At 35.9% G+C, this 206,796-nt stretch overlaps 4 protein-coding genes across 4 annotated transcripts; 2 read left to right on the top strand and 2 right to left on the bottom strand.

Annotated features, from left to right (window-relative positions):
* Positions 1–6,605: 6,605 nt before the first annotated feature.
* Hmt-1 (ABC transporter ATP-binding protein/permease Hmt-1) lies at positions 6,606–40,307 on the bottom strand. Its single transcript, XM_089246760.1, has 20 exons — positions 39,492–40,307; positions 37,433–37,580; positions 36,966–37,164; positions 36,525–36,608; positions 32,576–32,678; positions 32,044–32,133; positions 31,157–31,278; positions 29,284–29,393; positions 27,902–27,967; positions 27,046–27,251; positions 23,410–23,473; positions 22,978–23,063; positions 22,308–22,365; positions 20,638–20,742; positions 20,335–20,408; positions 19,976–20,076; positions 19,723–19,835; positions 18,264–18,358; positions 17,991–18,059; positions 6,606–8,884 (listed from the first exon to the last, which is right to left on the bottom strand). The coding sequence occupies exons 1-20, from the start codon at positions 39,986–39,988 to the stop codon at positions 8,800–8,802; spliced, it is 2,475 nt and encodes an 824-aa protein (XP_089102886.1). The 5' UTR covers positions 39,989–40,307; the 3' UTR covers positions 6,606–8,799.
* A 1,696-nt stretch (positions 40,308–42,003) lies between these two features.
* Positions 42,004–91,515, bottom strand: Cul2 (cullin 2). Its single transcript, XM_089246737.1, has 21 exons — positions 91,008–91,515; positions 86,951–87,073; positions 84,183–84,289; positions 83,611–83,705; positions 83,181–83,280; positions 81,776–81,858; positions 81,103–81,199; positions 75,226–75,336; positions 73,680–73,842; positions 66,837–66,961; positions 66,123–66,230; positions 64,877–64,939; positions 62,941–63,069; positions 59,901–59,987; positions 58,234–58,380; positions 55,971–56,048; positions 55,408–55,474; positions 53,347–53,552; positions 49,319–49,423; positions 44,407–44,526; positions 42,004–42,419 (listed from the first exon to the last, which is right to left on the bottom strand). Exons 2-21 carry the CDS (start codon positions 87,063–87,065, stop codon positions 42,288–42,290), a joined length of 2,238 nt encoding a protein of 745 aa, XP_089102863.1. The 5' UTR covers positions 87,066–87,073; positions 91,008–91,515; the 3' UTR covers positions 42,004–42,287.
* An 85-nt stretch (positions 91,516–91,600) lies between these two features.
* LOC149088308 (vesicle-associated membrane protein 3-like) lies at positions 91,601–107,891 on the top strand. Its single transcript, XM_089246751.1, has 6 exons — positions 91,601–91,733; positions 95,754–95,883; positions 98,050–98,128; positions 99,056–99,135; positions 100,049–100,100; positions 104,128–107,891. Coding segments are annotated over exons 1-6 (372 nt in total). The 5' UTR covers positions 91,601–91,731; the 3' UTR covers positions 104,157–107,891.
* Positions 107,892–109,656: 1,765 nt separating this feature from the next.
* Positions 109,657–195,555, top strand: LOC149088307 (uncharacterized). The gene is made up of 13 exons (XM_089246730.1): positions 109,657–109,771; positions 130,159–130,282; positions 165,612–165,720; positions 165,919–166,400; positions 168,591–168,659; positions 168,912–168,989; positions 172,852–173,011; positions 175,025–175,146; positions 181,622–181,696; positions 183,251–183,388; positions 184,111–184,221; positions 184,532–184,633; positions 186,681–195,555. Coding segments are annotated over exons 1-13 (3,426 nt in total). The 5' UTR covers positions 109,657–109,769; the 3' UTR covers positions 188,535–195,555.
* The last annotated feature ends 11,241 nt before the right edge of the window (positions 195,556–206,796 follow it).

The raw sequence follows: 206,796 nt of genomic DNA, 5'->3' as shown, positions 1-206,796 counted from the left end.
AGGCACTATGAACATGCGCCAGTGGGCGTGGCCAGAGGCACCAACATGAATAAAATATTATGGGGACTAAAAATGCTGGTCATCCCGTACATACGGTACTAAAAATTCAGTTAACTACTTAATCTCTAACTCGTGTAAGAGAGCCTTTAGTCATAGAGACATCACTCAATGGAGATAAGGATAAAATTCTTAGCAAAAAAAAAAATATATTATATATTATGACAGAAATTGAAGAACCAGCAATAAGTAATCATCTCAAATGATTGCGAGGAAGAATTCGGGCATGGTAGCCCTGATCGGTAAGACACTAACCTACTGTTTGAGTAGGTCAGTAAAAACTGAAGCAGCAAAAATCATTGATCAAAGAGGGATTTCCGTATTCCAGGGCATTCAAAAAGGTACTAAAAATGCCTAAAATAGGCACTGAAAAAGCATTTATAATTTATGGAAAAAGAAAAAATAACTAAAACTAAGGTATCAAGGGTCTAAAAACTAGCTGAAAAATTGGTTGCATTTAATCACCTCTACTGCCTTAATTATGATTTATAATAACTGCATTATAATGTGCAAATTAAACTAATTTCAAGCCCAAAATAAAATGTCAGTAGACCCTCATTATTGGGTCCATTCCAGGACCACAATTATCAGACGTGGAGCCCGTAGAGAAAATGACCCGTGGGACTTTAAGTTGCGAATAATTCTCGTTTATTGTTGTATTATTTGGAACATTATCATTTCTATAGTTGAAAAATTTTGTACTAAAAAAAAATAGTTTTTTTTAGTAATAATAATATCTTTATTGTGCATTAGGCCGGAGCCCACAATGCAAAAAGCTATAACACGAAAGGGACGCTTGGTTGGACAACACAGACGAACACCCAGGTGCAGAATGTGATATAAACGCTTAATAAAAATAAAATAAAAAAAAATACAGAGCACAGAGAAGAAAAAAAAACGTATATATGAATATATTATATACGAAGAAACAACGAATTCCTTCATTCCATTCGGTTTTTTTTATATTACCACGTATGAGGGACTAATTCAAGAGCGGGGCCCAGTGTGGCCGCATCTGCCGCACACCCCTGAGGGCAACTGGTAAAACTAATCGAAAACTAAATATGTATGTAAAATAGTCTCGGTTGTTCGCAGTGCATTTATGGTGTAAAAAAACAAAATCGGAACAACGCGGACCCCAGAGCACTGTCTGCTCCTTCCCCGCTCGTGTGAGTCATGACGTCAATTGATGACCTTTTGGGACAGTCATCGGTCAATTATACCTATACAATGCAGTCCCAATACCTGGACTATGAATGAAGTGTAATGATGGAACAATGCAATTATTCAATCATTACATTTCACCCATAGTAAGAAAAGAATTGATGCCAGATGGCAGCACTACACATAACAAGAATTACATAGAAACAAACTTCACGTCAGGTTCACTACACATACATACACCTTCCAACATTTACCAATTCGTTATACGTTCCGCAGAGGAATATGGACGAGGTGCATGTCTGGTTTAGTAGTAGTAGTCCAATGCTTGAGTGAGACATGTTTATGTGGAGAAACAAAAATTTCTAAGTTTCTTCTGCTTTTCTAACATGGGCCGAGTTCATCTGAAACAAAACTATTCACGTCTAACACCATCTGGTCAAAGCAAAGTTAATGCACGGCAACACTAATTTCTCTATCTTTCAGATCACTTATTCGCGTTTAAAGGGGGCTGGAAGGGGTGGGACTTTCTGATGATAATTAGAACCGAGATAAAATTTTAAAAACAGCAATTATTTTGTTCTCAATGCTCAAAATATTCAAGTTGTATAGATTATGGCAACTGAAATTCACTAATAAACTTGAAAATATGTTAAAATAGGCATTTATTGCAGGAACACTTTAAAAAAGGCATTTTTACCAAGAAAAAGTTTGAAAATAGGCAAAAAAAAGGCATTTATGACATTTTGCCTGAACTTCCGGGCTCTAGAAATAAATTTTAGTTCAATTAAAGAGGGCAACTCCTCAAAGTTAACAAAGTTTGATGTAAGCACCAATTTAGTGGTTCTGTATGTCTAAATGGTACTCAATCTCTTGTCAAGTGTTCAGTAGCATCTGAGCATTAATTACATCAACTGCTGCTGCGGAGATACACTATTTCAAATCATGAAGAAAACTTCCATTCAGTCCAATCATGACATTCCATTCAGTTTCTACACTGTATTTAACATGTACCACTGTTTCAAATTCAGCTAGACAAATCATGCACTGAAACTTAAATTGTGGTGCCCACATCGTGCCACAGTCAGTGCATGATAGTTGCAAAACCTTGGAGCAAAAAAATGTTGGGCATTTTGACTGTTGGGGTCGTCTTTGTATTTGTAATAGAGGTAGATCATTTTTGTTCTCCTCAGTCCACGATACATCAAATAGACTTTCTGGATATTACGCCAAAATGAAGTTGGGAAGAAAAGTTTGTTGCATCCCACGGAAATTGAACCCAGAACCTCTTGCACACTGGGCAAGTGTACTGACCATCATACCACAGAGACATGACCTTCCTTCTCCGAGACAGTAGTGATTTGCTGCTTAGACACATTGCAGCTTCTCTCAACTTCAGCCATTGGCCACTACTATGCATGTTTTCGGGAAAGAAAGGTCATATCTCTGTGGTATAATGGTTAGTGTGCTTGCCTGGTTTGCAAGAGGTTCTGGTGGAGACAACAAACTTTTCTTCCCAAGTTCAGGGCATAATATCCAGAAAGTTTCTTGATCTGATCTTAGAGCAATGCCCTATCGACAATGCAGCAATTTCATAACTAAACGTGTGAACAACACACGTTTAGCTATGAAATTGCTGCACTGTCAATAGGGCATCTCAATATAGGCCATTAGTTTTGGATACCTTTAGCTTGAACACTGTAGTGACCCTAGGTCCTTCGAATAGTGAGCACTCATCACGACAAACATAAACAGGAATTTATTAAAAAAATTAGAATAAGAACGTAAACTTGAGACGACGATCCTACACTCGATCGCTTTCACACACCATTCTCCCTCTTTTTATTTTCGAATGTCCATTTTTGTTTTTGCAATCTCCGGTCTCCCGAGGCTTTCTTCTTGTGCTCTGGAGCCTTATTCCTTATTGTTACGTCAAGGTTTTAACTGAGAGACGCGCATACAGAACACTGCACCCCCCACGCAAGATTGGGTTCATATATAAACACAAACTGAATTCTCTTGTTTGTTCTGTTCTTTGAAGAATTTGAACAGCGCGGCTCGAAGTACCTCAGCAACGGTCCAGCATAAAACTTTTTAGATGCCCTTGTCATCACCTCGATGATCTCCACGTCGTCTATCACCGAGATTCGGAAGTAATCCGTTTGGAGGAGTTTCTTGAGCATCTTGCTGGTCGCCGCGTCCCTGCATCCTATAGTAGCCTCGCAGAATTTCTCGGACGCCAACTCATCGGACTGATTTGTGTGAATCAGGTCACTCACGTCGATGTTCAGAAACGACCGTAACACGTCGGACATCAACGTGATTCCACCCTCGTATTTTATGTCGAAGCTCTTTATCAACGGCAGGGCGAGGATGGCCTCGTGGAAACCAGGATTCGTTCCGCCTCGGAAAACGTGAGGCAGATGCGCGTACTGCATGAAGTACTGAATGTGTCCCATCCCCGGTTCTATCTAAGCACATCTTGATCCAGCAGTCCAATCCATCGGAAAAATCCTGTGCAGACGCGCGGCAAATCATCTTCTTGCCTTTGGGTCTGTCGAATATAGACTTCCTCCATTACGACTTCGTCATCGGCTCGTCTCAGCGCGAAGTGAAAAACCCTTCAGCCATCTTTATTTTCAGCAACGTCATATTTTTTGCTTTTAATGTCGGAGCGACGTCCACCGATGGCTTCTCGGTAAATTACTTCACGTGATTCATAATGCTACCCGATTGCTGGGCCCACGTCCCCTAAAATATGCGCCGGAACGATTCCGCGTTTTTTGTCGCTGCCACCATAACAGTTCCTAGGCTTGCACTGGACATAAGCGTGAGTTGCTTGTACGGTGGCTTCACCTGATTCCACAGCTTAGGCATGGACTCTTCCAGTATGCCGCACTCGTAGCTATCCCGACACATGAAACTGGTGTCTTCAAAGTCATTGAGCTTCGCAGTTTCGTTGCTGAGCTTCTCGAATTCCCAGAAATGTTTCCTGACGGGTTTACGAGTGACGTCTCTCCAAGATATCTACAAGTATGCCATTTCGTCATAGTCGCGAGCTTCCGCTATGATCCCCCTTAGATCCAGTTCCGTTTGTAGGTTTCACTCCTCCGATTTACTTCTGCTATCGGTTGTATTGAGATGATGAGTTTCTCCAACCTTCTTGCGTTTGAATTCGCAGATTTTGGTGGTGTCGAAATGCTTAGTCATGTCATCCACCAGCTCTGTCTGCCTTTTGTATTTGTCCTTTTTCAATATTCACGCTCACGCCCTCCTCACTTTGCTCCGTCCCAGGAGACTTGTGCTCTTCCCTTTCAGCAGGGAAAGACAATCCCCTATCTTCGATATCGGAGGACTTGTAATGCACTGTTCTCGAATTTTATCTGTTACTGCAGCGAGAATTTTAACAGGATTACAAAAACCTTCGTTATTTTCTACTTCCAACGAAGCACTAATATTCACAAGTGATACTTCAATTCTTTCTCCAAATACACTCGCTATAAGATGATTTTCCCTTTGTTAATTATTGGCTCCTGTATACAGTCAGAAAGTGGTCCGATAGTTACGGGAATACCTCTCTTGCAACTGTATATAGTCAGAATGAATCACTGGAATTTGACAACCATAATCCACTAAGCTTCTGATTTTTCTATTACCTACGCAAATACACGATGAGGTCATATACGCATAACGTAAAAGGTTCAAATCCAGATTCGATTCACTCGAATTAAATAATTCCGATCGAATCTCTGCGATCAATACATCATCTTCCGGTCTCTCCTTTGTACTAGCCTTATATCTTCGGTCACAATCTCGAGCGAAATGGTTCAGTCCACAGATATTTTTCTAATATTCGTGTTTTCGGTTCTGTTCCAGCCCTTATCGCAACGATACTTTCAAGTTGGTAGTGGATATGCTATTTTTGTCGATGTTCCTCGTCCCTCTCCATAGCTGAAGTGTTGTTGCTGTAACGATAACTTTTCTACTTCGAATAAATCCTTCGACCTCTTGCCAATGTCTGCCCTGACGTTCTCGTAGTCATCCAACTTATTAGCAAGGATGTCGGGTCGCTTGAATTGAGACCACTCGTCAATAAAATGGTCTCGAATTTCTGACGGTACTTTCCGTTTCATCTGATCCGTAATAATCAAATCAGACAGTTCTTCAACCGTGGTAACCTCCAGGCCTCGGATTCATTCAGTGAAGAAGTTTGAGTTCATAAGCAACATCACACCACGTTACTTCCGATCGTTTACTGTGCTTCGTGAACATCTGTCGAAACCTCTCAGGAGTAAGCTTATATCTCTTAAACAAAATGGATTTGACTTGGTCATAGTCATGTCTCTTCATTTTCTCTAGCTACGACTTGCGCCACATCATAAGGTAATAGACCAATCAGATATGAAACCTGAAGTTCTTTTTATTTCGGCTCTTTTCGCTTGCCTCTCAAACAGCACTAGGTAGAGACTGATCTCGTTGAACTTCGGATCGAACTTTTGCCAAATGTTCTGTAACTCTAGCCTTGGCCTTGCCATTGAGTTAATCGAGGATTCACCTGTCGCGCCGATGCGAATCCTTTCATTTTCTAGTTGCATTCTTCTGAGTTCGAACTCCGTCTTTCCTCACTAGCTTCCATCTGTTTCCTTATTCTCTCCTCAATTACGGTGTTCAAAAACTGTACGATGAACTCTTTGTCGTAGCATTCTGCCTCCGTTATGAGTTGAAATACCTTCATATCCATAACATTTTCAACTCCCATTTCCTCAGCGACTTGCTGAAAGTCCTCTTTTTTGCCTCTAGCTAAGAAAGCTATAATTCCCTCAAAAAAAAGAACAGCGAATTTTCTTATGAAAAAAAGTAGCTCACCGCACTTTTCCTTCGTTCTTCCAACACTCTTCAAGTGCTCTTCGTATTGCCTCCTCACGACGAAAGTTCTCCACTTTTCACGTCGCCTTCTCACGACGCAAGGTTTCCCGTTAAATACTGTCCGATCTATTATGCTCACTATCTTACCGGCTGCGCCAATGTAGTGACCTTCGAAGAGTGAGCACTCATCACGACAAGCAAACAGGAATTTATTAATAAAAAAAATTATAATAAGAATCGTAAACTTGAGACGACGATCCTACTCGATCGCTTTCACACACCATTCTCCTCCTATTTTTATTTTCGAATGTCCATTTTTGTTTTTGCGATCTCCAGTCTCCTGAAGCTTTCTTCTTCTTGTGCTCTGGAGCCTTATACCATATTGTTACGTCAAGGTTTTAACTGGAAGACACACATACAGAACACTACAAACACTTTGCATATAAATAAAAAATAGAAACTAAACATCAGGACCATTAATCAACAAATAATATAGATTAAAAACCTCGAATCTGGATCTCAGATACTTAGCATAAAAGTTTATTAAATAACTCTTTTCCAGTAATTTATTTATACAATCATTTATTTAATTTGTACAATATTTACTACTAAATCAGGCAACAAAGTATATAATTACATCAAATCAATGTAAATCTCCTATTAAATAGCATATTATAGGAGAATTTGTAATTTTTTGTATTTGGTAAGTGCCAAAAGTTTTGATCAAATTTTTTATCAATTTGAATTAGACTACGATAAAATCAAAAAATATTTCTCAAAATTTTTCCATGTTCATAGGCAAATACACACGATGAGGTCATTTTAACCCAAGTAGATTTCTCTAGTTTTTGCTCAAAAAACTGCTAATAATAAAATATAAAACTTGAAAAAAGGCTAGTATAAAATAATCGAAATTTATAAGAAATATAAATATTGAATTTCTTGAAAAATATTTGATTAAATTGGAATTACAATAAAAAACCTAGGGTGCAAAAAACACGTAAAAACATTGTATAATAGTAATTACAGCCGGACCCTGATTTAACGAACTCTGATTCAATGAATTCCTTCGGTTGAACTAATTTTTTTCTGAAATTTTCTGGCAAAAACAGAGGTCAGACCCCTATTTAACAAATTAAAAACTTCAATGTAACAAATATTTTTCTATATATATAACTGTCTAAAAAAATTTCTTATTTCCCGTCACCCAAAACCACAATCCGATGGTTGAAATTGACCTTCAGCCTTTCTTTAGAAAGAAACAAAAAAAAGGGAGGAATAGGAATCTGTTTTTTTTTTTAGTAAAAGAGACAATAAAGTCATTCAGAATATATGTGGGGAGGTTTCAGTATAGTACCAATATATATGTATATTATATGACAGTGTGCTGTTTGCATGTCATGTTTAGGTTTTAGTAAATAAAATAAAGTCTTTCTTCTGATTCGTTAAATCAGGGTCAACTGTATCCAAATAATCAATGGAATAGAAACATTAACTTCTGAATGCAAACTATGTTTAAAGAGAGAGAATACAGAAATTTTAATAATATCTGTATTAAAAATTTCCATGCATTTAGATGACTAGAATTCTGATTCAAAGACTGCTTATGAAGTTAAAAATATACATCACATAGAATTTCTAAAAAAATTAGCAACTATGTACAGTGGTGCCTTGGTTTGCGAACATAAGTCGTTCCGGAAAAGCGCTCATAATATAAAGCACTTGTATTTCAAAGTGAATCTTCATATAAGAAATAATGGAAAGTCAAATGATTTGTTTCACAAGCGTCTCCCTCACACCAGTCACAATACTTTTCAAAAGTAATGTGCAAATTAATTTGTTTTACATTTTTATTATATTTTCTATTTGTAATATGTATAATAAATCTGACCATCATTTGATCTGATGCTTTTTGTTTGTGCTTTTCTACAAAATTTATTCCTGTTTCCCCGCATTTAATCATCCCCGCTAATCTCATTTGGCAGGATCCTTTCACTTTTTTTCTCCACTTAGACCAACTCCTTCTTCATAACCTCTTGTTATGACTCGTAATGTACATACTACATCTGTTTGATGGTGGTCAGATACTGGCCGTCACTCTAAAAGCTCTTAAATATTGTCCTCATAACCTCTCCTTAAGAACACAGTTTCTTCGACAACTGAAATTTTCTGTCATAACCCTTCATACTCAAGTTTGAGAATACAATCATATCAGTTTTCTTAAAACTGGGTAGAGGATTTATTGTCCCCTTCTCGACTCCATCCCTGACTTTATTCATGATCCCAAAGAGCAGAGAGCGCCCCGTTCATATGGTTGAAAAATATTTATGATTTTTGCTCGTCTTGCAAAACACCCATAGATCAAGTTACTCGCAATCCAAGGTTTTACTGTACATATTACATATATGAATTTAAAAAGTTTTACTTATATTAATCAAAATACAAACATTATTCAAAACTGTTAACAAAAGCATTTTTAACAGGATATCAGAGAAACTGGGTTTTTTTTCATTCCTTGCTTTTATGACATACACGGTACTATCCCTTGGGGTGTTTTCAAACGATAGAAATGAAAAAACTTTAAAACATTTCAAACTTTAGAAATGCATTATTTTGACAGCACCTATTCAGTGAAATGAAGTTTTCTTCATTCAATTTTCTAAAAATAGACTCCCCAACATTTACCAGCAGAAAACTGCCCTAAAATGGCAATAATCAATCGGCACCAGACTCTGCACTTTGTAACTGCTTCTGCCACATTTCTGAATAAACGCCACCTTTCGCAAGCAAACTTTCATGGCTATTAAAGAAAATGAATCAACCAAATAAATGAAAATACAGCAGGCTCAGTTCACACACACAATGTGCAGTTTTATTTTACTTAATAATGTGTTGACATTTTTAACAGTGAATAAATTGTATAAGAAATTTATTTTCCAATATACTCATGTTAATTTATTTTTAGTATTACAACACTGGTTTTCAGTATTCTATAGTCATTTAAAACAATGCATTACAAGTACTGTTTTAAATTAGCTGATCTCAATCTTGCCAAACACATCATCTGGTTCACCTTGGACTTTGCATAAATTAAGAGCTCTTTCAATGCAATTCTGATTTCAGTGTGAAAGAATGAGGATGAATTTCTTGTCCCAAGTAAGATGGGCAAAATATTTTCAGTGATTTTGTTTCTGTATATAGTAAAAAACTTTGTATACAGTAAACTCTGTATACAAAGTTTTGCACCAGAAAACTTTGCACCAGACATTTCGTTTCCGGTACATTTGGCCCCCGCAAATATTGTCTCTGGCATTTTTGCCTCTAACAATTTGCCTGCCCAGACCACATGAATGACCAATTGAGTGACCCTATCAGTGATTAAGTGAGTTGGACATTAACAGACATTCTGACCGTATGAGCATCAAAGTGAGTAACCCTATGAGTGATTGAGTTGGATATTTACTCCTTAGCATTTCACCTGCCCTGACTGAATGAGTGACCATATGAATGATCAAGGGAGCTGGAAATTTGCTCCGACATTTCACCTGCCCTGACTGAATGAGTGACCGCATGAATGAAGTTATGAATGATGGCACAAGCAATCAAGTTGGACATTTACCCTGAAATATTTTCCCTACCCTGATCATATGAATGATTGTATGGGTGAACATATGAATGTCACTCATGTGGTCAATCACTCTGTCACTCACTTGGTCACTGATACAGCCAATCATGTGGTCACTTATACAGTCAATCACTCACTCACGTACTTGGCCAGTCACTCACTCATGTACTCGGTCAGTCACTCATACAGTCAATCACTTAATCACTCACTTGGTCACTCGTATGGCCAATCACTGTCACTCACTCTGTCACCCAAACAGGCAATCACTCAGTCACTCATACAGTCAATCGATCAGGTCACTTGATCACTCATAAAGTCAATCACTGACATGGTCAATCACTGTCACCAGAGTATGAAAAAAATCATGATTTTTTAAAAAAATCAAAAAAATTGGATTTTTTGATTAAAATTAAGTGACTGCTTATTAATTAAAACAAATCTTGTTAATCATTAAGAATGCATATTCTCATATCACCCAACTGCTTTTTCTCATAATTGCTCAAATTTACACTCATGTCCATAAATTAAGGATAATGCCAGCTCCGGCAAATAAAGGTTCAGAAACAAAACAAACGTTACTTATTCATAAAGCCCATTTATTAAACAAAATATAAAGAACAAAAACGATGGTGTATGTATGATACCATTCATAAAAACTACGATTTTTGCTCCCTGGAGCAATTGTATAAAAAATATCTCCTTTACAAAAACTTACTATTACATGGTTGGTATGATGGTTAATACATTGTATGTCTCCCATGCGATGAAATACAGTCCGTACAACGCCTAGGCATGCTGAGTATCAAATTATCGGTCTGATCTTGGGGAAGATCACTTCACTCAGCAAGCAATACTCTCCGAAGTTCCGGTACATGTGTAGGAGGTGGTTGACGGGCTGTAACTCGTCGGCCAAGCATGTCCCACACATGCTCTATCGGATTCAAGTCAGGTGAGAATGCTGGCCATTCCATACGGGTTATATCCTCAGATTCAAGGCATTCGTTTACGATGTTTGCTCGGTGAGGGCGGACGTTGTCATCCATAAACACAAATTCTGCGCCCATGGCACCCCTAAACAAACGTACATGTTGTTCCAGAATGATGTCCCGACAAATTTGGGCTTTCATGGTTCCGGTTTGAACATGCAGATCTGTTCTGGAACCCAGTATAATTCCACCCCAAACGAGCAATGCTGCACCACCGTAACGGTGTCGTTCAATGATGTTGTCTTGGTGGTAACGGGTACCTGGCGTTCTCCATATGAAAGTCCGACGTGAATCAGACTGCAAGCTAAACCTGGACTCGTTGGAAAACATCACACAAGCCCACTGTGACGATGTCCACATTGCATGTTCTCTACTCCAGGCTAATCGCTGCCGACAGTGAGTTGCCGTGAGCGGAACCCATCTGACAGGCCTGCGAGCATATAGACCAATATCTCCCAAACGTCTGTACACGGTTTGCCTTGAAACTGTGGTACCCGTGGCTGCAGATAGCTGACGAGACAGGTCGGATGCTGTGCTCCGTCTGCTTCTTTTGGCAGTTACTGCCAAATACCGGTCTTCATTCGGCGTTGTAACTCGGGGGCGACCTGTACTGTAACGTCTACTGACATTTCCGTTATCTTGGAATCGTTGCCAAAGCCTAGAGATGACACTTTGGGCAATTCCAAGTTCCTCGGATACTTCCATCTGAGTACGCCCACATTCCAGGCAGCCGACAATTCTACCACGTAAAAAAATCATCCACATGCGTCCTCTGTGTCATAACTATTCGCTTATGGCACTGAGCGCCTTACAGAACTCTTGTGAACAATTTCACTTCTTTGCCACCATTCCTTATATACTCCCCTCCTATACTCTCGTCATTGTGACGTACTATCGGCATCAAATGGTGGCTTCCTGAAATTTGCATATCATTCTTGCAGATGTGTGTGATAATTCTACAGGTGAAATTTTTTCTTTATATTTCGATTTCCGTGTGATTCTGAATTATTCTAAATTTATGGACATGAGTGTAATTAAGCATAAACTACAAACTACACTATCTACCAATAAGTATTTGGACACCTATGCAAATGACGATATCTGAGGTCCTGAGATACGTCACGCCCTCCGCCGGTATATATCGTGTAGGAAACAACATCGGCATTAGTCGCATGCAAGATGCCGCGCAGTTCGGAGCTCTCTGATTTCGAGAAAGGTATAATTATCGGGTATCACAAAAATGACCGATCCTTAAGGGACATATCTAGCGAGCTGAAGTACCCAAAATCGACAGTGGCCTATGTGATTAAGAAGTGGAAGGTGAGCTGTGATTGTCGGAATTTGCCCCGAGTCGGCAGACAACGAAACTGGGAGATAGAGATCGACGGGTGCTGTCCAGAGAAATTCGGAAGAACCGCATCCAACTGATGGCCCTCATCCGCGAGGAGTTTCAACAGGCATCCGGGAGTATTGTTTTAATGAATACCATCTGTAAGGAAGCACATCTGATTGGTTTTCATGGTCGTGCTGCTGCCCATAAGCCTTTGATCACACAGTCCAACCGCGTTGCTCGGTTAATGTGGTGCAAAGCACATCAAAATTGGCCGTAGATCAGTGGAAACGGGTTCTTTGGAGCGACGAATCAAGGTTCACCCTCTACCGTTTGGATGGCAGGGTCTGGGTCTGGCGTCTGCCTGGAGAACGTCTCCTGCCAGAATGCATTGTGCCAACAGTCAAGTTCGGCGGAGGTGGAATTATGGTCTGGGGGTGTTTCTCCTGGTATGGACTGGGACCCTTGGTCCCCATTCATGGTAAGCTCAATGCCGATGCCTACTGCACTATTTTGGATGACAATGTGCATCCTACGTTGTGGCAGTTTTACGGGGTGGACCCCTGTTACTTCCAGGACGACAATGCCAGCTGTCATACTACGAGGTTAACCAAGGCTTGGTATGGTGCCAATGGGGTTCATCGAATGGACTGGCCTGCCCAGAGCCCAGACCTGAACCCTATCGAGAACCTCTGGGACGAGTTGGATCGCAGAATTAAGGGGTGCCCTACCCGTCCAAAATCGGTGAAGGAACTGACATGTCTTCTCCAAGCCGAGTGAAAGAAAATACCACTAGCCGTCACACAAGGACTTGTGTATGCCCCAGAGGGTTCACGCTGCAATTGCCTCTTGTGGAGGCTCTACAAACTATTGATTTTGAATAAAGTTAGTTTTTCTTTTCTATCACAGGTGTCCAAATACTTATTGGTAAATAGTGTATAAGCAAAAAATATGAATGCCAAAAATCTGTTTATGTAACATCAAAGGTGTCGTGGAACCCAAATTAACTTCACGGATTAAAATTTTTCTTATAAAAAGTGCTTTTATTTGTGAAGGCTCCAATTAAAGTGAATGAGTGGTCGCAACTCAGTATCACACATATGGAGCAGACATCTCAATTCACTCGATGTACAACCAAAAGGCCATTCAGAATCAACTAAATAAAACAAATTCTGTTGACAAGTTTGTTTCTTGTGCAATTGGTGGATGTGTTTCTAACTCTTGCACAGGGTTGGCAGGTCAGAAACCTCAAATATTGTTTTTCAATATGAAAATTCCCATTGGAAATGCACACATTAATTGCATGTAATGTTTAAAGTGACTATGTTATACAAAGAATAAATATTTAATATGATTCTAAAATAATTTTCTACTCTTTAAAGAATTATTTTGGACAATATATATATGTTTTTTTTTCTTATAAAATTTGAATAAAGCATAACATGAACATTGAAGGGAAAACTGTGGAACGATGTGACATTCTTTGATTCAAGATGATTCTTGACCTTCCAAAATTTCTTCAACTGCTTATATATGTTTGCGTTGATATAAACCGTCTGCTGTCCTCTTTTTACAACAGATAAGTGTTTAAAAAAGTTTATTACATCATGTATGTAATGTTGATTTGTTATTATTAAATTATCTAGATAACCACTGATACTTAAAACAATACTCTTATTGCGCATAACACTGAAATATATCTAGCGATCAAAATACTAAATTATAGGACTAAAATGTCATTTAACCAGTCAACTGTCCAATTAATTTCTCCGATCGTTACCCGCAGTGCCCACTTTTTTTTGAAGACGCGCGCGCTTTTTCCCTCTTTTTTCCTTTTCTTGGAAGTTTGAAATATTAAAATATGTTTTTTTATGGCTCGAATGTGTCGAGACATTATATGACTCCCCAAAAGTGGGGAGGGACGGTCATAATGTCCTGTGACTAAAAGAAATGCTGTTGATGGATTTATGTGGAACCATAGTGGTTGAACCTTTGCTAAAAGATATGTCAGTAATAAAACAGATGCATCTTCGCAAGGGAGTTAGAAATTGAAACAAAAGCGATGGGGATGCAGCTTTGCAAAACATGACAAAGATAATCGTAATAATAATCTCAGATTTTTAAATATAATTGTCAACTCCATCTAGTGATGAGATAATAAAGTAGAAAGATGGCTGTACAGAGATGGCAGCACATGTATGACAAATTATTCCGTCATATCTCTGTGAAAAAGACCGAAAAGTCTGCGTGTCGGCAAATGCAGTCGTAGGCAACACCATTACGCATATCAGCGACAGCAAATGCCGTCTTAACCACTTGATTGGTGAAAAAGACCGAAAAAAGTCTGCGCGTCAGCAAATGCCGTTGTAGGCACCGACATTACGTATGGCAGCGACGGCAAACGCCGTCGTAACCACTTGACTGGTTAATTTGGCAATGCTAGCTTGTATGTCAAACTTAGTCATTCTTACTTTTGCACTATGATATGGTACATTTACTAGCATTTATAATGCAATGGTTTTCCAATTGAAGCTGTACTCAAACGTGCAAAACAAATGTCTTGGGAATCAAGTCTTGTCAGCTCTGCTTTGGTTGAAAATACTCCTTAAAGCTCTGTGAATTTATACACAGTGATCTAAGAAACTTTTAGGTGAAAATGAGTTTAATTAGTGCATTAACAGATGCTGTGTGAGAATTTTTATATGGAATAAAATTTTGGGCAGATCAGAAAATTTAAAATATCAAAATATATATTTTTCCTCAGTAATTATTATTCTGAATATAAAACCCTTTAATCTAAATAAAAGAAAGTGTTTTGTTATTTAACATACCTATCAAGTTAACAAAAACTATTTGACATCATTGACAGTAAGATTTTGATAATTTTAATACCGAGTTAGTTTCTGGGGTCAAAAACCTAACCCTGATGCCCTATCATACATATTTTGAATAAGCAGCTATATTCCACTTGGCAAATTGAACACAGGTAATGAGTAGCTTAGATAAATAAACCATAAAATTATATTTTATATGTTCTAGGCTCTTATGTTGAAGAATTCAAAATTGCAAATTATAATTAACATTTTGTTTTAATTATTATAATAAATTAATGTTTAAAAATAAAACATTCTGGTATACAAAAAAGTGAGTTTTTCATCATGTTGTATACCTATTGTGTTCAAAACATTATCAAAAGGCACTCATTTAGGTTTTTGACAGTTTTCAACAGTTTTTGATGGTTTAAACCAGTTTTTGATGGTTTAAACCAGTTTTTGACACTTGTCATGTCAAGTTTTTGACATCAAAAACCCAACCCTGCTCTTGCATAATGTTGCATAATAGTTCACACTATTATTCATTCACAGATTTGATGAGTTTTGGTAAAAAAACGAGCAAACTCAAAATTTTAATATGAAAAGTAAAGTCGAACGCCTCATGATATTTATGTTGATACAACATCTATTATTATTTTGAATCAGCAATTAGGGCATAGAATTCAAGGCTTTATACAAAAAAACTTATTCCTCTGGTTTTCAATCGGGAAACCCTAGTGCCACACTGTAATGCATTGAAAATAGTGCAGTTTAGCTAAATGCTATGTTCAACTTCCTATATTTTTCTGCAATTTTTCACACAAAATCTAAAAATGGAGCATTTTTCTTTCTGCACTGTATAGGGAACTGTTCAAGTCTATATTTACCCCAAAGATCTCCTACACTTCTTTTAATCGAGAACTCTACCATATATAAGCAAGATGCATACCATACCAGGTTGCTTTTACTTCAATATCATTGAAGTTAAGTAAAGAAAAAGCTAAATTTAAATTTTGTGATTTAAATTAATGATTTTTTTTCAAAAATCAAGCTGATTTAAATCGCCGTGCACTGACTGTCATTCATACGCACAATTGCTTGGTCACTTATATGGTCAGTCACTAGGTCACTCATATGGTCAATCACTTACTTGGTCACTCGTATGGTCAACCACTTACTTGGTCACTTGTATGGTTCAGTCACCCACTTGCTCACTCATACAATCAATCACTCGGTCAGTCATAGTCAATTCGGTCACTCAATCCCTCATACAGTCAATCACTTGGGTCACTCATATGGTCAATCACTCACTTGGACACTCACTTGATCACTCAGATGGTCAGTTGCTCAGTCACTCATATGGTCAATCACTGTCACCCATATGGTCACTCGTGGTAAATCAATTGGGTCACTCATTTGGTCAATCACTCATACAGTCAGTCACTCATATGGTCAATCACTCAGTCACTTGCTCACTCATAGTCAATCACTCATTTGGACACTCATACAGTCAATCAATCAGGTCACTTATATTGTCAACCACTCAATCACTCACTTGGACACTCATATTATCACTCGGTCACTCATATGCACAATCATTCAGTAACTGATATGCACAATCATGCAGTCACTCACTTGGTCACTCATATGGTCAATCACTCTCACTTAAACATTCATAAGATCAATCTTTTGGTCATCATAGGGTCACTCACTCATACAGTCAAATGCAGATTCACACATATTGTCACTCATTCAGTCACTCACTGTCATTTATATGTGTGTGTGTGTGTGTGTGTGTGGTCACTAACTCACTCATATATATATATATATATATATAGTCAATTTTACACTCTGTCACTCACACTCTTATATGGTCACTTACCTCACTTGGTCACACACAGGCAATCACTCATACTTTCAAGGCAGGCAAAATGTCAGGTGAGAAATTTTCAGGGGCAAAATTTCCAAATCCTCTCTGTCCTGTCCTACATGGTCTAAGGGTTAAGATAACTGGCTTCTTTTTTTTTTTTCATTCAGTAGGCCTTGGTTGGATTACTGGGATGGGAAAGTAATTTTCTGCCATGAGCAGCTAGGATGAAAGACATCTAAGTAATGGGATAACTCCAGCATAGTCCTGGCATTCATTCCGTAAAACCCTCTTTTGCAGAAACTGTGGGCCAAAAAAATTCTTCCTTAACCCCTTTTCTTAAAAGCAAATTGGCAAAAAATTTGGATGCTCTCTATTGGCTCTAATCGGATGCTCTAAATCGGCAATAAATATAGTAATCTTGTGTTTTAACCTAATAGCATGTTAGAAAAAAGGAAGGATGAAAAACACAAAAAATAAAAGAATAAGACAATATAAAAATAAGGTGATAAGAATCTAGGTACAAAGTTATATTTCTTTTTACCCTCACCCTACCTGTTCTCTAATAAGAAAGGCACATTATAGGTGGGGGAAAAAATCTCTATCAGGGTATACAAAGAACTAAAAAAAAATTGTAAGGTTGCAAAAAAGCTTTGGGATGATCAGTAGAGAGGAAAGAAAACACGGTAAACTTGTTTGAATTCATTCCACTGCTGTTTGGAATCAATATTATGTCCTTTGAGTCCTTTGATTGTAAAGTGGTTAAAAAGGGCTAACTGTAAAATAGGGTATTTCTGTTAAAGCTTTAGAATAAAATGTTAACAGGACAAAAACTATCATTTTGCCGCATCTGCGGGATGACCATTAAGAGAGGTTTCACTGTACTCTCAAAGCCATCCACTATTGATCAGAGGTTCTTAACCAAAGGTCTGTGGACAGGTTTAGAGCTTGGATGATAAAACAATTAACTAATTATTTTACATTACTAATTACTAAATTTTATTTTCTAAGAAAATACATGGATCAAAAAAGGATAAGATCCCCTGCTATTGATACATCATATTTTGATTTTTTTTATTATTATATGCTATTATTACTGAAAGCAAACAAGCAAATTTATATCAAAGATGAGCTTAAAAAAATAAAGAATTAGAAAAAATAAACACAATTAAATTGAAGCTTTCTGTGAAAGCTTAGGATGAAAAATAATGGAGGCAGTGATGATTGAAATTGGTACTTCATTTAGTTTATAAATGTTCAAATCAAATTCACAGATTTTACTTACTCTCCTTGCTCAACTATTTCTCCATTTTCAAGGACAAGAATTTGTTGAGCATGAACGATTGTAGATAACCTGAGGAAATACATTAAAATGTGAAATGTTGGAAAAAAGAAATTGAACAAAAAAAAAAAACATTTTCGTATGACTACAGCATGGCGCACTCATTGATCATTCAAAATATATAATATACCTAAAGGATACAACAAATTTAACAAGAACACAACTTTTAAGGGATCTCTTGTGAAATTTGTGAATGTCTTTAATGATTCAACTTACCTATGGGCAACAATTATAGTTGTCTTGTTAGAACACACTTTTGCAAGTGAACTCTGAATATTACGTTCTGTCTGGGTATCAAGAGATGAAGTTGCCTATAAATATAAAAAATACCCTTTGATAATTTAGTTCTACATTTCCCATTGAATCCTATGGACGTTTATTTGTGTTCAGGCAATTCACAATGTGGATTGATACAAAATAATGGTCATATAAAAAAATTTTAATGTCAAAATAATTGAACTTGACGCTAGTAAAACCGAATTTGTAGGTCAGATTTTATACAAAAAGTGACACTTGATTTGAATTACTATAGGATATTAATGTAATAGACAAATTTAGCAAAGAAATTCAGACAAATTCAAATTCACAGGATAAAACTTCAATTTAAAAAAAAAAATCATCATCAAGTTCATACAATAACTATAATCAGTAATTGTACCAATTATACAGTAAAACCTGTCTTCGACGGAATCGCAAAGAACCGAGATTTTTTTTCCATTGAACGCACAGGTTTCCACTTAACAAAAGTTCAATTGATATAATGTGTCAAATTTTCCAACAATCTCGTGTGTGATTGAAATTAAATAAAAATAAATTAATCGAAAAAAGATAAATAAATATAGATAAAATAAATGAATATATAATTAGTCTATAATTACCAAGTATCGTATTTTTAGATTTTAACAGCATCTGCAAAAAATTACGACCTATACTGTTTGTCTTCTAAAATAACGACACATTTAGGTTCTTTTTATAACTTCCTCAAAAATTTTCAATTAGGGTATCATGTCAGGTTTGGTTTGTATCTTATTGTATATGTTTATGTAATCCTCAGCATCAGGGCCATAACTAAGAATTTTGTGAGGGAAGAGAGAGCAAAATGATTTTGCCACCCCTACCACTGTAAAATTTGATGATTTTATAACAGTGTTTTTGTTACCACCTAAGATTTTACACCCCCTGAATTTTGCCGCCAGGGCAGTTGCACTTTGCCTCTCTTTAATTAATTCTGGCCCTGCTCAGCCTTTTGATAATGGAATGTACACAGGTTGCATAGAATTTTGTAACATTTTGTATGATCCTTTGGTCTATTGGTTGCCAAACACTCACAGTGTTTGTGTGAAACTTTCAATTAAAGGATGCAATTTTCCTTTCCATATTCCCGTTAAACAGGTTTTGTTTTTAATCCAAGTTTTTTAATATGCATATTGGCATTGAAATCACAGGACCACAATTTTTTTTTCTGTTGAAGACAGGTTTCAGCTTAATACAAGTTCCGTTAAAGACGGGGGGGGGGGGGGGGGGGAGTTTACTGTACATTAATTTATTTGCTTATATTGTAGATTTGATACTGATAATTCTGCGATATATTACAGATTTTTTAATTAATATTTCCCATAATCATATAAATAAAAAAATTAAGTAACTATTGAATAAAATACTTCCATTTACTTACTTCATCGAGAAGTATAATTTCAGGATTTTTCAATATAGTGCGAGCTATTGCTACTCTTTGCTTTTCTCCCCCACTGAGTTTGAGGCCCCGTTCACCAACAACAGTGTCGTATCCTATTTGAAAATAAATAAGTGCAGTAAGATTTTGATATAACAATATTCTGCGGAACAAAAACACAATTTATGTCAAAAATAAGAGATGAGTCATTATATGAGGGGAATGTGTATAAATAGGTTGAAACATAAATTAGTACCTTGTGGGAATGACAATATGGAACCATGGATATCTGCCGATTTTGCTGCTTCTTCAACTTCTACGTCTGACGCAGAAACCATACCATATCTGATGTTATACCTTTCAAATAACAACATAAATCTAATCTTAAAAATTTAATGGGACACAAATAACTTTCGTGTATTCGGTTAAAAGAATTCACTCTTTTCATAGATTTTAATACTGAAGAGACTTTGTTTTTGTTGATGATGTATGTAAGCTTTCACTATTTATGACATCATGACTATATGATGATTTTCCCGAGTTATCACCATGTTATTTTAATGACGATTCTAAAAAGAATCGTAAATAACCATTAAAAAAAGCTGAAAATATTACCTGATACTATCATTAAAAAGAACTGTATCTTGAGGAACTACTCCGATGCAAGTTCGAAGTGAATCCTGGGTAACCTGAAAAATTTATTTTATTACATACTTTGTAAATACCTTAAAAAAATGTTTGCTTCATACTAATTCTAAAATCTTTTAAATATTTTGTTACTGGAAGTTTTGAAATTTTAAATTAATAATAACATTGTGTTGATATTCGAAAAAGATCAAGTAAAAATGTTTTTGTATTTGTTGTCCATAAAGTGTGAACGTAAAATATAACCAGATTAATAACAGCAATACTATATACCTTAGAAATATCCTGTTCATCAATTAACGCCATCCCTGACTGAATGTCATAGAAACGAAACAACAACTTGATTATAGTACTTTTCCCACTACCAGTGTGTCCGACCTACAATAGGGAGTATATATTGATGTATATATATGATAGGGAATATCATAAAAATGTAAATGATATACACATGCAAGCTTTCCCGCATGCACCATTTCATTTAAAATTTTGGATAGGAATATTTACAAATAATTTATTAAAATCATGGTTAAAACAACTATGCAGGTTTTCCAACGAGCTACCATTTTTTAAAGTATTTGAATAAATATGCTCTTATAGTTATTCTATTATAAAAGCATTATAGGCCACAATATCGCATAAGCCAAATCACAATAGACCAAAATATTCATGACTTTCATATGAATGTCCAATTCACATTTTCAGAAATTTAAAAGAAAATGAGCGTTTCCAAAATTATGAAGAAAACATTTTAAAAAATTCCTAGAAATATTTTACTATCAAATTTCTGGATGCAAACATAAAAAAAAAGTTATAACTCAATGTGCAATCAAATTGGTTCTACTTTTGAATCATTCTGAGGTGTCTTCTAAATCTTCTATTTTGAAAGTTCATGTTACATGCATTTCAATAATACATGATATGTATATTTTTTTTTAAGTAATCATAGTCTGATATATGATATCCATGGCCCACACAAGAAATATTTTTTGCTCTTTCATGTTATAAATTAACTATAGAAGGGCCCGTGAAAAGTCTGACTGGGGAGTGAAAGGATGTGGAGGCTATAATGATATCATTAAGCAGTGCTTGGCAAATTCCAGGTATCATGGCACCTAGAAAAACTGTAAGTAGCACTTATAATACTTTCTGCATGTGATTGCTAAATATGAGTCTATGAGTGAGAAAAAAATTCTGATTTCACGACAGTGTGTCTTCCAACATAGGAAAAGATATAAAGTACTGGAAAAGTTTTAAAATAAAATAATGTACGACCGTTTTTCTTAAAAACAAAATCATTCTTGGCTCGCTCTTAAGAAATTTGGTCTGCACCTTTATTTTTTCTGATTTGTCAAGCCCTGTCATTAAAAGAAAAAAAAATTGTATACAAATTCTAAAAAAAAAACTGTTTATTCTCCACCAAAAAAATTTTGAGTTTCATTCAAAATATTCTAGAATTAAAGAGAAAAAAGAGAAGCAATCATTTTTTTCAATAGAGGATGAAATTGGAAGTTTCGGTTGAAAGGACTCTTCCATTTAGGAGCCATATTCCTGGCCAATATCTATAGCATACCCCGTCTTTTTAGTAAATTTATAGTGTAAAAAATAATATATATGACACAAAATAATAAGATTCATTCTGTGCTTCAAAGCTATATGCCTGTCATTCTCCCTCTTGTAAGGTGGGGCAGCATGTTTTTCGAGTGGTGGTTGAACTCATGAGAATTTTCGATTTAAATGTGAAATTTTAAAGAGGTGCTTTCTCGGAACTGACCCCTTCAGGGAAGTGTGGGATATCCATTATCAGAAGCTTAATAATATCACAGAGGGCAATCAGGATTTTGAAAAAGTGGTCAGTGAAGTGAAAAGTTATCAAAGTGGCCCACTAATAATGTTTGACTGTACATATATGAACACACCTAATTCTTACATGGAAATTTACTCACAAGAGCTAATGTTTGACCTGGATATACTGTAAAGGATATGTTCTTGAGAATCTGGCGCCTGAAAGAAATGTTAAAAAGCGTGAATAAAAGTTAAAATTTTTTTTAAATAATACCAACTCAGTATTACAAAGGTTTCTAACAGCTGGCTGATGCAAAGATATATTTTGGAAAGAGAGAAAATTCAACTGCCCCTGCGGGTAATCAAACCCGCATCCTTTCACTTTCTGGGTGAATGCCCTAGACCACTATACTACAGAGGCAACGAATATCTCGATCTTGGAGCGCGTGTGCACTGAACGGAACTGTACATGGACGGTCGAACCTAACTCAGACCAAAACTCACAATTGCTGATAATGCCACCAGGTGGCGAAAGGATGTGGGTTTGATTCCCAGCAGGGGCAGTTGAATTTTCTCTCTTTCCAAAATATATCTTCGCATCAGCCAGCTGTTAAAAGCCTTTGTATGGATAGCGGAAAGTGGCATCTTCTTCGGATAACTCAGTATTCTACTCTTATATTACTGCATAAGTGATTAAAAAATGATGAAATTTATAGGTATAAGTGCATTCAATAAAATAAGTATGAACTTTTCTTTTTGCTCAGATAAGTTTTTTTTTTTTTAAGTTTTGTTCCATTAGTGAACATTAACAGCATAACAGATATTACATACTCTGGGACATAAAAGAAGCAAACATTTTTGAATTCAATTTTTCCACCCGACAACTTCAATGGTTTGGCAAAAGGGTGATCAGTAATCTAAAATTTAAAAAAAGATAGGCATTAATTTTCATGCGTTAATTGCATACAAACTCAAAGATCATGAGCAACAAAAAGCAAGTTTTTCAATCAAAATTATTATTTCAAAAAGCACAGGACTAAATGGGACAACAAATATACCAGCAAGAAAGCTAAGCATAATTGTATCAACAATATTAGAATACACTGCTTCATTTAATCGGTTTATAACATACTGACCTCAACTTAAGTTGTGTATGATTCAAGATACAAACAAAAATATTTGATAAAAAGACAAGTAAATATTCAACTGACACACAAGAAATGTACAAGTCATTTAATGTGTAGAAAACTCAAACAAACTTACTTCTGGTTCTACACTAAGAAGATCAAACATGTTCTCCATGTCTATAAAAGCTGTCTGAATCATTCTGGAAAAAAAAAAAAAATATATATATATATATATATATATATATATATGGGTAGTGTGGTTTTTTTCTCCTTCAATTTGGTAAACTCAAGAAATAAAGTTACTTCTTTCTAATAAATACAAATACAACGCCACAACAGGCAAAATGCCCAATGAGGTGGCTGATAAAAAGATGCCCATAAAAATATGGATGTCATATATTTCAAAAATACAGCAACCCAAATAAATAAAAATGCAATCAACACAAATTATAATCAATATATACACATGATAAAATATTATACAATGCCCATAAAGAATACTTATGGTTGTCTTATTCTAAGAATGGATAGCTTCTCGATTCACCCCAACATGTTTATCGTATTTCTTTTTAAAGTGTCAATTGTGTTGGACACAAGAAGCTTTTTTATTATTATTATCATTGTCTGATGCAGTACATTACAACTGATGAACATAAACTATATGGACTCCACTTTTTTTTACATAATAATTACAGCCATTGATATTGTACATTTTAGAAAATGGTGCATAATGTGTGAAATAAATTATTGGATGTGCTGTCATTCACTTTTTATGTTTGTAATGAGGGTTGTTTGAAATGTTGAAGCAAATTGCTTGTATATAGTTTGTATTTATGTCACACTTGTGGGATATCTAATTAATCAGACATCAGCCAGTGTATTATTTTAAATGTTAGGACACATAAATAAATACTTTGCAACTGCTGGGATTTAACTCTGTAGTTATGCATGTTGGTGAAAACCACATCTGTAACATTGAACCGATCTGTTGTGTACTGGAATCTTAAATTAAAAAATGTAGAAATTGCCTGTTTACTTCATTTTTTTTAATGTTTCAGGTAATTCAAAATTGAAGGAGGAGAAAGAATCACAACTTTAGTAAAAGCAAAAGAAACAAGGACAATTTAGGCAAAGTCCTACAAGCAATGTCAAAAGGGGCTTTAAAATAAAACAACAAAATGTACATTATTCCATTTTAAAGTCAAATTAATTCAATACAGTGGAGTTGGAAAAAGAGATTTCTCATCCAACTCGGTGATAGTCTTTCCGTTTCCTGAAGTACACAAAAAAAGAGAAGACATAAAAGTGTGAGGAAATGCTTAAAAATGAGGTATGGGCTGATGACAAAAGAACAATCCAATTCATTGATCCCCTTTTCCCACTTTACTATAGGTAACTACAGAGTTCTTGATCCTTTTCACTGAGACTTAAAAACTGTGCATCATCTGAATCTGTTACCAAAAATTTATGAGTAAAAGAATTAATACAATAAGTCAGTACAAAAGTAAGTAAAATAGTAAAAACAAAGAGTCTAACTTTATTTTCGCACATACAAACTTTCACAACAAAAAAACATCTTTTACTGGTGAAAGACACATGATAAAAGCAAATAGCATCACAAGAAATAATGATAATGTTATATAGCACCATATTTTTTTTTCATAAATCTTATTTCAAGTACTTTATATAGGTTATTGGTTTTCTGAAGTTCAACAGAAAAATGGTGAAAGTTAATTTTTCATGTACTCCACTTGAGCACATTTCCTTTCTAATTTCAAAAAATTTATTATCTAAAAGAGGAAGCTCAAATACACTGAACTCTTACTGTGATTTTGTACGTATAACCTGCAACGTCAGATTCACTGATGCAAATTTCACAAATTTAAGAGAAAATGTTCTTGCATAATACACATATGCAAATTTCATCTACCAATAATGAAATATTAAAGAACATAAGAGGTTTTTGTTCACTTTTTTGTAGAAAAAAATTCTTATTTTTTTCCAAATCTAATCTACATGCCATCTGTTAATTCTAAAAAATTAATTTTGATAAATTAATTTGTAAAGCTATTCATTTCTATTCCAACCTCCTGGGGAAAAAAGTCTGCAGATAATGTATACGCAGTGGTATACAGGGTGTCCTGTAAGTGCTAATGCAGCCTTTAACTCATAAAATGTCTATCATATAATGGTATGATTCAAATTTAAAAAGTGCTCAAAAGGCATTCAAAAATTACCCTATACCAGTTTTCAGAGTAAGAATACAGTGTGACACAAAATAAAATTTAAAAATTATATGGTCCCCTAACCTCCAATTAGAAAGTTGTAGCCCTGTCTTTCCTGAGCCCAACAGAAAAAATTCCATGTTTTTAATGCAAATATTGCAGTTAAAAACATAGGATATTTTTTGTTGGACTCAAATTGAAGTTAGAGGACAAGGGAGATTGTATGAGAATTTAGATACAGTAAAACCTCGATAAGTCATCACCTCATGTTATCGAAAAATTATGACAGCTTAAGCGGAGTGCTGTCAGTTTTAATGTGTAATCTTGTGAAAATCGTATAAATTTAAAGTAATATGACATTTATTAAAGTATGAATCAAAATAGCAATATTAATAAAATTTATAGACTGCAAAAGAAAAAATAATAGCAAATTTTTACCTTTTTTGATCTCTTATTACTTAACTTATAGTGGGAAAATGTACTGGTACACTTTGATTTATATAAGTAATTTTTAATTTAGAATAACAGAGCAACTATTAGAATAGGTAGCTTTTCTTCATAACAGAACTCTTTATTGCACATTAATTTTACATCAAATTTAATTTTAGTGTTTTAATTAATTGAACTACTGTGCCATCAGTAGTTCAAGTTGGACTACTGATGGCACCTCAACAGAAGACCTCAACTTGGGAAAGAATGTGTGATTTTTTTCAACAAAGATATTTTGTTTAAATTTGAAGCCCTAAATTAGTAGGGCCCATGCAGGAATGAGATCTAGCTCGAACAGTTCCTAACGTTTCAAAAACCTTAGTCTGCAAATGAACTTCCCCAGCATAACTTTCATTACTTAAACTGTTCCATTTGGGTATATAGGATTTTATGGTGACTTTTAAGCAAATGGCAATGCTGTTAACAAGCTCTTTTTTAAATGGCAGCTATAAAAATAGTTTGTTCCTCTTTCTCAAACTTTTCACAGTGACGAGTTAACTGAAATTAATGACGAATAAACAAGGGTTTAATAACATTGTTGTTTATGAAAGCTGGAAGGGCCTGAAGAAAAATGACGACTTAATCGGAGTGACAACTTATTAGGGTGATGACTTAACAAGGTTTTACTGTATTTTATTTTGTGACATACTGTATTTTTACTCTCAAAACTGGTACACTGTAATTTTTTAACACACTTTGAGCCTACATATTGAAACCATATCTCTATCACAAACGGTTGATGAGATAAAGGCCGCATTAGCACTTACAGGACACTGTGTATAATACACACCAAGAGATTCTAATGATTTTTTTAAATTTATAATAATCAGATTATACACAAGAAAATTTGGAAGTGTACATACTTTTTTTAGCTAAAAAGGATTTTTTTGGGGAAAATCTCAACCTCAAAAAATAAAAATGGAGAAGTCATATTCCTTGATTATTTTATTAAACATATTTTTAAATTAATAGATTCTCAGTATCTTTCAAACTGATCACCCAAATTAAAATGCTTACAAAAAACGGATATAGCCTTCAATAGATATATAATTTTTTACCTGTAATATGTGCCAAAATAGTTGAGAGGGGTATACAACTGCAAAATGTAAGTGCTGAAAAGTACGTAGTCACCAACAGTTAGATGGCTTCCAGACACCACTAGATGTGCACAAAGTAGTGATCCAGCCATAACTCCAAGGGTTATCACAAAGTTTTGAACAACATTTAGAAGAGATAAAGTTGCACTTGAAGTCCACTCAGCTTCCTATATAAAATATATTTGAGTTGAATTTTTGAAACTAATTAGGCTTCTTTGTGCACACAAAATTGATCAGATGCTAGTTTCTAATGGTGGTGAACCATCAAATGTTTGTAAAAATTTACGATATTTCATAAGTTTAATAATAGGCATCTTTAGTGCTTGATAGTCACTGACACTGGAAGGCATCAAGAAATCATGACAATGTAAAATACCTACCAATGACAATTGATTACATAATATGTAATGATACGGTATAAAGTATTTTAAAAAATCTTCTACATTGATTTAATTGTTATTTAAATTTATGACTAAATTTAGAAAAATTTGTATATAGATAAATTTTACATCTGTTCCTTGAAAACACACACTGTTCTGCAACTGCTATTGGTATGACCAAAACATTTTTTTTTCATCTTTACTCTTTCGATCATTTTAGTAATCTCTGGACAGCCTGAAAAATCATGTTGATCTCTTAAAATCATAATCTCTTAGCTCTAGTAAAGATATTTACAGCAGTATTGGAAATCAACATTGCACATCAAATCCTCTGATCTCATCAAAGACTGTCAAACAGACTTCCCAGTTTAAAATTAATTCCAACATTAAAATAAAAAGGCAGAAAAGCATAGTTCAATGTCATAACCAGTATTTACCTGAAAATTTCCAATCGCAGTCTTATAATTCTCTGTTTCATATTTTTCAGCGCAATAATACTTGACCTGAGTAGAAAATATATATTAGCTCTATTATAATTTATTGTAGTCCTAAACACTTCAATCTACGTATTATGAAACTACACTCATGTGATGAAAAATATAAATCATTGATATTAATACTGTGTCGACACCTATTGTTTTTATCATGTTTTGAATTTTCAAAATTTCAAATATGTATTGTTATATGTGCAAAGTGTTATTATTATTATTTTATTTTTATTTTTTTTTTGCAAAAAAAAATTAATACTTCTGATGTTTACTAAAAAAAAATAAAACTTTAAACCGTAAAGTGTTTTTTTTCAAATCTAAAGGCTATTAAACTATTTTTTCTTAGAAGCTCCCCCTCAAACAATAGCTAATTTTTTCCTTTGTTTTTATAGAGTCACTACTTTGTGATGGCATCCAGCTTACACGCCTTAAAAAAGTTACTGACGTGATTGCTAGAACCCGGATTATATGCAAGTGCATATGCACATATTTTGTCTTGTTTTAACAATCATTGCATACAATTACATAAAATCAAAGAATTTTCAGAATAAGTGCATATTTTTGAATTTTTACAAAATCTCAATCACTTTTTTTTTACAATTTTTCAAATGAATATTGCCATAATATTTTCATAACATCTGTTCTTTTTTAATGCAGGTGGGATTTAGTGATGTTTTCCCTATCATAGCGTTGCTTGCCACATTTTTTGAGTTAAATGTTAAATATGAGGCAAACAAAAATTGATGACATTTGATGGTATTTCTAGAAATACCAGTAACATAAATTATTTTGTTACAGGTATTTCATCACTGAACAGCTACAACTAACTAGAAATTATAAATGCCTAAATAAAAAAACGTAGAAGGTATTTGCATATATAACACACATTATATAAATATTTTCTGTAAATGAGTAATGTGCTAAGAAACAGAAAATATGCATTTTAAAAACGTGGTTTTTTTTGGATGCAGATTTTTTTAAACTCATTTTTAGTACATATTTTGAAATTGTTAACTTTTTTCAGGATTTTTAGTGTATATTTTGGGTTTTTTGAAGCATATTTGGGCATTTCTAAGAATATAATTTGGCATTTTAATGCATTTTTGTACATTTTATTGCATATTTCGCTATTTTTTTAGTGCATATAATCCAAACTCTAGTGACTGTATTATATTGATTTTAATCTAATCAATTTATGGCATTGTATTTTCATGTTACTTTAGTTGAGTCCCCCAAGGGTAATTGAATTATTATAAAATAAAGTGCTGGTCTATATCAAAATGTGTATAATGAACTCACATCTGTGAATTAATTCAAAAAAAGGTACTGACTGTTTCAAAGTTAAGTAGTGAATCTACACATCTTGCTTCAACTGCATTGTCTAGAGCGTTCATCGCTCTTCTGTACTTTGTTCGCCATTCGGTCAAAATGATAGTTCCAGCTGTCAATTAATATAAATATTATGATATATTATAAAAGATCAGTTTTCACACAAAATCTGATATGCAGAAGAAATATTTCCATTGTAGCAATTAGTTATTTTTACACCAGCTATACCATGTAATTTTGACAGTGTCCTTACAGTATCCAAGGACATTTTAGCATACCTTTTCCATTTATATTTACAGGTGTGATTTTGCGTCATTTCAAGCAATGGATATTTTAGGGATGGATCAACAGAAAACTTGAAAAAATAGCTTAAAACATGTTTTCTTTTTTTAATTTGATTTTCTCTGCAAAGAGGCCGTTCAAGTATTACATCATCAAATTTTTAGCCATTTTTGACACCCCTCCCCATCAAAACTGACCCCCCACCCCACCTTTGTCAGCTCTGCACCCTACCTCCTAACACATATTGGTGCGATCAGAAACGTACATGGGGAGCATATGGGGCCTCATGCCCCCCCATCCCCTGATGATCAAAAGTTTATTTTTAATGCAGAAAATAAGAAATTCATTGTGACCCACCCTCTAAGCCATATATGCTAAACCCATGGCCCGCGGACCAAATGTGGCCCTGGGTGGTGTGTGACCTGCTTCCTCAAAATATGAAAAATGAACACGCCAGGGTCTCTGCCACCAGACTTATCCCGTTGCCGAGATCTCTTCCAGCCCAGCTTTGTGGCAGAGTCTGGAACAAAGTGAGTGCACCTAACAGTCTGAGTGTGTAGCTAGTGTTGTGTCTGGTATTTCAGTGCTGCCATCTATACTTCAAATTGTGAGTGAAGTGTAATGATTAAATATTTGTAACATTGTAGGCCTGTTGCTCTCTGTGGCGAGACTTTTTAACGGGGAGATCGGCTTGCATTCGCACCTTGAATTTGGGAACCACAGAAAACCAACTCCAGCCGATCACCACTGTAGGGTTAGAACCCGGATCCTCACATCACTAGTCCGTCACTATAACCACTCGAACACCACAGCGGCTAAATGAACTCAGCTGTATATTTAAAGATTGCTTTAGTGACCCGTGGCACAAATCCAGAGCATTTAAGCCACCTGTGGCACATTTTCAGATCACTCAAGTAAGCCCGTGGCAAATTCAAAAATCACTTAAGTGGTCCAATACAATTCCAGAACACTTTAGCGATCTCTGGCGCATTTAGAAATCTCTTGAGTGACATGTTGCACAGTTTTAGAGCACTTAAGCGGCTCCCAGTGCAGTTCTACATCACTCAAGTTACCAGTGGCACATTCTCAGATTACTTAAGTGATAGTTATGGATCACTTGAGTGATACATGGGCACAGTTCCAGAGCACTTAAGCAGCCTGGACACATTTCCAGATCACTTGGATCACAAAACATTTAGAGATCACTAAAGTGGCTCTGTAGGGGACTTATTAATAGGGAGAATGTTAGTTCAGGTGCCCACAAACCAACAAAAGGTTTTTTGGTACACTGAGTAAGATGCCATATTTTTTATAAAGGGTGGTTGATGACAAATAAGCATCATCCAAACCCCCTCATCAAAAGTCATTGAACGCCGCCCATGAAAAATTGTGAATTCTTCTTTTGCTTTCCTCTGAAAAAAAATTGCTTTTCCTCATTCAAAATTACGGGAAAGTTGGCACCAAAATGAATACTTTTTTTATGAGGTCGATTTTTTCGTATCTAGCTGCAGCCCTGATTGATATCCTTATTTCACTATATAAAATAATCAAATTTTTTTTTTCCCCCACAAGATTGGAAAAAATAATTCTTACCTAAATACAGTGTCATTGTCAGTAAAACGATTAATCCAAACCATATGTTGAAGGTTAAAGCAAAATATATGACAGCTATGAAGATATCTGCAAATGTTGGTAAAATGTTGAACACAATATAGCTGAAAATAAAATGAGTAAACTTTAAAATAAACTGTTACAAAAATTCTTTAATGAGTGATAATTGTAATGATAATCATAACTCAGAGCCTATATGTAATGTCATTTCTACGATTTTCTAAGGATTTCTACTTATACTCTACATTTTAAATAATGTACATATTTTTACATAATTCCACAATCACTGATTTTTTTGCTTCACAAGAGTGTTTGAATTGATTCCTTCTAATTCATTATATTCATTACACGTAGTTAACAGCAAAAAGAACAATTTGATGCTAGATACATTGCATAAAAAATCGTGTTCAATGTATGAAACAGTTTGTAATGAATGGCTTCAGAAAATGATTAATCCCATTCTCTGTGAGGATATTTTCAAACTCAATTTGAAATGGGACTGTTACTGTTGCTGGAGCAAAAAGAAAAAGTTGTGCATTGAAAGAAATCTATTATATTTAAAGTTCATGAAGAAATATATTTTATTTGTTTTCTCGGTTGTTAACAGGATTTGGTTAAAAGAGTGAAAAGTAGTACTTTTTTTATCAAAAACTAGAACAAGGGGAAGGCCTGGAAGTTATTTTAACTAATCATTAAAACACTCCCCATTTGACTGATTTTCCCCTTTTTTAAAAAATTTGGTACTTTAATCAAGAAAAGATTTATTAACTCTACAAATTTCTAAGAAATTTCAATTATTTTATTTGATACACAAAAATTAGATTCCACTCATAAAGATGGTGGTTTTTTCTTCAGTTCTATAAACTTACCTGAGTAGGCTGGAAACGCTGCTTGTACCTCTGTCCATAATACGCAAAACTTCTCCAACTTTACGACTCAGGTGCCATTTTAAGGAAAGACTTTAAAAATTTTAAAAAAAAAACTGTCAGACTGCAATTTTTTTTTCAATCTTGATCTCAGAATTATAATTTGTAAAAACAACTTGTAAAAAATAAATCAAATCTTGTGATTCAATGAAATTACACAAATAGGCACAGAAGACTGGATGCGATGCAGAGATGAATTTCAAAAGGAAAATTCACAGGCCTCTCTGGGAAATCAAACTACTGTTTTTATGTTATTAAAAAAATGGAGCGAGAAAATTTACAAAAATGAATTTACATTTTTGAATTTTAAAAAATGCATATGGCGAGATGAAGACATGTACTCATCAGAGACGTGAGGTTCAGAAACAAAACTAATTTCAGATGAAAAGGTGAGTTTTCAGCATAAGAAACAATTTTGTGGTATTCGGAACAAAATCTAAAGTATAGATATTTCACAAAACAAAAAAAAAAACACCTGTGTAGATGCTGATACATCTCTACTTCTATTTCTTTTACAGTGTACTGCTGGATTCGGATCCATAAAAATGTGCGTATGTTATTCAAGAAACTGTTGCTGCCTGAAATTAATGATACACATTAATATAATTGTGGTTAAAACTATTACAAACTAAATGCAGGATATTTGAAACATACAAGAGAAAAATATAATATGCTATCAGGGGCGGCTCTTGGGCCGTGCGAGCACTGCTATAGGAAGGGTTACAAATCTGAGTGAAGGGTAAAAAAAAAAGCTTTGTCAACCAAAAGAACTTGACCAGTTTGCCAGAAATCTGAAATAAGTTCCGTACAGGTAGGGATTTTTTTTCCTTAAGCTGCCCTGTGCTCTGTTTCATACACGAACAAGATCACTCTTTAACCTTACAGATTTCGACAGCAAATTTGGATGATGTACAGTTACAGTGGCAAGGCAAAGATAAATCTAAAAAATGTGTATATAGGAAATGAAGAAAAAAGAATTGTTGGAGCAGGTTTTCCATACTTTCCCTATGTATGTAATATTCTATTAGCCAGCATGCCAGGGAAACAGTGAGGGAGTCTATCATGCCGCGAATACCATAGTTGCCAGCATGTCGAGAATACCCGTATTTCCCAGCATTGCAGCAAATTTGAATCCGATTCTGGAAAATTGTTAAATATCATTGTTATAAAAATCCATTGTCTGAATGCATAGTGCGATCCTTATTAAACCTTGCTTTTCCCAGCGTGCCAAGAACAGACCAGGTCCTCCTTCTAAATACCAGGAATGTGGACCAACATTAAAAAATCTGGTGGGGGCATGCTGGCTAATGTGGAGAAATATAGTGCTATTTTTTCACTCATCAAACCATTGGAGGGGAGAAAAGGAAAACAATAATAATGGGGAAGTAAACGAAGAAAAAAGCAATTTAAAAAAAACAATTGGCTTATATAGGGCTACCTTCTTTTCTTTCAAACTGAGCACAACTCTGGTCTATCGCCATATGAGCAATTTACCGAGTGAGTTGTGCTGGAAGTATGAGTGTACCAACCAGTCCAAGTGCATATCTAGTCTTCTCTTTGATTTTTCAGTGCTACCATCTATATTTCAAATTGTGAGTGAAGTGTAATGATTGAATATGAGTATTGCTGTAGGCTCTCTGTAGCGAGACTTTTCAACAGGGAGATAGGCTCACATGCACACCTCAAAATTGGGAACCACAGAAAAGCAACTTCAGTCAAGCAACCATAATAGTGCCTGTGGGGTTCGAACTTAGGTCCTTGCAATATGAGTCCATCACTATGATTATAATTAATAATATGATGAATGTAAGGTCCACATTCAGGTTGGCCACATCGTGGTGCTTAACATTATTTTTGAAGCTCTGTGAGGGTAAATGCTAATATGTCTTCTGCTGGTCAGGAGTTTAGTAATTTATCAAATCTCATCATAAGTAATTTTCAGAAATTTGAAGAGCTTTTCAGTAAACTAAAGTCTCACTCGAATTATTTCGAAAATGCAGTCAGATATTTCTTCTTTGTCAAACACTGTGTGCCCCTCCATGAATCTAATTCAATCGGAATCAAAACCTCAAACTCTTGCAGCTTCAGTCTCATTCACCCAAATGTTGTCTGCGACTTAACAAAATAGTTATGAGACGTCAGAGTGGGCTACTATGCATGAGCTTAATCATCCCATAGGAACAGTTCAATTACATTGCAGAGATCATCATAGAGTGGCCGAAACAGCGCTTAATGTTCTAGGCCATAATATCAGAGTTGGCCAGGCTTTATTGTCACAGATACGTGTAGCATCAGTTATTAGTAAAAGATGATTATTGGCGGATAGGTTTCCTGCGGAAACTTCAGTTTCAGACATACACATGCTATTTCAGAATATCTAGTTTGAGTGCATGAAATTGAACACGAAGACTTCTATGCATAATGCATCTTTCGTCTTGACTAGTGCTAAAGATAACTACAATATCCTAAGTGACCAGTCTCATTGGCCTTTTTTCTCTCCAGTGTGACCCAACCCGTAGGGGTGATGTGCTTATATCCATATGGGACAGAGCCTGGGTCCTATCTGACACAACAGTCTCATTTGCCTGGTTGACTTTCCCACTACGGGAGAGAATTTTTTGGATCTTCTTTTGTGCACTGTTTTCAAAATCATAATCGACATGTGATCATTGCTACCTTTCTGCACTAGCAACAACCCACCTCATATACCATTTCTCTATTGACTGCCTAATTCAAATGATTATTCTGGCTTAGCTAAATTGTGCAACTTTTTTTAGCTCTATCCAGGAAAAGCACATATCTCCTCTCAAAGCATTTCAAATGTTATCTCTGAATTACTGGCAGTATATTCCTCGCCTGTCATCAAGATTTAGTAACGTAGCAAATAAAAGACTTTGGGTACTCAGTAAGATGAAACTGATTGCTTGGCGCAATTCGAGGAGAAACTAAACAAACGTTTCTATTGTGCATTATGTTGTACGTTGCCTGGTGAAAGTTCTCAGCTCTGTTCGATTTGTGGCAATAATAATCACATTGCCTTTTACAAAGATGCAAACTCCCTTCTGCTGTATCCATACCTGCCATGTTGTAGATGGAACATCAGTCACTGACAGTCAATCTGAGGCTGATATATTTATTTGCAGACATATTTCAAACTCTTACGTGTTACCATTCATAGCAGAGGTTCACTGTGATGGCAGACTAATGCAAGACCATTCCCATTTCATAAATATGTTTTATGTTAGAATCATTGCTTCATTAACAGATTCATCACCTTCTCACTCCTCTACTGGGCCTGATGGCATCCCCGGTCACTTTTACAGGGCCTCATAAGACAAGGCATCTAATTTTCTGAGTGGAATGTTCCAGCATTTTTGACTTTCGCATGGCACTTAATTCCTGGAGGAATGACATCTTTTGTCCTATCTTCAAAAATAAAGGCAAATGTTCTGATCCTCAAAACTACCACCTGGTATCATTGACCGATATTTCTTCTGAAATATTCCAGATGTCTGGTTCAAAGACCTCACATTTGCTATCAAAATTCAGGGTGTTTATACCTCTTAATCAATTTGATTTTATTCCTGGTCGGTCACTGTTAATTCAACAACTATTATGTCATGATTATTGGACGAATGCCAATCACGCACTGTATTATTTTTTACACAGAAAGAAAGTGTAATTAACTGATCTGTAGTTTCCAAAAGATTGAGGAAAAACTAAATATTCTTCTTTTAGATTAACTTCATACTATTGTTTATTTTGACAAATTTTAATCTGTTCTAAAATTTACTAAAAATAGAGCTTCCACTCCGTCGTATATTGTACAATATACTGAAAAAAATTATAAGCAGGCCTAAATTATTTTTTTATGAATGTCTTGATCAGGGCCGTCATTTCAACTTTTTCCAGGGGTGCAAAGAACATGTATTCAATGTATGTATGTATATATATATATACCATTTTTAATGTATTTTCAAAAGCCAGGGGGGCGTTGCCCCCCCCCCTTCCCAAATGACGGGCCTAACCTTGGTTGCATCAATAGTAAAACAACATCAGTTTTGTGCTATTTTCTCTCAGTTTAATTCAAATAACTTTCTTTAGTCAGAGTCACTACTACTAAACCACACATGCACCTTGTCCATATTCCTCTGTGGAACTTCTAATGAATTGGTACTTGTTGGAATGTGTGGGTATGTATAGTGAGCCTTCCATGAAGTTTGTTTCTGTGTAGTGCTTGTTATGTGTAGTGTGCCATCTGCAATCAATTTTTTTAAACAATGAGTTTTTTCTCAACTCATAGTGAGTGAAGTGTAATGAATGAATAATTGTAATGTTGTAGGCCTGTTGCTCTCTGCGGCGAGACTTTTAATGGGGAAATCGGCTCGCATTCGTGCCTTGACTGGATGCAATGAAGATATTACCTTGACCTTGAAGAAACCAAAAGGCCACATACATCAGAATATAGTCCCATCGAAATTCAGGGTGGCTTTCACTCAAACTATTCACTGTAAAAGAAATATATGATTAAAAAATGTCAATCGAACCAACACAAATTTTTTCATAAAATTGTTTCATATTTTATTGCATTACCAATGGAAGCAAATCTGATCTAAATCATTTGATTGGTACACAAAATACAGTCAAACTTCTATAAGCTAAATTTCCAGTATCTTAAAGTAACATTAATTTCCATGGAAGCATTCATAAGTAGAAAAACTGAAGTATATGTTACTTCAGTCTATTCTTTAGTATGCTGCGTGGAGGGAGAGAGAAAGAGGTGGATCACAATATGTTAACTACATATTTCTTTCCTATTATAACACAAAAAAGACAAAATTTGACACATATGCACATATCTTTACCTATTTTTTTATTGTACAAAGGCACGTAAACATTCACAATTCTTCCTACGATCAAGATGAAAAAGCAAGCCATAACACGCAACTGCAGAAAAACATTCTTCCTTGGCCATAGGAAAGGTAGGAGAAGCTTTATTTTTTTGCAGGCATTTGCAAAAGCCGATCGATTTTGCCGTTGATTGATCCTTTCTCTAGATAATGACTATGAGTGCAACAACAAAATAAAATAGTGTAAAATCAATAAAATTATTCATAAAATTTGCATCAAATTCTCCTATAACAAAACCTTAAAATCAATTTTCAAGAAATTAAAAAAATAGTTTTCTTCACCTTTTTATTTTGTTACACTTTACAGTTTCACAGTGAATGACAAACGAATCACCTCATGATTAAAATTTTAAACCTTCAATTTTAAACTGAACGTATTCTAAGATTGAAATAAAAAGTAATATTAAATAATGATGAGTCACCTGATCTTCCTCTTGGATGATATATTCTCGAAACACAAAATAATCTTGGGCTGTTGGAATACCGGGTGCTCTGAACCCGCATATAAACAGGAGCAGACCTGATGAGTATCTCAAAACAAACAGTCCAAACTCTATCTTTGACAGTTCACTGGAAAATAAAAAATTAATATCATAAAATGTCTACTAATATAGGCTACAGGGTTGACACAGTATTTACAGTTGATGGTTTTTACCGTTTTGGTAAAAGTATGTTTTTTTCAGGGATTTTTACCACCCACGGAAAGGCAATAGGTTTTACCACCTTCAGAGAAAAAAAATTTTTTAATAATTTCCAGAAACAGTGATTTAGCTCCTTTTTTCCATTTTTCCTGAAAAAATTCATAATTTTGATACAATGTTGTGTGAACACATAACACTAAAATTATTATATTCTTACTAGCATGTATATTAAATTACAATATGCTCATTTGATCTTATTGTTAGACATTTTCTTGTCATAAAGCAAAACTTGACCCTAGGTATAAGGTCGCCATGGCAACTAGAAAATCAGCATTGGCACCTAAAATTTTTCTTTATTTAGTTGTTCAATTGAAGTCTATGGACAACACAAAATTTTCTGATTTCATGACAGTGTTTCTTTTCTTTCAAACCGAACACAACTCAGGTCTATCACCATCTAGGGGCAATTTACTACCTAGTGAGTTGTGCCGGAAGTGTAACTGTGTTTGTACCTAACTGTCTAAGTGCATATGTAGTGTTGTGTTTGATTTTTCACTGCTGCCATCTACATTTCAGAAGTGAAGTGAGTCATGTGTTATGATTGAATTACATTTGTACTGTTTGTAGGTCTGTTGCTCTCTGTGGTGAGACTTTTTAAAGGGGGGATCAGCTCGCATTTGCGCCTTGAAGTTGGGACCTTGCGACGCGAGTCCATCACTATGACCACTCGACCACCACAGCAGCTCATGAGAGTGTCTTTTAGCAGAAAAAGGGAATATTTGTAACAGTAAAAAAAACCAGTATTTAGTACCATTATTTTTTTAGCAAAGAATTATGCTTGGCTCTTAAGCAATTTGACTAGCACATAAATACATATTTTTTGATTTGTCAAGCCCTGCCATAAATACAGTCTCATATTCTCAACATATACTGATGGATTAAAAAAGAAAAGTATACACACTATAAATTCTATTCAAAGTATCTGTTTATAAATAAACAGATTTATGGCTTTGCCGCCTGCTGGCTATTCAAATTCGACCTCCCTTCTCCGGTTTCAAATTGATGTTTTTGACCACAAATTACTTAAATTCACCGCCATGGACTACAGACCACTTAGACACCCTCCCCCTTCCTTTGTAAATAATGCCTCTGATAGTAATCTTATGAACTCTTAGTGGTAATAAATAATAGTGGGAGAGAACTGAAATATTGATAACAATCATTTATCATAAAATGATATATTGCCTATATCATGAATGCTTACTTCATGATGTGCTGGTGCTGTACATCATGAAGCATATGTCATCTGCCTTCCATATTTTGAAGTAAAAATAACAAATGCTTAAATTTTTATGTTATGATAGTATCCTGAAATTTTGCCTGCTATCTGTCTAGAGATGCATGGAAAAGATCCACTAGTTAATTCTCAATATACAGTATACCTTTTTGTCACCAAGTTTTTGACTATGCCAAAACAGTGATAAGTCGCCAACACCATCAAATCTGGCACATTTTCAAAAGAAATTGCTCTTGTTGTTGTGTGGTAACCCTAGAAAAAAGCGGTAAATCGGGTCTGCTGATAAAAAAAATCGCTAAGCAGCAGCAGTATACCATATATTGGGAATTAACCACCTGCTGAATCACTTTCTGATAATTCATAATACACAATTTTTTTTCCTGCGCATACAGAGAGATAAATTTCTGATAATTTGCACAGCCATAGGGTAAGTCATTTGTAAAACATATTTTTCTCGATAGCGCAACCTTTAGAAACAAATTTCAACAACTGAAAATAAAACCTAGGGATGCATCACATTTGATCCACACATAAGTAAATTACCTATCCATCATGAAAAACCATACTCGACTTCTAATGTTCAAAAACATCAAGTTTTCATTGATGAAGACAAGCGTCCAGAAAAGCAGGAGAATGAGTCCATGTCCTCTAGCCGGAACACTGGGCAGAGCTTGGCGTCTCTCCAGCATGAGGATGTAAAGCGCTGTCGGCCACATGATGAGCGAGGCAAGGGAACTCAGTAGCACATACCCATAGAGAACATTGTCTTTTGACATGGAGACCTGCACGACCATGTGAAACAGAGCGAATATGGGAAATAATATGTGCACCGAAACTTGTAACTTGAAAAGAAATCTCTTCGGAAGTAATCGAGGATCCAAACGAGTCCCATATTTTCTATAGACGATGATTTGTGAACCACCAACGAGGACGACGAATAAAAGCAATATCAGTGAGGACACTGTACTGATGAAGCAAGGCGAAAGTCCATCCTCCACCCAGGGAATAAAAAGAGTGTAATTTTTAGGACAATACAACATTGTACCGATTTGCAGCTTTGATTTACCTAAGTAGTAATTTTTTTTTCTCTTTAGTTTAACAGTGAAAATGGATGCCACATATCAGTCTATATTGATGCGTATTACAGGATGAAATTGTGCTCTTTTTCTTTCTTTATTTTATCGAAATAAGCCTGTGAAAATTCAATTATTGTTTTTAAAAATTTGAGAGTGACAGCAATAAAAGACGTGACAAATAACTGGTGCTCACACAACATCGAATTGCACCACCACTTGAAATTCACTCCATACTGGGTGCTCCGCTCAGTTGCATGTAAACAAAAACATTGAAATTTGCACTGCACAATATCAATGAACATCACATGTCATAGACGGCTATTAAAAACGTATTTGGTTTTTCCGCCCCCACAGATTATATGGGCATCCCGATTACGATTACGATTAAGTGAAGCACGGCCATCTGCAATGACTATTTCCTGGCTGGGAGAATTTAATATATAATAAACATGGAGCTTTATATTACTGGAGGGAGCATTCATCGAGGAGAAATTTTCTATTTCTCCTCTAAGAGATTCCTCATTTCTTCTCCAAGGGAGCATTCAGCCACCACAACGGCAGCGACATTGAATGCAAGGATATCACGTGACTCGGTGAAAACACTTCCTGCCATCGAGAAGAAATATAATTTCTCTGTTTTTAACCAATCCGTAACGGCACGGATTTGCAGAATCGAAAACCAGCGTGCACTATGTGGACTCCTCATTAAAAAGTCTTATCACAGAGAGCAACAGGCCCACAACGATACAATTATTTAATCATTACACTTCATTCATAGTAAGGAAATTTGATGGCAGATGTAAATGCACTACAAATGCTTACAAGGGCGTCGGAAGTGTTTCGAAACTGTGGGTGCTCGTCTTTAGTTTTATATCGGAAATTTTAATTTCTGGATCAATTCTGGGGGTGCTCGAATCCATGTCACAAATTACCGTGGGTGCTTGAGCACCCACAGCACCCCCGGCTCCGACGCCACTGAATGCTTATGTGTAATGCACTACACATAACAAGCATTACACAGGAACAAACTTCACGTTAGGTTCACAGCACCACCTATAGAGCATGTGCTATAAGTGGTGTTGCACGTACAGGCACATTTCATCTTAACCAATTGAAACTTCCACAGAGGAATATGGACGAGGTGCATATGTGTTTTAATAGTAATAGTTTTTGCAGGGAAGGGAAGGAGGCTCGGAAAAAATCTCTCTCCCGACCCAGGAGCATCCGTCTTAAAAACATCATGGGCCAAGTGGTTTTTTTTCGAGGCCCTACCAGATCAATTCTAGAAAATTTTTTTATCTCATTTTCGTGAGGCCCCCGGGCCGTGCCTGGGTGGGCCCATGCGTTAATAAGACGGCACTGCCCTGACCAGGTATTGTTGGTCAATAAAGCCCCCTTTTTTGCCCTTTAAACTCTTATTTGGCGGTCCTCCTAGAGTGGCACCCGTGAGTTTGCATGACCCAATAACTTTGAACAGAACGACCATCAGCACCGTCTACAGCCATAACGAGAGGGAGTTCACACCCCCCCCCCCCGAATATGTGAAATACCGAGATGAATTCACCCCCCCCCCCCCCGAGATGAAAGTGATTTTTATGGAATAACATGGTTGAATCATATCTTTCTTATACATAGATCTGTCACTTTGGTCCTTGGTACCCATTCAAAAGAGATTTCTGGCTACGGCCATCTCAATTCAGCTTTGCTTAGTTGGCCGTGCTACTGGCAAACCCGTAGTCACATAGTGAGAAGGTCTGGTCCTTCCACCCCAAAATGTTAGGAAATAATCTATGTTCGGAATAACCATCCTGTCTATTCTATTTAAGACTGTTCTATAACTTTGTTCCCATTTATCCTGTATCCCCTGGACTGCCCTGTTTATCTTTAATCAGCGAATTGGCCCCAATGTATACATGTGTGTTGAGTACTCAGAGATAACTGCTATAGGTGATTCGACATTAGATTCAACGCCACATCAAGACAACAAGAATTTTGATATTTTATTATGAAAAAACAACACTGCAAAACATATGATATATATATGTATATATAATTCACGTTCAAGAAAAAATAAAAACGGAACAACCAGAAAGCTCAAGAAATTGTGTACAGATACATAAATTTATTCACAATAATTTCATCAACATAAGTCTCAGTCATGTTTGGAAAGCACACATACTTTGTGAAACATGACATCGCCAAAAACAAGAGGGTGCTGTGACATATTTATCATTATTTTATGTACAACAATTTGTTTTTCACTTCAGGCAACATAGCTATATTCATCTGTTGAATTCGGTGTTCGTTCCAAGTATTGCTTGTCTATCAAAGCTTCAATGCATTTCTTGATCATGGAGATATTTGGGACAAACCGGTTTTTTGCTTGATTGATAACCTAGAAAAATAAAACTTTTCATTGAATGAAAAATATGAAAAAAAATTCAAAATGCTATCAGAATTTAAGGGTCCTTTTTGTTTTTTTTAGGAAATACACAAAAACAAGCTTATCTTCAGTCTATCAAGTTTCATGTTTTTTCAAAAGCATGCTATACTCTTAAAAGTATTTCAAACATGGGCAGAATCATAAAAGCAATATTGTGAAGGAAAAAAAAGTTCATAAAAGGGTCACGGCATCAAAATTATTTTTGAGTACAGTCATCCTTCAGTATTCACGGGGGTGCTGAAGGGAGGGGCGAAAATGGAAAAGCTGCGAATAACACACACCATGAACTTTTGCCTTTTTCAGACATCTTGTCTGCTTTGTGCGGCAGAAGTAGAAGGGATGTCTAGTGATTTTCTGTTTTTTCTGAAAGAATATATTGTGTTTGCTGTTTCTTCTTCATTTCAGTTAATTTGTAAGAATATTGTAACTTCCAACATGGTCTCGCCCCCATGACAAGGGCAATGACTAAAACTGGCTAAAGTCCATAGAGCCTTGACTATATTTGGTTTGAAAGAAAGAAAAAGTGTGGTAACAAGGCTTCCTCTTAAAATTTTTCTACATGTGAAAAACGTACCATAGATGGGTCTATGTCATGGAAGAAATCCGTTCTCATGTATCAAACCGGCTCCACTTGCAAAAATATAATGTTGCACCTTCAAAAGCAATCAAAGGTAAGCAAGGATGAATCCCTATGAATGAGACATCAAACCCGCTTGCCAAAAAAGTGACATCATGTGGTATTATGTCAACACATAGACCCACTTTTATAGTTGTTGGGGGATACTGAGTCATAATTCTTACATGGAAATATTACAAGTTCTGTAAAACTTGATGCAATAAAGGCAGTGTCTAACGGATCATGATTCAAGAGATGACTGATGAAACTATAGTAAAATGCCTTTATTCATCAACACGCACTACAAATCATCTCAGTTAACCACAAGGAGGCTGGAAATCATTCCGAGCTTCATCTGTAGCATCAAAGGAGTGAAATGAATTGAAGATAAAAACTTGGGGAGTGTTTCCCATCTCTAGGATGTTAGGCTTCAAGGCAATCAACTCTTTTCTGTTTGCCTCTAGCGTTTTTGATTTTTCGCAGATGTATCCATCCCATCCTGTCATTGTCTGAAAGCCTTTGTTTTGAAAGCTATAAATTACTGTTTCCCCTGAGGCTTAAGCAGTCACTTCCAACTTCTGCTTCTTTTAGAAACTACTTTAAAATCAACCATCCATCAGAACAATACTTATTCTTCAAGGTGTAAATACGAGCCAATCTCACCATTAAAACGCCTTGCTGAAGGGAGCAACAGGCCTAGAATGGTACAAAATTTCAATCACTACACTTCACTCACAATTTGAGATATAGATGGCAGCGCTGAAAAATCAGACACAACACTGGGTTCACACTCATACTATTAGGTATATACATACTTCCTGCACAACTCACTTGGCAGTAAATTGCCCATGGCAATAGAACTGGAGTTGTGCTCGGTTTGAAAGAAAAAACAGTACTTGTAGTAAGCTGCTGTAGCAGTTGAGTGGTTATAGCAGTGGACTTGTATTGCAAGTACCCTGGTTAAAACCTCTGTTGCCACAGTGGTGGTTGGCTGAAGTTGGTTTTTTGAGGTTCCTGACTTTGAGGCGCGAATACTGGACAATCTCCCCCATTAAAAAGTCTCGCCACAGAGAGCCAATGATACAATTATTCACTTCACTCATAGTTAGAAAAACTGATGGCAAATGGTGACACTACACATAACAAGCATTACACAGAAACAAACTTCACATCAGGTTCGCAACATGTACACGGACATTCTAACATGTACCAATCTGTTTGAAATTTTGCAGAGGAATTTAGAAGAGGTGCATGTATGGCTGAGTAGTAGTAGTACGTGTAGTAAAATAATAATAAAAAAATTTTAAGACTCCCTAGACTCACTTCATGAATGAGTCCATTATGTCGAAGAACTTTACGAGCTTTCATAATTCGAACAATGGCAGCTTGCAGATACAGCTTACGATCTTCATCAACAGAAGCATGAGTCTGTTCTACTTCTTGCTGAAAATTGATAAAACACATTCTATACAGTTAGGAAAAAAACTGATCTGTGAGCTTTTTTCATCTCACTAAAGACATGAATTAATACAATTGACATCTCATTAATATAGTTTTTGCGTCTACTCTCAATAAAATATAGGAGCACAAGGCACCACAGTATCATGATAATAAGGGTATCATGGTGTCATAATGCTGCTATATCATGCAATACCTGATAATGGTGCATTGTGGTGTCATACTAGCAAGAAACTAGCAAAATGCAAGCAAATTATCAATTATTTAAGTATACTTTTACAAGATATGGCTAAACAAACCTCATTCTCTGTGCTAGGAAAATTAGAGTCTATATTCATTACTTTTATTATTTAATTTTCAATGACTTTTTGTTACAATAAAAAATATAACAGCCTAAATTATATTATCATATCTGATAATAAATATTATACAAGATAATGTTATGTTCTGAACCAAATCAGAGGTGGCCAACCCGTGCAATGGTATCAGGAAAAGTGTGGTGCAGCTGTCCGCAAGTGCATATATACGTTAGCGCTGATATAATCATATCTTTTTCAGCACATTGTTCTCACATGTGTCTTTTCTTTTCCCTCTTCCACTGTTCCGAAGAAGGCATTTGTTTGTCATTAAACGAAAATATTTTTGTGTGTTCATTTTATGTGCAATATACTGATGTTTTATTTCAAACTAATAATTATTTATTGACAATAAACATACAAAACTGTGGGGGGGGGGGGAAGATAAAACAAGAATAAGAAAAACAAATACAATGGGATGCGAAAGAAAGAAAATAAACGCAAATATCCATAATAGTGACCCACGAGATTTATATGATCTGTCCAGGGTCTAGCCACAAAAAAATTTCAGCTTTGGTAAATACATGCTTTTGAAACAGAATACTCATTATAAATATACAAGATTCCTTCAAAGACTGACTATATTTTTGGAGATGATGATTACAAGGAAGAAAATTCATCAAGCCCCCACAGGGACTTGGACCCCCGGTCTCTTGTTTACCGGATGAATGCTCTACCAACTAAGCGATGGAAATAGATAGAATATTTCTCCCTTAGAGCGTATATACATATATATATATATTGAAAGGCTCCATACATCAACAGTGGCAGCAATAAACTAATAGCTTGTGAATGACATGGGCCGCCAGATGTCGACATGTATGTAGAAATGTCCTCTCCACTGGTTAATACAAGATTCCTTGAAAGACTGGCTATATTTTTGTAGATGATTACAAGAAAGAAAATTCCTCTTTGCCCCCACAGGGCCTTGAACCCCAGTCTCTTGTTTACCGGACGAGTGATCTACCAACTAAGCTATGGAAATATAAGAATATTTCTCCCATGGAGCATACATATATGTTGAAAGGCTCTGTACATTGACAGCGGCAGAAATAAACTGATAGCTTGTGAATGACATAAGCCACCAGATGTCGACATGTATGTAGAAATGTCCTCTTTACTTGTTAATACAAGATTCCTCGAAACACTGGCTATATTTTTTGGAGATAATGATTACAAGGAATAAAATTCATCTCTGCCCCAAGGGGAATCAAAATTAACTATTTAAATTTAAATATTTAATTATAAATTATTTGATTAAATAAATTATTAAGTAAATTAGTTTATTTTTTAAATGTATGGCCATTCCTACTCAAGTGTTCAGTACCATCGGGAAAATATACATTTTATAGCCAGTGATCAATAATTTTGAGTTCAGCTGTCATAGTACTAAAATTCTCATCAGATTTACAATTTCAACAAAAACGTGATCTATCAATTTTTCTTAAATTTCAGTTGTAATCCATTCACTTTTGAGCGTTTTAGTGTTATTCCTTAATGATTGCTGTTCCCAAAATTTTCTATGTTTGAAAATAATATCAAGATTCTCATACAAAAAATTTACATCATGTTCATTATACAGATTTTCATCCAATTCATGAGTTCTATTATAATGCATATAAATGAGTGGTTTTATCAATTATATGACTGAAATCCATATTTAGCCATAAGACCTGTGTATTCATCTGTTTCATTACTTTTATTTTCAGTATGTCTGTATTTATATCACTCATATATATAAAATTTTTATATTTTACAGTATAGATTGATCTAAATTCAATTCATTTAAAAATTCAAAGGCAGTAAAATCAAAAGATTGATATAAAGAGTTAGACAAATATAAAAATGTTCATGATATAGACACAATGCTGCAGTAACCATATTAAATTAACAATTTTTGAAATGCACTCAAAAATTATCTTTTATAAATGCTCTATCACCTGATCTATTTTGGGTATGACAATGATATAAACCAGTTTCCCAAACTTTTTGTTCCATTGTCCCTTCTTCAGAAACTTTTCCTCTCATCGCCCCACAACTCAAGCAAACCCATAGGATCCAATGTTATACCTGTAGCTTCCATCGCCCCTCCCCCGGACCATCCCATTGTCCACTTTGGGAAACACTAGTATAAACTACACCAGTGTATTATAAAGTAACCAGGAATATTATAAAGTAACCAGGAATATTATAAAGTAACCAGGAATATTATAAAGTAACCAGGAATATTATAAAGTAACCAGGAATATTATAAAGGTCTATTTTATCATCTTTTACCAAAATTTTTGACAACAATATCAGTTCAAAGGAAAGATTCAATCTATTCAAATATACTCGTAATTGATCAAAATTTCCCCACAAGTTTCAAATGAAATATATTCAAATTACCTTCAAGTTCTATGAATTCTGATATCGCAGAGAAAGAGTTAAGGTAGGGCGAGGAAATGTCTCTCTCTCTCTCTCTGTTTGGATATCATCTTGAAAATCCAACATTTTTACTAAGTAGGAATTTTGTCCAAGTCTAACAACAAAATACAATCTAAACAATGAATACAGTGTGCACTTCCCCCTACGAAGCAATATTTTACCCATTCTCGATCCACGCAAATTAGAAATTGTTCATTTTTTTAAACTGCTGAAAGTGGGAAAACAAATTTTCAGATTCTTTGTGAGATGTTCATTGATGAAGATCTTTGAATCTGGGTATGCATCGTTAATCTCTTTTACAATTAAACTTTTTTTAAGTTTCATGGCCTTTAGCCATTTATCCCGGGGGAAGGGATACCACAATCTTTAAATTGCACAGTCTAGTCCTGTTTTTATTAAGTGAGTTCACCGTGTTGTTTCACAATATATATATCTTCATTTTCATACATGTGTAGGACTTTCCCAATATTTGATACAATTTTCAACATATCTTCTCCAGTTGCTTCCGGAACACCCACTATTTCAATATTCGTTTATTGGGATCTAAATTCCATATTACCTAGTTCATTGTACACATCTTCAATTTTTTACCACAACAAGATATTTTCTAATTGTAGTTTCTCATTTACTTGTTTGATTTCTTTCAACTCAGTTTTCACATCCATCAACTCAGACCTCATTTCTCGTAAGATGTTATTGTTAAATTCCTTTTTTAAGTTCAGAAATTTCATTACGTAATTCACTACATTCCTTAGAAAATTTATCAGTGATTTTTCTGATAAAACTTACACATTTTTTCTTGAAACATTCATACATCATTTGATCTTTGCCCTCCAGGGACTCACGAGTCGCCCATTTCCAATTCTGCTTAATTTTTTCTGGCACCTTTTTTTAAAGTTTGAATCTAAAAAGCCAACACACAATAACCTTCACACAGTGTGCATTTAGACACATCTTTAGTGACAGGAATCCGGCCACATTTTTTTACAATTTTTTTTTAACATTTTTCACAATTGTTTTCCATAATGGAAAATATTATCAGATTTTGTTGAAAAACACCAAAGACAACAAATTATAATTATCTGATCAATGACCAATTTTTCATTCAGATAACTTGCCTCATAAATTTAAGATTTAACACATTCTAAAAAAATTAAAATTGAAAAAAATAAGTGAGAAAAAAAAAACAATGAATTTCACAGAGCGAAAAAACATCTACATTTGACACATACAGTATGTTGCCAAATGCTATTCGTAAATGTCATATTTAGTCAATCTATCACAATTTAATTTCTTGGAGTCAGATCCTACTACCTATGGATCGGTTGCTACTTCAAAGTCTGGTACCACTTTCCATATAAAGGCTTTCTTAAAAAATTAAAGAAATCTGCAATTTTTGAATGATCTATATCTTATTGGTGTCTTGAGTTCACCAAAGCTATTTGATATGGAAAGCCCTCTTAACAATAATTATAACAATTTTTTTATTCAATGCGCTTTCATCTTGAAAACACTCACACCGGAAGAGGGAGGCGAGGGCTGCTGGACTTCCCATGTACTCAGAGTTCAAGGGAACTTCATGTTGAGCATGCTTTGTATTATATATTCATGAATTACTAGGGGACGAGCCAACAATTTTACATGCTAACAAGGAGTGTCCATTGATGGATAGTAAAATATGTCAAGGCCCATCAATGATATTTAAAAAATTGTCTGTTATGCTCCACTGTATATATTGGATGAACTTTTATCGATTGCAGAACAATAATTCAATTCTGATTCACAAACAAAAAAATTCTGGCTCAATTAAAAAAAAAAAAGACGAGCACTTTTGCAAAAAACAAGAGGACGGTTGAGTTTATATTGAAACTGGAAGGAATTGGTTGTCATGTAAAACAGAATGCATCATCTGCATGTTGAAATTTATAAAATGGAACGGCTTAGAAAAAAGTTGGCCACCTCTGTTCTAAACTGAAAACAAAGACATATATTACCTGAGTAACTTCTTTTTGCATTACTGCACCTATCTTGAACTTAGTTCGTTTATTTGAATAGTTTTTGTTTAGTTTTACCACATTAGACTCAAGTCCATCAACAGACTGAAAAAAAATCAAACACTTTAGTAATGGTAAAAATATAAAAGTAGTAATGTACCTAAAAAAATAAAAATAATCAAAAACAAGATTTTACACCCAATATAATCCAGATGATCTTTTTTTATATTTAATAACTTCAATTTTGCACAAGAAAAAAAAAACCTTTGTAAATCACAAAAATTTCGGTTTGATCTATGATACATCCTAGAGATTTTCTTGCAATTTTTCATTTGTATCGGAAATCTTTACTGCTCCAGCAGACACTCTAGCATCCCAATCTGTTGCCAAAGTTACAGCAGCATGTTGTAACTCAGAAAGCCATACACACATAATACAAGCAACTTTTTGGCAATTTATCTCCACTACAATTTTTCTTTTATATGCTTAATGTAGGATTTTTTCCTGTATTACTTTGCTGTTCACTTTTTTCTGGACTCATTCTTAAACATCACCAAGAATTAATAATTAATTCAATTAAAAATGCAAAATTAAAATTTAGCACAAATGAATTTCAACACGGCTCAATAAGAAATAATATTGGGCAATTCATGTAAGTGCAATCCAGAGAAGCTTGAGCATCAAATTAAGAGACTGTTACACAGCAGAATTTAAAAATTATGAGGTACCATGGCATGGTCATAAATTGTCAAACACAACCTGCCCCTCTCAGTTTTTTCATCTCATTCAATACAGGTTTCTATATATGTATAGCTGGTAATCACATCTTTTGTAGCAAATACTAAAATAATACCCCCCCCCCCCTTCCTCAAGGCAATTAGTTTTTCGCTGGGCAGTTGGTGTTGATATTCAGAAGTCTAGTTATACTTTGATGATGCTCTCAAAGTGATTACAATTTAGAGAGTAGCTCCAGGATCTATAAGAAATGACCAACAAGTTAAGTGGAGGGAAAGATTTATTTTGGACGATATGTAGAAATGCATTGCATCTATATCTGTGTTCAATTCCAAATAAATTATTACATTTTTTCCACTGGAATATATGGTTGCAGAGTATGGCTGAAAATCAAAACACTACCCAAAATGGTATTATCTGGTTTTTTTTAAATTAATGAGTGAAAACAAGATCAGCTAGAAAAAATATCCACTTAACCATTTGATTTTTTCTTATCTGGTATCCTATTCCAGAAATCTGACTGTATATGAATGCGACAGAATATATGAATATGAATGGCCACCCTTCATATTGAGCCTTTGTTCAATGCACATATTTCATTACAGTAGAGTTGCGATAATTCAAGCATTGAAAGTTTGTCATAGATTATCTGAGGTGCTGAAATGTATTAAATATGAAAGAATTTTTGAAATTCTTTCTTGAAAAACATGTCTGATTTTTTCCAAAAATGTATTTTGCTTCATTTTTTTTTTTTACAAATGTAAGTACAAGGTTTCCAGCAAACTATGTTCTATTATTTTCCTGATCAAAACTCTGGAACAAAGAAATATAATTCAAAATTTTAACCTTCCAAATTTCTAATTTGTTTTTTCTCTTCACAGAACTTTTTCCGGTGTTTTATCAAGTATTTGCATATTTCCTCCCTGATTTTCCAGACCGCTGGGAACCCTAAGAAGGGGTCGTGATAATTATGGTGGGGGTCTATTACGCTCATGTCGTTATGCCCGCGTTTCAAACCTGTTTGGGGTTTGCGGTGCATTGTGGGATAGATTTACGTCACCATCGCTAAAGGTTGATTTTTCTCACATCGTTACTAGCGATTTTCGTTATCATCATAACGTTAACTAACGAGAACCGGAGACCACTCGTTATACTCGCGTTATGGAAATAAACATGGCCGCTCGCGCGTACATTTTTCGATGAAGGTGAGAGCAACAGAGACAAATTAGTTAGAATTGGAAATTATTCACTCGTTATTAATTTATCAAGTTCTTCATTATAATGAATAATAATTCTCTGAATTGCATTACTTAATTTAGTACCATGATTTAGAGACAACATTATCATTTAAAATGTTATCTGTACACATACTGATTGGAAAAAATTATTCATAGGGGTAAATCGTTATAAATGATTATACTCAATACAAAGATAAATCACTCTACACAACGTTTTTTTTTTTTTTTTTAAATCTTGCATGGAAATGCTTTTATTCCAATCTTAAACTCATCTCAATATAAGAATATTATTTAACTGGTAAATCTCTCTATCACGATGTTTTCAAGATATTTTGAAATTCGCTCAATATTTTTTTTACATCTCGTTCAAAATTGACGTCAATATATATTTAAACATCTCCAGATTTTCCCCTTCTTAATTCGTTTAATAACATTGATATTTTGTAATATCAATTAGGTATTGCTACTTTCTGTGCAGTACACAGAAGTGTAATGCAGTAAACACCATTACACACACACTATACTCTGCGCACTAAGTACACTATAAAAAAATCAAAGTAAATTTTATTAATCAACAAATAAATTTTTACTAATCCTTGAGTGCATTTTCTGATCGGAGTATAAAAGAGATGTCAACAAAAAAAAAAAAAACAGTGTAAATTTGATGGCACTTCATTTTCATGTGTAAAACCAATTGTCTAATTAATGATGTAAATAAAAGGTTACTTGTTCTTGATTTTGACTTAATATCAAGACGGTAGATAAATGTGTTAAAAACATGGTAACATATGATGATATTTTTGATAGTCGTTTTGGAAATTCATAACATCATTGAACTTCAATAGAAAATCATTTTTTAAACGTAATAATTTCGAAAATTTCCCCGCTCCAGTATCATGTGCGTGCATAGCCTACCTTTTTCTCAAATATTTGATGAAAATAAAAAGAATCCGGATGAAGTAAAAAAAATGTAGCTTAGAGAATTAGGGACAATCAACACACACAAATAAATAAAAATAAAATAATAATAACGCACGTGTTTCCCTACTCGTTGATAGTGATGATGATTATCAGCAGCGGAGAAAATTATCCGATTGGTCCATCCCTTTCGGAGCTAACGCAACTCTCGGACCAGGGGTTTTTTCGTAAAATAGATAACGACATACCGTGGGTTGCTGAGAAAAATCAAGTTTTTAACGATGGTCGCTGAGATTTGCGTTATGGGGCTCGTTGAGAATTTGCGTTAAGGGCATGACATCACCAACGACCTCGTTGTATAACGACGTGAGCGTAATAGACCCCCTGGAGTTTTTGGTGGAGGGGGTGTTCAGCAGACTGCCATGTGAGAAGTTCCCACAAGTTCCTCTAATATAAATTTATGTGAAAATTAAAAAACGATAACATTCAGTTTGGGCCCTAACCTCATATCAGGGTTTGATCGCAACAGATGGCACAGTGGTGGTCTACCAAAATTAGATTTCTGCAGTTTCGTTCCCAAGGATGAAAGGCAAAAATTGAAATTTTCATGTAAAAAAGAAATTGAATAAAAAAAAGCCAGCATTTTTAAAAAAAATTGAAGACTTCTTTTAATATCAGTAACATATCATCCTTTTCATGCTGAAAGCATGAATGTGCAAATTTCGCAAATGCGGGAAATAATGTTTGAGTGTCAACTCTACCCACATTACTCTAAGAGTGTCATCCCCTAAAATGCTTTGTAATGTGTTTCGATAGGGAGTTACACATTTGCGTTTCTGGAAAAACTTGAATAGCAAAATAAAGGGTCCAAAGAATAGCAAATAAAGGCAAAATTCAAAAATTCATGAATTTGCACATTCATGCTTCTGGCATGGGGATATATAAGTAAACAGAAATAGGAAAATATAAATTTTTTAAACAGCTGTCATCTCAAATCCAGTCCAACATGGTTTCAAAAAATATTATATTGTTTTAAAAAATATATTCATGAAGTGACAAGAATAAAATAAATTATTTGAGTTTTTATACACATGAATATTATGACTTAGGCCAGTCATTGAAAAAATAACAGTTTACCTTTACTGTTTCCTCAGGTAGTAACAGTTTAGATTCAATTAAACTTTGAACTTGTTTTCCCAGCTGCTCTTCACTGAGGCTTGTGCTCTCTTTCATTTCGTAGAATGATACAGAATCTGATGCCTCATATAATAAAAGAATGGCCATTTGATATGTGCTCATAGTAACGATGTAAGGTTTCTTGAGGTAACACAACTTAACTTCAGCTTTAAGAAAGAAAAAGTCCTTTCTTAGAATTTGTTTTGAAAATCGAGACTCAAATCATACCACAACAAAATATTGTTCCTTAATTATAACTAGCATAGGTAAAAGAACTACAATGTTCAATAATATTTCATTAATCTAATGATTGATAAATAATTAACTACAGCAAAATCTAGGTAAAAAAAAGAACACCCACAATAAGGGGCCATTCAAGTATTATGTCAGCATTGATGGGGGGGGGGGTTCCAATTTGCTGATTTTTGATGAGAAGGGGGGGGGGGTTTCGATAATGCTTATGTCATCAACCACATTTTATGAAAATATGAAATATTCTTAATGGCATTTTACTCGATGCCCCAAAAACGAGAAAAACCTTTTGATAGTTTGTGGGCACTTGAAGTAACATTCCCCCTATTGACAAGTGCCCTACAGAGCCACTTTAGTGATCTCTAAATGTTTCGCAGATCCAAGTGATCTGGGAATGTGTCCGTGCCACTTAAGTGCTCTGGAATTGCGCCACGCATCACTCAAGTGATCCGTAATTATATGCTGCAGATCACTTAAAAAATCGGAGAATGTGATGCGGGTAACTTGAGGGATGTAGAACCGCACCAGGGGCTGCTGAGGTGCTCTAAAACTAGTCACGTCACTCAAGGGATCTCTAAATGTGTCATGAATTGCTCAAGTGTTCTGGAACTGCATCCCAGGTCATTTAATTGATCTGAAAATGTGTCATGGGCCGCTTAAATGCTCTGTAATTGTACCACAGGACACTTATGTGATCTGTAAATGTGCCACTTAGTTTATTTTTACAAAATTTGGTTTGCGGAGGGCATGAAGCATCAGATAACCCCCCAGGACCATATTTGGTCTGCGAGCCAAGGGGGTTTATGCGATTTATCATTAAAAGGTGAGTTGCAATGAATTTATTATAGATAAATTTTGAGCTCATAGCCTTCAAATAACATTGAAATTAACAGAAATTGATTAAAACATATAAAGGTATTTTCTTTCGAAATTTCAATAAAAAAAAAATTTTTGATCGTGGGGTGGAAGGGGGGGGGGCATGTGGAGCCCCCACATGCCCCCGCAGCCATGCAAATTCATTGCGGCATCCTAATATGTGTTAGGATTCAGAGGGGCAGAGCTGATGACGAAATTTTGCTGACTGGGGGGGGGGGGGTCAAAAATGGCTAAAAATTTGCTTACGTAATACTTGAACGCCACCTAATGACCAGAACAAAAAGTTTTGGTAGAAATGGCACACATCATTTTGTGTTGTGTCAAAGCTCCAGGCTAGGTAAAGTAGTTTTGCAGAATAAGTCTTTTACTTGAAAAATTAGAGGAAATCGTCAAAGATTTTGAAAACTGTGAAAATTGTTCTTCAAAAGGACGGTTACACAGATAGCAGCAAAGGAATAACTGAAGAAAAATACATTGCAAACTATATTATATATTTTACAAACTATACTAACAGTGTGAAATGGCAATTGATTTGTTCCCCCACATATAATCTAATACTCTGCTTAATCCAGTATTATGTGCTGGAATCAGGGGATGTCTTAGGGCAGTGCGACCGGTGCAGTTTCACTAGGCATGAAATGAGAAGAGGCGCAGAAATGCGTTAAATATACATTACTAGAAAAATATCTCTGACACATAACTCTGGATTTTTTGAACCTGGGGGGGGGGCCACTGACTACTGTTTTTGCACCAGGCACCACTAGGTCTAAGACCGGCCCTGGCTGGAACCATTGATATAAGTGTGCGGGTCTCTCTGTCTGTATATATTTATAAATCCTACATAATTAAGCATAATATGTAGCAAAGTATTGATTATTACAGAGTAACATTTACCATTACAGAGATGATGAAGCCACGTTAGTTTACGACCATTGAATCTTGTATTGTAGAATGACTCAAACTGTAAAACAATATAATAAAAATAAATTAACCAATGCAAATTTTAACAATTTCTTTCATCAATGTAAGAAAAAAATTATACAAGGCTAGAGAGTGAGAATACAATTACACAAGAAAGCAAAAAATATATATACTCCCTTTTACTTGAAAAGCAGAAGGAATAATTTTTTTAAAAGCATTTAGCAGAGTGTGTTCTAATTTATAATAGGTGAGACTACTTCAGACCTAGCATTTTATAAACATACACACAGTACAGATTTATTAAGAGAATAACCTACTGAGACATTAGAATTTTAAATCTTTTTCTCTCACGCAATTTCCCATTTAATTCCTCATATTTATTTAGCAAAAGCCAAATAAATAATTTTAAGCAGGTATTAATTTCATCCGCCACAATTTAGAAATGCATTATTTACACATGCTTTTCTCATCGGGCACAGTTGTAAAAACACTGGACTGGAGAAAAAAAAGGATCAGACAAAGAATATTGTTCATACTTTCTGAACACTCTTTTCCAATTCCTGGGGTATTGCAAATGGTGAAACTGCACTTTGCCCAAGTGGCCATGCTCCAGCCTGTAAAATTCAATTGACATTTTGATATCCTGGTCATTAAAATATTTCTGAAGCATGTTGAGAATCTTATTTAAGCAGTGATCATCACAATAAAAAAAGCTGTAAAATCAATACTTTATTGGTTAACCAATTTTTTGGTTAAGCATAAAATGCTTAAAGCATTTTATGCATCTTTATGTAATCCACAAATAATAACAGTTCTATCAAGGCATTTGAAACTACTGTTTTTAATTTTTTTTGTGAGGAAAATTAAGATGAATAAAATTGTAGGTATCCACACAAGGAAGAGGCAAAAATACAGTCTTAGCAAAAGATAGTAACATTTATATCTTACTATACAGAGCATATGGAAAAGGACAATAAAACTTTAAAATTGAATATCTCAGAAATGATGGAAAAAGGTTTTTTTTCTGCCTATATTTAATACAGTGTTTAAAATTTAATTGGAAGGATTTCTGAATGAGAATATCTCAGAAAAGTTTAATGATGGAAAAAGTTTTTTGTCTTAATCTATTTTTTTCTGTTTAAAATTTTAATTGGAGAAGGATTTCTGAAATTATTCACAAATAATTTATAGACGGCTGTACTGTCACTGAACCTTGCTTTATAAGCTTTGCACTTGCTGGAGTCCACTTTTGATTATAGTAAATAATCACTTATGGTTAAGTAAATACTGTATCCTATAAAAAAAGGTTTTGGATAACTCAACCTAGATACCCAGGTTCATGCAAAGGTAGCACAAGACCTCATCAGACTAATGCAATGTTTGATCCCCTTGAGAGACATTACAATGATCATTGATAAAAATATGAGATGCAAAAAACACGTAGAAAAAAAGGTCATTCTATAACAAGTTTTATGGGAGGGGGAACTCATCAGAATGTAATTCAGCTGATAGTTATTAGATCGTTATACAGGGTGCATAGGTAATACAGTGTATGGTATTTTACTGGAAACCCGTTGATCCTAGAGGTGTACTTCCAATTAAGAAAAGTATCCAAATAACATGTAGTACTCAGATATGTATATACATTCATGTTGCAAGGGTTATATAGTTATTAAAATAAAAATGTTAACTCTTTATATGGACACCCTGTGCTCAGTTGCAAAGTTATTGCCCTTTCTCTCCTGATGCCAACAAAAAAAATCCCCATTTCTAAGTGCAATATTCAATGACATATTTGAATTCGAAAACCAGAGAAAAGTTGAGGAAAAACAGCGTTAAATGCGGATAAAACGGTTTACACATATTTAACACTTTTTTTTCCCAACCTTCCTCCCTTTTTCAAATCCAAATATCTCAGCAAATACAGCACTTGGAAACAGGGATTTCTTTTTCTCTTTTTTAGCATCAGGAGAGACAGAGCAATAACTTTGTAATTGGGTTCTTGAGCACAGTGTCCATATAAAAAGTTAACATTTTTATTTTAATAACTATACAACCCCTTGACTTATGAATGACATATCTGAGTACTACATGTTATTTAGACACTTTTCCTGATTGGAAGTATGTCTTTAAGATCAATGGTGAGCCAATAAAATACCATAAGCCCAGTTACCAATGCACCCTGTATATATATATATATATATTGTTCCGGATAATTTTCCACAAGACTTTGAGATTGCAAAACAAGCGGTTTGACACACACACACACACAGATTTATTTACAGAACAGCAATTTACACGTATTTACAAGCTAATCAGAGAGCTAACAACTTTCTCGCAAAGTTAAATCACAACTGACTTTTCATCGAATGTATCTCTATTCCAGCCTGGAATCTTGTGAGTGCCACACTATTTATAACCCTGGTAGAAACTTCGAGAAATAGAATGTTCTGTAAAATTCTATTTTACAGTTTCCAAGTTAGCGAAGCCACCGTATGGAGGTGTGGTAACTACTGTCTGGAGGGGCGGGGCCTTCTGGAATGTTCTCACCAATCGCATCTTCCTCCGATAAACAAAAACGGTATCAACTCTCGTTGCCAACAGAAGATTGCGATAAAGAATTGCGCTATCTACCATTTATAGTTCGTAACGATATATATATAGTATATATATTGTATATATAATAATCCTTTTAACTTCATAAGCATTATTTTTTTAAGGTTAATTTCAAAGTGATTTTTATTTGTTTTCACATGTGATCACAATACATCTTGAACTAATGTGGATATTGTTTCCTACCTGCAGAACTGCAATGCTGAAATTTATTCCTAAATCAACACTCTCTTCTCGGAGGAAAGATGAAAATCGGTTATTCAAATCTCTGCTCACATTCATATCTGTGAACATCCTATGCAGTTTACTTGTAAACTCATACCCACAAGCTTGCTATATAAAAAAAAGAAAAAATACTTTAGCATAAATGTGTAAATTGAACAGAAATTTATCAACTATGCAATACTGTTACAGATAATTTCTCTCACAAGTCCTTGAAATAAGCAGAGAATGAAACTATTTGCAGGAAGTCACAGATCTATTCATACAGAACAGTTATATGCACGTATTTATACAAGCAGAGAGCTTGCGGGAACGTGATCTATGAATAAGAGTTTTTGTCTTGAGGAGAAAGTCCAACAAACTGACTACATATTTTTTTGTCATACATCACTTCTTATAGGTGAGGAGAAGATTTTTGAGAGAATTCTATTTCACAGCCCCAAATTGGTGGCACCACTTAATGGGCAGAGAATTAACCTATCAGAAGAATTCGGATGTTTTGCATTGCACCTTCACATTTCTCCTTGGCAACAAGACATTGCTGACTTATAGCCATCACCAAACGTGCCAAGTTTGTAAATTTTGAGGGGCTCTCAACAAAATGTGTTATAGATTACAATGTATTTACAGGTGAAAAATGACGACTATTTACATAATCTTCATAACAATACAAACCTTATTTTTACACATGCAAATTCACATGAAAAATGATATGAAGACACTATCGATAAAAGAAAAAAATTCATGACATTAGTAATGTTATTTATCGTCCATGAAAAAAAAATTTTAAATACCCATAAGAGATTTTAAAAGCTTTTTCAGGAAAACTAATAGTAATATCAAATCCTAATTAATAAACTTTTTGTTTTCTGACAATTTTTCCCCTATAACTTTCATGCCAACAATCAAATACAGAACAAAGTTTTTTAACTGGTGATGCACTACTGTCTGGTCAACTCATTATTTATTCCATTTGACTGAGGGAATTGGTGTTGTGAATCTAGTGTTTCAATTTTCTGTTTTCACATTTTTATGTGATTTTTGTATTTCTAAATAATACCATAGAATAATGAAAACATTAAATCTACAGTGACCTATTATTATGAAAGTGACATTCATCAAGTATTTATGCCACTTTTTCAAGAGTTCTTCTAAACTATTTTTTCAGCCACATGAAATCATATAAATCTGAGCAAAATTTCTCAGAACACAATGATGGGTTCTTGTTTTGGGGTGATAGGAAATATTTAAAGTAGGGAGTACATGAGTTTGGATGAGAAAACAATTAAGTCACATAATTAATTATAATTAATTTTATAACATATGTATCATAGAAAGTGAAACCTCTCAATAAAGGGCAACCATGAAACCAGACATTTTGTCTCTCTTAATTGATGTGCTCCTTATTCAGAGGTAAATGAGTAATTTAAGGGACACAGATCAGGACATCCATCCCTTAAATAGAGGCACCCCTTATTCAAAGTGTCCCTTAAACAGACAGAAGTTTGATTCTATACACTGAGTATTATTCTAAAAAAAGGGGGATCTTAATCTTCTTGGCACAAGGGTTCCGTGAACAAAATAGGAACCTTTGAAATAGACATTAAAAAAAAAAAAAAAGAGTGATTTACCTTTAATTTATTGATCATAGCTTCTTCAGCATCCATTGACATTGACTGACTATAAATCAAGCGTTTGGCTAGCATCTTAGCATAGAACTATGAGTTGTTAGGAAAAAAATAAATTCAATAAATTAGAAATCATAATGCTGGTTATCAAACTATTACAATATAGTAAACAATGTATCATGTTTGTTGTCATGATTATGCAAGATAAAGTACATGCAACTGATCACAATCACAACAGACCAGTTATAAATCAAATAAGTTCCAATTTATAACAAAATATAATTCTATTTTTCATTCTATTTTTTGTTTTTTTCTAAATGCTTCATTACTTTGCATCACTGATATTCCATCTTTTTACAATGCTGCTGCACCTACAATAAACTTCATTTCCAACAAACCTTAAATTCTTGTACCCCCTAGTGTACATTACATTATTGCAAACCTCCCTTTGGATAATAAATCTTTCTGGAATCAATAACCTGCTCAGAGAATATATTTTTACAGCTTGCAAACTTCAATGATCACACGCCTAGTAGAAAACCCACTGTTTTAGATCAAAATCATTGTTAGTTTATGTAAAACAGTGGTTTTTTAAGAGTAATGTTTGTGAAGCACATAAAAATACAGTAACAGAATGGAAAGGGAAAAACAAAAAATCAGAAAATCAAAAACACATTATATCATTGTATATTAAGGAACTTTTCAGTTAGCCATGGCAGTCATCAACTTGACAGGACAAAGAAACAGTGAAACTAAAGAGGTGTAGCACATTTTATTTTCAACCATACAATTACTGTGACATGGAATTATTGTTCCAGTGTGTTTTAACAACTTTTTGGCATTTTAGGAAACATTTAAAAACACTTTTATGCAAATTCTGTACTACCGATTATGCTTAAGAATAACCTTCTAGAAAATGTAAATTCAAATCACAGTCCAACTGTAAAATTTAGCTTTTAAACTTGATTCTTTCATGAACTGCATTTTTTGGTTTTGGGATGTTCTAATTTTAACAAAACATATTATTACAAAAATTATGTAAAAATTCATAATTTTTTATCATTTCTCTGTAAACTTTGCCACATTAACAAGAAACTAGGTGAGTTTGGCGACAACTGTGATTTGGGGGATGCTATTGTGCACAGAGGAATTTGTGGAAAGATTGGTGAGATGTCATTGATGCGATAAAATGTGTCAAATACCCGAAATTTCAGGAAAGGACGCATAAAAATTTGGTTCACGCATCCTTTGGGATGCATTGTTTCCTAGTTCCATGATGAAAAAAGTTGAAGAGAAGAAAACCTCCCCAACATTTTTTCCTTTTCTTTCTTCTTTTCAGTGTTATCACGATTGCGCGCGACCTTGAAAAAGTGGTTTTACAACTTTGTATACTCTATTGTATTGAGTACACGTGGGTTATTGGAGATATTTAGTTTCCAATGAGGGGCCGTGTACAGAATTTTCAAAGAGAATTTCGGAGTTTTTTTACTCCCCTACGGATTTTACCCCCTCCGGTTACATATCGGAAATTACGGTACTTTCGCGGCTATCTGCCGACATTCAAAGACAGCGTAAATTCGCCTTGTTCTTACAAGATTGTGAATGCACATTGTTGAAAAATCATTAAGGATTGGAAACGCCCGTTCAAAGTGGGCAACATTTTCCGAGATCGTTAAAAAAAACGAATCTGTAAAAACTCTACCTTGAATATTCAGTTTTTTCATCTAGCTGCTATGTGGTAGTCGCCGTTTTGCATCGCAAAAATCGCTAGTGCTTACGCAGAATCGGCATTAGGAGGGGCAGAACACTTGTGGATCATTAACGCTCAAAAAGAATTTTAAATTAACATAGTATAAAAGACTTTTGTCCAATATAATATTGGATAATATTTTTGTATAAAGTTTAAAAAAAATTTTATACAAAAATATTTTTCATTTTCTTGGGGCAGGGGGCACCCCATAACCCCCCCCCCCCGATGTTTGGAACCAGTGATTGGTAATCTGTTAAAAATACGATTTTCTAAGGTTTCCAATTTTGAGTTGGCTATTCCTTTGAAAAAAACTCTGGTCGCCATAAAAATCACAGACCTACAACACAAATATGTATACATTAAATTTCAAATCCATGGAAAACCAATTTGGACGATAGATTCAGGGCCGCAACTAGGGGGGGGGGGGTGAGAGAGCAGCGAGTCTAGTCCCCCCCCCCCCCCGGGCTCTGGACGAGAGGGGGTGCCGAATTCATTCTTTAATAACTGCTGCTTTTACATTACACTGGGTTCCAAAATGTCTGCTTACCCCATTTGAGAAAGTATGGCACCACCTACTGAACACAAAACACACTGAATGCTGAGCACACAAACGCACTTGAGTTTCACCAACACAAATCTGACATAGCTTCCATATTCAGCTGTGAAAATATGTGGCAGTTAAATGGTGACAGATCAGAGTGGTGGACCAACAGGTAGGGAAAATAAAATCATTGGGCTCTCTGTTTAGCATGTATTGTCAAATTGCTGCTAGTGAATACGTTCTGTAAAATAAGTCTATGTTGTCCTTCAAATTGCTTCGTGCTTTGCCATCTCAAGTGCTTGTGAGAGACATCATCCAGACAAATTTACATGTCATATAAAAAGTCCAAAGTCTAGCATCTTCACGAAGTGACTGGCCATTTTGTGCATTTGCCCGGACCTCAGACACTGGAAGCATTGCAAAGTGAATGACCAGTTGCTGGCCATTTCGCAGAGGCAGTAGATATATTTTGTTAGAGACCACAACATAAGTAATGAATAGATTGTTAATTATGTCATTCTGATTAACCATCATCAGAAAAATGTTGCTCTTTCAGCAATGTTGACGGTTTCCCTTTGATAGGGTTTGCCAAAAGCTAAAACTTTAAATGTTTTTCTATACTCCTCCTTTTAGTTATGATGGAGATGTCCAAACTGCCACTGTTTTTTATTTTTGCACAAAAGTGTGATCAAAATCTTCATTCTCATAAAAATTTTATGTTTTATAAGGCTACAAACAAACAAAAGATAAACCTTTTGAAAGACGTCTTTGTCATCAATGTATTTGAACACAGTTATTGACTGCGAAAGACGATCTTCAACTTCCGATTCCGAAATTCCTTTGGCACTTTTCTTGAGCAAGGAATCACAGTACTTTGCAAGCTATAAAGAAAACTGTTATTTAATCACACCATAACAAAATTAAAAGCAATGTCCATTCTACACGGATTTAGAATTAAGGATTCATTTAAGAATTTTTATCTGTTTTAAATTTGGTACATTAAGAAAAAAAGTTTGATACTGATGAAATTGTGAAAGGCAAAAATTCAGATAAACATACAGAACATTGAATTTCATACACTATGAAAATTCTATCTAACAGGAAACTCTGTGTAACAGACTGATTTTCTGGAACAAATTTTTGCTAAACTCAAAAGGTTAAATTTTTTACACAGCAGAGACTCCAGCTAATTTGACACATGACACATATTTTGGACTAGGGAGTGCCAGATTACTGGAAAAAGTTGATTGAAAAGATAAAACTTATTTAAATAACAAACTTCTGCACACACATAGACATGCAGTGATGTGTTTTTCTCTTCTATGTTTGAAGAAAACCTGCCTGAAAATGCCAGATTACTAGACAGGCAGAACTAGCACAAAGACGGATTATCAAGAGTCTACTCTGCAGCGGTTCTCAATATTTTTTGACCCACTGAGCCATTTCTGGTGTATAATTTGTATGACGGAGCCCCGTAGGCCTATTTTTTATTTATTCATCAAATTTACTGACATTTTCATTATTCAAAAATATTAATAATTATTTTTTTGAAATTTACTGTTTTTTTTATATTTTCCTCAAGCACCAGTTGAGAAACACTGGTCTACCATATTCAATTTAATCTAAAATTTAGATGTTTAAAGAACAAAACAGAATTAGAAGAATGAATTAGTATAAAAATAGGCTTACAATAAAATAAATAATCATTTGCATACAAGGATCCACTATTGTATAAAATTTGTTCATGCCTTTTGATATATTTTCACATTCATTATACTAACTTTACACTTTTTCTTGATGAAAAAGTTTATACAGTTGAAGCTAGTCAATTCAAAGTCCAAAGTGACAGGAAAAAAGTTTGAATTATCCAATTAATCTATCCTGGATCAATTATTAAAATTTTATCAGTTGTGAAAAACTGTTTCCCAAATATTAATAATTTATTAGTATAATATAATTGATCTTTGCTGCTACATTATTCCACTGTTCTGGAATCATTGCAGAATTTTTTACCATGTTCAAAGCCTGATTTATGGAAACCATTCATGATTATCCATTATGAAACTGCTCCCAAATTTTGCTTATTCTTAGGCTATCAAAAATATATACTTTCATTAATGTAATACAAAATTTGTATTTTCTGATAATTTCCATACTCTTAATGCTGATAAAAAGATTCAGATTTTGAATGGAAACCATGATGAAACATTTTGATTATAAGTTGAAAAACAATCTCTCTCGGAAGTAAGTGGTACACGTTCTCGATGCACCCTAGCTGAACAATGTTGAAATGGGCATTAAATTATCAACAACAAAAAGGTTGAGAAAAACAATTATTTTCAATCTTTTATTTGTCTTTAAAAATTTGTTTTTTAATAACTTGATCAAGAGAAGTAAAGTCTAACTTTTTTGTAGAATTTTTCTAAACTAAATTTGCTTATACAAAAATCATTATTTCTTCCTCCAACTTTGAGTTATCCAAAAAAGTCGAACTAAACACACACACACACACACACACACACAAGAGATTTTAACATTAAATTATATAAATCGCAAGGGGAGTTCATAAAAAAAGTTCGAATTATTCAAAGTTCAAATTAACAAAGTGTTCTATTGTAACATAAAAGTATGAACAGGTACAATAAACTATTCATCTTGATTCAATAGTACAAATATAAATAAGCATACCAACTCTGGTGATCGGCACATCAATTTCGGATTTTCTTTGTTATTTATAACAGAAATACAAGCCTGCAAAAGATTTCAATCTCAATAATAGCTATACAGAAATTAGAGTCCTTTGCAATAAACTAGAAAATTTTCATACTATAAAAAAGTAGCATATATTGTGCAAAAATGTAATAATAAAAATTTAATGTAATTGTAATGAACTAGAAAATCACTCATAATAAACTCAGTCAATTGAAAAGAATACCAAAGACTAGAACCCTAATAGAATTTTCATTGTTTTATTTTTTCCCCAACTCATACTTTTTAACTAGATCATGATCTAGCATGGTTTTATAATTTGATTCAAATTATCTTTTATAGGCTATTTTATATTTCAGTATGACACATGTGGGAAATACTTTCAATTTTCATACTTCATTAACTTTTTCAGCATTTCTCATGCACTTCATAAGTAACACTAGAAAATTCATTAATAATCATTCATTCAAGTAATTGCCATTTAACCTTTAAATGCATGGCTTTGCATTTAAGGGAATGAAGTTTGTGCAATCAGATTTTTTTAAACTATAGTTTCAATTGCAAAGAAGGTAGTTATTTATATGGAAAGTAATATTACTTCAATACCAGGGGGGGTCTGTCTAGACTTGTGTAGGGTCTCATTTTTGTAAAAAATTATCCTTATTTTTTTGAAAAGGAGTCATTAATTCTTGATGATTCAGACATTTTAATCAACATATTTTATTAATTCAACATGAAAAACTCAAAACTATATTTTACTAATAGTGGGAAATGATATTTTTTTATTTATAATCACTTGAACATTGAAACTGATTTTAAGCATTCTCATACTCCATAATTAAATTTTTACATAAAATTCTTCACTAAAAAGCATTTCAAATTATCAGAAAATTAATTAGTGAAATAACTTGTTTTCAATAAATTCCATACAAATTATTATTGACAGAAGTTTGTGGAACTGCAGCTCGTGGGCTTGTGGAGGAAGTGTTAGAGCTTGCTCTTTATCTCTTCCTTTCGATATATTATGTTTATAAAAAATATTTATATTTTTATACTTTGTGAAATTATAATTTTTATCAGATTAGCAGATAAATTAGTAATTATTTTATTTATTATTAGCTTGAGGGCGAAGCCTGCAAGCAAGATAAATTAGTAATTATGTTACACCAACTGTAACATTGTATTAATTAACAACATGCAAGAAATGTTACAGGAAATTACAAACCTTGTCTAATGCACCAATAAATTGTTGATCGCCACTAAAAACTTCTTTTATAAGAGTACAGTATTTTCCATGAACATGTAAAAGTGATTCAACAAATAACTGAGGAATCTAAAAATAATTATATAAATATAGATATTAAAAGCAGAAATTATCTTCTCAGATGCAATTACAAGCAACTGTAACCATTTAAATAAAAAAAAAATTGATGTTCTAAAAAAACAAATTAAACTGCTATGTATAACTTTTAGCCATACCAGTTGCAAAACATGGTAAAAAAAGACAAAAATGGGAGAAATTAATGCACTCAAATGAGAGGAGGTAAAACCATACAAAACACATTATGTTCAAACATGCTACGTTCAATAAACAAAGTGCATTTGAGCAAAAAAAAATTTCTTCTTTTTACCACCCCACAAAAGAACTAAACATGTTTGATGTTTCGACAGTTTTCAATATTAAGTCATTTCTATTGGATTAAATTGCAAATTTACATTCAGTGTTACATTTTTCATAAATTTCAATTTGATTGCAATGGTAGCAAATAGTTATAAATGTAGCAGTATATATATTGCTTATTTCTTTCCTCTATTTTTTTTTTTTTTTTCAAGAGAAGCAATGTAATTTGCTTGGTCAATAATAAAAGTAAATGCATCAAATTATTTTCTTTGATGTTTTTCTGTTCAGATAAGCATCTGGAAATGCAATATAACTTACGTTATCACCTCTCAAATTACTGATTGCTTCAAGACCAATTCTAGTTATGTGCTGTTGAATTTCACGGACCAAAGCATCGGCTCCTGCTGGAATAGACTTCAAAAGCAGAAACATATGTTGTAGATCTGAAATGGAAAGTTCATGACTATTTATAACATATATAAAGATTCTGAATTCTAATAACTATAAAAACATGGCATATATACAGAAAATTAAGCAATATATTTATCATGTAGAAATTAAGAAAAGGCATGTAAAATATGCAAAACATTTACTGTTTCAAAAATTCAATTTAGAATCTGATCAACCTGATCAGATTTACTTTAGTAATTATGTGGGAATCAACATTAATCCCCTCATTATTACTATTCACCTATTATTATTTAAAATAATAATTTTTCTTTTGCTTCATTTCAGACAGCCTATTATATGCTTTCACCCCAATTAAGATACACAAGAACTCTTTTTAGACTTCTTGGCTGTTTTATTAATATTTTTTTCCAGCTAATCATCAGTAGTAAATGCAATTTTTTATTTGATTAAGCATACTGATTTTTACTGCAGATTTAAGTTCTGAGCCTATCAAAAATTTCCACAGATATTTACTCATCATAGACTTACAACAAGAAGCCCTAGCGATTCAAGTTATTTGATCATCTCTGGGCTTAGCAGACACCCTTGTGAACATATATATATACAGATGAACAGATTTAATTTCTAGAAAGCCATTGAAAGATAAAATTATCTGTACTATTTTTTTTTTATGCAATCTTTTGAGACACCTTCCACAATGCTCATTTAGGAGAACCAGAAAAGTAAAAATCACTTGGAAACTAATTAATACTGTACAGTAGGGTGGAGCAAAAAAAGCAAAAAAAAAACACCCTCAAATTTTGATGTTTCTTGATGCATCAAATTGCTCTGTTTGGTGAAAAACACAGTGTAAAAAAATCTCAGCATAGTCACTCATCATCTTCAGATTGTACAGATGGCTTAAACCTTTATTTACTAATAGTACTTTAAAGCAGTAGTTCTCAACCTTTTTTTGTCCATGGCCCCCCTTTCAACCATTTCTCATTCCTGTGGGCCCCCCCCCCTTGCGAACATGAATAATTTTCTACTTCCCCCCCCCCCCTCTTTCCCCCCGTTTTCCCATTAGAAGGTAGTTATTCAAAAATTGTCTGAAGTATAAATATGTTTGAATTTAATTTGATTAATTTTTAATTTATGAGAATAAAAAAAAAGCAAAGTAAACATAACAGAATACAGTAAATAAAAAAGAATAAATTATTTGCAATCAATGTAAACTCTGCACTTGAAGACGGCATAATGTCATCAAGTTACTGTACTGAATAAAATTAGTATTATTTCCAAATTAGTTTTCTCCTTCTTTTTTTGGGTAAATGATTATGGTTTTATTGAGAAATGTCAGTTGTAGCTTCCAAAATATGCATTCTTATAAAGATAAACATTGCAAAAAGTGGTAGCAAGCAGTTTTATTAATTTTATTCTCTTCATGCGGATAAAAGTAGTAATGAGGGAGTAGCCACACAAATGAAACAATTGAAAAGTTCAACCTTTCACATCGTTTTCAACAATAATACATGTATCAAGGATATAGGTTCATGTTGTAGCCCTACTATGAATTTCAAAAAATGAACTAAAATACGTGTGAAAATTTTTTAAATATTTGTTTGAAATATTGATTCCAGAGAAATCATGTACGCAGTGACAAAACTGTTCGTGTGAATATAATAATGATTCATTATCAGGATTTCAAGCCCATCGGAAAATATAAATAATCAGATTTTCAAATAAGAAAATTATCAGTTTCAGTTTGTTCACTTCAATTTCGATATGGTGAAAATCTGATATTTCATTGGATGACAAGCTACCTTCAAGTGGCTTTTTGGTTCATATTGTTGCCGCTCTCTCGTAGGCGAACAAAGTAACATGCGAGTTGGCTTAAACACAACACAATATTTCACATAACAGTCCATACTATATTTAATATACAGGGTGCATAGGTAACCGGGAATATGGCGGCATTTTACTGGCGAACCATTGGTCCTAAAGGCATACTTCCAGTTGGAAAAAGTACACAAATAATGTGTAGTACTCAGCTAATTGATTCATGTTGCCAGGGTAACTGGCAACTCATAGTTATTAAAATAAAAATGTTAACTTTTTATGCTGACACCCTGTGCCCCAAAACCCAATTGAAAAGTTTTTCCCCTGTCTCCAACAAAAGCATTTAACATTTCTAAGTGCAATATTCACTGAGATGTTCGAAGAAAATCGGAAAAAAACAGCATTAAATGTGGGGAAACCATTTCACCCACATTTAATGCTGTTTTTTCCTAAATTTCTTCAGTTTTTCGAATTCGCATATCCGGTGAATATTGCACTTAGAAACGTGAAATTATTTTAGTTGGCATCAGGAAAGAGAGCAACAACTTCTTAATTGGGTTCTTTGGCACACGGGGATGGTATAAAAAGTTTTTTTATTTTTACTTTAATAACTACAACCCCTTACAACATGAATGACATGGACACATGATTTGGATACTTTTTCTAGTTGGGTATGTCTCTAAGAATAACGGCCCACCAGTAAAGTGCCATACGTCCTGTTACCCATGCAGCCTGCATATAAAAAAACAGTTTGAGACGAAATACAGTCGAGTCTCGTTTTAACAAATACCGTTATAACGGAAAAAAATATTGTTTTAACAAAAACTTTTCTAATCCCCCGGTTAAGTTTACATAGGAACAATATAAAAATCTAGAATTCCTTTGTAACGAAATTTTGTTATTACGAAGTGATTTCTCCGGTCTCTTGGAGTTCATTATAATGGGGTTTGACTGTATTCTCTCCAAAAAGAATCTAACATTTTTACACTAAAGTAATACAAGATATACAGGAACTGGATGTTGTGAAGATATTTATTATTTGAGATGTTAATTTTTTTTTTTAAGGAAGGAAAAACTCATCTCTGCTTCTACCGGGAGACGAACCCGGGTCCCTTGATTGCGGGACGAGTGCTTTGACCACTAAGCTATAGAGGAGATAGAGATTTTCCTTCGCTAGAGCGTATATATGCATCGAACGGAACCGTGCAATGGACGGTGAACCGATCAGCTAATAGCTTATGGACGACACGCCACCAGATGGCTATATATATGACATGAATGTCGCTCTCCACTTGTTAATACAAGATATACAGGAACTGGATGTTGTGAAGATATTTATTATTTGAGATGTTTTTTTTGATTTTTTTTAAATAAAAAAAACTTCGGTTAATGCTACTTGAATAGGGGAAAAATTGCGAAAAAGATATTCTATGCACACATTTTGTTTGAAAGTAATTTTTTTTAGTCAGAGTGACTTAAAAATATTTAATTTCACAAATTTCTTTGTGGCCCCCGTATCAGTAGCCGTGGCTCCCCTTTTGCGAGATTTTCATCCGTGGCGCCCCTGGAATATCCTAGGGCTCCCCTGGAGCCATATGGTCCCCGGTTGAGAACCAATGCTTTAAAGTACCACCAAATTTTTAACCCCTGTAATATCCCTTACATGCATTTTTGGGTGTTGGTATTTTGACGAATAAATGCTGTATAACTGCTTTACGATTACCACATCACAGAACAAGTTCGGGACTACTTGTTTGATTTAATATGCTATTTAAAAAAATTGTTTGTTGTTTTGCCCCTGTGAAAGCATTTACTGTGTCACACTTTTGTGTGATACAGTAAAACACTACTTTTTTACAAAATGTTCCCTTAATAAAACCAATTATGGCTTTCTTTGTGATGAAATAAATATTCATTATTATGCATTATTCAACAAATTTGAATGAGTATTTTTTTATTTTTATGTAAGCATAGTAGGGTGGAGCAAAATTTTTTTAAAAATTCATAATCCCTTGTTAATTAATATGCATAATATTAATTAATATGCATAATATTAATTAATATGCATAATATTAATTAATATGCATAATATTAATTAACAGTGTTGAGCCTGATTTTGTTCTCAAAGATATTTCAGTGATTTTAGGATGATTTTGGGGCACTGATTCCGAATCTGGCATTGGTTTTGTCAGATTGGCTTTAGTTTTTGAGATAACATGAAAATTAAATTTTGAATGGTTATACATAAACAGCATATGAATATCATTGTTAAGAGTAATCAGGGTTTAAACCATGGTTAAACCATGGTTTAAACCTTGGTTTTAACCAAATGGTTTTTTTCAAAAAATCAAATAAAAGTTGCCTAAATGTAATTTTTCTCCTTGAAAAATATCATATTGGTTCATTATTAGCCAAAATGTTTCATTTTTACCATATTTTATATCCTTGGGGTACATTCTGATGGTATATCTTTAAATGACATAAGATTTTATAAGTGGTTTTTTACAAAAAGTCTTATAAAAGTGGCCAGAATATATATAATTTTTTCATATGAAGTATCTTAGTTATTTAAAGTTATATACAAAAGCCAAAATTTCTCATTCTTACAACATTTTCTAACGTTTGGCTACATTCTGATGCTCTATCTTTAGCAAATTCATGAATAAGGATTGCATCACACATCTAAATGTAGTGGTGTATTATCTCACAGGGGTTTTTTTTCCCTTCACAAAGAAGCAGCAACAGTAGTGACACCATCATGCTAGGAGCAGGTTGTCCTATAATCCAATAAAGACACCAGCTGCCCTTAAAGGACAAAGACCAGTGTACTAGTAGTTACATTACCTCACATACATTTTCATTTTCTTTCCCATAAGAAGTAGCACATCTCCAACTGTATATCTCCCAGTTTTAATATTCAATAGGTTTTTTTTTTAAATATTTTCACACTGTTAAGCCCAGTTAATCAAGGTTCTACTGTATAGTAGTAACAGATTTATGAAAAATAATCAGCTATATACAGGGTGATTATAATTTAAGTTTTGATTCCAAAACTATACAATAAGTGCTGATCAGAATGACTTGAAAATTTGCATGGATACTCGTGAAGCAATGGAAGTTTCTTTAGCAAAAGGAAAAAAAGGTGTAAAATGTGCAAGTAGATGATGATGTACTTGGCCAGCAGAATAATCTATTTTGTGCAACCACATCATTTCAGCACTTCCACAGCATCAGTGTGTGGATAGAACTTCTATCAAGATGCACATTGCAATACCAGCAAAGCAGCTGCTGAAGACCCATTTTGACAGGATGCACCTTAACCCTTGCAACTTCTGGCTGTGGGGGGTACCTCAAAATGTTATAAATAGTGGTCAGATTGTAAACTTTGGTGAATTGCAATCTCCAGCACATTCCCTATATGTTAGAGGTTCCTCAGGAATATTAACGGGGGGGGGGGGGGCATTTGATTTAATAAAGCTGAATTGCAAGCACATCCACATCATGACCATGGCATACTCAGATTCTGTTGTTGAACAACAATTTTTGTGCTTTCAACCTCAGGTTGGACAACATATTTAACATTTCTTAAGTAAGTTGTAGTTATTTGTTCAATTACTTCGTTTTTTGTGATGTGTCCATGAATTATGAAATCGTGCAATGCTATAATTAAGGTATCATTTTGCCATGACTGGCTATCGTTTCCATTCTGCGAGCAAATTTCCCACATGTTGGATAATGTCATTAATTTTAAATTTTTAAGTATTTTTTCCCCTTTACCAAATAAAATTGCATTTTTCCAGGAATATTCATGCCAATTTTCAAGTCATTTTGACAATCGTTCTTTTTTTTTACAGTGTTTTGAAATCAGAACCTTAGTTATAATCACCCTGCATATCGTAAATCATTGCTAATTAATCTGTATTATTTATGCTTCATTAAATACATTATATTCACCTAATTTTTATTACTTTTTGCAAAATAGCTTCCTAATTAAGCATACTGAAAGTAACTGGAGAAAAACCTTTATATATTATATGATTAATAATAACATTGAAAGAATTTTCAAACACACAGTAATCCATTGAGTTAAGCAAAAAATAACTAAATTGCAAAAGTTGGTTTTTGTTAAAATGTAAGATATATTTCTAGATTAATTAGTATGGGAATAGTGTTAATTACATTAATAACCATTTTATTTTAGTTAATTATTAGAAGTCTGAATGATTTTTCAGAAATTTCATTGTTTTTAATGTTAATACTATTTAAAACAAAAAACCGGTTTAAACCAAAAAAACTGGTTTTTACCAACCCTGAAGAGTATGCACTATCTCAAAATAACATTTCCACAGGGGCAAAACAACAAACTGAATTTTGTTAATAAGCATATCTAAAAAAACTAGTGGTCCCAAACTTGTGCTATGATGTGGTAATCATAAAGCAGTTGAACAGCATTTATTCATCAAAACACCAATACCAAAAAATGCATGTAAGGGATGTTACGGGGGTTAACAATTTGGTGGTACTTTAAAGTGCTATCAGTAAATAAAGGTTTAAGCCTACAACCTGAAGATGATGAGTGACTATGCTGAGATTTTTTTACACTGTGTTTTTCACCAAACAGCAATTTATACATCAGGAAACATCAAAATTGAAGAAAAAAAATTTTTTTTTTACCTTTTCACTACATCCTACTGTACAATGACAACTTGGGTAACAAATATTTTGGCTAATAAAGATTTTTCTGATGGTTTTTCAGCCTCCACTAATGAATGTCACAGCTGCAATGCAAGCAGAATTTTCAAGCCAATCATCCTCAGAATTACTTTCACCCAAGCCTAATTAATTTTTGTGAACCTCTCAGAATCACTCTTTGTTGACTGCATTTCTATCACTGTGTATTAATAATGCCATAGTAAAATAAAAAATACCTACCTCTCCTGTTTTCCACTTGAACCATGTTTTTGCATTCACTATGCAGAAATTGTAAGTGATCAGCTACCATTCTTTGTTCACATTCTTGAGTGACTCTGGGATATGAGCTTGGGTGCAGATATTTTCTGCTTCTGAAATTTTCCTCATCTAGCCTTTGTAAAACCTTTATACAAAAATTACATAGAAAATTTATAAATTGACGGGGAACACTCCATGAATTTTCAATATAAGAATAATACAAATACAAATACAAATACAACGCCACAACAGGCAAAATTCCCCACGAGGTGGCTTCTAATGTGAACAAAAATGTTCAATGTCCGGTCACGAGACTGACAAGGTGATCATAAATCATTACAATATTGTGTGTGTGTGCACGTATTAATTATAATTACTTCAAGTATGGGAATCTCCGGATAATTCACTTTGTTAACCATTTTTATTTTTAATTTCTCTTACAGTTAATTTTTTGGCTACTTAATAATCATCTAAGGGTATTTTTCTAATTAATTTGTTGTCTTGTCTATGCCAATTGATTGGCCCCATACATCTTATCACTGTCATCAAATTATTCATCCTTATTTTGCTCATTCACATTCATTTTTGTTATTTTTTATATTCTTCTTTGGCTGCCCAAATAGTTGGAGATATGCTCTGTGAAGACATAAAATATCCTTTTTTTTCCTTCATTTATTTTTGTGAAAGATAGATAATACTCGGACCTGGATGTTGCAAATTCAATACAACTGAAGAAAAAAGGCAGATACAAATACAAAATCTGAAGCCACAAAAGGAAAATTACAGAAGTTACCTGGGAAATGGTTTTTAACCCCTAGGTATTTGCCACCAACATGATAGTGATTTGAGGTAAATACTCTACCACTACAACATCCCCCTCCCCCGTACAAACAAACCTGTCAGAAAATAGGGAAATAATGAGAAAAAAAATAGAACACATTCATATGTATGTGCACACCATCTATATGTCATTTTAAGAATTCCATCTTTAAAAAAAAATCAAATCATCAGAGGATGATTGAGCAGACTAGTACTGAGATTGAGAGCATTTTAAACTTTTGAGGGCATTGATGAGATATCTTACCTCCTTAACCCTTTCACTACCAATTTTAGAACCTGTATTGGACATACATGTCCCGGCGGGAGTGAAAGGGGGTTGAAGGCCTCTTATTGTAACAATCACAATTGATATTTTGTACAGTTGATTTCTCAATGAAATACTTTTCCCTATACTCCTTACTTTGCACATACTGAAAATCGGAAGAAAGCTCACTTAATTCAAAAAGATAAGGCATTTTAAAGAGAATTAGAGTGATTTTTGCTTGCAAACAAAGCAGCATTCCTATAAGATTGAAAAATTAACTCGGTTTTAAGTTGCTTTTTTCATGCTGTATTAGCTATACTTATTCTACATTATACTTTCAAAATTTCTATCTTTGAGATAAAGTAGAATTTTCTCAGAATACTTTAATTTATTCTAATGTATAAAGTCTGTCATTAATTCCTAGGTATTATTTATATCACTTACTTTTTCCATGTACTCAGAGCAGCCATATTCCTGCAGCAACTTATTGGCTTCATGTCGGTAATAATCTCCTGTATCTCTCAAGAAGGGCGTCTCAAATATTGTTTGGTATAACTAAGGAACACCAAAAATTTCACCTCAAAACACAGTAATGAAACAAAATAATAAAATAAAAAATATTGAATCACAACCTTTGAGGGCATTGAATGTTTTTGTAGTCTTAGATTTTACTTTTAGCCCAGTAAATTTAGGGCAAAAACAGGGTCGATATGACATAAATTCATAATTAGCTGAAATTTTCAGGATTAGCTCCTAGATAGGTGTAGAATAGATACCAAAAAGTTCCCTAATTTCTCATGTGCACTTCCATCCAAAATGGTGGATCAAAGATGGCTGCCAAGCATGTTTTGTCTTAAAGTGATATTTCCTCCCCATACCTCAGTCAAAACCCATCATTTTTCAATTCTGTGAAAACCTTTGTACTCTGCAAGAATGCCTGTTTTAATTTATACCTAGGTTCACCCAATAAAAAAATTATAAATGAGTTGAAAATTGATTTATTTGATGTCAAGAGGTGAAATTTTTCTGGTTATGAATTCGATGTTGATCTGTTTTCACCTCATAACTTTGAAACTACTGACAAATCGTAAAAAGTGATTCGAATGTTTTTGTAGTCTTAAGTGGGAGGACTGTTTTTTTTATAAAAACTTTGAAGATCTGTTGAAAAATGGTTGATATTTCTTTTTTATTAAAAGAGTCATTATGATCTCAAAGTTGAATTTTTCTTGTACAGTTAGATACTTGATAGGTAACTATGAATGTTTTTAAGTAATGCTTTCGAATGATAATTCTGACTCCATCGATAAATAGGACCGTAAATAGTACAGTAATCAAATCAAATTCTAAAAATATTCAAGCCTCCCTCCCGCATCCATTTAATGAGCCATTCGCAGTTTTACTTTTTTTAAAGCTTGTACTTAGACTTTCACCCCACAGAATTTCTACATAGGTTTCTACTTAATAAAAAATAGTTCTGGGTCATTCCACGTCAAATCACGCAGCAATAAAACCCATGGTCACAGATTTTGATAATTTTTTTTTATTTGTTGCTTTTACCGTCTTTATTCACCGTGTGAAATATTATTTGTACATCTCTAAAATTTTTTGAGAAAAAAAATGTTGAAATTTTTCCGAGGCTAAATTTTTAAGCGTCATTGTTTGAGAAAATAAATCATAACTTTTTCAATTTTCAATATAGTCAAGTGAAATTTTCACTAAAGTGTTCACAAAAACATACAGAATATGAATAAAAATAACTCATACACTTACATTTGAAATTTACATGCAAAAAAATTATGTAAACTTTGTTTTTGTGGAATTTTTCTAATGTATTTTTAAACCAGAGGCACAGCAGTTACCAAAACAACTTTTATTTTAAGATTTATATACGAAGTAAAAGACTGGAGAAAAAAAATAATGTTTTTTTTTAACATTAATATATTTATCCTGGCTCACAACACAAAATTCATCAAAATAAGACTTGATTGCTCCGATTTCAAATCATTCAACTAGATACTGAAATGCAACTCATCATCCCAGATTCAAATTATTGCTTCTACAATCCTTGTTGATCATGCAAAATTTCATTATTATTTATTAAATATTGGTTGGCCGAGGTCTATACAAGGGAATGCTGTGATGAAGTTAGACAGAGATGATTGATGTCACAAAGAAAATCGGAAATTGTTTCACAATCAATAAGGTTTGGGGGGAGGTTGTTCCAGTCGGTTATTGTTCGAGGAAAGAAACTAAATTTGAAACAATTTGTGGATGCAAAGATGGGTTTCAATTTTCATGAATGGTTAATTCTTTTTGAAAAGTATGAAGCCGGAGTTAGAAGGTTCGAGGTGTCGATATGAAAATGACCGTGGAGAATTTCATGCTGTACATGCTGTTCATGTACATATCTCAAAAACTTTTTGAGAAAAAAAGTTTTCTAGCACCATTAATGACGTCTCTAAGGCTAACCCATTCAAGCAATATTATTTATGAAAATACATCATAACTTTGCAGATTTTCAATACATTCAAAGGAGATTTTCACTAAAATGCTCACAAAAAAATACAGATTATGACTAGGAAAGAAAATTTAAACCTTAGAGCAAAAAAGTCATTTAAATTTAATTTTTTGATAAACACAATTTTTAAACACTTTTTTAGATGTACAGCATGAATTTTCAAATTTTTTTAAAAATTTAATCCTATTAATATATTAAGAAGACTATAGAAAAGGGGTTCTCAACCGGTGCTCTGCAGCGCCTTGACTTGAGGAAAATAATAGAAATCAGTAAATTTGATAAATAAATAAAAGCAGCCTACAGGTTCTGCCATAAAAATTATATACTGGATAAGGCTCTGTGAGTCAAAAAAGGTTGAGAACCGCTGCTATAGAAGAGTAAACCTTATTTTGACAGTTAATACATTTGAGTAACAAAACACAATTGTACTTTTATGACTACATTAATTATTTGTACATTTTGACTTAATATAATGATTCACATTTAATAAAGAGAGAAATTTATATTTATTTTTCATGTACGCTTACACATTTATTACAGTATTCACTTAATTAAGTTTCATGATTAGTTAATGTAATAATTCAAAAGCATTTAACAAATTTTAAAATTTTAGGATTAAATGAATTCATGAAATAATTAGAAATGTTGTAATGTGTCAAATCAGGGTTGGTGAAAAAAAATGTTTTTGGTTTAAATTTATACTTACAATGATTCATTTATTGTTGAATAAAATAATTTTTTAAATTAAACCTTCATGTTCAGATTCTAAGAAAAGTGTTCAAATTCCAAATAATTAAAAGAATAATTACTTTCAATTTTAATTGATCTATAAATATTTCTTATGACGCAACAAAGGCAAACGTTTTTTTGCAATCTGATATTATATTTTCGCATCAAAATTACTTTGATTTTCACAGCATATATTTAAATAAACATATATTTAATATATATGATAAATATGAAATGGTTATAATTGTGTGAAAAAAATTCTACATTATAATATTTTCAAAGGCTTTTAAGAACAAAAAATACAGGTAACAGAATAACATGCAACATGATATGGCCGTGTGGTGCGGAAGCCCCGGCACTATCCGCTGACTGACACTATCAACTAGAGTCGTTTTTATGAAAAAAATTAACATAAAAGAAAGAATGTGTCTGAAGTGAAATGAAGTGATGTATAATAGTCGGATCAGGTGAAAAGTCCATGGAGCTGAAGAGGATAGGGTGTTGACCGTTGGATGGGATAGGGTGTTGACTGTTGGATGAGAGAGCATGTTGAACGTCTGTGGTTTAGGCGTCTGTAAATAAATACAAATATAACGCCACAACAGGCAAAATGCCTAACAAGGTGGCTGAGAAAAAGATGCCCATAATAAATATGAATGTCATATATTTCAAAAATACAACAACCCAATTAAAAATGCAATTACAAACAATATATACACATGATGAAATATTATGCAATGCCCATAAGAATACTTATGGTTGTCTTATTCTAAGTATGGATAACTTCTTGATTTACCCCAACATGTTTATATTTCTTTTTAAACATGTCAATTGTGTTACAATTTACTACCTCTGGGGGTAAGCTATTCCATTTATTAACAACCCTATTAGAGAAAAATTTTCACCGACACCATAACCTCACATTGTCCCTTACCAATCTATACTGGTGTCCCCTTGTAAAAGCAGTCGATTGACGGTGTACTAATAATTTATGGTCCATCCTATTCATCCCGTTGAAAATTTTGAACACTTTGATCATATCTCCCCAACACCTGCGTTCATCCAATTTAAACATATTCAAAAAATGAAGTCTCTCTTCATAACTCAAGTCCCATGTGTCAATAAGGACATACGTAGCTCTTCTCTGCACCTCTTCAACCAAGTCAATGTCCCACTGTAGGTATGGTCTCCAAAACCTTGCAGCATACTCCAGTCCAGGACAAACTAAACCTTGGAAAAGTAGAAGAATGGCTTTAGGAGAATGCGAAGAGACCTTTTTGAAAATGAGACCCACCATTCTATTCATTTTTTACGAGAGAAAGGGCTAGAGAAAAGGGGTTTTTTAGACTAGAAAGGGCTCCACAAGTGAGAAAAGGGTGAGAACCGCTGTATTATACAAATCAACTGCTGCTTCAACTGTAAGTCTGTAAACTAAAAAGATAGATTCCATAGCAAAATTTTGTTAAATAAATGAGGACGTAAAATATTAGAATAAAATTGTTTTCATTGACTTAATTTATAATTTTTAAAATCAATATGATGAATGAAAACATTATTTTAACTGCTTCGATCACAAGCGATTGGCAAGAAATTCAGATGATCTCTGTTTGACGAATCAGCGTTATATACAATACAAGTTTTGATAACCTTGTTCTAACATAATGTCATGCTAGAAAAAGGAAAGAGGAAAGGTAAAAAAGGTAAAAAAAGAAATGAAACGAAAACAGTATATTACTATGCTCTCTCTCTCTCTTATCTGTAAGTATTACAGATAAGAGATAATAGGTATGAGGTATATTTTTATCTTTTCACCCTCATCTACCTGTTTCTTTCCCCTCTTATGTACATGTATACAGTAAAACCTATTTAACCTTAGAATAGAAACTTTTTACCTCCTCATCATGGAGATGAAAAGAACTACTTTTTTTCATAGGGTTCCAACAAAGTTTCAAGGTGATGAGGAGAGAAGAAAAAATATTAACATGCTTCAATTTATTTCACTGGGGTTTGGATGCAATATTCATAGCTGCCAAGTCTCCCGAATTTTTCGGGAATCTCCCGAATTTTAGCTTCATCGCTCGACCTCCCGAAAAGTTCTTAAATCTCCCGAATTTTTACGAAAAGCACAAAAATCCCTAATTGTCCCTAAAAATTACCTACTTCATTAAAAAAATCCCCGCTTATGAAAACAGTCCCTAAGGAATTTCTTGTGGGGCATGAAGCCCTTTTTTTTCCCTTTCGAAATGACGTCACACTTCGTAAATGGGGAAACTCCCTTTTTAAGGAAGTTTTACAAACCCTCTGATGGTAACAAGAAAGTTGTTTGTCTTATCGTGCAGGGAAATGGCTTAGCAGCCAATAGTCCTGGATAATAATCGAAGATTATAGTGACGCGCATATGGTCAAAATTTCTTTTGTTGAAGTTACGTACGTGCGATATAACAAAGCACGAATAGTGATAAGCAAAAACATATTTAATCAATTTTAAAGATACTTATTCCGATGAATTTCCTTTCGTCAAACGTTCCAGAAGAGGGCCGACTTTTCCTTTTTGTACAAGTTGTGTTACGGACATAAACATCGTGCATGGAAAGACTACCATCATCACTCGTGAAATTAAAAAAACATCAAGCAAGTGTCACAAAAAGTCAGTGTTCTTAAAAAATTGGCGCTTTTTTCCTTCATCTTCCGATGATTTTGGGGTCCTTTGCGCAGAATGTTTGTTCACAGCGTTTCTGATTGAACACAATATTTATTTTTACATCATTGAAGTTTTGGCCTCCAATTTCACTTGTTTTTTGTGTAGGAATTTTATTCCCAAGGGTTTAACTTCCATGTGTATAAAATCCCTATTTTAATTTCACTTCAGTTTTTGAGTAGGGATTTTATTCCCTACGCTTTAACTTTTATGTTTGGAAAATCCCTATTTTATTTGGAAAAATCCCTATTGTATTTATTAGGGAATGGTTTAAGCATAAAATACGGGTTTGTGCGAAAATCTCCCGAATTTTCATTTTCAAAAGTTGGCAGCTATGAATATTGCGTCCTTTATCATAAAGTGGTTAAAAAATCACCTCTAATGATCCTTTCTTTTTGTATTCTTCTACCTGTACAAATGAATGAATGACACCATGGAAGACTGCTTGATTTGGGCTGTCCCCAAGACGGTCACTAAATACAGACATAAAACATATAATGCATTACAAATATTATTTTAATAACAGTCTCCAAACTTTTTAAACATATGTGGTTTATTACTAAATTTTTAAATGCCTAATTCACAGTTTCCTGAACTTTTTGTTTTAGTCACCCGTTCAGAATTATTATTTTTTCATCACCTCCAACCCAAGATAACCCATAGGACCCTATAATACAGTTGTATATTCATAGCTTCTGCAGCTCCCCACCACCCGATTCATTTCATTTCCCACTTTGAGAAACACTAGCCTAAATTATTGGATGTTCGGGAAGTTCTGGTACACCACTAACTTTGCTGCTGACCAATAAATTGATTGCTGGATAGACCAGACTCTGATGATTTTTTTTACAATATCTAGAACAGATTTACATATTTTACATTTGATAGACAGGAAGAGTTTCATAAACTAAGATTATTTAACTTCTGTAAATTCAAGTCAAGATTTTCACCCTTCTTTCATTTTGCAAGTTGTTTCTCTCTTGTGCATTTTAGGATAAAATTTTCTTTCCACCACAATATAACAAAGATATAAATCTTTAAAACACTACCTTTTTATTCCTTCTAGCAGAAGATGAACCAAGTTTTCTCTCAGCTCTTCAATCATATTTGTACGCCATAAATTCAACCCCAACTGAGAAAAAATAATTAATATTGAAAAAATCTAGTTTATTTGACTAATGCGAAAACATTGAATGAAAAATAAAAACAAATCCCAATAAACAAAATGCAGTCGAACGCTAATTTAATGAATAACAAATTATTTGATTATTGAAAAATTATTTGTAAAAGCATGAATTATTTTTTTAATCAAGAAAAATCCTTATATCATGGTTGAGATCAACTCAAATGTACACATGAGCATCTAAAAAAAATTGTTAAAATGAGGAGTTTGTTATATTGGAATCCAACTGTACAAAAGCAATGCAATAAAATAAAACATAAAAAGTGTTTCACATACTTATATATATAAAATTGATTTTCTGTGTGTCTGTGTGTGTATTTTCTCTATACAAATCTACAATTTTAGATCGATCATCACCAAATTTTGCATATATACCAAATGGAACCCGACTTGAACGATAGGCTACTTTAAAAGTTTGTCAGAACAGAGCAGATGCCCCAAATGGGAAAAAACTGTAGGGCAACAATGGTTTTTGGGCCTCAACAATCACTTTCCGAACGTTTACTTTGGTTACCGTGATTCTCTAGCAATGCATTTCAGACGTGTATAGGCCTTTACAATGGTTTGTCGCTTCTTTAACGCTCTCAGTGTATGTATAATACTTTATGCCTTTATAATGGTTTGCCACTTTTTCAATCCTCCCAGTAATGAGAGCTTTTGAATAGACATCATCATCAGCATCACTTTGAGGGTCAGGCAAAGGATGATCCCCATAGAAGTCGGTGTTAAAATTGCTGATTTTACTGTAGAAATGTGGAAATTTAGTGGGGTTTTCCACATCAATAATTTTAAAAATTGTACTGAATTCTCGATTTTTGAAATATTGAGTTCACTTAGAGATACGAAGCCCAGAAAATTAAATATGGAGTAATTAGCTGGACCTACTTTTGAGTTAGATATCCAGGCAATAACATTGATTTCAACTTTTTATTTTCATCTTCTCAAGTACGAAGTGTACAACTCGGCAGCTGCACGCGTTGTTGTCTCGACGAGCTGGAACTGATGCACGTTTGTATCAGATTTCACAAAAATGATTCTCATTGTTATAATTGGTATAGATATTTAATCTAATTAAAAATTAAATTTATCCTTCTGATTATCCTGGAGTCGTTGATTCTTCCTTACAAATGGTAATATCAGCTAACTGTGAGTTGAGCATATAAGATTTATGAAGTGAATAGTGCTTTTAAGTGAAAGTGCTATTTAAAGCTGTGATGCAAATGGATTAAAATATCTCATTACCTTCTCATTAAAATTGATAAAAGACTCACTTCTCCAATTTCAAGTATTTGATCACTAGGTTCAACTCTCCCATAATGAAGATCTGCATCATTGAACTTCTGTTTCTTAATGTGCTGCCTGTTCAGATACCTAGCCAGAAATAGCATATTGTTCTTTATTAATTAACAATTATACAGCAAATCCATTGAATTGAATAAAGCAAATAGCTAGCTAAATTAGTGAAACTGTTTTGTTATCAGCAATTAATAAATGAAGAAACAAAATTTTTTTTGGAAAGCCGTGAATAATAATTGAATGAAAGTGTTTTTTTTATTAAGAAAAAGGTTTACAAATCGAGAGCTAAACTCTAAAAGCTTGTGAAAGAATTATTAGGTTCCAATAACTATTTTGAATTCAAAAGATGAAAAAAAAACTATTTTGGGAAATAAATTAGTGAAAAATATAAAGATTCCAACTCACATGTATAATTTGTTTAAATAATTAACACCTTGACTGTACTTCACCCAATGCTTGTAATATGAAACTAATAAGCCTTCTTGAGATGATGTTACTAGCTGCACACAAAGAATGATCACATTGAAATATTAAATCACATTCATTATAAATCTTGGTATCAGATCAAGTATCAATTACGATACAGTATTTGGTTGCAAACTGGGATTACAAAATTATAACATACTCAAATTAGCTTCAACAAACACACAAAGAATAAAAAAAAATTTGGGCTTGAAAGAATCTTGTTCAACTGTATTAAAATGGAGTGAAAAAAATTTTAGCACAACAGAAAAATAGGGGAATATGTAGGCAGGAATTGGTAATACATCTGTATCTCTCTAATTATCAAAAAAAACAATCGGCCCTCACTTTTGAAATGTGCTAATCCCTATATTCATACAGCTTTTAATGCATTTCAAAAGTTAAAACCACTTCAATCTGTATTATGTTTTACATACATTTATAAAAAGAATACAAAAGGAACAGATGAAGTGAGTTTTAAAATAACATGAAAATAAAAAACAAGAAATTTTTACCTGATGAAGCGATTTCACATGTTGGTCAAGGTAGGTTTTAGTTTCTTGATACAACTTGTCCCCAAGAGGTTCAGGGTAAGCCACACATAAAGCATACACATCAGTAATAATCAGTTAAAGATAATTATGGAATGTGTTGAATTAAATTAAGAAAAATTCAATCACACAACATGAAAAGCTTCAAAATTAATGGCATCTAATAAATAAGGAATAAAATTTTTCATTGATCAAAATCATCTTGATGTAGGAATTTTATACTTCGAAATAGCTCTTAAAAAGTGACATCTACATATTTTTTGAAGGCTTCTCAAATTAGCTATGCAACATAGGGTCTTAAAGGATTGAATAACAGATTTATAACTTTTAATGGGGTATTGACAGTTGAGATGAATATAATTATTAATTTGTGTAAGCTCTTTCACTATTTTGCTTTGCAATCATTTTATGCACGCAAAACTTACAAAATGACTGGTCAACTTTTCTATATAAAAACTTCCATCCGAAAAAAAAAGAGATAAGAAAAATGAAATAACTAGTGGAAGACATCAAATGAAACAAGATAAATGGAGAGGAAATATGTCCTCTCCACTTGTTAATACAAGATTTTCAGAAGACTAGTTATATCTGGAGATGATGATTCAAGAAGAAAATTCATCTCTGCCTTCACTGGGACTTGAAGCCTGGTTCCTCGAATGCCAGATGAGCGCTCAACCCCTAAGCCATGGAAGCAGATAAAATACTTGTGGATACATATCTGTGGAGCATGTATATGCTGAATGGCTCTGTACAATGGAGGGTGGCAGCAATCAACTAACGCCGCTGTGGTGGTTGAGTGGTCATAGTGACGGACTCGCATCGTGAGGATCCGGGTTCAAACCTCACCGTCACCACAGTGGTGGTCGGCTGTAGTTGGTTTCCAGTGGTTCCCAACTTTAAGGCGCAAATTCGCGTCGACCTCCCCATTAAAAAGTCTCACCACAGAGAGCAACAGGCCTACAATAATACATCATTCAATCATTACACTTCACTCATAGTTAGAAAAACTGTGGCAGATGGCAGCATTACACATAACAAGAATTACGCAGAAACAAACTTCACGCCAGGTTTCACTGGCATTCACTACATGTACCAATTCGTTAGAAGTTCCGCAGAGGAATATGGACGAGGTGCATGTCTGGTTTAGTAGTAGTAGCAATCAAATAACAGCTCATAAATGAGTGAAGCACATGTCCGGCATATGAGGGACCGGAATTCGAGTCCCCATAGAGGCAGAGATGAACTTCCTTCCTAAATTATCAACTCTAGATATATAGTATAACCAGTAGATATATCTGATAGTATAACCAGTCTTCTGAAAATCTTGTGAAACAAAATAAGTAGCTGATAACATATGATGATGATGAAATGTGTTTGAGCTCTCCTTTGTGAAGGAAAGAGACAAATTTTGAACTAATTCTGAGTCAGCTTTGCAATAGGTGGCAAAGTTAACTTTCTTCAGCAAGAGTCAAAATATGAAAAATGTTTTGTTGAAGCAGTATTGTTCAATGGTTAAATGAGAAAAAAAGAATGATTTACAAAAGTGGCAGTATACCAGGGTAAAACATAAAATTGGTGATTACCCCCAAAGCAAAATGTTCATTGTTCTGCAAAGAGTTGACAAGAAATGTTCTACTGTAAAAATTCTTATAACAGTGTTTTTCTGCACTTTTCTTAAAATTCTTCCAGAGATTGCTTTCATTGCTCTGCAACATACATCACAGTTTTCAGCATATTCTGCTTTGGAGGGGGTTTATATCAGGATGTTCTTAACACAAGCATTAACTATTCTATTCACCAATCTGTACTATCAAAAAGTGAGAGTAAAAATGGAATGATGGCTTGAGTAAGAGATTCTACTGTATGCTCATTTTACAAATTTAATTTTAATCTACATCAGAAAATTAAGCGAGGATTAATCTTTCTGTAACTACACTAAATCTTACAACATTTAATCAACTATAAAAATTATATATTTATATATATATATTTTGTATGTTTTAGTAAAACAGTTTTACATACATGCATGCATAAAACGATGTGTTGCCACGAGAAAACATTTTGGTGTTATTTTCATGGACCTGCCCTGGATGGACATAGGTCCCTTGGGAGATCATACCTTTGTTATTCAGTTTGTGTTTATGTGTTGGGTTTGTTTTTCTTGTCATTGTATGTATTTTATTAATACAAATAAATGCCTTTTCTCTCTTCTCTCTCTCAAATATATATATATATATATATATATTCAAATTTACAGTAATTTAATTAAATGCACTACTAAAATTTTTCTGGTTCTTGAGAAAATTTAAAAAAAAGGTCTATATATATTTTTTTTCATTTTCTAAAGCCAACTAACTGCATGAAGGATTAACGTTGCTATCATAATCTGGATATTGTCATCAAGAGACTAGAAATGTCACTTTATATCCCATCTTCTGAAATAAAACTTCTTAGGAATTCATTGGAATAATAGGTAGATGGTCTGTTATGGGGGCCAATACAGCCCAGTACTCAACAATCTATGTACTCTCAGTACTTAGATTGTACTCCCATCTTAGATTGCATTGCACTCCCAGTAAATACCAGTATTCACATTCAACCTATTGATAGTATACTCATAAACCTCAGTCAGCAATATTGCTTTAATAAGCTACAACATAACACATTATCACAAAAAATTATTTAGAAACACCAACTCTAAGGTGTGAATGATAGAATTCAAGGATATGTAAAACGATCATTCCAAACTGGACGCTCAACCTTGCCAAGAGTTATAACACCTTCTATAGTGGTTTTCAAATTATCCCATGTGCAGTCAAAATCAACTTGCCTAGGTTTGAGAGACATCTTGAGACCTATGGGTTGAATAGTTAAAAAAAAGAAAAACATCTCAATTCACTCTGTTAGAATATTATTTCCATTTCTGATTGGTGTCCTACATAATGGAAGGTAAAGCTTCAAAGCTCGTAAATATACAAATTTAGCAGAAATAATCATGAAAGGCAATAAATGCATAAAAAATGCTTTACCATTACATAATTATCAAAAACTTTCTTTGATAATACAAAGATACCTCTTAATTCACCATCTCGACAGATTAATTGAATTGCCCGGCATCACTGCAATATTCAAAGGCAGAAAAAGTTTTTCCTCCTCCTTTCCATCTTATCTTCAATCTAAATTGCCAAAACCTAACAATTTTCTGAATTCAAGCAATTAAAAATAATAATAAAACATTTAAATGCTAAAAACATTGTTTAAGGAAAAGGCTTCAGATTTCATAAGATTATTATGGCATAGTTTTCCAAACTGTTTTGCTCCATCATCCCTTCTTCAGAGATATTTTTCTTTCATCGCACCATTCACATGATTGCATGCTGTTTTGATCACTCATATGCTTGCAACCTCGAGGTTACTTTAACAGTTCCGTTCAATGACCTGGTCCCTCAATTTCTAGGTCACTTACATGCCTGCACATGCTTCATGCCACCCGAGGCAGATCTATAGTGGGCTATAAAAATTTTGCCACCCTTCTCCCATTCCAACTAATTTCCTTGGCCACTCATTCCTACAATTTGCCACCCCTCCAAATTTGGCACCCTGGGCTATAGCTCGCTAAGCCTTCTTGTAAATATGCCATTGCATACAAAAATAAATGATGAGATAAACAATAAGGTTTTAGACTAATTCTAATTCTGCTAAAGTAAGGACAGTGGCCAATCGTTCTAATAGAAAGCAAAAGATTGCTGAATTGGAAATGAATGACCATTTTCAATTATCTAGAGAGCAAAACAATATCTTCAAATTTTTTTCAATAAACATTCATTTGATACACATAAGCGAATAAAATAAAATGCTCAGTGTACTCAATATTAGATTGCATGTATTCAATTACTGCACTTAAATTTACCAGTTACGGAATGATGTTAGCAATAAAACTTAAGACATTTTGTATAACATAATGTTCTGACACCTTTTAAAAGGTTAATTAAAGGTTCATGAATAAATTTAATATTAAGTCTCATATTCTATCAGTTACAGTTGTTGGAGTATATATATATAGGTTCCAACTTCTAAAAGCGTTTCACTCTATAGTAATAACATTTTATTTCGGGACAAGCAATGTCCATCAGACGAATATCAAACTTGGGTGGATTGAAATTGTGGTTGGTAGGTTTAAAACCCTTGACCTTCACTATCTTGTATGATTGAAGACTTGTGTTGCGGTTGCAACAGGCTATGTGTGTTGGTGGAAAAAAAAAAGGAAAAAATGCGTTTATTTATTTATTACTTCCATGAAAAAACTGAATAGTTATATGTAGAATAATTTTAGAATATTTTTATTTATTTTTAATATGGGAGACCTGTATGATCCATCCAGGGAATTTGTTGGTGTTAGTAGACTCCCCGAGACAGTATTCGAACCCAGACCTGCACAGTCACGATGACCTGGAAATAGTGATTTGTGCACCTAATTTATGCTTTGAAGTGGTTTTTTTTTTCAGTGAAAATATCTAGTATTTAATTATTTTAAGTAGTCACAGATAAAACATGAATTGGGAAAGGGAACTGCAGATGACAAAAGTTTCAGAACCACCACCTTAAGTTACCAGATTCAAAAACGGAAAAAGGATGACGTCCATGTGCACCCTTGATAATGTCATTCCTCCCAATTTTCACAACAGATAGTGCCACTGTCTTAACCCAGAAAGCAACCTACCACCACAATAATTTTCCCCAATTAAAACAGAACCGCCAAAAATAACAAAAAAGGACAAAAATTGCTCTATCCTTAAAAGGTAGAGAAACTTTTCTTTCGGGAGAGTTGTTTTTTCTAGAGAGGATTTGCAAATCATCATAGGAATCAGCACTGAATCATCCTATTCTTCTTTTTTGCATCCTATTCTATTTCTTTTTGAATGGAAGAGGTAACACCCCCTCCCTTCACACTTCAGTTTACGGCAACCGATGTTGGTGAGTAAACAATAGTATCCTCAAAATGGATGTTGCGGTCTTCTTCTTCAAGCTATGTTTTTACACTGTCTTTTTCATATTACGCTGGACCATGGTAAAAACAGCATCTGCCCTGCTTGAAGGCAACTTGGGTTCTTGTAATCTGGGAATTTTAATGCTGATAGGTCGAAGCATGTAAACGTGTGAAAAAAGAAGTGCACACAAACACTTGTGTTAATGAAGAGATTGTACCCACAGAATGAAAAAAAAATTTCCCTAGGGAAAAAAAATTAATTTCGGAAATCTGAAAAAGAGGGGGACAAAAGGGTAATTTTCGAAAACGTAGAGCACTTGAAATGACATCAAACAGGAGGATGTCTGTACCACTGTCTTTAGTATTTATGTTGCCAGATTTGTTTGTTTCATGTTCTTGCTGTGGTGCTGACATCTGTCTATATATATCTGGTATTTGGAGATTTTTCTTTTTTTATTGCCAGACCCAATTTGGCGCTATCTGTTACTGTTACAGGCGGGGTGTTAGGGAAAATATCTTATCTATGTCCTCCCTCTGGTTTGAACCTGGGACCGTGACGACAACCTTCACAGTGGTGGGCAAGCATTTTACAACCCCACCACTCTGACACATTGAGGGGCTAGCTCATGAACGGGCGCTAACATATGTCAAAGATTATGTTCCTTGGGGGAAGACCATGAGACTGGAGGAGCACGAGGATGACATTCAAGAACTAGTTGTAGAACATGACTAGGAGTTGACCGTAGATGAACTGATGAGTCTCCTTTGCACGCAACAGCATGCGTTTATGGACGGTATCTCATCTGAGGTAGAGAAAGTGAGAAGTCTCTCACTTTTCAAATGAGATTAGAGAGATGTAAAGAAAGTGGGAATCTGCGTTGGTGACATATTGGCGTTTTGGGATAATTAAAAATTTGGCGAGAAAAAGGGTAGGCTATACTGTATATTGGGAATAAACCAAGTTTGTAATATATTGCAGTCAGATAAAAGCATATTTCATTTTTTTAAATATGTAAAGTACTTTATATAAAGTATAAAAATATATGCAGATTTAATGTTTTCAAACTCCAAAAATTGTAAAAAATGAAAGCGCAAAAATTTTATTTTGTCTTGCACAAGCTTCACTGAATTTAGTCAAGCACAGGACTGCAACTAGATATTTTATCAGCTGGGACATTTTGACGTTCCTGAGCACAGTCGTAACTAGGGAGGAGCAGGTGGGTCTGGTGCTATACGTAGACCAGAGAGGGCACAAATTTCACCCTTCAATTTCTCCAACATTACAAGAGTGCCAAAATTTATGTTTTTCTCAATAACAAAGCATCTAGTTGTGACCCTGCACCTGTGTAACGTACAAGAAGCAGTTGAAGCGTAAACTCAACACCCTTTCTAGTCTAGTACACCAGACCCGCCTGCTTCCCTTAGCTGTGGCACTGGTCAAGTACAGGGCTTGACAAATTGAGGGGGAAAAAATCTTGGCACCAACCAAACATTTCTGGAGCCAAAAGCATTTATTTTGCCCGGAAGAAGTATGTAATCAGTAGAGCTATTAAAAATTTCAGGCGCCAATACCAATTTTTTAGCCCTTGGGATTTGTCAAGCCCTGGTTAAGTATATATGTGATCGTGCTAGAAGAGATAGATCGGAAACTTCTGGCACAGTCTTTCCCTGCAGCGACTAGAGCCAATGCTACGAGAGGGAGTATTTTTATTATATTACTATCTATAAATGTATTTGATACGTGTGAGGGTATAGAGTTGAGCTTGTAAGGAGCTGTAAGACGTTACGTTTGCATAACTTACACTAGAATGTGATGTGTCGAGATATCTTCGTAGTTTACCAGGTAATAGACGGCTTTAAAGACAACCAGAGTCTATGGACGAATATGTTTCAGTTTGCAGCATACCCTAACTTTTTTTGATGTTACGAAGATAATAAAAAAACTAAGATAGATCTATTCAATTGCACTGGTCACAATTGTAAACAATGCTCACGTCGGCTAATCCACTTGACCATATTATTCGGCGGCTGAATTTTACACCATATAATTAAGAGCACTCGACGATCAGAGTTAGAAAAATAATTAACATCGGTTAGGAACAGCGACGAGTCCGTAATATATATACACGCTTTTCGGAACAGAAGAGGACCAATGCCAAAGCAGTGAAAGTTAATTCACCGATGTGTGATTGTCGTCTGCTGCAAAATTTTTATAATCTGGATTACGATGGCGGAATGAAATATAAACAAAGATTCGCTTTATTTTTCACACTCGTAAAATAATTTTTTTTCAGTAAGAAAGCAGACGGTAAAAAATGAAATAAAGGAGGGGAAAAGAAATTCTGTGAAGTCTAGGTTGATTTCATCATCACTATCTTCAGTTCGGTCACTGATTAGTGACGTCACTGCGCTCATTCACTGCAGTCTTGTTTATTTCGGCGTGTCTTTTTCCATGGAAAAACAGTGCGTGATCTAGGAACTCTTTAGTATAATTTCGGTCGCCGTTAACTACGTAAGCTGTGCAAAATGTAAGACCTAAAAATTTTATACGTTTTTTTTCCGCCTTTCATTTTTTCCTCTGTAGAGCTCAGTGCCTATAGAGGAGATGCGATTTCATGTAGTGGCTGTTTTGCCCCCGATCGATACATAGTAGTGAATGATCTTACGCATGTTGCAGATGCTTATTATGTTATTGTATGAAAAAATAAATGTTTCTAATGATAAATGGTTAATTATTTACGGCTCGCAAGCGTATCTATCGAGTATTGAATTGGTACGCCCAGAGCTTAAATCAAGTTCAATCAATGGAGTGTGCAGACTTCTCACATTGGGATATGTCAAATCTAAGTCAAATGGTTGGGATTTATGTTTCAAAGTCAAAACAAAATTATAGGATTCAATTTTTTTTTTCTTTTTGAAATCGCATTCAAAATTTTAATAAATGCTTTTACAGCTAAGAGTAATGCAAGTTTTCCATTCCGCCTCTGAAATTGCCAAATCAGTTGCATCATCGGGAGGATATTTGCAACTAACTTGCCAGTAAAAATCATTAATAGCCTTGTTGAATTTATTTTACATTTACTGTTTGTGTTGGACATCCAGTTAGCAACGGTACAAATACAAATTTGTTATTGGAGGGGCCTTATAACTGGCAACTTGACATACAAATGTTTGGAACAGCTGTAATATATTTTTTCGATGATGTGTTGTGATTTGGCAAGAAAAACGTTCGAAAGCATGACAAAAAGTTGCCAAGAGTGTGATTTGAGTAATGCTGTGTATTGGATGTTTTTCTTGCAAAAACAAAGTTTACCAGAACCATGAAATGGGAAAATGACGATTAAAAAAAAGTGATAAAAACAATAACAATCAAAACAACATTTTGTAGGATCGAGATTAAAATAAAACATTCCAGAGCAGCATTTCTCAAACTGTGGACCAAAGGTGCCTTGATGGCCAAAGGCAAACTTGATGAAAATTATTCACCCATTGTAAGTGATATTAGTAATATACATATGGTTTCACCATACATAATCAAGAAGAAGAATGCAGGAAATTATGATCTTAAATACGGAATATCACTAAATTTTACAAAAAAGTACAATTTGCTAATTACTGCTAAAACTGCTGAAGGGTGTGGAAATAAAGGACTGTTACAAATTGCAGTAAAATAATGTATTTCACACACAAAAATATTCAAATGATGTGATGACCATATTTCATTGGAAAAAATAAAATTTGTTTAACTGGGATTTTAAATGATCTGTAAAATACAGGACATTGCAAATTGTCATCAAAAACATTGTCAGAAGAAGTCACAATTTCAATTAAACTTCTGAAAAAAGTGAGGACAAAGCGTTAGCCAAATATGTGCAAAAAATATTTATCATTTTTGCCATAATTATCACAAATAAATATGAAAGCCCTGCATGTGTGTGAATTGACGACTTTAGTAAATGTTACAAATTCACAAATAAGTATCGTTGAAAAAATAGTGCAAATGTATAAAAAAAAATCAGAACTGCAAAAATTATAGGAATGTCCTGTAATATGGGACACAAGTGGTCCAGGCATTTTACTGATGCAATACAGAAAGCAATATCATCAGGCGACCACACGTTGAACTAATTCCGTACAAAAACAAGACGTCTCTCTCCTGAAGTTGTCTTGTTTCTTACACTGTGTGAGACACCAGTGCATCTCTTAGTGCAAATTGGGATTAGAGATGTATGCAGGGGGGAGCATAGTGAGCTCATGCCCCTCCCCCCCCTCCCCACCAAATGATCAAAAATTTATTTTTTGATGCAAAAAATATTTTTCAAAAAAAATGTTTTGAAGAAAAACACCTGTATATGTTGTTGTAATCAATTTTTGTTTGCTGCAATGCTATTTGAAGACTGAGAACTCAAAATTTATTTTTAAGAAATTCATTGCAACCTATCCTCTAAGCCATATATGCTAAACCAATAGCCTGTGGACCAAATATGGCCATTTGGGTTATCTGATGCGGCCAGCCACCTCAAACCTAATTTTGTAAAAATGAACTAAGCGTCTCATTTACAGATCGCTTAAGTGACCCATGGCACAATTCCAGAGCATGCGAGTGGCCCATGGCACATTTTCAGATTCATTCAAGTATAGGCCAGTGTCACCTTCGCAGATCACTTAAATCAGTGGTGTGCAAACCGTGGGTCTGAATGAACTAGGGGGATCACGAGAGTTTCTCCAAAATAAAAATTTCCCAATAAGAAATTCATTTTTATTTGAAAATATGTCTAAACTAAAGAATGTCTTTATTTAGCTGAGCTAATCATAGACGTACGCAGGATTTTCTCTTGGGAGGGGGGGGGGTCAATTTTTTTTGTTCTCAAGGGGAGTTCAAGTTTTTTCCTGCAAAATAACATTATAACCGCGGCTTGAGAGGGAATTAAAACCCCCTTTGCTTACGCCAATTGAGCTAATTACCATCCATCAAACAATGTAATTTTAACAAATTCTACTTATACAATAATCAATATTATCGACTCAGTCATGCCAGAATCACGAATGTGCAATGTCCTTGCAAAAAAAACCTGTTAGGAAATGATGTTTTAATGTTTACAATGTTTGAATGAACTCTACCCCTAAAATGTTTTGTAATGTGTATTTCAATAGGGATACACATTCACATTTCAGGCACAAGTTAGATAGCAAAACAAGGTATCCAAACGGTTGATAAAAAAAGGGAAATTTTTACATCCATGCCTCTGTTGCATGCGGCGGATGATATCAAGTTAGTACTTTTGCAGGCGGGTGACTTCAAGAGAATTACCCAATTTCAAAATTGTGTATTTTTCGAAAATTAAAAACATAAAATAGAATGATAATTAATGTGTGAATATACGGGAAGAAAATGTGTCTACGTTTTATTAAAAATTTTTTATCAATGGTCGATTTCAGGTGTCGAATCATTTTGAAACCTGATGATTCTTTCTTAATCCACCTGTATACAAAAATCAATGACCATACGCCTCACTACACTTCCATCTTGCATAAGGGACACTAATCACATCAAAAAACAAAGTAAATATTTATATGATATTTAAAAAAATTGAATATCTTTGGAAGCCAATATCGCCTAATGAAAATTGAAATAAGCATTCCAAAAAATGCCTTTCAAACAAGGGCGTAGCGAAGGGGAGGAAACCAGACCCCCCCCCACCCCGAACAAAATTTCTGGCTACGCACCTGCTTTCAGGGCATTGCATTTTCTATCAAAAGCGGAATGTCCCGGAAAACCGGGACACATGGTTAGCCCATGTTGGGGTCGCAGGACATGGTCAACCTATGTAGGGGTAGCCACAATAAATGTTTTTTTTTTTTTTTGTCGAAAAGAGGTTGCGCTTCAAAAAGTTTGCGCACCACTGACTTAAGTGACGTCCACACAGTGCCAAAACACTTAAGCAGTCCGTGCATATTTAGAGATAATTTTAAGTGACACGGTTTAAGTCAGTTAGAAAATCTTAGAATGTGAAGTAGTTGCCACTTTCGCAAAAATGAGTACAAGAGGTACGAAACAAAAAGACATCCAACCATAAATCATTAACATTGTAGCATTTTGCCAAAGTTTTTTTCCCCCTATTTTCGCTTTTTTACTAAAGGAATTTTATATCTAGCTTAAACCCAGCGAGACACATTCCCAGATTACCTAAGTGATCTGTGGCATAATTACAGATCACTTGAGTGATGCTCTGCACAGTTCCAGAGCATTTAAGCTGCCCACGACACATTTCTAGAGCATTTAAGTGGCCTTGGCACTTCCAGATCACTTGAAGGATCCACAGAACATTTAGAGATCACTAAAGTGGCTCTGTAGAGGACTGTAGAGGAGAATGTTAGTTCAGGTGCCCACAAAGTAGCGAAAGGTTTTTAGCACACAGAGTAAGATGCCATTGAGAATATTTTATATTTTTATAGGGGAGGGGGGTGGTTGACGTAAGCATCATTTAACCCCCCCACCCGTCATCAAAAGTTGTATATCATAGAAGACATTATTTTGTAATTTTCAGGTCAGCTCCAGAGCAACCAGCCGAAGGTGCTCAGGAAGGTGCTCCACAGTCAGAGGAACCAAGGCCGCCAAATCCTCAGCATCAGGCAGCGTCAAGGAGGATACAACAAACACAAGCTCAGGTCAATGAAGTAAGTAATCTGACAGCTCATTGAGTTACGACAACATACTTCTCCGAAGTATTAGGCTTGTCTTGATGGTCATCACTGTTCTCCCACAGAGCTTGAAGTCAAGTATTATTGTTATTCCTTTTAATCTCCCAGGAGCACCTATTGTGCACCTAAATCAGGATTTTCAAATGTTTTTACAGTGAAACCTGTCTAAGACTGTCATTGTATGAGACGGAACCTGTCTTAAACAGAGCAAATATAGTCTTGTGAATGCCTTTTCAATGATACGAAACCGTCTAATGTGGAAATGGAAGGCATATTTATAAGACAATGTAATTTGTAAAGACAAAACCTGCTAAAACGGAAAGAATTTTTGGCCTAATACAAGTTTTTTCCTTTGGATGGGAGAAAAGTTAAGTCGTTCTGATCATCTTTTTGTTAGGTAAACTCTTTCACATCTTGGAAAAACGATGAATGCTTATTACCTATCTGAACTGGCTCTGGGTGAGCTTGTGTAGAAGCGGATTTACTATTCAAAATTTGGTAAAAGCTTGTTTAGCATTTTATTTATGATGGAAATGGTGACTTTTGTTAGAAAACACTCCTATTTCGTGAAAGAGGTTTTTTATAATTTCGGGAAAGTAATACACAAGGGAGGCTGAATTATTGTTCACAATTGATCGATGCCATGTTTTGGCTACTGCAGAGATTTTCATTCAGTGTAGATAGAGATTGCCACCAGCAACAAGAAATGTGTATTACATTTTAATACAAAAATGGAGTATGTAGAGGTATAAAAAGATAAAATTTAAGTGTTACAGATATGTAGAATCTTTTTTTCTTTCACAAACACATTAATGGTTGTTGATCTCATTGTCACTGTTTTTTTTTAAAAAGGTATGCTATGTCTCAATTTTTATTTTAAATACAGTGAAACCTCACTACTATGATACTCGATATTACAATATCCTTTACTATGATAAATTCCTCTATAATGATATTTTTGGAAGATTTTTAAAACCGCTACAACAATATTTTTTCATATTTTGTTCAAAATTGTTTTGAATTTAATTTTAACTTCGTCACTTGTTTCCCTTCTTCTGAAGGCACCTAATAACATCAATATTTTGTACTACAAAATCTCTGAAAGCTAAAGTTATTGGTATTGCTATTTTCTGTGTAAGACATGAAAGTGCTATGTGGTAAACCTCTTTAGAGGGGCAATGCATCTCAGTGAATTTTTATAATGAATTAATCAATGACAATTTTTTGCAGCAAATAAATATATAAAAGCACATTTTCTGACGGTATTAACAATATCTATGTAAAAAAGATAACAGCAGCATAAATTTGATCACACGTAAGAATAATTTTGTTTCTCAATATAACGATAATCCCTCTATAGCTATATTTTTTCTTTATTCTGAGAATATTGTTACATCGAGGTTTCACTGTATTAAAAAATTTTTTTATTTGGCAAAAGTAAGTGTTTATTCTATTGCTATTCAGGAGAACATTTTATATTGAAGTATAACTTTAGTGCATTAAATACGAAATTTCAATTATATAGTTATTAAAAACTCAAACTTGAAAAAATTCAAAATAATATAATATGCATGTCTCTGTTTAACACTCGTTGATTTATAGAAGTTAGGGTGATGTTCTCAAAACTTTTTTAGGTTTTCATAAATAATAAAAATAAATCGCTGCATACAATTTTATGTGCACCTCTATGAAACTGAAAACTATTGGGAACAGAAAATAGTTTCATTCTCTTGAAATTAATTTTTATACAGGTTTCACTGTATTAACCTTCTGTCATTAGATATATGTATTGTTTAATAGGCTAAGTGTGGCATCGTTTCTCATAAAATTGTTGTACTTTTTGTAAGAATAAAATGGCAAAAATTAAAAAATTTTGAAATTAAAATCATATTTTGTGTTTTTGATTAAGATTTCGCGTGATGAGGACAGTTTTGAATCCATTACAGCGGGCTCCACTTAATACGTCTCATCAAGACCATGCAATATAACTTTTTAAATAAAAAAGATTTTTATAAAACTTTTTAAATGATAAATATATTTTGATATGTGACTGCAAATAAATGTGCAGGTAGAGGGTTGAGCATTATAAAAAAATATAATTCTGTTGCTTTTCCATCTGATGGAATTTATTGTATAAATTAGGTGGTGGATATTATGCGCACAAACGTTGAAAAGGTTCTTGAAAGGGATCAAAAGCTCTCAGAACTGGATGATAGAGCAGGTATGTGTGTGTGTGTGCATTATATTCTTTTACAAATGCAAAACAGGCAAAATGCCCAACGAGGTGGGAAAAGATGCCTATAACAAATACGGATGTCATATATTTCAAAAATACATTTTTAGAATATTTAGGACCTCCACATCTTTCACTTGAATATCATTGAGGATTTTATTACCCCATGCAATATCCTTAAAAGTCATTGAAAGCACTATACATGTTGCATTGCTCTCTATCCTAGACCAGGGATTCTCAACGTTTTTTTGGCCATGCCCCACCAAATCATCTCTGAAATCCTGATGTCCCCCCAAAACAATGTTTTTCATTGTTCTGCAACAAGCCTTCGGCTGACTGGAAATGTTCTGCTGTAAAAATCCCTATAATAGAGTTCTCTGCACTTTTTCTTTCAGATTGTTCTGCAGTAGGAGTGATTGTTCTGCGGTGCACGTCACAGATTTTGGCACATTCTGCTTTGGGGTTCATTTGTTAAATCCATATCCATTAGACAAAGTTGAATAAATGCAAAAAAAAGTCTCATTAGTTAACATGTTTGTAAGCTTGAGATATTGCTGTATTTTATAAATTTGAGTATGATAGGATAGTGCATTAAAGCAGTACATAACTCGCATAACTAAGTAGTGCATCACATCAAATCCACAAGGCTTAAGAATTAATTATGTGTTTTTGGCATCCCCAAATTGTTAGTTATACTGTTTTGTAATGCGTTGGATCATTCACAGCACATGTACACATCATTTAATATTATAAAATAATGTTATCCTTCATAATACTTCACTTTTTTTTCTTTTTTTTTTCAAGTTTCAGTCTCAGTTGCAATAGGAAAGTACTGAATTTAAAGATTTTATTTTTCCAAAGTATATAGGTGAACATTTTATACTTAAATATTAACATTTTACTTTCTCTCACCAGAGGCTCTACAACAAGGGGCATCCCAGTTTGAACAGCAAGCTGGAAAACTGAAGAGAAAGTTCTGGTGGAAAAACTGCAAAGTAAGTTATCATTTTAGAATGCATGTTCATCTGTTCATATAAGTTTTATGATAATATAAATTTCTAGTAAAATTATATATTAGGAAATTATAGAAAAATCAGCTGCAATCATGTTTTACAGAACATTTTTAACTGTAAAAATATAGATGAATGAAAAAGTACTGAAGAGAAACATTGTGCATCTTTTCCTCCTGGCTGAGAATTGTAAAAGAAAATATCGTAATAGTTATGATAAATATGTCCACCTGAGTAGTTTCTAAAATATGTTCTGCAAATACAGTCATACTTGACTATTAAAAAATCAAGAAATGCAACATTTAGTTCCTTACATGGAATGTAACCAAAATATATGGATAAAAATAAAAAAATTTAAAAAATATTAACACAGTTGCATCTACCACAAAAGACATCAATATAATAACTATATCTTGAAAAAATAACAGTATTACAAGTTAATTGCAATTATAACTATATGCATTTAATTCTTAATTTCGACCAATGGTGAAACATTTCTGCACCTCAACCAAGCTGTATCCTTGAAGAAGAAAGACTTAGAAGAAGAAAAAAAACATGTTAAAACATCCAATGCTTTTGATCCATTCATTTAGCAGTTTTTAGACAAAACTCTGATAAAAATAAACTTATTTGAGGCAATAGTTGTAGTTATCTAATTATTATGCACCTTTGTTAAATCATGTTATTACTGGGAGAATACAATAATATATTTGTAAATGATTTGAACATTAAGGAAACAGATATTTTCTGGATTTTATACCGAGGTGAACTTGGAAAGAAAAGCCATTTGGTCTCCGCCGGGACCAGATGAAGTTATATTATTAAGTTATGCTTATATGTATCTTGATTACATCTGGTTTTTCACTTTAAAAAACCTTTGTTATTTATTTATTTGTAGATGATAATCATAATGGTTGCAATCGGAGTAGTGATTGTCGGAGTCATTGGTGGTATGTATGATTGTGCATTTGTCTCAAGTTGTATTTTATATGTTATCCTGGATTTATTAAACATTTTCAGTATAACTTTTTCTAACCATTTAGATGCACTGCTAAAAAAAACCATGTTCTCAAGAAAATTGTAATGGTTTTAAGGTATAACACAGGGTGGCTGATTTCAAAACTGGTGTTGATTTTGCTGAATTGGCACTAGTTTTTTAAAAAATATAATATTCTCAATATTTCAACTTAGTAAATCGTTTTTGCATCAATTTTTTTTTCCTATTTTATTTAATATATTATTAGATTTATATCATGATCACAGACATCAGTGGTCTTCATTCATTGAAATTAGGTGTATGATTGATTTACATTTCACACATTTCAAATGTGATTTGTATGCTATTTATGTATTACCATTGAAATTTAACTTTCAATGATATTAAGTTGATAATTATCCAGAATTATCTAGATATTTCAATAACCAAGGCCAACCTGACAAAACCAATGCCAGATTCGAAATGAGCATTCCAAAATCATCCTAAAATCAGTGTTGAGCAGTGTAAGATTCCATGTCATAAAATCATTGATTGTTTATTATGCTCATTTATCAAAAACTAAATTGATTCAATCTAATGAATTTTGTTTTGGTTTTTGAAATTATTGATGTATCAAGAATTGCAAATAAGTTAAATAATGGAAAACTACAGGTAAAGATGGCTAATTTGAATTTTTGGGTAATTCAAATTTTGCTAATTCCCCTTGAGTTTTCTATTCAATTCAATGTTGAAGTTACCTGCTTAATTTGATTTTTTTTTTTCTCGTGTTTTGGATAATTCAAAGTTTGATTTAGGTATGCATTTGAAAAACGTCTATTTTTTCAGAATTCCTGGCTAACGCTCAGTTTTTTCTTTATTCTATGTTTTACTGGTCTTTTCCAGAATAGAACATGATGTAGCCTAAACTGAAACGTTACAATCAACAAAATCTGAACTTTTTTTGGCTCTAAGTAGCAATAATTTAGTTACAAGTTTCACATACATACTGACTTTCTTCTTCTCACTGCAACTGATCTTTCACTGAACCTTGGATGACATTAGCATCTTTCAGTGCTTGCATATGCAAATGCTACTGCATTTGGAAAATATGAAAGTTTTTGTATGTTTTGACCTTTTTAAAAGCTAGAGTGCTGAAATCGCAGTTTATTGTATGATGAAATCTGTTTAGTTATATCCCTCTGGCATTATCATTCATTTATTTTAGAATAACTGATGCAGCTTAGTAACATTTTTTATCATTTCTAAATGAGGTTAAAATGCATTCTCACCTCTGAATGAAAAATTGTGGTTGACTTACGGATGCTGACATTGATGAAGAAATAGGGAATAAAGTGATATATATATATATATATATTTTAATCTTCTCATGAAGATGACATAAGCAAATCTAAAAAAGCAACAGAAGTCCCTATTATAACTCTTGGAAAGACTACGAACATGTCAGAAAAAATAAGGCTGTTAAAGCTTGAAAATCACACCTTTTATTCTTTAAATAAACTTGTGCAATCTCAATCCACATTTGCACAGATTTTATTTTAAAATAAATTATGTGGAAGTCAAAGTGCAGTTGGACTATCAATCATTTTATATGGATTCCTGTTGAGGAGAGGATATACCACAATTTCAAAATTTGTTTTTATCTTTTTGTTAAGTGGGAAGTAACCTGTGCCATGTATTTTACCCATAACGGACTGGTAACTGATCTTTCAATGCTAAGATTATATGAGGGGAAAAATGTTTACAGACAATTGCATTATGTATAACTTTAGAAAACTGAAGCCAGTCTCATTCAAACTTCCCCAAACATTGAATATCCAATTGCAAGGATTATTAGGGTCAAAATCCATCCAAACATAATTTATTGAGGCAAAGTCTAGGCAATCTATAGTAATTCATTTCTAAAATACGAGTATACATCAACAGAACAACTTTCTTCAACTCGATTGACAAAGAGGCTGCCCAAGCTCTGCTCTTATCATGTATCCAGGGATTGACCTTGGTAATATTAGAAGCTTCCTGGCAAATAGAGTAAAAATGACTTTTAAGTCATTTTGGTAATTATTAGACAAAACAGCTGCCCCGTAAAAAAGTATTGAGGTCACGAGGGAATGAAAAAATTTGAAAACTGAGGTTAGCGATTAAAGTTTTATATAAATGAATATAGGCCAACTGGCTTTGAGCACGGATTTGGCTTTCGCACGAAAATGAGTTTTAGCCACGTGAAATGAGCCTGTTGACGAGAGGTACTCCTAAGTAGGTGTAATTCCCCTACAATTTCTAACTGGCTACCTTTATAATACCATTTTCCCCCATTTTTAAACCCTCCACCGTTTCTAAAAACCATAACTTTCGTTTTCTGTACATTGACAGTTGATTTGAAATCTCGATACAAAATTGCTCAAAAATTGAAATTTTTCACTTAAAATTAATAATTGAATCAGCAAAGATAACCATATCATCTGCATACATGAGAGAATGAAGAAATTTATCTCTGTCGATTTAGAAACATGCAATGGGAGACAAGTTGGGTCTTTGTAAAGTGAAAAAAAGAGTGGGGGCTCAAAATTTCTCTCTGCAATACTTCTTGATTCATAAGTATATTGTCAGTCAGCCCAGAAGATCTTATTTGAATGGAGGCCTTTGAATTAATGTCTTGGAGAATACCGATAAAACATGCACTGGGTCCAATATTGGCCAACACTTGCCAAAGAATGATTAAAGAAATCAAAAGCAGATTTTAAATCGATGAAGACACTAAAACTGCCACCCTTATGAGACAACTTTTGCACGAGGAAGTCAAGGACAAAAATTTGGTCAATGAAATTATAACCCCAGCAGAATCCACCCTGTCCCTCAGAACGAGTAAAATTTATTTCTAGCCAATTTGATAAATGATTATTCAAGATAGTAGTAAACAGCTTCATGGAAGCAAAAATGAGGGAGATCGGGCAATAATTAGCAGGAAGAGAGGAGATCACCTTTTTTGAACAAGGAAATGACTATAATATCCATCCAATCATTTAGAACCGAACAGTTCTCCAGTATATTATTGAAGATATTAAGCAAACAATTTTTACAGAGAGAAAGGGTTTTAAAAAATTTGTTAATAACAATGTCTTTCCCGTGAGGTTTATGACATTTTAATGACAAAATAGCCTTTTCCAACTCTGGAAGGGTTATATGATTATCAAGTAAAAAATCTTGAGTATGATGAATCAAGAAAGAGACGGTTGGGGTATCAGACTGTGTGTATTGAAAATATTCATGAAATGGTCATACCAAATTTGTTTTGGAATTGTGTTGGAGTTGAATTGTTTCTTCTGAATGAGTTAATGATATTCCAAAACGTTTTCGAATCTCTACTTGAGGATAAAGTATGATTCAGAAGCCTAAAATAATTAATTTTTTTCTGTTTGCACGAAGATTTATAATTTTTTCTAATGTGGCATTCTGTTGCAAATTAGAGACTGAAATTATGGCAAAGATCAATATGCACCAATCACTTCTTTACGAAGAGAAAAACATTCATTGTCGAACCATGGTTTGCTTGATGAAATTTTATGAATTTTTTTGTGAGTTAAGAGCGAATTTCCTGGTGAACCATTCCTGCTTCTTCAGCAGATGAGATAATACAGTTGTAAAATAAAGCAGACTGCAAGAAGACTTGGGTTCCATTCCTGGTGGAGACAAACAACTTTTCTTTCCAAAGTTCATCTTGACACTAATATCAAATCTTTCTTTGATATGTTGTAGGCCAAAAAAGTAACATCTCGTTTTCAAACAATGTTCAATAGATTCTTAGAGCCCAGATAGTTAAGAATTATCCAAAACTGTAGTTCAAAGTTATTTGCAAAACGTGTACTTTCATTTGTATTTTGTGTTTAATATAAGTGTTTTTTATACATACATGACAGTTTTAAGAAGTTTTTTTATGACTGGATATAATCACAACTACAACTTATTTGTATTTTTATTTCCAGCTTGGGCGTATTCAAAATACAGTAGCTAGGCGGAGAAATGTATAGCAGAAACTTTTCAATCCTTTACAGAATTGCACTTTGTGCTCAAGAGTTCATTGAGCAATTTTTTTTTAATTTTTAAGCATGTGCAGAGTTTATTAATTCTAGAAATTTTCTGCATAAACAAGCTAAGCCTAGAAGACATTAATTTATTGACTTTTCTCTTCTCAGTCTTTTAGTTTTATAAATGCTGTGTGTGTGTTAGAGTAAAATTTACTATAGTAAGAGAATAAGTCTTTGACGATGACAAATGTATAAAGAAAAGGCAAATGGGGATCTTGTAATGTTATATATATTTAAGATAGTTTGATTAAATTGTGTCTTCAATAGAAGTAGAGAATATTATATATTAAGATCGTGAAAAATGAACTATGGAAATGCCTTTCATCTTATCTAGTCAATGAGTGTTGTTGTTGTACTTTTAACCGTTTTTTAAAAAAATATATGTACCCCAATTTTGCTGTGACTTTCAATCAGTTATTTATTACTTCTGTGAGAACACTGATTTCATTGAGCATTCGAAAATTACATTATTTACGATTTCTCAGTGTATATGTGTCTTCATATTATAATATGCATGTTCTGAGGAATGAAATATAACTTGTGTTGCATGCAATATGAAATGTTATTAATAACCTGTGATGTTTGCCATCGAAATATGTGTGATTCATTATTTATAATGTTTTTTAAAAATACTGTAATTCATATACAGTTTTTGAGGATTTTGTTTGCTTTGATTTTATCAGAGAGAGGTTTAACACAGTAATTAGTTTTTTTTTAATTTAAAAATATAATTTTTTTAGTGACTTTTTTGGTGCTAATGGGGAGGTTCACTTTGATGTGTTTAATTTTGAACAGGACAATAAAGCTAGTTTATTGTTCTAGGTATTAAATTTTGATACAGATAATTTTTTTCTGTTATGAAATGTGAAGTTCAGGACTTCAAATGTGTTATTTTTTTCCCTCCTATAATTTGCCAACATCTAGTATATTATTAAGTGCTGGGCTAGCATCATTTGAACAAGTAATATACATGGGGATCTATAAAAATCTGTTTTACATCGGCTAAAGAGGAAAAAGAAAACAACAACCTGAAACACAATTACATGTAAATTCATTAATTGAGTCTCTTTGATAAATTACATACACAAAAGCCACTTTCTTACATTGCCATATTTAGCCTGCAAAAATTTAGATCTTAAGGCGGTGTCTAATGAGTGCAAAAATAGCACACGAATTAAGCCTCTGGGAAACAATGATTTATGGCTTTCTAAACAAGGGTTCTCAGACAATGATGGGACAGGAGATGCAGATCAATGAAACTCGTGATGATTGGATGATTTTTCTAGTCACCTTGTGGTTGTCTGTATTCATAGAACAGAAATGTTTTGTTGCAGTTCCTTTCAATATACATGGAACAGTGTTCTGTTAGATGCCGCCTTCATAGATCATTTCCTCTGTTGTCTAATTTTTGGTTTGCTGAGAATTAAGCAGGAAAAGTTTCATTTTCGAGACGTGCATCTAAGAATTGTTTGATCTTCCGAATGGCAGGCTTGTCACAAACTCTTTTCATTCTTGTTTTAATGAAAATAGTAATTCTATATCAAAACAAAACCTTTTTATAGATTGCGATGTTTGCTAAAAATGGCAGTGATCAAGTGCCTAACCTGTTTTACGAAACACTTTTTTTACACAATATTTCATACGTAATTCGAATTTTTCCTCAAACTAACTATTGATAGGAAAAAAATTGCAATTCATTTTTTGGAAAATCTTCAAAAGTTAAAATATCGTATAATCATTGCCATTAGTGGCACTAACAAAATTGTTAGCTTTCTAGCCAGATATTAATATTGACACACACATTTTCCTGAGAATCATGCAAGAAAAATTACCTGTGAAGCAAATTATATTTTAAAAAATTGTTGATTTAATGAAATATATGAATTAAGTATTTCACACACACACAAATATTAATAAATTAAAAAAAAATTCAGAATTGAATCAATGATTACATAGTATAGCTTATTGAAGCAATAATATGAGGAAAGAAAATCAGTTCAGCTATGGTCGTACTTTTTCTTCAGCACACTATTTTTAAGATGGCCTTTATCAGTATGATGATAAAATAAAATTGTTATTTTACTTTGGCAATTATTATTTTATCAATAAGTGAAATGATCCAATAAATGGAGGCATATACAGTCATACTCAGTTAGCTACAGTGAGCGTCAATAATTTTCGATCTGGATTGATTCCTATAGAGAATAATGTTAATCAACCTTGCTTATAACGTCAATGAAAAACAACCACCTTGGATATAATGACAAACTTTTTTCTTGTTTCTGATAAGACCGTTATACAAAACATGTCCCTTGCTGACTATTTCCCTATAAAATGTCCATTTTTTCAGTGAAGCTTACTTAAATTCCTTATCTTTGCTAGAATCGAGGATGAAGGTAAATTGCATGATTTATATGCAATGAACTGCACCAGTAATAAATATGACTATAAATATTTATCTTGCGTATTTGTTGCGTTCAGTTTTTTCCAGTGAAATACATTCTAGCAGATTTGTAGTAGCAATGTATTTCTCGTCAAGAGTTATTTATAAATAATATTTGGCGATAATTCTCACCAAGTATCAATTATCCTGATTTTCCATATTTCTCCTCAATCAAATATGGTCATCATAATCAAATAAAAGCTTCATGCACAGTATTTAATTTCATCTAAACATTTTTTGTCAAAAAGGGGTCTCTAAAACTTCAACCTTGGTTATAATGAGAAAATTTCATGAAATCTGCAATGTTGTTATAACCGAGTTTGACTGTATCTTGTAAAGTAGCTCCTTGTTATTTTAATTATCAACAAACCTCAGAGAAAGGGGTTTTTATTGTTTTTTTTAACTTCATTCGTCTAGTCTATGTATTTATTTATAATTAACTAGTAGATTATTCTAATTATTGGATATTCTTTCAATGCTTTTCTATTATTTTTACTTGATTTTATATCGGGATGGATTATCAACACATGGTTTGTTAGAAGCAGCTTTAAATCAAAAGGTATTATTTATTTATTTATTATTATTTTTTTTGTTAATTGTGGTTTCATGAAATTCATTTGCAATCATGTACATTTCATGTTTGTGACACGATGCCTGTGATGATAGTTGAATGTGTCATTCACATTTGCAATCAATGTGTGGAGTTTATTGTGGAATGTATGTGAAATGAGACTGGTTGTCTGGGAAATCCTCCCTAGCACATCATCTTATTATATTATATAGTATCCTGATCTCAGCGTCAAGGTCATACATCTAGAAAAATATGAGAGTGAACAGCTGTTTTGGGGGGGGGGGGGGGTTGTGCATGTAGATGTATTACAGCAATTAGAAGATTTACTATTTCATTTTATGTGTTTTTTATTTATTTTTATTTTTCCCGTATATATACACACATTTCGAACTGTGATATTTTAGTTTCATGTTGCTTTTGCGTGATTAAATTCATTGAAGGAATGTGACAGTGTTGAATACTGGCAGAAGAGAAAGTTTTAATGTTTATCATTTTGTGCACATAATTGTATGTACACATATGGTATAAATTAGCACATTTTGTTGAGTCATTGAATGTAACACAAGTTTTTATTTATTTTTTATTCTTTTTTTTCCCTTTTTTTATATATAGTTTTATGTGATTCATTAAATTATGCAATTTTTTTCCTATGGCTGTTTTGTGTCTCATTATAGGGTTGTGGCTGAAGTTCATCTTTTATCTACTGTATTCCTCTTTGGGAATCAAGCTGCAGTCATAGAAAATTTTCATTTCATCATTAGTATCATTTTTTTTTCTTTTTTTTTTTGCTTATTTTATGTATCAGTATACAACATATATGCTATGACTCAGCAGATTAGTCATCTCATTAATGTCATAAAATATTTATTATATGATATTTAAATACAAAAAAACTCTTGCTAATCCAGGGCATATCAGACCGAAGGTATGCCAGATTATATATATATATATGCCAAAATCACACTGGAAGTTAATTGTATATTATAGGGTTTATATTAATAAACACCTATTTTAATAATATAAACTGCATACACATATCATATGAAGTGACATGTTTTCTTCCTCTACACTTGAGGGAAAACATTGGATTATACTGGAAGAGCCAGACTAGCACATGGCTTAATTATCGAGAACCTACTGCAGTTACATTTGGGGTACTTGAATGATACACATCGTATATATATACACATCATTTTGATCCAACGTAAAAAAATTCAGAACAATTTATTGCTAAACCAAGTAGAGGAAATTGCTACCATTCATGTCAATTTCATTCCAGATTCTTAAGCTGTGCAGGTATTTCATGATTGTGCTGCAGGGGCAAAAAATACAATGTTTTTGGAATTTGTGGTTGCCTATGTACAAGAAACTTGATGCCAAAATCACCTTTACATCTCAATGCCTTAAATGATTTTAATGTTTTATTTATTTTTAATTTGTTATGTTATTAAAATAATTAAATTATTTTGATTATTGCCATATATTGCATACTGATAATGGCATTGAAATTTTATGTCCGTGTATTCATATTTTTATTATATGAGGAAAATAAGGTTTTTAGTTGTGTGATATATAATTCAAGTACCATCCATCATTGGGGAGGGATCCAATCTAGCTTGAAGTACCAGCCTACCAATTCACATACTCGCACCACAGTGTGTTAAATAAGGAAGATAGGTTTATGCCCCAGTGATGTATATGGTAGCGCACTTGGAGAGGACCTGCGTTCAATTCCTGGTTAGAGACTGATTGACTTTTCTTTCTCCTGAGTATAAATATCCAGAAAAGATCTATTTTCCTTAAACTAACATACTTTTGGGAATCATAGTGCCAACGATAGTAGAATCATGAAGGCCACCTCATATGTGTCTGTGGCCCCGGGTTGGGGGTAGACCCCCATGCTTAGAGACTGATCGACTTTCCTTTCATATTCAAGACTGTGAAGGTCAGGTATCCCCTTTTTCCGCCAACAAGATGAAGGCTGCGGACCGGTTCCGAGAATAATATTCAGCACTTAAAACAATAATTGCTTTCTCATCCAAACTCACTGACCCCCCCCCCCCCCCCGAAACCTCTCAAAGGACCCTTGGTTAAGAACTACCAAATTAAGCTAATAGGTTAAATGACCTTAACGATTTTAAGGTCTCAATTTTTCCTCAACAATTATCAGCTGAAATTTTATTTATCTTTTTAAATGTTTCCATCTAGCTGTCATTTAATAACTTGCTGCAGTGACCAATGCTATTGGCGCTTTACCGCCAAGGTAAAAAAATATTTATTAACTGGAAGATACGATTGCGTACTATGACTTGGCTGTTGAGCTGGTTTTGCGACTACCGAGAAAGAAAGAAAACTAAAAAAAGAAACCAGCTTAAGAGTTTTTCTGAATCTAAAGGCTTTCGCTAATAAAAACGGAATCGCTTGCTTGTACCAAAACCCGTCAGTTGGGTTTCGGGAAATTCGTGTCTGGATGTTTGTGTACACAGCATTTTCGAGGATTGCGTTTCTTTCCCTACAAAATTTATCATGTAAGTAGCCGTATCCTGTTATAAAACGTAAGTTAAGTATATAAAGAGCGAGTTATGATACTTGTGTCCTGTACAGCTTTTCAACGAAGGGCTATAGTTCTTATACAATCTATAGCAAGAGATTCATGGATATCTTGGTTTTTCTTAATTAGATGTCCAGATGTATTTTCTTTTAAACTGTAATAATATTATTTCAAAGATCTGAATTCTATTTTGAGGAAAATCGAACTCGATTTTTATAGAAGTTTTTTAACTACCCGATTTCGCAAGTATTTTTTCCTCAAGGTGCTCTACGATTGCTTATAAATGTTCTATCGTAACACGAATCGATTACATAACTCGTAAAAATTCTTAGAGCTGCTCAAAAATAGCATTTGTCATGCATTGATGATGTTCAGATAATCGTGTTGTGACAAAAATAATTTTTTGTAAGACTTGAGTAGTTTATGTGAGCATTAAAAAGGTATCTACCGTCGTTTGAACGACATTCAGGAGACGCAATTAAGTTATACAATAAGGTATCTATGGCGATAGTTTAATCCATTCGTTTTCTAATATGTATTATCATTGAATAGGAGTTGTAATTACCAGCTATAACTAATGTAGCCTATCGTTCAAGTCGGGTCCCGTTTGGTATATATGCAAAATTTGGCGACGATAGATCTGAAATTGTAGATTTGTATATAGAACACAAGCACCCACCACCACACAGAAAAAATCAATTTTATATACATCGATTTATAACATTAGATATACATATACCAGGGTTGGCAAAAAACCGGATTTTCTCTGGGTTTTTGTGAATATGCTGTTTGCAATGTGTGGTACATATTAAATAAAAAATAGTTTGTATACATCTAATTAGATGTAAATGCTAATTAATATTCTAATGTCATACTAATTAGACCTGGACCTACAATTTATTGCTGATTCCGAACGGCAGGCTTATTTTTATACTCATCGAGAGGTTGGTAGTTTTTGTAGGTGGGGCTGTGCTTTGTGCAGTGAATATCGCTTATAACGTTTTTCAAGAAAAAAAAACCGTCACGAAAACACTTTGCAAGTGGGAAAACATAGACGAATGCTAATGAGTATTTGTTGGAGTTGTGGGACCATGAAAATAAGTTGTATTAAGCAGGAAAATGTTCCAAGAGTGGAAACGTTATAAGCGGGATCGACTGAATGTGTAAGTGAAAGAAGACAGACTTGTAGAATGATAGTAATGGGATGATTATTATGCGAATAGCCTCATGTAGGAGATTTTCACTATTAATACATTATTATTTCACTAAGGGGAGGGGGGCTAAAAAGGTTTTGTCATTTTGCTGAAGACTATAATTAAGTGGGATTGGTGGGTTAACAAGTCATTTTCAGCAAGATCCACTTTCTAACAAAAACCCAGTTCGTTTCTGTAGGCAGGGGCGTAGCCCGAAATTTCGTTCGGGGGGACCAAAGTGACAGAACAGTAGATTTGGCCATCTTTTCGGTCATTTTCCTCACATTTCGGGGGAAGGGGAACCAGACCCCAAAGTCCTCCCCCTCGCTACGCCCTTGTCTGTAGGTGAGCCTGTATTTCAAATACAAATACAACACCACAACAGGCAAATTGCCCAACGAGGTGGCTGACTTAAGAACATCATGGATCCCCGAGCCCCTACCTACTACTGCTACACCACACATGCACCCCCTCCCCCGCGGAACCCCCAACGAATCGGTACATGCGGGAACGTGCGTGTACGTGTAGTGAAACCTGACGTGACGTTTTTTGTTTCTCTGTAATGCTTGTTATGTGTAGTGCTGCCATCTGCCACCAGTTTTTCTAACTATGAGTGAAGTGTTACGATTGAATGATTTATCGTTGTAGGACTGTTTCTCTCTGTGGCGAGACTTTTTAACGGGGAGATCGGCTCGCATTTGCGCCTTGAAGTTGGGAACCACAGAAAACCAACTTCAGCCGACCACCACTGTGGGGTTCGAACCCGGATCCTCGCATCGCGAGTCCGTCACTATAACCACTCGACCACCACAGCGGCCACCAAATTATTTCGTTATATAACATTCTATTTCCCCATGCAAAGAAATTGTATTCAGCTGGTATATAATAGTTCTATTTGAAAAAGTTAATACATAAAATAAAAAAACCTTAAAGTTAGAAAGATATGTAAGTTGATTTGCTAAAGACTGTGTAAGTGAGATTTGGGGCTGACAAATGATTCTTAGCAAAAACTCTTTGTAGGTGGACCTGTACTTTGTACATGTTAGGATAACAATTCAATCTCCTATGCAAAGAAATTGCTTTCAGCTATATAACATTAATTTTTGTTTAAAAAAATAACTTAGGTTTAAAAGGTAAAGTTATTTTGCTAATGATAAAATAATGTAAGAGTGGGATTTTACATGCTAACAAATGAATTTAAGCAAAAGCCCACTTTTTAGCAAAAAGCCAGTGGTTTGGGCCAACCCTATACTGGAGATGTGCGATCAATGCCGGATGTTTTGTGGGCTTCTGCTGTCTCTACTTAACCGCACATGCTTCTCGTGAACATTTTTCAGAGGAATTTTCGTAAGGACGTTAAACGTCTAACTAATGTATAAGAAAAATAGCGAGAGTTGCTAACACACACACTCGGTCCTTATGAAATTTCATTGTTGGAAATTTTTGAAAGGGACTCTAAAGGTCTTTTGAAGACCTGTAGTCAGTGGCGTAGCCGGAGGGGCAGGGTGAGCGTTTTGTTCTCCCAATCAAAATTTTGCTAACATTGCCGTCTATTCTCCTAATGAGAGAGAGAGAAATCAATTTTTATGTATGCGCCATTTGCAGACTGACACCATGTTTCTTGCAAAAAACTCCTCGTTAAACAATTTCCCAAGTGGAAGCCGGTTTAGACCAGCTAACATAAAAATTATTTCAATCGATTTTTTTTTATTTCTTTCACTTCGATTCGGAAGATGGACAGTATCATTTCAAACACCTAATATGCCTGAGACATACTTAAATACATTATGGAGGACGCATACGACAATTTCCGGCACACACAAATTTCTTTGAAATTCCTAAGCAGTGGTTCCCACATTTTTGGATTTGTGGCACCCTTTACTTGTGCTTCAGCAATCTTGTAGTATTTGATAGCTGCCGTGCGATCGTGATGGATTCGTATTGCGATGATCTAGGTTTGAACCCTACCAGCGGCGCAGTAGTGGTTGATTGGAGTGAGTTTTTTTTTTTCGAATTTCGAGGTACGAATGCTAACTGGTATTTCGTCTGAAACGTTTCCCCGCAGAGAGCAGGCAGGTTTCAACTTGGTATTTGTATAACACGAAACTTCGGGCATCTGCCAGTTTTACTTTTAATATGGAAAATAGATGGCAAAATTTCTCGAATACAAACCACGCATAACTATGACATCGTAGATACGTTATGTTCATGCATAATATAAGAGAGAACTTTCTGGCATGCACCAATTTGTTAGAAATTCTGTAGAGAAATGTTGTGGAAGTTCATGTACGATTGAGTAGCAGTAGTGCATACGTGATATGCAATACTGCTCACGGGAAGTGTGTAGTATGATTAGAGTGATTGAATGAAGATTGTTCTGTACTTTCATATCTTGCATTAATTTGAAAAAAGAGAGAGGAATATATGCATGTAATTTCTTTGCAAGGATTTTTATAATTTCTTTATATATATTTGATCACACATTCCCATCATTTTTTATATTTTAATCTAAATTTTTTTTGCGACCACCTTTTTCGAGCGATTTCCCAGTTGTGTTTTTGGTGTTTGTGTTGATATGAGTACGCAAAACAAAATATAATTTACGTTTTTTAAGTTGATTAAAAAATTAAAATAAATTAATCAATTGAAAAGTAATTAATTTAATTTAAAAAATAACATCGACTGAAAACAAAAAAAATTTAATTTGATTTTTTAAATTGAAAGATTTTAAGTTTTTTCAATGCATAATTTTAAGTTTGGGCCTAAAAGAGTATGCTAGTATGTGAATGACCAAAAGAGTTACCTGGAGAGCGCGAGTGCAAGCATGCGAATGACCAAAAAAGTGACCTAGAAAGCGTAGAACCAGGGCAGTGAGCGACAAAAAAGAGTTAGCTAGGGAGCATGCAAGCATGTGAGTGACCTACTGTGTGGGAGCATAGGACTGAGACCAAAAGAGTGCGCAAGTAGTTTCAAGAGTGACTGACGAAAAAAGTACACAAGCATATGAATGACCAAAAGAGTGACTTAGAGACACAGTATGGGGGGGGGGGGGGGCAGGTTATAACAAACAAGGCGGAAAACTCGAGGAAGAGCGTTCGAGAAAATTGGACTAGAATGGGTGAAGGGCGGGGCAAAACCATAAATTCGCCTCTGGCGAGAAGTGGGTAGGAGTACCCTTCTAGTGGATTTTTTTTATTTTAAAAAAATGGAACTTGTTAACTAAATTGAAAAACAGTTTTAGAATCGATGTAACGAAAATCTATTCGTCAAATTAAAAAACAACTTGAAAGACTCTTTACAGGGAAAAACAAAACATCTCATCCCAGTTTTATTTTTTTCTTCTGTTTTTTCCATCCTTTACTAAACTGCCAAGCACACATATTCCTAAAAAAACCATACTTGCGTTAGAACCAACTGCAATATGAATGTGCGTGTGCGGTTGTACCAGATCGAGGCGAGTGTTATTAGCGTTCCCATTATTATTATTATGTGATATTATTCAACCGAGGAGACCCCGTCTGTGCCGTGATCTTGGCTTTTGTTTTCCTCCGTATCTCTTTTGCGATGCCCATTGACCCGTGCAGGGGAGGGCGAGTGATGACCAGTGGCTCAAAAACGTCTAATGAGAAAAAGAAGCCACTTTGGCGGAAGTAATTTACGGATGGCCCGTGTGAATAACGCTGGAGGGGAGCTCGTCTTCCATTCAGAATTCTACTCTTATTCCTGTACATAAAAATTCAAGACGAAAAAAGCCTCCCCCCCTTTTTCTTCCAGCATTACGTCTCTCCGCGTTTTGATTAGTTAATGCCGATTACGTATATGTTTCTATATTCTTCTATAGCTGGGTATTGGGTAACAAACACGCTTTCACTTATCGTTTCTACAAGAATATGTTTCGTAACTGAGATTAAATTATTTCTGGCAGAGATCACTGAGCAGAAAATGTTTTTGCAATAAATATATCTATAGACTGGAATGAGATTCTATGATACATGACGGAATGACATGTAGTTCAGAATTTGTGGGTGATTCCGTAAGGGAAAAAAAAAAAATTTCCGCTTTTAGGCTCGAGACAGGCGAATCGGGTAGATTCGTTGAATCATCCCGTATTTTACGGAACAGACAAATTTTCCCACTATTCGGCTCTTGGGAATAGCGCAGCACCTCCTAGAGATACAAGGCCTCTGCAGTCTGCTTGTGACGTCAACAGTAGTCCATTTCCCCTCAAAATATATTCAGGGAAGAAAAATTCCCTGCTCGTGCCGGTATCATCGTTGTGAGCAAAAGAAATGATCGAGCTCAGAATTGGTGATTTCTATGCCCCACATACAATCACTATGCGGTATTTGTGAGCCAATCGAGAAGATTCCACGGCAAAATAAGAAGAAACGAGATGAGATGCTGTGTTTCAAAATGCGGCAAACTTGCTAGGCAGTCTGAATGACGTTTATGGCAAACAGTACAGACCTTCTATCTCTAGGAGGTGCTGAATAGCGTCGTTCCTATCATCACCCACCTCCTCCGGATTCGTGTCTGAGCCAAGGCAGAAACCTTCCGCGGCGAATAGAACGAGCCAGACATCACAGCTGCAAATAAAATCGAGGCAGATGTCTTTGGCTGCGAATGGATTGGAGGCAAGCGGATTCTGGATGATGTGTCGGAGGTTGTGAGGTGCCGTATTGTGATCATCCCGTATTAGAGGACAGACAAATTTACCCCATATTATTCCACTCTTGGAAGGGGCGGTCACACCCCTCCCCCGCATCATTCCTCCACCCCCGTATCCGCGTTTGCCTCAAGAATATCTCATCATATTATACGTATTTCTACTTTCGGGTTTCTGCCAAAAAAACGCACTGATTAGGGCCTGGGGAAGCGATTCTTTTCCTATATTTCAAAACCTATTAATTCTTACATTCCGTTACGTCATTTCCACATTCACCGCATGCGTCCTTATTAAACCACTCAACCGCCGCACAGCTCAGAAATCTGCTAATCCATAACATGAGATATTTTCGGGCAGTCGTGAGCTTAAACCGAATTAAAACACGACGAAGCTGATATTAAATTACGAAAACACCCTCTTAGTTTTGTTCTTGGCCGGAAAAAAACAGAGAAAGAGTTTATTTACTTTTCTATTTTGAAGGGTGAATTAACGCTTAGCATTTATCTAGGATAATTATATATATAATGAATGTAAACTTACTCATACGTCAAATAAGATCGTAGATAAAAGTCAGAAACACGTTTTTTCCACGTGAATACAGATGACGCAGCCACAATTGTATTATTTACATATCTGATCGCAGGCGGAGGCATTTTTCGGGGCTATATATGTACCAAAAAATAGATCAGAGGCCCCCACTACACGGTTCCCAACAAAATCTGCTTGATCATTTTTCCCCCCGACCAAAACTCAAGAATTTCCCTGACTTTCTCTGAGCAAAACTCAAAAACCATCCCTCACTTTCCCAGACCAAAACTTCGGAAGTAAGAAATGTATATAATATAGTACATAATTTAAAATCTTTAACCTTCCAAATTTCGAATTTTTTTGGTTTTTCCGAGTTTCAGTTTTTTTTGCCCTCCACAGAACTTTTCTCTGACTTTCGAATATTTGTTCTGACTTTTGCGGAGTATTTTATATTTTCCCGGACTTTCTCTGATCATTTTTCACTTGCTTTACTTTCCCTGACTTTGCAGGTGGGTGGGAACCCTGCTCTAGGATATTTGTGCATTTATTAAATGGGGATAAGATGCAAAATTTGATATGATATAACTACAGAATTTGTAGACTTGTTTCCCATGTAGATTAGCATTCCTGGTTGGGTAGCTATAATTATTCAAACCCAGAGACACAAATAGGAGAGGAGCACTAATGCTGCTACTTAACCGTACATACACTTCGTATACATAAATATCCCTTTGGGGAATTTCAAACGAACTGGTGGCCTACAAGCCGGAACATATGTTCTGAACATATGCGTGTCCCTAACGTATTTATGTTATCAAAGCTCTGCGTGTTTCGTAGAATGTTGGTGCTGCCATCTGTCTTCCATACTTTGAAGTGAAAAGGGCAAAAAACAGACTTTTTTTTTCCCCTGTTATGTAAGTATTGTGTTGAAGGTCTGCCTGCTAGCTACAGAGAGAATTTTTTGATCGGCTCGCATTCCCGCCTTGAAATTGGAGGGAGGAGGCTAGTGGGTTAATATATACAATATATTATACGGGAGGATGGGAGCAACAAGTCGGAATCCCTGCTTGCTCTGGCTAACAAAGCACATCTATGCATACTACGGAGTTTTGCATAGTTACGGTCCTAATTAGGTCAGTGCATAGCAAAAAAGAGTTTGAGTCAAAGTACAGTACAATGCAGAGGGGGTGTCAAACTCAATGGCTGTCTGGGCCATTTGATTGAAAATTAGCTTTCAAATAGAGCCGAAAATTACTAAAAATTAATTATTGAAAAATCTGTTGACTAATAATAAAAATGTGTTACTTGGTAATCAAAATTTATGAAGGGGGTTGGGGTGCACGCAAATTCTTCAAAATACACTTTTGCGAATTTTTCAATTTTCAAATACTATGAAATTTTTCCTGCGTCTAACTGTGTTCAAGTTTTTGTTTTACCTGTACTAAAAATATCTTTAAAATATTTTAATACAAACTGCTGGCAAGCATTGCGCATGCTAATGTTTTTCACTAAAATGTTTTTTTCTCAAAACTAAGTTTTTTGTTCTAGATAAGGAACATTTTTTTCGAACACCGCTCCTTCCAATGTCTTGAAACTTTGTGTGGCTCTAGAAAGACTGTGGTGTTACATACTTCGACACGACGATTTTTCATTAAAATTATTTGAAAAACTTTTATGGCACAAAATTTGGCTACATTTTGGTGATTTTTGAAAAAATTGCATGTTGTTGTTTGGAGTTAAAATTCGATAAAAAAAACAAGCAACAATTAAAATCCTAAAAGCTCGTGTCGACGTGTATAACACCATAGTGTTGGGAGAGGCAAAGTTTCAAGACATTGGAATGAGCGGTGTTCGAAAAAAATGTTCCTTATCTAGAACAAAAACTTAGTTTTGTATGTCTGTGTAATGTGATGTTGCCTCTCGAATTCATTCTACAAATCTGTAAGGAATTGTTGGAAGTGGAGGTGCTTGAAGGACTCGATGAATTTCAGTGTTTGTCACGGGATGAGAACGCGCTGCAGCTTATTTCCAACACTTTGTAGCGAACGGCCGGCTAATAAATGCAGTGGAAAGATTACAGTTTAAGAATCTCCGAATACATTTTTATATTAATAAAATAAAAATTTTCTGTGAAGTCTTGAAGCAAAATTTAAATTTTTGCCAACCATGTTCATAATGGAAGCCCGAAGAAACAGTCGATTTGAGCCGCGTCTTGAGTGCGCGAATTTTGTTGAGCGCTATTGAAAAACACTGTACATTTGAGGGTATTTCTTTCAACTGGTCACGTGCAAATTATTACCTGCTCCGTTATTTTTTCGACCGAAATACATCTCGATATAAAAACATTTCTGCGGCTTTTATATGATCCATTCCTTAACCGTCGTTATATGTAGCTTATTTCATACATGCAGCGGCTCTCACTGCCGTTTTTTGAGATAATAAATCTCGTTATTAAAAAGTGTCTTTCTTTTTAATTTGAAAATAAAAAACAATATCTTTTGGATGTTGTTGAGACGTCGCGGGCCGCGAGTTTAACACCCTTGGTATAACGTGTTTTACTTCCATTTTGCGGCCCGGCGTGGCGGCGCCACCGACCTCTGTCTATTTGTCCCGACAAGTGTGTTATAGCACCCAATCTGTAGTACGCGCACCCCTAAAGGAGGGGGAGGGAGGGAGCACTCGACCAGCCATTCAGAGCTACGTGAAAAACAATCTTCAATGGTTTAACAAAAGGGGAGTAAAGTTAAGAAGAAATTTAAAAAATTCGAAAGATTGCATAAGCCTCCTACTTATTTCTAGGGGGTACTTGGAGTATGAAACGTTAGGAACCCCTATGGAAGCAGAGCGGACATCTCCTCACACAAATTTGTAACTCCACGATTTCTTCGTTGCAATATACGGGAGAAAAAATTATTATTGTCTTTCTCCCCTTCATTATAATTTATTGCGTCGCCATTCACAAAGACGACGTCGTACATATAAGTGAAGCCAACCCGTCGATGTCGACATTTATATGAAAGAGCTGGCGGTAGCAGGTGCGTTTTTATTTCGAAAATCCGGTGATGTCCTATATCATCAAAAACAAAAAAAAAAGCGCGAGTGTGTTTCGCAGGCGGCTCTTGTTCCGACAGCGTGCATGCGAAACGCACTCGGTTCTTTTGTTTTAGGCCTCGAAATTTACTGCTTTCGTACGCGTTTGACCTCGATCGACTGTCGGAAAGACAAAACGTACTTCTTCGATCGTCCAGGGATCGGTTCGAATTTTCTGTTTCTGTCTCTCTAATTATTCGTTTTCTTTTATCACACTAAGATTTACGCATGTATGTAAATATCCGAGGACGATGTCACTCTCCGCTATCCCTACGAAGGTTTTTAACAGTTGCCTGATGCGAAGCTATATATTTAGGAAAGAGAGAAAATTCATCTGCCCTTGCGAGGAATCGAACCCACGACTTTCTAGGCATAGGCGGCGATAGACTTGGAAGTCTGGGGGGGAGGACACGATGATGATGATGTCAATTCATCTATACATATAGGCTATGCATTAGATCAGTCGATTTCACCGTTGATGCGGGGGGGGGGGGCAATACCCCCCACGCCCCTCATATCTCCGCCCATGTTTCTAGGTCAACGCCCTACTAGGGCATTGATCTAGACCACCACCGCCAATCAAGGGCGTGATATTCTATCTCAGCACAGTAGACTTTTCTCTTTTTCCTAAATATGTCTTCGCATCAGCCAGCTGTTAAAAACCGCCACTGTGATGGTCAAGTGGTCATAGTGACGGACTCTCATCGCGAGGGCCCGGGTCAAACCCCACCGTTACCAAAATGGTGGTCGGCTCAAGTTGGTTTTCTGTGGTTCCCAACTTCGAGTGCGAATGCAGTCTTGTTAGCAAGCAAGCCCGTTAAAAAGTCTCGCCACAGAGAGCAACAGGCCTACAACAGTAAAATCTTCAATCATTACACTTCACTCATAGTTCGAAAAATATGTGGTAGATGGCAACACTATAACAAGCATTACACCGAAAAAAGCTTCACGTTAGGTTCACAACACGGACATGCACATCCCAACATGTACCAATTCGTTAGAAGTTCCGCAGAGGAATATGGACGAGGTGCATGTGTGGTTTAGTAGTAGTAGTAGTAGCTATTAAAGACCATTGCATATAAATAGTATACTACTTCGAGGACTTATTTTATTACAGAAGAATGAATATATACAGATAGAACCTGTTTATTTTTTGTGCTACCTTCGAAGCAACTGCCCAGTGCAATTATGCATTTTTACAATTGTTCATACAGAGATGCAAATGCGGATCACAAGCCTTTTTTTTGCCACATCCTTTAGTGCCCTCGTCGTTGCACTTCTTCGGAACCTGAGATTCGTTGCCCCTTTTCTTTATCCGAGAAAAAAGTCACATGTCATCAAGTTGGTTGTAGAAGTATCGAAATATGATGTTTTGACAGGCAATCAGACACCAGGAGGGACCTGTGAGTTCTTAAACGTATACATGATTTGGTGAGGCGTAAGTGATCAGATCTTTAGAAGGTCAAGTCGTGGGTGTTCCATCACGACAATGCGCGGGCTCACATGTCCCTCCTGGTGTCCGATTATCTACCAAAACACTACATTCCGATTCTCCTGCAACCAGCTTATATCCCTGATCTTGCCCTCATGCGCTTTTTCCTCGAATAAAGACTTTGCTTAAGGGGCATCGATTCTCAGTTTCTGATGAAGTGCAGTGACAGCTACAAAGGCACTGTAAATGCGGCTTTACAGTGCATCTTTGCATGAACAATGGCGGAAATGTATAATCACCACAGGGTAGTCACTTCGAAGGAAACACAGGTTGTATCTGCACTCATTCTTAGGGTGTGAACATAGTGCGTCCGTATTTCTGATTCTGAAAACCCGCGTCGTCTCCGATTGGTTAAAAAACCCGAATTTTAACTTTTCTTAGCTTGAAATTCGGGTTTTTAACCAATCGGAGACGACGCGGGTTTCCAGAATCAGCAATACGGATGCACTATGTTCTCACCCTTACGTAATAAAATAAGTCTCGAAACTTTTTGAACCTTGTAGTCTGTTCTGCAGTTTCTACCTGAAAATAAAATTCATTCCTTCTAAAACAAAGAAAAATATTCACACGCCATTAAAGTCAACTGAAGCGCATTTTTCTCTCGCCGCTGTTAATGAGCCAAGAAACTGATTTGGTGTGAAGGCCAGAAGTCCTTATATATATATATATATATTACATTTTTTTCAGTTGAAAAATACCCAAGTTTGCTTGGCTCACTTTTTTGGGTTTTTTTCGAGGAAAACTTTTCATGTGTCGTCCTCATGTTCATGCCAGAAGTACGAATGTGCAGTGTCCTTGGAAAAAAACAACAAACGCGGGGGAAATGACGTTTCAATGCGTGCTCTACTCCCTTGTTACTCTATGGAAGTTATTTTTCTAAAATGTTTTGCGACGTGTGTTTCAATAGGGATACACATTTGCGTTTCTAGCAAAACTTAGATAGCAAAATAACGTATCCACAAGCAGCTCAAAAGGGGGAGGGGAATATGCACATTCACATGCTTCTGGCAAGTGGGGGATGATGTTTAACGTGTAACCATGGCTTGATTTTCGCGTGGGCAAGTGGGGATGTGCCCAGGGCTAAAAATTGAAATAATATACATTGTGAGTAGCAAACAGAAGGTATGACATTTTACTGGAGAACCGTTGATCCATAGATATACTTCCAATTAGAAAAGTATCCAAATAACTTGTGTTACTCAGATATGTCATTCATGTTTGAAGGGGTTGTATAGTTATTGAGATAAAAAAAATTAACTTTTTATACATTTTCCTTTTGTGCTCCAAAACCAAATTAGAAAGTTGTTTCCCTGTCTCTCCTGATGCCAAAAAATCCACGTTTCTAAGTGCAATATTCATTGAGATATTCGAAAAACGGAGGAAAGTTGGGGGGGGGGGGAACGTTAAATGCGAGTAAAACGATTTTCCGCATTTAGAGCTGTTTTTTTTTTTTAATTTCTTCCGTTTATCGAATTCGAATATCTCAGTAAATATTGCACTTAAAAACGTTGATATTTTTTTTTTTTTTTTTTGCAACAGGAGAGGCAGGGCAACAACTTTTGAAGCATAAAGGGAAAATGGATAAAAAGTGAATTTTTTTAAACAGCTGTAATAATAATAATTATACAGCTCCTTGCAACACGAATGACTTATCTGAGTACTACACGTTATTTGGATACTTTTTCTAACTGGAAGTACGCCTCTAGGATCAACGGTTCGCCAGTAAAATGTCATATCCCTTCCAACGTGGTGTGTGTGTGTGTGTGGTTCTAACGTAATTATGTTGTCAGAGTTATTTTTACTTCGTCTATACAGGTGCTTCCATCTGTCTTATATATTTTGAAGTTAAAATTACAGATGCCTGAAAAGGTTGGTGCATAAACATAACGGATGTCTCAAATAATAATCATCCACCTATCGGAAGAGTTGAAAATTCAAATGCTTGAAATAAAAGAACTAATTTAGATACGAAAGAAGACCAATTTTTTATACGTAGAAATAACAGCAGCTTTGTTTTTCGCTGTTGGCCGATGACCATCACGTTTTGCCTCATCGTTTTTCCGATGGCGAAACAAAGAGGAATTGACGTTAACAACCACGTAAAAACCGGCTCAGATCATTTCCACGCCCATTGTCTTCATTCCGATCGATCTGTTCCGATATGACTCAGCGTATTTTCCGTACAAAATATATATATTAACGCGTCGGCGCGTCGTGCCTATTCGGGAACCAAATCCATATTTGTGTGCAAAACGTTAGTGTTCTACCGCTTTATCCGTATAATACAGTGTATGGTAATGCCTTTTTTCTTACACTTTTCCCAAAAATGTTGTTTCTATTTTTTTCCTCGCCCACTTCCTATCTTCTGAATAACCCACATTTGCGTGCCGTTAATGTGTTCAGGATTGCACGCCTTATTCAACGTGCGGTGTGGCCACTCGATAATATAAGCGTAAAGAACGAGAGAGACCTTTAATTTCCGATTGATGTGAAACGCTTCTTCGTGTTTCGTGGACATTAGAACTTTTCGCATCCCGTTCTGTCGAATGCCGCTCGTTAATCTTTTCCCTTTTGGTGCTCACAACTGTATAATGCCGAGTTCACTCTGTGTACAAGATATGCAGAAAACGGACTCTTGTTTTTGCAGAGATGTTGATTTTTTGGAAGAAAAATTCATCTCTCTCTTTCTTTATGTGGGATTCGAACCGACGTCTTTTCGCATTTCGCTACCACTATGCTATAGAAACAGATACAATATTTCATCCTTGGAGCGCATATATATGCTGAACGGTACCGTGACAGCAATCAGTTAATGGCTCGCAAATGACATCAAGGCTACTACTTAGCCATGCACGTACTTCGTACACGTTCCTCTGCGGAAATAATAACGATTCGGTACATAACGGAATGTGTGTTATGTGTATGTATGGTCCTAACGTGTATTTATGTTGTCGAGTTGCGCTTGTTCCTTGTTCATGCTGCCATCTGTTTTCCATTTTGTGAAGTAAAGACGGAAATGCCTGAACTTTTATGTTATGTCAGTATCGTTCTGTAGGTCTGCCTGTTCCCTGGCAAAGGTTCAAATGGACGACTGGCTCCCATTCACGCTTTGAAGCTGGAAAACCACAGAAATTACATCAAGGCTACCAGCAGATGGCGCCATATATGTAGAGAAAGATGTCTTTTCCACTTGTTGATAAGATATACGGAGAAGACTGGCTGTTATGTGGAGATCAGTGTTCAATACGCCTCTAAATGCGTGATTCACGCATCAAACTTCATTTTCATCCCTCCAAATTTCATTGAGGGAAAATACCCCTTTCAATTTCAAGTACTTTTTTTTTACTTGAATTATTTCTCACATTGGGTAATAAAAAAAAATACCCCTCTTTTACAAAAATGCCCCGTAAAAAGTCAAAATTACATTTTTGGATAACACTGGTAGAAATGTTTGGTAAGAAAAATTCGCTTTGGCCTCTACGGGTGACTCGAATCCACCCTCTCTCTCATTCTGAATGAGTGCGCTTTTTGTCATCTACGACCATTAGCTGATGTAATTGCTACTACCACCGTCCATCGTACGGAACCGTTCAGCGTAACGCTCTGAGGAAGAAACATTCTATCGGCTTCTATAGCGTAGTGGTAAAGCGCCAGTAACGTGAAAACTCAGAAATTCAGCAGTTGATCCTGCAACTTGCATCTTATAAGACTCTTTTTTGCAAAAACCTCAACACCAATTATTCCTTCAATTTTCTAACTATTTATGAATTTATGGCACACCCTGTATATTGTTGCGATATTGCAAATGCTCCCCCCCCCCGAATGGGACGGCAGAGGTAAAGACAGACGGCTTTTGGTATGCGGGGGGAGAGGGGCCGGGCTCGAGTCCCGGAGACCAGTTCACTTTTCTTTCGGAATCCACCTAGGCATAAAATCCAAAAATATCTGTTTCCTTGATATATTGGGCTGAGAAAGAACCTATCTATCTCTATCAAAAACCTGGATATCATGAAAAAAAATTTTCAGAGGGCATTTATAGTTCCGAATTGTAAGGCAATGGCTAAAATTATCTAGTGACCATAAATCCTGGGTCTTGTACGGGTTCTTCAGCCTTTTTCTGCTTGCAGACCGTTGAAACTGAGGGAACAAGACCGCGGACCGGTATAAACGGTAGAAATAATTTACGAACCTGCGAAAAAAAAATAGGATTAAAATTTCTTAACCTTCTGTATAAATATTACATGTTTACAAGACTCTCTGCTGCCACCCTTTGAATAAAAACGAAATTATCCGTCACAATTTTTAAAGTGAAACGATTGTTGGTTTTAAACCGATGTGCAGTATAAAAATGAACAACACGGGGTAAAGTAAAACTACATATATTTCACTTTTATGATGCATACCGGTTACATATATTATGCGCCAAAACACCGGTTACTGTGAATTTCTGTTGCTAAGTTATTTTTCGTAAACACCAAAAGCGTAGTAACTGGTATTTTTGGCGCATAAAATTTACACCGGTATGCAGCATGAAAGTAAAATATTTATAGTTTTATGCCACATATTGTTAATTTCCATGCTGCACTTCGGTTTAAAACCAACAACCATTTTTATTTTAAGAATTATGACGGGTAATTTTGTTTTTATTCAATAGGTGACAACAGGGTCCTATAAATATGAAATATTTGTGCAGAAGGTTAGGGGAGAAGAGAGAAATTTTCTCTTAATATATTTTTTCGCCGGTTCGCGTATCATTTCTCCCGTTTATGCCGGTCCGTGGCAGTTGATTTCACCGCAACGACTTCAAACCATATCTGATTATATTGGTGATATAATCACTGATTGAGTGATATACCACTCAACCATATTGAAATACATATTATTTACTTATTTAATATATTCAAAAATGGGAATTCTATACATCAATCATCTAGTTTATCGAAGCCTAAAAATGAAAATGGCATTCGTCAATAAGAGCCGATTTCGTGAGGGATGGAAGACGCATTTCCGATTATTCATTCCAAATAGGGAAAGCAATCATATTGATACGTTTCTTGATCGACTTCTCCCAATTTTATGAAATTCCTCAATGATATGGAAACTTGAAAAATAGTAAAGTAACCGATGTAATATTTTATATGTATTTTTTACGCATGAGCGTGAACTAGTGAACCGTGGATTTTCATTGCACCACACGTACCTGCGATGAAACAACGAACGGTTACACAAGTCACAGAGCTTTCGTGAAAAAACATAAATTTTTACGGCAGTTTCTCAACTCTTTTCTAGTGGATTCTTTATTATTTTTTCCATTTGATATTGAAGTAAATTGGCGTTAAAAAGACCAGAAACCGGAATTACGGGATTCGTACCGTCAAGCAGGAATTATACTCCAACAATAATAATAATAATAACAACAACAACAATAGCATAGCTCTTCGACGCTGTTATGGAGAGGTTTTTATTTTTGAATAACTTCTCGAGAACGTGACAAAAATGGGAAAGTAAACAAAATTCGGGTGTTCTGGTAATACGAATAAAATAAGAATGACGCTCGTGGCTTTAAAATAAGTCGTGGCTTTACAGGGGCGAAACTACGCCCCTGTAAAATACCATATCTTTTTTAATGAAATAGGCTTTTTTCTGATTTTCAGCAGGTGCAAACTAAGGGGTACAGGAAAAAATTTTCCATCGAGAAATCAACTTTACAAAACATCTGGGTTTGTCAATGCTAAAATAAAGAAGCTTTTATGGAGCTTTTAATCATTTTTCTTAACATTTCGCTTTTTTTTCGGGAGAAATTTCCGTGTCTGTGCGAAATTAGAGAATTCAACAGTGGTGTCATGATTTATTTGCATTTTTTGAAAGCAAGTTTCATCAGATTGGATTACGTGGTTAAGATAAACGTGTGGTGTTTCGTTCTTGAAAGGTTATTAATGTTCACAGCAACAACCCTTTAAGCAGCAATTCCCCTGAAGCTAACCCTTTAACCGCTTAAAAGGTTAAGGTTGAAACCCTGCTGGATGTTTGACCACAAACGCGAAAAGTCATTAGCGGGCACTATTTTTTTATACAGGTTGGCAAGCGCACATTCACAGGAGACGATGAAGCCGATCGCCTCTCCCAAGAGCCGAATAATATGAGAAGAATTACTGCTGCGCAAAATACGGAACGATCAACGATCAAAGGAATGTGCGCAATAAGTCGCCCCTGCCGAAGTATCGCTCTGAATCCAGGGCCGTCTTAATAGCATCAAGGGCACCGGGAAAAGTGATATTCTGTGGCCTCCACCTGGCTGAAAGTTCTTGACTTCCAATTGGCATGCATTTACTCTCGAAAATCGTAGTACTAGATCTACAGGCTTCCTACCAACAGGAGTCCCCGGGCAGGCCCTAGCGTTAAGACTGCACTGCCTGGATCCACGCCTGTAGGCTGTAGCACTTTCAGCTAAGTGGGGAGGGGGTGGAGGGAATTAACATCACTTTGCATTACTTAAGGCGGAGGAGGTGGGGCGTTCGTTCGCTCCTCCCAATATCCGGATAGTATGTGAAAAATTGGTCTGTCCTGTAGTTGGGAAGGTGGGGGGGGGGAGGTTCATGCTGAGATTGTTCATGAATTCTCAATAAGGGTTCCTCAAATGTTCTAAACCTCTGGTTTCGCCGCTTATTTGCCTAGGTTCCACATCAAAATACAGCCAACCAAAACAGGTGATCGGCTCAAGTTGGTTTTCTGTGGTTCCCAACTTCGAGGTGCGAATGCACTCCTATTTCCCCATTAAAAAGTCCCGCCGCAGAGAGCAACAGGCCTACAACGATAAAATATTCAAACAGTACACTTCACTCATAGTTCGAAAAATATGTGGTAGATGGCAAAACTATAACAAGCATTACACCGAAACAAGCTTCACGTTAGGTTCACAACACGGACATGCACATCCAAACATGTACCAGTTCGTTAGAAATTCCACAGAGGAATATGGACGAGGTACGTGCGCGGTTTAGTAGCCAACAAAAACATCGGGATTGATTGTTCATCATCCAGCTGATTGCCAGCTTAAGTCAAAGCGTATCTAGTGTAACTGCTGGATCACTGTCTGTGACCTCCCATCGCGTTTCAATCCGACTTTTTGGCCTTTCGGAGACGCGCGGAACGTGTTTCTTTCAGAAGAAGCAAAATCGATATCGAGCGAAAGTCCGTTTCGAGTCACCCGCCGTGACCTTTTTTTCTACGACAACACAAAAAAGAAAAACCGCAGACACTTTCATTCAAATTGAAATGAAAAAACGAAGGAATAGAATTCTCGGGATTTGTTTTTCCTTTGAATGATGTACCTGTAACGTTTGGGGAACGGGTGGGGAAAAAAGGAAGAGACGGACACGTTTGTTGTGGTTTTTGACGGATACGACCCTTTTACCTTCCTTCGGAGAGACGCGATCACATGCAGTTTCTCTTGCCAACTAATTAAAATGGTTTTCAAGTTCGAAAATTTTTTAAAGGGGAATCGCATTCCTGATTTTGAAGCTTTTAACATGTAGCTGTCGTTATTATACGATTTCCTCTTCGCATCAATTATTTTTCAAAATACAGGGTGTTCCATAAATAATTTAGAAATTCATAAAATCTAAGAAATCGGTACATTTCTATGCGGTTTGCGGAAAAAAATCCTCTTTTCACGAAGGGGGATTCTTTTTTGATCTGTCAAATGTTTGTTGATAGAGGGTGCTGCATGGAAGAAAGTCCAGGGTGATTGGACTTGAACATTCTTTCAATCTTTGCTTTGTCCGAAACGTTCGTAAAGGTTAATCCGGCGATTTGTGTGACTGAGGTAAGACAGCTTCTCAAATTGTGCTTTATATATCAATGAAAACCTTATAAAGCTCCAGTAACGGGAAAATTCAGAAATGAGCTGTTAATTGTACACCCTGCATTTTATAGGAGACTCTGACTTATACAAATACAAAAGCCACAACAGGCAAAATGCCAACGAGGAGGCTGAAAAAAAGATGCCCATAAAAATATGGATGTCGATTATCGCCAAAATAAGGCAACCCAATATAAAAGCGTATCACAAAAGAAAATACTAGTAATTAATATTATACAGGGTGTTTCAAAACAAGAATCGTCCGATTTAAAGTCTTAACTATTCAGCTTTTAATCCGTTTTCATCGAATAATGTATGAGTAGAAAGAGGAAAACCTCGAGTTTCACGCAGTTGCCGACAGGTAGCGCTAACGCTCTTCCTTCGGCCACCACTTCAGAGTTTGTCAAGATGAAGACTGCACAGCAGAAATTGTTTTGTGTTCTAAGCAGTTTCGCGAAGTACGAGTCCGTAACAACTGTTCATCGTGCTTTTCGTCGACAATACCCTGTTATTGAACTTCTTAGCATTAGGTGATGGTATGAACAATTCCGAGACACGGGTTCCCTCGGCCGTCCCCGCATGTCAGACGAAAATGTGGAGCGCATTCGACAGAGTTTCGCGCGTAGTCCACAGAAATCCACTCGCAGTGGATGCAAACATGCTCGCAAAATCGACGAATTCGACTAACGTATAAACATACGCCGTGCATCCCAAGGCACCTTTAATTTGGTTTGTAAAAAACTTTACGATTAGCCATGTAATATAAAATTAATTTTAAGTGTCTATGTGATCAATATTTTTCGTAATATACACATTTCAAATCGGGTGATTCTTTTTGAAACACCCTGTATAATATATTGCCCCTGATTTGTATATTTCCAGAGATTTGCTTTGTGCAGCGCCCTTTATCGACCAAAAGTTCAACTATTTTTTTTCTGCAAAAAACCCTCCATCGTGTGAGAATAGCTTTTTGGCAAACCAACATTCAAAAATATACCGACTCCTTCAACTTTTGTGAACTTTTAAACTGTAAGTACAGGTCGCCTAAAGCAGTGGTTCTAAACCTATTGATTCGCAGGAGCTTTTCCGAGATGGTTCGTACAAATCCACTTACAGCCAGGGATTTTCGTGCTACGAGTCCCGACCCAAACTTGATTCAGAGGGACTTCCGAGGTGAGTCGTACAAATCGTACGTATGGAAAAGAAAGAAAATATGAAATACAATTTTTTACAGGCTGTTATAAAACGAACGAAACATACGCCGGTTGCAGATGTAAAACATTTCGTACAAGACACGGGTTTTCCCTTTCTTTAGCCCTTTTATGTAGTTGTTTCTAGGAAGCTAATTCGTTAATTATACCTTATTAGCTTCCCATTAACTGATTATGTGTCGAGGGTTCATTGGGGATAAAAAAGCATATATACCTTGTCTTCTTACTGACAGAGACGTATTATTTGATTTTGCGTAAACAATTTCTTAAAGGTTTCTTCTTTCGTACATGCATAAACTTTTATTTTTTAAATCTTCGTAAAGGTTGTCCTCGGTGAGTCTGTGCAGTGACGGTAAAGTGCTCGCCAACTCAACGCCCGAAGATGACGAGGAAGACCCAGAAAGGCTGCTGAACACTTGGCTCGGTGAACTGGAACTGCTGAAATCAGTGAGTCCCGTTTTGCACTTCTAATTGCCATACAGAATTGGTTCCTTAAGTGTGCGTCACCAACCTTTGTTAGGGGCTTCGCTGTGAGCTGCTGATATTAATAGCGATCTTTTGTTTGACTATTCTTGAGAACCGCGGTGAAACGTTGACTACTACTGAACCAAACACCAACTCTGGCCATATCGCTATATTGCAATTTACTCCCATTAGTGAGATGGGTTGAAAGTGAAGGCGCTGTCTATCGGTGGTCGCCTCGAGTTCGCTAGGGAAAATATCTTATCTATATCCTCTCTTGGGTTCGAACCCGGGACCCTGACGACAACCTTCACGATGGTAGACGAACATCTTACCACCATGCCACTCGTGCGGTGAAACGTTGACTGGGTCGAGGGAGCCATGGGTGACAAAAGTCGGAGAGAACCACGTTCACATGTTCAGAACTGACTACAGTCACAACTTTTCTATTCATCAGAAAGTTATAAAACGACTTAATTTCTAAAATCACAGTTTCATAATTAAAAAAAAAAACAACGATGATAATATTCACCGCATTTTCCTGCGCACAATCCATGGATTGATTGAAAAATATCAGAATTTCTCATGCGATTATATACCTCTGCGCTTTATAGTATACAGTCACATTCAGTTATAACGACATCGAAGATTCCACGAAATTTTGTCGTTATAACCGAGATGTCGTTACAAGCGAAGTTGACGTTTTCAAGAGCTTTTTAGGAGGAAAAATGAAAAAAAAATCAGAGACAATCAAATACTTTTTATGAAGTTATTATTTCTTCATGTTTAGGACGACCAATTTGATCGAGAAAAGTAAGAGAAATTGGAATAACCAATACGGGACATCACCGATTCTCGCCAAACATGTTGCAAAATGACGATAAAATTACCAGATATTGTTTATGGCCAGAAAATGCATCCTTTGCCGGGAAAAAAACAACAACAACAAAAAACGCTGCTGCAATTCTGGCTAAAATGTATTTTACGGGGGGAAAAAATTAAACTTGTCAAATATGTGAGGCACAAACATTTAGTCATATTCATTATTACACAATTCACAAATTATGCAAATAATTTTGTGATTCTAGTATAGATTGGAAATTAAAACAAGCTTTGTTTAAAAAACGGGACATTTTTGTAAAAAATAGTAAGGAAGGGGAAAATACTGAAATATTTTGCGCAGAGGTTTCGTCAATGAGCAAGTCTGAGCTTCAAACACGTTATAAATCTTCTGTTTTTCCAACTTCAGATATAAATAGAACAACAAACAAACATTCCCTGGATGTGATCAGCTTTGATCTTGGGAATTTCTTAGGAAAACGCCATTGGAACGGAAACAAAAGCGACGGAAAAGTAGTCGTTATATCCGAGTCGGTTGCTCTTTATCGATGTTATAAGTAAGGTTCATTAACGTTGTTCTCTATGGCAGTGTTTCTCAAATTGTGCGTCACGGGTCCTGGGGGCGTCGCCGACCTTCGTCAAGGAGGTTGCGGCGAGCTACAGATATCGATTTGTGTGCCTATTTATGCTTTGAAGTGGCTCTTTTATAAAGGAAAAACTTTCTATTAAATCATTCTGGGGAGCCGCAGACAGGGCCGCAATTAGATACTTTGTCACCACCAAACCAGAACGTGGCTACCACTCTAAAGAGATAAGATGCTTTACTTTTTTACCCGGACAAATCGAAATTTTGGCGCCCCTTCCCATGTAAAAGAAGCAGTTAAAGGGAGAATTTGGTGCCCTTTCTGGTCCAGCGTCCGGGGCACCAGACCACGACCACCTAGATAACCTATATGTGCAATTTAGGTGGTCGTGACCAGACCCGGCTGCTCCCCTGGCCGCAGATGAGCCACAAGGGAACCACGAATGACAAAAGTTTGAGAGCCGCTGATAAACCCTTCTCCCTTAAGAATAAAATGGGGGAAAGGAAGTCTTGTGTATATAAGACACAAATAAGTTTTCCGTAATTTTCTTTTCTTCCTATTTATCGGTCGTACTATTTTATTGCCTTCGCAGTCGAGCGCGAAGGCCGAGAAAAAAGGCGTACTTTTTTAGTTTCTTCCCCCAGACAAAATTGTAGCGCACGCCATCGTTATACGCGGATCCAATCATTTCTTCTCATGCCGAAATAAAAAAGAAATCTTATTGTCGATTGAGGGTTTTTCGCCTTTAAAGGTTGGTTTCGAAGAAAAACTGAGCTTTTGGAATGACTTTCCTTTTTTTTTAAATACTTATTAATGTGAGTCCCAGAATCGAATCAGAGGAGGAGGAAGCGTAACAGGAATTTTTCCTTTGCATTCAATATAGGAAAAGATCTATTTGTGATGACGTACGTATTTGCTTCGCGCGCATAAAAAGTGGTCCCGTTTCGGTGTTTACGAGGCACCCGGTATTATTCGTAAGATTGTTTTTAATTTGATCTCGCGACAGGTGGTAGTAAGTTCGTGCTCGGCGCCAGGTGTTCAATCGCGACAGCTATTACTGTACATATATATTTGAAGATGGGGGGAAGGCTGAACTAGTAAGGGCGGGATTGGAATAGATGGATCCCTTGGTTGCAGCTGCCACGCGGCAACGTGCCTCGCACGTGCCGTTTCTTTGAGCCAAGCTCATTCCGCTTCTTGGATGTGTAGCGATCGAATATTGTCTTGTCTCGTTGGTGTGCGTCATGCCCTTGTTGTCGTGCTGCGGAATTTCCAAACAAGTAAGACTTCTTTTTCGATTTATACGTACTTTACGGTAAATTGGTTATATTATCCACCAATCAACTCGGTTAAGTTTGACAAATTTACACACTTCTACTGCGGCGATTATGCATAATATCCAAGCGTCGTTGATAAATTATATAAATACTTAAAAAATATATCGCTTTTATACCGGCTGATTATGCATGATATCCTAGTGTAATTGGTGAATTCGATGAATATGAAAAAAAAAACCCCGATTGAGAGTCTCGGTAGTGTGTTTGATAAAATATAATCGGACCTCGATATAATGAACTCCCATTTTATGAATTTAACGAGTTTTTTCCGAATCCTATCCTTGTGCAAATCGGGGGTTCCGAAGCGGTGCGCCTTCAACATTTGTCAGGGGCTCGCCGGAGCCGCGACACAACAACGGTTTTCGGAAGAGATTCTTTGTGTAAATTGCTCTTGGGAACCTCGTGAAAGCCTTGATTAGGGGTGAAGGCGCAGCGGGTGGAAAAAGTTTGAGAATCTCTCTCTTGTGTTAAATCGAGCTCGTAAAAATCGATGAATTTGTTAAATGGCAATTATATTGGGGGTACCATCGTGAAAGTTAGTAAATAGGAGTTGAAGTCCGATGGTGGAATACGTCAAATAGGAACTCGCTTTAAGGGGTCGGGTCACAGAATTCGTTAACTAGGAGTTAGTTGTATTATGGTCTTATTGTGTATGCACAAAAACTTGTAACAATTGGTTAAATCAAATAATTTATTAAATGAGAGTTCTTTATATCTTGGTACTATCGTAAAATTTGTCAAATTAGAGTTAATTATATCGGAATCGTAAAATTCGTCAAACAGGAGTTAGTTACGAGTTACAGTATTTCGGATATTTGCCAAAAAAATTGTTAAATCAGAGTTCATTATATCCAGTTCAGACTTTGGCTCAGAATTAGTCATGAAAATAATGAATCTTATCATCGATTCATCATATTTACCAAAACGAAATGGCTATTACGCATAATAACCGGCAAATGCGATGAATTTAGCACGATTAATGCTGTTTACCAACGATGTTTGGTTGTTATGCATAGTCGCAGGTAAAAGTGACAAGTTTAGGGAAATGTATCAAACTTACCAAAATAGTCGGCGATTATGCATAATAACTGTATTTATCCCATTTTTATCTCACTACTCATATATATATATATATATATATGAGACTATTATATAAGAGTTATATAAGTTATATAAGTATTATTATATGAGACTATTATATAAATATGAGATTATTATATACAGACAATCACGTGGCAGTATTACATAACTGGCGATCGCCTTTGCCAATACTCTAACCGTGTCATCAGGGTCCAATTTTGACACGTAAGCCCCGTTTACATGGGAAATAGAAAAAGCGGATTTAAGATCTGCTCCAAGAATTTTCACTAATGACTGCTCTCCATTTCTTTCCTGAAGACGCGTATACATTAGCGAGCGGATCATGCATTGAAAGCATTGCAATTGGTTGTTCAGTAATTTGTACGGTGTTGTGAATGCTTCTTGAGCTATTTTAACTGGACCCACTTGGAATCGGTTGTTTCAACGAACACAAAGGAAGTTTGTGTACCCACAAGGGGGTCGTGTGTTGCAAAATCGACGCACTAGTGTATATGCACCTTAAAGCCGGGTTTTCCTAGGAATAGGTTTCTACAGCGCGTGCAGCGTGAAAACGCTGATTGATTAAAAAAACCTTAATTTCAGGCTCTTAACCAATCAGCGTTTCCAAGTTGCACATGGCGCAGTGAACATAGCGCGTCAGTATTTCAGATTCTGGAAACCCGCGTCGTCTCCGATTGGTTAAAAACCCGAATTTCAACTTTTCTCAGCTTGAAAGTCGGGTTTTTAACCAATCGGAGATGACGAGTGTTTCCAGAATCGGAAATACGGACGCATTATGGGCACACACTTACGAAGGAAAAAAAAAGTCGTCAAGCGGGTACTTTAACTCCCAATGCTACCGCAATATTAGTACATGTATACGGGACTGTTGAGGTCCTGTTCAAAGCAGTGATTTGGGGGGGGGGGGGAGCTGTGTGCTCGTGTGGTAATAGTGATGGACTTGTATCGCGAGGACCCGGGTTCGAACCTCACTGACGGCACAGTCGATGGTCGGCTGAAGTTGGTGTTTTGTGGTTCCCTCGATCTATCCATTAAAAAGTTTCGACACAAAGAGCAACAGACCTATAAACGATATAAATATTCCATCATTACACTACGCTCATAGTTTGAATAGTAGATGGCAGCAGTTGGAAAAAATTCACGCACAACACACACTAGATATGCACTCAAACTGTTAGGTACACAAGCGCACTTTTCCTGCCCAACTCATTCGGGAGTAAATTGCCGATGGCGATAGGCCAGAGTTGTGCTCGGTTTTAAAGAAAGAAAATAATTAGGGGAACCCTGCGACTACTCCTATTATTTTTGATTCTTAAAGATCCCTGTAAGATCTCTGGTTAATGAGCCACCATATGTTCATGCGGAAATCTGGTCCTGCGTGTCATATAAAGGTGCAACTGTTACACTGTGGTAGTGTGAAGATTCTGGCATGACACGATTGTTGTGGGTCGCGATCTCAACCCAATCGAGCAGTTGTGAGATTAATTAAAACGAAATTGGAGGTGCGAATTCAGCAGCACTATCATTTGCTAGATGTTACTGTATGTAACAATTCTTAAATTTTTTTAGAAGCTAATAGTCAATTCATTGCAACAATTAATTAATGTTCCCGCAACACGAGCCTCATGGACGGGTGCCGAAGCTAATATCGTTAGCCTCTCAGCCCTCCATTTAAACGCAAAAGATGAAAACATGAGTTATGTACTTGGTATTCTCGATGCAGAGAATGATTTTTTGTGTAATGATTGCTCTCTGATGGCAGGAGGAGGAGTTTGTTGTTGCCTTGTGGCGACCGATTTTATAATGTGATATAAAACTTCTGGCGGCGTCTTTCTAATGATTTATTACGTAATTGTGTTGCGAGAATCTGGTTCTGTGCAATAATTCGTAAACCGGTTGGACGTGATGCAGTGAAAAGCCAATAGAGAGAGAAAGAGAGGTTTTTTTTTTTTGCACTTGTCTGCTTCTCTCTTTATAATGCAATCAGCCTTTTTTCCTACCCGCATTAAAAACAATATTGGGTGTATATCAGAATGATATCTTGGCACACCGATTGCAAATCACAGCCCTCTGTCTGTGTAATCTTACCCTCTGAAATATCTCGCGGGTTCTCACTGCAAATAGGTGCTTGATCCGCCGAGGCAAGTTCGAATTTTGGCTTCCCCATTCAGTGTTGAAGATTGAAATTTGCACCCCCCACCCCTGATATGGCACCAGACCCGCATGCTTTCCCCTTAGTTGCGGCCCTGATTTCACCAGCTACAGAATGTGTTAGACTGACATTTTAAAGGGTGCTTCTCCTTTGGTGAAGGGCACAGACGGTTCAAGCGAGTCAAAAAATGACGTGCTGGTCATCCGCTGGAAGCGATTACAAGAGGATCAAGTCACGTGCAGCCGTCTGTATTCACACAAGGCTAATCCCATTGCGCAGAAAGTAAGAGAACGTCATCCACACACACACACACACACTGCTAACGATTTTGAATGACAGCAGCAGACGAGCAACCAATCCCGCCGAAATGTGATTTAACGTTTACCTCTTGTACCTTTTTACCTGCCACTCGCGCTGTTTCCTTTGGTCTCTCTCGACCCATCTCCATTTACAGCCCGGGATCCTTAGTCATGATCCAAAATTAATTCTCCGGGCTCCCGAGAAGTGTCGTATGAATCCACTCACAGTCCTGCTTAAAATGTACTTATTACATCACTGGTTTCACTAACTTCGAAGAACAAACAGTCCCGTGGGTGGAAAAGCTGATTGTCTTGTTGATTTCGGGTCGCAGCTTAAAAAGATCAAGAATTACCGGTTATAAAGCAATATAAAAACAATGAGTTAACTGTTTGCTGAGAAAGTAGAGAGAGAGCTCATGGATCCTGAAATCTCTGTAAGGACAACCGTGCAAGGCGGTATCGTACCCTTTCGGGGGCACTGGGGGGTATCCTTTTTGAAAAGTTTGCGACATAAGTGTGTATTTTTTTGTGATGCTTCCCCCCCCCCCGTTCGGCTTGGGGCCCCCGGGGGTAGTGCCCCGGTCGCCCCAGCTGATTTACGGCCCTGATCCCGTGAATCCCTGGTTAAGAACTCTTGAGCTTTTTGGATGAGGCTTTTTGGATCACGTGATATTTCCATCTTTCCTTGAGGGACATACAAACGGTAGCCAAGGCAACCAACATGGCGACTTCCTCAGCAGTTCATGAAAGATTGAAAGAACAAAATATAAATTAAAGAAATTCAAAAATGAAGTAGATTTTTTTTCCATTGATGGGTGCAAAATATTCCGAATTTTTATTTATTTTATTTATTCTTTCTCGAAGTTCAAGTTATCTACCAGCCTGTCTCAATTGTTGCGGAATTATTTCAATGTAATTTACGAGCTATTATGAATTTTTTTTTAAACCTAACCTATATGAATTGATGTAGTTGAATATTGAAAGGGAATAAGGGGACATAAACTTAAATTTTCACCTTCAACAAGATATGAATAAAAATTTAAAATCAATGTTATCGCACGGATATCCACCTCAAAACTAGGGGGTCCGGCTAATAATTTCCAGAATCAACGCGGCAACACGTCTGAGATACCGTTCGCACGCGTTTTTTTCTGGTGCTCCTGAGGTATGTTTTTTTTTCTCCTCTAGTAAATTTTCACCAGTTTTACATTTTTTGTTGCTTTTTTCGCACCATCTTGAATTTTTTTTTTTTTTCTATTGATGGGGAAAGAGTAACAGAAGGGTAAACAGAAGGGATTTACAATCGATAAAATGTTACAGAGACGCTGAATAACAATAATTGTTGTTCAGCGCCGTTCTGAGCTTCATCATCAATAGCACTGCTCAACATTAATTTTGCTATCAAATATATTTCAGTGATTTTAGGATATACTGGGGGGCTACTGATTCCGAATATGGCACCGATTTTATCAGATTGGCTCTAGTTTTTGAGATAACGTGAAAATTAAATTTCAATCGCATTACCATAAGCACCATACTAATCTTATTGAAACTGTGCTCTATAAAGAAATATAGTAAGTGATTGCGCGAAAGACAATTCAGTGATATAAGGGTGATATTGGGGCACTAATTCCCAATTTAGCATTGGTTTTACCGAACTGGCTCTATATTTTGATATAATCTCAACAATGTGATTTATATACTGCTTATGTATTACTATTGAAATTAAATTTTCCCTTTATCTCAAAAACTAGGACCAATCTGACAAAACCAATGCTAGATTCGGAATCAACGCTCCAAAATAATGCTAAAATCACTGTAAATATCTTTAATAAATATAATTATAATACACACATAAATATCTTTATCAATGATTTACTGTATTTATTTATAATGCACAGTTTCAATGTGATTTGTATGCTACTTATGTACTACCATAGAGAGAAATGTGATTTTTAATTTACCTCAAAAACTAGAGCCAATCTGACAAAAACCAATGCCAGATTCAGAATCGGCAGCCCCCAATATACCCTATCACCATTAAAATTCTCTAAAGAACAGGGAGAAAAGATTTTTTTGTTGAGCAGAGTGTATTATATGCTGCGTATTATTAAAATATATGCATTTTTTCTCAATAATGCGTACACATTACATAAAAAATCGTAGCCAATTCAGCTTTTTCTTTGTAATATTCGTACTCATCACGTTGAAGTAATTAGGAAATGGCCATTTTCATCTCGGAGGCAGAAAATTTTTTAAATTTTGTGGCCCAGTGTAACAGAAGTTTTCGCGGTTATGCAAGAGTTATTTTTTTATTTTTCGGGCAGTTATACAAACTGGGCTAAAAATAACACGGGGCCAGCCAGCAGCTTCGCTTGGCAAGGAAAAGAAAAAGGATGTTGTGTTGGAGTGCGCTGCTCTCTCTCTCTCTATATATTATTTTGAGGGGAGTGTCTTCTTCGTCGAAAGATGAGCTGCCACGAAAGATATTAACGAAAAAGTATTCGTGTGTGTTTTTCCTGCGATTTATGAGATGGATGAAATGTAATATCCAAACACTCCCTGTTTGGATTCCTCTGCGAATGAGAAAAATGAAAGGGGATTCTCGTTGATGGCTGTTTTAATTTGTATCGCATTCGCTCATCATCATTACGATGGTGGTGATGGCGGAATGCGGTAATGATTTTTTTTTTTACTTCCATGACAAACAAAAAAAAGAACCACTTGATTTGAGAGAGACAAAAATACACGTGACAGGGAGGATTAAATGTTCGTGTTTTATCATCTCTTAATGCCCATATACTTCATATATTTCAAGTTTCCCCCTTGTTTTTTATCTTATGCATGAAATTGCTTTGGAAAGACTTTTTGAGGAGAAATCAGGCTCTTATTTGTGCTTCGATGACGGAAAGACACCGATAACTACCTCCGACCACCACTGTACGTACAGTCCGGGGTATCGAACCCACGGGTCTTTCGCGGTAGATGCCAGGTCGTTAGCCAACAGTATTACAGTAAGTATATTGTAGAGCAGCGTTTCTCAACTTTTCTTGCCTTGACAACCAGTAGAATGCTCGAATCTCCCCATTAAGAAGTCTCGCCGCAGAGAGCAAGAGGCCTACAACGTTACAATTATTTATTCATTCATTGCACATTACTTACTATGAGTTGAGGGGAAACTCATAGTTTAAAAAATTGATTGCAGATGGCAGCACTACACATAACAAGCATTACACAGAAACAAACTTTACGTCAGGTTCACTACACCACGTACACGCACATTCCAACATGTACCAATTCGTTAGAAGTTCCGCAGAGGAATGTGGACGAGGTACGTATCTGGTTTAGTATTAGTAGCAATAGAATGCCTCAAAAAATTCGACGGGCCACTGACTAATTTATAATTTCAATATTCATGTAGATATTAATAACATTTGTGGCGTATAAATATTTGTTCTATTGAAAATTATTATTATTAAATTCAAATTATATATTTCACGTCTGTCTGCGGACCACTTGTCGAATCCTCACCTCACAGACCCCCCTCTGGTCCGCGCATGCACCTCGTCCATATTCCTCTACGGAACTTCTAACGAATTGGTACATGTTGGAGTGTACGTGGTGTAGTGAACCTGACGTAAAGTTTGTTTCTGTGTAATGCTTGTTATGTGTAGCGCTGCCATCTGCCATCAATTTTTTTCTAACTGAGGGTGAAGTGTAATGATTGAATAATTGTATAGCGGACCATAGGCTAAGAAACACTGGTGTAGAGGGTTTACCAAAAATTCGTTAACAGTTTAAAAATTCATAAAATTTGAAGGAATTGTTATATTTGAAGGCAATTTGCGAAATAGTTATTCTCACACGAAGGAGGATCTTTTTGGTTAAAATTTTTTTTGATAAAAGGTGCTGCGCATGAAAGCAATATGTAACGGACGGAATATCAGAGCATATGCACCTGAACCTAGGGACTGAGGCCATTTGAGTCCCCCCCCCCCAATAAATTTTTGTAAGGGGGTCGAGCTCCCCCTATGAAACCCCAATAATTTCTGAAAAAACAATGCAATGTACCTTCCCTCTTTTGCGTACGCATTTCAGTCCCGTATATACGAGACAACCAGCAACTTTCAGCACCCCAATGTTTCCTTCATGTCGGCGCCTCTGAATCAGAATCCTATTAAATGCACGATTAACAGCTCATTTCTGAATTTTCCTGTTACTGGTGCTCACATAAGGTTTTCATTGTGATGTGTTGGCCATTGGTGAAGTTGTTCTACCTCAGCCACAAATCACCGGGCGAAGCTATACGAACGTTTCCAACACAGAAGAGATTGAAGAAAGGCTCGGGTCTAATCGCCCTCTATCGTCAAAAATTTGAATTTTTTTTTTCCTTGCACCGCATTCAGATATACCGATTCCTTCAATTTTTATGAATTATTAAACTATTTACGAATTTATGGGACACCCCGTATATTATAACCAATGTCCGAAGTCTTTTTAGTTCGTGAATTGACTGGCAAAAGTCTTCTCGCACTCGTTCAGATATTGGGCAAATCATTTGGCAAATATATATCGTAACTGTACAGATTTCGGACATCAGCCACAATAACTCCTTTTAAGGGCGCTGCGATCTGGGGGCGGGGGGCTGCTCAAAAAGCTTGAACGCCCCTCACCGTAATAATTAACGAACTTGCATATGCAGTGAAGATCGTGTATGGGGGGGGGGGACCTGGGGGTCTAGTCCCCCCCCCCCTCGAAATGTGAGAAAATGACGAGAAAAATGAAAAAGATGGCCAAATCTTTGTTTGGTCCCCCCGAAATGAAAGTGCCCCCCAAACGAAATTTCTAGCTATGGGCCTGACCTATAACGATAAATCGTGTACAACGACATTTTTCTGAAGTTTCTACAGCAGTGTTTTTTAACCTCTGGAGGGGTCCGTGAGTATACATTGTTGAGGGGTCCGCGGGATCATCTCTATTTACTTCCATTGCATAAATGGCACATTTAGTGCTGCAAAATTTCAATTCATTACTTCATTTTTTATGATATGCAAATGAAAAAAAATACATTTTACATTCTACAGTGGGGGTCTCCGCGGTGCATTAACTTTCGCTTTACGGGGGCGGGGGGGGGGGCTGATATCCAAAATGTTGAGAAACACTGCCCTAGGCTCTCCCCCCCCCCCCGATGTTTTCTGCATATCAGCCCTTATGTTCAGGATCACAACTGGGAGGGGGGGGGAGGTAGTGTTCCGGGCGACGAACGAGGGAGGGCACAAATTTCGCCCTTTAACCTCTCCTTCAATATTACAAGGGGGCGCCAAAATGTGTGCTTGCTCCAGCTGACCAAGCACGTCTTGTAGCGGCCCTTCCTCTGTTTACGTGCGCTGTTGAGTTGCGCTCTGTAACATCCCGTCGTTATTGAGGACCTTTAAACTTTCTCGGCATGAGAATTGAAATCACGATGGACAGTCATTTCAAGCCCAAACATAAATGATATACGTAACTGCTTCCTCTGGATCACAATCTTGGCGTTAAGCTTAAGCGTAGCTTACTTTTAATGAAAAGTATCTGGGCGGAAGTTCATGGGGGCAAGGAATGAATAGAGCCAGCAGGCAAGCGCCATCATCATCTGGGTTTATTCACCTCAGACCCGAAACCCCCCTCGCATTTCGACCGATTTCCATCGGTCCAGAGGAGAAACTCCGTCCGTTGCTGAAAGAGAGGGTGGCATTTGAAGAGGGTCTTGCTGGCTGGCACTGCGCCAGACATTGCAGGTCCGCCGCCATTCTACGAGCTCAGTGAGTCAAGACAAGAATTTTTTTATTATATATCTTCGGAAGAAAAGGATGGAACCGTGATTATGTGTAAACCGTCGTAAAACACACACAAAAAACTGGTCCAAGGAGGAGGAGGAGGAGCGAGAACATCAAGAGAGGAGAGAAATGGCCGAAGCGAGCGGCGGAAGCAGCATCCGAAGCAGCAACCGACGAAGAAAGCGATCTTCGTCCTCGGGATGCACAACACCGGAAACTCCACAACAGCTATTGGATTGCTCCTCATCCTTCGATCCCATAGCATTCGATTTCGATGAGGAAGAGGACGACGACGAACAGGCCACCACGGTTCGTATATATTTACAACCTCTACTACACCTCCATTTATTATTACCTACTCATTCCTGAAAGCCGTTCTCTCACCACCTACGAAGATTAATCATGCAGTTATGGCAGATCAGGCGGAAATTGGTGGGAAATTTTGCATGTTATCGTTGTCCTTAATTATTTTCTGAACTCTTAACTAGAAACACAAACATATCTACCAGTAGCAAGTAATGAAATTCTATGAATCAAGTCTCCCCGATGTGTTTACATTTTAATCAGCGCCATTTGTGATAAGTTCCATGTTGTTTAGATCCCCCCCCCCCACCCAGCAATTTACATGGGTGATTCCCAAGTGGGACGAAGGGTGGGCAGTAGAAGCTATATAAATAATTTAGGATCTATTGCAAAGGTGGATAAATGTCGGTTGAAGCCCCGAGCGCAGAAGAAAATATTGGGCCCCCTTGCATTAAAAAAAGTTAGGGCTTTGCGGGGACCCTTCAGAAGTCGGGGTCCAGGTCACGCGACCGTCGTTAAATCCGCCTCTGATCTATTATCTGGCTTAGGAAAAGGTAAGGTGCTGAGATTTTTTTTCCTGTGAGGATGAGAAAAATGTAATGTGTCGTGCGAGATGAAAATACGGGATGAAACAAATACGAGTAAAAAAGAAATAATGTGCGAATCTCATCACACGCAGCAGCTCTGGATATTCGAGCTCCACCATTATCAACGGCCTCCAGGCCAGAATGTTTCCCGTCCCCTCTATGCTACATTTACTATGCTAAAAATTACAATATCATTCCTCCGGGGGTTGGGTCAGCCTCTGGGCTATGACACAGCAAAAACATGGAAGACAACGACCCATCCTGTATATTTCATCGCATTATGATTCAAGGGGGGGGGGACAACGGAATTATAACCTTTTTTTTTTCTATACGAGGACAAGGGAGGTATTCGTTATATTGGTGTGGATCAGACTATATAATGAGTATGTATCCGTTTTAAAGCTTTTTCGTCTACGAAAACATGACGAAAATTGAAATGATCCCAAAGATCCTTTCCAATGATAGCTGCCCCCGCCCCCACGCCATTTTGTACCATTCTCCCTTTTTTGTTCCGCTGGGTGTAGAAAATCTCAATATACCAATTAACCAATAATTATACCAACTAAACATTTGGTAACTGTAAATAATATAATCATTATATACTGTATTATTTTCAAGTTACTCATTAATTTCGATTTTGGAACAATTTTTTGGCTATAACGGTATTCGTTAAAACGGGATTCGACTGTATTATGGTGATGACGGCAATTATTGGGAGCGGGGGATGGGCTCACTTCTATGGTCAGTATTTAATACTCTTGTCACGTAGTTTCATCATCCAAAAAGTTCATAACGCATTAAAGTTTTAGTGAATGCACCATAAAACCAACACCCCTAAAGAAGAACCCCCCCCCCCTCCTCCCTTCATGGGAGTGTTGACAAGCTTCCTGGAAATGCGACGCAAAATCGAAAGTATTCTGCCGTCATTGCTTAAAAAAACAAATTCCTTAATTTATACATATTATTGGATATCAATGGCTGAATATCTTCAAGCTGGGACAGGGCAGCGCTTATTGTCTTATGTATTTTATTGCGAGACTCTCGCCACTGGATAGAATTATTACTATTTTTTTTAGCGTTACATGACTGCTAATTTCGTTGGAGAGGATTTTCTTTGCTATCGTGGCATCAGCGCCCCCAAAAAAAAAAAGAGGCGAATTCGAGGGACAAATTGTTCGGAAAAAGAATCCTTAGAAAGAAAAAGAAAGCTTTCTGAGACAAAAAGGGAGGAGATTCTTTCAGAATCTTTGTGCCGATTTCGGTTCATAAAAGAGAAAGAGAGAGAGAGAGAGAGAAGCAGCTCGTTACTGAAGCAAGTCGAGCCTGAAATTCACATGACAGTATCTCATTGCCGTCTCCCCCATGAGTTATTATTCTGTCTTGATATTCGCATTCTTTCATGTTCCAGCGACTCCCTTGTTTGCAAATGCGTTTAATTCGCAGAATATGAATAAAAGCATAAAGAATCTGTAATAAGCACCATCTTGGCCCCCAAAAAATTTTCGAGTCTCTTGCGAGACCAAATGCTTGTCGCAAAACGAGCGATGTTCGTGTCACACTTCGTCGTTCCGACGACTTGTCTTTTTCGTTAGCACAGTCATTTCCTATCAGACATCAGGGCTGTCTAAACACCCTCTCCCAAGGAACCAAAGTGGTATTCTCTAAGGGGGCAAGACCGTCTTAAGGCCGCAATATGGGCCCCATGGCCCCTAACAAGCAGGGTCACCTCCCAGACTAGAAGCTTTTTCAGGCCTCCAGGCCAAACAGTTCATGGAGCCCCTGTATAGCGAATTTATGGTTTATTATGAACAGTGGCTTTCTAGGGCCAGTCGGTGACGATTGATTCCCGATGGGCTTTACATAAAGGAAAAGAATAGAGGATTGTCCAATGTGTGTGACAAAAAATAAAGAAAAGTTGGAAAAACCGCATTTAAATAAGGGGGAAAATGTTCCCTTCCCCCTTATTTATGCTGTTTTTCCTCCGAAATTTTCTCCGATTTTTCAATTCAAATTTCTCAGCGAATGATTTGCACTGAGAAATATGCAGTTTCTTTTGTTGCCCTCAGGTGAGACAGGGCAACAATTTTCTAATTGGGTTTTGAGCGAAGGGTGTCTTTATAAAAAATTAATATTTTTTTATACAACAACACACAATCTTATTTAATATATATCATCTTAGGTCCATACGTTATCTGTGCACCTTTTTTTTTTTCAAATTGGAAGTTTACCTCTAGGACCAACGGTTCGCCACTAATTTGCGGTTCGTGGAGTTAGCTATGCACCCTGTATATGAAATGTATCAAAAATTAGTTTTTCCTACGAATTATTCCATCTAATTCTAAGACTGCGCACCTTCTGGGACGAAGAGGTACTAGGTATTACGAATAGGAATAAAAATCGCAAAAGGGTGGAGGAAGAGACGTAGGTCCGCACGTAGTCACGAGGAGGGGGAATATAGAAAATAACCAGAAGGGTGTGACGATGATGATGATGATCCCTCCGCAGAAGCTTTCTTTTTAAAGAGAGAAAACGGACCAATCAGCAGATAAAGTTTAATACAAACTTAATAAAGTTTAATAACTTCGCGCACCTCTTTCTCTCCTTTGTGTCGCTCCTCGAGTATGTGATATCAAAACAACCGTTTTCGTCGCTAATCTCTGTTCTATATTCTCGTACCTCTTGGTCGCCTCACTATTTGCTCGGTCTAATACATTCATAGTTTTTAATTTCACTCACAAACTTTTGTTCTCTAAATTTTTTCTGCAATTATTTTTTCCCTTTACCCCTAATTTTGCACCCTTCCACTCCTATAGTGGCCCCCTCGTGGTCACAGTGCTAGAGTTGCGCTAGGTGGACCTACCTTTTTCGGCTAGAAGTCCCTGCTTTCCGAATAACGAACGTACGTAGTCCTACAAAATGCTATACTTACTATCCAAAATTCCAAGTGTGAAATCTCTATCACGAGGTAGAGCGGCTCCTTGAAATACCACACGTCCGTCATCTTTTGAGCAAAAGTGTGACGTCATTATTATCGCTACAGTCAATCACTGTTGCATATTCTGTTACCCACTCCCCAATAATTTCCGAAATATCGACAACCCTATTCATTGTTCACGCTGATGGGCCACCAATCCGCTCTTCTTTTTAGGTGTACTGTACACCTGTTTAGGACTACTACAACTAAACCGCACATGTGCCTCGCCATATTCCTCTGCGGAATTTCTAACGAATTGCTACATGTTGGTATGTGCGTGACTGTGTTATGAACATAACGTGAAGTTTGTTCTGTAGGATTTCATGAACCATATGTTGGAAATTTTTTGTATTTAATTTAAATTAATTCCTGAATGAATATCCCATGCGGTCTAGTGTTTGGGATTCCTGGCTTTCACCCAAGCGGCCCGGAAGAATTTTCTTTTCCCCGGAGTGTAATGATTTCGAGACACGACGGCATCAGTTTCATTCATTCCACATCACTTGAGTTACCGCGGCACACCCCCCCCCCCAACTTCCTGATAAAACTTCATAGTTCTATAACAAAGTTTTTTTGTGTATAAACTATAGTCCTTAAATTTTGCCACCCGGAGGCTTGGAACCCCCTCACCCAGGTTCTGTCTCTTTCCCCCCGTTATTTGTTATAAAAGCTGCCCTTAGAGGTATGTGATAGGTGCAGTCACTTCGGGCCCCGTGTTTTAATTCTGAATTTTGATCCATTCTGGATTATATTCTGAATTTTCATGAACTACGATAGTTGAAATGAGAGAGAATTCAATTATTTTTCGTATTTTCCATTCATCGATTGTGAATTTCATCAGTTCTCAGACGATTTCTTTCATCAGGTCCTAATTTTAACTGGTTTTGGAATTCTTTCATCAATTTGAAATTTTCTTCGGTTCGAAATTTCCATTAAATTTTTGTGTTAGTTTAAGCGTTAATTTTAAAATTATATATATAATTTTTTTTTCAGCATTCTTTTGTATATTTTGTAATAATGTATGCATTTTTGGATGTTTTATTCCCTTTTTCCACAGAATACATAAAATTGGGGCTAAGAGAGTCCCGAAATTATGAAGACGCCTCTGGCACCGCTATTATTTTCTCTCCGGCCTCCTGTTATTCAAAAAGTAAACTCCTATTCACCTTGAGAGCCAAACTAGGTTATTTACTCAAAAAAAAAAGAAGTAGTTTTTAACCATGGGGATAAACTTCCCTACCTAGGAGAGACTCTGTGGGGGGGGGGGGGGGGTTTCAGCAAGGATGAGAAAGCGATCAACTCATTGTTTTTACATTGCTACATACAGAATAGTATTTTGTAAAAAGGTCCACGTGGCCTTCATTTTCTTCATTTTATTGACACAAGGGATTCGTTGATTTCATCTTTCTGCCACAAATTGTCCGAGGAACACACAACGTTAACAACCTCTGGTCAAACATTAGCTCCTAGATACAAGGAACCTCATCTTCAACTTGTTACTCGCGAGCACCACGGTGCTCCCTGAAGCATTCACAGTACTCGATACCCGTTTCTAATTTCGTGCTCGCGAGCACTTGATCAACGTCTTCATCAAACACTTTGTACAAATTGCATTCAAGGAACAAAATTCTCCTGATTTCGTATATTCAATATGTTAATCTTGCCGAAAAAGTGCTCTTCTTTTGATGGTGGGTACAGGCAGTGCTCCGAAAAGGTTGACGACCTCTGCTCCAGGACGTAATGGGTCAACCCCTTTGGTTTTTTACAAGGGGGTCAACACTGAAAGAGAAAAAAAAAAGAAAGCAGTCGTCTGGAATCGTCAAGAAATTGCTTAAAATTTTTGAACTCATATAAAATGGAGTATTAGTTTTGGAATGTTCCTAGCCTTAATAGAGAAACTCATTCTCAAATTGCCCCCACCCCTTAAAAATCAATCTGGCCCCCCTTGTGGGGCGTGGGCCCCACATGGGGAATCACCAGTCTAACCCGACTGTAGGAGAGGTTGACATGCGAGGTCTGGCTATTGTGTGAAGTAGTGAAGTATCCTAACACGATATACTGTTCTATATTTTCAACAAAATTTTACAACAAGCTTTATGTTTCAAAACTGAAATTGATTTGAAAGTTCTTTCTCTTTGAAAAAGCTATAATAACTGTTAAATTTTTAACTTTTTTCGTGGGAGAAAAAATGTATCTACCGTTATGAACACAAATTATATTATGGAAGAGACAGAGATTGAACAGAGTGATGCGACCCTAAATCGAGGAGAAGGAAGAGGTCGTTTGACCTCCTAAAATTAAGTGGAGGTGGGGGGGGGGGGCATTGGAATAGGGCTTTCCTTTTTGCTAGAGCTTTCACACGCCCGCTATTTATTGCTTGATGAGGAAGTTGTTGCCACCAAAATATATAAAACAATGTAATAGATAGTAAGTATATTAACTACTGTTGCGCGCTGCCTACCGCTGTAATATTCCCTGGCTCACAAGTTGTACGATTCGCCTAGTGTGTACGAGAGCGTGTTTTCCCCATTAATACAGTTTTTTTTTTTTGTTTTTTTTTCTACATTTCTTCAATACGAGTACATACAACTTTTTGGTGAGGCTAGCTCAACTTTGTGGAACGGGCCTGCATACCATTAATACCTATATAATAATGAGTATATATATATATATCAGGGCAGTAACTAGAGGGGGCAGGGTTTTAGCATTCAGCTTAAACTTTCGCGTATTTATATTAGCAAGGTATAACGTTGAAAAAAGAGTTAGAAAATTTTCCTCATGATTTATTTTTTTTCGCCGGTACGCAAAGCGTTTCTCCCATTCATGCTGGTTCGTGAGATTGTTCACTTAATTTCATTGGTCTGCAATATGGAAAGGTTGAACAACCCTGAACTAACCCGTACAAGGATCGGGTTTTGATGCCAATAGGTAATTTTATCCATTGCCTTACGATTCTGCACAATAATGCCCTCTGAAAAATTTATCTAATTTTAATATCAGGATGTGTCTCAATTTCTCAAACGCCAATATCCTAGGCCCGCGCCTGCCCACGTCCGGTCGGTCGCGTACCGTAAATCAACTATGATTCTATAAGAGAGGAATTATTTTTGCACGCCAACAGCGTGGAGAATTATGTTTCGGGGTTTGAGTAATTGTAGACTTTTAATTGGTGACCACATTCCTCTTTTTCATATAATATTTTTCGGGCATGTAAAATATTTTGATTCAGCATCTATTATTTTCTATTATTACATGTCCGAACGGGGCATGTAAATTTTTGAAGATTTGTCCAGCCCTGATATGCGGCAGTAGGTGAGGATGTAAGTTTTATGTATTTAGGACGCCTTCCCTCACACTACTCAGCTTAATTATATATTGACACTGTTCCCATCCCATTCGCCAATAAGCATCAAAATTCCGTTTTACTCCGAATTTCGTTGAGGAGTGAAAATACTCCTTCAAATGAACTTTAGGTTTTCTTTTTAATAGAGTTACTTCTGTTTCCATTTAAAAAAAGTACCCTCTCTTTTTAAAAAACTACTTAAAATTTTGGAGAGAGAGGAGTGAAATTACTCTTTTTTTCTGGCAACACTGCTCCCGTTGTGGTGGACGTATTTCATTTAAACTTGATATATACTTTATTTGGACCATAGGAAAAAGATAACTGCGATAAAAAGCGCCACTTTCCACCTGGTGGTTGAAAATTGAACTATTTTGTAATTGAATCTTTTTTTTCCCCCCATACTACATATATCCTATATACCTAGTTTCATCAAAACACCTCCATCGGAATGGGCACTACATATGTTGAGTAGTGTCGGCTTATTTATAGTCACCCCAGTATCATTTGAAATAAATACAGTATTCAGCACGAGGGGGGGGGGGGGAGCTTGGTTCGATTTCGATGTGTTTTCAAATATTGAGGCCTCTTTTGGTTCGGGGAAAAAGAGCTCCGACTTTTCAATACCTCGCTGCAGGTTTTGTTTGCTTTTGATCAAGATAAACTTTTGCGGGTGGGAGGGAGAGCCCTTTGGACTAAACGCACTTGATTTGGCGTGATCGGAGGTTAATCAAACAAAATAATGTAAACGGTGAAAATCTGGTCACGTTGTTTTCCCCGAGAAAAATTTCGCATTTTTAGCGAAATGATGATGATAGGCCGCCAACTCTGTGCCTGACTTGCGCATAGGCAAGTGGGGCATTTACACAGAGCCACAATGAACTTGGAACCCCAAAATTCAAACAACATATATTCCCTGACATATTCGCTAACAACATATGTTCGCGTCTGCCCGATGGCCCCCTAAAGTCAAAAGTTCGACTATGCACCAGCTTGGCTTGCGATAGAAAGTCGGCGCTAAGGCGTAGGGTAGGCGCGGATTCAGAGCAGTCTGGGGAGGGGGCGATCCCCTCCTCCTAAGAGCCGAATAATATGGGAAACATTTTTTGTCCCATAAGATGATCAATGGAGATAGATGATGGGTGCGCATCACCCTAGACCCGCTCCTGCCTCTACTCTAGTGGTTCTCAGACTTTTGTCACCCGTGGCTCCCTTGCCTAATTCATGGTTCACATGCGGCTTCCCAGGGTAATTTAGTAGATATTTTCCTATTTAAAAGAATCACTTGATGCCTGAAATTTTCTATGTGCGATGACAAAATTGGAGTCTGGGGACAACGCAAATTTTGCAGCCGTTTCCACCAACACAGGAATCCAGTCTTGCGAAAAGCCTAAAAAAATTATTGGACCTTTCTTCTTGGATAAAAATATTTGGCTGGTGCCTAATTTCTTTTTCAATTTATCAAACCCAGCTTCCTTCGCAACTGAAGATATCGGCTTTGGCTTCCTTCGCAGCTGAAGATGTTGACCTTGGCTTCCTTCGCAGCTGAAGGTATCTGCCTCGGATTCATCCACAGCTGAAGGTATCACAGCGTCGACTTCATTCGCAGCTGAAGATGCCTGCCCCCACTCAGGCGGATTTATTTTAGGGAAAATTTATTGTTATCTATATTCTTTCCCGGTTCGAACCTGGGACCTGATAATGACTAGATACTGGAGTTTTGCAGTATTACGCCTCATTAACTTATTGAATTTCATGTTTAAGGTTCCGTGCGAATTCCAGGAACGTAAGTTTCTGCGGTGCTGCCTATTTCTTCCATCAAAGGGTGGGGTCGGAGGTTTTGCAATAACTCGCTTGTGTCGCGGAAATAAAACGCAGGTGGATTCATTTTATGTTCTCGGTTATTGTGTTGAACGGTCTCTTGGAATCGGTCGAGCTTTAATGAGACTCTGGATCAAAAACAATCCTTTCACTTTCCCTTTGTTCTTATTGCTAAAAGCGAAGGGTGAACGAACTTTTCTCAGCATCCGTTGCCATGGTTACGCAGCTCTTCCTCCCTCGCGACTCATCTTTTCCAGAGTCTCCCTTTCTCAATGGATGATGATGTTCCGTCTATTTCAACGGCAAAGCTCGACGTCGTTTGACTGAAAGGTGTCTATGAACACACCTAGGACTAAATAATTTAAATATATTTTCAGTCTATGCCATAGGCGTATCAGAATTTTCTCGGGGAAACGGGGTCATCTTTCTCCCCTAAGGGTTTTTTTAAAAACAAAATCTCAGCTCTACCCCCTCCCCTCCTCCTCACCGCGTACATTAACGAATCTACGTGGCAGCAGTTTTCAAAAGGGGTTCGTCGACACCCGGAAGAGTTGTCTCTGGCACTTGTTTCAGAACAAAGCAGAGATCAAAAGGCGATTTCAAAAATTCAAGAATCTACACCCCCTCCTCTCCTCTCGCGAGGGTCTAGGTAGGGCGGAACGTAGGAAGTATTTGGTGCCCGTGAAATAGACAAAAGGGTCCTCGGGTAAATGCTTATTGGAAAACATTCGTTTATCGAAGAAGCTGTGTGTTCTAACCTTGAATAGCGGTTTATAAGACGTCGCAAATGCTTTTTTTAACCTGCAAATAGGGTTGGTAGCATGATGCCCCGCATCCTGCAGCAGGACCCTTAGGCTGGTGTCATGGCCTTCATAAAAGCTGACACGGCAAAAGGTGGTGATAGTCCCCCATGACGATTCTAATGTTTTGTTTTTTCAGAATATAAAGTTACTATGGAGGGGCGTTTGGATCCCAGCCTAGGATCCCTACTGCAGGATGTGGAGCTTATGCATGGGCAGAGATACACCCCCCCCCCAGTGTCAAAGGTGGAGTCGACTGATATAATGTATATATGAATTGACATCATCATCATCATCATCATCGTGCCCCTCCCCCAGACTTTCAAGTCTATCTCCGCCTATGTGCTTATTGCTGGGTCTTTGGTGATCCCCTGAGCCATTTTCCTTTTTTTTTCACGGGCTCCCGCTAAAGTAATATTGTCCAATAAAAAAAATTCAACGATTCATTCCGGGCCCCCAGACTAGATCCCAGTCATACAGGAACCATAATGGAAAGCATAATTTTTCTTGCCATAAGCATGACGTTAAAATAGGGCAATCGGACAGAGTTCTTGCCCTGAAGCCAGGAAGGAATCTTATTATATTTTTCATTTTATTATTTTTTAACTTTACTAGAAATGGGCCCTGGGTATAATCATGGGGAAAAAATTAAAACTTATCTTGAATAAGAAAAGAACATGATTTTTAAGGAGAATCCAAGATTCTCTATCTCTTTCTAAGCCTCTTCGTTGCAGGGCCCCCAGGTCAGATTTTTCACGGGCCCACCTGGAGGTTCATCCCCTGTGGTGAAAATTTCCCCGGTCTGGGGGAGGCACCTTCAGCCCCACACTTGGGGGGGGGACGTTTCATTGCCGAGGATGCTGCTTAATAACTTAAATTTTTACACGCGAAAAAAAAAAAAGAGTTGAAACATATCATGTGTCTGTCTGTAAACGAATCGATCTCTGCTCGATATGCTGTCAAAATATGCGAAAAAAATAAGGATCATTATGTTAGGAGAGGATACGTTACTGCCCAAAGTTGATACACAAACACATGCAGCAGGAAAAGAGATAAGAAGGCTGCTATTGGTTAGTGAGCATAATATGAAACAGCTGCTGCGTTTCCCCTCCCACAGTCTTTTTGTCGCGAAGGGAGCGGGGAGGCGGAACCCGTTCCGAAGGAAGCATGTATCGCGTCTTCTTCCCTGCTGCAGATATCATGATGATGATGATTCTGTGTGTGAGAGAGAGAAGCGGTTGCGCGCGCGAAAGCCTCTCCCTCCCTTTCGTTCCCATGATATGCCATTGATCGCATTTAAAAACCGCTTGGGATTATTATTATTCCGTTCAATTGTTCGTGCAAAAGATGTGAAAGGAACACAACAATAAACAAGAATCGAGACGAACAGTTTACATTTTAATGTGTGCTGATAGGGACGAACGCGATGTTACGCGCATGCGCCGATTCACCTTTCGGAAAAACAACGAGGCCAATGGAGCTCGTTGTTTGTTGTAGCCTTGACAAGAGAAGAAAAAAAAGATAAAATCCGTTCATTCGATGAATGAATGAAATCCGATGGGAGTGGGAAAATCGAAGGATTTCAAAACGAGGTAAGACATTTGCTTTTTTTGAATTCCATCATTTCCATTCGTGTTTGAACGGGAAGAGCTGCTTGTGTGTCGACTCCTTTTGATCGGAAGGCATTGAAATACCGGCATCATCTCTTTCGGTCAAGTTTTTTGATCTGGTTCGTATCTCGATCGCCTCGTGTCTCGGACATTCAACTCGATTCCAAGCGATCGATTCTCCTTGTTGCATGTTGTCGAATCCTTGAATACCACCCGGCAAATACCACCCTCCTTCCCGGCAAATTTTTGTTCGACCCATATGCGGACGGAAAAAAGTCCCGATAATTCATGGTCAATGAGGAATTTGCTAAAGACTCACGGAACACGCTCATAAATTCCATTCGTCACTATTCGGAAAAGAATCGGATCTATATTTTATTTGGACGAATGTTTAAGGGGAGGAAATGGACTGGCTTATGTGTATTTCAGTTATTCTGAGTATTCGCTGGAGTAAAGTATATTTTTTATTGGTTCAACTAATCACAGGAACTGTGAAGCAGAGGCGGATTTATGGTTTTGGCGCCCTTCATTCACTCACTGACTGCGCCCGAGGGCTGTAGAGGTTTCTCGGCCCTTCTCCACTGATTTCTCCATCACTCCTCTTTTAAATTCTCCGCCCTGGGCTATAGCCCGCTTAAGCCCCCCCCCCTCTCGTAATACGCCTCTGATCTGATGTGAAAAAAAAAATTGGTTAATCTATTTATTTACTTTTGCGCCACGAGGTTTTGTCATGAGATGCGCATTTTATATGAAATCATTTTCTTCTCAGTCCCGACTCAGCTGTTGTCTCTTCTTCTTGTCTCAAACAGTGTCAAAAGCGTCATAGATGTCTTATTACAATTTATATACATCGAGAGTTAGTATGTGAATTGGTTATAAGGTATTTCTAACCAGGTAAAGGGTCTCAGAAAAATTACTTTTGTCTGAGGACCTACGATGCTCTTAAGACGGGCAGGGCGAGGGGGGTTCTTGTGCCCGGGTGCTGGATTAGGAAGGATTCTGAGTTTTATGTTTATCCTTTCAAAATTACGGGGGGGGGGGGGTACGATAAAATAGCCCTAATCAACATAGTAAATTTCCATTTCTAGTCGCGCCTTGTTACTCCTACTAAAGAATATACATGTTACTGCCTTAAAACAAACTGCGGCCATTCGTGCCGGCCCCGTCGCGAAAGTCTGAATCTTTTCTGCAATTCAGACTATGGCCGGCCATTTCGCGAAGTGGCCGGAGGTCCCTGGCCAAAGCTCTGTGTGGTCTGTAAGACGTCCCGGTTGGGGCCAAATCCATTATTAATCGCCAACGATGATACATGTTAATAAAAAGCAGCTGTATTGGAGGATTAGCTCCATGCATAGGCGGAGATAGATTTGAAAGTCGGGGAAGGGGGCACGATGATGTGATGTCAATTCATATATACGCAAATACATTAGATCAGTCGGCTTTACCTTAAACGATGCCCCCCTCCCCGGTATCTCCTCCCATGGCTCCATATGACGAGAGGGAAAAAAAAGTGAAAATTATATTAAAATAGTTTTTTGCCAAATATTTTGTAGAAAAAAATTATTACCGCATCATGACTACGGTCTGATGGGTTGCCATAATTAACAAGGCCATAATTATCACGAAAAATACGCCAACTGGACGGTGATCCCGAATCACGTCTTTTGTTTTCGGACATTGATCGGTTTAATATTTAACGAAATTGGCAGTAACGCACATCTGTATAAAATTATAGTTGACACCCCGATTCCACCAATCAAGGTTCTACGGTAACATACATACTGCAGATGTTATGCAACGTGTTCCTCTACGTTGGCTGACCATATTTCCTTGAGAAAAATACGGGAAATTGAGCTTCGTAATACGGGACATTGCCAATTACCGCCAAAAATGATGCCAAAAAGTAAGCGAAGTCGCCAACTCATACTAAAATAAGATAAGTTGCTAATCGCGGAAAACAAGCGCTACTTCAAATTTCAGTGAAATAAAAAGAAAAACAAATGTTTGAGATAACTATTGCTGTTTGTAATCGTAATTACCGTAATGTAATTTCTGAGTTAGAAAGATAATTTTAATCGTTGATTTTAAGAATATATAGTCATGTTGGCTTCGTTGAAAATGCGTGAAAAACCGGGACATTTTTGCAAAAAAGTCGGGAAGGCCGAAAAAACCGGGACTGTCCAGGGAAATACAGGACGTATGGTCACTCTACCTCTATGGAATTTCTAACGAATGGGTGCATGTCAGGATGTGCGCGTACGTGTTGTGACCTAACGTAAAGTTTGTTTCTGAGGAATGCATGTTATGTGGTGCTGATCCCTTACAGCGGCAATCCCGAGATATTTCTTGATCTACTTTCTTTCGGTCATCCCGAAATATCTCGGGGTCTTAAGACGCCGTTATTTTTAATATGGCCACTGTAATGCGGATCAGGAAAATTTTAAATACCGCTTAACGGGTTGAATCAAGTGCTGAAATCTGTCTTCCGAATTCGAAAACAGGCTTCTCAGCAGGTTACTTTTTGCTTGTAGTGTCATGCGCGAATATTTTGAATGTTGTTGGGGTGATTTCTCTCTGCGGAGAGACTTTTTTCTTTTCTCTGGAGAGAGGTGCGCATTCGCGCCTCTATGCTCTCTAACATGTTTTATTTACTCAATACTCGCTGGAGTACATTTTATCGATTAACCTGATAACATGACCTGCCGTGAAAAAAAAAATCTAATATTTTTATTAAAGTTAACCTTGGAGAGAGAGAGAGAGAGAGAGAGAGAGAGAGAGATTCTCTCTAAAAATCATGTTCTTCTCAAGATGCGTTTTTATTAATTTTTTTCCTATGGCCAGACCCCGGGTTCATTTCTAAATAATAACGAAATGAAAAAGTAATAAGATTCATTCCTGGCTTCAGGGCTAGAGCCCTGTCCTATTTTAACGCCGTTATTTACTGTAACACCAAAATAGTGTTTTCCATGTACCATTACATATTTTGTATGAGAGCATTTTCTTCGAGACAGCAGTCTTAGTTGTCTTTTTTTTTTTCACTCAAACGGTGTAAAACCGTCATAGAATCGATGTCGAGTTAATTTCTAAGAATTACAGCAGTGACGTCGCAATCAGGAATGTTGTGAGAGAGTTTGTTTATACTCAAGCCCACAGTACTTTGTAGCGCGGCACAACCACCGTGTATAAGCATCACCAAGATTAAAAATCAAAATTTCTACATCTCAAACCGAGCACCCATAGGTCGAAAACAATTCCGAAGCCCCAGCAGTGTAGATGTTTGGAGTTTTCTCCAGGAAAAGGCGCCGGAAAATATGTCTGGTACGGGGGAGAGTCACGAGTCATTTTTTTTCTCGAGCCGCATTCTACAGCAGGGTCTCTAGGCTGGGATTATTGGAGGAAACCCCAAACCAGCTTTTTCAAGTGGTGAATTTTTTGTGTGAAGACAAAAAGTGATAAGTATCGTCCCGACCCCCAGGCTGAAGCCATGTCATTCCCATTCTTGAAGCGGCCATGGCCGCCCTTACATAAGATCTAGCCGAGGCCTCGGCAACCTATGACCCACGGGTCATTGTGACCCATTTCATAATTTCAGGTGATCCGCTTGAGTTCCGAAAATAAAGTATAATGTATAATTAATATTTGGGTACATAAAGTGCAGTCGAATCCCGTTTTAACGAATATCGTTATAGCGAAAATCTCGTATTAACGAACATTTTTCTAATCCCCCAAATAAGTTTACATAGAACAATGCTAAGTAACCTGGAATTCCCTTATAACGAAATTTCGTTTTAACGAAGTGATTCCTCCGGTCTCTTGGCGTTCGTTATAACGGGATTCGACTGTATATACCCGAAGCGTCTTACGCCTCTCTTAATACACACATTTGGGTTGGTTTGACCAGCAGCCAAAAAAAAGTTGCCGACCCCTAATCTAGCCAAAAGTTTATGTAGCCCCCTTCATCAGAAATTTTTTTTCTCCGCCCCCCCCCCCAACTCATGTGAACCCATAGGATCCTATGTCAAGTCCGTAGCTTCTGTCGCCCCCACCGGCATGTGCCAATTCGTTAGAAATTCTGGAATGTGTGCGAGGTGCATGCACGATTAAGTAGAAGTAATACACGGTTATATTACCAACAGACAGTTTTAACCATTGACTTGCAATTTGTTACCGAAATACCCCCGTGTAAATTTTTCAGATGCGTTCTGAATTTTTTTGAAAATTTTCTCCGTTTCCTGTTAATGAATTTCGGGTTATATGTTACTTTTTTCAATGAATTCCGTGATTTCTCCCGTTTTTCTGTGTTGCATAACTTGACCGCATTTTGTGTAGGCTATATGTGTGTGTTAAGCACCTTACCTTTCGAATTTAATCCCTTTAGACGAGTAACTACACCTCCTTTCGTACGTAAATCGCGTCGCACACAAACACTCACAGCACATTTTTATTTACTCTCTCTCTCTACTTTAAATTCTATTTATTATTCAAATTCGTACAAAAGATCGCAGCGGAAGCGGTTGAGTTATTTGTTCTTTTATCTAGGAAAGAGCGGGTGCTTATATAATAGATTCTTTTCTTTCTTTGGCTCCTTTGTGCGAGTGGGTGGAATGAGATCACAGTGATGATCTTGCGGATAATGATCGTGCATTTCGTTCCATTGGTCATGACCCCTTCCTCGTATTAGAAAAATGAATAAAATAAAGCCTCACGCACACTTATCTCAGTGAAACTTAATTGCTGATCTCGGGACGAAGAAAAATGGAAATGCTACGCGTGTGACCCGTCTCCTTATTAAAAAAACGATCTTGTTAGTTCTTATAATTAGTGAGCTCTCTTCATAGCTCTGTATCCCATTAAAAATAAAAATTCATCTCTTATCAATATTCTTCCGCGCTTCCTCACTTAAGACTCCTATATCTGACTGTATCAAAGTCGATAAGTGAACGTTAACGTTCTCTATCTTTTCACCCTTGAGGATCGTATATTCATTGTCAGGGAGAGAATCTCATTTTTATTGGAGTACAATGTTAAATTATAATTAAATTTTCATACGTTTTATATAACTGCCATTGCTATTTCCTATGAAACTTCTAGCGATATGTTGTGGAATCTCGGTTGAGGAACGCGGCCCAAAGTTGGTGTACGCGGGATAACGATATAGCACATATTTTGTAATTCTTAAAACTTTTATTGCATGGAGACTGGAGAGATTTCCCTCATGGTCGCTGTATATGTGAGGGGGTCAACCCTGGTTCTGTGTGACCCGTGCGGCCGTGCTGAGAGCCGCTAGAAGAAGGACGATTAAAGAAAAAGTTATTGCATAAAATGTTTTGTCTGTGAAATTCAAACTGTGAATGTTTTGGAACAATTCGTGAAGAGAACACCGTGATTTATGACGCATACGCATGGCGTAGCTACTCAAATCTGCGAGTTTTCCCGGTCATTTTACTGGTGCGGCTTATACGCTGGAAGGGTGCCGTAAAGATATCTCACTTTTCACGGGTGAGAATTTTTCCTTGAGCTGCTCGTGGGAGTAAAACTGGAAGTTTTAAATGTCTCGCACATGCCTCTTCCCCCACAAGGGTGGGATGGACAGGGCTCGGGACAATTACCATCATTTTTGTTTTCCATGCTGTAAATTCATTATAAGTCTGGCTTGGAGCTCTGCTCCAGGATTTGGGACCCGTGGTCTCGCGAGACAGCCTTGCTCGATCTCCTTCTTAGTGATCGACCTGGACGCCCCAGGTTCCGGCACTTCGGCGATACCGTAAGAGTTCCGCTACCCGCATATATATTGGGAATATAGCTCTATCTCTGCCCTTTAATTGATCCACATTCAAATAAGGCACAATTTTGATGTAATTTTTCCCAACCTAGATTCAGTACTGTTCTAACGCATGAGCCTACCAAGGCGAAGCCTAAACTAGGAAGAGGGGCAGTAGTCCCGGTAGAAAATTTAAGGAGAAACAAAAAATATCTTTATGAAATCATTGACATTTGCAGTGGTGGCAAAATTAAAATTCTCCCCCACGAAAAAAAACTTAGTTGCGGCTCTGTATACCCAGACATGTCCTGGTGTGGGGCTCACGATACAGTAATAATAGCTGATTAAAATTTTCAACAGTTTTTTTTGTGTGAACCAGTTAGGCAGGTTTTTTTAAGCAGCTGGGAGGGGGCCCCTCTAATAACTTTAAGATAGCCCTGCCTATGAATTCATTTCAAGCAAACTTTCTTCATTGTAGCAATTGCTTTCTGGAACCCAAGTTTTGTCAATCGTAACATTGATTTGATTTTATTCATACGCGGTTAAGAACCAAGACGTACGCATAAACGGATTTGGCTGAAAAGGGCAATATTCCTCAGAGAAATTTTGGATTACCAATCACATCAAAAAGCACTTAAATTGACAGAAATCGATAAGAATAGCATATAAAAAATATTTTCTTTTGATATTTGAATTTTTTAACGCGTGTGAAAATATTAAAATAATAATTTGTCCATCATTAGCTTATATAGATTACAGGCCCGAGCCATAAATTTCGTTCGGGGGGACCACTTTCATTTCGGGGGGGGGGGGACAAAGTGATAGAAACACCCCCCCCCCCCACCCCGCTACGGTCTTGATAGATGCCGCTGCGGTGGTCGAGTGGGTATAATGACGTACTCGCATCGCGGGGACCCGGGTTCGAGCCCCACCGTCACCACAGTGGTGGTCGGCTGAAGTTGGTTTTCTGTGGTTCCCAACTTCAAGGCGCAAATGCGAGCCGATCTCCCCTTTAAAAAGTCTCGCCACAGAGAGCAACAGTCCTACAAACAGTACAAATATTCAATCACTACACATCACTCACTTCACTTCTGAGATATAGATGGCAGCACTGAAAAATCATACACAACACTAGATACGCACTCAGACTGTTAGGTACACACACTTACATTTCCGGCACAACTCACTAGGTAGTAAATTGCCAATGGCGATAGACCTGAGTTGTGCTCGGTTTGAGAAAAAAAGAGGTCTTGATAGATCACATTCTTATCCTGTCAAGCAATTTATTGAAGAGCTTGAAATCATGATAAAAACTAACAAATGCAGAGATGCACTAATAATAGGCGATATAAATATTGGTATTCTAAACAATGCCCCAGGTATTCATTGCGACTATCAGGGCATGTTAGCTTATCATGGTTTTACACCCTTAATCATGAATACAACTAGACCTCTCTCACAAACTTGCATTATTCATATTTTTATTCGAAACTCTAACGAAATTAATGAAATTTCATCATCTATTTACAATACAGAAATAACAGATCATTGACCTATTATTTGTAAATTAAACTTGAGTTATCATTCTTTAACACTCATTTCATAAATATTTCACAACATACAATGGTACAAAATAACTTTCTACAATTCATATATTCCAATGAAAACTATCTTTCTTGCTCCAACAGATATTGGTGAAATTACAAAAATTGTAAGGTCCTTGCGCAATTTGGCTATTTGCTTTGATATTATAACTGCAAAGGCTTTAAAAAAACCTTCCTTCCTTCCTGTACTTTACAACTTCTTGCAGATCTTATAAATAATTGTATCGAAAAAGTGGGAATATCCTGAGTCTCTCAAATTAGCAGTTGTGATCCCTATTTACAAAAATGGAGATTCAAATTGTTTGCATAACTATAGACCTATTTCTATCTTATCTCAACACCTCTAAAAGTTTTGAAACAGTTATTAAATCCAGAATTTACTCTTTTTTATCTACTAATATTTTTTTTTGAAAAAACAAACATGGTTTTTTACCTGTCAGAAATACAGAATTTGCTCTATTCACATTCACTGAATTTTTTTTATAAGAATATAGATCATTCTAAAAAACAGTAGGAGTATTTTTCGATATCAAGAAAGCTTTTGACAGTGTTAATCATAGTACTCCACTTTCGAAATTATATGCTTATGGAGCATTCAGAAAAGAGCATTCAGAGAGTATAAAAGTGGACGTGGTGACCTATCATTGTTTACTGATAAAAGAAGACTGTTGAAGAAAGCGATAAGGGATAGTAAAAAGGAAGTTGAATCTAGGTTGGCAGATAACATTGGCTCTGACCCAAAATCATTTTTTCGATACGTCAATAATGGATGCAAGGGGCCCCCTCTCGATAGGAGGCTCTAAGGTAGAGAGCAATGTAGGCATGTGTAGTGCTTTCAATGACTTTTTCGCGTCGGTTTTTAATGGAGATAATGATATTCGATATACGGGTGTTGCATGGGGTAATAAAATGCTTAACGATATTCAAGTGGAAGACGTGGAGGTCCTAAATCTTCTAAGAAATGTATGTGCAAGCAAAGCACCAGGACCAGATGATATCTATCCCAGGGTTCTCAGGGAAGGTGCTAATGAATTGTTGGGGCCAGTCGCACAGATATACAGGAGTAGTGTTGCTGAGGGCATCGTCCCGAGAGATTGGAAACTGGCTAACGTTGTTCCGATATTTAAGAAGGGTAGTAGAGAAGTGGTGTCTAATTATCGTCCAGTGAGTTTGACGAGCTCCCTCTCGAAAATTTTGGAAATTATCATCAAAAGGCAGTTTGTGAAGTGGATAGACGAGAATAATGTATTGTCGGATAATCAGCATGGGTTCAGGAAGGGGAAGTCATGTGTAACTAACCTCCTTTGCTTCTATGATTACGTGACTAAGGCTTTGGGTAAGAGCAAAAATGTCGACGTTGTTTACCTTGATTTCCAGAAGGCATTCGATCGGGTCCAACATGGCAAACTCTTGAAGCGTTTACACGAGATTGGAATAGGGGGCAACTTGCTGAATTGGATAGAATCGTGGTTAAGAGATAGGTCTCAACGAGTTATGGTGAACGGGGAATTCTCTGGTTGGACAGACGTCACAAGTGGAGTTCCTCAGGGAAGTGTCCTTGGCCCCATACTTTTTTCACTTTTTATCGACAAACTCGATCAGGGTATCGATGGAATTACTAGCAAATTCGCAGATGATGTGAAGCTAATGGGGGTAATCGGTAATGAAAGCGATAGGGAGTTGCTCCAGACCAACTTAAACAAGATTGCAGCATGGGCAAATGAATGGGGCATGACGTTTAGCGTAGATAAGTGCATGGTCGCTCATTTTGGTTCGAACAACCCATGGTTATCTTACGAGTTGAATGGTGTCACTATCCCAGATGCAACTAGAGTCACCGATTTGGGAATTCTCATTGACGAGCGACTTAAGTTTTCTGAACATTGTTCAGCGGTTGTCAAAAAAGCGAATAGAATGCTTGGTCTTATTTTCAAAAAGGTCTCTTCGCGTTCTCCTAAAGTCATTCTTCCGCTTTTTCGAGGCTTAGTTCGTCCTGGACTGGAGTATGCTGTAAGGTTTTGGAGACCATACCTACAGAGGGACATAGACTTGGTTGAAGGGGTGCAGAGAAGAGCTACGCGTGTCCTTATTGGCACACAGGCCTTGAGTTATGAAGAGAGACTTCATTTTTTGAATATGTTTACATTGGATGAACGCAGGAGTCGAGGAGATATGATCGAAGTGTTCAAAATTTTCAATGGGATGGATAGGATGGACCATGAACTTTTAGTACACCGCCAATCAACTGCTTTTACAAGGGGACACCAGTATCGATTGGTGAGGGACAATGCAAGGTTATGGTGTCGCAGGGAATTTTTCTCTAATAGGGTTGTTAATAAATGGAATAGCTTACCCCCGGAGGTAGTAAATTGTAACACAATTGACACGTTTAAAAAGAAATACGATAAACATGTTGGGGTAAATCGAGAAGCTATCCATTCTTAGAATAAGACAACCATAAGTATTCTTTATGGGCATTGTATAATATTTTATCATGTGTATATATTGTTTATAATTTGTGTTAATTGCATTTTTAATGGGGTTGCTGTATTTTTGAAACATATGACATCCATATTTTTATGGGCATCTTTTTATCAGCCACCTCGTTGGGCATTTTGCCTGTTGTGGCGTTGTATTTGTATTTGGAATAGAGGAAACGCATTTAGTATCATCAAATCTTATCTTGATAATAGAACCCAAATGGTAAAATGCAATAGCTTTCTGAGTAATATCATGCAAATAAAAATGGGAGTCCCTCTCATGGGTCCGCTGCTATTCATAATCTTTATTAACGACCTTTGTAACCTCGACAGAGTAGGTAAAATTATCACCTTTGATGATGACACAGTAATACTTTATTCATGAATGGAGTATTTGGCACTCACTGACATTATTAACAATGACCTCATCAAACTCAGAAATTGGTTTCAATGTAATGATCTACAAATAAATGTAACAAAAAGTAAATTTATTAATTTTTCCTTTCAATACATTCCTCAAATCAATCATGATATAACTTTCCATGTCTGTTCATAGTTCACCTCATGCCCGTGTCAATGGCTTGAACAAGTAATATCCATTAAATACCTTGGCATTCATATTGACCAAAATTTGAAATGGAATTCCCATATTAAATACCTTCAAACTCGGCTTTGTTTCATTTTATATAAGCTCTATCATCTGAAACTGTGCATTAATAACCGCTTTCTCATAACATTCTATTATTCAATGTTTCATTCATATTTAATGTATGGTCTCAGTCTGGGAAGGAGATTATCTTATTATATTAAGCCTATTATTTCTCTCCAAAAATCAGATGCATCACTAATGATTATGTTACCCCTCTACTTGATCAATTTCATCGATTAAAAATTCTCTCAGTGCGTTACCTCTATTTTTCTAAATCCTTATTAATAATAAAAAAGCACCTACTCAATTAATATCTTAATATATCTTAACATATCCCATACTTCTGCTTGTATAAATGTCATCTATTCACTGCCATTAGTTCATAAAAATATTCTTAAAAAGCACTTCAGCTTTCTGATTCCGAAATCCTATAATAATCTATCCAGAGAAATCACTGCCACTACTGCATTTACTCCCTTTAAAAAAATCCTAAAACTTTATCTGCTCAAACTCACTAACATTGAGTCCCATTTCTGATTTCATCCTCTAACATTATGCTTAATTAAATCGTATCTTTAAATCACCTTCCATAATGCTGTACAAATTCATGTGTTGGCTCCATATTTATTTATCATGTATATCATTAACATGTTGTTTTTTTTGGGGTTTTTTTTTTTTGTATATTTGGGGGTCAATTAAGAATTCATGTTGATATTATTTGTATGTGGTTTTCATAGCACCTCCACCGTTGCATGAGAATATCCTTTATAATTTATACCACAATTTTTAATATATTTTATTTATTTTCTGTTAATTATACTATTTTATTTGTACCTATTTTTCTTTTTGTATTTTTTCCCCACCATATATCTGAAAATAATATCATTACTGTATTTTATAAACCTATTAATTGTAACAACCAGCTTGAGACATTCGTCTTCTTGGTTACCAATAATATCATATAATATGTACTCACACAAATTGTGTGTGTAAAATAAATTTGAAATTGAAATTCTGGTTATCTTAAGGGTGGAGTGCAGGCCCTCTATGTCCCCTCCTACATATGCCTCTGGTTAAGAACAAACAAAACATGATTACACTATGATAAGCACTATGATTATGCTATGTTTTTTCTAGCTGCCTTCTATACTAACATAAGGTGAAATTGATTATCAAACAACCATCAATTATTTTTAGTTTAATTATATCAAATTTATAACATTGATCATTAATTGATATTTTTCTCATTTTTGCAGGGCTTAGATAATGTTATCAGCAGTGGAAAGTCATCAAACGGCTCAGAAAAACTGTCGATTCCAACCCCTAGGATGGATACATATTGCCTTTCCTTAGCGAATTTAGAAGGTTTAAAATTTTTTTTTCTCCTATTGAAATAATTAATCTGTATCGCAGCAACAAATAAAGTGGTACTCCAGCGTTTAGGTACTTCATTGCGAATATTTCTGATTTCATGCTATGAAATCACTAACAAATTCATACACATGTGTAGCAAATGAGTATTCAAATGATGAGAATTTCATTTATTGTTATTTATGATTGCAGACAGTCAAGATGTTGAATTGGATGCTATACTGGGAGAGTTGTGTGCCTTAGAAAGTCAATTCGAACAAGAAGTAATGCATAAAGGACATGCACGAAGTGTGAGCACTGTGATTCAGAGCAACATCACTGGAGAGAGTCTACGACTGTCTTTGGGTACTCCCGTAAGTCAGAGCGGTGCAGAGCCCCAGTCATCGTCTCTCGGACCAAAGCGTTTTTTCACACACAGACGATCTAACTCTGGAGGCACGAAAGCAAAACTGGAAATTAGTGGAGACATGGAAAGTGATGAACACTTGCGACCTCAGAAAATGGAGTTTTGTGTCCGAACTGAAAGCCCAGACAATGATTCGGCTTTTTCTGATAGTGTATCAATGCTATCATCTGAATCATCTGCATCCTCGGGTGGAAGAACTGACACTGGGATATCTAGTCAAGGCTCATCTAAAACTAATAGCATAGTGTTAGTGCCATCTCCTACTCAGGTAACTAGTACAGTTTATTCATACTTTTTTTTTAAGAGAAAATGTTTTTAAGAATTTTAAGAGAGAAATATATATATTATGTATTTAAGTAATTTGTGATAAAAAGCATATCGTTCATTTTCCTCTTCTAGATCATTATAAGTATTTGAAACATTATTCTGTGGGGAAAAAATTAAAGTGAAATAAACAATTTCATACCCTCAAAGACGAAAAAGTAAAAAATTTTATTTATTCATACGATCAAATGCAAAACATTTTAGGGGTTAAGCTAGCCTTGAAAGTACTAAAAATGAGTGATCATAAGTATTTAACCAAATATGTGCATGATGAAGGGTAAATATAAAGTTAATACAGTTGGAGTTTGTTATAATGACCCCATCCATTCACAGGAAATGGGTGTCATATTCGGATGTTAGGTATATTGAAAGTTCTAAAGAAAATTCCATGTTTGTACGGAATAAAAAATTATATTATTCATTTTGCTAAAATGTAAGCAATTGTAATGAAAATGCATCAGGTTAGAAAGCAATAAAACTGTAGTAAACAAATATTTTCTGGATATTATGCTGAGGTGAACTCAGAGAGAAAAGTCATCTGGGGATAACCAATCTGTAATAACTAATTGCATGCATGCATATATATATATATATATATATATATATATATATATATATATATATATATATATGCATGCATGCATATATATATATATATATATATATATAATAATTCTCTAGTATCAAAGGTCAAGGTCAAACACAACATTGGCAAATGAAAGGCATAGATTTTGTACATTTCTTTGCAAAATAGGGGTGAAGGAATCGGTTCAGATGCTGCATTAGATTGAATGATCTTTCTAGGTAGTTATATTGGATAGATAGGGAAAAATGTGGAACTTGTATTGTACCAGTTGTTATAACAAAACAGTCGCAATAACGTATGGTCATTATAACGAGAGTTGACTGTGAATGGCGTTTAGATTGGAGTGGAAAAACCAGCATTTTTTTCTATGAAAATGTGACCTGCAAACCTTTCCATTCCTGAAGATTTCATTATTGATGAATAAAATTTGCAATGTATATAAAATTTACACTGGGTTACGCAATGGCATATTTTCTCCAAGGCATGAAATTAAAATCTGCCAATTATTAGCAGGAAAATACAGTACAGTGGGTCTCGCTTATAATATTCCATTTAGAACATTTCTCCACTTCACTTGACTCATTTTCATGGTTCCAACTCTTAATATTATTCAAGATTTCCTGTTTAAAGCATTTTCCAACTTACAACAGAGTTTTTCTTGATGGTTTTTTTGGGAAAAACGTTATAAATGTGATCCACTGTATATGAATTTATCATTTATTAGTATGTACACTATTAATTGGTTCTGAAAAATAATCACGAAGGATGAAATCATGTAAAGTGAGTTGAATTTAACATGGGTAAGATAGGAATGGGAGGTTTCCTTACAAGAATTAAAAAATATATAGTTCCAGCTATAAAATAAGTTTTTGTGTATGAAATGTGGTTATTTGAATTTATAGGTAAATCTTACAAATTTATGCCATGCAAATAAATTTTTTAACTTTTTGTTGTTAATTGATGGGCTGGTTCAGGTTAGTGTGAATCTCCTGAAGAGTTTGGTATGGCAACTGATAACTGAATAATGAAATAGCCAAGATTCAGATGAAAAAGCATCATTTTTCGTTCATACAAAACTGTTGTAGAAAATCAGAGAATCCTGAATGTCCTTCGTTAATATGACAATCTTTCCAATCATTTCCCTAAAAATTCTGATTGCATTGTCAATCTGTTGTTACCAAGAGATGTTCATTGGGGAACTCTGATGAAGTGGATTTAGAAGTTTTACCCACGTTTGTTTCATACTGTAGATTATCAAATTCAACTGATTTTGTCATTACAACATAATCAATCATGCTGAATCTTTAATTTGTATGCCAATTTTCAGAAGTAAAATCAAACTTCGTGCTAAATTCCATAGGTTGCAATTTCTTTTCAAAATCATGTTATAAGGAAAACACGTAAAGAAAGGAATACCCGTAAAATTGTTAATCCCTATCAAAAGTTTTTTCTTTTTAGAACATTATTTTTTTATCTTTTTTTCTATTTTGATTGTGAGAAAATTGGTATTTTCAAATATTATTGTAATAAGCTCTAGTTGCTTTACAGCTGCTGGATAATATTTCTAAACGCCTGCAGGCCTTGCAAGTAGAAGTAGAGAAAGAGAATTCCCCACCTGTAAGCTTTTTTAAATATATCTTATTTACATTGTATGTGTGACCAATGTGGTACTTGCAATTTCTTGTCAAGAGATGCAATGCATTATAATTATTATTGTTCCACCTGATTCATGATTTTGTGGGAAATGGGCTGAAATAACTTTCATTGTATAAGCATGCTGAAACATTCTGTCATCTACTCTGTCTTTGGTGGTGGGTGTATTTCTCTTCGCTGGCACCTTTCTTTTTTTTTTTTACTCGTATCATTTAGGCTGAACAGGCTGCTCGAATAAAAGCTGAAAAGATAAGGATAGCATTGGAGAAAATCAAAGAAGCTAGTGTCAAGAAGGTAGTTTTTTTTAACGCCCCTTATTGTGTATGTGACATTGTATGCTTACACCTCCCTGCATGGAATTCCTTTTAACAACTTCGATTTCACTTCTCACTTCCTTGTATTAAATGGTTTAATTTATTTTCAAAAGAAAAATTCAGTGCTATCAGCAGTTATTCTTGAATTTTAAGCTTTCTTTTAGGCATGATTCGACTGTCAAGGTTTTTTTTATATGCAGACTGTCATGTGTGTGTGGTTTTTTAGTCATTTTCTGTTTATGTATCTTTGATACACTTAAGAAGTTTAATTTTTCAAAGAATAGTGTCTGATGATTATAATAATAAGGATTGGAATTATATAGCAATTATAATAATCGAAGAAAATTCAGTCTGTAGAATATTCCAGCATATTTTATGGCATGCTGGAAAGCCCCAGATTTTCTAGAAAAGTAATTTCAATGTCGGGAAAAGTCATAAAATTTTTTTAAAACTTGGCTCTCTTCAGTCTGAGGTAATTTTTTTTTTCATCTTTTTAATAATCAATAATAACAATAATCTCTTTAATTAGTCATTTAAAATTCAGCACTTTTGCATGTAGCATATCTTCGCAAAATAATATGACTGTGCGAGGGGTTCCTTGAAATAACATTCACAAAAGAAGGCAATAATGGATTTCCATTATTGGTATATTAGTATCATGTCCAAGTACTCAAGTGTTCAAGATTTATCAAAGCAAGAAAAATGCAAGATCAATTAGAAAAATGCTTTTAAATGACAGTAAAAGCATTTTACTTGACAAATTAGTTGTAGCAAGTGCTGATCAAAAATTTAAAATTTCCGGCATGCCAGATTATATGAGTAAGTTTTTAACATGCAAAATTTAGTTTGTTCAAATTTTTATATCTTTTAGTTCTTGAACAACAATTAGGTGTGATGTATACTATTGTTTCATAGCAACTAGTTAGCCATTCCAAGCATTAAAAAAAAAGCCTGGCTAATGCCAAGGCACTTGCAAAACCACTTCTTTAAAGTATCTTGCGCTACATAGCAATCTCAAAAAGTCTGTTTCAAGGTTTCACAATCTGCAACTGTAATATTTTAGCTAATACAGCAAAACTTATCTTCAACGGAATTGCAGGGGGACCGTGATCTTTTCCCGGTTGAACACAGGTTTCCACTTGATAGAGGTTCAATTGATATAATGTGTAAAATTGCGCAACGATCTTGTATGTAAAAATAAATTTAAATAAAATAAAAACAAATTAATTGTAAATAAAGAGTGAGTAATTTAAATATAGATAAAATAATGTACATTATTTACTTTATAATTACTAAATACTTCTCAATTTTCAATGTATCTCTGTATACCCCACACTGTTCATCTCAATTGACGACATTTATGTTCATTCAACTTTCTCTACAATTTTCAATGAGGGAGTCAATATTTGTCATGTCAGTTAAATTTGTACATTGACATTTATGTTCATGTATTCCTCAATGCCAGAGCTGTAACTATGATTTTTGTGAGTGGGAGGGGGGGGGGGCAATGATTTTGCTTCCCCGATCACTGTAAAATTTATTGATTTTAAAACAGTGTTTTTGTTTCCACCCCATAAATTTTGCCACCAGGGCAATTTATTTATTTATTTAAAAATAAAACTACAGGCTAAAGCCCAGTTATAGTTTGCAGACATGAACACAGGATAAAAATAAAAATAAGGTAAAAATTTAAAAATAGACATCGTTATATTATCAACGTATCTCAGAAATCTGTACAATTGAGAATTTTTCAATACATTTGAACAATATGAAGAAACATAAAAAAGACTGGCTTCTAAGGTTAAGAATATCAGGTGCATCGATATCAAAGTAAAGAATTTTTACAAAAAATCTGGTAAGGATCCTAAGATGACAAGTTTCAAGTGAATCATAACTGAATGATGAGCAAAGTATTTTGTTTTTTTGTTTGATAAGTAATGATTATATGACTGATGTTTCTTAAAATACATATAGCGTATAAAAACCTGTTTTGAACATGTTCAGTTTGAACTACATTAAATAAGCAATGTGGATTCCAAATTATGCTACAGTATTTCAAAACAGATCGAACATAGGAATTGGAAAGTAACAAGATAGTTTCAACATTGTGAAAAAGCTTACTATTACGAATTGTAAAACCAAGATTTCTGGATGCTTTAAACACAATATAATTAATATGTTGGTTAAAGGAAAAAGAACTGTAAAATATTATACCTAAATCCTTCACACAATCAACAATTTGAAGTAATTGACCATCAATACTGTAATCGTATTTAAGTGCAGAATGCCCCCTACTATAGGTTATAAATTTACACTTATCGATGTTTAAGTACAACTTATTATTTACACACCATAAATTAAATTTGTTAATAGATTCTTGTAATTAAGCAGCATCATCACCATTATTAATAACATAAATTTTTTACGTCATCAGCGAACATTAAGCATTTAGTATCAATACAATCAGGTAAATCATTTATAAATAAAATAAAAAGCAAGGGATCCAAAATCGACCCCTGGGGAACACCAGAATAATATGCATAACTAGAAGATTTACAACTATTTAAAATTACTCTGAGATCTCCCAGTAAGGTATGGCTCAATCCACTTAAGCAGATGCCCAGAAAAGCCCCAAACCTTGATCTGAAGAATAATATGATTGATTGAATCAAAAGCCTTGGGGAAATGAGTGTAAACAACATTAATTTGCTGCATATTATCTATAGTTTATGCTATAACTTGAAAAGGTTTAGCTATATTAGTTAATAAAGATCTCTTGTCAATAAAACCATGCTGACAACTAGAAAACCATGAACAAACGTGGCCATAAATTCTTTCATCTTTCATGTACGAGAAGTCAAATACCTTACGAATAGAATTAATTTAAAACATAGTTTCCCAACCTTTTCATCCCATTTTCCCCCAACGCAATCTAACCCATAGGATCCTATGTTATACCCGTAGCTTCTACCACACCCCTGGAACTTCCCATTGCCCCGAGGGGGCATTAACACCCACGTTGGGAATCACTGATTTAAAACATCAGATTTATCACCACTTTTGAAGACGGGCAACACTGAGCAAGTCTTCCAAATTGTAGGAAAGACACCTGAACTAATAGAGATATTAAAAATGATAGAGTGAGAGACACCTAAATATAGCCTCAACTATGTATGCGAGAATACAATCATCGCCTTTATCACTTTTGACTTTTGAGTTTTTTTATATCAGACAAAACATCAAGTTCAGTAATGGAACCAAAAAACAACTATTAAAAAATATTATTGTTTACAGTTTTAGAAATCAACTGCTTCCCTACATATGAATTTTTAAAACCATAGCATCAAGTTCGAAAGCAGTTTTTGCTGATCTAAGGGTGGATGAAATAGAACTCGCATTAGGAAGCAGGGATTGCATAAAAAATTTTGGTAGAACACTTTAACGTTTTGTATGATCTATTACTCATGAAACACAGTTCAAATGTTTGTGTGAAATTTTCTGTTAAGAGTGTACAATTTTCTTTTCCGCATTTCCTTTGGACAGGTTTCGTTTAATCCAGACTTTTTAATGTGTATTTTGTCATTGAAATCATGAGGCCAAGATTTTTTTTTCCGTTAAAGACAGGTTTTTACTGTATTTTTCACCAAATCACTAAACCATTTTCTGTCAAAAAGTTAATATTTTAGCTCTCATATCTATAAATTTATATTTTTATAAGTGCACGTGTGCCTTTTCATTTATGTTTGAGATTTGAAATCACATAATAAATACCATATGATAAATCCTATTGAGAAGAGTGATTGTTATCAAGTTTTATCAACTTGTTGATTTCTTGGTTGTAGATCTTCATTAAGGCGTTCACAGCAGATAACAGTGCAAAAAGTCTTTTGGTCGATGAAAGAATGACTGTGGGACAAGTTTGTCGTCAGTTGGCTGACAAAAACCATGTTCCAATGGATCCTAGATGGACTCTTGTAGAACATATTCCAGAGCTATTCATGGGTGAGTGTTTTAGAATTCTTCAACATCCTCTTCCCAATTCTGTAAAATAGAGCTTTCGATTCAAAAACTATTTCATCCTATACGTCCAAAACTTTTTCCTTTACCATTTACATTATTTATGAAATATGTCAATCTTTTTTCCCCTCTTTTCTCTTCAAAATTTTCCCAACATCCTTGACATGTTTTTCTTTGACTCTTTGACATGTGGTATGCAATATAGTAAAGTAGCTAAAGCAACATAAATATAATGGCAATGTAAAATTTAGAATAAAAAAGTCATATTTCCACAAACATTATAGGATATTTTATTAATTAACATAAAAGCATATCTATCTATAGGAAGTCTATGCCATATGGTTTCTGTGCACGGATATTACTTGATATGTAGCTATTGTAATTGTATCGGTTTATGGCCCAATACTTCACATCCGTATTGTTAAGACCTATAGATAATAGAGCGATTTTATTTTTTAGAGGGTCTCTAAATACATTGTAATCTTCTGTTAGCAATGGCAGTCGATACTGGTTTATGTTTATCACAAAGAAGTGCGATTGGCGGAAAACATTCCAGAAGATTCCTCCCTCCAGACAGTGGTGCCATTTTTCAGGAACCATGTAGAACTCACTAGAAATTTCTCCAAATCTATATAAGGGACCACAACGAAGATTGGGGGAGAGAGAGACTCTATAAAAAGTCAGTTGTGGTTGAACTTTGCAAGAAAGTTGTTTGCTCTCTGCTTAGCTTGTAAATTGCTGTTCTGTAAATAAATCTGTGTTTGTCCATCGAACCGCTTCTTGTTTTGCAATCTAGAAGTCTTATGGAAATTGTCTGGAACAATTTGGTGTCAGAAGTGGGATAATTCAAGACTTTCATGAAAACGAGAAGAATGGACCGGAATGAAATGCGAGAACAGCTGAATCAACTGATATCTATGATGGGCCAGATGAAATCAGTCATCGAAGAGAAGATTCGGTCAATGAGCTCAGCTACTGTCAGACTATGTCACCATCTCCATTGCTGCCATCAAAGACAATGTCACCAACTCCATTGTCGCTGTCAATCTCTCCGTCACTGATGTAAAAGATGTCACTGCCATGAAGATTGACATAAACACTGGCGGTAGCTGCAGTGAAAGAACTCTCCCAAGAAATGAAAGCGCTCGATGAGAAGCTCTCTCTCAAAGAGGATACAAGAGCTGGAAAAGAGATTTCAAAAGCCTACATTTCCCGCGGATGCTCAATAGGTCCTACCAGCCATAGCTGACTTCAATCAGCTGAACATCAAGCCCTCAACATACAAAGGGGGTACATTATGGTCGATCTTGATAACCCAGTTCGAAATGATCACCTCAGCGAATGGATGGGACTGTATACTCAAGGCCTTTCACATAGCCACAGCACTCTGAAGCAAAGCTGCCGAGGTTCTACACAGATGCTCACAGCAGAGGACTGATCTAGCTATGCAGCCCTGACAAATGAGATCGAACTGAGGTTCAGCAAAAATTACCTCAAGGACTTCCACCAGCTGCAACTGAAGACCAGAAGGCGGCAGAAAGCAGGAGAGACATTACAAAAACTGGCCATGGATATCGAGAGACTCACAGTTGGCGTATCCCGACTGCCCACCAGATGTCAGGGATGGACTGATCCTGCAGTGCTTCATTGACTCCTTCAAGGACTCAGACATCCAGCAGGCATTGCATCTGGGTGAATACAAGAATGTGAGAAGTGCTCTTGTGTACGCAATGAAATTCAAAGCAGCCTAGCAAGCTTCGTCGAACCGCTTCTTGTTTTGCAATCTCAAAGTCTTGTGGAAATTGTCTAGAACAATAGTAATGATTTAATTTTTAATCAAGGTGTAGTTTGCACAAATCTTGTTTTTCTTTTATGTAACCTGCATAGCAATTAGATGTACTTGTTCACCATAATAGTTGTGTTTTTAAACTGCATATCAGTCATCCTTAATATAATTGATTGAAGTTTTTTCCCTTGTATTTTTTTTCTTCTGTTTAGAGCGTTTTTATGAAGACCATGAGTATGTTGTTGAAAACTTGCTACTTTGGGCTCGTGACTCTCCAAATAAATTGCAGTTTTTGGAGAAAGATGAAAAATATGATTTGTTCATCAATCCTGAAGTAAACAGTTTATATATATTAAATATTGATTAAATTTGCTTGCTTTCATTAATTTTTTTTCTGCTATAAATAAAGCACAGAATCTCATGTTTGAATAAATTCATAAGTTTAAACTTTTTAAACTCATAAATGTGATTTGCAGTAAACTTTCAATGAGCAAATGTTGACTCATAAACTATACATTTATACAAATACAAATACAAATACAACGCCACAACAGGCAAAATGCCCAACGAGGTGGCTGATAAAAAGATGCCCATAAAAATATGGTTGTCATATGTTTCAAAAATACAGCAACCCAATTAAAAATGCAATTAACACAAATTACAAACAATATATACACATGATAAAATATTATACAATGCCCATAAAGAATACTTATGGTTGTCTTATTCTAAGAATGGATAGCTTCTCGATTTACCCCAACATGTTTATCGTATTTCTTTTTAAACGTGTCAATTGTGTTACAATTTACTACCTCCGGGGGTAAGCTATTCCATTTATTAACAACCCTATTGGAGAAAAATTCCCTGCGACACCATGACCTTGCATTGTCCCTCACCAATCGATACTGGTGTCCCCTTGTAAAAGCAGTCGATTGGCGGTGTACTAAAAGTTCATGGTCCATCCTATCCATCCCATTGAAAATTTTGAACACTTCGACCATATCTCCTCGACACCTGCGTTCATCCAATGTAAACATATTCAAAAAATGAAGTCTTTCTTCATAACTCAAGCCCTGTGTGCCAATAAGGACACGCGTAGCTCTTCTCTGCACCCCTTCAACCAAGTCTATGTCCCTCTGTAGGTATGGTCTCCAAAACCTTACAGCATACTCCAGTCCAGGACGAACTAAGCCTCGAAAAAGCGGAAGAATGACTTTAGGAGAACGCGAAGAGACCTTTTTGAAAATGAGACCAAGCATTCTATTCGATTTTTTGACAACCGCTGAACAATGTTCACAAAACTTAAGTCGCTCGTCAATGAGAATTCCCAAATCGGTGACTCTAGTTGCATCCGGGATAGTGACACCATTCAACTCGTAAGAGAACCGTGGGTTGTTCGAACCAAAATGAGCGACCATGCACTTATCTACGCTAAACGTCATGCTCCATTCATTTGCCCATGCTGCAATCTTGTTTAAGTTGGTCTGGAGCAACTCCCTATCGCTTTCATTTCCGATTACCCCCATTAGCTTCACATCATCTGCGAATTTGCTAGTAATTCCATCGATACCCTGATCGAGTTTGTCGATAAAAAGTGAAAAAAGTATGGGGCCAAGGACACTTCCCTGAGGAACTCCACTTGTGACGTCTGTCCAACCAGAGAATTCCCCGTTCACCATAACTCGTTGCGACCTATCTCTTAACCACGATTCTATCCAATTCAGCAAGTTGCCCCCTATTCCAATCTCGTGTAAACGCTTCAAGAGTTTGCCATGTTGGACCCGATCGAATGCCTTCTGGAAATCAAGGTAAACAACGTCGACATTTTTGCTCTTACCCAAAGCCTTAGTCACGTAATCATAGAAGCAAAGGAGGTTAGTTACACATGACTTCCCCTTCCTGAACCCATGCTGATTATCCGACAATACATTATTCTCGTCTATCCACTTCACAAACTGCCTTTTGATGATAATTTCCAAAATTTTCGAGAGGGAGCTCGTCAAACTCACTGGACGATAATTAGACACCACTTCTCTACTACCCTTCTTAAATATCGGAACAACGTTAGCCAGTTTCCAATCTCTCGGGACGATGCCCTCAGCAACACTACTCCTGTATATCTGTGCGACTGGCCCCAACAATTCATTAGCACCTTCCCTGAGAACCCTGGGATAGATATCATCTGGTCCTGGTGCTTTGCTTGCACATACATTTCTTAGAAGATTTAGGACCTCCACGTCTTCCACTTGAATATCGTTAAGCATTTTATTACCCCATGCAACACCCGTATATCGAATATCATTATGTCCATTAAAAACCGACGCGAAAAAGTCATTGAAAGCACTACACATGCCTACATTGCTCTCTACCTTAGAGCCTCCTATCGAGAGGGGGCCAACTGTCCCCTTACATCCATTATTGACGTATCGAAAAAATGATTTTGGGTCAGAGCCAATGTTATCTGCCAACCTAGATTCAACTTCCTTTTTACTATCCCTTATCGCTTTCTTCAACAGTCTTCTTTTATCAGTAAACAATGATAGGTCACCTCGTCCACTTTTATACTCTCTGAATGCTCTTTTCTTTTCAAGATAAAGGTTCCGCACGCTATCCGTGAACCATAGAGGGTGTGATGTACAAACACGCTTTTTTCGAACAAATGGTATGACGTCGTGCAAAACAGAGGACAGCTTCGTACTAAATTCTTCCCATTGACTTACCACCCCTACTGATTCCAACCGGTCTTTGAAAACTTCCGCTAACCTTCTTCGCAAAACATCAAAGTTAGTTCTCCGAAAACAAAGAACCAGTCTTTTGTTATCAACCTTACCCGAGGAAAAGTTACAGTGAAATCTGACGATACGATGATCACTGGAAGAAAACTCTTCCCCCACCGAAACATGTTCAACAAAATCCTCAGAACTAGTAAGAACTAAATCCAAAATAGCAGTACCCCTAGTGGCTTCTGATACATGCTGATACAAAAAATTTTCGAGCACCAACTTAAGAAAGTCTCTTTCATACTGATTTCCAGATGAAAGGTTCTCCCAATCAATACCCGGGTAATTGAAATCCCCTAGTATGAGAACCCTCTTTCGCTTACACATGTAGGAAATTTCATCATGCATTTTGGCGATATAGTTTTGATCCCTATTCGGTGGATTGTAACAAACCCCAACAATAAGCTTATGACGTCTTTTGTTCTCAAGTTCAACCCATATGGTTTCAATATCACTTCTCTGCACGTTACACTCTCTAGCCTTCAAACATGATTTCACGTATATCAACACTCCACCCCCTTTCCTATCAGATCTATTTCTCAAAAAAGTATCGTATCCGGAGATGTGTAAGAAAGATTCATCCCCATCGTTTGCCCAAGATTCTGTAATGGCTATAAGATCCAAGTCCTCCACAACTATCATAGTTTCTAAAAAATCTTTCTTGTTACCCAAGCTCCTGGCATTTATTAACACACATTTTAATTTGCCCGGTGGTTTGTTGTCAATCGAGAAGCCATCCAAGTCAGAGGTGGGTAATTCCCCGTCAGTACTGTTGTGATTATCATTAACTAACCCGCATTCCCGACTACGTGGTCTGGGAGTAAAAAACCTGACCTAAGACTATCGTAAACCTCCCAGACCCCTCTCTTATTTAGATGGATCCCATCCGAACGAAGCCACCTATCGGTAAATGCGGGAAGCTCCAAGAACGTGACCCCAAGTAAGGAGCAAATGTCCTTCAGGCCTATATTGAATTGGTGGATCCTACTCCTATATCCCCTACTACCCCTTGGCAGCACTGGAATCACTGCCACATCTGAACCCCCCTCCCTAGCGGATAATAGTAAATCCCGGTATTCTGTCAGAGACTCACTAATATTCGCTCCTACCTGATTTGTTCCCACCCACAGAATCACCCGCAAGGGCAACTTTCGGCGATGAAAAACGTCTCGAACGTTGCCAATCTTCCCCCCAGGAAGACAACAGCGCTCGAAACCCCGAAAATCCCTACACACTCGGTTCCCAAGTTCCCTAACCATAGAATCGCCGATGATTAAACCCCTATCACTATCCCCCTCTACCTCATCCACGACCACCCATTCGCCCTCTAAAATGTCGTTGTTCGTGGAGATTGCTTCTTCATCAACAGGTGGCTCGACGACCAGAGGGTCCGTTATAACCGGGCCCTCTAGCACCCTAACTTTTTCCCGTAAAGCTTCGACCTCGAGTTCCAGCCTTTTTCTATCCAAGCACCCTTTACAATTGAAACTATCAGCTACTATACCCCTAGACCAGGGAAACCTCCCGTCGCAAGCTCTACACAACACTAGTCGAGGTCGAGGCATACTAACACTATTGCTAAAGCTAGATAATAATAATAATACTTAACAATACGAAAATGAGAAACGTTAACTGGAAATTAAAATAATGTAAAATACATTACTATGCAAAATATACGTAAGAGACTATACGAAAAAATTACGTAAAGTAGAATGCTCAGCACTAAATCACGAAGAATAAAATAAATATGTATATAAAGAATACAACACCCTCTAAAAAAAGTATTAAGCTACGAAGTACAATTTATACTTATTAGAATTAGCTAACTATCTCAAAACACTAACACTACAACAATAGGCCCAAATGGAAGGAAAACAACGTTATTGAGAGTACCCGGGAAAAAGTATACACTGTTTGCTAACACTAACGTCCAAAAACCTACGAACTTATATCAAAGAAGCGAGCGAACCTGGCGAAAAAACAACGAAAATGAAATGCGAACGAGAAAAATAAATATAAGTCGATCGAAAATACACAACGAAAATTTAAAAAAAAAATGAGAGCAATATATAAAAAAAAAAAAAAAACCACTTATCTCACAATCCAACGTGCGCTAAAAAAAAAAAAGAAAATCACCGCAGAATATGACCCAACAATAAACAACACGCTAAGTAAAACTCACGAGAACAAAGAAAGACACAAAATGGCGCACTGGCGTGTCGGTGAGCGGAGCGCGATAATAGCACGTCCGTTCCCAACGGCGGCGAAGACGATTGATAGTAAGTTTTTTTGGTTTTTTTTAATTTATAAATAATACCGTACGTGATCAGCATGTATTCCCAAGAGATCATTATGATCTGTCCAGGGAATTTGTTAGAAGACTTTTTAAGTTGCAAAGTTAGGAAGAAAAAGTCTGGTTTTCATACTCTGTCTTTAAGAGACAGTCTATTAAGGACAGACTACTACCACTAATTGCACATATGCTTCAGTAGAAATTCTTAGAAAACTGAAATTTTTAACAGCTATTCATAGAGAGATTATATCACTCTCTGCTAATCCGGTTATCTGTGTACTCCATGCCTACTCATAGGCTTTCCCAAGTTATAAATTAGTCAAGATGTTCCTGTTTTGATTTCATTCAATTTAGACTTTTCTCACTTCCTAACTGACAGACCATGGGCATCTTTTACCTCCAGGGATTGATAGATTGGGACCTAAAGCTTTGGGTTATTTCCAAATGTTAAGCAAATAAAAAATCCTTTACGTTAATCGTGCTAAAAACCTTATGATAGGAAAGATGTTTCCGAGCCCATAAAGCTATGGGATTGCAACAAAAATTGAAAATTTTTAATTTAAGGTGGTTAGTTCAACCATTTAAAAAATAGAAAAGGCATTTCTATGCAAAAATGTTTCAGAGAGTGTGAGCTAAAAATCAATTGAATAGTCAAATTGAAGAAGGGAACAAAACAAAGAACCCAATTTTTATACATCGAAGAAGAAAAAACTTTCCTAGATTTTCAATTGCATTTTTTACTAGGGAAACAATATTCTATAAAATTAGTGAATATGAGTGGGAATGATATTGTTTTTGTTTGCTCGTAATAGTATATCAGTTAGAAGTTTATAATAATTAACCTAACCATATTGGATTCATTCATTATGAAGTTTTTTCACCTTTATCAAAATTTGTGATTAAATTCATGATTGGCAATGCTGCTTGTAAGGTTCAGGAGAAAAGAGGTTGGAAAAAGGCAGAGGAGAAACAGGAGTCGCGAGAGAGAGAAACGAGAACGATTTGAGACATTCGAAAAAGAGGGAGAGTGTGAAAGTTTGTATCGAAGAGACAGGACGGTTTCGTTGGAGGTGTTGGATAATAAATTAAATAAGGTGTTGTTTTCTTCTTTTTGGAGTCTAAAATCCAGTTATTTCGTCCTGGAATCGTAGTGGAGGTACAGTCGAGGACCTACAACCGATAAGAAGTCGGGGGAAAGTTTACTCTGCTCAATTACTGGTATTTGACCAAAATGATCTGAAACATGTTTATATTTCAGATACAGTCAGAATGATTACCAAACACGCAGAAAATTTATTTACAACAAGAAGTCTGTTGTTATGACAGTTTTTCCAAAATTGTAAACTCTCTTTATAATAGACTTTTACTGTATTTGCAATTGCTATTTCGCTCTCAGCTGTATAAAAAGAAAGCAATTTCACCTAAGACGTTTTGCATAGGCAGAGATAGATTGAAAATCTGATGGCACGATGATGATGTCAGTTCATATATACCCATATGCATTAGATCAGTCAGCTCGTAACGCTCCCCCACCCTATCTCTACCCATGACGTTTTGTCAGAACCAGTTTGTTTCTCTTAAGTAACAAGTAATTGAGTCTTGGTATAATTGGTTTAAATTATGAGATATAGTTACACCCTGGGGATAAATATATTTCATATGTTTTTTTTTAATTTTATGCATTTTCAGATTTGCTTCAATGATGTTAATTTCTTCCTTCTTTGTTTAAAAAACAGGATTATTTATTGTTCAAGAGTTCATGTGAGAAAAGCTCGGATTTAGATGATGATGCTAAAGCATCTTTGTTAGAGGCAAGTTCATAATGATTAGTGTCAATTTTTTTACTTCAATTTATAATATTTAAATGTTCATATATATATTTATTTATTTTTAAATGATTCAAAAGCAGTGTGTATAAAATATAGAATAATCCTTGATACATGTGTAGACATAAATGCATAAACAAAGAACAATTATGCATCATCAAAATATCAATGTTTTTTATGCATGTTTTAATTTAATCGTAATATTTACTTGAATCACATGCATTCCTTTTTTTTGGTACTGTGAAGAAATAGATTTTTTCTTTCAATAATGTTGTCACCAATCCTGACACACGTGTGTAAAAAAAGATTTTGAAAGGAAAGGTGTGCATATGATTCTAGTAAAAAAAGTTATGTTGTGTTATAATTTAATAACTAATTATAATTAATAAATGACTCGGAACTGGATTGATGTGATGCTTGGATTTTGTTTTTATATTTGCATTAAAGTTTGGTCGGTTTTAAAATTCATGTCAGTGATTGTGTACTTTCACTGAACAAAGGAATTATATTGGCTATATTTTCTTAAATTTGATTTAGATATTTCAAAGATAACTCCTTTTTTTTAATTGAAAATTATGAGTATTTTAATTTTTTAACTTCTTATGGGGAAGACTGGCTATTTCATCACATTTATTTATTTTTATATAATACTATCAAAAATACCCAGCGCTTCTTTGGTTTTTTTCAATTACTGGGGGAGAATAGAAAAAGTGACATACCATTATAATAAACTTATACTTAATACTGGCAGCATAAAAGAAGTGACAAACCATTGTAAAAGCATACATGTCTGAAATGCATGGTGCATAGCCAATTTGTGTAAATTAACGTGTGTTTTTCTTTGGTACATAATTATATTTCATTTTCTTTTAATCTTGATTGAATTGTGCTCAAAGTTTTTTAATGGATTGTTTCCACAGAATGTATATAATAATGCATAGCTAATTAGTACAAGGTAGCTGGTTTAATATTTCATTTTTCTTTTAGTTAATCTTGATTGTATGTATTTTCAATGTCTTCTGATGAATGTTTCCATAGAATGTATATTTGCATTTAATTTTTTCATTTGTTGAATAAATAGAAAATGCTCTCAGACACGACCCAGCCTCCTAGGAGGTGAAGAGAGGAAGTTGTCTTGCACAACAGCTCTAAGCATGAGCGGTCATCAATCAATTAATCTGAAACACATTGTTAGGGAACCACAGTAACCAAAGTAAACATTCCGAAAGGAAACTTTGGGGCCCAGGAACCATTGTTGCTCAATGTTTTTTGCCCTGCTCTGAATAACTTTTAAAGTAGCCTATGGTTCAATCCTTTCCTGTTTGGTATACGTGCAAAATTTGGGGATGATCAGTGTAAAATTGTAGATTTATATGAAGAACAAGCATACATACATACTTTCACATTTATATATAAGATTTGTGTGATGGAAAAAGACCATGTGATATTTATAAAAACTTTAATTCGCCATTCCCCTCAATTAATGAATTAAACATTCAACATGTAGTGCATTTTTTAAAATTCATTTGTGTCTTCTAGGAATTCTTTTCGTCATCTTCTGTTCCTGAAGTTGAAAGCTCTCTCTACCTAAAAAGTGATGGTAAAAAAGCATGGAAAAAACATTTCTTTGTCCTTAGAGCTTCAGGAATATATTACTGCCCTAAAGGAAAATCCAAAGTAAGTAAACATTTTCATCAAGTTTTTTAACCATAAAATTGATCAAATAATCGATTTTAATTTTTAATAAAGTTAATAAACTAATCATAGCTAAACTTGCACTGTGTGTGTGTGAAATACTGTTATCATCATATCATAAGATGTAAGTGTGATTGCATTACTTACCCCCATAAACTTACATATACAGAGCATTTTTAATTTTCTCAAACCCTGTTTATATGGGTATTAAAAAGCCGGAAACTTTCACCCAAGGAATAGGGGAAAAAGCTCAAAAGATAATGGGAAAAGGTGACATTAAATCTAAAAAAAGATGGTGCATATCTTTATATCACTTTTTTTCCTATGTGAGGGGAGACAAGTTTCTAAGGAGGTTCATGTTCATCCCTAACAAATCACCATTCAACCTCAATCTTGCACATGTGTGTGGGTCTACAAAATACACTAAAAAATATTATCAAAACTATTTTAATCAATCTGAAAGCTTTTCCTTTCCATAATGTGTGAGGGTGTGCAAATTTCTTTTAAACTTTGACCACCATTTCTAAATCTTAAAAACCTTCTTTTCAATCATTTTCAATAAAATCAACTAAACAAACATTTCGTTTCAATGCTTTGATTTTATTTAAAATGTTTAAAAACTTTGTTCCAATGTTATCATCCAAAATAGCTTTTTACGTATGCCCACATACATTAATTATCTGTTTCTTTTTTTTCTTTGTCAGCTCTCTAAAGACCTTATTTGTTTGACTACCTTCGAGATGAATAATGTGTATGTTGGTTTCGGGTGGAAGAAAAAATACAAGGCTCCTACAGATTTTGGCTTTGCAATAAAAGTAAATAGTTTCTTATCATTTATGTACAGTGAGCTTCTAATATTAGCTAGTGAGAATAAAAACAGCTATAATGATGCAGTGAAACCTCACTATAACGATACTCGATATAATGATAATTCCTCTGCAACAATATATTTTCTTGCTGCAAAGAGCATTGTTATATTGAGGTTCCACTATATATTGATCTGATTTACTTAAAGCTTGAATGAACATGCAGTTTCACAGTTTACAGCATTTCAATTTTGTCTCTTTTTCAATTTACTTATGATGTACGAAAAGAAATAAACAAATTTGTTTTTATTCTTCTCAGCATCCACAAATTCAAACTAAATCTTCCAAGTATATAAAATACTTATGTGCAGATGATGAAAAGACTTTGAAGCAGTGGGTGATGGGCATACGTATAGCCAAGGTAAGTTTTTGATTCACAGACAACACACACAAGGACGGTGTCACTCTCCACTATCCATACGAAGGTTTTTAACAGCTGGCTGATATGAAGCTATAGTTAGGAAAGAGAGAAAATTCAAATGCACCCACATTCAAATCAAACCCACATTCTCTCACTTTCCAAGTGAATGCCCTAGGGCATGAGAGGAAAAGTGAGAGAGAGAGGTTAAAAACCTTCGTAATATTCATTATTTTGTGGTTAGTTTACTCATATTTATTGGCCTTTTTTTCTATTGAACAGTCATTTTATGAGGAAAAAGTTGAATCAAAAAGAAACATGTTTTCTTTAATATCAGAGATAAATATATATACTAGCTATAATATCTGGCGCTGCCGAGGTTTTCTTCAATTACTGGGAGGATTTGAAAAAGTGACAATGCATTATAGAGGAATAAACTATTATACACAATACTGGCATCATTAAAGAAGTGGCAAACCATTGTAAAGGCATATACACATCTGAAATGCATTGCTAGGGAACTACTGTAACCAAATTAAACATTCTGAAAGTGATTGTTGAGACCCTGAAACCATTGTTGCTCAACCCAACAGTTTTTTTCCCCTCTGGCAAACTTTTAAAGTAGCCGGTACGTACTCAATCCGGGCCCTGTTTGGTATAAATGCAAAATTTGGCGACGATCAGCTTAAAATTGTAGATTTGTATAGAGAACACACAGAGAAAATTGATTATATACATATAGAAAAATGTAAATTATGGAGAAAAAAATTTTGTCGAAACTCACCAATATCAGCGCCATAGGCAGCTTTAATATGCAGTGTAGTGAAAAAACATTGTAAAAGTTCTATGTTTTAAATGTGAATTACTGAAAACAAATAATTATGTGAACTGGAAAGATATAGAAAAATATGAAAATTCAAAAAGGAATGAAAATAACTTTTTTCATTTTTGAATTCCTTTTTGAATTTTCATATTTTGCTATATCTTTCCAGTTCACACAATTATTTGTTTGTTTGCAGTATTTCACTTAAAACATAGAACTTTTACTATATAATATATAATAATAATAATAGAATATATAATATATATATAATATATATACGGGGTGATTATAAAAAAATTATCCCGACATATTGGCCCCTAACTATCATACCATTCACAGAAACTGAATGAAATTTTGGCATAAGGTATTTTGATGTATGCGCTCCAGAATGATATGACGTAGCTCTAACAGCTACGGTTACAGTGAGAAAATTTCGAAAATATCAAATGGCAACACCAAGTTTTTTGTATTGGAATGCGATCTTCATACTGAAAAACACTAAATAGCGTTGGGATGGCACCTGTAGCACGAAAATCCCCGGAGCTAAACAAGGAAAAAGTAAAAAGGACTTTGCCGTGCACCAGAGCATTAATATTCGTTTCATTCGTCACACCGTTTCTTTGGCTGAGATTCCATCCTGATTAGTCCTCCACAAGGTCATGTGGAAAATTTGTGAAACACAATAAAATGCTTTATTTTATGCTGCTTCTCTGTCCTTATTGGTTGTCCTCACTTTTAGCCTATCTACCGCCGGTGATTTTCATGCTACAGTTGTCGTTCGAACGCCATTTAGGGTTTTTCACAATGGAGATCACATTCCAATACAAAAAACTTGGTGGTGCCATTTGATATTTTCGAAATTTTCTCACTGTAGCCGTAACTGTTAGAGTGACACTGTTGTTTTCCATATCATTCTTGAGCGCATACCTCAAAATACCTTATGCCAAAATTTCATTCAGTTTCTGTGAATGGTATGATAGTTAGGGGCCCATATGTCGGGATAGTTTTTTTATAATCACCCTGTACATATATATATATATATATATATATATAAAATATACATATAATAGAAAAAATATACATATAAAAGAAGATTAATAGAAATGGGTAGACTAGTTTTTGTGAGAATTGCCAATTGATGAATCATTAGTTAATTAATGTATTTTTTTACCATGAAATTGTTTTTTTTTTCTATATTTGAAGCTGTCACTATTGCTATCATTTCAGTTTGGATCAGTTTTGAAAAACAACTATGATGACTTGATGCGAGACATTGTTGAAGAAGACCTGGAAACTTTGGCTCATGCTAGAAGCTTTTCAGTCTCTTCAATGGCTAAAACTCTGGCTGTAAGTTCAGACAGTTCTGGAAGTTCCGGTGGTAGCCCAGATCGACAGGATATATCTCTTGAGGATGTTGTGTTTTCAGGTCCTCGAGCATCTGCTACACCAGAGCCTGATGGTATGAGCAACAGAAGCTCAGAATCCACCCCGACTCCAACGCCAATGGAATGGAACAATCCACAGTGTTTGATGCTTAGACATGATTCAGTCAAGTCTAGTTCTAGCACCAGTAGTGGCTGTCTCTCAGAGAGATCTGGTGTCAGTACTCCAACAGCAGAACAGATGCCATTTGACCCAGAGGTATGCAATGCCAGTACTACCCTGAAACGAAAGCCGAGCATGACACCGAAAATACCTTTGACCAGCACTACGAGAAATCTTGCCATGCAGTCCAAAGAGCCGATTTATGTTGAGAGTGACAGAAGAGAAAGATTTTTACACAGTAATAGTACTTGTAGCAGCAGTACTCTTCACAAAAATAATATCAGTCGGCGCTACAGCTTGAGACGTTCCCAGACAGATGATCAGATATTGATCAATGGGGTGAAACGGAATTTACAAAAGAAATCTTTAACTGATGATGCATCAGCTTTATCACCTAGTTGTATAAGACAACGAGAATCTGATGAATACCCTCTTCCACCGCCTCCACTGACTATCGGAAGCTCAATAGAGAGCCTTGATATAGCTCTATTACCGCCACCACCTCCAGAGGCCTTCAGGGGAAGCACTACGAGCCTGGATTCTTTACCGCCTCCGCCACCTCCACTCGAACTTGGTGAAGAATGTAGCTGGCCAAGCACCTCAAGTTTGAATTCCTTACCTCCTCCTCCATCACCACAAAGAAAACTTATTGAGCAAACATCCTGTAGCAAATTTAAAACCACAGATACTGAAAACATGGTTTTCTCACAACCTGCCAAGAAAAGTGATCGTAGAATGTCGGAGGCTGATATGGCTCCCACACCTCCTCTTCCATTTATAGCAGAGTTAAAGATGGGTGTCAGCAGTTTATCCAGAGCATTCACTAAGCCTCATAGTAGGCAAAAGCTGAATAATGAAATAATGAAGGACACTTTTGTAATTTCTGAACAAGGATTCAAGAATGGAAAGTCTTTGAAATTATCACAGTCTATACGTGAAACAGCAACTGACAGAAGAGCGAGTGCACCATCAGTTCCAATGACATTAGATATTGTACCTCATATACCACATATAATAAATTCATCTCAAATGGGTCCTCCTCCTCCACCGCCACCACCTCCTCCCCCTCCCCCTTCATCAAGGCCTATGCCACCACTCAGAAATGAAGAAACAAAACTAACTGGATACAGTGGACTAATGAGAAAAATTCAAACGCCAGCTACTCTTCCAGGTCATTCAGCTAGTCCCATCGCTTGTCCGCCACAATCTTTTCTGAAGGACCTCCAGAGAGTTATGATGAAAAAATGGAAAGTTGCTCAGCAGTTGTCAAATGATACTGGTGCATCACCCAATGAAATCCTTGGTTTTCGTGACCCCAGTTATTTGCCACCATCCGGCTGTCAGACTTTAGCACCTCCACCTCCTCCTCCTCCACCGCCACCTCCTGCTCATAACACCATCTGTTGCAAATTCACTTCACAGAATAGGTTTCAGAAATCACCGTCTTTGTCAGAAGATTGTGTTACACCAAAAAAACGGCTACCCCCGCCTCCACCCCCAAAAAGAAGTGAAACTACTCAGTTGTCTAAGCACTAAATCTGTCATTTAATGAAGCTCAATCAGGTGCTGCTTATAAAAAAAAGCTCCTCTACATCTCTCTTTTTTTTATTGTGTGTGTGTATTCTCTCTTCCCCCGAACAATTAAAAAAAATAAAAAAAGAGTGCTTTATTATAACTTTGCCGTGGACAGTCATGGGTAGATATTCGAAGAAATTTCTGGCCAAAGTTTTGTGCAAAATGAACATGTGTGATCTAAGTTGATCTCAAAATTTTGAAATGTATTTCGCCCATCGCTAACCTGGCATGTGTAGACTGTATTATTATTTGTTCTTTAATTTAGTGGTCATCAAAAGAAACTGTTATTACCAATTCATTCAAATGTAGCCAAGAATCATGTTAATGCTATCAATTTTTCTCACTTTTCTTTTCTATTTCCGATTTCTCTGCTTTCATTGATTGAAATAAGAGATGAAAATATGTACATGTAAAACTTTAACTGCTGGTTCAGTTAGTATTTTGATATGCGCACACAGAGCATGCTTTTTTATTGTATTTTTAAGTTAATTTCCATGTAAATAATATAAATTTTATGTTGACATTTATCCTAATATTGCATTTATATTATATATATTAATCTGTTACGATTTTTTATGAGATAATCTAAAACCATATTCATTATTTATTTTTTCTCAATTCAATACATCGTCATGTTTTTTAATGAAACTATTTCATTTATTATGTTGGCTCAGTAGTATGGGCGTTAAAGAAAGGTATTGCTTCCTTAACTATCTAATTCCAGAAGTTTTTTCCAAAAGAAATCTTTACTTTTTTCTGATAAAGCTTTTGTTTCATGAAGATTTTATTGACTCTTTTTGAAGACATCAGTCTATCTAGTTTCATCATACACTGGAAATTCCAAAATACAGATTGCTTGAGGCACCTTCATCTGAAATTCTGACCTACATTGAGTCTGGGTTTCAGAATTTGAGACTAGGTGTTCACAGTGAGTATCAAGAATACAACTTATTCTAAAAAATCCTTCAAATGGGTTGATCCAGGGGTGACCAATCTGTGCCATGTGTGTCACATCATGGTACTATGGTAGAACCTCTCAAATCCGGACTCCGTGGGGCTTAGGTGATTCTAGATGAGGGAATCTCTGGATTATGAAACCGGTTTTGTTTATTTCCTAAGGTTTCCATATTTAAAGCAATAATATATCTCTTTGAGCATCTTGATTCATATTTTCTTTATTATTATATTATTATATAAAGAAAATCAATAAAGCAATCACAGGTGCTAGAACCTAGGGGCTGAGTCCATTTGAGTCCCCACCCCCAATAAATTTTTTAAAGGGACTAAGCCCCTCACCTCCAATAATTTCTAAAAAAACAATGCAATGTACCTTCCTCCTCCTCCTGTGTACGCATTTGAGTCCTGTATATACGGGACAACCAGCAACTTTTAGCCTCTCCAGTGATGTCCCCCCTTCATGTCTGCCCCTCTGAAACCAATATACAGGTGCCATATTCACGGTTTTTTTTTATTTTTATTAGAAAAATTTTTTTGGCAACATTCTGCGATTGTCATTCGTGTGTTTTGTTTAAAAAAATTTGCATTGTGCATGTTTAGTATGGCTCATTTTTCTAGTGCTACTGATAATGGTTCAAAAAGACAAAAAAAAGTGAAAAGTTTTTATTTTGGCTATGCTTAGCGAAAGGGAGTCAATTGCTGCGGTGGCTCACCATTATGGAATCAACGAATCTATGGTGAGATATATCAAGAAAAAGGAATCTGAAATTCAGCAGTGGCTGGAGCTGCACCTGTGGCAGCGAAAACTTTGCATCACCTACCGGATGCATGTATTTCTTGAACAGAAAATTCTGGGGTTTTTTTGGGTACAAGACTGCTACGAAAAAGTTATTCCAATTGATTGTAATATTATAATGGAAAAGGAGAAAAAAAATTTACTCTTCTATAATGGAAAGGGCTGGTGAAACATCTATTTCATCAGAATTTTACGCTGGTAAAGGTTAGTTTCATAGGTTTAAGAAACGATTTGGATTACACAATGTGAAAATCACTGGCAATCAAGCCTCTGTCGACCAGGAAGCAGCTAGAAAATTTCCAAAGACTTTGGAGAAAATAAGGTTACGCACCTCAGCAAGTGTTTAATGCTAATGATATTACATTATTTTGGAAGAAAATGCCACAAAAAATATTTATCACCCAAGAAGAAAAGCGAACCCGGAACGTAATCCCCATGAATACGGAAAGCCGACTGTATATACATATAGGGTGTTCTGTTAATAGACAGACAAACTCAGTGTTGTTAGTAGACTTCAAGAGGAACAAAAAAAAAATTACATAATATACATTACAAAATATACATTTTGAATGAAAAAACAAACAAAAAAACAATCCTCAAATTTTAGAGTTCAATTACATTAATCTACTACTTTACTGCACACCAGCTCAGGTCATATATTGCCATATGACAATTTCCAACCAGTAGAGTTGGGTGGGAAATGAAGGCTCCATCCACATCCGTGGTCGTCCCAGGCTCAGTAGGTGAACTTGTTTCTGACGTTCTATGCCTGGACTCAAGCCCATGGACTTTGATGGTGACCTTCATAGTGAAAGATGAGCATTTTACCACTGTGCCACTCAGGCACTAATTACATTAATCTGGGACACTGAAAGATTTCGTAAAAATACTGAACAATCCTGTTCATTCAGGAGGTCTGGCGACTTTGAATGAGATCAATGATAAAATAAGTGGCACACATTAAAGTTTTCGTGTTGGAGAGCACCATGTGTGAAATCTTGATAGTGGCACAGACTAGAATGGTGGTTTTTAACCAAAGATTCGCAGACCCATTTATTGTGGGTCCATGGAGAGGTTTCTTGGGGGGGGGGTGCTCTATGAGCTTGTAAGAAAAGAAAATATATCAGTCCACATGGCAGCAGTCTTTAAAACTAGTCAGCTGACTCCCAGACATCCAGAATGGGTTTCTAAGGTATGCATCGGACATGCCCCTGACTCATCCCTTGGGACATGCAGGCTTAGTAAACCCAACATTGCAGTTCTGCTTAGTACAAATCTGGCAGAGGGTGAGACAGGAAATAAAACCTTTAATCAAATGCCAACGATGCCAGATTTGAGGAGAGGAGGTGCCACTCCCCACTAACTTGTCTCATTCCGGTTTTTTGTGATGACTACTTATACATCATCACCTTCAACCAGCACAAGACAACAGCCAATGCTTCATCATGGAATGAGCCTACTTCACCATCTGAGAGAGATACCCTCACACATACATTTGCCTCAGACTAATGTAGGGCCAAGATACCAGGGGATGTGTTTTAGAACAAAGCAGAAATTAAAAGATTTTAAAAATTACTGAGAGAGTATTTTTCTTTCTTGGGAATGGGGGTTGGAACACAATACTTTTTCTGATTTGCACATTTTTGCATGGGAGGACAATACAAAAACTGTCAATTCCTCGAAAACTTATTGTTTAGCGATTAAGTTATTGTTTTACATTATTATGTGGTGAATATTATTCTGTATAGAGATCTGTAGCCTTAATCTATTGACACAGGGTGTAGATGGTCTTTGTCTTATTGGCAAAAAAAGGTCCATGGAACATAAAATGTTAAAACTTCTGGGCTAGAGAAAGGTTAGCAAAAAGCCATGTTATGCGCTACCATTGTGGTAGATAGCATGGAGAAATAAAGAATGGAAGTGGAATTTCGGTCAAAGTGAGCATCAACGTCTATTAAAAAAAATATGTCAAAAAGCTTCTATGTTTTGGAGTTTCTACTGTAGTTAGAATTTCTTGAAAAAGCTGATTTTTTTTCCTTTCTCTAGTATTTTTTTTTTCTCCAAACATAAAACTTTTTTTTCTGTGATTGAAACATTGTATTACTCGAGACTGCTTGAAAGCAAAGATTGCATATGTTTAGTTTCAAGGCTTCACAATGTTTCATAATATCATTCCCATGAATCCGAACAAAATTGATGTGGTGTGATATCTACTTAGTATACAAGTTAATTTTTTTAAATATAAATAGGCTATATGTATCTCACCTTAATTTATATTAAAATATTGCGATTTGTTTTCTCTCTGACAATGATCCTAATATGTAATTGGTGCATTGGCTCAGATGAAGAGTTATCATCTGTAACAACTAAATTAGAAAAAGAGCAATATAGAATTATTATATTTTTGGAAAATTAAATGCTTTCGTATGTGCTAATCGATACAATCACTTGATTTATTGTATGTTTTCATTTACTTCAATGTTTTTCTAATAGAAAGTTACAGTGTAACACAAATACTGTACTTTTTCCCCTCTTTCTTTTGGTTGTATTTAATCCACTGTAAATAGATGTCTCTCTCTCTAAATGTAAGTTAAACGAGTCTATTGTGTATATACAGATTAAAATCCAAACTTAATGAAATTTATTGTGTTAAATAATAATGTAAGTCTTCTTTCAAAGTAGTATAGGAAATGTCTAAGAGAAAAAAACACATTAGAGCATAAATTGTCGTTGAGATTTTAAATGCCAAAGCTTTCAAAATGTAAGCTTGTATCAATAGAGCTTGAAAGAGGAAAAATTATATATCCATTTTTTGAGTTTTTGCACTTCTGAAATTTATAAATGGGTGTTACTTCTATGTGAAAAGTGTTGATATATAATAAAGAGATTATGGGAATTGTTGAAAAGGTACAACGTGTGATATGTATTATGTTGTTATTAGAGAGAATGACAGAATCAGTTGTAAAGACCAGCCCTTGCCAAGTGATGTAATCATTTTTTTTATGGATAGAAAAAGAAATATCAGATGTTCGCTTTTATAAAAAAAAATAATCGCATACATTAATTTTTTATTTTTTTTGTTTAAAAATAAATGTAAAATGATAATAAAATAATACTCATATTTAATAGTTTTTCTTTGTAAACACCTGGATGTGTGTAACTGTCTCTCTTACATAATGCTGCAATTTTTGAGTTTCATATGAAAGCCTATCTATTGTTTTTATAAAAAAAACCCTCTTTCCTTTGCTGCATTTTTTTTACTCAAGAATTATTACTTTTTATTAATGTTATCATTTCATTTATAAAATGACCACCATGGATTCAAAAACAAATCTCTGCATGTTCTGTTGTTTATGTGGTGATACACAAATTCAGAGTTACGTAGTTTCCTGAGAAAAATACACATTCTTCAAAGTTAGTCATAACTGCAGGATTATTGCTGAGAAAGTGGCAGTTATCAAGTAGAATTTTTTAGTCAATTAGTAATACTATATGTAATGAAACCCCGGTGACTTGGGTTGTATAAGTCCTGGGGAAGACTAACATTTGAGGCTCAAAAATAAGAAAATTACAGTTCTCTAGCTTTATGGTAGAGCACATGAACTGTGATGGTTCGATTCCTCATAGAAGTATGTGAATTTTTTTCCGCAATTCATCTTCACTTGGTATTTCGTCTTTTATACTTTCGAGATTCTGTTAATATTCTTTCTACCTCTGATTAGTTTATATTGAGACCATCCTGAAGCTCTTAGGGGTTCCCAGACATTGTCCCTGCACTGTCATAACCCAATTGTCAGAATCGGGTGGTTTTATACACTTATTCCTCAACAACAATACAAGTCTTTACAAACTTACAAGGTTTAAAAAAAAATATTTTGTAAGTTTTTAAACTTACAAACTTTTCAAGCTTCCCAATCATATCCTAAATTTTATTTAACTTGTCTTGAAGATCCATGATGCAGTTATTGATTAAAACTCTCAAGAAAAAGTGTAGAAGAAATTAATAGAATTGATTTTAAGTTGAACTATCATAGTAAACATGGCCGCAACTGAATGCTTGGTCAGCTGGGGCAAGAGCACATTTTGGCACCCTCTTGTAATGGTGAAGGAGGGAAAAGTAATGCAAAAGGAGAAAATTTTCACCTCCTGTTGTACAGCACCTGGGGCACCAAACCCACCTGCCCCTCTCCCCCTAATTGCGGTCGCATAGTAAAATTATTTCTATACTCCTACAGTTTTCATTCCTGCTAACAAGCTTTCTGTCAAAACAGACCATCCTATTTAGTGCATTGATATTTTTCCAAAACGTGTTTTATGTAACAAGAAAGTAAAGTTTTTGAAATGCCAACTTTTTTCAGTTAGCAGAATGTTGGAAACAAAACTGTTTTGTCCACTGATTCATTTATTAACGTGCAAGAATTTCAAAATCAAAGCAGCAGAGTTATTTATACAGTGATGCATAGCAAATGATATTCAAGGTTAAGGACATTAAATTTGGTATTCAGAATTTAGGAAATCATATATTTATATTTGAAACACCCTCCGCAGGAAAGAATATTTACTTGCAATAGGTCTAAATGACATTCTAATACGGATCATTGTCACAAAGTAACTTTTTCTGTATGTCATTTGTAAATCTACCCAAAGTTACTAAAATTTAATTTTTTTTTTTAATGTAACTATTATTAATAAAAATTAGTCCTATATGTGAAAGTCTACTATTATTCACAGTATTGCAGTTAATTTTTGTTTGTAATTTCACTTTCAGTTACATGCACAATGTCTCCTTAAATTTACAAATATTTTGTCTGTAATATAATACATTTGTATTGCTGTGTTAAACACATTAAAATAAATGTAATGTGCTATGAATTTTATTGAGTGAAGTGTGTGTGTGTGTGTAACACAGATGCATAAAATGTTTAATTTATAGGACAATTTTTTTTTTTAAAACATGTTTTTTTTTCCACATTGTGGATATCTAAATTATATATGTATAATGTAATTATAAGAAAGGAAGAAAGGGATGTGTTGCCTTTACATAAGGTTAAAACTACAGAAATAGGATGAAAAATAAAAACAAATCAAAATTGTTTTTGTTGACTTGAAAATCTATATTATTTCAACTTTTGTTGAACATCTGCCAAATTTTTTTGTATGTGATGAAATGTGTGAATTGCGTTTATCACTGTTGTGTACAAAATAATAAAAAGAATACCACAGACAGTATCTTTGTTTTCTGTTTTTTTTATGTAATTATTCTTCTCCCCAAGTGAAAACAAGGTGCTCCAGCTTGAATTAGGTATAGCTCTGACAGTTTGGTCGTAAAAGAACGTTGTTTTATTCCATTACAAGTCTCTACATGATTTTTTTTAATCAAATTTCATTTATAGGACAGGATCCACATGAGAAATTTAATGGCGTAACGTTTTCTAAAATTGTCTTTTTTTTCCATTTAAATGGCTTCCAAGATGATGTGCTACAACATTTCAATTTTTGTAATTGGAAGTTACTTTTAGGACTAGCGAAGAATGATCTTTAGCCCAGCTTTGCACTATACATTTCATATTCCAACCTTACCAAGGCCTCCTAGATAGAGATACTGTCTAGGAGCCTCATAAGAGGCTTTACCATTACTCACCGGATATCTGGAACAAGATCCATGAAAATCCGAAAAGTTGTTCAGTCGAGTATGTACTGTTTGTTACAATTTTCAAGTCCACACACACATACGTTGCACTCGGGGGCGACTCGAGACAAAATCTCTACCCGAGTGGGACCTATTTTTGTGCCCCTGCCTTCTTCCAATAGTGGCCGTGTCACCAAATGACAATGAGCATTTGAGTTGCCAGCAACAGTTTATCAAATCAGGAAAGTAGACATTGGTCCCAGCTCTCTGAAAGGTGGTCGTAATATTGAAGCATTCGTAGAGCATTTTTAGTTAAATTATAACACTATTTATTTTTACAGATACTAACATTTTGAATTTTACATGTATAAGTGAGTCTACAGTTGAAAAAATGTTCTTATTTTTAAAATCCTTTGTCACTTGGACTAGCCAGGTACAAAGCAAGCAGGTGAAAGCAGGGCCGCAACTGGGGGGGGGGGTGCAGGCGGGTCTGGTGCCCCGGGCGCTGTACTAGAGGGGGCGCAAATTTCACTCTTTAATCTCTCCTTCAACATTATGAGGGGGTGCCAAAATGCATACTTGCCCCGGGTGACCAACCATCCAGTTGCGGCCCTGGGTGAAAGAGTTGGCCACATGTACCTCCGAATCACCAACATAATTCTCCGGTTATGCAATTAATTATAAGATGCAGAAATGTTTACTTCATATAATGCATATGACTAAAAAATGTCATTGTGCTTTTTATGCAAATAGTTCATTCATCTTCCAAGTCGGAATGCATGGTCACCACGTTCTACAACAGGGAACCTAGACTTAGATCTGCGCAGCCCTCTATATACTGGTATATTTTTTTACTAGCCTATTTAGTGTAAAAAATCAAAATATGCAAGGAATTATGACAGGCTGGAGACCTGTCAACCCTACCTTTGGGGGGGGGGGGAATGTCTGAATGCAATGTAGAGAATGACATATCTCTCCTTGATTTGCATAATTCAGCAATATGGGTAAAAATTTAAATTTTATTCCATCGCTCTCTCCTATGAGTAAAGAAAATAAATATCTTTCCCCCGTGCCATGTGTATAATAATACAACATACGAATAAACAACCGATATTTGTTAGCAAAAAAAGAGTGAATTGTGTTCAATTATGTGAGAAATATAATTCGATTTTAACAAATTAATAATTAATATCAATCAGTGTATTTTACAGGGCCCAATTTTCACGTGAGGGGATACTAGGTAACGCTGAAATTGCAGGTTCCTGCGACTTCCTGTTGCGAACTTGGTTATTTTCCAACTAGATAAGCAGTTCCCAACCCCGAATTCTCCAGGCATCCCCCCCCCCCCAGTCTGTTTCGGACATTACAGATTCCGAAAACTGCCCTAAAAAGGTATATGTTGAATTAAATTAAATGGTTTATTTCTTCATTACATTAGTTTTTCATTTTTGAAGTAAGCAAACAAATTAACACAAAGATTGGGGAAAAAAAATTAATGTGATATTAAGGACTGTATTGAATTACAGTTTCAAAAATTAGGTTCAAAAAAGAGTACAAATAGAAACTCAAATCCGGCGCTGCGTTCAATCAGGGCCGTCTCTATACTATCAGGATAGAATAGCGACGGCCCTGGTTCAATTTACTTCTATATTTATTTTTTATATAAGTAAACAACAAGCTCCGTGCTCGCAGCAAACGGCAACAAAAACATTATGGCTTTTCTGGAAAGTTCACTGTATTCGTCACCGCGACGAGCACAAAAACTGACTAAGTTTTAATTTTCCAACCTTTTTTGTCCCACCTCGCCCCCTTCTTCAGAAATTTTTTTTAGATTTGAACAGCAATCAATGCGAAGTACGAAAGCCTGGATAACCAAGCAGAGATTGAGATGTATATATAGTTTGGAAAGAAAATTCACATACCTCTGTGGCAAATCGAACTACCAATCTTTCAGTGTCAGAGTGAGTGCTCTAACTATTGAGTTTTTTTTTTCCAAACCGATCACAACTCAGGTCTATCGCCATAAGCAATTTACTACCTAGTGAGTTGTGCCGGAAGTGTAAGTGTGTGTGTACCTAACAGTCTGAGTGCGTATGCAGTGATGTGTATGATTTTTCAGTGCTGCCATCTATATCTCAGAAGTGAAGTGAGTGATGTGTAGTGACTGAATATTTGTACTGTTTGCAGGACTGTTGCTCTTTGTGGCGAGACATTTTAACGGGGAGATCGGCTCGCATTTGCGCCTCGAAGTTGGGAATTACAGAAAACCAACTTCAGCCGACCACCACTGTGGGGCTCGAACCCGGGTTCCCGTGATGCGAGTCCGTCACTATGACCACTCGACCACCACCAGCGACTAATCATTGAGCTACAGAGGACAGTCATTTTCTTTCCTTAGAGCATAAGTATGAATGAACAGCCTCCTAGCTCAGCTATAATAGCTGTTACGACATTAGCCCTCAGCAATCAATGGCCTTGAAAAGTCATAAAAACGGGGAAATAACACACACACACACACACACATAATCGTTTTACATTCCTATCTTCTGACTCTACAGGCATAGCTGTGTCCGGCTTCCTATAGCATTGGTTCTAAATCGATGATTATCAACAACCTCCTCCACTTTTGAAGGAAAGAAAGCTTTTACTGTCGACGTCTCCACTTGTACAGGATGAACTATTCTGAAAAGGGAGTTCGATCTATGGTCATGCAAAGCTCAGCTAATCGTAACTTCCAACTGTTCTATATCTTTTAATGGCAACAAGCATAGGCGGAGATAGACTTAGATGTCTGGGGGGGGGGCACGGTCATTATTGCTGGGGGGCGCACGATGATGATGATGTCAATTCATATATACATATATACACTGAAGAGCCAAAAAAACTGGTTCAGCTGCCTAATATCGTGTAGGGCCCCCGCGAGCCCGCAGAAGTGCCGCAACACGACGTGGCATGGACTCGACTAATGTCTGAAGTAGTGCTGGAGGTAATTGACACCATGAATCCTGCAGGGCTGTCCATAAATCCGTAGGAGTAAGAGGGGGTGGAGATCTCTTCTGAACAGCACGTTGCAAGGCATCCCAGATATGTTCAATAATGTTCATGTCTGGGGATTTAGGTGGCCAGCGGAAGTGTCTAAAGTCAGAAGAGTGTTCCTGGAGCCACTTTGTAGCAATTCTGGACGTGTGGGATGTCGCATTGTCCTGCTGAAATTGTCCAAGTCCGTCGGAATGCACAATGGACATGAATGGGTGCAGGTGATCAGACAGGATGATTACGTACCTGTCACCTGTCAGAGTCGTATCTAGACGTATCAGGGGTCCCATATCACGCCAACTGCACACGCTCCATACCATCACAGAGCCTCCATCAGCTTGAGCATTCCCCTGTTGACATGTAGGGTCCATGGATTCATGAGGTTGTCTCCATACTCGTACAAGTCCATCAACTCGAAGCAATTGGAACCGAGACTCGTCAGACCAGGCAACGTGTTTCCAGTCCTCAACAGTCCAATGTCGGTGTTGTCGGGCCCAGGCGAGGCTTAAAGCTTTGTATCGTGCAGATATCAAGGGTACACGAGTGGGCCTTCGGCTCCGGAAGCCCATATCGATGATGTTTCGTTGAATGGTTCGCACGCAGACACTTGTTGATGGCCCGGCATTGAAATCTGCAGCAATTTGCGGAAGGGTTGCACGTCTGCCACGTTTAATGATTCTCGTCAGTCGTCGTTGGTCCCGTTCTTGCATGATCTTTTTCCGGCCGCAGTGATGTCGTAGATTTAATTTTTTACCGGATTCCCGATATTCACGGTACACTCGTGAAATGGTCGTACGTGAAAATCCAAATTTCATCGCTACCTCGGAGATGCTATGTCCCATCTCTCGTGCGCCGACTATAACACCACGTTCAAACTCACTTAAATCTCGATAACCTGCCATTGTAGCAGTAGTAACCGATCTAACAATTATGCCAGACACTTGTTGTGTTATATAGGCGTTGCCGATTCAGCGCCGTACTCTGATTGGTTCCATATCTCTTTATCTGCATACGCATGCCTTTACCAGTTTTTTCGGCTCTTCAGTTTACATTAGATCAGTCGACTCTACCTTTGACGGTGGGGGGGGGGGGTGTCTTCGCCCATGGCAGCAAGAGACCGCCCAATCTGCTCCTAGAAAATATCGCATTTCTTTCTTTCAGATGTTATGTTTCCATTTCCTAAAACATGGTCATAAAAATCACTCTAGTTCCCGAACTTCTTTTTTTCTTGTTTCGCGATGCCAGTCCAAATGTTTTCCAATATGTTTTCAATATGTTTTCCACTGTGCCTCAAATCGTAATATATAAGCTTACCCTACAGTTACAGGCAGCTAGATTGATTAAGTTCACACAATGATTCGTATTCCCAAATGATATATAAGTAACATTGGAAAAATTGAATATTTTAATAAACTGGCACACTATTTAATTAATAAATCTATTTGGTGAGACGTATCATCGCTCTTCCACCTAGTACCTTACCAAGGTGCAAAACAATGCCGTGAACCATATTTTAGGGACAACGATCCCAATGGAATAAACCGATATATATTTTGCACTTCAAACTTTTTTCTTAGTTTCGAAAACAGAATTTGGGGGTCCATGATTGTAGAATCTGATTTACAAAGCTGTTTAAAAAAAAATCAAATTGAATTTCCAACATACGTTCCTCATTAGTTTCTTGAAAGAGAAAAGATGTCTGAAGTCCCATTGTGGCTACACCTTACCAAGACCTCCTAGATAGAGATACTGTCTAGGAGCCTCATAAGAGGCTTTACCATTACTCACCGGATATCTGGAACAAGATCAATGAAAATCCGAAAAGTTGTTCAGTCGAGTATGTACTGTTTGTTACAATTTTCAAGTCCACACACACATACGTTGCACTCGGGGCGACTCGAGACAAAATCTCTACCCGAGTGGGACCTATTTTTGTGCCCCTGGCTTCTTCCAATTAAAAAAAAATTTTTTGTTTCAATTGTTTTGCTTTGATGCGTTCAAAGGAACCGCGATATTTTATGTTATAACATATCATGTCTAATTTATTTTGCTCTTTCACTTTGGATTTGGCGCTCCTCCTAGAGCGGGCAAAAATCATTTTCTGTAATTTCTTTCGCTTTTTTACATCGAATTTTACGCTACTACTAGAAGGGGAGAAATCATTTCTTCTAAGATTTTTTGCCCTTTCTTCCTCAGACTTGGCGTCCCTCCTACAGCGGGCACAAATAATTTTTCCTAATTCTTTTTCGCTCGTTCACTTCGGATTTGACGCCTTTCTAGAGCACACCCTGTGCGACCGAGCTGTCCCTGGTTCGACCGACCTTCCTACCAGGAAAGTTTGGTGAATCGGGAGATAGACCAGTGATCGGGGTGCCAAAGTGCGTGGGTTTTCTCGTGTGAGAGAGAAAGGGAGCACATTTTTGTTTCTCTTCGTGTGACAGGTTGGAACGAGGCCCAAGTGGGATCCCTGTTCAAAATGGTCATCAAATCATGGATTTTAATTCTTCATTTTTTTAAAACATTTATTCAATATTTTTTTAAATACTGTGCTGTGTTGGCGATCCGGTTCTGCGTTTTTAATACAAGTAATACAAGTCGGGAAAAAACAGACATGAAAGGCCTCTGCTGAAAATCTTTCCCACATAAAAAACACCAGTTTCTGTAATACCCTCACAACACAGGTAAATACTCTTGCTCTCGTTAGCTTAAAAATTAGGTGGCCGAGGGAGATTCCCCAATTATTTTTATTTTTTACAGCACAGCAAAAGCGAAAGAAGGTTGTGTCTTCCCCCAAAATCTCCTGCAGGGGTAAACGAAAAGAAAAGAGCTCAAGTGTGTGTAAATTTTTATCTGGCCAAAATCGCTATGTACTGAACGTATATACACTCGTGTGCAAAATTAAGAAAATTAGCACATTATGTAATTTCTGAAAAACTAGTGAACAGATTTTAATGAAATTTGGTACGAATACACAGTTATATATATAACAGAGAAAGAAATGTACCATGCAAAAGTCAAAGTACGCACGCATGATTGTCAGTAAAGCAGGTCATTGCAGGAATGTCCGAAATCCACATTGCGAGATCGAACCGGAAATGTGTCTAATATGGGGTACGGTCCCCCTCTCACAGTCAGACAGGTCGCACAGCACGACAGCATACTGAACACGAGGCAGTTGAGGAGTCCCTGTGGCAATCGGTCCAACTCTTACAGCAACGCAGTTGCAGCACATGGAGGGGTGTGCGGCCGTCCAACATGATGCCTGCTCAGACCATGACACCTCCACCACCATAATGGTCCATTTCCTTGATGTGGGAGGGATGGTATCGGGTACCAGGCTCTCTCCAGATGAGTGTACATAGAAAATCAGTGTACAGGCTGAATCTCGACTCATCTGTGAAGTGCACGGTGCTCCGCCTTAAGGCCCCTTTACACGTACAATCTTCCCCGCACGCCCGGAGCGGAACGTTCTTGCGCGAAGGATTGGAGGGCGGTTAGGAACGCGGCGTTCAAGAGCGCGTTGTAAAAAAGAGACACATTCTTGCGCGCGCTCTCTCCTGCACGAAAGAAGGCCCCGTTCAGAATTGTGTGTGTAAAGGGAAGCGTGTGGCGAAATTCATGCGCTTTTGCGTGGCGTGTGGACTTTCGGGGAAGCACAAAACTCCACGTTCCTGACCAAAGTTTTTTCCCTATTGGCAGATCGAAATCGGCTGAAGTTTGCGCGGAAAAAATATAGATTTCAAAAGCTTATTATATATTACTACGTGGATTATTCGTTTTTAAAAATAATTTCAATAATTATTTATTGAAATTACTGTTACAAATTTATGGTAATTTTTTATGCAATCGATAAGAAATTCAGAAATAAAATTTCTGTGATCGTTAATTTCGAATTTTTATTCGATTCGACTTTCATTTGTCGTTTGACTTTAATTGCTGTAATTAGCTCTTAACTACATTTTCTGAAGCCGATGTTTTTTTTAATACTACCAGCCAGAAAAATAGATAAAAAGCATTACAAAATTATTACATTGAAACTTCGCTACAACGATTCTCGATATAACGATAAATCCTCCTACAACGATTCCCGATATAACGACAAATCCTCATACAACGATTCTCGATATAACGATAAACCCTCATACAACGATTCTCGATATAACGATAAATCCTCCTACAACGATTCTCGATATAACGATAAATCCTCCTACAACGATTCTCGATATAACGATAAATCCTTCTACAACGATATTTTTTCTTGGTCCGCTGAGTATCGTTATATTGAGGTTTCACTGCACTTTTTTTGAAATTATGGTGTTATTTTGTAGGGCTTTATTTCAGATATTTTTAAGAAATTCTTGATAAATTTCTCTCGGTTGTATTCATATCCTCAAAAAATCATTTAAGTTTAATGTTGTCGAGCATAATAACAATACAAAAAATAACAAATAAATTGAAGCATAATTTTTTTTTTCAAATTTTTAAAACTCTAAATACACGTATTCTTACCCGTGTCAAACATTCCGTTGTGTGTCATATTATGACTAATAAAATTAGTGGTGAATAGCAATACGTTTTTTAAGTTGGATATTATTCATGATATTTAATAATGGTTTTTCGTTTTAAATGAAATCGGCGATAATCTTATAACATGAAACATCCCTTTTACTTGGTATTTTGAGCATCACTTGACCTTGGACATCTTTTGTGATCTTATCATGAAAAAATACAGCACATTGTCCACTGAACACCTGCTATGAATGCAGAGTTGGCTGGATCTAGTGAATAGGGTGCTTCTTTTTAAACAGTATCATTGTTAACCTTCAGACATTCAGATAATGGAAGTTTTTTCCAAAACCCCAAATCCCTTTTAAAGTTTCTTTCTAATGTGTTGAAGTAAAATTTATACTGTCAAATTTAAATCAGATGTTCTCAACTTTTTTAGCAGCGACTTAAAAACATCAACTATGGATCTATTTCCAATTTTAAAAATATGCTTATTGAATAAATTTCTAAATAATAAAATGGGTTTTTTTTTCGAAATTTCTGTAGCCAGTGGTAGGCGTCTTAACGGATGAGTGAACGGAAATGGAACGAGTGGCAAATCAAAAAGGGACCCCAAATTATTGAAAAGCTTTCATCTATTCTGAAATTATTTCTTTTTTCACTTCTGGATTTTTATTAATTTTGGAATAATTTCTTTCATCAATTCTCGCATTATTTTGCATTAATTATGGATTTATGTACATACTTCTATCGTTAATTTCAAATTTTGAAACTGATCTTTCTTAAAATATTTATTTTCTATTAAAAAAAGCAATTATTTTCTTCAAAAAGAAAAAATAGAACTTATGAGTTAAGAGCCCCAAGTTAAACTGTTTTAAATTTTTCCCACACCCTGAGGGTAAATGAAAGCTTGTGAAGTTATCAAAATAATAATAGTAATTTAACATATCTATAAATCTGATATAATAATGTTCGTAGATGAAGGAACCAAATCAAAGTTCGAAAATTATTGCAATAACCTAATAAATGTAATTACGGCATTTGAAAAACTAATTTATCATTTCTTTAAAAAAACAATTCGTTGGAAAAAAGAATAAAAATCGTCAAATAGACTCTGGAAAAAAAATTGCAATAAATATTATCGCTGAAAAAAATTATTTACATTGTATACATCTCTTTTTTTAAAACGATAATGAAGGAAAGACGGCGAGGAGACGAGGGATTCGCCCCGTTTTTGCCCGTAGGGTGGGTTTGCGTTTAGACGTACGATTTTGAGTTCGCGATTGAACGCTGGAATGACCAGTTCCTGCGCGCACTCCTAACCGCACACTTTTTTCGTCTTTACACGCACACTCTTGAAGGCGGTTCTGAAGTTGTTTACAGCTATCGCGCGCGCAAAAGCGTACGTATAAAGGGGCCTTTAGTCTGGTTCAAGGCTGATGTTGTCTGCACCATGCAAAACTCGCTCTCTTGTGTGCTGCAGTTAGCGGGACGCAAACAGCGGGTATTCTGGCAAAGCCCTCTCTCATGAAGCCTTAGGGCAACAGTAAACCGTGAAACTCGAGTTCCAGTGGTAGCATGCAGCTCACGTGAGAACTGTGATGCTTTAGCAGTCCCGTGGCGCCACGGTGAAAGTGCCAAATAACGATCCTCGTTGGTCGTCTTCGACGACGTGGCTCTTCAACGACCTTGTCCAGGTCTTCGCGACATGGATCCAGTGTCCTGAAACTATTTCCACAAATTGCAGACGACACTGGGCATTGAGCTCTGTAGCCACCTGCACTTGCGATTTCCATGCCTCCAATCCACCGACGATTCTCCATCTCATTCCGTCATTCATATGTTTGTGGCCACTCATTTTACCTGATAGCTTATAAAATTTACCAAACTCTTGCGAGAAGCAAAGCGAATGTCGCCGAGGAGTACGAATCGTGAAAACGGCTCGTGCCCCTATTATCCCCTGTGTGGTCACAGCTCCGCCCACACGCACGTGTATGCTTACGTATTCCACACTGAATATTTGCATATTTCTTCGGTGGCATTACTAGTACCTTTAATTCAGTAATTTTTGTGAAAATAGGCACACACAACATGCAAATTCTCTTAATTTTGCACACGCGTATAGATGCACTGCCCATCGATTCTTTTATTTTCGAAAAATATTATATATTACGCCCAATTGCATTCAAACATAACTGGCCTCATGTTTCTGATTGGAATAACTTTATGTCACTCCCTTACTTTTAGAGCAGAAATATATTTATATTTCTTACACCTCTTCTTATATTTCTCCTCGATGCTCCCTTCCCATGAAATAGTTTCTTGTTTTGAAAAATATGTTACTAGTAGCCTCCGTTTCTAGCCTTTTTTTGTTCTTTTTGAAATGTTTTCATTATTCTTGTTTGTATATATGTTTGCATAATTTGTGTCCTCACTTGATTGTTCCTTTTTCGTTTGTCATGTAATTGTAACACATCTAAAAAATCTTTTGCATGTAGCCTTTGTTTTTTTTCGCTTTTTAGTTTTGCTTCATCATACCACTGCAGTAATGTCAGTTTTTCCGTATTCAAGTGAATTGTTGTACCATAATGTTCTGCTGACTTTGATTCTTCCCTCCCTCTGTTTGTATCTTATACATAATTCTTCTATATCATTAATCTATATCATATCTATAATTCTTTTATATCATTTGATGAATTTGTGAACTCATAATCAGGGGATGGCCCTGGCAGCTACAGCCCTGTAAAATATTGAAGTTTGCGAAGGTTTTTGACAGCTGGCTGATGCGAAGATATATTTAGGAAAGAGAGAAAATTCTACTGTCTTGCGGGTAATCGAATCCACGTCCTGTCTCTTGCGCCACTAGACTACAAAGGCAACGAATATCCCAATCTTTCCTTGGAGCTCGTGTGAACTGAACGGGATCGTACATGGACGGTCTGACTAGCGGCGTACCCAGGTATTTGTCAGTGGGGAAGCGGAATATAATTAGGCGCCTTATTCTGTTCCTCATTTAGGCGCAATTAAAATAAATTTTAAGTATACAAAGAAATCTCTTGCTAAAATTTCAACCTCGATGATAATCCGTCGAGCAAACTTTCCCTCAGAAATTTCCCTTCTAACTTTTCTTTCCCTTCCACACGTTTCAAAAATGTGCTGCCATCTACCGGAGAAATACGCAATATTTTACAATAGAAAAGAATTACACTGAATTTTTTTCATTTTTTTTTCAAAAAATTCTTTTGTTTGATTTGAAATCTCAAAATTTCCCACAAATCATAGGTGGAGATAGACTTGGA

This window comes from Pholcus phalangioides, unplaced genomic scaffold (assembly GCF_987345545.1).
Source record: "Pholcus phalangioides strain wild (caught in Gottingen) unplaced genomic scaffold, Ppha-v1.0 ptg000003l_1, whole genome shotgun sequence".
In the NCBI taxonomy this organism is placed as follows: Eukaryota; Metazoa; Arthropoda; class Arachnida; order Araneae; family Pholcidae; genus Pholcus; species Pholcus phalangioides.
This window is presented reverse-complemented; position numbering and strand designations above follow the sequence as displayed.

Excerpts from the sequence above, each read along its gene's own strand:
- Hmt-1 (XM_089246760.1), bottom strand. The coding sequence starts at position 39,988 with ATGTTGTATTGTCCTAAAAATTACACTCTTTTTATTCCCTGGGTGGAG. Across the intron at positions 37,581-39,491 it reads TGGTTTTTCATGATGGATAG|TGAACTGTCAAAGATAGAGT; the intron begins GTAATTTACTTA and ends TTTATTTTCCAG. Across the intron at positions 29,394-31,156 it reads GACAATGACACTGTATTTAG|CTGGAACTATCATTTTGACC; the intron begins GTAAGAATTATT and ends ATTAATTGACAG.
- LOC149088307 (XM_089246730.1), top strand. Across the intron at positions 168,660-168,911 it reads AGAAAGAGAATTCCCCACCT|GCTGAACAGGCTGCTCGAAT; the intron begins GTAAGCTTTTTT and ends CGTATCATTTAG. Across the intron at positions 184,222-184,531 it reads ATTTTGGCTTTGCAATAAAA|CATCCACAAATTCAAACTAA; the intron begins GTAAATAGTTTC and ends TATTCTTCTCAG.
- Cul2 (XM_089246737.1), bottom strand. The coding sequence starts at position 87,065 with ATGTCTCTCAAACCTAGGCAAGTTGATTTTGACTGCACATGGGATAAT. Across the intron at positions 83,281-83,610 it reads TATTTAAACAAATTATACAT|GTATCTGAACAGGCAGCACA; the intron begins GTGAGTTGGAAT and ends ATTTCTGGCTAG. Across the intron at positions 66,231-66,836 it reads GTAATTTGAGAGGTGATAAC|ATTCCTCAGTTATTTGTTGA; the intron begins GTAAGTTATATT and ends AATTATTTTTAG.
- LOC149088308 (XM_089246751.1), top strand. Across the intron at positions 98,129-99,055 it reads AGAACTGGATGATAGAGCAG|AGGCTCTACAACAAGGGGCA; the intron begins GTATGTGTGTGT and ends TTCTCTCACCAG. Across the intron at positions 99,136-100,048 it reads TCTGGTGGAAAAACTGCAAA|ATGATAATCATAATGGTTGC; the intron begins GTAAGTTATCAT and ends ATTTATTTGTAG.